At 43.6% G+C, this 245611-nt stretch overlaps 4 protein-coding genes and 1 long non-coding RNA gene across 18 annotated transcripts; 1 reads left to right on the top strand and 4 right to left on the bottom strand.

Moving 5' to 3' along the window:
• Positions 1-27921: 27921 nt before the first annotated feature.
• On the bottom strand, positions 27922-30228 carry LOC122460586. Its single transcript, XR_006281987.1, has 2 exons — positions 29236-30228; positions 27922-28309 (listed from the first exon to the last, which is right to left on the bottom strand). It is a non-coding gene; the product is annotated as an uncharacterized LOC122460586 (long non-coding RNA).
• Positions 30229-54298: 24070 nt separating this feature from the next.
• Positions 54299-71251, bottom strand: PSMA6 (proteasome 20S subunit alpha 6). Of its 4 annotated transcripts, none has more exons than XM_038405963.2 (7): positions 70776-71251; positions 66343-66437; positions 64652-64733; positions 64192-64347; positions 62195-62373; positions 58723-58817; positions 54299-54502 (listed from the first exon to the last, which is right to left on the bottom strand). In XM_038405963.2, exons 1-7 carry the CDS (start codon positions 71152-71154, stop codon positions 54445-54447), a joined length of 1044 nt encoding a protein of 347 aa, XP_038261891.2. In that variant the 5' UTR covers positions 71155-71251; the 3' UTR covers positions 54299-54444. The 4 variants fall into 4 exon arrangements, with proteins under 4 accessions (XP_038261891.2, XP_038261892.1, XP_043372298.1 ...); XM_038405964.2 differs by having other exon boundaries at positions 70780-71008; XM_043516363.1 differs by lacking the exon at positions 70776-71251 and adding an exon at positions 65357-65478 and having other exon boundaries at positions 66343-66432.
• A 9598-nt stretch (positions 71252-80849) lies between these two features.
• Positions 80850-169968, bottom strand: LOC119857647 (protein only RNase P catalytic subunit). 6 transcript variants are annotated; one of them, XM_043516596.1, is made up of 9 exons: positions 169810-169968; positions 168277-168406; positions 166990-168094; positions 164653-164700; positions 155399-155531; positions 144120-144227; positions 86883-87031; positions 84548-84743; positions 80850-81519 (listed from the first exon to the last, which is right to left on the bottom strand). In XM_043516596.1, exons 3-9 carry the CDS (start codon positions 167988-167990, stop codon positions 81391-81393), a joined length of 1764 nt encoding a protein of 587 aa, XP_043372531.1. In that variant the 5' UTR covers positions 167991-168094; positions 168277-168406; positions 169810-169968; the 3' UTR covers positions 80850-81390. The 6 variants fall into 6 exon arrangements, 5 of the variants coding, with proteins under 5 accessions (XP_043372531.1, XP_038262778.1, XP_043372530.1 ...); XM_038406850.2 differs by lacking the exon at positions 169810-169968 and adding exons at positions 168555-168661; positions 169396-169705 and having other exon boundaries at positions 166990-168406; XM_043516595.1 differs by lacking the exon at positions 169810-169968 and adding an exon at positions 168916-169680.
• On the top strand, positions 169753-193443 carry PPP2R3C (protein phosphatase 2 regulatory subunit B''gamma). 6 transcript variants are annotated; one of them, XM_043516601.1, is made up of 13 exons: positions 169753-169888; positions 172534-172661; positions 174511-174615; positions 175510-175622; positions 176905-177002; positions 179168-179238; positions 180258-180390; positions 181626-181681; positions 181759-181834; positions 182526-182662; positions 184069-184206; positions 191983-192042; positions 192826-193443. In XM_043516601.1, the coding sequence occupies exons 1-13, from the start codon at positions 169867-169869 to the stop codon at positions 193012-193014; spliced, it is 1326 nt and encodes a 441-aa protein (XP_043372536.1). In that variant the 5' UTR covers positions 169753-169866; the 3' UTR covers positions 193015-193443. The 6 variants fall into 6 exon arrangements, with proteins under 6 accessions (XP_043372536.1, XP_043372537.1, XP_043372535.1 ...); XM_043516602.1 differs by having other exon boundaries at positions 169803-169932; positions 172531-172661; XM_043516600.1 differs by lacking the exon at positions 169753-169888 and adding an exon at positions 170063-170191.
• An 859-nt stretch (positions 193444-194302) lies between these two features.
• Positions 194303-220807, bottom strand: FAM177A1 (family with sequence similarity 177 member A1). The gene is made up of 5 exons (XM_038406866.2): positions 220462-220807; positions 209669-209845; positions 199656-199722; positions 197516-197613; positions 194303-196457 (listed from the first exon to the last, which is right to left on the bottom strand). Exons 1-5 carry the CDS (start codon positions 220552-220554, stop codon positions 196245-196247), a joined length of 648 nt encoding a protein of 215 aa, XP_038262794.1. The 5' UTR covers positions 220555-220807; the 3' UTR covers positions 194303-196244.
• Between the last annotated feature and the right edge of the window lie 24804 nt (positions 220808-245611).

The raw sequence follows: 245611 nt of genomic DNA, 5'->3' as shown, positions 1-245611 counted from the left end.
TGTGGTCCAGATAACTGTTTACTATCTACAATAGACCCCATCTACAATAGACAACCTAGATAACAACAACTTTCAGTAACAGAAACATTTTGTCTGGAACCAATACTGTCAAACTTAGTGTAATATTAATTGCTCCAGATGAGAGCAACAGACATGCCACTATTTGTAGAAAGCCACAGCTGTGCCTGCAAACAGGTTTGTGGGGCTGCAGCCAGGAAAGGAAGTGCTGGGACGTGCCTTCCCTGGCTGTAGCCCCAAACTTGTCTGTTGCCAGTGCTCGGCACATCCCAGTGCCTCCTTTGTTGGCTGCAAGCCCCCTAAATCAACCTGCAGCTGGTGCTCCACAAACCACAGTGCTTCCTTCTGGGACTGCAGCCAAGGAAGGAAGCTGAGCTACATCCTGCCCTGCCACTGGGGGCTGAGGGCGCGGGGGAAGCAGTGCTGGGGCTCGACATATCAAAGTCCTTCTTCCCCCGGCTGCAGCCCTGTAAACGACCTCTGGCTGGGCTTTCCATGGCAGTGAGGGCACTGGGATGAGTTGAGTCCAGGCCCCTAGTTCCAGGGCAGGACACAGCCTGGAGCTTGCAGGGAAAAAGTACAGTGCAGTGCCACACAAGTAGTGTCTCTCCCTCCCATTGCTACCTGCCTGAAGTCTATCCTGGGGCCCCAGGATTGAAATGACCAGGCACTTCCATCCCTGGCTGCAGGCCCGCAAACCTGCTTTCCACTTATTGGCAACTTTTTGCTGTCCACCAAGTGGCTGCTAGAAAGCAGAATCTACTGTATACACAACATGCAATGACAGGTTTCAGAGTAGCAGCCGTGTTAGTCTGTATTCGCAAAAAGAAAAGGAGTACTTGTGGCACCTTAGAGACTAACAAATTTATTAGAGCATAAGCTTTCGTGAGCTACAGCTCACTTCATCGGATGCATTTGGTGGAAAAAACAGAGGAGAGATTTATATACACACACAAAGAACATTTTTCATGAAACATGTTCTTTGTGTGTGTGTATATAAATCTCTCCTCTGTTTTTTCCACCAAATGCATCCGATGAAGTGAGCTGTAGCTCACGAAAGCTTATGCTCTAATAAATTTGTTAGTCTCTAAGGTGCCACAAGTACTCCTTTTCTTTTTACAACATGCAATGCCTCTCGACATATGTACACTGCTGGTCTGCAGGGTTCTGGTGGCTTCTGGACGGGCAGGAGACAGAGAGGGCCCCCAGAGAGCTCACAGACTATTTAAAGGGTTGCCACCCACTTCCTGTACTTATATAAGTGAGATCAGCATTAGGGGCTAGCTGCCTCAAGGGAACCAGAAATGAATGGACAAGAAGTACACTGTGATTGTGGAGGCTGAGTGGTGACCAAATATTTTCTATGCTTTCTATTAATTAATAGTATTTTTATTACTTTGTATTGTGGAACAGTACTTCTGAAGACACTTCAATTGTGTATTAATTCACATTAAATGTTTGGCCCTTTCTGGTGTGAAAAACAGTGGGAAGGAGGTTTCAGAGTAGCAGCCGTGTTAGTCTGTATTCGCAAAAAAGAAAAGGAGTACTTGTGGCACCTTAGAGACTAACAAATTTATTAGAGCATAAGCTTTCGTGAGCTACAGCTTACTTCATCGGAATGCATCCGATGAAGTGAGCTGTAAATCACGAAAGCTTATGCTCAAATAAATTTGTTAGTCTCTAAAGTGCCACAAGTACTCCTTTTCTTTAGTGAGAAGGAGGGACACTGTTGTCGAGGGTCCCAATGTTGGGGAGAGAGCAGGAGGAGTATCCTCTCCCAGTGAAATCTGATCCAGGCAAGGCAAAAAACACTTTGCAAGTCTCTGTGTGAGCCCAGGCTAAAAATCAGCCCTGGCAGGGGTTGTGTAGGATGCAGGGAGAGAGAATGAGGCAGGAAAGCCCCCATCATCTCCTTCAGCTCAAAAGGCATTCAAGGTGTGAACTGATACCCTGTTGCCGGCTTAACCCAGATATTCAGGAAACAGTCCCCCGCTAATCTCTGTCACAGCACTAACGTGTGAATTCTCGCCTACTCCCCTCTCTACATTCACATCAGAGTTTAGATGGGCCCATTTAAATGCTGACACATTTATCAAGTAAGAGCAGTGTAAGAAACAAACCACCCACTCCGGGCTAAATGGAAAAGCCCCTGTTCTGGCTTTACCTTGGTTTGTCTCCCTTCCCCTGGCCCCACCACTCACATTTTCCCAGGACTGTTTCCTTCCCCACATTTTCCAAACAGGACTTTCCACTCAAGTTGTCTCTACAGGAAAGCGGTTGGGGTTTTCCCCACTCAGCCATGCTTGGGATTTTTCCATTTTATTTCCCAGTTTAGACAGCCCAGCAGCAATTGCAACATGGTCCATTCATTACATCTCTAGCTAATAGGCACATGACTTCTTTGTCTAGCTACTGTCATAAAATTCTGCATACAGTCTACACTGAACAGCAGATTTAATTGACATGTTGGTACAAAAGCCAGGAGCCACCAGAGCCTGGTGTAACCCAGGGCTCCCACCAATGCAGCTGAACCACTGATAGCAGTAGTGGGAATTTCCTGGTAAAATTCCTAGTGGGCGTGGTGAGCTGTTAAGAGATCAGCCCTGAAACTTTGACAAGAACCGTCCCATAGGCCTGAGGGGTGGAAGACAGAATCCAGATGGGGCTCCCATTTTGCTGACTACTCATTGCGTTACTGGCTGATTCTGCTAAATGTGGCACTAAGAATGGATCTGTAGAGCCAAAATGCTACATGAACATGCAGCCACCTTCACAGCACATCTGCAAAGGAGGTTTCAGAGTTATCCATTTTGTACAGCTTAGTGAGGCGAAACCAAAGGAAGAGAATTGGCTTGGGGTGGAAGCAACCACTGGAGCCCATAACATCTTGCCTTAGCTACCATGTTCTAGAGCGGGGGAGGCCAAACTAGGGCTCGCGAGCAGCAAGCGGCTCTTTTACAAAAAGAAAAGGAGTACTTGTGGCACCTTAGAGACTAACAAATTTATTTGAGCATAAGCTTTCGTGAGCTACAGCTCACTTCATCGGATGCATTTGGTGGTGCATCCGATGAAGTGAGCTGTAGCTCACGAAAGCTTATGCTCTAATAAATTTGTTAGTCTCTAAGGTGCCACAAGTACTCCTTTTCTTTTTGCGAATACAGACTAACACGGCTGCTACTCTGGAACCGGCTCTTTTACAGTTACAGTGCAGCTGACTGGGGGGCGGGAGCAGCTCAGGTTTTTTGCCCTGTGCGGGAGCTAGTGGCTTCTGCCAGAGATGATTGGTACCTGCTGAAAATGCGGGGGGGCACAATTTAAAGACCCCCCCAACAGCCTGAGTCACACATCCCCCAGGCATGCCCCCCCCTTTTACCCTCAACGGCCCCTCCCTGCAGCTCCCAGGTATTACTCAGCCTGCCGTGGCAAAGAGCTGGGACCTTCAGGGAGGGGCAAAAGCTTTAGCTCAGCAGAAAGCAGCAGCAGCTCTCCCTGCAGCTCCCAGCTGTTTGCCTCTTCCTCTCGCCATAGCTCCCAGCTTGCGGCTCCAGCAGTAGGGTTGCCAACTTTCTACTCTCTCAAAACTGAACACCCCTGCCCTGCCCCTCCTCTGAGCCCCTCCCCCCACTCACTTCACACACACACCCCCGCGCCCCCTGTTGCTCACTCTCTCCACCCTCACTCACTCACTCATTTTCACTGGGGGATTTGGGGGGGGTTGCAGGAGGGGGCTCCAGGCTGGGGGGGGTGGAGCCGAGGAAATCAGAGTATGGGAGGGGGCTCTGGGCTGAGGCAGGGGGTTGGGGTGTGGGAGGGAGTATGGGCTCTGGGCTGGGGGTGCAGGTTCTGGGGTGGGGCCTGAAATGAGTGGTTCAGGCTGCAGGAGGAGGATATGGGCTGGGGCAGGGGGTTAGGGTGCAGGGGGGTTCTGGCTGGGGGTGCAGGCTCTGGTGTGGGGCTGGGGAAGCGGGATTTGGGATGCAGGAGGGTTCTCCACACCGTGGCTGAGGGGTTCGGTGTGTGGGAGGAGGCTCTGGGTTTGGGAAGATTTAGGGCTGGGGCAGGGGGTTGGAGCTCAGGGTTGGGGCAGGGGGTTACCTCAGGAAGCTCTCAGCGGCATAGTGGGGAGCCTGTCATGGCACCCCGCTGTGCCCCAGAAGTGGCCAGCAGCGGGTCCGTCTCCTAGGCGGGGGGGCCAGGAGGCTCTGCACACTGCTCTCGCCCACAAGCACTGCTCGCCGCAGCTCCCACTGGCTGTGGTTCCTGGCCAATGGGAGTGCCGAGCCAGTGCTCAGGGCGAGGGCAATACACAGAGCCCCATGGTTCCCCTGCCTAGGAGCTAGACCTGCTGGCCACTTCCGGGGCACAGCGCGGTGCCAGGACAGGTAGGGACTAGCCTCCCTTAAACCCGCAGCACCGCCAACCAGACTTTTAACAGCCCAGTCGGTGGTGCTGACCAGAGCCACCAGGGTCCCTTTTTGACCTGGCGTTCTGGTCAAAAATTGAACACCTGGCAACCCTATCCAGCAGCTGCTGTGCAGGGAGAGGGCCTGGCGGCAGCATGTGACCAAGGACACTGGCAAACCCTGGCAAAAATCTGGGAGGACACATGACCCTCACACACATGCATCTCCTCTGGCTTCTGACCAGCGGGGGCGGTCATAGGGCTTCAGCTCCGCATGGCGCACCTGCCAGGGTTTGGGGCCTCAACAGAAGCAGGGCTGAAGCCCCAAGACTGGGCAGTCACCTCCCACAAGGCTGAAGCCCTGAGACCTCCCTCCCCACAGGGCAGAAGCCACATGCCCCAGTAGGCACTTCCTGTGGGGCTGAAGCCCCGAGATTCCCCTTGCCACAGGGCAGAAGCCTCTAGCCCCACCATCCCGCTGTGGGTCTGAAGCCTTCAGCCTGCTGGCAGTGGCAGATTAGCCACTGGGACAACGGGGCCCATGCCCAGGGACCCCAGTCAACTGGTGGGCCCTGGAAAAAGTCCACTGCCCAGCAGCAGAAGCCCAGAGCCCTGGCCACTGGGCAGGCGGGCGGGATAGGGAAAGCCCCACACTCCAACCCACTCCCCAGCAGCAGCGCCAAGCAGGCGGGGCAGGCGAAGCCCCCGTGCCCTGACCCCGCTCCCAAGCAGAAGCCATAGGGTGGCAAGGGAAGCTTCAGTGCCCCCCAACCCTGTCCCCAACAGAAGCTGTAGGGTGGCAAAGGAAGCCCCCAGCGTCCCCCAACCATGTCCCGGGCAGAAGCCACAGGGCAGCAGGGGAAGTCCCCAGCACCCTGACCCCATCCCTGGCAGAAGACTGTTGCTGACTGTGCAGTCATGCTTTATTATTATTACTTATTTGCTGCCAGGTGCTGCACCCAACATAAAGCGAGATACAGACCCTGCCTCAAAGAGCTGATGAGTTTTACTCAAGAAGCTGTGTTGTTCAGTTATACAGTATGTGAGGTACTGTACTGGAAAATGGCAATATTCCCTGCAGTTTTTCAGTGTCCCTGGTAAAGGGATCCTGAACCTTGCACTGCCAAGTCACAAGCTGAATATATCTCCGATTGGTAGGGACTGGAAGTCAGAATCGTCTGATGGCTGTTCAGAGATGTACAGTATGTGAAAGCAGTGGCTGGTTTCATTCCAATTCTTCCTGGCCAATGGGTGTCTATTCAAATATACATCAACGCTGATAGTCACATTTGGTTTTTGGATTTAGTCTACTATTCATATCTGACTAGTAATAGCATCTTCACTGAGACTTTGCCCAAACAAACTACATGAAGCCTAGATCTATTGGAGCTTTGCTGACTTCGGTCTGGGGAAAACCCTTCTACGGAGGGGGATTCACACCACCCACTTGCCCCCAACATTCAGATATATTAGAGTTCTGCCTCCTGTCTAGTGGCCTGTGGCATTTCCTGATGGCCTAGTACAACATCCCACAGCAGCTGTCTGGCTTAGAGGTGCACTTGCCCCACCTTTGTAATTTTGCCCTGCAGGGGAAAAAATGTGACACTGAGATGTTGCAATGTCGCATCATAAAGGGAAAAAAAGAGAGATATCTCCCTCCTGCGCCTGAAATACCCTTGCATATTTCATTCCTTGCAAATTATTTTAGCAGCTCAGGGGAAACTGAGACTTTTCTGTGGAAATCAGGGCACATGGCAACCCTGCAGGAAGGGCAGGCAACAAACCTTGCAGGCTTCGCCCTCAGTCAGCTTTGTTTAAATAGGCAATTAAACTGCAGGATGATGAGGGAAATTTCATAGCACACATAGGAAAATCATGGACATTTATACTGTTGTTTACACATGGGTGTACAAGTTCCATGTCACTGAGTAGGTACAGATTATACTGGCTAGTCCCTTTTCCATTTCAAATTTTATTTCATCTCTGCAGCATCATCAGCTCAGCACTTTATATATGCAAAGGGCTTAAACTTTACCCACTGCATCATCTCTCATGGTCATAATCAGCTTCTGCCCATACTTCAATAGGAAATTTATAATAACTATTACACATACGTATATTGTGCCTTCATCTCAGGATCTCAAAGTGCTTTGTCAGTTTCCTTTCTGCAACAAGCTCTTTGATGGGAGTTCAATGCCAAAGTGAGCTGACTAGGATCGAATAGCCCTCCTCAGCTCCCCTTTGCAAGTCAGTTCTATGGCTAAAGAGCTTTACAAAGACAGGAACTTCATTTTGTTTTGCTTCAAAGGCTTTACACAGTTGGAAAGGGAAACTGACTAAGTTACTTTGCAACCAACTCCCTTTGAAAAGCAAGTGGAGGGAAACATTGACAGACACTCCCCGTAGATGTGGTGATCTAGGAATCCTTTTTGCCTGTCCCTAAAAATAGCCTTGCGAGGGGCAGGAAAGCAAGAGAGTCAGTGAGACCCATGTATTATATAAAGTGAAAGAAAGGCCATTTTGACTTTGGGAACTATAATTCCACTTCATGGTCTTGAGAACTGGGCTTGTTCCTGTCTGAGGGATTATGGTGTCACCTCAGTGGAATGATATCCCCAGAATTCCCCTCTGTTTGTCACATATTTTGTATGTCATAGATGGTTAGCCTATTATGAAAATCCCTGGTTTTGTGAAGAGCCAAATTTTCAGCCAGCCTCAACATGGTCTTCAACTGTGGGTGACAGACTGCAACTCCTAATGAAAGGCATCCACCCACCTCACACACACAAACCCACATTTCCTGTTCACCTGACCTGCATATGGAAATACAGGGTTTGCACACACAAAACAAGTGCACACTACTAGTTGCATGCACAAAAGTGGTTGTACAAAATCAAAATCAAAATCCAGGTCTGAAAATCTGGCCCATGGTGACCAAGAATTTTAGCACTGGTCACCTCTTGTTCCAAGAAATGGATAAAGTGATTTCATGCAGAAAACCTGTCACACAGAGAAATGTTTGCGTGTCCTAGCTGTCATAAGTACCCTGCACACAAGAATAAAGACAGACCCAGTCAGCAGAAGGGGACCCTATTTTCAAAATCAAAACCTGGGTGGGTGAAATTTTTTTCTGGTTGCCAAACAGTCCTTCTAGATTTCAGAGTAGCAGCCGTGTTAGTCTGTATTCGCAAAAAGAAAAGGAGTACTTGTGGCACCTTAGAGACTAACAAATTTATTAGAGCATAAGCTTTCGTGAGCTACAGCTCACTTCATCATTTGCATCCGATGAAGTGAGCTGTAGCTCACGAAAGCTTATGCTCTAATAAATTTGTTAGTCTCTAAGGTGCCACAAGTACTCCAGTCCTTCTAGAGCCAACCTACATTTGTTCTTTTAAATGTGAACCTTTGTCAGTCCTTCCAGCTTGAGTCAAAAGTAGCATGTGCATATTTCTCAGAGTAGAAGATTTTCTCCATAATTTAGTGCACTGAGTGAGTTTTTCATGAAAAGTTGAACCAGTGGGTTCACATTCTCCTGAAGCAAAAAAGCAGCTCTGATATCTATACCCATTCACCTTTTCTCTTCACTCCAAACAACATTCATCAGCGTGAAGTCTCATTCCACTGAACTACTTGAACCTGGTAAAATAAATACTAGTCTGTGTAGCAGGATGTCTTAAACATACATTTTGTAGTTATAAAAAAAAAAAGATTGATGACACATAAAACTGGGGCATTTCAGGTGTCCTGAAAGAAGTTGCTAGGACTTTGTATGAAAAAAAACAGGACATATGGTCACTTTAGGTCAGCCAAATATTTTGCTCAATGTTATAAGAAGTATAATCTGTAGCCTGTAAAAGGTTGAGAACCCCCAAATCCTGTGTTTACTGAATGCTGAAAACAGAGAGGAAACGCTCTAAGAACAACCCTCCCTCCACAGCTTGCCTAGCAGTTGGAATAAATTTCACTGACAAATGAGGATCCAGGTTGAACCCTGACTCTGACATTCATGCTGTTGGTGAGCAGGAGCACTTCATTTCTCTTTCCACTGTTGGCCCTGACTAGAGCTGGGAAGCTGTGATTTGAAGAGAATTTGGTTCTGTCCGGAGCAGCAGATGCCAGCTGGCACAAGCCCAATAAAGGGAGGAACTAGAACGCGAGGAACAATGAGGCACTGCTGTGCTCCATCAGAAAAAATTCCCCTGGGGTCCCAACAGGCTGAGAAAATGCACCGTGCTATCATAATACATCTCTTCCCTGCACGTGGATCCTCCCAACAGGTTTATGATGTAGGGAAGTAATTGCTATTTGTGTTCACAGATTCCAAGCCCAGAAGGGACCATTGTGTCTGGTCTGACCTCCTGTAAAACACAGGCCATAGGTCTTTCCCCAAAATATCCCTAGAGCCGATCTTGTAGAAAAACATCCAATCCTGATTCTAAAATTTTCAGTGACGGAGAATCCACAACAACATTTGGTAAATTGTTCCAATGGTTTTACAAATGGGAAAACCGAGGAGGAGAGTTTAAGTGACTTGTCTCGGGTCAGACGGTGAGTCACTGTCAGAACTGGCATTAGAGCACAGGTGTTCCTGGCTTCCAGTGCTGTGCTCAGACCAGTAAGCCTCACAGCCACTAACATACTCCAAGATCAAAGCCTCTTTGTCCATCTATGGAGTCCCAGACCTTGTTAACTGGAAGGAGCCTGCTTTGGTGCACAACAGGAAGCTAAAGAGTAGATGTCTTCAGATCAGAGAATTGTCCTCTTTGTTAACACACTCAATCATGTAAACAGGATTTGTAAGTCTCATACTGAGCTGAGGACAAACACACAGTGATAATGATAATCAGGAGAAAGGAAAGCACAAAATGAGAGTAGTCATTGAAAACATCACTGTTAAAGGGTTTGATCCTAAGAGATGCTAAGTGCCTACAAATTCCACTGAAATCAGTGGGTGCTCAGCAGCTCTCAAGGCTTGTCGATTTGGAGACACACTCCCTACACACTCCCTACAGCGAAAAGAAAAGGAGTACTTGTGGCACCTTAGAGACTAACAAATTTATTTGAGCATAAGCTTTCATGAGCTACATCGGATGCATTCAGTGGAAAATACAGTAGGGGGATTTTATATACACAGAGAACATGAAACAATGGGTGTTACCATACACACTGTAATGAGAGTGATCAGGTAAGGTGACCTATTACCAGCGGGAAAGGGAAAAAAACCTTTTGTAGTGATAATCAAGGTGGGCCATTTCCAGCAGTTGACAAGAACGTTTGAGGAACATTAGGGGGCGGAAATAAACATGGGGAAATAGTTTTACTTTGTGTAATGACACATCCACTCCCAGTCTTTATTCAAGCCTAATTTAATGGTGTCCAGTTTGCAAATTAATTCTAATTCAGCAGTCTCTCGTTGGAGTCTGTTTTTGAAGTTTTTTTGTTGAAGAATTTTAGGTCTGTAATTGAGTGACCAGAGAGATTGAAGTATTCTCCGACTGGTTTTAGAATGTTATAATTCTTGATGTCTGATTTGTGTCCATTTATTCTTTTACATAGAGACTGTCCGATTTGGCCAATGTACATCGCAGAGGGCCATTGCTGGCACATGATGGCATATATCACATTGGTAGATGTACAAGTGAACGAGCCTCTGATAGTGTGGCTGATGTGATTAGGCCCTGTGATGGTGTCCCCTGAATAGATATGTGGGCACAGTTGGCAACGGGCTTTGTTGCAAAGATAGGTTCCTGGGTTAGTGTTTTTGTTGTGTGGTTGCTGGTAAGTATTTGCTTCAGGTTGGGGGTCTACAGAAGGGATTCTCCTGTCGGCATAAGTAATCCACCTCCCCAAGAGGTGGCAGCTAGAATTCTTCCCGCAACCTACCACTGTCTACATCAAAGATTAGATCATCTTAATAACATCACTCGGGACGTGGATTTTTCACACGCTGAGTGACGTAGACCTGGCCTTAGTTCCCAGCAAGCTGAGATGTAAATCTACGTCATTCTAGCCTGCTGTGCACTAAGTCACCATGTGGACCCTGCTACCACATACTAAAAGTTCTGGAGTGAGCAGTAGCTAGTAGGACTGTTTCAAACAGCAGAAGGGAACTTTTAGTGCATGGCAGCAGGTCCACATGGTGACTAGGGTATTCTACCTTAAAACACTACCGCCGCTGTGGTCTTCTCAGTGTAGACACTACCTACACCATATGTCGGGGGGGATCTCACATTGGTAATAGGTAATCACCCCATCCCCAAGAGACAGTAGCTAGGTCGATGGAAGAATTCTTCTGTCGCTATAGCACTATCTACACAGGGACTTAGTTCAGCTTAATAACCCCATTCATGGGTATAGTTTTTCACACCACTGACTATCAGTTAAACTGACTTAATTTTCTAGGTAACCACGCCTAGGTGTGCAGAAGGTTAGAATGCTGTAGATTTATACTCCCATCTTGCTAGGCACTAACGCTATAGACAAACCCTAGCTTTTAGGAGTTTGGCTTTGTTAGAATGCACAGCCAGGCTTCAAGTGACTGACCCACTTTGCCTGGATGGCAGATTCCTTTCTTTTACTAGATGGTAAGTCCAGGACAGGAAAGAAGGAAGTGGAGGAAAGCCAGAAGTGTGGTAATGCAAATATTTGAAGCACAGCAAAGGCCCAACATGTAAGGCATTTCTAGCATGTGCCACACTGCAGCATCTGAGTACATATACCATTTGATCATGACACTTCATTGACTGCATGGATCTAGTACTGAAAGCAATTTTTCTTGTCCAGAAGCTTGGTTCTACATGTCCCTTTAGTCCCATAAGGATCCTTTTTCTTGCAGTCAATCATGAGATGGGGAAGAACCTTGCAATGAAGATGCACACTGAAAAGTGAGAGCTGGATACACCCAGCTGCCTTAGACATAAGCAACAATGTAAAAAGAGGAAATTATTTTTGAGCCATGCGTATGCTGCCCAAGCTGCGTGAAACAACAGGCTAGCCCCTTCTCATAAGGCACTGTGTTGTAACCACCTGTCTTGCTTACAGATCTTCACTTCCCTTGGCTTTTGGCTGTACAGTTGTAACTTTGGAGTTAAGCGTGATCCTGTGTAAATCAAGAGGTGCTCAGGTGTAGTCAGTGGATATATAGTGGGTGAGAGGAGAATCAAGCCTTAAGTTTCTGTATAATATTTAAAGGTGTATGGGCTACCAAGAGTAGAGTTATGTGGCTCAGTTCTGAAGGGTGTTTGGTCCCCCCCCACCCTCCAAAGGTTACCTAAGTACCCATTGACTTTGATGAAAGCTGATGGTCAAACCCAACTAGAAGAAGAAGTGACAGAATTGAGCTCTTTGTTCAGTTTTATTAAAAGCATGAAAAAAATCTTTTACTGATAAATAGTAGGTAATTTTAGCTAGGACCTGTAGTAGTACTAGTTAGTATGTTCAGAGCACTGCATAAAATTCTCTGAGCACTCAAGGTACTATTATACTCTGCTGGGGGAAACTGATGCAGAAAGGTAAAGTGATTTGCCCAAGGCCACACAGCCAAGCCAGTGGCAGAGTTAGGATGAGACCAAAGAGAGCCCTGGCTTCCAGTCATGGGCTTGGTCCACTGAAGCAGGATGCCACTCTGCTGAAGATAAAGCACTCCCCTCTTTTTTAAACAATTTGAACCGAGCAGTTTGGAGAGTGTGGATTTAAATCACTATAAACACCAAATAGTCTAACTCCGTTTAATCTCACTAAAAGGCAGGTTTTCCCCATTCTTCCCATGTGCTCAGAGAGAACAAAGACTGGTGATCAGAGAGGAGTTCCGAGAAGCAGGGCACCATTTCTCAAGACAGTAGAGAGAGTCAAAATGTTTATTTAAAAAGGCAGCTCCCAACAGAGAAGTAGCAGCCTGGTCTACTGGACAGGGCACTGGCCTGCACTCAGGTAAGCCATGTTTCTGTTCCCAACTCTGCAACAAACCTGCTGTGTGACCTTGGCAGAGTCTCTTTCTCCTTTCCCATGCTTTGTCTATTTAAAGTGTAAGCTCATTGAGACAGGGATTGGTTGTAAATGTGTATTTCCACAGTACCTAGCACAATGGGCCTTAAAGTTAGGAGCTTTAGGCAGCAGTGCAATATCAATAAAGAATAATCATAATTGCTAGTTCTCCATCAATGATTTTTTAAACCTAGAATAATATAAAGGGGAAAAAGCCTTAGGATTCACATAAACCAAGTCATTCAGAATGCCCCAGTCATTTGGAAATTTGGCAGGATTTCTCATCAAACCGGGGCCTTGCACATCGATAGGTTTCAGCTTTGCTCAGCCCTGATCAGGAAAGCATTACATACAAATGTAAACCTTTAACTTTTAATACATGCAGCTTTCGAGAGGCTCACTCTCTTCGAAAATCAAAGGATTAGATTTTCCTTCAGCCCCTCAGGTCGCTTTATTAATCACCCGGGACCAGAGGCTCTTTTGAGGCTGAGAATTGCCCACTTAATCACCTCCTGCCTCACTCCCACCTATCACAGCATCAGAGGGAGAAAGAAATGATATAACTAGGGACCTACTCTAACAGTGGTTGGGGCTGAGCTGGGAAACATCACATGAATCATCCTTGCATTGGGTTTAAAAAGAGAAATGCAGAATTGTAATGTTAGCATGATGGTAAAATCCATAAAGCGCTGGTGAGGCTTCCTTCCCATTGGTTGGGCCTCCACTTCCTGCTCCTTCTTTGCTCTGTCAGCTGGACAAAGCCCAGTCTATTTAAAGCTATGCCTCAGTGAGCTGTTATCACATGACTGACTGCAGCACCATTAGTTGTTTTCCAGCATTAAAGAGTGGGTTAAAGTCAGTGACGTTGTCCAGACAAAAAACCCTTCTCTTCCTCATCTGAGTAGTCCATCAGGGTCAGTTGGGTTGGTCGTGTGAGTAAGGGAAGCAGGATGTGGCTTTAAGGGATAAATTTTCTCTCTAGTGCCCATCATGCTGGAGGCTGGGGAGCTCCATGGTGGAAAGGAGAGAAGAATCAGGTGATGGAGCTGAGAGGAGTTATTCTGTGAAAGCTACTGTGTCTGTTACCTCTATGGCCCCAGCACACACATACCCCTTCATGGAGAAGAGAAGATTTGGAGAGCTACATAGCAAAAGATCCTCCACTCCAGCCCCACCCCACTCCTGGCCCATCCTTATATCCCTGATGTCAGCCACACAGAGATCAGTTCTCAACAGAACTGGGATATGCATAACCTGGGGCCTGTGGAGCCTGCCCCTCTTATACAGTAGAAGGGCTTCCACATACAGAGGAGGGACAAGATTTGCAGTGCCCTCATATAGAGATGTGCTTTTTCCACCTCTTACTACAATATTAGGGTCCTTCTCTGTGGTGTATAGAAAACTGTGTTAAAACTATAAGCTATGGCTTTAAATGCTCAGGGAGGTTTCCTGGTCCTGCTTGCCCGCTAGGGAGCTCTGTAGGGAAGCGTGTAATCAGAGTGAGTTTGCACAGAGCCAGCATAGAGTAAGGAGGGGTGAGCTGAGCTGCTCTGTTTTAGGAAGTAGCCTGCTTTCTCTCTCTCTGTTTTGGGGTTCTTGTTTGTTATTGTTCTGAAGTCTAAAAAATAAAGTAGTGTTACACTGCAAACCTCCAGTAGAAGTATTTATGTTTTATCTAGCTTCTTTGTGTGTATGAATGTAACATTCTCTAATACTCATAATCAGAGGCCCTGTGTACCCAAGATAAAAAAGCATTGCAAAAAGAAAGCTTGGCTGGAATACATTAGCTCTGTCTATACTACTAGCACATTCATAACCACAATTCACTACTAGTGCAGCTCCATTAGTGAGCAGCAGAAGCTATAATGTAAAGAGGACTCTGGTATTTTTACCACCACAATGCCTACACCTGCTCTGAGCAGGGTTAGATGGTACTGTGGTAAAAACACTAGTGACTGGTCTACACCTATGCTCCCACCCACACCAGTGCTAATACAACCATGAGAAATTTCAAGAGAATTGCTAGTTTAGACCATTCTTTCTACTGCATAGATAGGACACTGTGGGTACTGCACCTGCCCCACTTTAGCTAGTTCTCACAAATCCAAGTCAACACAGTGCAGGGTTCCATATATGCAAGTCACCCAAAAGCCCCACCTCCCAGTCATAGTGCTGGGCACTCTGGCATGAGGGCTCCTCCATTGCAAGGAAAAGTAATGTGACAAACTATTTAATGCGATGAATGTCCATGCCACAGTTTCCTCCCAAAGGTGAAATCTCAGCACCCAGCCTAGGTCACTACAGCTCATGCTGTAGAGCAGGGGTGGGCAAACTACGGCCCGCGGGCTGGATCTGGCCCATCAGGGCTTTGGATCCGGCCCGCGGGATTGCCCCCGTGGTGCCACAGGCCCCATGCCACTCTCAGAAGCAGCTGGCACCACGTCCCTGCAACCCGGGGGGGGGGCCGCAGGGATGAGGACTCCGTTCATTGCCCTTGCCTCCAGGGACCACCCCAACAGCTCCCATTGGCCAAGAACGGGGAACCGCAGCCAATGGGAATTTCGGGGGAGGTACCTGGCAGGCTGGCAAGGGCAGCACGTGAAGCCCTGTGCCCTCCCCCCCCACAGGAGCCGTGCAGGGATTTGTTCTGGCTGCTTCCTGGAGCGGTGTGGTGTGGGGAGCCGGCCCTGGCCCCAGTACGCACTGCTGCCACCCCGAGCCGCTTTAGGTAAGCAGCGCCGGGCCGGAGCCCAAACCCCCTCCTGCACCCCTGTCCCCCAACTCCCTGCCCTAAGCCCCTGCCTGCACCTTGCACCCCTCCTGCACCCCAACCCTCTGCTCCTGAGCCCCCTGCCATACACCTGCACCCCTCCTGCACCCCTGCCCTCAGCCCCCGCGCACCCCCTTGCACCCCACTCCCTGCTCTGAAGCCCCCTGTTGCCACCCCGCATGCCTCCTGCACCCCAAGCCCCTGCCCTGAGTTCCCTCCCGCAGTCACACCCCTACTGCAGCCTGCCCTGTGCCCCTCCCACACCCCACACTCCCTCCCGCACCCCAACCCCCTACCCGGCCCTGCATACAATTCCCCACCCAGATATGTCCTCGGCCCAAAATTTTTGCCCACACCCTGCTGTGAGACTCATACACTAAGCTTCAGAGGTCCCCAGGTTCGATCCCACCCACCTATCAATACCAGGATCTATTGGTGTTACACCAGTATCAGCCAGTAAAAAAAAAGTTGAAAGCCATCTGATCTAATTATACTGCCTCTTTGCAGTTTCCTTCTACTCAGGGAGCAGCAGCCAGCTCTATGGAACAGCTTCCAGCTGTTGAGAATGTGAAATGCCTTGCCAAATGGAAGCTCGCATACTTAGCATGTTGGCTCCCACAAAGGAGTATTTACAAGCCTGTCTGCCCTTTTGTTTTGCATGATTAGATCTGGAATATTAGGAGATAACCAAACCAGTTTCTTACAACCTTTGTAGCAGGAACTGCCAACCCTTCATTTGGTCACTTGAGAGAACTCACAGACTTTAAGGTCAGAAGGGACCATCATGATCATCTAGTCTGACTTCCTGCACATTGCAGACTACAGACCCTCATCCACCCACTCCTCTAATAGAACCTGACCTCTGGCTGAGTTACTGAAGTCATAGATTCACAGACATTAAGGTCAGAAGGGACCATTATGATCATCTAGTCTGACCTCCTGCACAACGCAGGCCACAGAATCTCACCCACCCACTCCTGCGAAAAACCTCACCTATGTCTGAGCTACTGAAGTCCTCAAATTGTGGTTTAAAGACTTCAAGGAACAGAGAATCCTCCAGCAAGTGACCCGTGCCCCATGATACAGAGGAAGGTGAAAAATCTCCAGGGCCTCTTCCAATCTGCCCTGGAGGAAAATTCCTTCCCGACCCCAAATATGGCGATCAGCTAAACCCTGAGCATATGGGCAAGATTCACCAGCCAGATACCCAGGAAAGAATTCTTTGTAGTCCTCAAATCATGGTTTAAAGATGTCAAGTTTACAGAGGCATCCCCCCGTTTACACTAGTTTAAACTTGAAAGTGACCGGCCGTGCCCCATGCTGAAGAGAAATGCAAAAAAAATGAAAATAAAAATAAATACAGGGTCTCTGTCAATCTGACCCAGGGAAAATTCATTCTAGACCCCAAGTATGGTGATCAGTTAGACCCTGAGCATGTGGGCAAGACCCACCAGGCAGATACTTGGGAAAGAATTCTCTGTAGTAACTCAGAGCCCTCCTCATCTAGAGTCCCATCTCCAGCCATTGGAGATATATATGGATGTGGTGTCAATATTTATACATGCAGGGAACCTTATGTCACTACTATTTGCAACATCATCTCCAATAAAACAGCATTCTGACTACAGCTCCGCGGCCTCTCTTTCCATTCATCTTCAGTGGATCCTCGAGCAGTTCCACAGGAGCTCCTTTCATTAGTATGATCTTTTTGCAACATACGAACCAGCACTTTGCCTAGCACCTTCTGAGGTCAAAGTTGGCTGTTACTTGTATAGCAAACTAATGGCTTCGTTCACCTGTGTCCAACGGTTAGCAAACCTGGGGATACCCAATATTGTGAGCACTTTGAATCACAAAGTGCATCAGTCACATTGAACTGCTACTGAACTCTCTTTGCTAACACGATCCATTTCAAGCAGCTTCAGGGTGAATGGGTTGCATGAACAAATAGAACATTCTACAAAGGACTTGGATTTCAACACTTCATAGGGATTTTGGAATTGCCATAGCAATGGTCCATCTAAGCTGGTACCAGAGGCTGCTGGTACAATGTGTATATTGCGATGCTGACAGCCAAACTATAAACCCTGTATATGATGGACAACCACTTCAAGCCAGGGGGTGCAGCAGCACCCCTACACCCTTAGTTACAGCACCTATCCTGGCATCGTGACTCAAGTAGTGACTGATATTACAAGCTTCAGAGGAAGGCATAAAACTCCCAACTAATTGTACAGAACTAACAGGAAGGGATTTCTTCCTGAACCCAGCTAGTGTCTATCTTGTATCCTGCAGCAGAAGGATTATCAGCCTTTGTAATTTGATCCTCACTAGTGTAGCTACTGTAGGATAAATCTGCAATGCCACTGAAATGCCTCTGTCATTCTGTCTTTGCTCAAAAAAAAAAAAAAAAAAAAAAGACTGCATTTATTCATTAGTTACACAGGGTAAGTCAGCACTTAGATACCAGAGTGCTGGGCTCTATACAAAACCCTAAGATTAGATAGGCAGGTGGATTAAGTAGTGACACAAGGAAACTGGCAACCATGATGTCAAACAGTCTCTACCATTCAGAGCGTAAATTCCATAATGTATTCATAAGACATTAGTGAGAATTATTGTGGCTTATGTGATTCAGAGATTCCTCCTAGAAAGCCAGAGATTCATGCACATGAAGTACATGCACATGAAGCTGATACCTACCAGAGACTTCTGCGGCAGAGAGTGGACAGGGTGACTTCATCACAGGAACATACTGAACAGTATTTTCCTCTTTGGACTGCAAGGGCATCACTAAGTGTTTTCTAATGCTTTTCTGTTCCATTTTAATTCTTTATACTATTAGGCTTGTAGTCATGCCAAAATACATGGAAGTATCTAGCATTAAAGCATTTGGCCCAAGAAGGCAGAAACCCCCACAGAGATAAGTCTGTTTGATTAGTTTAGGAACTCTGCATAGTTTACTGCTATGGCCCTTATACCATTTGATTTAGGCCCCAGCTTCCCCAGAGCTCAGGTGTCTTTGGAGCCAGAGTTTTGTTGTAACTCATCTCTGCTGGCAGCTAATGCTAGATCGAACAAGCTGTCATTGTACCATGGTAGAAGCCAAGAAGAATGCTGGAGTAAGGATTCTGCAGGCCTATCTGGAAGACAGTTATGGGCACCTGGAGGAGAGCCAATAGGTCCGTCTGCACAACAGCTTGTGAAAACAGAGAAGAGGCTGAGAACCCTGAAGCTGAGTCTGTCAGAGCGGAAAAAGGGCTAGGGCTGAGAATGGTGCCGGGGGAACGTAGGCAGGCATGAGGAGCTGTCAGACCACAAAACTCAGACAAAGGGCTGAATCACATGACAGTGTGTTTGACTTGCTGTGCTGAACTGAGGAAAGGCCACTAACAATTACAACTGGAGAAGGGTCCATTGTCTTTTGGTGTCATCACAGCTGAGAGACACAGGGAGTGTGTTTTGAATTTAGTTATGCTTGACATAAGCCATTCTTATCCAATGTAAAGCTGTTCTGTCCCATATCATCGACTTCTATTTCCTGGTGTTTGGGCTGCCTTCAATTGTTAATTTATTATACTGTTGGGGCTTCCATGCACTCGGTTTGCTCAGGAAAGATGGCAAGCTGGTTTATCTCGAAAAGATCCCTGATATCAGATGAACCACTGAGCCTCAGCCTGCAGTGGTTTTTTAATCAGTCAGTCCATTAATCAAATAAAAGCAAGCTCTCCCTGAAGTTCTTACAAGTCCCTTCACAGAATGCTTTCCATCAGTCTGGAGAATGGGAGGGACAGAGACAAAATGGAAGCCAATTATCTCAGGGAGGAAACCATCTGATAGAGCCATTGCTGTCAACGCTGGGAATTCAAAGCCTCCTCCACAAGTTAATTGCTCCCCTCTGCAAATTTGTTTTGTAGGCATGCCTATATAAAAATAGTCCGTATGGTCAGAGCAAATGCTGGAGCCTCAGACAGAATTTCAACCTATAGAGAACTACTAAAGCAGCTTTTTAGAGGGTTATCTTGTTAGCCCTGTGCATGCACATCTTTTTACATTCCATGTGTGTGTTTAGGTGTTTTAGATGGCTTGCTGTAGCCACCCAATATTAAAAAGTGGGTTGTGATTTCCATATCAGTGGTCAAAAGGGTAGGTCATTTTGAGAAAATGAAAATGTGGTGTTCTCCCCTCCTAAGCTGAGGGGTTTAAGAAATGTAATGGAAAAACTGACTTACCCTGGAAAGTTTCAACAGAATATGGCTGCATCTGAACTGTTTGCAGCTGGCAGTAGTGTTTTATTATCCAATAGCACCAAGGGAAAAACCAGCCTATATTTGAAAGATATTGACAGAGATTTATCAAACTTTAATCTGCTGCTATGCTGCACCTTAACCAAATGGCTGGGGGACTAAGAGAAAGGGATGCAACACGGAGAGAAACTGACAAAAGTAGGTAGTTTTACTGTGAAACTGAATGTCTTTTTCTTGGCAACCTATCCAGGGCCATAACTAGGGTGGGGCGAGAGGTTCAGCTGCCCAAGGTGTCAAGCTGGTGGGGGCACAAAAATGGGGCAGCAGGATCGGGCCCAGCAGCATAAGCTCCTCCCCCCTTGCAGGATTGGGCCTAACAGCATCAGGTGGAGTCCATGGGTGTAATTTGGGGTGGTGGGGCACTGCCCCCCCCCAAACAGAGGCCTTGATGGGAAGTGAAGTATGGAGCTGCTTCTCCTGCCCACTGGTGCCTCTGCAGCTGGATGCTGCCTCCTGGCACTGGTGATTGTCCCCTTCCACATGTGCTGGGCTCCCTGTACAGCCAGCATCCTATTTTCTGCACAAGGGTGAGTGCCAGGAGGTGCAAGGGGAGACTATGGGGGGGAAGGGGGCTAAGGTGGGAGGAAGAGGCAGTGGGGAAGAAAGGGGCCTGAGATGGGGATGTGGAAAGTGGGGCAAGGGACAGTGGGGAAGAAGGATGGGATGGGAAAGAGAAGGGGATGGGGAATGGGGAGGGGAGCAGGGGCCCCCCGTGCAGCATCCCCTCAGCATCGGCAGTAGCAGCAGCTGGGGCTCTCCCATTAAGCCAGCCCATTCCCTCCCCAGCATCTCAGGCTCCATGGGCAGAGCCCGGCTCCAGGGGGTGTTGCTGGCCAGTGGCAAGAGCGTGTCAGGGTGCAGCTCAAAGCTGTTCTGCCTGCCCTGCCAGGGGAGTGCCCAGCTGTGCAGAGGCGGCTGGCTCGGGTAGCAGGGCAGGAAGGGCTGCCAGGCAGGCGCAGCCAACCAGCACCCTGGTTCCCACAGCATAGAGAACTAAGGGCCTGAGCAGGGCAGGCAGCTCCCACCAGCTTCCAATCTGTCTGCTCCTGGCAGGAGATGACGGTTTTCAAACTGTAGGGCACATCTTCCTAGGGTGGTGTGCCCCACAGTTTGAAAACCTTTATGCTAAATGGGAGGCAGATATATGGGGGGGGGGTACTTGACCCCGCCTCTCCTGCCCTCCCCACCCCACCCCACCCCACCACACCACATGCATCACCTCTAGGGGACTCAAATATGATTGCTCAGCCTGGGCGCTAAAATGCTTAGTTACGGTCCTGAACCCATCAGTGTGGTGTGTGTAGCTCTCTGCCTGTTTGTGATTTAGTTTTCTGTACATTGAGAGATGCAGAACACAGAAAGCAGGTCTCTGCTGGAGGCAGCTGTTATTTTGAGTTCCATTTGGCCAGGCTTTCACTCCTGCAACTGGCACTGCGGTTTGATTGAAACAGTACAGTGCCCCAAACTCCAGCAATTGCAATCCAAATGCACACAGTGCATTGTATCCTCCCAGCATGGGCACAGAGATTTTCTTTTCCCCGGGGGTGCTCCACCCCTGTTCTGTACTGAGCCCCTGGCCACACTCTGCCCCTTCCCCGAGGCCCCACCCCTACTCCGCCTCTTCCCACCCCGGCTCTGCACTCCTCCCCAAAGCCCCTGCCAGCTCACTGCTCTCTACCCTCCCGCAAGCTCCTCCCTAGCCACTGATCAGCTGTTTGGTGGTGCCTCCAATCAGTTCATTGGGGGCACTGCCAAACAGCTGACTAGAGGAGCTGCTAAACAGCTGTGGCTGCTGAGCACCCAGTATTTCCCCCCCCCCCCCCCCCCGTGATTGTTCCAGCCCTGGATCACCCATAGATTCAGCGCCTATGCCCCCAGCCCTCCCTGCAAGCAATGCAGGGTCTGTGACTTGTTGCCCCATCCTACAGGTCCAGGTACTGCCTCCTGCAGTAGGCACATGGGCTGGGATCTTCAAAATTGCTCAACATTTGTTGAACTCTGTACCCCTCTGGTCTCATTGAGTGCCCCCCACCTTCCCAATGTGTTAGGCTTCTTGCCTTCACCTGCCCTTGTGTGAACTCCTGTGACTCTCCCACTCACAGACCAGGTCCCCTGTGCACCAACTGTAATTACTCATTCGGTTCAGCTGGGTTCAATACCTGCCAGTCTTCCTTTAGGAAGCTCTGACCAGTGGTGGATGCACTGACCCAAACAGCTTTTTCTTAAAACAAAGTATTGTTTAATCTCAACAGTAGGAATAAAGCATAACCAGAGAAAAGGGGTTTAACACAATAAAAGGTTGACACACACATTGATCTTACCCATAGTCCTAGGTTGGCCTGTCATACCCCAGACACTGCAATCTTTGGAGCTTGAGTATACCTTGGCTCACTCACTCTGTCTCCCCCCTTCAGGGAGTGTGGCTATTTTTAAAACCAGCCAAAGGCCTGGGTTTTCTCTTGTCTTGCTTGAGCCTGGTTAAACCAGCTTGGGTGGCTCCCCAGGGACTCAGAGTTGTACTTCAAAGCATTCTCTGGTGTCTGTGGTGCAACTGTTATCAGGACACTGTACCCACTTCCTCCAAATGTGCAATCAGCCTGTGATGAATTAACCCCTTATAGACCTACAGTAAACAACACAATAACAATCAGATTAGCAGAACATATAATATTCATAAGCTATTACAGGCAGCTCCCATGTCCTTCCCAGGCATTTTACCATTGCCTGCACTGGGAGCACAGTTAGGCTAACTCTGAGCATTTTGAAAATCCCATGCATAATGTTCATGGTATATTTGCACCTATTCACATTTTGGGTTGTTTCTTCTTCCTTTCTTTGAATGGTCCTGTACTACACCAGGATCTGCTCCTGTGACAAGAGGGACACGTATGCTCTGGCAGAGGGTCAGCATTTCCCATGGCACCCACTGACAGACAGACAGATGACCACAGCATTTGACCATCATGGCAAACACTCTTACTGCTCAAGGAGGTCAGAAGCATCATGTTCTCTTCTTATTAGTCAGCAATTTGTGAAACTGAGCTGTTGTTTTTTCTCTTCTTTTTGGATACTTTATTTTGCAGCAGCACTATTGTTTCCCTCTCACTTGCATTTCCCTCTAGGAATCTGGGACAAACTCCCTCTTACCAGAATTTGGAGGTGGAGCATTTTTCCAGGCCCTTCAATGCAGTCCAGTGAGATTCCCCCACCTGACCCCATACTCAGTACCAGGCATGGGGTTGTGTCAAGGGAACAAGTAGTGCAGAGTACATGCTGGGGCTCCTGGGTGAGCAGGTGCTTTTGGGGTTTGGATGCGAGAGTGCATTAAGGCCTTGCTGTGCATCTGAACTAACAACCCTCTTCTGTTTTCTCTCTTACAGATCTCATAGGCATGGGAGATTGCCATGGCAACCCCTTCTAGCATGTACCTGGCTGGAGGTGCCACCTGAGTGTCTGCCAACTAGCCGTTGATTTTGTCCATTGTGTTTTTCAATCACCATGGGACAAAGCAAACAGAAAAGTGTACATCGGTTAAAGAATCTTATTAAACTGTTCTTCCCCCACCCCATCCCCCCAAGAGCATCCCTGGCACTTGGCTCTGCCTAGCTGCACCTACACACTGTTCAGTGCAGGCCGGAGAGCATCTGAGGCAACACTTGTCTGGTCTTGGCCCTGGCCCCTTCCATACAGCCTCCCTGTCAGCCCTGCTCTGATACTTTGTGATGGGGGCATCTGTGTGTGTGTGGGCAGGGGACGATGACAAGTGTTGCCTCAGATTCTCTCAGGCCTGCCCTGAACAGGGGGTAAGTGGGGCTAGGCAGAACTGAAAGTGCATGGGCTGGTTTTAGGGATACATGCAGCCAGTAGGGGTGTGGCAGAGCCAGAGCTCTGGGCTGTCAATGCTTTTAGTGAAGCGGGATAGGAGAATTGTGGGAGTGCAATAGCCACTTATTAAAAGTGGTGCTGCACTATTGCAGGAATACATGGAGGTGGGTGTAACCAGCCTTCCGCAGAGCTAAAATGCCCCATGCATTTATAGCTGGAAATAGCTACAGAAGCTGTGGGGTTTGACCTGAAATAACTCCCTCTACAAGGGCTGCAACCAGATCTCAGATAGGGTTCTGAAATACCATCAAAGCTTTCAACATATGAAGCTCTGGACAAATGCGAGTCACCAGACCCACTGGTTTGAAAATTAAGGCAGGAACCCCAAACACGTGACTGTGTTTTATTTTTAATAGGTTTCAGAGTACCAGCCGTGTTAGTCTCTATTCACAAAAAGAAAAAGGAGTACTTGTGGCACCTTAGAGACTAACAAATTTATTTGAGCATAAGCTTTCATGAGCTACAGCTCACTTCATCGGATGCATACAGTGGAAAATATAGTGGGGAGGTTTTATATACACAAAGAACATGAAACAATGAGTGTTACCATACAGACTTTAACAAGATGATCAGGAAAGGTGAGCTATTACCAGCAGGAGAACGAGGGAACCTTTTGTAGTGGTAATCATGGTGGGACATTTCCAGCAGTTTACAAGAACAGTAGGAGGGGAAATAAACAAGGGGAAATCGTTTTACTTTGTGTAATGACACACCCACTCCCAGTCTTTATTCAAACCTAAATTAATTGTATCCAGTTTGCAAATTAATTCCAAATCAGCAGTCTCTCGTTGGAATCTGTTTTTGAAGTTTTTTTTTGTTGAAGAATTGCCACTTTTAGGTCTGTAATCCAGTGACCAGAGAGATTGAAGTGTTCTCCGACTGGTTTTTGAATGTTATAATTCTTGACATCTGATTTGTGTCCATTTATTCTTTTACGTAGAGACTGTCTAGTTTGGCCAATGTACATGGTAGAGGGGCATTGCTGGCACATGATGGCATATATCACATTGGTAGATGTGCAGGTGAACAAGCCTCTGATAGTGTGGCTGATGTGATTAGGCCCTATGATGGTGTCCCCGAATAGATATGTGGACACAGTTGGCAACGAACTTTGTTGCAAGGATAGGTTTCTGGGTTAGTGGTTCTGTTGTGTGGTGTGTGGTTGCTGGTGAGTATTTGCTTCGGGTTGGGGGGCTGTCTGTAAGCAAGGACTGGCCTGTCTCCCAAGATCTGTGAGAGCGATGGGTCATCCTTCAGGATAGGTTGTAGATCCTTGATGATGAGTTGGAGAGGTTTTAGTTGGGGGCTGAAGGTGATGGCTTGTAGCATTCTGTTATTTTCTTTGTTGGGCCTGTCCTGTAGTAGGTAACTTCTGGGTGCTCTTCTGGCTCTGTCAACCTGTTTCTTCACTTCAGCAGGTGGGTATTGTAGTTGTAAGAATGCTTGAAAGAGATCTTGTAGGTGTTTGTCTCTGTCTGAGGGGTTGGAGCAAATGCGGTTGTATCGTAGAGCTTGGCTGTAGACAATGGATCATGTTGTGTGGCCTGGATGAAAGCTGGAGGCATGTAGGTAGGAATAGCAGTCAGTAGGTTTCCGGTATAGGGTGGTGTTTATGTGACTATCGCTTATTAGCACCGTAGTGTCCAGGAAGTGGATCTCTTGTGTGGACTGGTAAAGGCTGAGGTTGATGGTGGGATGGAAATTGTTGAAATCATGGTGGAATTCCTCAAAGGCTTCTTTTCCATGGGTCCATAGATACATAGATTCATAGATACTAAGGTCAGAAGGGACCATTCTGATCATCTAGTCCGACCTCCTGCACAGCGCTGGCCACAGAATCTCACCCACCCACTCCTATGAAAAAGGATCCAGATGATGAAGATGTCATCAATGTAGCACAAGTAGAGTAGGGGCAATAGGGGATGAGAGCTGAGGAAGCGTTGTTCTAAGTCAGCCATAAAAATGTTGGCATATTGTGGGGTCATGCAGGTAACCATAGTAGTACCGCTGATTTGAAGGTATACATTGTCCCCAAATGTGAAATAGTGATGGGTGAGGACAAAGTCACAAAGTTCAGCCACCAGGTTTGTCGTGACATTATCGGGGATACTGTTCCTGACGGCTTGTAGTCCATCTTTGTGTGGAACATGATACAGTTCTGTCGTGACCTAGAATCTAAATAGTAAAACTATTTCCCCTTGTTTATTTCCCCTCCTATTGTTCTTGTAAACTGCTGGAAATGGCCCACCTTGATTATCTACCTGAAAGGGGGTTTCAAAGAGGATGGCTCTAGACTGTTCTCAATGGTAGCAGATGACAGAACGAGGAGTAATGGTCTCAAGTTGCAATGGGGGAGGTTTAGATTGGATATTAGGAAAAACTTTTTCACTAAGAGGGTGGTGAAACACTGGAATGCGTTACCTAGGGAGGTGGTAGAATCTCCTTCCTTAGAGGTTTTTAAGGTCAGGCTTGACAAAGCCCTGGCTAGGATGATTTAACTGGGACTTGGTCCTGCTTTGAGCAGGGGGTTGGACTAGATGACCTTCTGGGGTCCCTTCCAACCCTGATATTCTATGATTCTATGATTCTATGATCTCTACAAAAGGTTCCCCCCCTTGCTGGTAATAGCTCACCTTAAGTGATCACTCTGGTTACAGTGTTTATGGTAACACCTGTTGTTTCATGTTCTCTATGTATATAAATCTACCCACTGTATTTTCCTCTGAATGCATCCGACGCAGTGAGCTGTAGCTCACGAAAGCTTATGCTCAAATAAATGTGTTAGTCTCTAAGGTGCCACAAGTACTCCTCTTCTTTTAGTTTTGATAGTTATTTAAAAAGACTATTTTACACATACCTTTTGCCAGTTCCTGTTTACAGTCCTTGTCACCATTTTTTTTTCCTAGTCTGCTGTTATGATTCCTTTCAAGAACAGAACAGTCTCTACCTGCTTTCTGCTAACTGCATGAGTTAGAGAGTCACACACATTTGCTAACATCTATAAAGAGGTTTTAATCGAGCATTCTGTGAGAATAAGCTATTTCCTGAGCAATTAAAAAGGAAAAACTGGTAAGTTCCAGCGAGAGCAGACAAACAGCAATAATACTGCCACTGCTGAGTGTGTTCAAAAAACATGAGTCAATCCCTCTCCCATCACAATCATAAGATTTTTAAAAATAACACTTTTAGGGTTCTTTTTATTTACCTTCTTATTTTTGAATCTTTAAGTTCACATTTCTTCATAACCATAAGGTCTAGCAAGCTTTTTTTTAAAAAAACAAAACAAAATCTGAGATCCTCATGTATTCCTGTGATTCAATGTAGGGCTTTAAGAAAACCACCAAATATTGTGGCAATTGGCAACACTGCAGCCAGCAGCTGCCAATTGCTTAACTGCCAATTTAAGGCAAAACTGTTTAGCTCTGCCCAATCTAAAGGGTGAGCTAATTCCTGACAGGCAAGTTGGGCAAAGTTCTGGTAAAAGGCCATGCTACAGAGGGGAGTTATGCCTTGTCTGGGTAGGAGATGTTACACTGGTCCCTTCCCTAGCTCAGTATTGATTGCAAAGTACCCACTTTGTCTCCACATACAAATCTGCTGCAGGTAATTTTGGGAGAAGCAGAAATTAGCATAACTTGTCCCAAAATTGCATTGGAGAAAGAATTAGGGTAGCCTGATTTGGTGTAAACTCAGCCAAGTGCATGACAGTGTGAATGATGCACAGGGATGCATTGGGAAATGAGAGCTGCCAGCTCCCTTAGCCAGCAGACCTTATTAGTTCAGCAGCTGTGCATCCTTAACACGCCACCCCCAATCATTGTGCCACTCAGACACCATCTGTGAAATCCCCCAGCACCTGCTCTCCCATGCTGTAACTGCTGATCCAGCTGTGGAGTGCTGGTTAAGATGACAATGTCTGTCCCCCTTCACCTCAGGTTCTGTTCCCTGCCATTCTTCCGCTCTGGTAACAGCAGGCCTCCTGATTCATTTTTGTGTTTCAATGAAGCTGCCATTGAATTTTCAGTCTGCTCCACTGCGGTGTTGTCACAGCCAGAGAGCCTGTGCGGTATTTAGGCCTGGCTTGCTGAGGAGCATGTAGACCCTTGTGTGCAAGTGCTAAGCCTTATTATTCCATTTATTAATTACTAAGCAATTAAGTTTTCCTTTACCACAAAGAAGCTAGAATGAGCGCCAGTATCTGGTCCCAAAATTCCAAATGTCATCTTGGATCTCCTACTTTCTTATCTGATTTAAACTGATGTGAAAATTATTAGGAATGGGGCATGGATTGTATTTTTGTTCTGTGTTTGTACAGCACCTAGCACAATGGGGTCCTGGGCCATGTATAAGGATCCCAGGTGCTATAATAACAAAATAATAGGCATGTTTGCAAATATGACCAAATTGGTGGGTCACTAGGTCTAAAATGTTTCAAGTAACTCTTATTTAAGGGCATCTCTGCAAAAGATGTTACATGCTTTAAAGTGTGTATTAAAAAGCTAACAATCTGCAGCTTGGTGGTGAAAATGTGAAAAGAATGAGCCAGATTTTTCTGCTGATTTGTTAAGTTTTCTTTATTTTTGTTTTTAACTATTGTAAATTCAGAATGTCAGCTCCACAATGTTTTACAAAATGGGGCATATTCCTCCCATGTTTTTAGTGGCCTAGCCCCACAGCTGAACTCAGCAAAAGAGGGTTATATTTTTCCCCTCCCTTTATTTTTTCACTTGGCTTTTTTTTTTGTTTGTTTGGGGGTTTTTTTGGCTTACTGTCCGCTGTGGCAGAGATGGGGCAGGAAAAGAGCAAGATGAGCTTTAACCTCAGTGCACATGGCTCTTTGCAGCTTACTCAGTTCCTGCTGCAGGGGGACTTTAAGAGGAAGATGATCAGCATTGTCTCAAAACCCAGCTTCCTTTATTGCAGTCAGTAACCATCCTCAGGCCTCTAGGAAAGAAATTAAATAAAATGGTGACACTGCTATGGAATGCTTGCTGGCCACTCCATCAGTACCCATTTTAATATCTAGCGTGAGAGGATCAAGCCTAGAGTTTGGTTTGTTTTTATTTTCTAATTTGCATATTTAGCTGGGCTTGAAAGCAGGACCAGTTTTGGGAATTTGAAGACCTCCAGAAAGATTCGTCTTTGCAGGCAACTTTCCCTTGCACCCTTCTTATTGGCCTAAACGTAGGTATAGCTAGTGAAGAGCCAGATAGTACACTCAGCCAACAGCGTCCCATAGGGCAATGGTTTTCAAACTTTTTTCCTTGTGACCCAATTGAAAATTGTTGATGCCCGTGATCCAACATATTTATATCTTTTGACTAGAGTTTTCATAAAATCATAATATTGCAATACATTCCAGCTTAACCCACTTTACATAACTAACACTAGACACTAGCCTTAGTAAGACTATGGTAAGGAGTGTGGGAGGTGGCCCAGGTAGGGCAGAGGGTGTGGTGTGGGGGTGAGGGCTCTAGGGTGGAGCTTGGGATGAGGGGTTCAGGGTGCAGGAGGGGGCTCAGGGCTGGGGCACAGGGTGGGGATGCGGGGGTAAGGGCTGTGGGGTGGGGCTGGGGATGAGGGTTTCAGGATACAGGAGGGGGCTCAGGGATGGGGCAGAGGGTAGGGATGCAAGGGTGTGAGGGCTCTCGCTGTGGTGCAGATTCTGGGGTGGGACCAGGGATGAGGCGTTTAGGGTGCAGGTAGACTGCCCCAGGGCTGGGGCCAGAGGACTCCCCGCCAGACCTCTCCCCACCGGCTGCAGCTAGCTCCAGGAGAAGGGTCCCTCTCTCCCCGCCTGCAGCAGCGAGCTCTGGGGCTGCGGGAGAGGCCCAACTTGCTCCCCTCCCCAGTTCCTGCCCACTCCCTACCTCTCTCCTCTCCGGGTCCCTGCTGCGTGGCCCTTTAGAGCTACTGTGAAGCAATGATGGTTATAATTTGGATCAGCAAGGCGACCCAGTGCCTGACATTCCACAGCCCAGTACTGGGTCACGACCCATACTCTGAAAAACACTCTTCTAGAGTGTACTTTTGCATAAAACCAGCCAGTACCAACAACAAAGCCCAAGGGCAAAATCTGATAATGATCTCTCATTTTTTGCTTACAGAACATTTTATTGTTCTTTATTGTCAAAGCCACTGCATTTCCTCAGGAGGCAGAGTTGAAATCAGGCAGGAAGCTGTGTAAAATTGGGATTTCCCAGACTCCAGAAGTGTCTCATAAAAGGGTGCTTCTGAATTAGCAGAAAGTTTGGAAATACGGAAACCAGAAGGGTTTCCCCCCGCTTTTTTTCCTCACATTGATGTCTACTATAGCTTGGATTCCAGTTCTGTGACACTTCTCCCACCTCAGACAGGAAGATGGGTTTGTGAGCCCTACTCTGAGCCCAGAGGGCTCACACAAAGCATTAAATGGGATGAAGATTGAAAGGTGACAAATGCGCACAAAGCGCCCTCCACAGGCAAATGAATTAATTTTAAATCCAGATGCTTCTACAGTAAAGAGTTTACTGGCAGGGGTAGGGTCAGACTACAGTTCCTTACTATGGATATAACATGATTTGGTTCTGCCCACATTGGTCCCGACTACTTACAAAATCAACGAAAATCAGGTTCCATCTCGCAATGTAGACCAGGACCTAGCCACATTTTAATTGTTGCCAAATCACACAATCACCTTGGACAAAATCTACAGTGTTTAAGCATGGTAGTAACCTAACTGTGGTCTAATGTAGTTTGATCTTAGTTGTGTTTCCATCTACACTGCACAATAAAAAAAAAAGGAGTACTTGTGGCACCTTAGAGACTAACAAATTTATTTCAGCATAAGCTTTCGTGAGCTACAGTTTACTTCATCAGATGCATGCAGTGGAAAATACAGTGGGGAGATTTTATATACACAGAGAACCTGAAACAAAGGATGTTACCATATACACTGTAACAAGAGTGATCAGGTAGGTGAGCTATTATCAGCAGGAGAGCAGGGAGGGGGGATGTGACCTTTTGTAGTGATAATCAAGGTGGGCCATTTCCAGCAGTTCACAAGATCATGTGAGGAGCAGTAGCGGTGGGAAATAAACATGGAAAATAGTTTTACTTTGTATAATGACACATCCACTCCCTGATCACTCTTGTTACAGTGTGTATGGTAACACCCATTGTTTCATGTTCTCTGTGTATATAAAATCTCCCCACTGTATTTTCCACTGCATGCATCCAATGAAATGAGTTGTAGCTCACGAAAGCTTATGCTCTAATAAATTTGTTAGTCTCTAAGGTGCCACAAGTACTCCTTTTCTTTTTGCGGATACAGACTAACACGGCTGCTACTCTGAAACCTAATGCTGATGTTGCTACTTGCTGATCAGCAGAATTCCCAGTAGGGTGTAGTCCTGCCTTTTCAAAGAGCGTGACACTGATAAGATTAAGCACAGTTCTTTTGGTGCTCCCTTTGGGGGGGCTGGAGGGTGGAGGAAGCCTGCTTTGAATCCTCCTTGTCATTAGTATTTTAAGCAGCAAAGAGTCCTGTGGCACCTTATAGACTAACAGATGTGTTGGAGCATAAGCTTTCATGGGTGAATATGCATCCAACAAAGAGGGTATTCACCCACGAAAGCTCATGCTCCAATACGTCTGTTAGTCTATAAGGTGCCACAGGACTCTTTGCCTCTTTTACGGATGCAGACTAACACAGCTACCCCACTGATAATTAGCATTTTAGTGGCTATTAGCTGTTAACTTTTAGGTATTTTGACTGATTCTATTATTTTGCTGGTCTGCTACTTTACCACTTTCTTGATGCCTTTAAAGACAACAGCTACAAAGTTTGTCTGGGCTCATCATAGTTTTCACATCAAGTGAAGGAATATTTTGTTGATCCCCTCTCATCCATATCAAAGAATCACATCTAGAACATGTGCATAATGAGTTTCAAACATGGTCACAATTGAAACTGGTTCATAACAGTTTATAAGCCTATGTGGACAGCAGCCAAACCATGTTAATAAAATATATTTGGCATTGCCAATGGTAGGTGTTTTGGGTAAATAGTTCCCACAATTTCTAACAGCGGGGCACAGTTTCTCCACTGGTTACAATAGTGGGCAACATAGCCAAAGGTCCTGCAGCAGCCAGTGAGCAGAGTGAGATGACAATATTAGGCCAGTGGGAGCCTTGCACACACTAGCGGTATCACCAGGGAAGCTACACCAGTGTTAATAATAGTGGGAAATGTTTGCCACCATAACCAAGCACAGAGACAAATGAAACAAGCTAAACAGGTTTTGCTGCAGCCATAGGGTTGCCAATTTTGGTTGGACGTATTCCTGGAGGTTTCGTCACCTAATCTTATGACCTAATCTTTCATTTTCTTTAATTCCTGGAGATTCCAGGACAGTCCTGGAGGGTTGGCAGCCCTAAACAACCATGTTTACTCACGGTTTCTAAACACTGTTCTACAGCCAATGAAAATGGGACCAGTGGGATCACTGATAGTGCTGTAGTGAGGCACAAATGCCGTTTCTAGGTGGGATGCTTGCTGACGGATGACTAGGGCAACAGCCTTGGACTGCTGCTAAACTAGGACGTGGTTATTTTTCTTTCCAAATTTACAAAAGTGAATGAACAAAAATGAATGCACAATTTTGCTCATAGACAGTTGTTGCAAATGCACAGTCATGGTAGTATTATACATAAACGGCCAGAGAGAGATTTGAACAAGATTAGATCTTGCCCTACAGGCCTCAACAAAGGAGACCATTGGCAGAAGAGGCTGAACGGAAAGAGGTGGGGAATGGGCAGAACCTTGACTCTGCCCCTCCTCCCAATGCAGCTGAGCTGACCAAGCAGCCAAGGTAAACTGCTATTGGTATAAACCAGTAGCGAATTCTTCCACCCAGAGTAAGGGGAACCTGGAAGTTGTCACAATTAATTCCCTGGTGTGTTCCTGGGGCAGCTCAGCTGTCCGCTGAGAATAAACTCGTAAATCTAGTCTTTAATGAGCCAATTTTACACACAAGTGACAAGTGTATGTGACTTTTTCCTCCATATGTGTTCCTGAACATTTGGGCCCAAGTCGCGGAACACTTACTCCAGTTGCAGTGATGAAATCTGATTTTACTTTTGTTGATGGGCAGTGCTATCACAGCGTAGTGTCAATATACTGGTGTGAGGCGGGAGAGAAAAGCGGGAAAGTGGTTATTTGTCCTAGGTGAAGCCTTCCATCTCAAGTTAGTTTTAAAAAAAATACCCTCAGACTTCAGCAATCTGCTGTGTGTGACCCCTTTTTGCATGTACAAGTTCAGGGTCATGTTTTTACATTTTGACAGGCCTCAACTGCTGAAAATCCAGCCTGCACTGAGCAAGCACTCTTCAGGCATGTCCTCTAGAAGCCTGAAATAGTGACGCTGACCCTGGAAGCTGAAACAATTAACCCATCCTCATGCTCCACTCCCATCAGGCTTTTTTTAGAGCATTTTCACACCGCCAGCACTGTTGCACGGGGTGGTACAGCACATCTGTACCACACCATGCAGCCATACATGCAAGTTCCTGCTTGCCACCGTGCATAAGTGCTCACACACCCTCCCCACTTTGTGATTGCATCTGCTTCTAAATGGGGGAAAGGTCACATACACAATAATAGTTAAAGCAACTCAAAGAAGCGTTCTTGCAGCAGTTGCCAGGTCATGCTGCAAAGGTTTTCTGTCCAGCCATGTGGAATCAGCACCAAAGCCTACATACAGTTAAACACTTTGGAGGGGATCCACGAAGGGACTCAGGCATTGCAGTAGTGAGTCTCACAGCACCTAACTTTCAGGCATTTAGACAATCACAGGAACAACACTTCAGCTCCACCAAGCCCAGTTAAGTGCTCCTTATATAATGAATGGGACCAGGCAGGCACCTTACACAAGCCCCACAGCCAGGACACTGAGGGGGGGAGCCACCTAAGCGAGTCAATGGGAGATGCCGATGAAAGAGGTTGTGTTAAGTCCCGCCCTTCTCCTGGACAGAGCCACCCAAGTCCAGGCTGCCGGGAGAGTAGGAAACACACCTATCTCTGCTTAGGTTTCAGAGTAGCAGCCGTGTTAGTCTGTATCCACAAAAAGAAAAGGAGTACTGGTGGCACCTTAGCCCTGGTCTACACTAGGCATTGAGGTCGAATTTAGCAGTGTTAAATCGATGTAATCCTGCACCCGTCCACATGACAAAGCCCTTTTTTTCGACTTAAAGGGCTCTTAAAATCAATTTCCTAACTCCACCCCCGACAAGGGGATTAGCGCTGAAATCGGTTTTGCAGGGTCGAATTTGGGGTACTGTGGATGCAATTAGATGGTATTGGCATCCAGGAGCTATCCCAGAGTGTTCCATTGTGACCGCTCTGGACAGCACTCTCAATTCAGATGCACTGACCAGGTAGACAGGAAAAGGCCCGCGAACTTTTGAATTTCAATTTCCTTTTTGGCCAGTGTGGCAAGCTGCAGGTGACCATGCAGAGCTCATCAGCAGAGGTGACCATGATGAAGTCCCAAAATCGCAAAAGAGCTCCAGCATGGACCGAACGGGAAGTACGGGATCTGATCGCTATACGGGGAGAGGAATCCGTGCTATCAGAACTACGTTCCAGTTTTCAAAATGCCAAAACATTTGTGAAAATCTCCCAGGGCATGAAGGACAGAGGCCATAACAGGGACCCAAAGCAGTGCCACGTGAAACTTAAGGAGGTGAGGCAAGCCTATCAGAAAACCAGAGAGTTAGAACCCCAAACATGCCGCTTCTATGATGAGCTGCATGCCATTTTAGGGGGTTCAGCCACAACTACCCCAGCCATGTTGTTTGACTCCTTCAATGGAGATGGAGGCAACACGGAAGCAGGTTTTGGGGACGAGGAAGACGATGAGGAGGAGGCTGTAGATAGCTCACAGGAAACAAGCAGAGAAACCAGTTTTCCCGACAGCCAGGAACAGTTTCTCACCCTGGACCTGGAGCCAGTACCCCCCGAACCCACCCAAGGCTGCTCCCGGACCCACGAGGCGGAGAAGAGACCTCTGGTGAGTGTACCTTTTAAAATACTATAAAAGGTTTAAAAGCCAGCATGTTTAATGATTCATTTGCCCTGGCATTCGTGGCTCTCCTGGATATACTCCCAAAGCCTTTGCAAAAGGTTTCTGGGGAGGGCAGCCTTATTCCATCCACCATGGTAGGACTCTTTACCACTCCAGGCCAGTAGCACGTACTCGGGAATCATTGTAGAACAAAGCAATGCAGTGTATGTTTGCTGGTGTTCAAACAACATCCGTTCTTTATCTCTCTGTGTTATCCTCAGGAGAGTGATATCATTCATGGTCACCTGGTTGAAATAGGGTGCTTTTCTTAAGGGGACATTCAGAGGTGCCTGTTCCTGCTGGGCTGTTTGCCTATGGCTGAACAGAAATGTTCCCCGCTGTTAGCCACGCGGTGGGGGGAGGCAAAATGCGACCTTGTAACGAAAGCACATGTGCTATGTATGTAATGTTAACAGCAAGGTTTACCGTGAAAGAGTGTACCCATTGTTCTATAAAATGTGTCTTTTCAAATACCACTGTCCCTTTTTTTTTCTCCACCAGCTGCATGTGTTTCAAGGATCACAGGATCTTCTCCTTCCCAGGGGCTAGCGAAGATTAGAAGGTGAAAAAAATGCACTCTCGATGAAATGTTCTCTGAGCTCATGCTGTCCTCCCACACTGACAGAGCACAGACGAATGCATGGAGGCAGACAATGTCAGAGTGCAGGAAAGCACAAAATGACCGGGAGGAGAGGTGGTGGGCTGAAGAGAGTAAGTGGCGGGCTGAAGAGAGGGCTGAAGCTGAAAGGTGGCAGCAGCGTGATGAGAGGAGACAGGATGCAATGCTGAGGCTGCTGGAGGATCAAACTAATATGCTCCAGCGTATGGTTGAGCTGCAGGAAAGGCAGCAGGAGCACAGACCGCCGCTACAGCCCCTGTGTAACCAACCGCCGTCCTCCCCATGTTCCATAGCCTCCTCACCCAGATGCCCAAGAACGCAGTGGGGGGGCCTCCGGCCACCCAGCCACTCCACCCCAGAGGATTGCTCAAGTAACAGAAGGCTGACATTCAATACATTTTAAACTTTTAAAGTGCTGTGTGGCCTTGTCCTTCCCTCCTCCACTACCCCTCCTGGGCTATATTGGTAATTATCCCCCTATTTGTGTGATGAATTAATAAAGAATGAATGAATGTGAAGCAACAATGACTTTATTGCCTTTGCAAGCGGTGATCGAAGAGAGGTGGGGAGGGATAGTTAGCTTACAGGGAAGTAGAGAGAACCAAGGGGCGGGGGATTTCATCAAGGAGAAACAAACAGAACTTTCACACCGTAGCCTGGACAGTCATGAAACTGGTTTTCAAAGCTTCTCTGATGCACACCGCGCCCTCCTGTGCTCTTCTAACCGCCCTGGTGTCTGGTTGTGCATAACCAGCAGCCAGACATTTGCCTCAACATCCCACCCCGCCATAAACGTCTCCCCCTTACTCTCATAGATATTGTGGAGCGCACAGCAAGCAGTAATAACAGTGGGAATATTGGTTTCGCTGCGGTCTAACCGAGTCAGTAAACTGCGCCAGCGCACATTTAAACATCCAAATGCACATTCTTCCACCATTCTGCACTTGCTCAGCCTGTAGTTGAACAGTTCCTGACTACTCTCCAGGCTGCCTATGTATGGCTTCATGAGCCATGGCATTAAGGGGTAGGCTGGGTCCCCAAGGATAACTATAGGCATTTCAACATCCCCAACAGTTATTTTCTGGTCTGGGAAGAAAGTCCCTTCCTGCAGATTTTGAAACAGACCAGAGTTCCTGAAGATGCGAGCATCATGTACCTTTCCCGGCCATCCCACGTTGATGTTGGTGAAATGTCCCTTGTGATCCACCAGTGCTTGCAGCACTATTGAAAAATACCCCTTGCGATTTATGTACTCACTGGCTTGGTGCTCCAGATAGGGATATGGGTTCCGTTTATGGCCCCACCACAGTTAGGGAATCCCATTGCAGCAAAGCCATCTACTATGACCTGCACATTTCCCAGGGTCACTACCCTTGATATCAGCAGATCGTTGAGTGTGTTGGCTACTTGCATCACAGCAGCCCCCACAGTAGATTTGCCCACTCCAAATTGATTCCCGACTGACCAGTAGCTGTCTGGTGTTGCAAGCGTCCACAGGGCTATTGCCACTCACTTCTCAACTGTGAGGGCTGCTCTCATCTTGATATTCTTGTGCCTCAGGGCAGGGGAAAGCAAGTCACAAAGTTCCATGAAAGTGCCCTTACTCATGAGAAAATTTCGCAGCCACTGGGAATCGTCCCAGACCTGCAACACTATGCGGTCCCACCAGTCTGTGCTTGTTTCCCGAGCCCAGAATCGGCGTTCCACCGCGTGAACCTGCCCTATTAGCACCATGATGCCCACATTGGCAGGTCCCGTGCTTTGAGAGAAGTCTGTGTCAATGTACTCATCACTCTCTTCACCGCGCTGATGTCGCCTACTCGCCCGGTTTCGCTTTGCCAGGTTCTGGTGCTGCATATACTGCTGGATAATGCATGTGGTGTTTAATGTGCTCCTAATTGCCAAAGTGATCTGAGTGGGCTCCATGCTTGCCGTGGTATGGCGTCTGCACAGAAAAAAGGCACGGAACGATTGTCTGCTGTTGCCCTGACGGAGGGAGGGGCGACTGACGGCATGGCTTACAGGGTTGGCTTACAGGGAATTAAAATCAACAAAGGGGGTGGCTTTGCAAGAAACTGAATGGCTGCCTCAAGGATAGAACTCAAAACCTCAAGGATAGAACTCAAAACTGGGTTTAGCAGGCCATCGATTTCACAGAGGGAGGGAGGAGAAAATGAATACAAAACAAATCTGGTCTATTTCTTGTTTTGAGCCACTTCATCTATCTTTATACATCATGCTGGCAGCAGACTGTGCAGTACAACCACTAGCCATCGTCACCTCCTGGGTGCTTGCCAGAAGACGGTGCAGTATGACTACTGGCCATTATCTTCTGCTGGCTGCAGATTAAAAGACAGTTCACTGCAGGTAGGACTCAATCGCCATGAAACGAAACAAGGGAAATGACCTGGCTGAGTCACTCCCATGCTTGCCCAGGCACCTGGTTAAAAGAGCACTCAGGACTACGTCGATGACAGCTAACAGTCATATTGCACTGTCTGCTGCCAAAAGGCAATAAACTGCTGCTGTGTAGCAATGCAGTACCATGTCCGCCAGTACCCAGGAGACATACGGTGACAGTTAGCTGAGCGGGCTCCATGCTTGCCGTGGTATGGCATCTGCACAGGTAACTCAAGAAAAAAGGTGCAAAACGATTGTCTGCCCTTGCTTTTAAGGAGGGAGGGAGGGAACGGGGGCCTGACGATATGTATCCAGAACCACCCGCAACAATGTTTTAGCCCCGTCAGGCACTGGGATTTCTACCCAGAATTCAAATGGACGGTGGAGACTGCAGGAACTGTGGGATAGCTACCCACAGTGCAAAGCTCCGGAAGTAGACTGTGGCCTCAGTACTGTGGACACAGTCCGCCAACTACATGCACTTAGAGCATTTGTGTGGGGGGCACACACTCGACTGTATAAAAATGCTTTCTACAAAACCGACTTCTATAAATTCGACCTAATTTCGTAGTGTAGACATACCTTTAGAGACTAACAAATTTATTTGAGCATAAGCTTTTGTGAGCTACAGCTCACTTAATCGGATGCATACAATGGAAAATATAGGGGGAGATTTTATATACACAGAGAACATGAAACAATGGGTGTTACCATACAGACTTTAACAAGAGTGATCAGGAAAGGTGAGCTATTACCAGCAGGAGAACGTGGGTGGAGAGGGGAACCTTTTGTAGTGATAATCAAGGTGAGCCATTTCCAGCAGTTGACAAGAACAGTAGGAGGGGAAATAAATAAGGGGAAATAATTTTACTTTGTGTAATGACACATCCACTCCCAGTCTTTATTCAAGCCTAAATTAATTGTATCCAGTTTGCAAATTAATTCTAATTCAGCAGTCTCTCGTTAAAGTCAGTTTTTGAAATTTTTTTGTTGAAGAATTGCCACTTTTAGGTCTGTAATCGAGTGACCAAAGCAATTGAAGTGTTCTCCAACTGGTTTTTGAATGTTATAATTCTTGACGTCTGATTTGTGTCCATTTATTCTTTTACGTAGAGACTGTCCAGTTTGACCAATGTACATGGCAGAGGGGCATTGCTGGCACATGATGGCGTATATCACATTGGTAGATGCGCATGTGAAGGAGCCTCTGATAGTGTGGCTGATGTGATTAGCCCCTATGATAGTGTCCCCTGAATAGATATGTGGACACAGTTGGCAACAGGCTTTGTTGCAAGGATAGGTTCCTGGGTTAGTGGTTCTGTTGTGTGGTGTGTGGTTGCTGGTGAGTATTTGCTTCAGGTTGGGGGCTGTCTGTAAGCAAGGACTGGCCTGTCTCCCAAGATCTGTGAGAGTGATCGGTCGTCCTAGGTTGTAGATCCTTGATGATGCATTGGAGAGGTTTTAGTTGAGGGCTGAAGGTGATGGCTAGTGGCGTTCTGTTATTTTCTTTGTTGGGCCTGTCCTGTAGTAGGTAACTTCCGGGTGCTCTTCTGGCTCTGTCAATCTGTTTCTTCACTTCAGCAGGTGGGTATTGTAGTTGTAAGAATGCTTGATAGAGATCTTGTAGGTGTTTGTCTCTGTCTGAGGGGTTGGAGCAAATGCGGTTGTATTGCAGAGCTTGGCTGTAGGCAATGGATCTTGTGGTGTGGTCTGGATGAAAGCTGGAGGCATGTAGGTAAGTATAGCAGTCAGTAGGTTTCCGGTATAGGGTGGTGTTTATGTGACCATCGCTTATTAGCACCGTAGTCTCCAGGAAGTGGATCTTTTGTGGACTGGTCCAGGCTGAGGTTGATGGTGGGATGGAAATTGTTGAAATCATTGTGGAATTCCTCAAGGGCTTCTTTTCCATGGATCCAGATGATGAAGATGTCATCAATGTAGTGCAAGTAGAGTAGGGGCATTAGGGGACGAGAGCTGAGGAAGCATTGTTCCAAGTCAGCCATAAAAATGTTGGCATACTGTAGGGCCATGCGGGAACCCATCCTAGTGCTGCTGATTTGAAGGTATACATTGTCCCCAAATGTGAAATAGTGATGCGTGAGGACAAAGTCACAAAGTTCAGCCACTAGGTTTGTCATGACATTATCGGGGATACTGTTCCTGACGGCTTGTAGTCCATCTTTGTGTGGAATGTTGGTGTAGAGGGCTTCTACATCCATAGTGGCCAGGATGGTGTTTTCAGGAAGATCACCGATGGATTGTAGTTTCCTCAGGAAGTCAGTGGCGTGTCGAAGATAGCTGGGAGTGCAGGTAGTGTAGGGCCTGAGGGGGGAGTCTACATAGCCAGACAATCCAGCTGTCAGGGTGCCAATGCCTGAAATGATGGGGCGTCCAGGATTTCCAGGTTTATGGATCTTGGGAAGCAGATAGAATACCCCTGGTCAGGGTTCTCTGCTTAGTGATCCATGAACAGGGAACCTGCCACTTGGAGTTAGGCAGCTTAGTCACCTAAGGGATTTCTTTCAGGAATGAGTTAGGTGCCCCAGCCACTGCTTGAACCAAAACTGATCAGAAGAAAGATTTACAAAAAGCAATGAAAAGGCAGTGGGAGACAAATCTAAACCCCCTGAGATAAGGGTGACAGGATTAAGGAAACTCCCCTAGCCTCATTTGCATCGAAGATGGGACAAGGAGGTATCTCCATTAGCATACAGAATGGAGAACAGAGATTCCAAGGTAAGAATCGTATGGAACTCTGGGACCAGAAAAGCAAGGAAGCATTGCATGCTGGGGGATCTCTGCTCCAGATATTAATGGACCCACACCTGCATACACCCAGCTCAGTAGTTATCAGACCAATTCTAGTAATAAATCCTTTATGGTATTTAAAATAGTGAAGCTGCCTAACTGCATTGTGAGCTCCCTCCAAGGAACACCGTCCATAGCCAGGAATGATCAGTTCCTATTGTCTAGCTTGAACAAAACAACTTTGGTAGACTCCCTTGAGACTTCTGTTTACACATAAACAAATCTAGTATTCTCCCTTGAACCATTGTTGTTTCTCTGCATCATTTCCATTGGGACTTCATCTTCTCCTGACTGATCGTGCTGGGGGCACTCCCTGTCTCCAGCCTGCCTGTCCCTCAGCTACTATCACCATCTGGGACCCCTGATAAATTCAAGCTTCACGGAGTAGTGAGAACCCAACTCTCTCTCTCTCTCTCTCTAGGTATAGCCTTCTGACCCTGACTTGTGTGATCAATTATAGTTTTCTAAACCTGACTTTTATAATCAAATTTAAGTTAGATTTAATATGATAACTTTTTGTTTGTTTGGCTCCCCTATAGTTATTACCTGGCAATAAATAACTTTCACGGTTAAGCTGGTTGCTTCTCTCTCTCTCCTCCTCATGGGTGTTTTTTGGTTTCCTCATTCACTCTGCAGCAACGCTCCTCATACCTAAGCTAAAAGATCCCTGCAGCACCCAAAAATCCTGTGGGCTTTGCTCATCAGGTGAGTTACTACCAGAACAATTTTAATGTGCAAGTGGGGATCGGGACATGCTGAACCTGGGACATATGAGGGTGGCAGCTTGGAAGTGCTGCTTGACCCAGCCTACTGAGTCCAGAGACATATAAGGGGTTAGCTTGGGAGTGCTGATTAACCTGGTCCTCTCAGATGTGCTCTGTTAAAGTGTGTGTGTCTGTTCGTCTGATTCTGGGTCTGGAAGAACCCAGCCCCGGGGGAACTTCGGTCCTGCAGGATAGCTCAATTTGGAGGGAACTTGCAGCAAGAAGAAGTAGAGCTCCATATGAGAACACAAGTGACACAAGCAGTACATTGGTAGAATTACAGATACATTCCCCCACCCCCGCTCCCAAAGAGTAACCCTAATAAATGACCATACCCCAAAGTAATAGGCAAATCTGGTAACAACGCTCAGAGGCTGCCTATTAGATCAGACCCCACAAATGACTTAGGTGGCTGAAAGTCTATCTTCACCAGTTCATGCATCACTCTGGAGCTTAGGTGGGAGATAGGCACTTGGGCACCTAAAGGGAGGCAGCAGTGTATATGCCCCAAAGTCTAAAAGTTGGGCACTCAGGAAACTTTTACAGCAGAAAGTTAGGTGCCAAGTGTAGGTACCTATAGGGTGAGGGTGCAGCCAGGCAGGAGTTTTGAAGATCGCAGTGGTACTGCGCATAGGGAGTTTAGGCATCTAACTTGCTTTGTGGGTCGTACCCTTCATTCCTTCTTCCATAAACACCGCCTTTTTTGCCCGTTGTGTCATCAGAAAGAATAAATAGGATGATCCGTTTTACCTTCTCTATCATTCTTTACACTGTTACTTCTCGTTCACCTCCTCTAAACAGTCAATCTTTTCCACTCTCTCCTCATACTGAAGACTGTCCATGCATCTGGTAATTTTAGTAACCTGTCTCTGGACCCTTGTTAGGTTCTTTTTGAGATTATCAGAACCTGGTATTCCAGGTGAGGGCATGCCATTGATTTATAAATATTCATTATTTTCATTTGCTAGTTTCTAGTAGATAGTCACTGTAAGTTGAGCAGCTGTGCTCATTCAGCTACCTATCGAGATGCTCAGATCTATTTTCTGAGTGGGAGCGAGGAAGTTGTAGGTGTTACTGAAAATAACTCAATGTAAAAAAATTGCCTTCAGTGAGCATTGTGGTCACCCGGAGGATGTGACTATTTTTAAATTTTGAAGGCTAATTTTACAACAGTTCTGTATCGTGTTTATTTGAAATGCTGCTCACTAAGCCTGCTAATGGACACTTCCATATGAGGTGAAGGGGACAGCAGTCATACAGTCTTAGAACAGGTATACCTTTAAACACTTAATGCATCTCACACACTACAGAGGTGCTGTTTTTCTGTATCTACAGAAATTTGAGAATTGGCACAAGAAATAGAGAAAAGCAGAGCAAAATGGAAATCAATTCTTTAGGTAAAAACTGAAGGACCAAAAAATTATTCAATCCTTTTCTTTCATAGACAAATCTAGCCCAGTGTATCTGGTTTCAAATTATGGTGTTTCTGTAGTTTTACTTTTGACATTTTATACATGTATGACCACAGTTCATATTCCTATGAGATTTTGAACAGGATGTTTTCCATTGTTTCCAGTGTTATTTATACTACTACAGCAAACACGCAGTACAAAACAAATCTGTACTTGCAGAATTAGCTGGAACAAACTATGACACTTTAATGACGTCCTGTCTGGAAAATGACTGAAATGAAAACTAACTCCTCTAAAAAACCATACATGATCAGGGTAATTATTCTACAAGAAAACATACATATTCACATATTCACACGATAAGCTTCACTGTTCCTGAGACTATTATATTTGTCAGGCAGTGACCTGTCATTTTGAGTTTTCAGAACAGTAACAGATTTTGTTTTATGTCCAGTAAGATAAAAATCCAATGCTAATCTTTTGCTTCCCACATGTTAGCAAGCTATATAAATTTAGTAGCTATGTCTAATAACTTGGTCTGCAAGATACATTCCCATTCTGAGAATAAGTCTTAGGTATTACACCACACAACAGAACCACTAACCCAGGAACCTATCCTTGCAACAAAGCCCGTTGCCAACTGTGTCCACATATCTATTCAGGGGACACTATCATAGGGCCTAATCACATCAGCCACACTATCAGAGGCTCCTTCACCTGCGCATCTACCAATGTGATATATGCCATCATGTGCCAGCAATGCCCCTCTGCCATGTACATTGGTCAAACTGGACAGTCTCTACGTAAAAGAATAAATGGACACAAATCAGACATCAAGAATTATAACATTCAAAAACCAGTCGGAGAATACTTCAATCTCTCCGGTCACTCGATTACAGACCTGAGAGTGGCTATCCTTCAACAAAAAAACTTCAAAAACAGACTGCAACGAGAGACTGCTGAATTGGAATTAATTTGCAAACTGGATACAATTAACTTAGGCTTGAATAGAGACTGGGAATGGATGAGTCATTACACAAAGTAAAACTATTTCCCCATGTTATTTCTCCCCCAACCCCACCCCCCACTGTTCCTCAGATGTTCTTGTTAACTGCTGGAAATGGCACACCTTGCTTGTCACCATGAAAGGTTTTTGTTCTTCCCCCCCTCCCCCCGCTGCTGGTGATGGCTCATCTTAAGTGATCACTCTCCTTACAGCGTATATGATAAAACCCATTGTTTCATGTTCTCTATGTGTGTATATAAATCTCCCCACTGTATTTTCCACCAAATGCATCCGATGAAGTGAGCTGTAGCTCACGAAAGCTTATGCTCAAATAAATTTGTTAGTCTCTAAGGTGCCACTAGTACTCCTTTTTTTTTTAAGAAAGGGTTGGTTTGCTTTTTTAAAGCAAATTTTTTTGTTTAAGTAATTCCTATTGTGTCTATTGCAGATGACAGATTTTCTCTCCCAACCAAAACTTTTTCATTGTAGGTACTTAGGTTATCAGATTAACAAGGCTTGCCACAAAATATTTGGGAGAGAGGTAAAGGGGAATGCAATATTAACATGCCATTAACATGTTGAGTGCATATCAGCATGGATCAATTTACTAACTCCCTGTACAAGGAAGTAAATGTCTTCACTGAAAGCTTTCCAATAAGACAGTGTGGTCTGGCTTTGTCTGCTACAAACTGGACAAAGATCTGTTCCATTAAATAGTGCCTGAAATCTTCAAAAGTCATACTATGATCATACTACCTGATCATACAAAAGATCATACATCTTTTGTTTCCAAGGTGAAGATAGAAAGAAATTGCCTTGACAGACTCAGGTTGGTGGGGCTCATGCTAGTGCTCTACAAAAGCTGTGTAGACAGCACTTGGAAGTTGCAGCTTGGGCTCTGAAGCCAACCCAAGTCTGTCAACTGGGCTGGGAGGCTCACAGCCACAGGCTGTGTAGACACAACCTAAAAAAACAACAACAGATTGAGAGGTGATGTGATTACAATGGATAAGTACATTAACGGGGAGAAAATATCAGCTACTAAATGGCTTTTTAAGCTAGTGGAAAAAGGTATAACAGGAACCAGTGGCTGGAAGCTGAATCCAGACAAATTCAGAATAGAAATAAGACAAATATTTAACAATGAAGGCATCCACTGGAACACATTACAAAGAGAAGCCAAGCATTCTCAAAACTATGATGCCCGCATGAGGAAATAAGAAAACAGATCAACAGAGCCAGACGTGTACCCAGAAACCTCCTGCTGTGAGACAAGCCCAAGAAAGGTTTCAGAGTAGCAGCCGTGTTAGTCTGTATTCGCAAAAAGAAAAGGAGTACTTGTGGCACTTTAGAGACTAACAAATTTATTAGAGCATAAGCTTTCGTGAGCTACAGCTCACTTCATCGGATGCATCCGATGAAGTGAGCTGTAGCTCACGAAAGCTTATGCTCTAATAAATTTGTTAGTCTCTAAGGTGCCACAAGCCCAAGAAAGAAACCAACAGAACTCCACTGGCCATCACATACAGTCCTCAACTAAAACCTCTCCAACACATCATCAGTGATCTACAACCCATCGTGGACAACGATCCCTCACTTTCACAAACCTTGGGAGGCAGGCCAGTCCTCGCTACAGACAACCCGCCAACCTGAAGCATATTCTCACCAGCAACAACACACTGCACCATAGTAACTCTAACTCAGGAACCAATCCATGCAACAAACCTCAATGCCAATTCTGCCCACATATCTACACTAGCGACACCATCACAGGACCTAACCAGATCAACCACACCATCACTGGTTCATTCACCTGCACGTCCACCAATGTAATATATGCCATCATGTGCCAGCAATGCCCCTCTGCTATGTATATCGGCCAGATTGGACCGACCCTACGTAAAAGGATAAATGGACACAAATCAGATATTAGGAATGGCAATATACAAAAACCTGTAGAAGAACACTTCAATCTCCCTGGACACCCAATAGCAGATTTAAAGGTAGCCATCCTGCAGCAAAAAAAACTTCAGGACCAGACTTCAAAAAGAAACTGCTGAGCTTCAGTTCATTTGCAAATTTGACACCATCAGCTCAGGATTAAACAAAGACTGTGAATGGCTAGCCAACTACAGAAGCAGTTTCTCCTCCCTTGGTATTCTCACCTCAACTGCTAGAAGAGGGCCTCATCCTCCCTCATTGAACTAACCTCATTATCCCTAGCCTGATTCTTGCTTGCATATTTATACCTGCCTCTGGAAATTTCCACTACATGCACCTGACGAAGTGGGTATTCACCCACGAAATCTTATGCTCCAATACGTTTGTTAGTCTATAAGGTGCCACAGGACTCTTTGCCGCTTTTACAGATCCAGACTAACATGGCTACCCCTCTGATACAAAGAGAAGGTAGACTATCTTTTGACATCTTCAAATCAAGACTAGATGCCTTTCTGGAAGATATGCTTTGGTCAAACAAGTTATTGGGCTCAATGCAAGGGTAACTGATTGAAATATAATGGCCTGTGATATCAGGTGATCAGATAGATGATCCCTTCAGGCCTTAAATTCTTTTAAAGATTGAAAATTCTGCAACAGTGTCAATGTTCTGTACCAGAGTACCACAGAATCCACTAGCTTTGTTGCAAGTTGTAGGTGAAGCTTATAGTGCAGTAGCTACCAACATTCATACTCTTGGGATATGTAAGGCCTAAATAAAGACCTGGGAAACCGCTGGTGTCCTGGCATGGTATTAGGGAGTAAAGGCACAGGCAAGCACTATTTCTCCGTTTGATAGATAAGTTGCCATCCTTTTCCCTTCCCTTCTACTTGTTAAGGATTGATAAGCATTCCAGCTGCATAAGGAATGTGGGGGTCTAAAGGATATTCTTTTGTAAAGCAATGTTATCTCCCCCCTCCCTTCCTTTCCCAGCTACATAAATGAGCTTGGGGTCATGGCCCCTTCCTCCCTCCCCTGTGAACTGCTGATTAAGGGAACTTGTGGCTATAATTACTGCAAAGAAATGTATCTTCAAGGTAAAAATGTCTGTATAATATGCATAATGCTGTAAACAGTAAACAGGGGTGGGGATAATTATATTCAGTATAGGAGCGTTCATATTGCTAAATAAGGGTTTTGGGGGTGTTGTAGTAAATGTAAGTATTTATATATTAACTTAGATAAAAGAGTGTGATGTGATTAACTCAGTGCATACTCAACAATTGGGTCGAGGGGAACAAGTACCGCAATAAAGAAGCCCATCTACTCAATCCACCTCTGGGTTCCCCCTGCTCTTCTTCTAACATCTGGCGTCATGAACAGGATCCCAGGGGAGAGTTGTGCTTGATCACCATGTCTCATCATGGATTCGATGAATAAGTTGAACAGGCCCTTTACTGCAACCCTGGTTAAGGAGTTTATTAATGAACTGGTGGGGAAATGGGGGGGGTCCTTATGTGCCCCTCCACCCCAGGGATCGTCAGGATTGGCCAGCCATCCAGGGGTGGGTGGAAGCTTCCCTGGTATCCAAGTGCTCCCAGGATAAGAAAAAGGCTGTTGTGTTGCAGGCTCTGTGTGAGGATCTGTCAGGTTTATGGGAGGAGGTTACCAGTCTTAAAAGCAAAGTGGAAACTCTGCAGCAAATTGCTGAGGAACAGCACACGGTAAATCATCACAGTGTGCTGGCAGTCAGAATGGCTGAAAAGTTATGGACGATTTTAATCGTCTTACGTCAAAGAACCTGACCCTGAAGGGTCAAGTAGACACCTTAAAGCAAAATTATTGTTCCCTGGCCCCATTTCTCTCCCCCTCTCACACTTTTGGTTTTCTGAAGTTTTAATGGACGGTACTTTGGATACTTAGTAAAAAGTTTGTTTGGACAAAGCAGGACAGAGTCTGCTGCATTCCATTGAAATTTTTTAGAGTAAAAAGTCCATCGATAACCATGGAAACAAATGTTTTACCGCCTTTTTAAATAATCCCAAGGTAAAGGAAGCACAGGGTGAGGCAGCTGTGTGTTGCAGAGTGGCTATGTCGTTACAGGCAAAATGTACCACCTTGAAGAATTGAATGCACAAGTGAATAATTTAAAGTGAGTGAAGAGTTACAAGTAGCTTTTGTAGAAATTAATACTAGAGAGTTTGGTGGGAGTTTGGAGGGAAGTAAACAGTTGAGAGTTGTGGAAATGTTAAAAGGTAACGGTTGTAAAAATGTTAAAGAGTAACAGTTGTAGTATTATAAAAGGGGAATTTGTGGTTTAAGAATAAAACCCAGTTATGCAAATGTAAATATATGTGCAACTCGGTACTGTCACATTGGGTGGAATCTTGGTTGTTAAACAAATTATACAAGGGGGGTCAGGTGGCTACTACCATCACTATATTTTTGTCCCCAGGTCTTCACAGCTATTCTGAAGGAAAATGGGCCCTTTTCCCACAGAAATGGTCTGTAAAGGACTGCTGCAGGCAGCAGGCAGCCAAATACTCTGATCTATATTATTTGACTATTAAACAAGTTAATCAAAATCACTAAAGAAATATAAGGGGTTTCCATTAAAACTTGACTGTCTCTGATTCTACAAGATGGGAATGTAATCTGGGTACAGTTGAATAAAAAAAAAATAATGAAAGCGGTACAAGGAGGGGCAAAGGAAAATTTTTGAGTGTAAATCTTTTTGTGTAATTATGTAAGGTTTTAAGGACCTAAACCAGTACTCATGGTTTGTAAAATCTGATTTGTAGGTTTAACATAAATTGGTTTTGTTTTGTTTTGTTTTTTAAATTAAAAAAAACAATGCCACTAAAACTCCATTTGAATCTCTCATTCAAAGTTGCAACACTGACAGACCCTTGTGCTAGACAGGGGCAGCTAGTATGATGTTGCTTTGGTATTTAGCATTTAACCCTTTGGGTACTTCCATGTTTTTATAAAGTATAATATCTTTTAAAATAAAAGTTACAGAATATGTTCCTGGCTGGGGCAGCCAGAACTAAAAGAATAAGGAGAGATTCTAGATCCCTTTTTTGGGGGGGCACGGTAATAAATAGCAGCTAAGAACTGCAGGAGGGGACAAAACAAGTTAAAAGAGAGTGCCCCTCTGGAGCAACAGCAGGGGTGAGATGCACAGCACTGAGCCTTAAGGTGGCTCTGAGTAATCTAACTGTCACAATGTTAAGCCCTGGGATAAATGCTAGTGAGTAATCCCGTAACAATGTACAATGTGTATGATTTTTTGGGGGAAAATTTTTAAGCATGTTAAAAATGGTAATTGAAAGCAAATTTCATGTCAAAAGTCTCATGGTAATATTGTCTTTCAGCTATTACCTGTGAATAAACTTAAAGCTTGGCACAGCAGAGAAACCATTACAAACCTGGTCTGTTGCACATCAGGGGAAACTGAGGTACACAACCTCATAAATTTCATAAATGAACAGTGGAATAATTCATCCTTTCCCTTTAAGGGTAAAAAACTAGTCTGCCTATACAACAAAACAAAAAAAGTATGAAGGCAATTCTTCTGTTTTTCCTGCAGTCAGCAAAAAGATTTGTAAAAGGAAGGGGTATTTTTAAGCAATAATCTCTCCCCACCAAGGGGCTGGGAAATGTTTATTTTATTTTTCAGACACTCTATGAGCAAGCTGGCACCAGTGGAAGAACAACCCAGAACACCATGGGTCTACTGTCACAACAAAAAATTGTGTTGTGTGTTTTGTGTTGTTTATCTCGTTATTACCGTTATTTTGGTGAATATTATACAAGGAGGATTACGCATATAGCAGCAAAGGTCAGTGCATGGTATAACCTGCCTGTGGAGCTCGATCTACCCATCGGGGGGGAATCAAATGACGTACCCCATTCCAGGAGAACACCATCCATTCCCAGTTCCTAAATGGAGGTTTCCTTACCTAGTCTTTGACCAGTTGAAGCCTAGCTTGCTGCTATTGGGAACGGAAAATGGAGGACAGAAATAGGTTTATTACATGCAAATAAAAAGGCACAGAATGGGGGTTAAAAATGGAGGTGAATAAATTCTGTTGCATGCATCTTACAGGTGGACCCACAAAGGAGCTGGAAATATTTCCATATGGTCGAACATGTGAGAGCCACTGTGGGAGCGGGGGCAACCAGAGCTCGTCAGTATGTTCTTTCAGTCCATTACATGGATGGGTCGTACAACCCAGAGAATGGTGGGTGGACTGGGTGCACCCCAACTGCAGGACATACATAGAAGGATTGAAGCAACAATTTAATTGGTGGTTAAGGGGATACACATGGAATTGTCACTACAGAAGGAATCTATGGGCAGTAGGAACCACAAGGTTGGGTGTATGGAATCTGGGGAACCATTGGGTAACTAAGTAATTAATAAGCCAGAATGTAAAACTTCAACAAATCAATAAACTACTGGCACAGCAACTATCTGCAATTGCAATGAATGGAAAAGGGCAGCAGAGGTGAACCTGCTTTAACTCAATGAACAGGGAACCTTGTGACATGGGTGGGGGATGGCTTCAAAAGGCTAACTTGCGGGTAGAAGGTATGTATGGGAATGCAAAATGCTCAACTAAGAGGCTAGCACCTGGGTAATAGTTGCAATGGTACCTGGGAATGAGATGGCAACTAAGGTGGTCCCCATGAGCCCTATAGGAGTAATAAGAAAGGAAGGAGCTCACTGGGAATCACTAGGAAATAAACAGAAAAAATGCAATGGTGTAAATTAAACAATAATTCAGTTAAATAATTGTTTGTCCAAAGAAAATATTTAAGTGTGCCCCTCCCTGATAGCCATAAAGGAGCAGATCCAATGGCATGTGCGAGGGGTGAACACTTGGGTGTAATGTATATGGGGTATGGAGTGTTCTGCTGGGAGCGTGCACAATTCTGTAATATAACACTCTGGAATAGAAGTGCCAGCATCTGGCACAATTACACAAATGTACATGCTGCCATCAGGACTTCGGTGCAAAAATGGATCTGTAGAATTCATTGCTGTGGACAATCAAACCAGCGCCTTACCCAATTCCATTCCAAGCAGTTGAGCTGGTTTGGACAATATCCTGTTTCTCTGTAAATATTCAAAGGACTCACGATATTGACATGAGCACATGAACACTGTAGAGGCAGCTTCAGGCCAAGCAACGCCGAACGCAGGTCTTGGAAGCCCAGGCCCTTTGAGGAATGAATGCCTTCCAACAAGCTACTAAACTGCCTGCTGATTGCACTTGGACTGATGTAGGCTGTGCCCTTCGGACAGGCTTAATGGACACTCATTCGCTTCTCAGTCGTATTAGCCATGTTGTAGGGATGTTATTCATACTAATTGTAGTATTAACTGTATTCGTGGGATGCTTAAGATTATGTGCTGCCCTTGCCTCTCTCCCCGAAAGTCATGCTTGTAAATTCAGTGGCTTACCCCTCTTATGACCCGCCTTCTCTCTCTCCCCATAGCATGACTGGTGGACCAAGGTATCGGGCTAACTGAAGCCAGGGCCTCCAGCCTGAGTGCCCTGCCATCCAGTGTGCGGGAAGGAGGGGTGTCTGGGCTCTTCTTTGAAGGGAGTAGGGGAGTGCTGGGATAAGTAAGGGTTAAGTAAAGACCTGGGAAACCACTGGTGTGCTGGCAGGGTATTAGGGAGTAAAGGCACAAGCAAGCACTATTTCTCCACTTGATAGATAAGTTGCCATCCTTTTCCCTTCCCTTCTACTTCTTAAGGATTGATAAGCGTTGCAGCTGCAGAAGGAATGTGGGCGTCTAAAGGATACTCTGTGTAAAACAGTTCTTCCCCACCCCTTCCTTTCCCAGCTACATAAATGAGCTCGGGATCATGGCCCCTTCCTCCCTCCCCTGTGAACTGCTGATTAAGGGAACGTGTGGCTACAATTACTGCAAAGAAATGTACCTTCAAGATAAAAGTGTCTGTATAATACGCATAATGCTGTAAACATGGGCAGGGATAATTATATTCAGTATATGGGCATTCACATTACTAAATAAGGGTCTTGGGGGTGTTGTAGTAAACATAGGTATTTACATATTAACTTAGATAAAAGAATGTGATGTGATTAACTCAGTGCTTACTCGACAGTTGGGTTGAGGGGAACAAGTACTGCAATAAAGAAGCCTGTCTACACAATCCACCTCTGCGTTCCCCCTGCTCTTCTTCTAACACATACCTTCTAAAAAAACCTAATCTGTAGCCAGAATGCTTACTGGAAAAGTAAAACCTTGTCATTTCATTTACCAGGTGGATGTGGTTAACCAATAGCAGGGTTGGTCTCAATGGCCTGACTTCCAACAAAGCACAGCAAGGCAGTTGCTCTGCTCAACAAAAAAACATGACCTAGAATCAGGTAGTCTACAGAGACAACACAGTGATACTACAATCATTTCATTTATAAGGCAAGTGTCTTTCCTTTTCATAGCTCACATGCAACACTGATCATATGACCTGTGGGGGAAGATGCAAATCTGTTGGTTCAAGGAGCAGAAGGTTGTACGTCTGAGCAGGGAAGTCGAGGATCCCAAATACTTATGTTATGGCAAAGTCACCCTTTACGTCCTCCAAGAGATTATGGAGAACTGGGAGGCAGGGAGATTCCTAAATCCCACAGATGCTTGTGGGGTGTTGAGAACCCAAGGGGGGGTGCCAGGCAGGGTCTAGGAGCAAAGTTAAATGAGATTGGGGTTCTTCCCTGCAGATTTTCTTTCTTCCAACTGACAGCAGGACTCTTGGTCCCATACTTCCTTCACCTCCCTGCCCCCCAGCCTTCCTGATCTCACCTCTGCTGCTCAGACTCAACTTCCACCACAGCCAGGAGGATTTTGTCCCCACCTTAAATCTTAAGATATTTCTGCCCCTCTCAACCTTCTCCTTAAGACAGTTTTGGAGGAGTGAGGCTGAATCTCTTTCCAAATGACAGGTTTCAGATTAGCAGCCGTGTTAGTCTGTATTCGCAAAAAGAAAAGGAGTACTTGTGGCACCTTAGAGACTAACAAATTTATTAGAGCATAAGCTTTCGTGAGCGACAGCTCACTTCATCAGATGCATTTGGTGGATCTGATGAAGTGAGCTGTAGCTCACGAAAGCTTATGCTCTAATAAATTTGTTAGTCTCTAAGGTGCCACAAGTACTCCTTTTCTTTTTTCTCTTTCCAAAGACAGTCTTGATCTCAGACTTTACCAGTCTCTAACTGATGCTCTGATGGTATCTACATTGCTATGACCAAGGACCTCTTGATACCAACTGGAAGAGGGGAGAGACATGGGTCCCCATGGTTCACCAAAAGAGGTCGTGTAAGGTTCTATTGAAAGCCTGTATCACACTAGTCATCATAATCAGCATGAGTTGTATGTGCAGATAATGCATAAGGAGAGCATATACTGAAAATTATGTTCTCAACGCCCTGTTAAAGGCAGGTCACTCTGTGGGTATTGAGACAAACTTCTGCAGACAGGAGGTGAGACACTTCTCTCACTGGTTAACCCTTGCGTATCTTACAATGGAATTCTATTTGCCGATTGAGTCAAATGCTAATGAATATACTAGAAGTGCTGCAAGAAAAAAACGAAACAGGGGTTATCCTGTTGACAAGTAAAGACAATATATTTTTTGTAAAGTATAACTGGAGGTACGGAGGTATTCCTGTTATCCTTCAAACTGGAAAGATAAGGGAAGGAAAATCTCAGCCATCCTGGTTGAACATGCTGAGAAAGACTTGGGGTATACAGGAGACAGGGGAATGTCTTGTGAGTTAAGTTTATGCTTTGGAAAGCACGTGATCATTTGTTTCCAATAAAACAGTTACACAATCTTACTTGCTATCATATGTATCTTTGTTAATAAACAGGTTCTTGTTTTCACTATGTTGAGTTCAGTGGTGTGCTGATCCTGAGTTGCAATTAGAAAGCTGGTGTGTATTATTCCTTTGGGAGCACAGAATCTGGACGTTCTGAGAGTGTTCAGTGGATCAGGGGCTGGGCGCTCCAGAGGGACACTTGGAGGACTTGGGTTTGTGTGTGTTGAGAGACACAGACAAAAAGCCTGTAGAGGTCTGGGAGGCAGTGCCTGTGCTGCCAGAGGCTGGTGGTGGTGCTGGAAAACTGACCCAAAACAGACACAGACAAGACTTCCTCATGCTAAGGGAAGGTTGTAGGGAGGTGCCTCACAACCCTGGATACCCCTGGGAAGCATCACAGTTGCCCAACACCTTAAATCAGGAAGTTTAAGGAGTTTGGCTTAAATCAGCCAAATTCAATCTAAAAATCTAATGATTTATATATTTCCCCCCAACAGAAAGTTCTAACTGTGGGGTTGCTAAACCTAACATTGTGGTGGAGAGTGCGGTCCTTTGTTATATTCAGCATCTATTCTGAAGAAAAAGTGTGATCTTGAAGACAGTGTGGTCTAATGGCTAAGGAATGGACTCAGCTTTGTTGCTGTATCACTGTATGAACTTGAGCAAGTTACTTTACCTTCTCTAGTTTTCGTATTTTCCATCTATAAAATAGCATATTATGTTACTGGGTTACAGAAGTGATGAAAGGTTTGTAGTGAATGGCACTACACAAATATTACAAGACAATCAGAACTAATGGCCCAAAATAAGCATTTTGCGTTAATAGTGACACAAAAAGTTAGTTGTGCCAAACCTAGGGAATCAATTCATTACCATATTTTCCTTCAAGAACCCATTAGGCAAGAGGCAAATTACTGCAAAAGTGTTCCAAGCTATCAAATATTTTGAATTATGTTTTCACAACACTGAAAAAGCAAGCTCTTGTTTTAACCAAAGTATGAAAATTAAAGCAAACACCAAACGTTTTCAAAAACCTCTGTTTTATTTGGACAGAGTAAAATACAACATATAGCATTCCATTTTCAAACCATAATCCAGAGCCATTAATAAGTGTTTTCTTTTTACCAAACATCCTGGTCAGAAGCAGTCAATGCGACTAGGAAAGCTAGTTAATCTCTCTCTGCTAGAGCTACGAGGTGCGTATCAATCTCCGCTTCTGTAAGGATCCTAAAGGGGGGGAAAAAAGCATTCCAGAAATGGTTGTTTATTCTTCCCCTTAACCCACCGTCTTTCATCTTTAATGCCCCCACAAACAAATGTAAGTAGTACAGCCTCATCTTTTGTCTGTTTAAAATAATAGCTACAGCAATGGATGAGTCATGGTGATTATTTTTGAAAAACCAGCAGGAGAGTCTAGGGTCCTGGAGAGCAATGGTGACAGTGGTGGGACAGAACAGGTCATTATATAGGTCATTAGTAATACCCTTGCAAAGCTGATGAGGTAGCTACCATGATGTACTGGGATAGGGAAAAAAATAAGAGTGGTCCAAAGCAATCCATAGGACCGTTACTCCAAAGGGGATTCAAATTCTGGCCCCCTTTTCTTGAAAGGATGGCTATGACCAGATATAGAAGTCCCTCCTCCCGCAGCATACACACCCACTGTCAGGGAATACAAGGGCAGAGCTTTAGCATGGGCCCTTGAATGACAGCAGCAAAAGGGGAGCATGGCAGTAGATGCCCTATTAGGAGGGAATCTTCTGTGCCATTTAACATTGAGCTAACTTGCATTTAATTTTCCTAAAATGTATTAAATGCAAAAAGCCAGCATTATTTCACCCTTAATATTGCATTAACAAGCACTCAAGTTAGGAAATCCCAAAAATTGATGTTATACCATGCTTGCACTGGTTAAATATTAAAGAACAAATACATTAAATTTAATTAAGTAAACATGAACAGAAGTTATAGGTACAACATGGCCAGGTTAGTGCTGTGAAAACAACTATCCCTTTTGGAATTTCCAGACCCTGTAGTTGATATTTCGCCTTAAGTTTGTAATAATGTCAATTTTAAAGGAAGAGAAAGAAAGAAATCCAGAGCTAATTGATCTAGGGATCTTATAAATTCCATTGGTTTCACAACTAGAGCCAATGTGTTCCTTGAACCTAGGTATATACTAAATCCCCCAGTGATTCTAAATGCAGCCTTTAACTCAGCCATTTTCAAATGACCTCATAAGAAACTTGATATGGAGCTATTTGGCCTGTAGCGTTTACAAGCTTGCTGGCTTTGTCAATGGAGTACAGTGTCCTTAATGGGGGTGTCTTTAAAGTGTGTTTGGAAAAAAGTTCCAACACACACAGGTAGAGCTATCCATATTTTTTTTAAATATGTATTTTCAGGTAGGGCGTGGCCAAGTTTACATAAAATTTATAAACCAAGTCCATTATTCCTGATTACTTCAGTCATGGATTCTGAAGCGACCAGTACTACCACTTAGCTTCCAGCCAAATAACAGAAAAAGCTTACATTCAAATTAAAAATATTTCCCCATTCTAAATACAGATTAGTATACAGCTATGACTAAAGATCTCTAATTTACATGACCAATTAAGACAGAAGCAAGGGGTGAGATGCAGTTTGATGCAAGAGTCTTCATTTGGGATTGTTATTCTGTTGCATAGTATGATTACAAAGCATTTATACAAGCAGTGCACGCAACCGGAAAGTGGATAATAGCCCTAGACAATCCCATTTACTGACTCTTAATGGACAATGCAGAAAACCAACTTTGTTGAAGTCTCGTCCAGATAACCCACCCAAAAGATGGCCAAGCCAGTTTGACTAGGCTCAAGGAGCAAAGATGACAAAGGACTTAGTAGGTAGACAACTGGGTAGACAGCCCCGCAGCCCAGGGGGGCAGAGTTTGGGGTAAGCTACATCCTACCTAAGTTTATTTAAGAAATATGCGTGTAGACCTTTTGTGTTAAAAATCCTGTTCTCTTACTATGCTTTCTTCCTACTATTGAGATTAAACAATATTTGTTTTGAAAGAGCTATCTGGATCCCATATTCACACATGGTCAGTGGTCACAGCTCCCGAAAGGAAGACTTGCTGGCACACAACCCAGTTGGGCCTGCTGAGTAATCATGGTTGGTGCAAAAGGTGCTGTAAAATCACAGTATTCCACCCCAGATTAGTGGAAAGCAAAAGATCCAACACCCCAACAGGTATAGGCAAGAGACTCAAAACCTCAAAGACCAAGAGGGGGGAAAAAGGTGGGTATACTCAAAGACCAAGAGGGGGAAAAAGGTGCAGCTAACACTGATTTAATCTATATTTTAAGTTGAATGCACTCATAAACCTAACTAGCTGGAGAAGTTATGAACCACCACTTTTCAAGAATGAGCAAGAGTTATCTCAATGATATTTACTCCAGAAGATTTACTCGAAGACGTTCTCTATATTAGGAAAAAGTGTTTTTAAAAAATGCATGTTAGTGAACACGTTGCAATTAATGTGTTCAATATTCAGTATTTTTATTAATTACTTGGATAACGGAGTGGAGAATGTGCATATAAAAATCTGCAGATGAAACCAGGCCGGGAGGGGGTTGCTAGCACTTTTGAGGGCAGGATTAGAATTCAAAGCAACCTCGACAAATTGGACGAGAATTGGTCTAAATCAACAAGATGAAATTAAACAAAGACAAGGGAAAAGTACTGCACTTAGGATGAAAAAAAAAAAATCAAATGCACATATACAAAATGGGGAATGACTGGCCAGGCAGTAGTACTGCACAAAAGGATCTGGGCATTATAGTGGATCACAAATTGAATACGAGCTGATAACATGAGGCACTTATGAAAAAAGCTAATATTCTGGGGTGTATCAACAGGAATGTCTTATATAAGACACGGGAGGTAAATGTACTGTTCAATTAGGCACTGGTGACACCTTAGCTGGAGTAGTGTGTCCAATTCTGGGCACCACACTAAGAAAGATGTGGATAAATTGGGACAGCCCAGAGTAGAGCAACAAACACGAAAACCTGAGCTCTGAGGAAACTTCAAAAGAACTGGGCATTTTTAGCCTTGAGAAAAGACGACTGAGGAGTTCTTGATAATCTTCAAATAGGTCAAATGTGGTGGGGTGGCTGCCCCACTCCTGAAGAACAGGGATTAAAACAGCCAAGCTAGGCTGATTGGAGTAGCAGCCACAGCTCAATTAGGGCCCAGCAGGCCCTGATAAGTGGGCCAGAACTGGAGCAGTGCTGGGGCATAGGGAAAGGGAGCTCCAGCCTGGTAAACCCCCAGGCTGCAGGCCTTGGTGAAGGCTTACACAGTTATTGGGGTTACAGAGGCAGCTGGTCCTACCCCTTGCTAATGATGAGTGGTCATTACAGACTGCAGTTTGTCCAGTGAGCAGGGGCTAGATGATGACTGGCAGTAGCCACTGAGGCAAGGTGGGTTTAGAGGGTTGGGAGTTCCCCTGGGAGGGGAGACCCAGAGTAAGGGGATTACTGCTGGGGGCAGAACCCTGAGGTAAAGGGCACTGGGGTTTGGGAGGGACACGGGGCCAGTGGCAAGCGAGACACTGGCCTGCAGAGGATGCTCTGTACACTGGAAAAGAGCTAATTCCCAGATGATCAGCAGGAGGTGCTGCGCCAGTAAGTCTCCTTTCACTACACTGTTATAAAGAGGAAGGTGATCAGCTGTTCTCCATGTCCACTGAAGGTAGGACAAAAAGTAATTGGCTTAATCTGCAGCAAGGGAGGTTTAGCTTACCTATTAGGAAAATCTTTCTAACTATAAGCAATAGGCCAGGCTTCCAAGGGAGGTTATAGAATCCCCATCATTGTCCAGCCTGTTCTTAAAAGCCTCCAAACACCTCTCAGGGATGGTGTCTAGGCATACTTGGTCCTGCCTCAGCATGGGGGGGGGGTGGGGGAATGGAAGGAGAAGGATGGACAAGATGATCTCTCAAGGTCCCGTCCAGCCATACATTTCTATGATGCTATGTTTTTAAACATCATTTAACACCTAGCATATACAAGGTTTAACACCTCTAAAACATGTTAGTTATTATGGTCAATGGCAAGGGAAGAGGATGGTAGACCATGTCTAGTCAGTACCAGCCTATACTAGATTCTAATGTTTTAATTAACTGCTGCTTAAAAACTTTTGTTTTTTTTGTTTTTAAAACGTCTTCCTGTCTAGTTAGAGCTTAAAGTAGGACCACAGTTCCCAACTGCAAAAAGTGATCTGAAAGGAAGTCAAACTCCCCACACCCCAAATTTTTAGGAAGTGGCAAGCCATTCCCCCCCCCCCCATGTCTTCATTTCCATCTGTATTTTAATCTACCTTTATGAAGGGAGGGAGTTAAAATTAGCCATTCATAACCCAAAAAGCATAACAAGTTCCATTACAGTCATTTAACTTACCTGAATTTAGGGTTTTCAACTGTAACTACTCCAACTTCTAGTTCCGAAGGTTTGAAATCAATGGACAGAACAGTAGACAGGCAAGTTATACCTGTCTAAAAGTAAAAGTTAGATAAAAGAAATACTGAAGAAAGAGCACTCAAAACATTGTCAAGAGCTACTACCTTTCAATTTCAAGTTAAATCACTCCATCTCTTCCCCACATACTCCCAAATTTTCAAACATAAATTGCTTCTGTTGCAAAATTCAGCTCTCTCTTCACCCCAGGCAAAACAATCTACAAGATAAGGACCCCCTTAATAATCAGTTTATCTTGGGATTTCCCGATAAGAAAATCCAACAAGTTGCTTACCATGCAAAGGTTAAAATCTTTTGATTTGAGCTGGAAATAGAACACATTTACCACCAACAAAAAAACCGAAAACAATCTGGACATCTTAATTACAAGCCAGTTTTACCTTGGTGGTTTATTGGTGGTTTGGTTTTGTTTGGTGTGGTGTGTTTTTTTTGTTGTTTTTTTTTTTTTTGGAGAACTTGGAGTCATCACCATGCTTTTCACAAACAAATACACAAGTCACTTGTGCAGTTACTATTTCATTATGATTTTTTTTTTTTTATAACATGCCCTCATATTGGGGAAGAAATACTGCACTTAACCATGATTATTACCTTTTCTGTTTTTACTAATTATCCAAGGTATGCGTTACAAGTTCTCTCTCAACCGCTTTCCATACTTAATCCTGCACTGAAGTCATAACTGTAATGTTGAGGCTATCTTCTCGTAACAATGAAGGGACAGAAAAGATCTTTTGTAAGTAGCTAGCTGGCTGGCTGAATTGATTTTAATGTTGCTAATATTTAATTGTATTGTTAATGGTGCATTAGGGTGACTAGAGCCTTAGATAGGCATCATCTTGGTTATTTAAACTGAAAAATAAATGGAAATGCGATAATTTCTGAAACACTAAACTGATGTGTTGTAGTAGAATTATGCCTTCAATACAAGGTCCAGTAGAAGCCAGATTATGAAAGAATCTTTTTAATCAAAACACACATCACTTAAAGCCTTTCACCAGGATCCTGGAAAAGCATGAAGATGCCATCAGGTTTCTTGGTTTTGCTCAGCAGAGTCACTTCTCATGGCTGACTCAAATTTTAAAAGGAACATTTAATAGGGTCAACATAGGCACAAAAATGTAGGTTTGTGAAGATTTTTACAAAACTTAAAAAAAAAAGGCTACCAATAGAAGTGTTTCTATGAATTGATTGGAACTGGAACTCATTTGCATTTAAACATTCCTTTCAAGCATTTGGTTCCAAAACATTGCAGTGCTGTGCATTAAAAACAGAATATGAAACTGACTAGGAATAGACTCAATCTACCTCAATTGCCCAATGTGAGTGATACACAAGAAGCCAGCAAACAATGGCAAAATAAATTTTATTTTGGATGGGATATTCAAGAGAGTCTGAGGGAGTTAGATATTCATCTTCCACTGAACTTCAATAAGATTTGAATGCCTAACACCCTTAACACTTTTGAAAACCCCAATTTTCAACTGTAATAATTTTAGGTGTTAAAATTATGACTGTTTAATTGTCTCTATAAGGCTGTAATTTGTAACTGAATATAAGCAAAGTGTGAACATGTTCTAATGCTAACAAAGCTTTTTAAAAGCTTAAACCGTAACAATTCAGCTAAACTTCTCAATTCCATTTCTAAACATGCATCTGGTATTTAAATAAGCCATCTCCTGTTGAATCCTGCAGTGGAAGATTTTATTTTAAGGTTATTATAGTTTGTGACTGCAGTGTTTGGTGTATCACAAGATCAGCATTATGACTTAAGAACAAGATCATACAGGAGAAATAGATGGGCCATGAAGAGGATTGTTTAAACTCAAATCTCTTACGTTTAGCTGAAACAGTAAGGAAAATTAACACAAGATAGTGTTAGCTTATTTTATAAGTAGTTTACATATTAAGGCTGTGTCTTGAATGATAATTTCCATAATAGCTAGCATTATACTTACTACATGTACACATATGCAATAATAGGAATACAATTGCTGAATGGAGTATCACAGGAGTCAGACAGTGCATTGCTATACCCAGCCACACTCTGCAGTGCTAGTGCTAGGATCATGGTGTTTTCCTGGCCCTTCATCTTTCCTTCAGTGGAAAAGCAGGATAAATAGTATCCATGTACAAGAAATCGAGTGCAGTGGGACTGATGCTCAGTGGGGACATACTAGTTTCCGTAACTTATTTTTAGGAGCTATTTGTTTTGTGGTCAGTTTCAGAGGAAAGAAAAATACAACTGGAACCCCCACATGCAAGCACACCCAAACCCCCAACTGACTTACAGACAGTAATTTTAAAATCTGCCCTAAAATGCGTAGTAAACTCACCACTTCCCTCACTGAAAAATAGCACTATAATCTCTGGCACAACTACACTTTTAGTACCTTGCCCCTCTAACAGGCCAAATTTGGAGGATCAGGAAGTCAGTATCTTCCTATCAAGGCTTCTACCAGTAGCCCTATGGATATACATCTCCATTAGAGATGCATCCTTGACCAAGATGATTCTAATGTTGCTGCTGCAAAAAGCATCTGCACCACTACAACACCAACTGTCAGCACTGGTGCTACATAACTACCTAGAATATAGTAACTTCCTATTTTAAAGTGCTTTCTAGCATGCAGGTTGGTTTAAAAACCTTCAAAACCATCTTCAGTGACTTGCTCCTCAGACAGCAAATCCAATATGACAACTACAAACTGATGTGACAGGATTTCCTGGCTTCCACAATGCAGGGTCCTGAGCAACCACCACACTTAAAATGGCAATGATGACTCTGCAGTAACAGGCCAGGAGCACTGAAAGCTGATAACAAGTAAATGACTTTAGTTCAGTTTGTGCTAATATAAGAATCCTATTTCTAAAAGGAAAAACAGACTGTCTATATTGAAAAGAACTTGAAGGGTGGAACAAAACTAGATTTCACTGCTTTTGTCAGTTTACAAGGAAGGAAAATATTACACATCCAGCAACTAAACAATGACAACATTAAGAAAAACCTTAAGGCAAAGCCCACTATATATAGATATTGGAGGGGAAATGGTGGCAAGCCAACTAATAGAACATTCTAATGTCAATGTGTATGACTTTTGTGTTTTACAAGGAATTTTCAATACGCTGGTGGGACATTTGGGTATATGAACAGCCTTATGAAACACTGATTAAAAAAATGCATAGCACAAGCACAGGCAAGAGTTTGGTTAGCTCTATTTAAGCACTTTCAAAATTAAGATTTCCTAGTGAAAACGGCTGCGTACTATGGCAGTGACATTGGGCACCATAACAAAAGGAGGAAACACAAATACTTCTTTGCATCATAACCCTTTACACAAGTACTACAGGTAGTGGAGCGCTTTTGGCTCAGTTTGATTTTCCCCTACTGGCTTACCTCTACTGTCTGTTCAAACGTCCAGTCATATTTCTTCTTTACTTTCTTTTCAAGAAAGCTGGTTGACTCTGTTTGTTTGACTCCTGCAGCTGTGGCCTTGAACCCACAATAGTAACCTGCAGGATCACACTTGTATACCTGAGGGCCATGTTCTTCATCAATACCAATCAGTATCATGCCTTTTAAAATAAATAAATAAATAAAATTACTTTACATTTTAATTTTTGATATAACCAAAGTGTCACGTGATTGGGGATTCTGAGTTTTAGAACATAGACTCTCCTTTAGTATGAACTGGGACAGTGCACAGTTACCTTTTTGGACCTAGCCCCGTTATTCTGAAGTTCATGTTTCCCCTTTACCACTAAGGTGACATACCGCTCAATTGTGCCTCATTTCTAAGAATGTACCTCATTTTAGACCAAACCGGGTTTTTATCTCACACAAAACAAACCATTCATTAAATGCAGAAAATGTAATGCAGTGTTGACTTTGCAAGAGAGCCACAAGGTCAGGTAATACAAAAGTTAAGGTGCCAGTAACAAGGTTAAAAAGTCAGCTGCAGCGCACATCCTATACTATATTTTTGTAGAATGTCATAAATTAAGCATACATTTAACCTGAAAAAAATAGGAAATCTTACAAATACGTTGCATAGTCAAGTTAATGAAAGCACTGGAACCTTAACCTGTATATTGTTGACTGACATTTTAACTTTACAATATTGCCTCACACTGCATTACATTGCATTTCTATTTAATTTCATAGATTTAAAAAAAGTGAAGGAAAAGAAAACTTCAAAAACAATTAAATGTATAGATCTTAGATGCTCATCTGATTTTACCAGTGCAGATTTAAGATCTTTTACACATGTGCTAAGTACAAGTAATAAACAGATGCGGAGTTGAGATTTACTATTGTATATACATTCAGTATGCAATTTTAAAACAGTAAATTAAAACCTCAGAACACTCTGAACAGCTTAAGCACCATAAATAGAGCTGGCTGAAACTTGTATTTTTGGTCTGCACTAATTTTCAGGTTTTTTTAAAATTGGGGTTATTTTGCATTGGAATGAAACCAAATTTGCCAAAATTTCTCAGCAAAACCAAGAAACTTCTTTCAGAAACACCAAAAGACTGTGTTTTTGAACAAAATTCGTGAAACTGACAAGAATGTAAATTTAATTGAGCTTCTGCTAGTGCTCCCAGTGTCTTCAGCAGTGCTCAGCCCACCTGTGGGCTCTCCCTGGCCGTAGGGAAATCTGCATGTTGGGGCTACCTTAGAGCTGCGGACCCTGTAAGCCAGTCCCAGGATTTCCACGTTCTGTGGAAGGGATCCTAGAACCCCCTTAGAGCCCCTGCTGGAGCTGAGATTCTCTAGGCTTCAGGGCTCCCCACTATGGAGTTGGAAGCCCAGGCCCAGATAGAGGTGAGGCTCCTAGGTCCAAGCAGGGAGACTGGAAGCCCTGGCCTGGGGGGGGCTACACTTACAGCAAGACTCTCAGGGCTTCCAGGCTCCATGCTCTGGTGCCCTTCCTGCTGCACAGCTGGGAGCCTAGAAGTCCCAGGGGCTGCTAGGCTCCCTGCTTCATGTGAGGGAGTCAGATACTTCAGGGTCCCTGAAGGAAGGGTTACTCTCTGGAGCTATGGACCCTGGAACCCAGACTGCAAGCAGCCCACTAGGAAATCAGGCAGGTTTCCCAAAACTTTTCTCCTCCTTGCAACAGCATTTTTTTACTAAATTAGGTTTCCTCAAAGGTAAATGGCTTGCTTGAGTTCATATGGTGAGTCAATTGAAGAAACAGCAACATAATCCCACAGTCCAGACTCCAACACCCGTTTTAACTATTAGTCACCACTACTCTTTACATTATGCTCATATCATTTTACATATCTAGAAAAGTTGGTTAGAATTTGTTCCCATACATTTAATTTAAAAAAAAAATTAAATCTGTATCTTAGATTTATCAATTTGGTACACTTTACTATACTTACAGCAACCAAGAGGCCTCATTTCAGCATTTTGTGTGTAGACCTGAGAAATATCTGCAATCCGTTTACACAGCATATCCACTGGGATCTCATAGCCGTACTTGTATTTCCAGTTAGCAGCCTCGTAGCGGGCTCTTTGAACCTGAGACCTGCTGTCAGCTAATATAAAAGACAAAATATTTACTTCCACTAAAAAAAATGTTTAGAGAAAGTTCTTGAAAACACACCACATTGCATTGCTGGATATGCTGTTGATAGCACTAATCTGATCTCCATCCTGGAAGATCCCACTGTGCTAAATTTATTTAAATAAATTGTCAGTTTGTAAATAGCAAATCTCTTAAACCTCATCTCCAGTTTTGGATTACAGGAGTTTGCAAACATCAACATAACATGAAATGAAGTAATAAAAGAAAAAAGTATTTAAAAATTTGGATATTTAAACAGAAGGTAAATTAATTACCTGTCATTCCTGTCATTACACATCCAATAGTTTCAGTAATTCTGAATAAATGAGTCACTGTGCTGGAATCCAATAACTTGTCCTAATAGACAAAAATACTGAAATAATTTAAAAGAAACAATAGTCCTTTACCCACATATTAATACCAGATCACTGAGGCCAGGTCTACACTACGGGGGAAAAACATCACACCTGAGCAATGCAGTTATACCAACCATAACCTCCCCATGCTAGCAGTGCTGTGTTGATGGGAAAGCTTCTCCCGTCAGTGTCTTCACTTCACTTGGTGCAGCTACATCAATGCAGCATTTTAAGTGTGGACCTGCCCTCAGGCCAACAAGAGGCAGAAATCAGAAAATTATGGTAGAAACTGTCTTCCAAGCACTCCACTATCAGCATGCAAAGAGGGGAAAGTTCCAAGATCACACTGCATTTGCAAAGAATTGCTGAACTTCCATTATAAGTTCCTAGTATCTTGTTCTGCAGAAACGTGGGAAGAATTTCTACTACTGTGTTCCAGTGATCAGTCATAAATAGGTAGCAAAGGAACAAGGGGACCCCATAAAAGATTAGTCACTGAGTGGCAATGGGGGAAGATGGAAACCTCTTCCCCAGGACAATTTTGAAGATCCCTAGACAAAGATTTAGGAATCCCTAGTATGTTCGCTGCTCTTCAAATTAGGAGTTAAATTTTTCCCATCTTGCCTGCTTCTCTTCCTCAGCATTGCTGTGTCACTCCATCCAATGTGCTGACAGACATTTACTGAAGTCTTCCTCTCTGTACCACTCATACAGTGCTTTACAGGTAAGGTTTCAGAACAGCAGAACTGGGAAAAATGCACAGGTAAACAGTCCCACACCTCAAAGACAGATGTATTCTCAGGTGGTCCAGGGCTTTGCAATAACGAATCTATATTGTGTGGCGTTGGGGTGCTGAGAAGACGCTTGAGCAGCAAAGGGAAGGCAAGTCAGGGCAGGCATAGTGGTAAAATGGTATGGTTTAATTCAGTAGTTTTCAAACTTTTTTTTCTGGCGACCTAGTTGAAGAAAACTGTTGATGCCTGTGACCCAACAGAGCTGAGGCAGGAGGTTGGAGTGCAGGAGGGGGTCAGGGCTCTGGGGAGGGGCCAGGAATGAGGGGCTCGTGGTGCAGGAGAGGGCTCCAGGTTGGGAGGGGGCACTCAGGACTGCGGGTTGGAGTGCGGGATTTGGGCGTGGGCTTACCTCGGGCTGCTCTAGGTCAGCAGCACAGCAGGGGTGCTAAGGCAAGCTTCCTGCCTGTCCTGGCACTGCGGACCGCACTGCGCCCTGGAAGTGGCCAGCAGCAGGTCCAGCTCCTAGGCATCACCCTCCCCAGGTCCCATTGGCCAGTTCCCGGTTAATGGGAGTACAGAGCCGGTGCTCAGGGCAGCACACGGAGCCCCGTGTCTCCCCCGCTTCCAGGGCACAGTGCAGTGTCAGAACAAGTAGGGACTAGCCTGCCTTAGCCGGGCAGCACTGCTGATGGGACTTTTAACGGCCTGGTCTGCAGTGTTGACCAGAGCCACTGTGACCCAGTACCGGGTTGCAACTTGCAGTTTGAAAACCACTGGTTTGATTCATAGACACATGGCTGATAATTTCACTAAATTTACTATTCGCATTCCAGAAATAGGGTTGTGTGTGTGTGTGTGTGTGTTTGTTCTACTTACAGGTACTTTCTTCTGTGTTACAATTACTGCACAATCTTTCCCACGAACAGCTACTGATGTAAGGCCACCCTGGTTAATAGCCTTAAAAGCATATTCTAGAAAGATGCATATGAATATAATCAGAAATACTTATACCATTGCCACTAATATCATATTTGGGGGCAGAGCCTGCAAGCCCACCACACATATATATCCCACTGGGGACTGAGCCCTCTGTTTGCAACAGCTTGTCCCCATGGACAAATATACCGAGTTTGACTCTCCTCTGTTCAATTAGAGTGCTGAACAGTATTAGACATTGTTGTTGCTCTCCCTTTTGAAATTTGAAACAAGAAATTCTGTGTCCCTGCCAGAGAGCAGGCAAGCAACATTAAGGTTTAATTTAAGAAAAAAAAAAAAATCAGGAAATATAGATTTCAGTTTGAAAGTTCAACCTTAACTTTACCACCTTCAAGATGTTATGTTAAATATAGCGTATAAAATTTCTTATAAACCTTATATAGTAAGCTACACTACAGTAACAAGTACTCATGCCTGGCTTGATTTTTAAGTCTCAACAAGATCTGCAAAACAAGCCAATTAAAGGAAAAGCAGTTCAGTGGTTGACTGAAATGGCCCAATGTTAAAACGTTAACTTTGAATCTATGAAAAAAACCCTTTCCACTTGAAGAAACTAAATGGTTATAATTTTAAAGCCACTGGATTAGATATAATTAAGACTTAAAATTAAATCAAAACTCAAGCCTGTACTATAATTTACTGTAAGAATGAATAAGCAATTCCTGTTTGTTATATTACATACATTACACCGCACTTAATCAACAAACAATTTGTGACAGAGAGACCATATAACAAAAAAATCACAAGGGGCCCAGAAATAAAGGTTGACCTTTCAGTAGTCCCTCAACATTTTCTGGATCTTAACACCGCATTAATGACTTTATTCCCCAAAAGAATATTATTTATTTTATTTATATAGAAGAAACCGACAACTGAAGTTATAAGTCCAATTATCTAGAATTATTTGGTTCCATCTCTTAAACCACACTGCTGTTGACTATGGCCTCCCAAGCACTTAACAAGTAAGTTCCCCATGATTTTTATTTGGTAACTTGTGTATTAAAAGATGAGAACTCATAAATTCATATTTACATAACACCTAATTATCAACCACTTAACTATTTGGCACTAGGTAAATTTATAACTAGTAAACAAAATTTATGCTAATAATGTTCTGATTAAGCATTCATTATAAATTGCTCTACCTCAGTTTCCAGGGAGACATCCGAAGAAAACCTTTGTTGCAATTTAACTTGTCCCAATTAAGTAATTTTATTGCAATAATACAGTACAGACCCGTTTACACACGGATGTCGGGAGACAAGCCATCATGACCGCGTGTTAACGGACAGCGGGTTAAGAGGGTCATGCTGAAAAAAGTGTCTATGATTTCCTTAGGAAAAAAAAAAAGCCGTTATTTTCTGCTCTTTTTGGCTCACATTTTTTTTTTTCTTATGAAGCTTGTCATTCACCGCAGATGAAATGCGTTCACGGCTGATTCATCGGCTTTCTCCAGAAATCGATACCTGCGCTATGCCATGACGCTTTTTAAAATGACTTATAAACCCCTTGCTGGCTTGGAAGGATTCATCCCCCGTTAAATTTCCAAATTTTGTTGCTTGGGGTTGAAGAATTGGCCCACTTAGCGGCATTCCTCTCAGCCTTTCCTGAGCAAACCATATGTGCATGGCTTTGTCTGTTGGGGGTCTTGCTGAATAGCGCACATTTTTTTGCTTAAGCCCCGCAGCAGAATAGTTATTTTGTACAAAGCCATTCAGTTTAGTTTTTAGTCATTCTCAGAGAGAAGGTTCGGCAATCCCAATATCTTTTGAAACTTTAACTTGGGTTTCTCCGCTATATATCTATTGCAGCTAGCTTTTCTTCTACAGTGTAGGAATGCTAATGCTTGCCCTGTGCCATTATATTAGGCCTACTGTTAAAATTTTCTAATGTACTGTGTATATATATTACTATGTAGCTACTATACAATATATATCTCTCTAGCATGACAATGACTAAGCGTGCATGATAAGTCTTTACCAATATCTGTAAAGATGTAAAATACGTTTTCGCTCCGCACTGCCTGTCGATTTCTACATCAGTGAATTAATGAGCAAATCTGTAGCGCTACATAGCAAGTTCCTGTACCGCATGTTAACGAGTCTCTCATGTTAAATGGGTAGCACTGGGAGGCATGGCGCTACAGCGCGTTAAGCGGATTCGCGTATAAATGGGTCTGTACTGTATTTGACATTTATACAGACTTTCATCCTTCAGCATTTCAGTGGTACTGTGCATATGTATTTAAACGGCAGCAGGCTCTGCACAGCATGCAGAACTTCGCAACAATGGGAAAAGGGGAAATTTTGAGACACACCTATGCAACAAATTCTACTTGAAAGAAACCTCCCCTTTCTAAAGCGGACACAGTAGAAGACGCAGGAATGCCAGTACTCCGAGGCAAGTTAAGAGCAACAAGGAGTGCTTCTGAAAAGAACTGTTGCCTTCTCCAAGCACCCATGCATCATTTCAGCAGCAAATTTCTCAGCTTTGGGAAGTAAAAGACAAAATTCTTCACATTCAATGTACCACCCAATTGTTTTCAACATTTAATTTAGCAAACTAAAGTATATTTTAAATAATTATATTAAGCAACTTGAATTTATAAGGGATTAAAGTGGGAGGGGAAAAAGTCATACTGTACTACACATACTGATTTGTTTGTCCCCATGTTAAATCTATATCCTAAATTTAAAACAGTTTTCTTATTTTCAGATTGTCGCAATTCAGTTATTATACGGCAACAATATTTTTTATTTATGCAGAACCACAGTTTTTTCTAACCCAACAGGATTCAGCATTTGACTAATTTGACCAAGTTTCTGGTCCCCCGGATGGCGGGAGGCTAGGAATATTCCAGAAGCATAAACACACACAAGCACCATGCTTCAAGCCCATGAAGGTGCTGTAACAATTAGATCCTAAGAATAGTGCTCCCATCTAATCCAGTTCTCTAACTGGAGAGATGGGGACTGCGGCAGGTTGAGAAAGTGTAATAACTGCAGGAAATAATTGTGTACGTGCTAAAGTAGAGGGAATCCTCTTGACTTGGCAATGAATTCCAGAGACTGCCCAATTCTCCCCAACACAAAAGAAGTTTGCTAGTAAGATAATGCACATCTGAGAACACTTTTAGAATGAAAAGCATCTGGACAGTCTAGCATTACACGAATCAGTGGTTTGTGTTTTTTCATTGGTATGGCAGCCAACAAAAGTGTTTGGAACTAACATACATTCATGGGCCATCCAAGAAAGCGAAGAGTCAACCTGAAAACTGATTAATTAATAATATTATTTCTGAGCAGCCAGTCACATTCCATTACTTCCCTTCCCCCATCTACTTCAGGTAATCATGTAGCAAACCTAGAATGCTAAATTCTCCTTTTATTTTTATTACTTTAAGGGAATTATAGACCAGTCAACCCAACTTCAATAGCTGGAAAGATACTGGAACAAATTATTAAACAATCAATTTATATGCATTTGGAGAATAGGGTTTAAAGTAATAATTAGCATGGATTTCTCAAGAACAAATCAGGCCAAACCAACCTAATTTCCTTCTTTGACAGGTTTACTGACCTAGTGGAGAAGCGATATATCCTAATTGTAGTAAGGTTCTTGACACAGTCCCACATGGCATTCTCATAAGCAAACTAGGGAAATTTGGTCCAGATTAAAATTACAACAATGTGGCCACACAACTGATTGAAAAACTATGCAAAGAATAAACAAGAAGTACTTGTTAGTACTTAGAGACTAACAAATTGGGCATAAGCTTTTATGGGCTAAAACCCACTTCATCAAATGCAACTATCAATGGTTTGCTGTCAAACTGGGGGAACGTTATCTAGTAGGGTCCCACAGTGGTCTGTCCTGTGTCCAGCACTATTCAATATTTTCGTCACTGGAGTAGAGAATATGCTTATAAAATTTAAAGATGACCCCAAGATGGGAGGCACTGCAAGCACTTTGTCTGGCTGGTTACGCTCCCCCGCGAGCTGCGCGTAGGGGTACCTCGTGGGGCGCGTTGCAGCCTCCCGCCCCCCAGGAGCGGTTGTGGGGGGAGGGCCATGCTGAGCTCCCGGCCCCCATGACGGTGCAGTCCGCGCTGGGACACCGCCCCTATTGCAACCCCCCTCGCCGCCCCCCGAGAAACGGCGGCAGCGTCGCCCCAATCTCGGCAGCGTCAGACCCGAGCGCCCCTGGAGCAACCAGCACAGGCGCCCCGGCAGCGGGGCGGGCCCAGGCCCGGGGCAAGGGCCCGGCCCGCACCATGACGGGGCAGTTCGGCGGCTGCCGTGCCGGACACTCACCTACTTGGTAGAGGCGGCCCTCGGGGGAGAAGATAGTGATGTGGCGGTCGAAGCCGGCGCTGGAGCCTCGGGACATGGCGGGGGGAAGGCGGCAGCGGCGCAGGAAACCGGCCGGTAACGCAGCGTGCCGGGCCCGTTCCCACCAGGCTGAGTCTGGGAGCCGCTGTGGGACAGGGAGTGCTTCCGGGACACGTGCTCCTCTGCGCAGGCGCAAATAACACACCATCGCTGAGCCAGGGCCGAGGAGCCGCGAGCTCGCGTTTTGTCGCGACACACTTCGACGGCACGCGTCCGCTCCTCTGCGCATGCGTTTAAACAACAGCCTCCCCTCCCCCCATGCAGCTACAAACCTCCGCCTACGGCGCCGGCGCAGGAGCATGAGGCTCCTTGATACTGAGCCTGCAAACGAAACGAGAGTTAGCGGCCCTTCACTGCGCAGGCGCTCTGCTGTCCTCTTTCCAAGGTGGTGAAGGTGCTGTCGTTTGCCTGTCCAGGCAGGGGTCGCTGTGACCTTTGCACATGCCCCAAGCGCACAGGGCAGGCCGGGGGGCTGCACCCTTTGGTGGTGGCCCTGTTAGGGCTGGGGGTGACCAGCATCATTCCCTCCTGCCAGTAGGGAGATGGGGCTGCCACCACAGTCTAATCTAGCCTGTCCTGGGTGTTGGAGCCTCGCCACCTGTTCACATCAGGCCACTGGCTTGGAAGTTGCAATATTAAAAAGTTTAATGATGTAATTCGCCAGTGAGGCGTGGGACACCAGTGTTCACCGGGGCAAGGCTGTCTCAGAAACTGAGGGCCAACAAATCCAGCTGTCCTCAGACTCAGGAGAAGATTGCACCATTGCAGTTATCGCTGCCACCCAGCCCCTGTTGCATATTGAAGATTCACAGAGTGGCCACGCAGATGTCCCCAGTGTGCAGTTCCTACATTGTAGGAGCACTGTGTGACAGATCAGGCCTGCAGCTCTCACATGTTGTTTCACCTACACCTTTCAAAAGAACTGGTGTGAAGCAGATGGATGGAACGTCAAACTAATGTACAACCAGTGCTATACAATTTGGAAAACCCTGAACTAGGCCACACTTCTTGCCCCCTGACAGACCCCCCACTCCTGGACTCCTGCCTCATCCAACCCCCATTGTTCCCTGACGGCCCCCCGGGACCCCTGCCCCATCCAACCACCTCTTCTCTCCGTCCCCTGACCGCCCCCGGAACTCCTGACCAAGACTGCACCCCTGCCACCCCATCCAACCCCCCTTCTGCCCCCTTGGGACTCCTGCCCCATCCAACCACCCCTTGTCCCTGTCACCTGACTGTCCCCCACCGCCCCATCCAACCCCCCCAATTCCTGACTGCCCCCTGATCCCTGCCCCCATTCAACCCCCCCTGTTCCCCACCTTCTGACCGCCCCCCAACCACTCCCCCGAACTGCCCTGCCCTCTATCCAACCCGCCCTGCTCCCTGCCCCCTTACCACGCAGCACAGAGCACCGGGTCAGGCTGGGCTCTGCAGCTGCGCTGCCCCAGGAGCTCGCAGCCACGCCGCGCTGCCCAGAGCATTGCGCCGGCAGTGCAGTGAGCTGAGGCTGTGGGGGAGGGGGAGAGGGAACAGTGGGGGAGGGGGCTGGAGGCGAGCCTCCCGGGCCAGAGGCTCAGGGGCCGGGCAGGAGGGTCCCGCGGGCCAGATGTGGCCCGCGGGCCATAGTTTGCCCACCTCTGACTTATTACCTTAAAAAATACACCTTTAAAAAAAAAAAAAAAGGATGCTTCTCCAAATACACCAAACACCTTTGACCTTGAAAGGGTTTTTTAGATGTACTTTTAACACATTCCCGGCCTCTGTCTCTGAAGCAGTATTATCTAGCCCAAGCAATCAAAAATCATTAGATAGGTTCCTAAAAAGCCAAGATTGGTTTAAAAAATCTTACATTTTAAAAATAATATATGGGTTCTTTTTATTTGCTTTCTGGTTTTTTTTGGTTTTTTTTTTTTTGGTTTTTTTGGTATGTTTGAGACTTTAGAGTTCACAATTTCAAGCTTTTATTCTATAATCATGAGGGCTAGAAACTTTTTCAAAATGAAAGTTGAGATTCTTATGTAAATCCCTGACTCCAAGATTCTGGCTTTAAGAAAAGCCAATATTGCAAAACTCATGACAAAAATCACAAGAGACAAAATCACACTGAATTATTTGAGCACCTGACAAGATTAAGCAAAAAGGCTACCGTAACTCCAGTGTTTCTGCACTGACAGTGCTCAGTCCAGCGCTCAGACCAGATGTGCATCAAACTACACCACCTACAGCCAACCTCCCCTAAAAGGCAGATGTACTTGTTTGAGAGAAAAAAGGGAGAGGGATAGGGAATCAATATCCAACCAGGAGGAGTAAAAGAACAACAAAATCCCTTGCGCCCACAGCAAAGGAAAACAAACAGAAAGGGTGTGAAGGGGGAGACAATATGGACAGAATATAAAGAGGATAGACAAGGGAAATATGCTCAGAGGGAATGTAGGATGCCAAGCATCCAATGCATTTTTGCATGCGGAAAGAAAATGTATTGCTCAAAGGCATGTAGAAGGCATTGCTTGAAGGCAATACATTTTGGATATTTTTTTTCACTTTAACAGGGAAAGGAAAGAGCAAGAAGTTTTAGAGATCACTGTAGTTTCTGCCGTCGGTTTAAAAACACACCACCATGGCTTGTCTTAGCTTAATTAAAACAGACCTTTAGACTTGCACAAATTGCAACAATGTTATTACCCTTTCCTGAGCCCAAACACATTTAGATAACAACAGGAAAATAGTCGCTTACCTGGACTACAGTTGAGCTTTTCTCAGTCAGAAATCATTATAGCTTTAAGTTGCTCTACCCTATGAACAAATTATTGCATTTTTAAAACTTAGCAAGTATGGCTGTAAATAAAACATGGTTTGATCTTGCTGTGAAGGTGAGAGTGAACTGTGTTCCAGTAGTATTGCCAAATTGTGACAAAGCTCTTAAGTTGTAAGATACACTCACAAACTAGCATCTCTGCAGTCTAATATTTTCTGAACACTGAAAAACTGGTGTGGTTCACATTTGACATGTTTAGAAATGATCCATCAAAAATATCAGGAAGTTGGAATATATATATGTATATATATATATTTGGTCTCAGAAAAAACTCTTTCATATAAAAACTACATCTCAGAATAATATTTCTAAAGAATTTATTTTTGTAATAAAATACATCCTTCAAGTTCTCTTTTAAGAGTCTAATTTAAGGTTAAAAGAAGGACATCTACTGACATCAGAATAGAAGTTTGGGCTTTTATTTCTGGACAATAATTTCCCACAGCTGCATCATCATATTGCAAGACATTTGAAAGACTGATTCTCTATATCAGTATCTAGTACAGAGGGAAATTCCCCACCATAAAGCCATTAACATAATCCTCTGTAGGCATTGGATTTCTCCTGCTGGGAATTATTATTGTATTTTGTAATTATGTCATTAAAAGAGCTGGGAAAGCTATGTTCTAATATCCATTGCCCTTTTAATATAATAGAACTAGGTGGAATATGTCTCTTTGGTGAAATGCTGGATGTTTGCATCTGCAGTTTGGATCATGTTGTATATTTCATGCATTTAAAAAATTACTTTCTTGAATTTATCACAGGAGAACAAAAAGTCTCTCAGTGTATTAAAATATACATTAATACAGCAGGGGTTCTCAAACTTCATTGCACCACAACCCCCTTCGGACAACAAAAATTACTACACGACCCCAGGAGGGGGTCCAAACCCTAAGCCTGCCCAACCCCCACCATCCTGAGTGCAGGGGGGCAAAGCCAAAGTCCCACCGCCCCAAGCCAGGGGGCCAACGCCGAAGTCCAAGGGCTTCAGCCCCAAGCAGGGGACCTGTAACCTTATCCTTGCCGCCCAGGGCTGAAACCCTTAGGCTTGGGCTTTGGCCCCGGTTCCCAGCAAGTCTAAGCCAGCCCTGGCAACCCCATTAAAACGGGTCATGACCCATTTTGGGGTCCCAACCCACAGTTTGAGAACTGCTGCCCTATAGTAAGAGTAACCCACTCCATAGGCACAGAGAGAAAAAAATATAAATACAGCTATGCAAAAATTGGAAATATATGGGGCTAAAGGAGATAGCTTCCAGAATCTTTTTGTTCCTTTTGGAAAAGCAGTTGGAAGGGAAAATGGAGAGAATTACTGAATATTCAGTCTGATTGCCAAGCAGTTGTGGCAGTAGGTTATATGATTCAAGTATCTTGGATCAAAGATTCACTATCTCATTCAGACCAAATATTCAATATCTCATTCAGATCCACGATGGACAGAAAAATAAAGAGCTACCCAATAAGAATGGGCATGAGAAGGTGGATGACATACCCCATTCAGAGCGCTTCTCCACCAGTTGCCTCAGCCCGTGCAGCATGTTAACCAACTTCACACCATGCTTTTATATCAAAATACCAACCAAGAAATAAAATGGATTTTTTTAGTCCAGTCCTCATCATCTCTCTCAAAATCTTATAACAATCACATGCTGTGCCACAGGAAATCAGAACTACACAGGAAGGCTTTGTCTGATTTTTTTAGTTAATATAGGGTACGTCTACACACACCTGGAGATGCAATTCCCATCTTGGGTACATGTGCATGCACTATCTCTGCTCAAGCTAGTCAATGCCCCAGTATCAGCCATCTCCATCCAAAGCACACACTTGAAAAATGTGGATCCATTCAAGTATCCGGGCAGTACCATCTCCCGTGGGGGTTCCCTTGACAAGGAAATTTCCTTCAGAATCAGTAAAGCCAGGCAGGCCCTTGGCTGACTTCAAACAAAAGTCCTCAACCAGCACAACATCCGTCTCTCTACCAAATTGAAGATCAGTAGTGCAGTAGTTTTGACATCTCTCCTGTATGTTTCTGAGCCATGAACTCTCTCTCTATAGACGGCATATCAAACAGCTTGAGCAATTTCACATGCACTTTTTCTGCTTAATAATGAGCATTCGCTAGCAGAACAAAGTAACCAACATTAAGGTCCTTGAGAGAGCAAACATAACCATCATCAAGGAAATGCTGCAGAGAGTACAACTTAGGTGGACCAAACATGTCATCAGAATGAAAGACCACCACCTTCCAAAACAGATTTTGTAGGGGGAGCTGAGGCAGGGTAAAATAAAGAGCGGTCGTCCACAGGGGTGGCAGGTTTGTATAATTTTTGGTGGTGACCAGAATGGGTCCAAGTGCCCCCCGCATATTGGTGCACATAAAATTAATGGGGTGGGGCCAAGGGGTTTGGAGTGTGGGAGGGGGCTCAGGACTGGGGCAGAGGCTTGAGGCACGGGGGGGGTGAGGGCTCTGGCTGGGGCTGAGGGGTTTGGGAGGGACTCAGCCCCCTCCCCGCTGGCAGCAGCGAGCTCCGGAATAGGGGCCCCCTTCACCACCACCACCCTGGCAGCACACTCACCTGGCACTATCACTGCATGTGCTCCTAGGGGCCGGGCCCCTCTTAGGTCCAGGAAACCCCCTCGCCTCCCCTGTGGTGGGTACTGGAGTGAGGGGGATGACTGCCATCACGTGTTCGCCTCCTCCCCTCCTCAGCCTGCCACTGGCACTGCTACCTTTTGTAGCCAGCAGTGGCTGGCGAGGGATCACAGCACGGAGTGGCAGGGCAGCTGCTCGCTGCCCAGGGCGCAGGCAGGGACGCTCCGGGGGAGGCACACAGGGGCAGCAGGTGGGGCCGAGGGACTCTCCGGGTGAGGCATGCGGGCGGCAGTTGGGGCTGGGGAAGACACCCAGCCCCAAACATTGGTGCAGCTGGGCCCCCGGGTCCTGAATTTGCTCGAGCACGGGCACCACATAACTTGCTGCCCCTGGTCGTCCACACAAGCACTTCAAAGACAGCCTGAAGAGCAGTCTGCAATGGGCTGGCATTAATCCCAAAGAACTTGAGCAAATGGTTCAGGACAAGACTCAGTGGTGGTCTCTGACAAGATCAGTATGCATCAGTTTCGAGCGGGATCAATGAAATTGTTTCCAGGCTGCTCATGAAAGGCGCCATAGAGCTGTATCTTCAAACATCATGATTACAGACTTCCTATGCTCACAGTGTACAGTGACTCTGTAAATCAGGGTTTGTACTTCAGTCATATGCGTAGCCACAGATGAGATTTGTGATAACACTGTCATCGCCAGCAATGAACTACCAATCTCAGCTCAAGTTAGCACCTAAGAATAGCAGTGTAGCCACAGTGGCAGAGGCAACAGATCAGGCTAACCACCTAAGTACAATGTCGCCTAACCCCCGTTAGTCAGGGGACTAGCCCAAGCAGTCATCTGTGTCCCTGCAGCCACACCACTACTTTTAGGTGCTAGCTCTAGAACAGAGCTAGCATGTGTCCGTCCACCCACTCTGGGAATTACACTTCCCAGCTGCCATGTAGGCAACCCACTACATGGGTTGTGGGACAGATAAATTGACATTCCTGGAGACTGAAAATCTATTTAAAGAACAGTAGAACCAGTTCAAGCTTCCTCATGGGGCTTGTGCTGACCTTCTAAACAATGGAGACTTTCATCCTTCCTACATATAAGAACTTCTTAACAATAACTTCATAAGAGTCCCACGGTGGGACAAGAAGGGGTGGGGCAAATGGGGGAAGGGGGTGGGGTGGGAGGAAGAAGCAGTAGGGAAGGAAGGGGAATGGGATAGGGCAGGGAGAGGGGATGTGGGAGTGAGTGGAGGGGGATAGGGCAGGGGAATGTGGGAGTGAGAGAAAGAGGATGGGGGAGGTGACAGTGGGGAGGGGAAGAAATAGTGGTGAAGGGGGATGGGATAGGGGAGAAAAGGGTATAGGGGAATGGGAGGGGAGCCTGGTATATGATTTCCCCTTGGCAGCAGCAGCAGCTGGGGCTCCTGTTAAGCAGGCCCATAGAACTCCCATCCCGATAAGCCTCACCTCCCCTGCACCTGGACCACCTCAACAAGCCCCTGCACCCAGACTCCCACCCAACTGAGCCACACCCAGCTGCACCCAGACCCCCCCACTAAGTCCCCCCCCAACCAGATGCCCCCACCAAGCCCCATCCCTCCACACCAACTCCCGCTGCTGAGCTCCAACCACCTTCACCTGGACCCTCTGCAGAGTCCCATTGTCCCTGCACCCAGAACCCCTCAATGAACCCCCATGCATCCAGATCCACCACTGAGCTACCCACATCCAGACTGCCCCACATAGAACCCTCTCACCCTCCACCTAGACCCCCCACACTAAGCCCCTTCACACTTGGATCCTGCTGGGCTGAACTTTCCTACCCACACCTAGTATGCCTGGCGCAGAGGGGCAGGGACCCAGGGTGCTTCTGGGGCAGGCCTGGCCTGGCCCTTGCACTGTGTCAGGGTCCAGTGCAGCCTCACTGCCAAGTCCCTGTCCCAGGGGAGGAGGGGCTGCAGGTGATCTCCTGTCTCCATGCAGTCAGTGGCCTGTGCTCCCCATTGCCATGCTGGAGCCTCCACATTTATTTATTGACACAATTTGCAGAATTTTAAAATATTGTGCACAGAATTTTTATTTTTTTGGCACAGAATTCCCTCAGAAGTATACTATGTGGTACAGCCCCAAAGCTTCCAGTACTCATTTTGTAAGAAAATTCTCTTTTGCTGGTAGATCATTTTATTTTGGTCCTCAGATTTAATTTCAGTTCAGTCCCTTTGATTTCCCTTTAATATTCAGTAACAAATGGTGACATCTCCTGGTATCTACAAATTTATTATGGTATCTCCAAATTTATTATTTTAACATTAGTTTTTTGGAATCCCACCCATTCCAACCTGCTGGAAGTAGTCAAAGCATGGAGTTGTATTTGTTTATATGAGCTGTCACCTCCGAAAGTCAGTGAAAAGTTAAGTCATTATCCAGTCCCAAATAGATCAAGGCTCCTGCAGCTGGTGCAATATCTCTATGGATAGATATCAAGTGAAGAGTTTGTAGTTTAGACACTGTGGCCGGGGTTCTAGTGGGGAGCCAGCTGTGGACACTCCATTAGGGTGAACTGCAAAGACTGGGGCAGGCAATCTCCATAAAGCTGGCACTAAATGGCTTAGTCCTTTGCAAATAAAATGCTGAAGTTAGCCTCCCCTTGGAACAACAAGGCTTGAGGAAAAATAAGGCCAAATGAATCTGTTGGTTGAGATTGAAATTTCTGACAAGTTGCCCATGCAGAGATATACTGTGTCTGTATAAAAAAATAAATATGGTGGGTCTGCCATATAGACCTGAATGTCACCAACTCTCCTTGCTCATGTGACTGCAATTAAAAATGCAGTTTTCAGAAAATGGGCTCAAATGGTGGGACCATTGGGGCAGATAAAACCAAGTTAAGGCCCCCACAAAAAGAGTGGTTCTTTAATTGGAGGAAAAACTCTGACAAGATCCCTCAGAAACTTGTTCACAGTTGGATGTGAAGTAATTGTATGCAGGTGATGTGCCAAAATAGCAGCTATGTAACTTCTGATCAGGCTAATAGAATCCCTTGTTCACACCCTACACACTGTTGTAATAATCTTTGTACAAAGTATGCCTTGTAAGGTATCATTTGAAAAATCATAATTTGCTGGTCAGTATCATGCTGATAAAACATGTAGTTTCCCACGTTCCAAATCCCACAGCCATGCTCAAACAGAAGTTAACAAATAGGTCTGTCCTAAACAAAGGAATAAGTGCTCTGCTTAATTTGCATTTAAGTAGTAAACAGAGTGATCAAGCAGGGAGCAAAGAAAGCTCAAAGAGGTGAGGAGAAAGCAGCAGGGAACATCCTTCCTCATAGACTTTTTGTCTCCTGGTGCCTAGCTGGAAATGGTGTTCAAGAGATGGACTGAAACTATAAAAAGGAGGTACGAACACCCCCTCTCCCCATCATATTCACTACACCTGAAGTGACAAAAGAACATTTGTTGGACTCTGTGGGAGAGTTTGGTCAGTAAGACTGCTGAAAGCATATGGTGAGAAACTTTGCTTGAATCTGCTATAGTTTATGAAGTTGGGTATTAGTAAACGTCTTATCTTTATTTTTTCTTGTAACTATTTCTGACCTTTATGCCTCATTATTTGTACTCACTTAAAATCTCTCTCTTTGTAGTTAATAAACTTGTTTTACTCTTTTATCTAATCCAGTGTATTTAAATTGAAGTGTTTGAATAACTATTTGAAATAATAAGTTGGCATATTATTCTGCTAAAGGAATAACAGACTTAATATAACTTGTAGTGTCCAGGAGAGGGCTGGGCAGTACAGGACAAACATTTCTGGTGGAAAATCTAAGACTGGGGAAGTGCAGTTAGACACCACCCTGCAGTATAACTAAGGCTGTTGAAAGCCAGCGTGTAAGCATCTATGGCAGGCTGCAGTTACACACAGATATTCAGGGTGTGACTTGCATGCTGGAAGGCTGTTTGTGAGTGGCCCAGGTGGGAGCTACTTCATTTGTTAAGAGGCCCATCACCTTTCTTATACCGCTGTAAGGGACTGCGGAAGACCTTGTTACGGCCTAGCTAGGGAATTTTTGCTTTCTCCAGCCGAGAGGTTACAGTAGGACATAGACAGTTACTGAAGGACACAGCTGCTTTGCATGGCTCTTTGCCAGGTAGCGGAAAGCCCCCCTTTGGGAAGCACCTAATTCTATATTCATGAGCTGTTTTTGTGTAGTGCTTATTAACGCTGACTGTCTGCCCCTCCGTTGGACTCCATCCCAGGCAGAGCTCCGGTGTGCTGGGTTCCCTGCCTTCATGGCTGCAATGCTTGGAGTCCCCGTGGTGGGTGGGTCACTAACCTTCAGTAAAGCCAATAACTCACAGCTGTGTATAAGCCTCGTTTTTCTCACAGTACTCCTGCCAGGCCTGTGGTGTTTTGAGCACCTTGGCCCAAAACAACCGCAAAACTTGAGAGTGAATTTTTCTTCAGATCCTTCCACAAAGATTAATATTGCATTTCCATCTGACTTTCTCGTATAAGGATGGTATATGGAAAAAACAGGATTCACAACTGTCATACAAATAGTTAATAAACAATAATAGTTTACAACACTTTTTCTGTAACTTATATCACTTTTACAGTCTTCTTATTAACTCAAGTTTCTATGAAAGAGGCTATACAAAATTCAACTGTGCCATATTATTGCCCTAATATGATCAATTTTTATTTAAAAAACAAACTATTATTTTAACTAACAAAGAAGTTCAAGATTTTACATCTTTGGAAATTTAGAAGCTAATATTTATTAGGAGGATCTATGGACCATACTAGTGCTTAACCCCTTCATCACCTTAATAAATGGTGCTATAACAAATCTCTTATTTACTACAGCGCAAAATGAACTCTGATCAGCAAAGATGCAAGTAATGGGTCAAATTCATCCCTGCTGTAACACCACTGACTTTGATGGAGTTACAGTAGGTATGAATTTGGTGAACTATGTTTACTGAACATTTAGTCAGCTGCAGGATTCATATTTGGTGTATTAATCCCATGACTGTGCATGATCACTGGATTCTGCCTGTTAGCGACAGTGGCAAACAATTGCAGTTTTAGTTTGTAAAACTGCATTCTTTATTATTTCCGTTGAAGGCAAAGCCATTTTGTTGGCACTTCATAGGAATATCTTTCCACCAGCTGTTCATCATAGGGAATATGCCAAGTGTCACCAGTAGTCTGTACCACTGTGTCATAAGTGAGAATAGGCTGTGGGTAAAGACAAGAAAAAAATGTTATATTGACTTTGCTCAATGGAAAAAAAATAAAAATGTTGTAATGACTAGCAGACATTTCCTGCCCTTTCTCAGGAGCATGGTTGGATGGTTTTGCAGAACAGCAAACACAAAAAGCAGAGCATGTTAAAGTAAATAGACAGGTAGTCTGACTGCAAGCAACACTGGATATTTCTGTTTGTAAACCTTGCACCCAACCCACCTAAGGCGTGTATAAATCCCAGTTAATATACATATACAAAATGTTAACAGAGTCCTAGTGTTCTTCTCCAACTACATTCTGTTGAACTCAGAAAGCACCACTACAGGAATCTCTTTGTTGACTTCAAGATTTCTACAGTTTACTTGATCTTTCTCATGAGACAATGACTCATCTTCTCAATATTTTTCTCTACACAGAATCTTTCTGGTTTGTGTACCTTTAAATATTTGATCGTGATATGAAGACATCAAGAGATAGAACAGGGATCAGCAAGCTTCGGCATGCAGTCCATCACGGTAATCCGCTGGCAGGCCGCGAGACATTTTGTTTAAGTTGACTGTCTGCAGGCACAGCCCCCTACAGCTTCCAGTGGCTGTGGTTCACTATTCTCGGCCAATGGGAGCTGCAGGAAGAGGCGAACCGCGGCCACTGGGAGCTGGGCGGGGGCTGTGCCTGCGGACGGTCAATATAAACAAAATGTCTCGCGGCCTGCCAGCGGATTACCGATAGGCCATGTGCTGAAGGTTGCCAACCCCTGAGATAGAGAATCCACCAATTTCCTTAGTAGTTTGTTCCAATGGTTAATCAACCCTAACTGTTTAAAAATGTGTGCCTTATTTCTAAGTTGAATTGTCTGGTTTTAACTTTAGTCCTTGGTTCTTATTATCCCTTTCTCTGTTAGATGAAAGAGCACTTTAGTAGTTGGTATTTTCTGCCTTGAAGCTACTTACATACTGTAATCAAATCACCTCTCAATCTTCTTTTGATAAACTAATCTTTTTAATTCTCTCAGTGAGAGGCATTTTCTCCAGGCCTTGAATTGGTTTTGTGGCTCTTTACTTCATTCTCAATTTTTCAACATTCTTTTTAAACTGTAGACACCACAACTGTATGCAGTATTCTATTATTGATCTCACCAAGGAAACAGCAAGTGACTTCCTCCAGCCAAAACTATGCATGCTATGCTCAGAAGGACGTCACTCATTTAGCTGTATACTGATTGCATACCTGACTAATATAACGTATCTCTTTACTGCACCAACACTTATCTGTGAACCTACCTGTTTAGAATATTGCTGCACTGAATACCTGTATTTGTCTGTGAACACGTCTTTAAAATGGAATTAAAAATGCATTCTATTTTAGGATTAAAAATATGCACTTTACAGAAGAATTGAAGAGGAGAATGATCTATTTTCATGCTTATAACAGATGCAAGAAAATGCAGAATTTGGAAGCAGGATATGAAGGGCTCTAAGGGTATGTCTACACTGCAATGTAAGCCCAGTCTTGAGCCCAGGCTCAAGCCTAATCCCCCTTGCATCTACACTGCAATCATAAGCGCCAACTTTTCCTGGCGCCGGTGGGTGCTCGACCCCAAACCCTGGCACCGACTCCACCCCTGCCCTGCCCCCATTCCAACCCCTTCCCCAAAGTCTCGGCCGCAACTCCGCCCCTTCCCCGCCCCTATTGGACTCCTTCCCCAAATCCCTGTCCCGGACCCCGCCACTTCCACGAGCACGCCACTTTCCCCCTCCTTCCCAGAGCTTGCTGCCACGAAACACCTGTTTTGTGGCGGGAAGAACTGGAAACTAGGGGGAGAAGTGGGGATGCGGCGCGCTCAGGGGAGGAGGTGGAGGTAAGCAGGGGTGGGGAAGGCGAGGAGGGGAGCTTGGCTACCAGTAGGTGCAGAGCACCCACCAATTTTTCTCAGTGGGTGCTCCAGCCCCAGAGCACCCATGGAGTCGGTGCCTATGACTGCAATTGCACTAACTGGGGCTCAGACCCAGGGTCCCAGGACCCTGCAGGTCTGGAGAGTCCAAGCTCGAGGTGAGCTGGGAACCAGGATCCAAACCCTATTGCTCTGCAGTGTAGACACCATTTGACTCAGATCCCGGGAGTCAGCTGGAAGTATCCCACAATTCCATAGGAAAACCTCTTTAGCCCTCTCTATCCCAAGAATCTTCAATCCACTCTATTGAAAATGTAACCCACCCCCTCCTTTGCAAATGGCAGCAGCTGAGATCACTATTAACCCATTCTCTTCTGATCCACTGGTCTACAAGCACGCTATCCGAGAGCCTCCTGGGTTTGCAATGGAGAGCGAACCAATCAAGACTTTTGCAAAACGAGCTGCTTCCTGGCAATGTGCAGGGCCGGCAGTAAAGTTTTCCCACAGTACACCATGGTCCTAGGCTTAGAGTGGCGACATTTCAGGGGTGGGAGGCACTAGGGATTCTGGGATACAATTTACTTTACTAGGGTTGACTCGGGTCTGCGCACTGCAGTGTGGACACCAGAGCCCTATGTTTGAGCACAAGTTAGAAAAGTCTTAACAAAGGGTTAAAATACAATGTAGACACTCAAGCCCATGAGTCCCTAACACGGGTCAGCTGACTCGAGTCCCACTAACGGTGCACTTACATTGCAGTGTAGACATACCCTCAGGGTAAAATTTTCAAGTATGTCCACCTATGATACATTTCACCCAAAAGGTCGGTAAAGGCAAACAAGTAACTGTGAAGGTAAACAGATGTTTATGCACTTGAAGCGTCACTTTCTTGTCTATTAATCAATCCTCTTGCCTACAATGGCAAATCACACATTTTGTGAGCAAAAGTGCTATTTGAGAATGAACCTGGAGTTTTGAGCACACTGCCTCTTATGTGCTCATCCATACACATTCTGCCCTTAGCGCTCAATAGGAATTTTTTCTACAGCTTTTTATTAGTCATGGCTCATATTTTATGCATTTAATGAGTATGTTCTGTATGTTTTCTGAAGAGAGCAGAGAACTTACCTGAAATTTTATTCTCTTTCCTGGCCAGTAGTCAGAAAGCACCATTTGGTGTCCACGCTGCCACTTAAAGAACAGATGTTGAGTAAGATTCTCGGGAAGACAAGCCTTGTGATCTCGCAGGAGGTCTCTAGTAAGAAACTTACAATGACTGCCTGAGTGAAGAGTGGCATATAATAGGAAGGGGTCATCTTCTGACCTAAATAAACCACAAAGAGTAAAGACGGACGTCACTCATGGGCACTAAAAGGATGCAGGAAATGAATCAAGCATTCAGCTGAATTTTATTCATCATCATTACTGCAAATTCCCATCAGCACTAAGCTCTCTATTAAAACAAGGTCCTTTTCCTGTTTACCACAAAGCATCCAAATGTTCGGAAGGGAATTAAAATTTAGCTGCCTAGTAGAAAGAACGTTTTCCCTTCTCACTACAACACCGCAAGTAACAAAATGGCAACTTGCCATGTGATTTAACAATACACTGCTACCGTGAACAGAAGCACTAACATTTAGATTGTGTCTTCAGGGGCCCCACACTCTTGCACAAAACTGAAATGCATCCATACAGATCAATAATTTCATGTGAGCACCTGATAAAGTGTCTCTAGTGTCATGCATAACACAGTGTAACTCTGTGATTCACAAACTTGTGGGTGGGTTCATTCCCAAGAAACGCTAAGATTTTTTCATAGAATATACTCGACTTTATCTTCATTGAAATAAGACAGATGTGGGTGGGGAGGGGAGATTAATTTTTTGTTAAACTTTATCCCTCCCTGAGAAAAGCCCCATTATATAACAACAGCTCTGCAATTCTACAGTACTTTCCATCCAAGGATCTAAAAATAGATATGTCAGAAGAAGTGCTCCACATTTATTATATGTGGAGCCAGTCTATAGTTAACACTTTGCATTACAAGATTCTGTTTTCAGTTGCTTACAATTTTGCCAAACTTTAACCATTCAGGCTGAAATTTTCCATGCTGGGTTTCTGCTCAGGCTAGATAGTGTATTTTTTTTTTAACATTTCAGAAAAATTGGTTTATCTGCTTCCGAGAAAATTAAGAAAAAATGCAGTTTTGCCCATGTTAAAAATTATTACAACCATTTTGCTGAGAAGCTCTCTAGCACCTCCAAGCTGGAGCAAGGACTTAAATTCAGCATGGTGGAGGGGAGAATCTTTGTGCCAGGGATGTGCCTTTTCCTGTTCCCATGAAAAACAACCCCATTTGGCCAAGTTATGAGCTTTTGAAAAATCTTAGTTCACACATGCTCAGTAGAGACTTGTTAGAGTTTGGCAGCTAAATTCTCTGTAGATTCCATCTACACTAGGCATGCTCAATCCCAGGGCTGCAGAAGCTAAGCATGACTTTCCATGAAATTGCTCCTTCTAGCTGCCAGGGGCTGCTGTGGTTTGGGTACAGGAACTAGGAGCAGAGATACTGTCTGTCCTATGCTCTCAGTGCTCCCTCTGCTGGCGCCCAGGCAGCATGCAAGAAGCAGCAGCCTGACTCAAATGCAGAGGAGATACGAGCCAGACCTGAAGAGGGAGTGAAGGAGATGGCAGAGGGAGTAGATGGAGACAAGGGGAAGACTGGGTCTGGCTGAGCAAGGAGACTGGGAGCAAGGGTTGGTGGTCCACAGACCACGTCTAATATTTCCAAAGGGGTTCGTACCTCCTTTTGAAATTTTGTAGGGATCCACAAATGAAAAAGGTTGAAACCACTGACATGTAGGATGACAATCTATACTATCAGTTAATCTGTTAGCTCAATTGGCAGAGGTCTACCTGTGGATCTAAAGGTTCCTACCCTGCTGATGATCCATACAGGTGTCAATATGTGTACATCTACATAGCACTCAAACACCCTTGGCTGGCCCAAGTTCGGACTGTGTGGCTGTAAAATTGCTGTGCAGACATTAAGGCTCAGGTTGGAGCCTAACTTTGGGACCCCATGAGGGTGAGGGTCCTGGAGCCTGGGCTCCAGCCTGAGCTGGAATATCTACACAGCAATTTTTTGCTCCAAAGCCCGAGTTGGCTGACCCGGGCCAGATGCGGGTCTTTTATTTCAGTATAGACATACCCAAAGACTGTACATTATGAGAGCTCTGTATTTTAGCAAAATTTTTAATCTGTTTTCTCTATCCATTTAGACAGTAAACTCCATGGAGCAAGGAATATGTTGTTCTCTTTTGCATGTTTAGGGCTGAGAACTGTGAGTGCTTAATAATAAATAGTACTGGAGTAAGTCACAAAATTAGCTGGTTTAAGTAATTAAAAATAAAAATGAATCTAGTTTTGCCCTCCAGTAAATTGAGTCATCTTCAATATTTACACATTTTCAGCAAAGAAGAAGTCTGCTTTTTTCTGCATAGCAGCCACAATGTGCCTTTTCCAGCTATGAGATCCAGTCAACATGTGTTTGCGGCCCAGCACAAGCAACCGCAGATTCTGCTGTGCCAGGTGGAAGACAACATCAAGGAGCTGCAGGAAACAAAGCAAGAGCACAGACTGTTTTAGCTGTAAAAACAAGAATGACAGGACATACATTTTCTTCTCTATGTCTTTAGTAAAGGGACTCCTATCATTTCCTGGAATCTTTCCTAGGATCAGCAGTAGGCAGGAAACTCTCATTTTTAAGTATAAAAAAATGAACTAACCTGTTAAAAAGTGTTAATTATCAATCACATACACAAAAAGAAAAATGTACTGTTATTAACTGCTTTAAACGTTCGCAACATTCTTGTAATACATACATGGGAATTGATGCAGAGCTCCCTGGACAGCTCAACAGGTAAGAGTCAAATGGAAGACTTGAATCACCTTGGGATTCTCACACTAGGAATGGTGCAGAGGTGAAGCCCTTGACCTTGGGGTCAAGGAAGTGAGGAAGGCTTGATTGTTTAGCCTGTGCTGCTCCAGTAGCACCACCTATTGTAGTGGTTGCAAAAGTATAACTGATAGTACTGCTCTATAAAGAGGAAGAGAGACTATAAAAGTATGAAGGGTTTGATGAAAGCATCATTAAGACCAGTATCAACCAATGCATGAATCAATATTCCAGGGTGGTAAAAGTCACCACTATGCCAGATTCTCCACTGAGGGACCGTACACCAAAGGTGTAAGTTAGAACTGCACCTGTGCCATTCTAACTTGTGCTGGGGCCAGGTCTCTGGGGATCAGGGAGCCATAATTGGCTCCCTGTACCTTCCCTCTCCATTGCACCCAGGCAGAGATCGGACAGGGTGGAGAACCTAATCCTCTAAGCACACTGAACACACATATGGATTGACAGCAAATTAATAGTATTACCATATTGCCCAAAAAAGGAGGAAAATTAGTTCCTGAGATTGTAGCACATTGCCTGCGGACTATACATACAAATGCTTTAGGAAAAAAAGCTCCCTAATTCTTTATTGCTATTGCCTCCATAGTCCGTCAGTATTTTTTCCTCTACCACTGCTGACTACCTAGCCCTCTCCCCTGCCCCTTCGCACCTCTTGTTTCTTCTCCCACCCTCTCCTCCTCTTTGGACTGTCTTCAGCGGGCTCCTTTGCCACAGGGAGAAGACAGGGTTCACTTAGTAGCCATGGAAGTGGGAAAGGGAGCCAAAAATGTTTTATGGTTTATTGTCTGCTGGCTCTACTAGCTGCTGCTGCTATAATACTGGAACGATGGGGGTGAAGGCTCTGTACACTGAGCCCTGGTCTAAACTACAAACTTATGTCAGTATAACTGTGTTGGTACCCACACTCTTGAGAGATGCAGTTATACCAACTTAACTCCTGGTGTAGACAGTGCTATGTCAATGAGAGGGCTTCTCCCATTGCCATAGCTACTGCATCTCGGGGAGGTGGACTACCTACACCATCGGATGAAGCTCTCCCATTGGCATAGATAGTATCTTCACTAAGCGCTACAGTAGCACAGCTGCACCAGTGCAGCGCTGTAAGTGTAGACAAGCCCAAGTTTAAAGATGGGCCTAGGGGGTTTCGGTGCTGGAGCGGAGCACTGGAGTTTAATAGTGACTGACAGAGTTGGCTGCCATTTGCAGGAGATCACGCTAGACATCCAACATTTCTTTACGTGCATGGGGTCTACTTTCCTCTGCTTGAAAGAAATGACTCATAATATGGCTAGACAATAACTAAACAACATGGTTTTAGCCTATTAAATGACCGATAAAGTAAGTTGTCTGATATGCTCTCTCTCCCACACACACAAAGTATAGAAACAAGTAAAAATGTTTACACTAAAGGGATATTGTCAGATTATATATATTTTTAAATACAAATTTCCTTATCTATGTTCCTATAACACATTAGAGTTGAAATAATTTTAAAGTTCAGTTATATTTTCTCACCATTATGTTGTTTTACTTTTTGCAAATCTCAACTGTACAGGGATAATTGTTTGGTCTGTTTCACTTTTTTATAGTCACTTTCACTCACAGGTTCTCCAGCACAAGCCAGGTGCTGCTATGTTTGGGATGCAAACACTGAAAGAGAATATGTCTGGTTTCTTAAAACTGTTTCCACAGAAATTAAATATCTTCATGGAAATATTTTGTTGGTTTTCTAAAAATTGATTGTTACAACATGTAGGGCCAGATCCTAAGCTGCTGTAAATCAATGCTACTCCAATGTACTGATTTATACTACTTGAGATTCTTAAATTTTAGGCCAAAAGTTTAAAGGAAGACAGAACTCTTCTTTTGCCATTTACATCATTTTCCACTCAAATGCCTATTTAACATATCTATAATATACATAATAACATAAGTTAAACGAACTAACCAGTTCACACAGCCTTTTAATTATGCACAAAACCCCTTTTTTTAAAATAATGATTCTTCAGGGCAAGGCTATATTGCTTTAATAAAACATTGGTTCAAAAGTAGTTTCCGTGTGGTGGAATTAACTACACGCAATGGCTTTCAGGAAATGAAGTCTGACTTAGGTGTAAAGCCTCCACACAGCAGCGTGGAGATGGGAAGAGAGATTTTCTGAGTAATCCTAGACAGCAAATTTTCCATTTTTGACAGAGCTACGGTAGCGACTCTATAGTTGATGAAACTAGCTTATTCTTAAAAGTGATCTGAAGAGAAAAAGGAAATGGACTTGTGCTTTCTTTTAGCTTTTTTCTTTTTTTAAATGTACAAGACGACTGAAAGGTTAGGGAGTGGAGTTGTTGGATTTTTTCCCCCCAGCCTGTTTTTTGCTTTAAGACTATCAAATCTTAAGGTTGGTCCACACACAAACTGCCACCTGAATAACTAAACTGGTTTTAATTAACATCTTCTAATATTTTGTTTCAAAAGTTTATGTATGGACATTCTTATTTTGAAATACAAGTTTCTTATTTTGATTTAGCATAAATCAATTCCTTACTCACTTAAACTTAGGCTTGCTCTACTGGTTTAAATAAAAGTTTAATTTTAAACTGATTGAGTTATATCAGACACACTTACAACAATTTAAACCTAAATTATGTTGGTTTAGCTTGCACCGTGTAATTTAGAGTATTTAAAAGTAAATTTACTTTACTCTGAAATCAGAGTGTCCACACACAGAACTTGCATCAAAATAACAAAAGGTGCAAATTATAACAAATTTAGTTATTTTGGTGTAAGTTTGTTTGTAGACCAGCCTCCTTGGTCAATGAGAACAGGTTCAACTAAACTCAGAAAGGCATTCAAATCAAATAAGTGTGTCTACACAGGAGTTTGCAGCACTTTAACTTGTGCAGACAACCCCTTACGCAGTCTGAATGAAAAAAGTCTCCTTGTACTTATCCAGGGTTCACCCTGCTTGGTGTCAAGGGGATGTCATAATCCTACTTTCTCTACTCATTTACACAGGCTTCCTGAAAAAACAAGACCAGACTTTTAATGAAAAAAAATCATTTTTTAACAATTTTCTCCTTCAAACCCTTTCATCATCCTCCTCCCACAAAATCCCCAAACCCAAACCCCAACTTTCGGTCTTCTTTATACATCATGAGGAGCAGAAGACCATTTTAAAATCCTTTGTAGGTCACATTTGCTTCTCCTGTTCTCTGGACTTTCCCCTGTTAATATGAAGCATCTTGACTGATTGATGGTCATCTTTGTTTCTGACCCCAAAATGAAACTACGAAGTGTTGGCATTTATCTGGTACAGGAGAGGGGTGGCTACAGTTTTTTGTCTCCCTGCTTAATAGTAAAATAATACTTGGCATATGTTTTATATCTCTTTGAAAAAAAAAACAATCCTGAGGTTTTTTCTCAGTTTACTCCACCTCATCTACCTCACACAAAGTCCTTACTCTGCTTCATTGAGAGTTATATGAGGAAAGACCAAGTTTTGATGCAGTGTTTTTGGAATTATGATAAACTAATTTGTTGGACTCTAGGGGTCTTGTGTTATTTGTAGATTTGAGGCTCACCACTGCAACATCTAGTCACGGAACAAAAATTAAAATTTTAAAATATAACACATATACAACCTTCAAAGAATGGAAAATCCCACCCTTTTGATGCTTATTGGATCTTCCTGGCTGAAGCATCAATAACTATTGAAAGCTAGACTAAAAAGGTACATGGCTTGTACTGTTCCCTTAAGCATGTAATTGGACTCTGATGGACTAGGAGGGGGTTGGCTGAAAAGAGGTGACCAGAATATTTCAGTCATAGACTCTCCACGGAGTACTTCCAGCCACCAGATCCCCCCCACCAAGTTCAAACTAAGGGTGTCTCAACTGATTTCAGTAGTCACAATGAGACACCAAAGAAGGGGCAGTGCTAAGACCAGTCTACATATGGCCTCAATGCAGAAATCGGGATAGCTACTCAGTGCTGCTTCTAAGGCCATGTCTACACTTATGGGGATAGACCAGGGGTGGACAAACTACGGACTGGGGGCCGCATCCGGTCCTCCAGACATTTTAATCTGGCCCTCGAACGCATGGCTCCTGGAAGCAGTTGCATGTTCCCCCTGTGGCTCTTACGCAAAGGGGCAGCCAAGGAGCTCAGCATGCTGCCCCTGCCCCAAGCACTGCCCCCAGAGCTCCCATTGCCTGGGAACTGCAGCCAATAGGAGCTACAGGGGTGGCACGCAGAGCTGCCTGACCGCGCCTCCGCGTAGGAGCCGGAGGAGGGACATGCCGCTGCTTCTGGGAGCTGCTTAAGGTAAGCGCTGCCCGGAGCCTGCACCCCTGACTCCCTCCTGCGCTCCAACGCTCCAACCTCCTGCCCCATCCCTGATCACCCTCCCATCTTCTGAACTCCTTGGTCTCAGCCCGGAGCACTGTCCTGTACCCCCAACACCACCCCAGAGCCGGCATTGCCAGCCGGAATCCTCACCCCCTTCCACACCCCAGCCCCCAATTTCGTGAGCATTCATAGCCCGCCATACAACTTCCATACCCGGTGTGGCCCTTGGGCCAAAACGTTTGCCCACCCCTGGGATAGACGCTGCTGCAATCGATGCAGCGGGGGTCAATGTAGTGGCTCCAGTGAAGACCCGCTAAATTGATCACAGAGCGGTCTCCGGTCAACTCCAGTACTCCACTGGAACGAGAGGAGAAAGATAAGTCGACAGGCATAGACACTGCAGTAAGTCAACCTACGCTACATCAACTACAGCTATGTTATTCAAGTAGCTGGAGTAGCGTAACTTAGGTCAACTTATCCTGGTAGTATAGACAAGGCCTTAGTGTGTCAGCATTTGCAATGATGGAACGTATTGGGGTTTGCTCCTGTTTGAAGTAGGAGTAAAACGTGATAAACTCAATCAGTGCAAACCCTTCCAAGTCCATGTTTACACTTAGGGGTCAGCAATGGCCACAAATTGTTGAATTGGGGCTACACCCGAATGTATACAAGGCTTAGGGAAGCTAGATCCCAGCCACTTAAGTCTTTAAAAATCCTAAAGAACGTGACTAGATTGTAAATGCTAGTCATTTGGACTTTTTGCTCCCACAGAACACAGCTCAAATCTTAGTGGCACCAGTGATTCTGTACTTTAAAGTGGAAGTTACTTCCACTGAATAAGGAAAACAAAGTTTAAGTGTTTGAGGAAACATTTTGGAGGCATGAGTATTAAATTGCTTCAGTTTTGCAATGGAAAAACTAACAGTTAACTACAATAAGAAGAAAATTAAGTGGAATTACCATAAGAAGAGTGACTAAAAATCCTTCATGCACAATAGCGCCCCCCCTCCACATACCGTTAAAATTAACCTTTATTCATACAAACTAAAATGATGCCTGAACCCTAGAATAATGCATTTTTGCTATTTAAAAAACCATGATTCCTCCTGAACACTCCTGTTCTTGGTACTACTTGACTAAAGGATACTTTGTGTCTAATTTTAGACTCGGACATTTATTTGTGGTGGTCTATACATAGTCACAACACTTGTGCTGGGGGATTTCCTAACTGAGTAAACTCCCACGCCTGACTGTTTCTCAAGAAAGGAAGACAGTGGACACATCATCAAACTACTTTTAGTCATAAAGAAAACAGATTATAGCACAAGTAACAAGGAAAGAGCAGCAGAAGTTCCTTGCTTAAAAAGGCATGAATAAACCCTTTCTTGATCAGTCAAATAATTCCAACAGTTATCTAAAAAATAGTAAAGTTACCTAATTACTCTTCCATGTAACTGCATAACGCAAATGTGCTTCTTGTAATAAGATTCCATGCAGCAGAATTTGTATAAGGGTTGTCACACCACTTAAGTGTGCAAATATCAGTTATGCAGCTGGATAATCTATTCAGCAGGAAGTCTTTGGAAGACAATTAAAAAAAATGGCACACATACACACATGCCACTTGAGAATTCTCATAATCAACTCCTCTCCATCTACAACATTTCATGTTAAATTGAGCCTGACAGCCTTACTAACCTCAGTGAGGACCAGTGACAGGGCCAGTGCAAGGATATTTTGCGCCTTAGGCAAAACTTCCACCTTGCGCGCCCCACCCCCGCCCCGGAGCATCGCTTATTATAAACTTTCCAACATCTTATACTGCATAATGTGGCATTGTTCATTAGAATTAATACACATTCGGCTTGAAAATTTATTAATTTCATTATTTAGTCTACATATTTAATGAAAATAAATGGCCTTGGTTCTCCTGCACATGGCTAGAGTTCCTCCTGCCCCCCCCACACCCTCATGCATCTGGAAAGGGCTGTTTTGGGGATCAGAACACAGAGCTGGGAGTCGGGATCTGGCTTCTATTCTCCACCCTGGCACCAACTCACTAGATGACTTCAGGCACGTTACTTCCCTGTTCTGGGCTTCAGCTCCCTCCAGCTGAAAGGTGTGAAATGGTTCCTTGCTCCTGGGCTGGAAAGTGCAATGCAGGCAGGAGGAGGCTTCTGAAGGCCTGTCTTCCCCACAGATGTGAGGCGAGGACAGAGTTCCAGCCTCCATCATGACCGTCCTGGTTGCTTTACTCTGCCCCATGCCAATCGCTGCTTAAGCCCCTTACTCAGAGAGCTCTGGCCCAGGGCAGAGGCATCAGTGTCATTCTGGGCCTGATTTTCAGAGATGCTGAGCACCTGCAGTTCCCCCGATGTCTGTGGGAACTCCAGGGTTCTCAGTACTTCTGAAACTCAGGGCAATTTATTTCAAGTGCTGGGCCAGGACTGAGCCTGCAAAGGCAGGTCCATATAAACTCCTCGATCCACAGCAGATCTCCCATCAATAACAATACAAGCAATCAGGAGAATGATGAGGGGCAGTTAGCCCAATGCTGCGAGTGGGGAGGATATGGCCCTAATGTGTACACTAAACTTCTACCTAGGAAAGTTACTGGTGCATCTGCTGTCATTCAGTGGGAGAACAAAAATCTCTTGGGTGCTGCAGCCTGCCCGGGGTTCAACTGCACTTAACCTGAGTTGCTTGCACACTTGCAGTGGTTGTGCACCATGCAACTGGTCACCCATGTTACATGAAAATCTGGCTCTGACGGTGTCGCAATTAGACTTAACAGTTACTGCCGCATTTCCTAGAGCTGTTGTCCCAGGCTGGCTGCATACTCAGGCAGACAGAACTGTGTCGGCTAGACACCCATCACCTTTGGAAGATTTTCCTTGTAGCCATAAGGGCTCAAGACAGCCGTGTTTCTTCACTGAAAACTTGCAGTGTGCTGCCCCAGAATCCCTGTGTTCAAAGCGGGACTCTGACAATGACTCCCCCAGTGACCTTAGGCAAGTCACGTCCCTGTTCTCTGCCTCAGTTTCCCCAAAATGGGTCTCTATTTACCTGCTCCACAAGGCTGCAGGGATGGATGGGGATGAAGGCTTGGAAGGTGACACATGCTGAGGACGGTTACACTTTTGCAGCTTTTTAACCCTGTATCCTCTGACAGGGCCATGATCCTCCCCCACAGGTGGACTGGTGGCCACGGTCTCCTCTTCCTTTCCCCCACCCCCGCTCCCCCTCCTGCCGCTGCATTGCTGTCAATAGTGCCAGCTGCAGGCAGGCTGATGTCACCCACTCCGATCTGCAGTCGGCAGCCCTTGGGCAGCAGCTGCTGCTGTGACAGGGGGTCCAGGACTGCCAGAGCCGGAGGGAGCAGGCTAGGGAGTGGTGCGGTAGCCCAGAGGCTTGGGGAGGAGGTGGCTCCGGGCTGGCTGTGTGGGTGCGGGTGGGCATTGATGTTGGGCATGGCGGAGGGAGGCAGTGGGCCCACAGTTGCAGAGGACGCCCACAGAGGTAGGTGCTGACGCGGCTAGGTGGGGCCCATCCCTCTGTTGGGAGCAATAGTGTAAAAAAAATTTTTGGACACTGCTTTTGGAGCCCCCAAATCTTGGCACCCTAGGTGGCCACCTAGTTTGCCAAGTGGTTACACCGGCCCTGACCAGTGGGAGCCTTTGACATGTTATTCAATCAAATCTAAAATTCCACCTCCAGCACTGGACAGAAACTGATGCTTCAGAGAAAGGTGACAGCACCCTGTAATTCAGAGAACTAATTGTACAATCCTGTGGAGAAAAAATACTTCCTAACATTTACAGGCAATTAATTTATTCCCTGAAAATTTAGGATTGCTTTCCCTACATCATCTTAGCTTGCATAATTACAAGTTTCCGATGAAGTGAGCTGTAGCTCATGAAAGCTTATGCTCTAATAAATTTGTTAGTCTCTAAGGTGCCACAAGTACTCCTGTTCTAATTACAACTGTAATCCAGTCTCAACCAATCCTACTAAATTATTTGTCTGAATGCATTTCTGTGTTACTCAAGCCCACATGAAGGACAAGCTGTATAAAGAGTTTCCTTATTTTTTAAAAATGTGCTGCCATCTAGTTTCATTGAGCGTCCTTTGTTCTCATATTGAGAACGCGGTGAGGAGGAGGAACCAATTAGTTCTCATTCTACCCTACATTATTTTGTAGGTTTCATTCTAGTACGTATTACTCTTCCCCTAGTTGAATGGAATCTCTTGTTGGTCTTCAGGTATACGACTTCTGATGGCACAAACTGTGATTGTTGTTAATCTGCACCATGCCTCTTAACTGGTTTGCTTGCCCTTTGCTGAACATCTGCAATCTCTGTTTCTTGAAGGGAGGTGATTAAAATAAATAAAACAATGATAGCTTACACAAATATGTCATCCCATTCATTTGAGGATCTCAGCACATATTACAAATTTTCATTAATAAAGTTACACAACATCCCTGAGAAATACATATTATAATCTCCATTTTGCAGATGATGAAAATGAGGCAAGAAAAGGTTAAAGAGACTTGCCCATGTTCACACAGCAAGTCACTGGTGGTGCAAAGAAGAACTCAAAAGAGTTCTGAATCACTGCTCCGTAACCACAGACATGCTCTGCCAGCACCTGAACCCAGCTCTTAAGGAACAGGCACACAGCTGTTTTATCAATGTCATAATTTAATTCATTCTTACTTTCTATTCCCTTTTACATATTTCAAAGCAACATTATTCCTTTCCAAGTGCTGCTATGCATTGGGCAGACATTTTCAATGAGCTATTTGTGAAGATTTCTGGATTTTTATCTCTGAGAGGATCCAGCTAGTTCAGAGTTTATCACATTAAAAGTTTCTTCCCTGTATATATTTGTTCTCATTTATGAAAATTACATTTAAATTTGCCACTGCCCAATCCCTTAGTTTAATTAGAGCCTTCTTGAATTTCTCCTTAACTTTAGCATTTTATAACAATTTAAACAATTTGGAGTTCAAAATATTTTGCTAATTTAGGCTTGGATAAGCTCTGTGCCTGCTTGGAGCCCCACTAAAATCACAGGAATCTGCCTGCACAGAGGTCATTGCAGGATCTGGGTCCAACTGTTCATTTAGTCTTCCAAATAGTCAATAAATATGTCAAGGCTGCTCCCAGTTCTGATCTCTGACCATTATTAAGTTCTTTCTCTAGGAGAAGCAGGTTTACACACATGCATTTATTCAATGTGCACTGCTCCAGATAACATATCAGGATACAGAGTTAGAGGATACAGAGAAAGTAAGCAGAAAACAGCATACGGGATTCTGGCTCAGTGTATGCAGTCATTGTTTCCCTCTAGTGGCTGACTCGCAGTGACAACAGCAGCCTATAATTTACCCACAAGTAAAAGAGCTCTCCTATGGTTCAAGTGGTAGAGGCCTCAATTTTTGGAGGAGAGGTCCTAGATTATGACATCTGCAGTATTTGTAGTGATGCAGCCAGGGTTCATTACATATGGCAGAAAAACAAAACAAAAAAGCCCAAATCCATGATTTATAAATCTTTATAAAACATTTTTTCTAAACCAGATTTGTCCAAACATATCAAAGGCACTTATCCTCTTTGAAGACATAGTCCAGGAGAAGTTGACAAATAAAAAGGGGGAGGCAGGGGACTGAATTTTCTGAGCATAAATAATACAGCTGAAAAAAGCTGAAATGGTAATTTAACCTTTAAAAATATTGCAGTAAGATTTTTATATTTTAAAGTCACTTTTCTGTTGAGAACAAGTATGAACAATTTCAGGGCAAAAGATAATAAGGGCTTAGAAGGGGAGTGTAGTCATAACCTTTAACGATGGATCAAATGTAACAGTGAAGTCAGTGGGAGCAGAGAGTGCTCAGCACATTTGAGAATGAGACCTTAATTCATTAAGCCTCACAACACCCCTGTGGAGGAAGTAAATAATAATCTCCGCATTTTACGGAGGTTTATAATGAGATAGAGAAGTTGGATGACTCATACCATGAGTTAGCAGAATAGGTGACAGAATCCTGAAATCCTGACTTTCAATCACCTGCTCTTATCACTACATCACACACTGTACAGTGTGTCATATTTTCAAAGATCAGGTTCTTTGTATAAAAACCTTCCTCCTCTGGACATTATTGGGAACACTTGTCAGGTGGGAATTCTCTACATACTTCTCCAGGAAAGCTGATGTGTAATGACTCAGCCAAACGTGGCTCACCTGTTTGATAGGTGTAGCTCAAAGAAATAATTCACCACAAAGGGAAGACAGCTATGCTGTAAATAATTCACGTCAGATGGCTTCTAAATGTTCTGGCAGGCCTTACTAACTCTGGCATATAAAGCAAAAAAAATCCCTTCAGGTATTCTGACCATGGCTAACAATCAATAACTTGTGTGTTGTCATAGGGCAGCGGTACAAGCCTTCCCAATGTTACTGTTGTGGAAATTGATAAAAAAGACTGCTGCAGTGATCCCAGTCATTGGTGGCATTACTGAGGCCTGACCTATGCTACTAAGTTAGGTCGACATAAGTCACCTTGCATTGATCTGTTTGTGTGTGTGTTTACACTTAAATTTGTCTCTGGCTGATGTAAATGCCTTGTTACAGTGACAGAGTAAAATCACTCCTCTAAATGGCATAGAGTCATGGTCGACCTACTTAGATCGATATAGTGTGAGTATAGACACTGCACTGTGTTGACCATAGCAGTCCTCCAGCAGCTCTCCCATAATGCCCCATTCCCTGAGACAGTGACCACTCTGGTCACAATTGTCTGGTCACTGCTCAGGGGTCACAGAGACCAGAGGCACACCACTCTTTAAAACCGTACATGTGTTTTTGAAATGCCTCTTCCCAATTGCCCAATTTGATGAGCATGCCTACCAGCTCACCCTTGTTATGTGCAACTGCCCAACTGACTATGTTGCCTCCATGCACACAGAGAAGTACTAGATGTGATCCTGCCTGGAGTAAACAGAAAGCGTTGGATCTCCTCGGCCTGTGGGGAGAAGAAGCTGTACAGATTTAGCACTTCTACAACAAGCTGCATGTCATACTTGGTGGAGACCCGACCAGCACCCGACAGGTCACTGTGGATACACTGGAGGAGCCCGAGACAGAGACCCTTGCTGTGAATTGTAAGGAGGAGGAGAAGGAAGATGCGGCAGAGGACTCCAGCCATGCCATGAGCTAAGACCTGTTTGAGACTCCTTCAGAGTCTAGTCAGTCCCATCAGGTGAGTGTGGTTGAGCCTGATGAAGAGGAAAGAATTTAAATAAATGTGGGCATACATTTTTCCTTATGTTTAAATTTAAAAATGGTACCTGATCCATTCCCAAGTTAACAAGACCAGGGTATCAACTTTTCATTGTTTTACTCATATGAGAAGTGGTAGTGGTATAAGAAACAGAGGCAGCGTTGGCATCTGCTTTTCATTTCCCCATTAGTGTTAGGCAGAGGGCCACAAGGAGCACTTTGTTTATGTGCATAGGGATGCCCCTTTTATCCTCCAGAGAGATCTCGACGCAACTTGCATGGAGATACTTTGCAATCTTCTCCCAAAAGTTTCTATTGATGGCTGCCTTATTTCTGCCTCCATGGTAGGACAGGTTTCAGAGTAGCAGCCGTGTTAGTCTGTATTCGCAAAAAGAAAAGGAGTACGTGTGGCACCTTAGAGACTAACAAATTTATTAGAGCATAAGCTTTCGTGAGCTACAGCTCACGACAGTTTCTCATGCCAATCTGTGATGTGTTTGACTGGCATTATTGTAGTAAAGAGGCTAGTGGCATATAGACCAGGGCAGCTTCTGGATGTTAGTAGCAGCTGTATTCTCTGTGCTTTTGTCACCCTCGGGAGTGAGATATCAGCTAAAATCACCACTGCCTGGTGAAAAGAGTGCTAACATTCAGTGTCATTCCCTTATATCCATAGCTATGGAACAGGGATCAAAATTTTATAGCTTCATACAACAAAAAATCCTTCCCCACCCCCTGGCCAGTCGTACTCCCCAGGGCTGGGACTGGAGAACAATACTGTGCAGAGGCACTCAAAAACTGAAGTGTCAATAAGCATTTCTTATTAAAAGTGTTTATGGGAATAAGGGAAGGGAGTTTTGAAACTTATCTTTCCCTTTCCGTTATGACTGTAAATCCAGTGGCACACCTGTCTGGTTGTAGCAGCTTCTGGCAGTCTGCCCGCAGGGATGCCCCTGCATGCTCAGAGAACACCTAACTGATGAAAATGAGAAAGAAGAGGACAAGGGAGGCCATATTCTGAGAGATCCTCCAAGCTATTGCTGCATCAGACTGAACAAAGGGCTTGGAGGGCCTCCCCAATAGGTACCAAAAGATGCAGAAGGAAAAAAGAGGGCAGAAGAAAGGCCCAGGAGTCCCAGCAGGACAAGAAGTGAGACATAATGGAGTCTTCTCAGGCAGCAAACCCAAACGGTGCAGACCCTTGTTGACCTACAGGTCCAAAAATTCCAGACTTTCCATCCTTTGCAATTCTTGAAGAACTCCACGGTCACTGCTTGTTATACATACCATGGGACACCACAGGCCATCCTTACACCTACTACTCCATGCAGGGGGACAGTGAGGAAAACTACAGTTGGTGTATGTGTAGCCACAACAGACTACATTTATTTACTCATGTGGTCAAATATTTACTTCCTTTTTAATTATAAAATTTTCACCTTTTTAACTTATGTTTAACATTTGTTTAACATTGCCTGTGTGGTTTTTTGCGTGTTGATCTTCCGCACTGTTTTCCCACATAATGAAGTTCTATTTTTGCAGAATCAAATTATCTTTATGAGTTCACAACAAATATTGTAGAATGAATAGCAGTGGTGAAAGCAAACAGTACTTTAAATGCACACCAAGCATCACAGAATACATAGCTTTAGGAAAACAATCAGTTCTGTTTATAAATGTACTGGAAGCACACACAGTTTTTAGTGTCACGCAAAGCGCCAAGCTCAGAGAACACTCCAGCCACTCTACTGCAACTGACAGTAAAGTGCTCTTTCAAAGCTTCCCTCAACTGCATAGCTCCATGTTGGGCTCTTGTAATGTCCCTTGTGTCTGGCTGGTCAAACTCAGCAGACAGCCACTCCACCTCCACCCTGGCATCAGCTTTTCCCTTTTTGCCTTACAGATATTATGCAGGACAGCTATTATTAGAGGCAGCTATAACCACTGGAATATTTTTCTCACTGAGACCCAATCTAGTGAGTAAACAATGACAGTGTCCCTTCAATCTACCAAAAGTACATTCAACTGTCATTCGGTACCCACTGAGCCAGCAGCTGAATTTTTCCTTGGTGCTGTCAAGGTGTATAGCTTCATGAGGCAGGGAGCAAGGAGTAGGCTGGGTCCCTCAGACTCTACTGACATTTCAGTATCACCAATGGTAGTTTGCTGGATGCAAAAGGAAGTCCCTGCTTGCAGCTTTCTGAACAGTCTGTGTTCTAAAAGATGCGAATGTGACGGGTTGTAATAACCCTGCACTGGGCCAATGGGGGGCAAAAATGTCCCAAAAGTCATTGTACCAAATGGTGGCATGTGGCAAACTGATATACCTACCCATGGTGCACCACATTTGACATGGATACAAACACTCCTGGTGAGTACATGCAGCACTGACACAAGCAGCCAAGTATGCACGTATTTGAATGATATACAAACTTTGGCGGCTGTGCAGCAACAAAACTTGTATCAACCAAAGTTTGTAGTGTAGACATGCCCAAGCACTACTGTGAGGCTGGGAGTGAAAACGCAGTATGTTGTGGATTTGATTCCCACAAGGGATATATTTACTTCACTTTTTAGTATTATTTGTTTTTAATTTACAATGAGTAGACGGTGTTCAATAAGACAGATTGTATACCTTATCTCCATGATCAAATATAGACATAACGGGCGGGGGGAGGAAGAGGGAGAAAGATAGGGTAGTGTTCCCCCCCACAATCAGTAAGGCGTTTGGGTGTTGCCCTTAAATTTAAACACATGAGAGGGTCTGATGGAGCTAGCTGACTCTACCACGGTAGTTCCATGACAGCAGGTTCTGTTTATTAAAACACTGTAGATCCCACCATGGTCAGCATGCTTGAATTTTGCAGCCCAGACTGCACTGCAACCGTGACAGAACCCTATTGAAGTCCAAGGCAATCATGTGATTCAGAAACACAATTAAAACATGACTTTGTTGCATCTACATTGCAAATCTGAACAATATATTAAGTGTGTTGGAGGACCATCTTGTGGCTTTTCCAAGTTGCAGCACAGATGGGACTGCAACCGTGATAGAACCCTATTAAAGGGAGTCATTATGAGTAAAGTATTTGCTTTAACTTTGAACTTTGTATCAGAATTTTAAGCATTATATAAAGGTGTTTAGTTTTCATTTCTTTCACCCACGGTTAAGGCTAGGCTCTGTTGTATTACCCACCCATTTTCCATCACCCTTTTTATTTTATTGATTTCATTAGGAATGCTTGTGCAAATAACAAACTTTACAGACCCTTGTGTGGCTGCCATAAATAGAAAATCGTAGGCAGCACTCAATCACAGATTGTGATTTTAGTATTGGAATGATTTCCAGACTTTTTGGCACAGGATAAAAATGATCAAGTCATCCCTGCCTTTTGGTGAATCTGTAATCTCAAGAATTTTGGGGAAATTTTCTTTTTTTTTTTTATGTTTATTAGGCCTGGTGTCATGCTGCTCTGACTTCCTTACACCAATTTGGATGGGGAAGAGGAGAAGGCCAGGGGATGGGCTTTGATTAATCTATTTTCAATAGAAGAATCAATCTTAATTCATATTTAAAAGGAGAACTGGAATGGATTCAAAAATTTTGTGTTAAACCTACATATCAGTGCTGAATTAACCCATTGTCTACGCTTAATTCAGGAATAGATTTTAACTTAGTTTGGGGGGGGAGGGGAAGTATTTTTCCCTGCATGAAAATACACTATGCTTCCAAGTTTGCTAAAAACACCCAGAGTGCATCGTTACAAAGATGGAAAATACTGTGCATAGATAACACAGTGATGGGAAAGAAATAAAATCAGTATTCGTATAGAACTTTCAGTATTAATGAGGTCACAGAAGAATGCATTCTGAGGCACCTTTTGACACTCTGGAAATGCAGCAGACTTTTGTGGTGAGGGGATTACGTTTTCAATGAAAGGTAAAACTGAACACTGATTTCCGTGCTAAATGCCTCTATCATGCTACAAACTGTGCAGTAGGGGCATTTATCACAGAAGTCTAAGATTAGCTCAAAATTCATCAAACCTCTGCAATTCACCTTTAAAGGCCTGATCCTGTTCTCACTGAATTTAATAAAAATTTTCCCATTGACTTCAATTGAAAGTGAATGCATGCACGAAACATGCTCACCATGTTCCTGAAATAGTGCTGGATACAGTTTGTCCTAGTCTATGCCTGCAGTTCAGCTATGTTCTGCAGAGGTCAGCTGCACCTGCTGCCAACACCTATTGACAACAGGTATATTATCCCAGCATAGACAAACCTAGAGAGCTACCTAACCCACCTTATTTTGTCAACTAACTCTGCACCTTCCTTATCTCTCATCAGAACCATCTATCTAGCTATCTTAGGTTTTAGAACCGCCCACATCACTGTAGCATCAGAGAGCCTTCCATGTAAAATCAACAGCAATAGCAAAGTCCCGTGTGATTTTATGGACTCTCTGGCACTGCTCCCTTTTTGGAATAAAACTGCTTAGGGTAGGCTTTTTTATTTTGATTTGTAAAAATTTTATTAATTTACTAATAATTGTATTATTAGCATAAAAAAATCACATCCAAAAGGAGCTTTAGGTTTGCAATTATTTTTGGTACAAGTGAAGACAATACAAGCTAAATTAGACACCAAACTCAAGTTTCTATCAAGCTGGCATGGTAGGCTTTGGTTACACAAAGCTTGAGCTCCTTTGGTTTGAAGGGTTCTACTGAATGCCCTTCCTTTGATCCTTCCTATTTAGGGTATTTAGTATATAATTCCAATGTGTACAGAGTTTTTGTAATTGGATTTTTTGGGAAATAGTAGCAATGTTAGAAAACAAGACATAGACCAATATACTTCTACCCTTCCACCTTCTCTATGAGTTGACTTAAGCTATGAGACACAAGAGTGAGTTTCCCATATGTGATATAACTCAGGAACTATCTAACCAAAAAAACAGAATTATCCTTCCCAAGAAAGAAATGTTCTTTAGAAAATTAGAGATTTTAAAAAAGCAAATATTTAATCTAAGCATTTGTTATATTATATTATTAATTATTATTATTTACAGTACCCAAAAGCATGCTAGGCTTTCACAATGTTATAACAGTTCAAGCAATATGTGACTAAAGAACATTCTTTAGTTACACAACACTTGTGATTAGTATTTCTGAAAGGTCAGCTGCAGTAAGTCAAACACATTCCTCAATCCACAAAAAAATGTGTTATATAAAAACAGTTTACAGTAACCTAGTGATAAACAGTTACATTTTTTAACTGTCTACAAAAATTGAGGTTACTGTAAATTCTTTGAGATGTGTGATCCCTATCTGTATTCCACAGGTGGGTACACATGCACACAATGCGCCCGAGTCTGGAAATTCGTTAAAGCAGTGTCCATTGGCCCGCACGCCGTCATAAACAACGAGGAGTCCAGTGGCACCTTAAAGACTAACACATTTATTTGGGCATAAGTTTTTTACCCACAAAAGCTTATGCCCAAATAAATGTCTTAGTCTTTAAGGTGTCACTGTACTCCTTGTTGTTTTTGTGGATACAGACTAACATGGCTACCCCTCTGATACTTGACAACACGCATCATAGATCCCCTTGAGCTCCTTACCGAGGATATAAGTCAGTGAGAGTCGATACCTCTCTAGTTCCTCCTCTTACTGCAATCTCACAGGATCCAAAGCAGAGGGGATAGAGGGTGTGTAGTAGAATACAGATACAGACCACACATCTCAAAGAACTTACAATTACAGTAAGTAACCTCCATTTCTTCTTTGAGTGATGGTCCCTATGTGTATTCCACATGTAGATGATTGGCAAGAATGCTCCGATTGGCAATAGGTGTGAGAAAGCTTGTAGCAAAGATGTCTGAAATGCTGCAGAACCTACCACTGCATCCGCAGCCGAGGCATGAACTAAAACATAGTGTGTCATGAAGGTATGGATAGAACTCCAGGTGTCATATAGGGATGCCGTGGAAGCCTTTGTTCATGTGTAGTGAGCTGTCACCTTCCCAGGAGAATGGATTTTTGCTACCTTGTAGCACTCAAGGATGCATCCTGAGACCCATTTAGAAATCCTCTGGGAGAATATGGCTTGACCGTGAGATCTCTTCATTCTATCAATCAAAAGTCTCAGTGATTTTCTAATGGGTTTGGTTCTCAGAAAGTAGAATGTGAAGGCACACTGGTCATTGAGGAAGTGAAGTCTCTTGTCTTCAGTGGAAGCGTGGGGTTCCAGGAAGAATACAGGTAAATGTATACTTTGATTGATGCGAAACTCAGAAACAATCCTGGGGAGAAACTTGGTGTGTAGTCAGAGAGAAACCTTTTCTTTGTGAAAAACAGTATAAGGTCTGCCATGATGGCTCCAAACTCGCTGACCCTCCTGGCTACAGTGATAGCCATTAAGAATGCCACTTTCATGAACAGGTGGTCATGGAACATGACACCATGGGTTCGAAAGGCTGACCTGCGAGTTTTGACATGAGATGATTAAGGTTCCATTGAGATGTGGGTTTGATCACTGGTGGGAAGGTCCTGATTAGGCCTTTCATAGACCGTACTGTAGCTGAATGATTAAAAATGAAACATTCTTCTACCAGAAGGAAGAAGGCACTAATCACCGCTAGGTGTATTTGCAACAACAGAAAGACCTGAGGTCTCCAGGGAAAGGAGATAGTTTAGGACAATTGCGATGCTTGTGGTGCCTGGAAAATGTTGTGGAGTTGTGTCCAGGTTGAAACGCATCTCCATTTGCCAGATAGCAAGTTCTAGTAGAATCTTTTTTACTTTGATTAAGGATAGCCTGAATGGGGACTGCTGAGCATGAGTGTTCTATTCTGACACCCATCCAAGCACCAGGATGTGAGGGTGGAGTGGAGCCCGGATTGGGGTGCTTGATTTTCCACCCTCTCCTGGGTTAAGAATTCTGGGAATGGGTGGATCCTGAGTGGGAGACTGGGCAGGCATTATTAGAAGTTCCATGAACCCAGAACTGCTTGGGTGCTAGGAGATGACCTTGACTCAGTCTCATCTTCCCTATGACTTGTGGAAGCATGGGAATGGGAGGAAAGGCATATCTGAGATTGTTCATCCAGGACAGCAGAAGAGCGTCACCCTGGGAGCCACAACCCTTGGGTCCCCTGGAGCAAAATAGGGAGAGCTTTCTGTTCATTTGGGACATAAAGAGGTACAGTGTGCATGGTGTAAAAAGGGATTCTGGTGCAGTGTGGAGGCATGCTACACCAGAGTCCTGACTGGCTTCATACAGAACAGCTCCAGAGCATCGACCTCTGTGACAACATCACACAGAATGGAACAAATCCTGCCCTCCTCTATCTGCCTTGTGTCACCCTACTGACTTTAATGGGGCTGTGTGGACCATAGATCAGGGCAGATACTGGGTGAGAAAGAAGTACTCACCCTCACCCCCAGATGGGATATGGAAAAGAAACAACACAAATTCCTTTTTTAGAAAAGAAGTAAAAATGGTTTTGAGTAAGATACTCATTGCTACAGTAGAACCCAGATTCCTAAACTCTCAGTACAGTATTTGGAAGTACAAGAAGAATTTAGGAACACCCACACAGTAAGGACCAAATCCTGTTGCCACTAAAGTAAGCCAGTGACAGAACTCTGAAGCAATATTTGTAGATAAGAAGTTCTCTAACAGAAGCAGAACACATTAATTATGTTCCTCAACCAAGTAATTACAAATAAATTAAAATATGCCTCACACACATTGGGTGCAGTAATTATTACCTGTCATTTCTGTAGTACATAATGCCAATTTAAAGGAGAGCTATATCTTGTAATTTCCCAGTACACTGTATATCTCAAAGATAATAGCTGGCACATATTTCAAAAACCTTTTATAAACAATCAATAAAATGACATAGAGAAGATTCACAGATCGCCTGGGGTTTAAGCTGATTTTTGGGCCTTTTTGAACTGAAAGACTTGTTTTAATTAACGAGGGTGAGGGACTCTGAACAGCTACCAATCTCCTCTGCTGAAGATGAAGCACAGACCAGACCAGTTTCTTGTGATGAAGTCCGGCAACATGTTGCCAACATTTGTATCTCTTTCCACCTACCAGAGGGAATTTCATGGTATTTTCCCTAATCAATATTAGCCAGCACTAGCCAGGATTGTCATCCAGTCCCTTTCCATCCTTTACACACAAAGGACATCAGTTAGGGAAATGCGATATAATAAAGGGGCATAAATAAATATAATTGACTAAGCTTAAAATTTTGTGTCTTTTCCTGTTCCCTCACTTCCTTTTTTTTTTTTTTTGCTTCTTCCTGCTCATATTCTCTCTGTTCATCTCCATATCAGTTTATTTTCTCATCTGTACACTGCTTTCTATTTTATTATACTGCCTCTTCTTTTTTTTCTTTGAAAAACTGCACCTTCTTTCTTCTCATTGTCTGGCTTTTATATTCACTCCCTTATACTCTATTGCTCATAGCTAGGGCCCTACCAAATTTATGGCTGTGAAAAACACACCCTGGACCATGAAATCTGGTCTCCCCTGTGAAATCTGGCTATTGTAGAGGAAACCAGATTTCACCGAGCTGGCAGCTGGAGAGCAGCAGCTACTGGCCAGGAGCCCAGCCCACCACCAGCTGCAGCGTAGAAGTGAGGGTGGCATGATATAAGGGGAGGTTATCACTTGGGTGGGGAGGGGAAGGGCCGGCCTTACAGATGGGCGAGTGGGCAACACCCAGGGCCCCATGGTCAGGGAAGTGCCTTGGTCACTCCCTCTCTCTCTCTCTCTCTCTCTCTCTCTCTCTCTCTCTCTCACACACACACACACACAAAACCCTTTAATTCCTGAGCACTGCGTCTGGAGCTAAGGTGGGGGAGGGCTGGGAGCACCCCAGCTGGGATCTCCTACTGTGTGCTGGGCTTGATCTGCTAATCCCAGATGGGCTGGGGAGGGATAGGACTTCCACTTCACCTGCACGGGCCACTCCCGGGGCCAGGTCAGACCCTACTCTGAGAACCTCCCCCGGCTACAGAAAGCTCTGTGGCTGCTGACTGGGAGCCCAGCTCTGAAGACAGCGCCGCTATCAGCAGCAATGCAGAAGTGAGGGTAGCATGGTATGGTATTGCCACCTTACTTCTGTGCTGCTGCTGGTGGCGGCACTGCCTTCAGAGCGGGGTGCCCAGGCAGCAGCGCAGAAGTAAGGGTGACCATACCGTGACCTCCTACAATAGCCTTGCAACCCCCTCCCCCATTACAACACTGTGAAATTTCAGATTTAAATATCTGAAAACCATGAAATTTACTATTTTAAAATCTTATTACCGTGAAATTTACCAAAATGGACCATGAATTTGGTAGGGCCCTACTATAGTATTTTGCTCTTTTCTGTGTACCATCAGCTCCTCCCATTGGGATCCCTGTTCCTGACTGTGAAACAGTTAACAACATTGACATTTGAGTCACCATCATTGGGATTCAGAGTTATCATCCAATTGATGATATTTACTCTTCTCATCCCTATTGCTTCTTCCCACTTGTTTTAATATTTAGTAAAACAACCCTTATCAAGTCAAATTTAGAAGGTTTTCTCTGCACTGTCATAATTGATAGAAACTTAATTTCAAGGAAAAACGTTTTGGTTCTGCAGATATTGATTGGGTTTGGTTCAATCCAATCCCTGAAATTAAAGTTGAAAAGCAGAGAAGAGATTAGGAAACAAATTACAAAAGGAGCTAATAGTCTGGAGAATTGTACACGTGCAGGAAAAGCAGACTTTCAGCAACAAGGTCTACCATGCAGCGCAGGGAGCAGATTTTTGCTCTAAGATTAGTGTTTGCCACTCTCTGAAATGAATGCTGTTTTTGACAGCAATGATCTAGGAAATAACTCAAACAAAAAGGAAAATTAGGTTACTGTCCTGACATACTCATTTGTTCCAAACTGGATCAATTTTAGACTGCCATTTTAAAATTCTGTGAAGATTATTTACTGTCTGTGACAGTTCCTTGGAAACAATGCTGAAAATCTGTGTCACTGCAGTCTCTTCAGGAACAAAAGCATAATTTTACTGAAATGCTGCCTTTTCTCAACATTGTAAGAGCAGACATTTAAGAGTTATTCTAGATATACTATATGTATGCCAGAGAGTGTCACTCTTTTAAAATATTCAACTAAATCTTCACTAACAAATGGAAGAAACAGAAAAGCCTGAACCTTTCCCTTCCTGAAAAACTAGCTTTTCCCTAAGAGTTCAATCTATAAGCCAATACCATAAATTAAACAAACAGGGTTCCCCCCCTAACATGCAGATAGAGAAGGGAAATTCAAATACTTAAGAAGTTACAAATCCTGAATCACCTTGTTCTTTTTACTAGGATTATAAAACCCAAAGGGCCCATTTACCCAAGAACAACTATGTCAGGGGCACAGCAGTCCCTCCAGAGTTAAGATATTGTTCTGTACTGCAGCACAGATAAACCCAACCATCTTTTCACCTACTCCTTGAGCTATCTTACAACCTCAGACACAGCTGGTCTGTATCTGTTATGGATCAGGATGTAGGTGGTTTGGCCTAGTAATCAGAGCAAGAGTCAGGTCTAGTAGGTGGAGCAGGCATTCAGGCTGGGGAACAAAGCCTACGGTCAGCACTAGCATCAACTGCCGATTATCAGAGCCAGGGGCCAAGACAGATTTACAGCGAGGAATCAAAGTTAGAGGACCAGAGCTGCGGTCAGATACCAAATGCCATAGCCAAGGTTCAAGGCAGAGTCAGAAACTGGAGTGAGAGCCAGGACTGGTAACTGATGGTTGGAAGCAAGGCGTAAGTTCAGGAACAGGAGGAAAGCATGAGCACGGTGGAAAAAAGAGTGAATGCAAGGGTCAGGTAAAAGCCAGGAATGGAGCAGGAACAGTTTTGGGTGCAGGAGGCAGGCACAAGTAGGTCCAATGCAGCCACAACAGGAAATGACCTAGTTGCTCAGACAACTTCCAGTGCTGCTTCTGGCTTAAATAACATAGTTGAAACAATTGGTGGGGCCAAGCAATCATCCAATCAGGGCTCCCAAGGCTGGTGCCTTGATTGAGGTTGTAGTCCTACTAGCTTCTTGGCCCACAAAGTTTCATCAGACATTGGGTGGATGCCAGGATGCAATGGCTGTCTGGGAACTCATGGGCCTGGGTTCAAGACTTGGCACATCACAGTAACATGAATTGCAGATCATTGAAACATTGTTAACTTTCATTTATACCACATAACGGAACATAAGGACTGCCATACTGGATCAGATCCAAGGTTCATCCAGTCCAGTATCCTGTCTTTGACATTGGCCAGTACAAGATGCTTCAGAGTAAGGTACAAGAACTCTGCAATAGGCAGATGTGGAATAACCTGCTCCCCCACATTAGGTCTCAGCCTGACCTCTAATAGTTAGACTGAAGCAAGAGGTTTAAAATCCCTGTCAAAAATGTTATAATCTATTAATTATAACTACTCCGAATATTCTTGTTATCCATATAAATGTCCTGTCCCTTTTTGAATCTTGCTAAATTCTTGGCTTCAGTACTTGCAGTATATCATTGACATGCACATTAGGGAACAGACAAAAGGAAATATGATCCCTTTTGCCTGGAGAGAGAAGTAAATGGATACAAGTTTTGGTGCAAAGGGCCCAAGAAGATCATATGAAATGGAAGAACAGCTAAGAGATTTCATAGGATATTACTGTGAAATCACAACCAGGTCTCTCTGCACCCCATGCATACCAAGCGCTAGTATGTGAAAAAGGGAGCTGGGGCTTTCACCAGGGAGGGTTGGGGCCACGATTAAGGTAATATCCACTATAAGTAATATATGATCCCTTCAAAACAGCATCAGATCTGACACAAATTCCATCACAAGTTAACGCTGACTGCATGTCAACATTATTTAGTATCGGACAGTGCATCTTAGAGCATTTCTCAAATGTGGCCACGTGCAGCCACCAGGAGCTTTGCTTGCAGTCACAGCCTCCTGGGCTGTGATGGGGGGGGAGGGCAAAGAAGAGACCCCTCCCATCCCTCTTGCTCCTGGATGCACTGCCCTGGTATTGGTTTCTGGGGCCAGCAGCAGAGGTTGGGCCCTGCCCCTCTCTGGAGTCACCTGGGGCACAACGCTGGAGGAGTATGCAGCCAATGAGTTACCCACCTTCCCAGAGGTGATGGGGCTCAGACTTTGGGCTTCAGCCCTGGAGTGGTGTGTGGGGCAGCAGGCTCTCGCTGCAGGGCTTCGGACTCCAGCCCTAGGCTCTGGCTGCACAGTGGCAGGCCCCAGGCCCTGGCCACATAGCTTAAGGCTCCGTCCCTGGATCCCATCCTCTGGCTGTGGGGCTTCGGGGTCTGGGCGTGGGGCTTAGGCTCTGGCCCTCCACTGGCTCCATCCAGGGCTTATTTGTCAGGCTTGCCAGGGCTGATTAAGTCTGCTGTGAAAAGTGATACTTGTATGTTTGTTAATATCACTTTTCACAACAGAGTTACTAGCTAGCAATAAATAAATTACAATAATTTGGATGTACATAAGTGCATATTTATTTGGTTTTCCTAAAGCTAATTAAGTATTTTAGGGAAAAGTGTGAGAGCAGCCACCAGCAAGAGTTGGTGTCCGCAATCTGAGGCCACCAAATTTTTTTTCCTGACAACTCCAATCCCATTCCTGTATTGTGCAATCCTACTGGTTCATACTACTGCACTACTAGTAACATCTGCAGCTATTGTCTATGCCTGGAGATCTGAGACAGCCAACGACCTGAAAGCCTGAGCACCACTGGCAGAGGAGCCCTCTGGTAGAGGAGTTTGTTGTTTCCCCATTCCATTTTCCATGGAAGCAAAATTTTCCATTTTCCCATAACAACATAGCTCAGAATACTGAAAGAGCAATACCCAAGTGAAAGACACCTAGAAGTATATACAGTTTGAGGAGTATTTTGCATTAGCCATTTACATCACATTAATGCTAATGCAGCAGCTCGTGAGTAGCATTCAATTTTAGAAAATATATTTACCTCATTACTGATCATTTTAGATGTGAGGAAAGGGAGCATGTGGAAATTGTGAGAAATGCAGCTAACTTACTGAAGTGAAAAGCTGCTGTGATGGAAAGCAGAAATCCCTCCCCTAAAGCAACTATGCTTCTAAAAAGCCCTTTGGGGATGCCCAACCAACAGAAAAGTCTTTTAGTCTATGATGTATGAAAATCTGAAGTTGAACTAAAAATATGTGTGTCAACCACAAACTAAATTGTCAAAAAAAACCCCAAAACCTCTTTAACACCTTCCTTTTAAAGCTACAGCTCCTAGACACTTAGTTCCCTCAACTACTGCTCCCTCAATGAGGCAAAAATCTCTTAGCTCAAGAAGGCTTTGAAACATGGAAAAGTTACCTATTTTGTAACTCTTGAATTCTGGTCTCCATTTGCTTCCCAGTGGACAGAGGTCAACATAACAAAAAAGTCACTTCCACAAGTGGCACCTTGAGGGCAATTTCAGCAAACTGCCTAAGGACTGCACAAAGCATAGAAATTGAGGTATTTCTGCAAACAAAAGCTATACTGCTTTAACTATACCAACAAAATTAAACCAATATAACCCATTCTAGCTTGGACATGGTTATATTGGTATAAGGTGTTTTATCCTGGTATAGCAATTCCCATAATGGAAGTAGAATAAGCTACTCCCATATGAGGAATTTTTATACCAGTTTAATGTATCCACATTAGGGGGTGGTACTGGCATAGCTATTTTGGTTAAAGAAATACATACGCTTAGCCAACATAATTATATCAGTACAAAAACTATGGATAGGCCAAGCCTAAGCTACTCATTCTATACTGCTTGTTCTATGGAGAAAAGACTGCAGTCTTCAGAACTGTCAATGTGGAATCTTTCAGGAATATGAGATTCCCATTTAAATTATTTTAAAATGCTGCTGTAAAGACAAGAACAATGGGTGAGCAGGTAAAAAAATAATCAGGATTATACAAGTATATAAATACCACTGAACTGTTTACCTTCTTCATAAAAATGTGTTGATAAGAGAATAATTCAGGCTGCTGTATCAAATATATATTATGATCTGGGAGTTTTTCTGAAAGGGCAGGAGGGAGGGCAAAATCTGTAAGAACTTTATGTCTTTTTGTTCTGTTTGTACAGTGCCTCGCACAAGGGGTCCTAATCCATGAGTAGAGTTCCTAGGCGCTTTGGTAATACAAATAATAATAGTCCATATTGTTCCTTTAATTGCAAGCAGAATGGACAAAAATCAGGTGGATCTGAAACAGGAAGGGGGCCACCTTCACAGAACTGTTCCTTTATTTCTCTTGCTCTAAAATCCCCTCTGCAGAGGATTGGGCTCTGAATATCTTGAGGAGATGGGAAACAGGAACAGATATCCTCTGTGGTCTTGTTCCCGCACCAAACCTGTAAGATTCTAGCAGGTAATACTGACTCTATTGGTGCTAACTTAGGAAGGATTTCAGGGATAGTGGAGGACACCCTAACAGCACAACTCCTGAAGAAGCTGTGCTGTCAAGTGGCAGGGAGGAGGAGGGAGCCAGAGCAAAGGCACAGGGAAGGTAGTGAAGGTAGCCTTGGCTGCTGTTAATCTCAGGATTCTCTGGTTTGGGGAGCAGAACCTCTGACCATTTCCATGGGGGAGGACATTGGGAAGGGTGGAGAGGAAACAGACAGACTTACTGGGCTAGCCATGCCCCAGCCCCTAACCCCACAAAAAAATGTGAAGGAAATTCAGTGAGTGGACGCTGACAGAGTTTCTTGTCCCCAATGCAGAAAGGGGAAGATACAGAACAAATGTGAATATCTTTCTGACCACAGTGAAGAAATTTCTGTACTGTGCCCTTGTCTGACTTTTGACTTCATGACTGAGAGGGTGGTGACGTTTTCTATGAACCCAGCATTTGTTTTAGACGTTGCAAGGCCACATTTGAGAACTTTTTTGTTACAGGACATTCCTATTTTTATAGAACCTACTTCCATCACATTCTAGAAACATGATCAGTTCATCATAAAATAATATGAGATAGTTCTTGAGTGGGAGGATGGAATCTGGACACAGGAAAAGGGGAGAAGGGTGTACAAGTACATGCTGTTTCCAACAGGAAGTGTGGGGGTACATGCCTGTCTGAGATAATGTCTCATGTCACCAGTAACAAACTTTTTTAGAGTTTCTAAAAATAATAGATGATAATTCCTTAACACAGAAAGTCCTGCACCTAACACTCAGTAACTCATTATTGGACATAATTTTGACTGAGAAAGAAAACTTAACCATTGACTTAAGAATTAGCAGTTGTCTAAGTACCAGTGATCATGATCTGGTTACATTTACTCTGTGCAAAAAGAAGATGGCACAACCAGTACTATGTATATTTGGAACTTCAAAGGGGCCAATTTTCCAAAGCTTAAAGCAATTGCCAGCATAATTAACTGGGAACATAAATTTAAATTTGGAAGTGTTAACTAAAATTGGGAATTGTTCACCCTACTGGAGACACAAAAAGCCACAATTCCACAGACATGAAAAAAGTTATGCTTGTCAAGAATAAATTCTAGTTAAAAGGATGTGGCAGTAAAATGTTTTAAAAAATCAATATATAAGGATAACAAAAGAGGAAGTAAATGAATATAAGTTACAACTTAAAAAATTTAGGTGACGGATGAAGGAAACTAAAGTATCATTGAAATATTAATGGCTAATATGGCAAAAGACAGTACAAAGGCATTTTTAATCACATTAAGAACAACAACAAATAACCCTAAGACAGATATAGGTCCATTGCTAGACGTAGACGGTAAAATCATAAACAGTGATATAGAAAAGGCAAAAACGTTCAACAGATATTTCTGTCATGTATTTGGAATGCAGCATGAGGATGTACCCGTCCCACATGATGATGTGGATGGAATAGAAAGTTTACCATCTGTAACAAAGGATGATGTGAGGCAGCATCTACTAAAATTAAACATTTTCAAATCAACAGACCTGGATAGCTTACATCCAACAGTCTGAAAGTATGTAACGAGCTCTCTGAACCACTAATGTTAATTTGTAACAAATCTTGGAAAACCAGGGAAATTTCAAAGAATTAGAGGACTGCGCATGTATTTCCAATATTTCAAAAGGATAAAAGAGATGACCCAGGGAGCTAGAGACAAGTTAGCCTAACATCAGGCCCAGGCAAAATAACAGAATGGTCAATGTAGGACATCAATAAAGAATTAGAAGCTAAAAAAAAAAAATTAATTCCAAACAGCATGGAACGTAGATCTTGTCAGAAACCTGTTGGCTTTTTTGGACAAGGTTACAGGGCTGGTTGATAAAGGCAACTGTGCTGATAGAGTATATTTGGATTTCTTAAAAGATATTTGACTTAGTACCACATGATATTTTGATTAAAATTGTATTATATGAAATTAACAGAGCACAAGTCAGATGGATTAAAAACTGGCTCAGACAGATCCCAAAGTGTAGTTGTTTTTGGGGAAATATCAATGGGTGGGGCTGTTTCTAGCAGGTCCTTGTTCAACACTATATTAGGTATTTTTATCAATTATCTAGACAGTGGTATAAAATATTTGCTGCTAAATTGGCAGATGACACAAAGATTGGTGGGGTAGTAAATAATAAGGACAGGTTACTGTTACAATTATCTGAATCACCTGATTAAATTGTCACAATCCAACAAAATGCATTTTAATACAGCCAAATGCTAGGTAATACACCTGAGAACCAAGAATATAAGTTATACCTAGCCTCTGTTTGTCAGAGGGTGGAGAAGGATGGCAGGAGAGAGATAACTTGATCATTACCTGCTAGGTTCACTCCCTCTGGGGCACCTGGCATTGGCCACTGTCAGTAGACAGGATACTGCGTTGGATGGACCTTTGGTCTGACCCAGTGTGGCCATTCTTATGTTCTTATATACCTACAGGATGGGAGATTCTTCTTGGAAAGTAGTGACTCACAGAAGGATTTAGGGTCATCATAGATAATCGCCTCAACATAAGCTATCAGTGCAATGCTGTGACAACAAGAGGTAATGTGACCCCAGCACGTATAAAAAGGGAAACATTGAGTAGAAGTAGGAAGTGATCTTGCCTCTGTGAACAGCATTAGTAAGACCAACACAAGAATACCGTGTCCAGTTCTTGTGTGAACACTTAAAGAAGGATGTGGGAATGATGGAGAGAGTTCAACAGAAGGCCAAAAAAATGATTTAGGGACTGGAAAACAAACCTTATGATGTGAGGCATCAGGAGATCAATTTACTCATCTTATCGAAGAGAAGCTTGAGAGGTGACTTGATCACAGTGTACAAGCACTTACTTACACATGGAAGAGAGATCTGATAACAGGTAGGTTTTCAACCTTGTAGACAAAGTCATAACAAGATCCAGTGGTTGGAAGTTCAAGTTAGAGAAATTCAACCTTGAAGTAATACGCAATTTCTTAGCAGTGAAGATAACTGAACATTGAAATGGCTTACCAGGGAGATGGTGGACTCAACCATGAATTGGAGTCTTTACAATGAGATTATATATCTTCTAAAAGTTATGCCTTCTGGGGAAAAAAAAAATCTACAGTCTGTGTGGGAGAAGTTGTGCTGGATGGTCACTGTGGTCTTTCTGGCCCTGGAGTCTGAGAGTACCTCTGATCATCCTGTCCTCAGTGTACCATGGGGAGAGGAGAACTGGTGGGATTGCGCTCAGTACGCTCAATACACTTGCAGCTCTGTATTAAGACAATTAATATATAGTCAAATCTCATACTTCAGGGTTTCAGCTGGTCACCGGCAGGGTTCAGGAAAATTTTTTTCTCTGATGCACAATTGGCCAAATGTACTCTGAGTGGTTGTTGTTGTGTGTTTTTTTGTTCTTGTTTTTTTGTCACCTTTCTCTGAAGCATCAGAGATTGGCCACATTGGAGATGGGACACCAGACAGGGTGGACTAATGCTCAGAGGTGGTACAGAGAACATTCTTTCTAGATGCCTGGCTGATGTATCTTACTCAGATATTCAGGGTCAAACTGATCACCAGTTTTGGGGCTAGGAAGGAATTCTCTCCCAGGTCACACTGGTAGGGACCTTGGGGAGTGGTCTGACTTCCTCAGTAGCATGGGGCGTCGATTACCTGCTAAGATCATCTGGGTATATTTCACCTACTCGATTCCCTGCCATTGCAGGGGCTTCAGGCATTGGTGGCACCTCCATTTCACCTGTTCTCTGCCTGTGGCACACAACAGCTTAGTTTCTTGAGGACTGAAATGTTTTAATCTAACTAACTTCACAGGGCTCAATATAGGGGTATCCAGGTGAAATTAATGGCCTGTGACATAGATGATGTCACACTACATGATCCAAGGGAAGATGTAGGCCTGGCTTGAAGTAAACCAAAATAGGTCTGGTTAGAATAATAGCACTAGGTACTATCTAACGAAGTAAGCACACTTCTGACCTGATAGGATGGTACAGGAACACACAGCTTTCTCAAGTAACTACATAAACAAATTCCTGACAGATGGTACAGGGACACACAGACCCTTCATAAGGTAAGGATGGAATGACAGAATAATGGACGAAGATGTTTTGTTCAAACTAACAGGTACAGGGAGGATAGTTATATGGAATGGAATATGCAAGTTGTTTGTATCAATGTATAAAAGGAGGATGGAAGGAGGGCTTCTATGTACCGGCCCAGGGGACAGCATTGTTAGAATACAGATATTCAGGCCTGCCTGTAAAGGCCTATTCTTTAAGAACTTAGGTGTATTTTTATCACTTAGCTAGTTATAGAGGTATAAAAACAAAGAATCAAAATCACTGTCTGCCTGTGTATGGGCCTTCTCAGGCCCTGTTTAGCTAAGCAGCAGGGACAGCCATAAGCTGGGAAGCATATGGTTATATCCTCACATTCCAAACCAGTCACATTGAAATAAGGTAGTATTGGGCTGTTAGGAAGACGATCCTGTCCTGATAGTGCCCATCACCACCAGATAAAGAAACAGATCTTAAGATGGTTAAAGAAAACTTAGTTTGATAGCATCCTTTCTGGCAAGAAATCACTTATCAATGGTTGTGGTTGTGAAACCCTCATTTCTGTATTATTTTATCTTTATGACACCACTTTTCTATTGTTAATCTGTCTGGTTCTCTAATTGTTAATCTGTCTGGTGTATAATTAATTTTGCTAGGTGTAAATTAATTAGGGTAGTGCGATATAATTGGTTAGAGAATTATGTCACAATATGTTAGGATTGGTTAGTTAAATTTCAGTAAAATGACTGGTTATGGTATAGTTGAGAATATTACTATACAAACTGGGGCCAAACAGGAAGGGGGGGAGAAGGGAAATTGGAATCATGTTTGCTAAGGGGGGGCAGAATGGGAACAGGGAACAGGGACATGGGGTAAACGATCTGCAGCGTCAGAGCTGGGAAGGGGGACACGGGGTAAACACTCTGCGGCATCAGAGCTGGGAACGGAACACTGGGGAACAGATTCTATCAGCATATAGAGATAAGCCTGACTGGTGAGAAGGGCTTCGGAATATGCTTGCTTGGAAATTAACACCAATAAATATTGCATTGTCTGCACTTCGGGCTTCTGCTTTCTGTGTATATGACAAGAACCAGAGGAGAGGGTGAAGGGAAAGCCCTCTAACAAGCATTATGTTATGTTATGATGGCTTGTAGTCAATCATTGTGTGGAATGCTGGTGTAGAGGGCTTCTACATCCATCCTAGCCACTATGAACTGCAGTTCCCACATCTGACCTTGCAGCATGACAATAGAGGGTAACAGGTTTCAGAGTAGCAGCCGTGTTAGTCTGTATTCGCAAAAAAGAAAAGGAGTACTTGTGGCACCTTAGAGACTAACAAATTTAAACTGTGGCTAAGGTGCCACAAGTACACCTTTTCTTTTTTGCGAATAGAGTGTAAGGCTCTTGCTTGACAACCCTGAGGGCCTAAGTTCAAGATCTGTAGTACCTGACACTTAGGGCTCTGAGGCACTACAGTGATACAAATAACAATTAATCTATTGTAGTTCATGCTTTACAGTGTGGCAAAATGCAAGACAAGGGTATAATATAATGGCTACAAAATAAAACAAAACTAGAAGTGAGGACATAAAAACGTAGTAATGCACTAAGATCATCCAAACAATACCATGTAGCAGTTTAAGAAGTAAATACGAATAGTACTGTGATGGGGTTTACAGATCCCACACTAAGGCTGAGGCAGGGGAAGGGCTGAATCAGGAAAGTTCTGGCCATCAGCACGGCCAAGCATACTCCTGGAGAAAGGATCAGTATAAAGAAGGTTCCAGAAGCCTGGGAAGAGAGAAACCATTTACTGGAGGAGTACTGCTAGGCAATGGAAAGAGAAGCAGCCCTCGCTGAGATCTGGCTGTGAGTCTTCTCCCCCACCTTTTTGATATTACCAGAGACGGGGAGAGAACCCTGCACAACAGCACCAGAGCGCTGCCCCCATTAACCTCTAGACTGCAGGGTCTGAAGCAAAGGACTTTAACTCAACATCAGTCACACCCCAAACAGAAGCATTGGTAGGAAGCAGTCCAGAGGAAGGTACACAGGAGGTGGACCAGCCTCTGGCCACCCCACACTGTTACACCTTCAGGGCCCTGGGCCAAGATCTGGTAAAACAGGAGGGCTTGGATTCCCCTACACACCCTAGATTCCCATACTCTGAGCCCCAAGGCAGGTTGTACAAAGGGTTACAGGCAAGGGATCCAGGACACAGTGGGCTGAGAGACTGGAGTCAAAGACCAAGGCCACTAGGCCTCCTGACTGAACAAACGATCCACTACAGGTACCAAGAAAACCTATCACAAAGACGTGGTAGAAATCATCTTGCTTTAAACCTGGTACTAGGCATGATGCCATACAAAGGTTTGTAGCCACACAGAAGTGGACACTCTAGAATATGAATACAATCCCCTGGATATGAGGGGAGCCAACAGAGGCAAGGCCCATCTGCAAGGTTGACCTGTACTTCCAGACTGCGCTCTCAGCTTCTCTACTTCTGTTTGAGCCATGTTGCTTAGGTCTTACCTGCTACATGCTACCCCAAGGAACGCCCCCCCCGGCCCCTTCTTCAGGAAGTTTGTTCCATATATATATTATAGAGGGGAAATCCATACAAGTTAATGTTTACTGAGACAGAATTAATTTGTGATGGATTTTCCTGCAAGTTTGAGGAGGCAAAACATTGACATAAATAGCTATAGCCTTTTTATTATGTTGCTTATATTGGTATTATTGCTTCAGCACTCCTGTTCCTTGCCTGATACCCAGCAACAAAACCATTTAAAAGTTCCTAGCACATATGGTAAGAATTTTATTATGATTTGTAACTATTAAATTTAGCAAAAAGAAATGGAGGACTTGTGGCACCTTAGAGACTAACAAATTTATTTGAGCATGAGCTTTTGTGAGCTACAATTTATGCTCAAATAAATTTGTTAGTCTCTAAGGTGCCACAAGTCCTCCTTTTCTTTTTGCAAATACAGGCTAACACAGCTGCTACTCTGAAACCTATTAAATTTAGGCTGATTGTAAATAAAGCTCAATCCTGTAATTCCTAATCACCCAATGATTCCACATTTTGTACCATTTCACACTATGTTTAAATTGGATTAAGAAAAAACAAAACCCACAGCTCCCTCTGGGTGAGAGATCTATTTCCGTTTTAACCTGACCGACTGCAAAGTCACAACACATCACCCTGTGAAGAAGGCTTTCATTTCTTTCTAAAGACACTGATACTGAATTACTATTGCAGCACATACAAGAACTTATACTACCCTCTTGTGGCCATACTGAGGTACTACTAATTCAATTTCAATGTCAATTAAAAACACACTACTGTAATTGCCTCCTTATACTTAACTAAAAGGGAAAAAGATTAACTACATTACAACTTTTATTCTGTACGAAACTAACTCAATTAAAATGAAAAATATGCAAAATTTGCCAGATGCTTATGCTAATTAGATTAGCCATGAGTAAGACAAAGATACTTAGAAAGCATTTCAGCATGGTTTTCAAGAGCCAGTTGCATGAGATAATGAGAAAAATAGGTTCCATTTCTATGTTGTCATTTTGGTTCCTCACTGAGAGAAAACTAGCAATGATTGACTTCGACCATTTAGGAGAACAAGTATCAGGTGCATAACACGAAAACCAATGTTAAAAAATAAGCTGTTTCTCTCAGCTCCTGCCCCATCTCTGAAATATTGAATCTACTACAAAAACTAAATCTCTGTGCCAGGTGTATACAGCAGTATAATCAATATCCCCTTCTCCCTTCCTCTCTTCACAACTTTGGATGTGCACAATTTTGATTTTGTTTTGTTTTTCAGATGAAAAAGCTCCCACAAACACATGGCTGTCCATTTTCTTCTTCACTGTGATGCCCCATTATTTGAATTACGGTACACCTGAAGTCCCCAAATGAGATCAGAGACATAATGTGGTAGGTGCTATATAAACACATAATAAAATATAGTCCCTACTGCAAAAAGCTGAGGCTCTAAATAAACAAGAGACACAATGGGAAGGAGGGTGAAGTGAGTTGCCCATGGTCAGACAGTAGTTTAGTGACTGAGACAGGAACAAAACCCAGATCTCCAGTGTTTCAGTCCAATGCCCTATCCAGTGGACCATACCTCCCCAATCATGAGGATTGTGCACCATACTGTGTCACAGCTATCCAAAGACCCAGCCAGGGGCAGGAACCAATTAAAGGAGGGGCACATGAGTAGGGGGGCTTTGTTTACACATATTGTGAAGTTTTGTACATTGTTGTTATTTTCGATCACAGAAGATAAGATATATAAATGTTAATATTACTGGAAATCTGTCACCATAGCAGCATATTGGAGACAACGACCCATATGCAGAGATGATGTGTAAATAAGATCAGCTCCCTTACTCTAGCACAGTGGTTCTCAACCAGGGGTACACATACCCCTAGAGGTATGCAGAGATCTTCCAGAGGGTACATCAACTCATAGATATTTGCCTAGTTTTACAACAGGCTACATAAAAAGCACTAGCAAAATCAGTACAAACTAAAATTTCATACAGACAATGACTTGTTCATACTGCTCTATATACTATACACTGAAACAAAAGTATAATATTTATATTCCAATTGATTTATTTTATAATTATATGGTAAAAATGAGAAAGCAAGCAATTTTTCATTAATAATGTGCAGTGACACTTTTGTATTTTTATGTCTGATTTTGTAAGCAAGTAGTTTTTAAGTGAGGTGAAACTTGGGGGGTGCACAAGACAAATCAGACTCCTGAAAGGGTACAGTAGTCTGGAAAGGTTGAGAGCCAGAGCTCTAGCACACTCTCTTAAACTTACTTGTACCCTTTCTAGCACTATGTAGTGGAACCTAAGCTGGTGTAATTTAGATACTAGTGGCAAGGAAGGAGGTATTCATTCAAGTAGACTCCATACTAATTTAAAATGCACAGTCTTTTGGCTCTTTGGTGTTTAAGTTACATCAACTTAGGCTCCTATATATGGTGGTAAAATGTATTTAAGTGGATTTAAGGGAATCTGTTAAAAGTACAGAAGTGGTCAGACTTACATCATCTTACATATCACCTATGAATCTGGTCCAAGTATATGAAACAGATGTTGGAAAGAATAATCATTTTTCATAATCAGCATACAGAGCAGGAACTCATTTGGAATGGTCTATTAATGGTGATTAATTGACTTTTACAATTTTCATTTTTCAGAATCCACATCTGAGATATGGGGGGTGGGTGGGTTGTGGTTTTATATTATCATTGCTTGGTCTCAGGCTAATACATTCTCAATAGGACCATATTCATGTCAAACAGATCTCAATTTGGTTGGGTTAGTGTTCTTCCTTCCAGATCCATATGGGAGCGAGGTAAATAATTTTCTCATTCCTGACATTATACTATATTTAGTTTCTGAACAGACTTGGATTTAGAGCAGTGGGGGGCTTCATTTGATTTTAACAGGAGTTTATTTAAAAGCTGTCTGCACATTAAATAACCCCAATTAAGACTGATTCCATCATCTGTGTATAAGAGTGCATTCTCCATGTTAACATCCCAAGCAGAGAACAGACTGGCATGAAAAAACAAATGTAGTCAAACTGGGGTTAATCACAACGATTAACCATGTCATTAGGCTGAGCCTTTTCTTAATTATCTCTTTGTTTAAAAATTCTTATTTCACAATTTGACTGACAAATCGCAATTTGGACTCTGAGTCCATGTCATCTTAAATTCTGCCCTACAGTTCCTTTTGTCTTGAAATGTTGCCAGAAAATAACTGGTTTTGCTTCCAGATCTTTTGTTTCTGTTTCCATTCCTACAACCAAACAACCAAAAAAACACAGACAAGTCACAGAAGTATGAAACAATATGTTGCCTGCTCTTCAGATAACTGACAAAATCTTGCCTCAGAAGAGCAAATGTATTAAGTGATTGTTCATAGGATTCTGTGTATTTTAGCTCCATGGTGGCTCCAAGGAAAGTATTCCCCATTTGATTCAAGTAAAATGTCTTACTAGACAGAATAATCTTGCACCCTGTGTGAAACAGGGATACTTCAGCTTCTTCATTCTGCAGACCATTTTGTAAAAGGGATATGCTCTTGTGGACTGCCTCCCAGAATTTTAATAATACCGCTCAATAGCAAGGGTTGCCACTTACAAACCACTTATGAAGGTGAAACACAGCTCACTAAAAACAAGGCTTCGTATCAGGAGGTCCAACACATCTGTTCTCAGGGTAGAAGTACTATGCCTCTACCTGCTTGAATTAATCTAGCTGCCCAAGGAAAGTTAAAAAAAAATTTCCTTCAGTTTCTAACTAATCAAAAGAGAACTAAAATAGCAAGAATGATGTTTATCCAGTTCAGCAGATCCTTTATTTGATATCTGATTTTACAGACCAGATTTGGAAGATCTCTTTGTCATATACTGCAAGTAACAATGAAGTGTTGCTATAGGAACAGAGATTATTCAGCAGTGATTCATCAAGGCAACTCCACTCTGCTTTACTCAACTCCAAACTGACGTACAAAAGATAATATAACTTCTGCCCTGAAGGGGCTGCCTGGGAATTCCTGTTCTGATCTTACAGTTTGATATCTTGCTGCTGTCATACACAAAGGCTAAGGTCAATGAACGGCAGAAAGATTAATAAATACATCAGCAACTTAATCACGGTTGGTTTTAGGCAGAAATATAGGCTGACTGTAGGGCTGCTGGACACAGGCTATTTCTACACTACATGTTCATTGGTAAAACTTTTGTCGGTCAGGGGTGTGAAAAAACACGCCCCGGACCGACAAAAATTTTACCGACAAAAAGCGCCGGTGTGGACAGCGCGTTGTCAGCAGGAGACGATCTCCCACTGACAAAGCTACCACCCCTCAATGGGGGTGGTTTATTTTGTTGGTGGGAGAGCTCTCTCCTGCTGACAAAGAGTGGCTACGCTACATACCTCACAGCGATCCAGCAGTAGTGACAGTAGTGCCACTGTGAGGTGCACAGTGTAGACATAACCTGAGCCGTAGATGTGTACACTGAGTTTGCAAATCCACAGCAGTGAGTCTCAGTACATGGGTCTACAGACTTGGGCTCCCACTGAGGCACTAAAACCAGCTGTGTAGATGTTTGGGATCGGGCTGGAGCTTGGGTTCTAAAGCCCAGGGATGGGGGTGGGTTTCAGAGCTTGAGCTGCAAGATCTACACTGCTGTTTTTATCATGGTAGCACGAACCCTGTGAGCCAGAGTCTCTAGACCCAGACGCTGAAACTTGCTGCCGTTGATTTCAAATGCAGTAGTGAAGACGTAGTCTAAGGTGTGTCTACGCTGCATTCTAAGCCTGGGCTCTAACTCAGGTTTGAACCCAAGCCTTCCTTCTGCCACAACAGATCAGCCTGACAGGTCAGCAAGCACTAAGGGTCCTAGGACACTGCTATAGAGATGGGTTAGAGCCCAAGTCCTACTGTGAGTTGGATCCAAGCCCTGTCATTTTGCAGTGTGGCTACAGCTCAAGCCACAGGCCTGAGTCAGAAAGTCTGTGTAATGGAGTATGGACACATTAGCATGGCCACAAGACCTGGGTCCAGCAATTGTAAACCCAAGTTTACAATGAAGTGTGGATACTGAAGCCCAGGCTTGGAAACACCAAGTCCACAAGCCCAGATCCAACAGACCCAGGCTTATTGTGTAGTGCAGACGTACCCTAAGAGGGTGGAGGCCACATGTGAAGTGCCCCAACTGGGTTTTCTGATTTTAGAGAAGAGATTTACAGAGTGGCCATGTCAAATTGCCTGACATTGCCTCTGAATGTCAGGAATCTCAATCAGAGAATGGACTTCCCAACCGTATGTGGTGGGGTGGGGAAAATGGGAAGTTCTCTTCTTGAATTTCTCCAATAACAGAGACAACTCTGACCTTTTTTCCTTTTTTTTAAAAATAAATATACTGTTTCCATATTGGTACACAATACTTTTCAGCTTTACCTGGCACCTGAAATGAGATGAAGTAATAGGAATGCATGTTTACATATACCCTTGGGTCTGGTAGTTTTCTTAGGGTTTATCTACGTGAAGACTTAGTTTGCAGCAAGCTAAGGTATAGATCTACCCCCACACTAGCCTGCTATGCACTAAATGTTCATGTGCACCCTGCTGCCACACGTAAAAGTGCCCTAGTGCCCTTTGATCTTCTCCTGTTTCAAAGTGGGATAGATTATAGTGCAGTAGTAGAAAACTGTAATGGATGGCAGGAGGGTCCACACAGATACTTAATGCACAGCAGGGCAAGCATGGGCTAGATTTGCACCACAGCTTGCTACAAACTAAGTGTTAGTCTAGACAAATCCTCAGTAATTTTACCTAGCTTCATTCCCAAAGCCAGGGACTATCTGAAAGGGGTAACTCTGCCTGCCTCCTACTGTGTAGGCTTCAGAAAAATATTTATTTTTTTCCTCTTTCCATAGCCCTTCAAGGGCATGATCCTGTGAGGTGCTAAGTGCCCTCAGCTTCTCTCAACTTAAACAGGAGTTGAGGGTGATCAGTATCTCACAAAAACAACGAGTCCTTGTGGCACCTTAGACACTAACAAATTTATTTGGGCATAAGCTTTGTGGGATAAAAGCCACTTCATTAGATGCCTGGAGTGAAAAATACAGTAAGCAGTATATATGTGAAAAGATGGGAGTTGCCGTACCAAGTTGGGGGTCAGTGCCAACGAGGCCAGTTCAAGTAAGGTGGAAGTGGCCTATTCTCAACAGTTGATTACTTTTTTAGTGCTAACAAGGCCAATGCAATCAAGGTGGACGTTGCTCATTTTCAACAGTTGACAAGAAGGTGCGAGGGAAAATTACAGCAGAGGGAAAATTACTTTTTGTAGTGACCCATCCACTCCCAGTCTTTATTCAGGCCTAATTTCATGGTGTCCAGTTTGCAAATTAATTCCAGTTCTGCTGTTTCTCATTGTAGTCTGTTTTTGAAGTTTTTTTGTTGAAGAATTGCCACTTTGAAGTCTGTTATTGAGCATCCAGGGAGACTGAAGTGCTCTCCTACTTGTTTTTTAATGTTATAATTCTTGATGTTTGATTTGTGTCTATTTATTCTTTTGAACAGAGACTGTCTGGTTTGGCCAATGTACGTGGCAGAGGGGCATTGCTGATACATGTTGAAATATATCACATTGGTAGATGTGCAGGTGAACGAGCCCCTGATGGTATGGCTGATGTGATTAGGTCCTATGATGGTGTCCCTTGAATAGATATGCGGATAGAGTTGGCAAGGGGTTTGTTGCAGGGATTGGTTTCTGGGTTACTGTTTTTGTTGTTTCAGAGTAGCAGCCGTGTTAGTCTGTATTCGCAAAAGAAAAGGAGTACTTGTGGCACCTTAGAGACTAACAAATTTATTAGAGCATAAGCTTTCGTGAGCTACAGCTCACTTCATCGGATGCATTTGGTGGAAAAAACAGAGGAGAGATTTATATACACACACACACAGAGAACATGAAACAATGGGTTTATCATACACACTGTAAGGAGAGTGATCACTTAAGATAAGCCATCACCAGCAGCAGGGGGGGGGAAGGAGGAAAACCTTTCATGGTGACAAGCAAGGTAGGCTAATTCCAGCAGTTAACAAGAATATCAGAGGAACAGTGGGGGGTGGGGTGGGAGGGAGAAATACCATGGGGAAATAGTTTTACTTTGTGTAATGACTCATCCATTCCCAGTCTCTATTCAAGCCTAAGTTAATTGTATCCAGTTTGCAAATTAATTCCAAGAGACTGCTGAATTGGAATTAATTTGCAAACTGGATACAATTGGGGAAATAGTTTTACTTTGTGTAATGACTCATCCATTCCCAGTCTCTATTCAAGCCTAAGTTAATTACAGGTTTCAGAGTAGCAGCCGTGTTAGTCTGTATTCGCAAAAAGAAAAGGAGTACTTGTGGCACCTTAGAGACTAACAAATTTATAATAAATAATATATAATATATATAATATATATAAATAATAAATAATTAATAAATTTGTTAGTCTCTAAGGTGCCACAAGTACTCCTTTTCTTTTTCCTAAGTTAATTGTATCCAGTTTGCAAATTAATTCCAATTCAGCAGTCTCTCGTTGGAGTCTGTTTTTGAAGCTTTTTTGTTGAAGGATAGTCACTCTTAGGTCTGTGATCGAGTGACCAGAGAGATTGAAGTGTTCTCCAACTGGTTTTTGAATGTTATAATTCTTGACGTCTGATTTGTGTCCATTCATTCTTTTACGTAGAGACTGTCCAGTTTGGCCAATGTACATGGCAGAGGGGCATTGCTGGCACATGATGGCATATATCACATTGGTAGATGCGCAGGTGAACGAGCCTCTGATAGTGTGGCTGATGTGATTAGGCCCTATGATGGTATCCCCTGAAGAGATATGTGGACAGAGTTGGCAACGGGCTTTGTTGCAAGGCTAGGTTCCTGGGTTAGTGGTTCTGTTGTGTGGTGTGTGGTTGCTGGTGAGTATTTGCTTCAGATTGGGGGGCTGTCTGTAAGCAAGGACTGGTCTGTCTCCCAAGATCTGTGAGAGTGATGGCTCGTCCTTCAGGATAGGTTGTAGATCCTTGATGATGCGTTGGAGAGGTTTTAGTTGGGGGCTGAAGGTGATGGCTAGTGGCGTTCTGTTGTTTTCTTTGTTGGGCCTGTCCTGTAGTAGGTGACTTCTGGGTACTCTTCTGGCTCTGTCAATCTGTTTCTTCACTTCAGCAGGTGGGTATTGTAGTTGTAGGAATGCATGATAGAGATCTTGTAGGTGTTTGTCTCTGTCTGAGGGGTTGGAGCAAATGCGGTTATATCGTAGCGCTTGGCTGTAGACAATAGATCGAGTGGTATGATCTGGATGAAAGCTAGAGGCATGTGGGTAGGAATAGCGGTCAGTAGGTTTCCGATACAGGGTGGTGTTTATGTGACCATCACTTATTAGCACCATAGTGTCCAGGAAGTGGATCTCTTGTGTGGACTGGTCCAGGCTGAGGTTGATGGTGGGATGGAAATTGTTGAAATCATGGTGGAATTCCTCAAGAGCTTCTTTTCCATGGGTCCAGATGATGAAGATGTCATCAATGTAGCGCAAGTAGAGTAGGGGCATTAGGGGACGAGAGCTGAGGAAGCGTTGTTCTAAGTCAGCCATAAAAATGTTGGCATACTGTGGGGCCATGCGGGTACCCATCGCAGTGCCGCTGATTTGAAGGTATACATTGTCCCCAAATGTGAAATAGTTATGGGTGAGGACAAAGTCACAAAGTTCAGCCACCAGGTTAGCCGTGACAGTATCGGGGATACTGTTCCTGACGGCTTGTAGTCCATCTTTGTGTGGAATGTTGGTGTAGAGGGCTTCTACATCCATAGTGGCTAGGATGGTGTTTTTAGGAAGATCACCAATGGACTGTAGTTTCCTCCTTTTCCCCCCCCTGCTGCTGGTGATGGCTTATCTTAAGTGATCACTCTCCTTACAGTGTGTATGATAAACCCATTGTTTCATGTTCTCTATGTGTGTGTATATAAATCTCTCCTCTGTTTTTTCCACCAAATGCATCCGATGAAGTGAGCTGTAGCTCACGAAAGCTTATGCTCTAATAAATTTGTTAGTCTCTAAGGTGCCACAAGTACTCCTTTTCTCTATGCTAATGCTATGCACTTTCTTATGTAAGTGTTCCTTGCAGGGGGGAGGCCAGCTGGAAGTTTCACTGCAGTATTGTGAGTTTACCCTGATGTGTGTCACTTGGCACTGGTCCTTAGAATTAGAGGAAATAGTGTTTAAAAAATTAGGAATAAATACCGTGAGATACTGGTTTCAGAGTGGTAGCCGTGTTAGTCTGTATCAGCAAAAACAACGAGGAGTCCTTGTGGCACCTTAGACACTAACAAATTTATTTGGGCATAAGCTTTCGTGAGCTAAAACCCAACAGTAAACAGTGTGTGTGTGTGTGTGTGTGTGTGTGTATATACACACACAATGACAAGATGGGAGTTGCCTTACCAAGTGGGGGGTCAGTGATAAGGAAGCCAATTCAATTAAGGTGGAAGTGGCCTATTCTCAACAATTGATTACTTTTGTAGTGCTAATGAGGCCAATGCAATCAAGGTGGACGTTGCCCATTTCTAACGGTTGAAAATAAGGTGTGAGTATCAGCAGAGGGAAAATTACTTTTTATAGTGATCCATCCACTCCCAGTCTTTATTCAGGCTTAATTTGATGGGGTTCAGTTTGCAAATTAATTTGAGAGGTTTTAGTTGGGGGCTGTAGGTGACGGCTAGTGGCATTCTGTTACTTTCTTCGTTGGGCCTCTCCTGTAAACTAAAACCTCTCCAGCGCATCATCAAGGATCTACAACCTATCCTGAAGGATGATCCCTCACTCTCACAGACTGTGGGAGACAGCGTAGTCCTCACTTACAAACAGCCCCCAACCTGAAGCAAATAATTAATTCCAATTCAGCAGTCTCTTGGAATTAATTTGCAAACTGGATACAATTAACTTAGGCTTGAATAGAGACTGGGAATGGATGAGTCATTACACAAAGTAAAACTATTTCCCCATGGTATTTCTCCCTCCCACCCCACCCCCCACTGTTCCTCTGATATTCTTGTTAACTGCTGGAATTAGCCTACCTTGCTTGTCATCATGAAAGGTTTTCCTCCTTCCCCCCCCCGCTGCTGGTGATGGCTTATCTTAAGTGATCACTCTCCTTACAGTGTGTATGATAAACCCATTGTTTCATGTTCTCTGTGTGTGTGTGTATATAAATCTCTCCTCTGTTTTTTCCACCAAATGCATCCGATGAAATGAGCTGTATCTCACGAAAGCTTATGCTCTAATAAATTTGTTAGTCTCTAAGGTGCCACAAGTACTCCTTTTCTTTTTGCGAATACAGACTAACACGGCTGCTACTCTGAAACCTGTGATTAGCATACAGGAACACATTTCTAAAATGTATGCAACTAGTTTCTGTTCTGCTAATCAACGCAAACTACTAGTCTCTCTTGACCCTTAATCTTTACTAGGTGAAAGGTAGAGGCACTGTTAGGAGGTACCACAGTGTCACTTGCAAGTGCCAAAATTCTATTGTGCTCTCTAAGGATTTACGTTATTAGGCAGGTCTGGAGACAAGGATTATTGAAATAAAGCCGTGACGCAGCATGAATCATCTCTTCGCAGGGTTCTCCTAATCAAATTGGGAAGATATCCATGTTTGTATTAGTACAAGAAACAATCAAGAGTTGCCCTAACAGCAGCTTATAAACACTGAGACATCAAGGCGAGTCTGCTTTATGCAAAGCATTAAATTGAAGTGGTTGGCAATGCATACAAAATTGCAAAAGATATAGCACACTCTTTTTAAAAAAAAAAAAAAAAAAAAAGAGTGACCAGAGGGTTTGTTTTTAATTTGAGACCAGAAATTAGCCAAGTCATATAATCCAAAAGCCAGAAGCATTCTCTGATGTCCTTCTATAACAGGGGCGAGCAAACTTTTTGGCCTGAGGGCCACATCAGGTTTTGGAAATTGTATGGAGGCCAGTTAGGGGAGGCTGTGCTTACCCAAACAGCCAGGCATGGCGTGGCGTGGCCTGGCCCCCGCTCCCTATCGCCTGCTTCTCACCCCGAGACTCCTGCCCCATCCAACCCCCCCCGTTCCCTGATGGCCCCCCGGGACCCCTGCCCCATCCAAACCCCTCCGTTCCCTGTCCCCTGACTGCCCCCTGCCGCCTCATCCAACCCCTCCCTTCATTCCTGTCCCCACAGGACCCCTGCCCCATCCAACCACCCCTTCTCCCTGTCCCCTGACTGCCCCCAGACCCCCCACCCCTGACTGCCCGCTGCTGTCCCATCCAACCCCTCCTCTCATTCCTGCCTACCCTCCCGGGACCCCTGCCCCATCCAACCACCCCTTCTACATGCCCCAACTGCCCCCATTCAACCCCCCTGTTCCCATCCTCTGACCGCCCAACCCCATCCACACCCCCGCCCCCTGACCACCACCCTGAACTCCCCTGTTCTCTATTCAACACCCCCTGCTCCCTGCCCCCTTACCACGCTGCCTGGAACATTGGTGGCACGGCTGCACCAGAACAGGCATCTGGGCCGCCCAGCTGGAGCCAGCCATGCACCGCGTAGCACACAGCACCCGGTCAAGCATGGCCCTGCAGCTGCGCTGCCCCAGGAGCTTGCGGCCCTGCCGCCCAGAGCATTGTGCCGGCAGTGAGCTGAGGCTGCGGGGTGGGGGAACAGCAGGGGAGGGGCCGGGGACCGGCCTCCCCGGTCAAGAGCTCAGGGTCTGGGCAGGAGAGTCCCGCGGGGCCAGATGTGGCCCGCGGGCCGTAGTTCGCCCACCTCTGTTCTATAGGGAAATGATTCGAACATCTGTAAGTGTAGCATTTTACGTCAAACAATGAGAGTCAGGGAATGTTCTATTTCTAGTCAAATAAAGCTTTTTATATAAAGAGATTATTCCATTGTTTACACAAAGAACAGCAATTTTTCATAAGGGTTATTTATTTATTTAGTGTGTGCATAGTCATTTAGCCAAGCTATGGCATCTTCAGTGGCGTGATACAGTTCTTCTAGGCCACTGCTGAACCTAGTCATCAGGCATTTATCGACAATGTGTGTCATCGTCTGTGTTGCGCCACAGCTGCACAAAGGGCTGTCACGAAGGCCCCAGCGATACTGGTTAGCTGCACAGAGATCTTGCCCTGGTCCGGAACCTGCTCAACAGGGACCATTGGCGACAGGGCAGATCAAAACGAGGCGGGCAAATTGTGGAGTCAGCAATGAGGGACTGGTTGGGGATTATAACAGATATCCATTCCTCTCACCAGAGTGTTTCCGCCCTAACATCCTGGTGTGGCGGATGAGACCGTAGTGGGCGACGTGACGGCAAACGTGTAGCTGATGGTTTAAAAAGGGTTATTGACTTTGTTCATTTAGAGAAAGATTTTAACAGTGATCAAGTCATGTTGTTAAGGAGGTAGAGCCACTTGTAATACGGAGGCCTGGATTTTTGCATTTTGTGCCTTATGTGTACATGTTCACTTTATCCATAGCAGCATGAATGCTGGTTTCATGGTATTGTGCCAAAGAACTTTCCAAAACACGAGTATACAATTAAATCCTGTTCCTGGAATTTTCTTTGCAATAGCCACAATACACATTTGTTGAAGAAAAACTGGTGAAAAGAGAACACTGCGCTAGTGCCTAATACATCGGAGAAACTGCTCCAAAATATTCCTATACAGCTGCCAATTCCACTGACCTGCTGACCAAATGAAGGTAGACGCTGTCTGGGGGCTACTTAAAGTTATTCATGTAAATTTCCTAAATGTCAAAATATGTTAGGAATAACAATGCAATTAATTAGTCATTTCCTCAACTTTTGCTGTTTTATCCATCCCGTTCTAGAGAGAAATTCCCCTTCATCCACACATTGCACTCATTTCCCAAGACATCTACCAAATGCTAGAAGGGAATTACAGACATTAGGTAATCAAAAAAAGGGAGCAACCTTGTATCACTGCTTTGGGGTTTAATCACATGAATACTTAAGGGTAAACTGCGGTCTTCTTTGGCAATAGTACAATATCCAGTAGTAAAATATTTAGTCACTAAATATAAATATAAAGTCTTACAAAAATCTCAGACAGGAAAAACACATTCTATTAACATTTAAATAACGACTGAGGATGCAATAAGGTGATCATTTATAGTAACTTGAATCCTATTCTTTTTCTTGCATACAGCAATGTCTCACACTATTATTTAAAGAGCACCTAAAGTGTGCCAGGTGCTTTACAGACAAAATAAAAAACCTGGTCTGAAGAGCTGAAAATCTAAATACAGTAATATCAGACAGATTGGGGAGGGGAGGGTTATAAATTATTCCAGAAAGAATTCTATGCCAAAAAATTAAAAATTCTGTGAAGAAAAAAAAAATGCTGAGCACAATATTTTAAAATTCGGCAAAATTCTGTATATTTTATTTGTCAATAAATAAACGTGGAGGCTTCAGCATGGCAGTGGGGAGCATGGGCCACAGGCTACACAAAGATGGGAGATCACCCTGCAGTGCTCCGCCAGGGACATAGACTCCGAGGTGAGGCTGCACCTGACCCTGACACAGCACAAGGGTTGGGCCTGCCCCAGAAATATCCTGGGGCCCTGGGGAAATGTATCCAAAAATGACATTTTATGTTTAGTGAATAGAAAAGAAATGGAAAGACAGAGAAGTCAATTGGGTGTATTATGATGCATGTTGTGGTTTCTAGACTTCTCATTAAAAGAAAAGGAGTACTTGTGGCACCTTAGAGACTAACAAATTTATTAGAGCATAAGCTTTCGTGAGCTACAGCTCACTTCATCGGATGCATTTGGTGGAAAAAACAGAGGAGAGATTTATATACACACACACAGAGAACATGAAACAATGGGTTTATCATACACACTGTAAGGAGAGTGATCACTTAAGATAAGCCATCACCAGCAGCAGGGGGGGGAAAGGAGGAAAACCTTTCATGGTGACAAGCAAGGTAGGCTAATTCCAGCAATTAACAAGAATATCAGAGGAACAGTGGGGGGTGGGGTGGGGGGGAGAAATACCATGGGGAAAGAGTTTTACTTTGTGTAATGACTCATCAATTCCCAGTCTCTATTCAAGCCTAAGTTAATTGTATCCAGTTTGCAAATTAATTCCAATTCAGCAGTCTCTCATTGGAGTCTGTTTTTGAAGCTTTTTTGTTGAAGTATAGCCACCCTTAGGTCTGTAATCGAGTGACCAGAGAGATTGAAGTGTTCTCCAACTGGTTTTTGAATGTTATAATTCTTGACGTCTGATTTGTGTCCATTCATTCTTTTACGTAGAGACTGTCCAGTTTGGCCAATGTACATGGCAGAGGGGCATTGCTGGCACACGATGGCATATATCACATTGGTAGATGCGCAGGTGAACGAGCCTCTGATAGTGTGGCTGATGTGATTAGGCCCTATGATGGTATCCCCTGAATAGATATGTGGACAGAGTTGGCAACGGGCTTTGTTGCAAGGATAGGTTCCTGGGTTAGTGGTTCTGTTGTGTGGTGTGTGGTTGCTGGTGAGTATTTGCTTCAGATTGGGGGGCTGTCTGTAAGCAAGGACTGGCCTGTCTCCCAAGATCTGTGAGAGTGACGGGTCGTCCTTCAGGATAGGTTGTAGATCCTTGATGATGCGTTGGAGAGGTTTTAGTTGGGGGCTGAAGGTGATGGCTAGTGGCGTTCTGTTGTTTTCTTTGTTGGGCCTGTCCTGTAGTAGGTGACTTCTGGGTACTCTTCTGGCTCTGTCAATCTGTTTCTTCACTTGAGCAGGTGGGAAATAGTTTTACTTTGTGTAATGACTCATCCATTCCCAGCGCTTTCTACAACACCACTTTCTACAAGCCATTACCCTCTGATCCCACTGAGAGTTACCAAAAGAAACTACAGCATTTGTTCAAGAAACTCCCTGAAAAAGCACAAGAACAAATCCGCACAGACACACCCCTAGAACCTCGACCTGGGGTATTCTATCTGCTACCCAAGATCCATAAACCTGGAAATCCTGGACGCCCCATCATCTCAGGCATTGGCACCCTGACAGCAGGATTGTCTGGCTATCTAGACTCCCTCCTCAGGCCCTTCGTTACCAGCACTCCCAGCTATCTTCGAGACACCACTGACTTCCTGAGGAAACTACAGTCCATTGGTGATCTTCCTAAAAACACCATCCTAGCCACTATGGATGTAGAAGCCCTCTACACCAACATTCCACACAAAGATGGACTACAAGCCGTCAGAAACAGAATCCCCGATACTGTCACGGCTAACCTGGTGGCTGAACTTTGTGACTTTGTCCTCACCCATAACTATTTCACATTTGGGGACAATGTATACCTTCAAATCAGCGGCACTGCGATGGGTACCCGCATGGCCCCACAGTATGCCAACATTTTTATGGCTGACTTAGAACAACGCTTCCTCAGCTCTCGTCCCCTAATGCCCCTACTCTACTTGCGCTACATTGATGACATCTTCATCATCTGGACCCACGAAAAGAAGCTCTTGAGGAATTCCACCATGATTTCAACAATTTCCATCCCACCATCAACCTCAGCCTGGACCAGTCCACACAAGAGATCCACTTCCTGGACACTACGGTGCTAATAAGCGATGGTCACATAAACACCACCCTATATCGGAAACCTACTGACCGCTATTCCTACCTACATGCCTCTAGCTTTCATCCAGATCATACCACTCGATCCATTGTCTACACTCAAGCTCTACGATATAACCGCATTTGCTCCAACCCTCAGATACAGACAAACACCTACAAGATCTCTATCATGCATTCCTACAACTACAATACCCACCTGCTGAAGTGAAGAAACAGATTGACAGAGCCAGAAGAGTACCCAGAAGTCACCTACTACAGGACAGGCCCAACAAAGAAAATAACAGAACGCCACTAGCCATCACCTTCAGCCCCCCAACTAAAACCTCTCCAACACATCATCAAGGATCTACAACCTATCCTGAAGGACTAGCCATCACTCTCACAGATCTTGGGAGACAGACCAGTCCTTGCTTACAGACAGCCCCCCAATCTGAAGCAAATACTCACCAGCAACCACACACCACACAACAGAACCACTAACCCAGGAACCTAGCCTTGCAACAAAGCCCGTTGCCAACTCTGTCCACGTATCTATTCAGGGGATACAATTATAGGGCCTAATCACATCAGCCACACTATCAGAGGCTCGTTCACCTGCGCATCTACCAATGTGATATATGCCATCATGTGCCAGCAATGCCCCTCTGCTATGTACATTGGCCAAACTGGACAGTCTCTACGTAAAAGAATGAATGGACACAAATCAGACGTCAAGAATTATAACATTCAAAAACCAGTTGGAGAACACTTCAATCTCTCTGGTCACTCGATTACAGACCTAAGAGTGACTATCCTTCAACAAAAAAGCTTCAAAAACAGACTCCAACGAGAGACTGCTGAATTGGAATTAATTTGCAAACTGGATACAATTAACTTAGGCTTGAATAGAGACTGGGAATGGATGAGTCATTACACAAAGTAAAACTATTTCCCCATGGTATTTCTCCCCCCCATCCCACCCCCCACTGTTCCTCTGATATTCTTGTTAACTGCTGGAATTAGCCTACCTTGCTTGTCACCATGAAAGGTTTTCCTCCTTTCCCCCCCTGCTGCTGGTGATGGCTTATCTTAAGTGATCACTAAAATTTGTTAGTCTCTAAGGTGCCACAAGTACTCCTTTTCTTTTTGCGAATACAGACTAACACGGCTGCTACTCTGAAACCTCTCCTTACAGTGTGTATGATAAACCCATTGTTTCATGTTCTCTGTGTGTGTGTATATAAATCTCTCCTCTGTTTTTTCCACCAAATGCATCCAATGAAGTGAGCTGTAGCTCACGAAAGCTTATGCGCTAATAAATTTGTTAGTCTCTAAGGTGCCACAAGTACTCCTTTTCTTTTTGCGAATACAGACTAACACGGCTGCTACTCTGAAAACTCTCATTAAAATGTCTTGCTGCTAAATGCCATTTGCTTTTGACTTCAGAACTTTGTGCATTAATAATGAATTACTGACCTTGGAAGTTATTTGCATAAAATACTGTTCTCATGCCACTGCCACAGACAGCAAGCAAGATCAGAGATAGAGAAAAGCACCTTGTGATTTAATTCATAGAGCAGACCACTTAAATGCACAGTTAAGAACCATGGGATATCTGACCAGAAATCCTTCTCAGAACATGAGCTAGTACAATTCCATTGTGGATGCAATTATTTGGGTCCACCTGAGATAGGTTAGCCCAGACTAACTCTATAATAAAGACACACCCCTAGCTTTTCCTGTTCTATATAGTGGACTCTGCTCCTGACTTTGCCATCAGGTATAAAAGTAAGAACAAAACCAGAAATCAGGAAGAATATTTTTAAAGCTTCCTAAAAAGTTAGAGGCTTAGAATAGGAAAAAAACTAAAAGAGGAATATTTATTTTCCATTTTGCGGGGCTTTTCTTCTTTTTTTTTTTTTGTATGTGCGCGCGCATGCTCAGAAAATTAGCTTCGACTTCTCCTGTCTGGTAGGGTGCTATGCTGCTAGTAGGCTACTGAAGCCATGAAAGCATCCCCTAATGCACTGCAAGAGTAATTAACTCAATATTTTACCTAGCAAACTTACTGACTCAAATTCTTTTGAAAGCAGAAATTCTTGGTAGGTCTACGCTTACAGCGCTGCAGCTGCACCACTGTAGAGCTTCTATAAAGACACTACCACTGGCCATCACATACAGTCCTCAGCTAAAACCTCTACAACATATCATCAGTGATCTACAACCCATCGTGGATAACGATCCCTCACTTTCACAAACCTTGGAGGCAGGCCAGTCCTCGCCACAGACAACCCGCCAACCTGAAGCATATTCTCACCAGCAACAACACACCGCACCATAGTAACTCTAGCTCAGGAACCAATCCATGCAACAAACCTCAATGCCAACTCTGCCCACATATCTACACCAGTGACACCATCACAGGACCTAACCAAATCAGCCACACCATCACCGGTTCATTCACCTGCATGTTCACCAATGTAATATACACCATCATGTGCCAGCAATGCCCCTCTGCTATGTATATCGGCCAGATTGGACCGACCCTACGTAAAAGGATAAATGGACACAAATCAGATAGTAGGAATGGCAATATACAAAAGCCTGTAGAAGAACACTTCAATCTCCCTGGATACCCAATAGCAGATTTAAAGGTAGCCATCCTGCAGCAAAAAAAACTTCAGGACCAGACTTCAAAAAGAAACTGCTGAGCTTCAGTTCATTTGCAAATTTGACACCATCAGCTCAGGATTAAACAAAGACTGTGAATGGCTAGCCAACTACAGAAGCAGTTTCTCCTCCCTTGGTGTTCTCACCTCAACTGCTAGAAGAGGGCCTCATCCTCCCTCATTGAACTAACCTCGGTATCCCTAGCCCGATTTTTGCTTGCAGACTTATACATGCATCTGGAAATTTCCACTACATGCTCCTGACGAGGTGGGTATTCACTCACGAAGTATTCTCTATGAATACTCCAATACGTCTGTTTGTCTATAAGGTGCCACAGGACTCTTTGCCGCTTTTACAGATCCAGACTAACATGGCTACCCCTCTGATACTTAACAACGGGAAGGCTTCTCCCGTTGGCATAGGTACTCCACCTCCCAGGGAGGCAGTAGCTACGTCAACAGGAGAAGCCTCCTGTAAATATAGCGTTGTCTACACTGGGAGTTAGATCAGTATAACTGCATTGCTCAGGGATGTGGATTTTCAACACCCCAGAGTGATGGAGTTATACTGGCTTCAGTTGCTAATGTAGACCAAGCATGAGTAACAGCGGCAGCCTATGATTAACTACAGTGGTTCAGATGATTAACCTAGTACTCTGGCTAAATGATCCCTTCCCTCAACAAGACTGGGATGAATCCAAGCAACTGTCCCCTTGAGTAGAAGGAAGTAACCGTCACATTCTCCCAACATATGGATACTTGGGATCTACTGTCCATCCAAAAAGTGTCATTCAATTACATTATGTAATGGGAGACAGCTAAAAAGTGACAAGTTTTTAAAGTGCTTATATACCAATGCTAGAAGTATAAATAATAAGATGGGCGAACTAGAGTGCCTCGTATTAAATGAGGATATTGATATAATAGGCATCACAGAATGGTGATGGAATGGATGAGGATTGGTGGAATGAGGATAATTAATGGGACACAGTAATACCAGGATACAAAATACTTCAGAAGGACAGAACAGGTCGTGCTGGTGGGGGAGTGGCACTATATGTGAAAGAAAGCATAGAATCAAATGAGGTAAAAATCTTAAATGAATCAAACTGTACCATAGAATCTCTATGAATAATAATTCCATTGTTGAATAATAATATAGCAGTAGGAATATATTACTGACCACCTGACCAGGATGGTGATAGTGATTGTAAAATGCTCAGGAAGATTAGACAGGCTATTAAAATAAAAAAAACTCAATAATAATGGGGGATTTCAACTATCCCCATATTGACTGGGTACGTATCACCTCAGGAAGGGATGCAGAGATAAAGTTTCTTGACACCTTAAATGACTGCTTCTTGGAGCAGCTAGTCCTGGAACCCACCAGAGGAGAGGCAATTCTTCATGTAATCCTAAGTGGAGCACAGGATCAGGTCCAAGAGGTGAATATAGTTGGACCTTTGGTAATAGTGACTATAATATAATTAAATTTAACATCCCTGCGGTGGGGAAAACATCACAGAGGCCCAACACTGTAGTATTTAATTTTAGAAAGGGGAACTACACAAAAATGAGGAGGTTAGTTAAACAGAAATTAAAACGTACAGCACCAAAAGTAAAATCCCTGCAAGCTGCGTGGAAACTTTTTAAAGACACCAAAACAGAGGCTCAACTTAAATATATACCCCAAATTAAAAAACAGTCAGAGAACCAAGAAAGAGCCACCATGGGTAAAAAACAAAGTAAAAGAAGCAGTGAGAGGCAAAAAGGCATCCTTTCAAAAGTGGAAGTTAAATCCTAGCGAGGAAAATAGAAAGGTGTATAAACTCTGGCAAATGAAGTGTAAAAATATAATTAGGAAGGCCAAAAAAGAATTTGAAGAACAGCTAGCCAAAGACTCAAAAAGTAATAGCAAAAAAACTTTTAAGTACATCAGAAGCAGGAAGCCTGCTAAACAACCAGTAGGGCCACTGGACGATCAAGATATTAAAGGAGCACTCAAGGACGATAAGGCCATTGCAGAGAAATTAAATGAATTCTTTGCATCGGTCTTCATGGTTGAGGATGTGAGGGAGATTCCCAAACCTGAGCCATTCTTTTTAGGTAACAAATCTGAGGAACTGTCCCAGATTGAGGTGTCATTAGAGGTTTTGGAACAAACTGATAAACTAAACTGTAATAAGTCACCAGGACCAGATGGTATTCACCCAAGAGTTCTGAAGGAACTCAAATGTGAAATTGCAGGACTACTAAATGTCATCTGTAACCTATCATTTAAATCAGCATCTGTACCAAAAGACATAGTGAATATAGTGTATTTAGATTTTCAGAAAGCCTTTGACAAGGTCCCTCACCAAAGGCTATTAAGCAAAGTAAGCAGTCATGGGATAATAGGGAAGGTTATCTCATGGATTGGTAACTGGTTAAAAGATAGGAAACAAAGGGTTGGAATAAATAGTCAGTTTTCAGAATAGAGAGAGGTAAATAGTGCTGCCTCCAGGGGTCTGTACTGGGTCCAGTCCTATTCAACATATTCATAAATGATCTGGAAAAAGGGGTAAACAGTCAGGTGGCAAAATTTGCAGATGATACAAAACTACTCAAGATAGTTAAGTCCCAGGCAGACTGCGAAGAGCTACAAAAGGATCTCTCAAAACTGGGTGACGGGGCAACAAAACTACAGATGAAATTCAATGTTGATAAATGCAAAGTAATGCACATTGGAAAACATAATCCCATCTATACATACGAAATGATAGGGTCTAAAGAAAGAGATCTTAGAGTCATTGTGGATAGTTCGCTGAAAACATCCACTCAGTGTGCAGCAGCAGTCAAAAAAGCAAACAGAATGTTGGGAATCATCAAGAAAGGGATAGATAATAAGACAGAAAATATCATATTGCCTCTATATAAATCCATGATATGCCCACGTCTTGAATACTACGTGCAGATGTGGTTGCCCCATCTCAAAAAAGATAGATTAGAATTGGAAAAGGTTCAGAAAAGGGCAACAAAAATGATTAAGGATATAGAACGGCTTCCGTATGAAGAGAGATGAATAAAACTGGGACTTTTCAGCCTGGAAAAAAAGATGACTAAGGGGGTATATGATAGACTGAGGTCTATAAAATCAAGACTGTTGTGGAGAAAGTAAATAAGAAAAAGTGTTATTTATTCCTTCTCATAACATAAGAACTAGGGGTCACCAAATGAAATTTAATAGGCAGTAGGTTTAAAATAAACAAAAGGAAGTATTTTTCCATACAACGCACAGTCAACCTGTGGAACTCCTTGCCAGAGGATGTTGTGAAGGCCAAGACTACAACAGGGTTCAAAAAAGAACTAGTTACATTAATGGAGGATAGGTCCATCAATGGCTATTAGCCAGGATGGGCAGGTATGGTGTCCCTAGCCTCTGTTTGCCAGAAGACGGGAATCGGCGACAGGGGATGGATCACTTGATGAATACCTATTCTGTTCATTCCCTCTGGGGCTCCTGGCATTGACCACTGTCGGAACTCAGGATACTGGGCTAGTTGGACCTTCGGTCTGACCCAGTATGACTGTTCTTATTGGAAAGGGAAGCCCTAGATCCACAGACAGGGAAGCATTCAAGTGGAAAGCTGGCCCCTCCACATTGCCTTGCTGGACCTCCCTGGCATCCTGACCCCTGAAGTCCCCCTCTGGCTACGCAGCAGCTGCAGAGGGAACCAAGAGGGAGTCAATGCTGCTTAAAGTATTATTAACTCCCAATCAAATTTCTGAGTCAAAGCTAGTGGGCTCAGCAGTAATGATATTGTAGAATGACCAGTCTCCCTAATCCACTTCTTCCAGCTCCTAGAAAGCATTTAGAGCCCTAACTATCTGAAGTTCCACCAGAGGACCTTCACTGGAGTTCAGGAAGAATGCTAATCAACCAACACTGTCCCCTCTCTTCCCTCCCCATCCTTCCAATACCCAATATAGGTCCACTGGAACTGGATCCCTATGCTTGAGGAAGTGGAAGATACAGTCCTGAACTCTGTATTTAAAATAAAAAAAACAAAACAAAAACATGCAGCACTGGTGCAAGGGACTTTTCCAGGATAATCAACACTTCCTTCACTGCGTGTTCCCAAGTAAACAACTTGTAAACTTCCTGTTTTACTTTCTTAACTGGGAAAGTACCCCCATTCATGGGCTAGTAACTTCACCAACATCCTCATTGTCTTAAGCAGTCTTACAAAACCTCCCTGCCTCAACAGCTTTTATCTCCAAATATGAAATTAATAGTACTTATCTACAGCACTCGCAAAGATATTTGAAAAGCACTTCACAAAAATTATGTTTATTATAAATAGCATGCACCTTACTTCCTTCAATATCTAGCTCATTTTATAACTCAGCTTTACTTTCAAAACCTTGAGAGCTTAAAATGTAACTTTAGAAGTAGTACCAGTAGCTGAACTTTTTTCCAAAATTTTAAACAAATATTTGCCTGACAAAGAACCTAAACAGCTAAGAGCTCTCTATAATAGATATCACTGAAGCAAGATTACAATCACACTGAAGAGAAAGAATGATCTGAGCTCTCACTGTAATACCAGAGCTCAAAAGCTGGTACAGCACTCGTAGTGTGAATTTGACAGAAGCGTTTGTCAGTGTAGGAACACCTCCATTAGCATGGGAGGTGCATAATGGAGGCTGGGGGAGGCTATACTGCCAGGTGGGAAAGGGAAAACAGGGGCGGAATTGGGGCCCCCAGAAAAATCTCCCTCCACCACGGCACAGAGCTTTTCTGGTCTCGGGGCCACAGCGGGATGGGGTGGGGGATGGCAGAGGGGGAAGAGGAGCGAGCGGTGGGTGGAGCAGGACCTCAAGGCGGGAGAGAGAGGTGGAGTGGAGGTGGAATGGGGATGGGGGCTGCGGTGGAAGGGATGAAATGAAAGAGGGGCACTGGGCTAAGAGCTTTAGCCAGGGTCATGAGCTCCACTGTGGCCCCGACCGAGCCCTCAGCTCCTTCTCTCCCCATTGGGATGGGGCTGAGAGCAGTGGGAGGCACCACTAGAGGAGGCAGGGCTGTGGGAAGCTTCACCAGCCACTCATGTCCATTAGCTATGATGACAGAATTTGTTAGTCTCTAAGGTGCCACAAGGACTCTCATTGGTTTTGCTGATACAGACTATCAGGGCTACCACTCTGAAACTAGACATTTTGTCAGCATAGCTATGTTGGTCAGGGGTGCGTTTTTTCACGCCCATGAGTGACATAACTACACCAAAGTGTAGATCAAGCCTCAGACTGTGAGAATCTTCAGCAAGTGAAAGAAAGTTCTTGTACAGGATATAGATTTAAACTGCAACCAAGTTCCTGTCTACACAGGAAAACTGACCAGCAGGGGTTCTCTTCTCTAGTTACAATAAAATTACAATAATTATCTTCTCCTGTCTGATTTGCATTAAAATATTCAGTATTCAAACTCAAAATAATTCTCTAACATGTGCTACAAAAATGTTGCCGATCACTTGCAAGAAAGGATAAGTAATAAAACAAGGCATTGATTGCTTTATGCTCATCTTAAGTGTACTGAAAAGTGAAACTCCTTATGAATAATTAACCCGCACTTACAGTTTGAGACTGGTTCCTTTTGTTAGAAACATTGGCAACATTGAGTCCATCTATCACAATATCATACGGAGGATGATTTTCTACAAAGTTTTGAAATTCTTCAAGTTCCTAGAAAGAGGAGAAAAGAAAAAAAAATTAAATTAACAGGATTTTTTTTAAGCTTTTTTTAAAAAAAAAGAAGAAGACCAAAAAACCCTAAACCTCTCACTTCACTATCGTCTGCTGCCTTTGATATCTTTAATAAAATATTTACTGCAACACCTTCAAGGGATGATAACATTGCACTAGATGCTTTCAGTTACATTTTTCTTTGCTTACAATTGAACAAACTCCACAGCTTCTACCCCTCTTAAACTCACAGTATAAACTGAACATTTTTGACAAAAATAGGTAGGTCAGTCAAAATCTGACAGAAGCTTCAAAACTAGGTACAGCTTTTTTATTTCATTTAAAAAGAAAATAGGAGACTTGCGTTCCATTCCCAGCTATGCCATTGACTAGCTGTGTAACCATGAGCAAGATACGTTGCGTCTCTGCGCTTCGGTTTCCCCATCAGCAAAATGGGAATAATGCTATTTAGCTTCTTTAGTAAACAGCTTTGAGATCTCTGAATGTAAAGCATTAAATAAGAGATTCTTGTTGATATATTTGCTTACTACTCTGGTTGTAAGGCATACACAAAAGCCTTTAAAGCAGATAAAAATAGAGAACCTTGCTATATCAGAAATGTTATCCAATGGCTGATCAAAGAGCATCTCTCCAACTCTCCTAGCCAAAGTTGCATAGCTTTGTTGCATCAGACATGTCTAGAAGAGCTCTGTGTAAGCTCAGAAGGTTTTCTCTCACCAACAGAAGATTGTCCAATAAAAGATATTACCTCATCCACCTTGTCTCTCACTAGTATCCTGTGGGACCAACATGGCTACAACAACATTGCACACAGGGATTGGTAGCATTTAACAGAGGAGGAATTCTGTCGTGAATAACATAGATAACTAAAGCCTTCACACACCTCTCCCCTCACAAGTCCTAGAATTTGCATTCCTGAACAGGTTAGCAAGCCATAGGACATGGCAGTTACATAGATTAGGGGAGGCTTTGTACTAAATAGGGCTTTTTGAAACTATGGGAATGGCACAGCATTGTCTTTGTGCAGGGGTTCTCAAACCGGGGGTCGGGACTCCTCAGGGGGTTGCGAGGTTATTACATGGGGGGTCGCGAGCTGTCAGCCTCCACTCCAAACCCTGCTTTGCCTCCAGCATTTATAATGATGTTAAATATATAAAAAAGTGTTTTTAATGTATGGGGGGGGGTTGCCCTCAGAGGCTTGCTGTGTGAAAGGGGTCACCAGTGCAAAAGTCTGAGAACCCCTGTCTTTGTGGAAAACTTTGTAGTTTTATCAGATTCATGCACTACCTCTGAGGGCAACCCCCCTTATAAATTAAAAAACACATTTTTATATATTTAACACCATTATAAATGCAGGAGGCAAAGTGGGGTTTGGGGTGGAGGCTGATAGCTCGCGACCCCCCATGTAATAACCTTGCAACCCCCTGAGTTGTCCCAATCCCCAATTTGAGAACCCCTGCACTAGATCATGCAGCATCTGCAAGTAACACTGTCTACCACCCTAGGTTGGATAAGTTGCTGTCAGTGTGAAATCTAATCAGTTTTTTAAAAGTAGCTTCAGACTACATGTGACCTGGAGTCCCCAGTGACGTTATTTGGTGTTTTACAATCATTCATTTTGGGTTTTGTGGGGTGGTTTTAAGTTTTTCTCTCTCCTGTTGTGCTTTGTGAAAAATCCACACAAATAACTGAGGAAACTGACTGATTAGACAGGAAAACAGACACAGAAATGGCTACACTCAAAAAGGTGTCAAATATAGAAAGAAAACTACAAAAATAAAGAAAAAATATTTTTCCTCTCATTGCTTTCAGTTACAAAAATCTCAGCTGTAACCTGTAACAATAGCAAGTAAAACAATTGCAGACAAAAATGTGGCTTGGAAGTTGACAATGTCCCTTTTACCAACAAATGCAGTGTGCTAGATTCAGCTTTCTTTTCTGCTGATGTGGAAAAAGAGAAACTCAGTTGAAGTCAGTGGACTTGCACATATTTTAGCAGAGTTTTTGAATTAGTGTTTAATGGCAAGCTTTTAGTAGTGTAATCACTAGAAAACCTTCAGCAGATAGAGGCTTCTACGTGTATTCAGTTCCTGGTATGTCATGCACTATTCTGAAATATATTTCAAGTTAGTCACTGATAAACCTGAGCAATATATTGAAAACATCATCATCATCAGAGTACATTTTAAACCTTCGGAAGAGTAATTACCTGACAACAAACATGCAGGGAAATCCCTCAGATTATGGAACATGAAAATATGTACTGCAGGTTACTATAGTTTAAGGTGTGTCTCCGAGATGAACCCAATCAACTCGCGTGTCATCAATCTCCTCTAATTACCTCCTGCATATCTCCAACACAAAAGGAAAGTAGAACTAGCCACTCAAGTATAATTTGGTTCTTAGGGCTTGGCTACACTTACATTTTATAGCGCTCTAATTTGCTGGCTCAGGTGTGTGAAAAATCACCCCCCCCCGCCCTTCTCAAATTGTCCTTGAGACAGTAATGGGTCTGCTGTCTGGACAATACATTTGAGTTGAAGGATTCATCATCCTTACACCATGATCACTTATTAAATTATTCGGTTTCTGAGGTGGTGAAGGTCAATGAAAAGGTATTGGGTGCCATGTCAATAGAGATTAACAGGGTTTCCCTGTGGGGAGAGGAGTTGTTAGTTTTCTTGACAATGCTGCAAGACACTGCTCAAGAAACTAACTCCTGACATTAACAATCTTAACAACTGACCACTTTCCAATCTCCCTTTTTTGGGAAAGGTAATGGAGCAGGTTGCAGCCAGAAAACTATGAGATTCCTCAAATTTGCATGAGCTCTATCAGATACAGGCTTCGGCATGAGACAAAAATTATACTGGTGGCACTAGTTGATTATTTCCTCCTAGAAACTGAAAATGAAGAAGTGTTCAGGTTGATTATTTTACATCTATTAGCAGCCTTTTACACTATGGACCAGAAGTTGATGTGTATGGAAAAAGCTTCTTCCCAAGAGGTGTCACTGGAGGACTGGTTATTAGGGAGACATGGACTGCAATGGGCTCCATATGCTGATGAAACCCAGCTCTTTGTTTCTATCAAGACTGATCTAGATGGTGCAGTGGAACAAATTACCTAGTGCCTACACAAACTTGGTTAGTTCTCATTTTGAATAAGACTGATATGATGTTGGTGGGTTGGGGGAAGCAGCCAGAAGAGCTATTGAAGTGCCACTGTCAGAGGTAGTATGACCACCATTTGTAACACTGGTGTATATTCTAAGTATTTTATTACAACCTGGGCTGCTCATGGATGCCAAAGCACTTTTTTCCATCTGTACCTAGTTAGAGAAGTGAAACATTTACACTCCAATCTAGACTTTGCCATAATGAATCTCATCTCTGACCTTGACAAAAGATATAATGTTCTCTACACAGTGCTGCCCTTTAAAATAACCAAATCACAGAAATGTAGAAATGGAAGGGACCTTGAGAGGTTATCAAGTCCAGCTTCCTGCACTGAGGCAAGACCAAGTAAACCTAGACCATCCCTCACAGATGTTTGTCCAACCTGTTCTTAAAAACCTCCAGGAACAGGGATTCCAAATCCCCTTGGAAGCCTATTCTAGAGTTTATCTAGCCTCATAGTTAGAAAACTTTTCCTAATATCTAACCTAAGTCTCTCTCTTGCTGCAGATTAAGCCCCATAACTTCTTGTCCTAACATCAGTAGACATGGAAAATAATTGATCACCATCCTCTACGTAACAGCACTTAGCATACTTGAGGACTTATCAGGCCCCTCCTCAATCTTTTTTCTTCAAGACTAAATATACCCAGTACTTTTTTAGCCTTTCCTTATAGGTCAGCTTTTCTAAACCTTTTATCATTTTTGTTGTTCTCCTCTGGACTCTCTTGAATTTATCCACATCTTTCCTAAAGTATGGGCGCAGAACTGGACACAGTAGGCTGAGGCTTCACCAGTGCTGAGTAGAACAGGACAATTACCTCCCATATGTTACAGACACTCAAGTTAATACACTCCAGAATGATAGTAGCCTTTGTTATAACAGCATCACATAGTTGGCTCATTTCAATTTATGATCCACCACAACCCCAAGGTCCTTTTCAGCAGTACAACCACTCTGCCAGTTATTCCCCATTTCGTAGTTGTATATTTGATTTTTCCTTCCTAAGTGAAGTACTTTGCACTTATCTTTACTGAATTTCATCTTGGTGAATTCAGACCAATTCTCCAATTTGTCAAGGTCCTTAATCCTGCTCTCCAAAGGGCTTACAACCCCTTTCAACTTGGTATCATCTGCAAATTTTAAAGCATACTCTCCACTCCAATATCCAAATCATTAACAAAAATATTGAATAGAACTGGATCCAGGAATGACCATGTGAGATACCACTGGATATGCCCTCACAGTTTGACAGTGAACCACTGATAACTGCTCTTTGAGTATAATCTTTCAACCATTTGCGTACCCATGCCATAGAAAATACATCAAGACCACATTTCCATAGCTTGCTTATGAGAATCTTGTCTGAAACTGTATCAAAAACCTTACTAAAAATCAAGATATATCATGTCTTCTGCTTCCTCCTATTCACTAGGCCAGTAACTCTGTCAAAGAAGGAAATTAGGTTAGTTTGGCAAGATTTTTTCTTGACAAATCAACACTGGCTATTTCTTATAATTGTATTATCCTCTAGGTGCTTATAAATTGATTGTTTAAGTTTGATTGGTCCATTATCTTTCCATCATGTGAAAACTAAAGTTACTATGCAATATGCAGGCCAGCTTCTTAAGTTGGAAGCACATTACACAAAAGGTTCAGGATCTGAACTAGGTTCCAATAGGTTTAAGGATGGAATTAAGAAAGTATCAGCATTAACCTATAAGGTTCTACATTGTTTCGTAACTGGATGATAATCAGGAGGATGTGATTTTTAAGGGTCCAACCTCTCACAACCTGCTAGAGCTGGAAGTGCTTTGTTAGATGTGACAGGGTCAGGCCAGATGACGACAGGAGAGTGATTTTTTTTTCTCCCCCCTCTAAGAGTAGTATGTTTTTTATTACATCACGTTCATACTGAAAAGATTAAGTTGTAAGATTGGGAGTGGTCATTGTGTTCAGATAAAAAGGCTTATTTACAAAGATGTTTACTTTACAATTTTACATAAGACATGATTCTTCAGAACATACAAAGTATCAAATCACAGACCTGGTCTAGAAGGCAGATATATTAGCCCCAGGTTAAGTAGGTCCCTTTTCCCTGGGTAAGGTAAAAGGGAAGGTTCCAGAACAATCAGGAACTTTCTGGAAACAATTAAGGCAGACAGGCTGATTAGAACACCTGCAGCCAATCAAGAAGCTACCAGAATCAATTAAGACAGGCAGGCTAATCAGGGCACCTGGGTTTAAAAAGGATCTCACTTCAGTTTGTGGCCTGCATGCAAGGAACTGGGAGCAAGAGGCGCAAGAAGCTGAGAGTGAGAAGACGTACTACTAGAATATTGAGAAGTACAAGCATTATCAGACACCAGGAGGAAGGCCTTGTGGTGAGAATAAAGAAGGTGTTGGGAGGAGGCCATGGGGAAGTAGCCCGGGGAGTTGTAGCTGTCGCACAGCTGTTCCAGGAACCACTGTAGACAGCTGCAATCCACAGGGCCCTGGGCTGGAACCCGGAGTAGAGGGCAGGCCTGGGTTCCCTTCATTCCCCTAACTCCCTACTTGATACCAGAGGAGTTGAATTGGACTGTGGGTTTCACCAGAGGGGAAGGTCTCTGGCTGTTTCCCGATTCACTAGGTGGATCAGCAGAGACTGTGGGGATTGTTTTTCTTCCTTTCCCCATGCTGGCCAGTGATGAGGCTAACTGAGTGAACGGCAGATCTGAGCCATGAAAGTGGCCAAACTGAGGGCTGCCATGAACCTCTGAGGCAAGCAAATCCCCCAATAAGCGCAGGACCCACCAAGGCAGAGGAGGAACTTTGTGACACAGAGCTTTCACAAACAAGCTTCCTGAAAAGTTTTTCAAGCTCTGGTTATTGATCAATAATTGGAAAGAAGATAGTATGAATCCCAATTTTGATCATAAAAAGAAAGAGAAAAAAGAACACACTAAGCCACTACAGAGCACATTACACTCATTTGGCTAAAAAAACCCTGCAGGGCCATACAGAGCAATCACTATAGCTTCAAATTCAGTCAATAATTTCCTACTTATGACAACTACTACTAATAATAGTGTTTCAAGTGTTAATTGTATAACAACTCAAATGATAGATAAGCATGACCGCTTACTCAAGAGTGTTAACATTTCTTATATGAACTACAAGGTGAACTGAACTGTATAGCACACATGCCAGCACCAGTGAAGTCAATCATCTTTCATATAAACTTTATTCCAGTATGTTTCATAGCTTAAATAAATAAGATTACAGACAAATAATAAAAAAGGAATATATCAAAAGATATAGATAAGACAAAAAACAGCAGTAACAATACTTGGCCCTGATATAACTCTTTTCCACCATAGATCTCGGAGTATTTAATAAAGATGAGTAGGTGTCATTACGCCCATCAGGCAGGTGGGAAAAACTGAGGCACAGAAAGATAAGTGGACTTCTCCGAGATCACAAAAAGTTAACAGCAGAATCAGAAACAAAACCAAGTTTTCCTGCCTTCCAGGCGTGTGTCTATTCTCTGAACTTGTCTGAGATTCATAATAAGACAGTAAATCACTGAGGTAGTGTGATACAGCATGGCAGTTCAATATGTCTTGACAATTAAAAAGGAAGGAGTATTTGCACCAGTAATACCAAGATTGGGAGAAGAGCAGTAATGGATGAGCAAAAGGTACAAACAGCAAAGGGGAATAAAGAAAGAGAGAAAAGGTGAATAAAGCAGATTTGAGTTACTCCAGAGTGTATTTTACAACCAAGGGCTATTTTCACTATATCAACACTTGTACTCAATATTTAAAGCCAAGTAGACTATTTTTTAAACTGAGAATATAGTCTCTAATTCTTTCTCCACAGTGATGTATGCACTGTCCCTAAAGACTCAGTTCAATATGGTATAGATGCTTTGTAAGTAGTCCTAAAGTGGCATGTTACTTTGGGGTTGGGGGAAGCTATAGAAGATCATTATAAATGCAGGGAAGATGACAAATGCTTTCACAGTGAACTCTAGACTGAAGTCAGTACCAAGTAAGAAGTGCCCCACTTTAAGCAGGGATAAGTCATGTCAACAACTGCAGAGCACTCTAGTGCAAAACAAATACACTAAAAATAAACCCAACAATCTTTCCATTTCCTCCCTTGCCTATCAATCCTCTCACCCATCGCTAGCAACTAGGGACACAAAGATCCTCTGGTTCCTTAGGGGGTGACAGTTTTAGGGAGAACCAGGCAAAGAACCACATACAGGGACCAGGTGGCCCAAACCTCCCCCAAAAAGAGGAAAATTCTGGAAATTCAGCGTGGCCTGATTTCCTCCCCTCTCCACAAAGGAGGAAGCAGATGGGACAGCTATGCAGCCTAAACTTCCAAATGAGAAATAGTAGTGGACCAACCCACCCAAGAATGGCCACAAAAAGTTGTACAAGTGCACACACAGATGTGTATGACATGAATGTTGTGTTCGAGGGATATTGAGATTTTAAGTGTCAGGATATGTCTGGATTTTGACCAGGGCCTACTCAGCCTACAGTAATGAAAAGATGATCAACCTGCAATTCTCTGTGGTATTCCCTCTATTAGCCAATTGTAAGAACAACTGGCAGGCCTTCACCACTATAGAAAATTCAATGGAACAGATTTTCAACTAGCAGTCAACAGATGAAGATAATACAGAAACAACAATGGTTCCCAATGCAGATTATAGTACTGGTATCAGGGCTAGTTCAAGCAAATCTGGGGCCTAGCACACTATTTAATTAGGTCCCCCACTGCCAGGGGGTAGTTCAATGTGTGACCTGCTCTCCCTCTCCTACATACTCCAAATGGTTCTGCCAGCCAGCTGGGTGGGTAATGGAAATAGGGAATATGGCCCTAACTGCTGTGCATTCATGGAGAATAAGTGGAAGAAGGTTACTAACTAAACCAAACTCAAAGCAGAAACGTGATAATAGAATCATAGGGTTAGAAAGGGTCACAAGGGTCATCTAGTCTAACCCCCAACAATTTTTTATTCCCCATTTCCCAAGCCTGCACAGGGATACCCTTCTTCCCAAGGAATAGCACCGGGCCCCATCAGTAGTTCCACTGACTCCAGAGGGAACACTCATGGTGTAAGGTACTATTGATGTAACCTGGTTAATGGGACAAAGAGAGACCCTGATTCCCCACAGGCCTCAAACTGGGACTCAAAGAGTATGCGCTGTACACCAGAGCTGCAAGGTATAATTTCCTGCTCCAACAGACATACCTGTGCTAGTTCTGATTGGGCCATGGTGCTAAAAATACAAGCGTAGCCACTGCAGCATGCATGGAGGGATGGGCTAGCTCCATGATCTCAGATGGGATCATACTCAGGACAGCCAGCCCATTACTCTGCTGCAGCTATACTTCTGGTTTTATCATGCTAGCTGGATCAGGGCTAGCTGGGTACATCTACTCAAGCTGAAAATTGCATCTCCCAGCTCTAACATAAACATACCCAAACAAACTTCATAAATTAGCTTAACTAGTTAAGGAATTAGAGAAATATAAACCCGTTACTTTACCAGGATTTCTCTGAGGAATTCTAAAAAAATAGGTGGTATTACTCATGTTACCATACAACAATTCTTCCCAATTCTTGTTTAAGTTTTAATACTATGGAGCAGCAGTAGCCATTTGACAATATTACGGTTGCTGCTACATTTTTTTAAAGCTGATTCTGTAGCCCCTGTAAAATTCACAAAAGAAGTCAGATCAGCTTGAAAGTTGGGAGGATAAATCTGGAACCAAGATAAACTTTGTGGGAAAAATATGAAGATACTTGAACAATGGGGTTCAGAGACAACGGGTACCGTAGAATTAGGTGTTTTAAAAGTTGCAAACATCTAATGCTTTTTCTGAACACAGCTAGGGAAGAAACAGTAGGTAAGGTAATCATGAAACTTGTATGGCTAGACTCTTCTTGTTGACATCTAGTACATGGTATCATCAGAGGTCTAAAATCTGAAATATGAAAAGTTATCAGACCTTCTTTTTAGCACTATGGAATGGAATGATAGAAAGTTGGCAATCTATACACTGCTGGCAGAGAGCACAAGCTTCCTAGCTGAGCTGTTAACTGTACTTCCAGCTTCACCCTAACTCCTTCAACAAGAGGCTTGGCAAGGACAGGAAGAAGAGAAGGAGAGAACTGAGAGCTGAAGCTGTGACAGGTGTGTAGATAACAGCTCAGCTCCTTTTCCAGCAGCTCTTGCCAACATACTGGGTTTAAGGACAAGTTCTATTCCCTCCATCCTCTTGGGGGCAGGATGACAGGGGTGGGGAACTCGTCCCTGAGACCAATACAGGAGATGAAGAATCAGCCCAGCTCTTTATATGGCTTCTCTATCCAATAAACTCTCTGTTGAACACCAGCAGGGGAAGTGCCAATCTGACAAGTGTATTGCGAGGAATCAGGATGCCGCCCCTGACCTTTCTGATGATGTACATGTACAGTGGGGAGGCAAAGTTTTAGGTGGTGCCAGGAAAGACAGCAGGAATGAAGTAAAAAGAAAAGGAGTACTTGTGGCACCTTAGAGACTAACAAATTTATTAGAGCATAAGCTTTCGTGAGCTACAGCTCATTTCATTGGATGCATTTGATCAAATGCATCCGATGAAGTGAGCTGTAGCTCACGAAAGCTTATGCTCTAATAAATTTGTTAGTCTCTAAGGTGCCACAAGTACTCCTTTTCTTTTTGCGAATACAGACTAACACGGCTGCTACTCTGAAACCTGTCAGGAATGAAGTAGTAAGTGGAGACATGGATAGCCTTCCTGTGATAGGCCCATAATGCCCCACTCTCCTGGGTTTGGTAGGGCTTCTTCACCTGCAAGAGCGCTAGAGAGCTGGAGCTGCTGTACTCCCTAAAGATCACCAGAGCTATCTGCTACAGAGGTTGGAGCTGAACTCTGGCACTACCAGCAGCAAAGCCCAGCATTCTCATAATGGTTTGATCTTGTTACTATTAAATGTCAGAAACAAAATTTCTCAGATGTGGCACTGGCTCCATGTAGTGGTCTTTTATCTTTCAACCCCATTAAGTATCCAGGCTGCTCATTTGCTAAAGTCAACACATAAGGATGAGTAAGGACTTGCAAAGCAAAGCAAAAAAAGAAAATGTAAGAAGAGCATTTGACCATGATTTTGTACGTATCGTACCATTTCTAACTCATGTTTATGCAGTGATCCCTGTTCAAAGTAAGATGTTCCCACTGCAGATGATATATTACCATAGCCCATGTACTTTTAGGACTGCGAGGTTAGTGATAATTTTTTGTGAATTTTGACAGGTAATATTGATGTTTATTTTCAAATATTTTTCCTAGTTTTGACTTAAACTATTGCACTATTGAAAAATCCAGCATTCAAGATTTAATAAATATAAGCTTCAGAAATAAACAATATTTAATGAGACGGCAGAGACTTCCCTTTTTTGCTAGGGCAACCTAGGTATTTTTTAACTTTTCTCCTGTGAAAATTTCAGTTAAAATGTAATCCTTCTAGTCCACGTATCCTCTCCTCAAATGACCAATTAGAAAGATGTGAAAAATTATGAGGGTGAAGGAAGAAATAGAGAGTTCAGCACTTGGATTCATTTTATTAAATTGTGGAGAAAATGTAGGCAGATTATTAAAATATTTGTGAGTTTCTTACTGATTAAGACAAAAATTAAAGATATATACTGAAGGAACTGAAGGACCAAAATCATGATAAATGAGATTAAGAATAAATATATATGATTATAAGCAGAATGTCGAAATGAATTCTCAGATACATTTTACTATAAATCAGTGAAAATGTATAGTATTAGCATGACACAACTTTTTAAAAAATCCTTAATATAAAATTAAGTGTTGAAAAAATTATGGTGGCTCTTAGACCTATTAAACATTAGTCACTTATGACTCTCCAGTCAATAAACCTGAAGGCCCTTGAGACCTACCTGAGGAGATGTCTTCCTGAATGTATCAGTTCCCTGGATCACATCTTTTATTATTTTTTCCTTGAGTGCATTGTACTCTTCTTGGCTCAGATTAATAGATTCCAGGTTTTGGTTACAAACTGGACATTTTCCACTGTAACGGTAATAAAACCACAAACAAAGTATGCATGTGTGTGAATAAGAACTGTAAAAGATCCATATGTTAAAATTCACTTCCATTTATTAAATGACTATGCATGCCTCTTTCTGTGCAAACAAAAAATAAATAAGTAATCAGAAAATGACTTGTGCCCAGTTTGGGCCAGATCCAAAACCTATGGAAATCAATGGAAATGCTCCAACTGACTTCAATGGGTTCTGGATCAGATCCTTGGGGACATTTAGGGGTCAGCTTCTGTGTCAGAGGTCCTAGTAGTGAAGGGAGAGGAAAGATGGTCCAGTGATTACAGCCCTACGCTGTGGCTTGGGAGAACAGCGTTCAATTACAAGCATTACCACCAACTTCCTGGGTGACCTTGGAAAATACATTTAATCTTTCTCTATTTCAGTTATCTCCATCTGTAAAATAGTACTTTGCAACACACTTATGAGGCAGAAAAGACAAAATACATTAAAAACTCAAATGATCAGATACTACAGAGGGGATCACAGAAATAGCCTAAAATTGACTAAAGCATTGACTGAGCTATCAGACCCTTTCCATGCTGACTCCCTCTCCGACATAGTCTTTCCCCACTGCTGGAACTTTTAACTGTGCACAGGGGCAGTGAGTTATATGGGCTCCAGCAAATTCAGGGCCCGGCTCCATCAATGTTTGGAGTCGGGTCTCTCCCCTGACCCTGCCTGCCAGCCCACGCACCTCCCTGGGAGCGTTCCCATGCCCCACCCACCTCCCCCGGAGGGTGCCTGCCTGCGCCCTGGGCAGTGGGCAGCTGACCCCTGCAGCTCCGCGCTGCACTCCCTTGCCAGCTGCTGCCAGCTACAAAAGGGAGCGGCATTGGTAGCAGGCTGAGGTGCAGCCGCTGCCTGCAGAGGGAGGAGGAGCACACGTGATGCCAGCCCTCCCTCTCCCCCACGTCTGGCACCCACCACAGAGGAGGTGAGGGGGCTTCCTGGACCTGAGAGGGGCCCAGCCCCTAGAAGCATGTGCAATGACAGCGCCGGGTGAGTGTGCTGCAGCTGGGGGTGGGGGAAGGGAAGAGGAAGGAGCGAGCTCTCTGCTGCCAGTGGGGAGAGGGCTGTGGGGACCGTGGAGTCCTCCTCTCTGGCCCTGGCCCCAGGGTAGCTCGCCTGCATCCTGCAGTCCTCATCCCCAGCCCCAGCCCAGAGCCCGCACCACCAGCCAGAGCCCTTACCCCTCCGCACCCCAACCCTCTGCCCTAGCCTGAGCCCCCCCGCACCCCTCATCCCCAGCCCCACCCCAGAGCCTGCACCCTCAGCCAGAACCACAGCCCCCCACATTGTGCAATATAGGGCAACTATTAAACGGTTATTGTTTCTATGCCATTTTTACATTATTTTAAAAAATATATATCGGCTTACAAGGCAGGTGTGGGGGCGGGACTTGGACCCGTTCTGGGCACCACCAAAAATTATACAAACCTGCTGCCCTGGACTGTGCAGGGGTGAGGCTCTGGCAGGGCGGGAAGCATCAGGAAAAGATTCTGGCAACTCCCCACAGCAGGAGCCTTTCACTAAGGAAAGGCTCTGGCAGGAGGGAGGCAGCAGAGAGGAGGCAGTGAGACACTGCACTGCTCAATGTAGCAGTGTAGATGTGGAAGGCACTGCAAAGATCCCATTTTGCCAGCTACCCCCTATTAAACTAAACCGATATATTCAGACAGTAAACATCCCAATAACCAGGTCAACATACACTATTCATAAATTAATACTGAGCAGCTCCAAATCCATTAGAGGTGTATCATTTAAAGCATGTTCCAGGCAAAGAATCATAGGGTTAGAAGGGATCACAAGGGTCATTACCTCTGCCAAGATGCAAGATTTGTTGGCTCTAAATCATCCAAGACAGATGACTATCCAGCCTCCTTTTGAAAACCTCCAGTGAAGGAGCTTTCACAAATCTCCTTACACAGTCTGTTCCATTGTCCTACTGTTTTTACAGTGATGAAGTTTTTTCAAGACATTTAAGCTAAATCTGCTATGCTGTCATTTGAACCCATTGCCTCTTGTCCTGCCCTCAATGGCAAGAGAACAACTTTTTTCCATCTTTTTTTATGGTAGCCTTTCAAATATTTGAAGACTGCCCCAATATCCTCTTTTTCAAACTAAACATACCTAGTTCCTTCAGCCTTTGTTCATATGGCTTGCATTCCATCCCTTTAATCATCTTCGTTGTTCATCTCTGTACCCTTTCCAGTTTCTCCACATTCTTTCTATACATACCATACTTGGGAACAACTATTTTAAAATCTCCCAAGTCCCTGGGCTTGGGTACACTTGTAAGTTAGAACACATTAAAGGAGCCCCGGGCACACTAGCTCTCTACCCGTCCACACTGGCAAGGCACGTAGAGCGCTCTGACTCCACAGCTAGAGCGCTCCTGGTACTCCACCTCGGCGAGTGGAATAATGTTTTGTGCGCCCCCGCTGGAGAGTCGCAGCGCCAGTGTGGATGCCCTGGTCTATTAGTGAGTTCAGATCGGCCTCCAGAAGTGTCCCACAATGCCTGTTCTAGCCACTCTGGTCATCACTTTGAACTCTACTGCCCTGCCCTCAGGTGACCAACTGTCAGACCCGCCCTTTAAATTCTCTGGGAATTTTGAAAATCCCCTTCCTGTTCGCTCAGCCAGGCACAGAGTGCTCTCAGCGAATCTTTCCAGGTGACCATGACTCCACGTGCCAGGCGATCCCCAGTATGGAGCAATGGTGAGATGCTGGACCTCATCTGTGTTTGGGGGGAGTAAGCTGTCCAGTCCGAGCTGCGCTCCAGCCGTAGGAATTACGATACCTTCAGGACGATATCAAGGGACATGATGAAAAGGGGCTATGACAGGGAAGCACTGCAGTGCAGGGTTAAAGTGAAGGAGCTGCGGAACGCCCACCGCAAAGCCCGCGAGGCAAACAGCCGCTCCGGTGCTGCTCCTGTGACCTGCCATTTCTACAAAGAGCCGGACACAATACTTGGGGGCGACTCCACTCCGTGGACCACCATGGACACTTCAGAGCCCAGTTCAACAAGGCAGGAGGAGGAGGAGCAAAGCGGGAGCGAGGGTGCTGAGGCGGAGGAAGACACCCCGGAATCCCTAGATGCGGGCAGCCAGGAGCTGTTCTCAAGCCAGGAGGAAGGTAGCCAGTCGCGGCAGCCGGTGCTTGGTGAAGGACAAACACCAGAGGTGGTGCCCAGTAAGCGGCTTTTATTTTGGGAAGGAAGTTATTCGGTGCGGGCTCTTGGAGTGAGGAGGGTTAGGGCCGTATGCATGCCTAGATCCGGAACAGGGCGTTGATGTGCTCTCTCACATCTTGGTAATCGGCCTCAGTGATCTCTTCAATGGTCTCATCCAGAACTTGGGCAATGCGCTTGCGCAGGTTTCTCAGGAGAGCCACTGTGGTCCTTGTCCCAGTAAGGCTAAGTTGTCCGCGACACTGTGCCGTGAGGGGCAAGGGGACCATTGCTGCACACAGGCAAGCTGCATATGGGCCAGGGTGGAAGCCGCATTGCAGTAGAAGACCCTCCCTTGCTTCCCAAGTCACCCTCAGCAGCGAGATATCTTCCAGGATGAACTCCTGTGGAAAATATGGGGATGGTGTTCAGTATAGGGGCCGCCTGCCACTGTTGGCTCTCCCCAAGGCACAGAAACCCAGAGGACAGTACAGCCATGAAACAATCAGTCACACTTGATCCTGTGCTTACTCACTATTTTGTGGCTCCCATGGGTTATGGGCGCTCGCTTTGGGATGGGCAAATTATGCTATTGTGTAGACTGTGCTTGCCCTTAAGTATGAGGGAATCATTGCTCTGTCTGGTGTAAAAAATGCTGCCTCTGTTAAGTGTTGCATTTTGCCTTTACAGATGCAACCTTGAGATCTCAGCTGTCTGTGTTAACATCGGACAAAAGATTCCAAAGAATGAGAGAGGCCACGTAGAAGCAAGGAAGACATGTTGCATGAAGTAATGCAGCATTCAATAACGAAAATCAAAAAGTGCAGGAGTGGCGGGACAGTAAAAGGAGAATCTGCCAACAGAATGAGCAGCACTGGCACAAAACCACGGTGCTCTGGCAGTAAAGCATGGATCGGCTGATAATGGCGCGCCAAGCTGACTCTATCCAGGAGCTCGTAGCCATGCAAGCGGAGTACTACCACGCCCCCTGCAGCCCTTGTCCCAAAACTTTTTCCCTTGTGCCCTCATGTCACCTCCAACCCACTTTCCCCAACATCCAGGTTCTTACCGCCACCAGCTGCCTCCATCACCTGTAGCTTCACCACCCAGCACTGAAAACTATGATCCTTACCCACTGCACTCAACCCCCATCAACATGCCATACAGCCATCCTGAAGTGCAGCACTCATTGTACAGCACTCCAGACATGAAGGCTTACTATAATAAAAGGACATATGCAAATCTGTGATTGTACTGTTCCCCACCCCACCCCCTTGCCCTTTGTGTTTCCCAAGCAGTTGTGTTTCTTTTCAATAAATGGATTTTTTGGCTTTGAAAACATTCTTTATTATTGCATAAAGTAAAAGATACCTTAGCCTAGGAAAGAAACAGGCACTGTAAGTCAAGGTAGCAAACACAGATTCCTACTAACATTGGAACCACTGCACTTCACACTCCCGTGCAGGGCACCAGACATTGTGGCTTTCTGCCTCAAATTGCTCCCTCAAGGAATCCCTAATCCTTGCAGCCCCATGCTGGCCCCTCTAATAGCCCTGCTCTCTGGCTGTTCAAATTCAGCCTCCAAGTGTTGAACCTCCGAGTTCCATGTCTGAGTGAATCGTTCACCCTTCCCTTCACAAATGTTATGGAGGGTACAGCACGCGGATATAACCCCGGGGATGCTGTCATCGGCCAAGTCCAGCTTCCCATACAGACAGCACCAGCAGCCCTTTAAACGGCCAAAAGCACACTCCACAGTCATTCTGCACTGGCGCAGCCTGTTGCTGAACCGCTCCTTGCTGCTCTCAAGGCTCCCTGTGTAGCGTTTCATGAGCCACGGCATTAAAGGGTAAGCAGGGTCTCCAAGGATCACAGTGGGCATTTTGACTTCCCCTACGGTGATCTTCTGGTCTGGGAAAAAAAGTCCCAGCTTACAGCTTCCTGAACAGGGCAGTGTTCTGAAAGATGCATGCGTCATGCACCTTTCCGGACCAGCCTGCATTAATGTCAGTGAAACACCCACGGTGATCCACAAGCGCTTGGAGAACCATAGAGAAATACCCCTTCTGATTAACGTATTCGGAGGCTAGGTGGGCTGGTGCCAGATTTGGAATGTGTGTGCCATCTATCGCCCCTCCGCAGTTAGGGAAACCCATTTGTGCAAAGCCATCCACAACGTCATGCATGATACCCATAGTCACGATTCTTCTGAGCAGGATGCGGTTAATGGCCCTGCAAACTTACATCAACACAATTCCAACAGTCGACTTTCCCACTCCAAACTGGTAAGCAACCGATCGGTAGCTGTCTGGAGTTGCCAGCTTCCAGATTGCAATAGCCAGCCGCTTCTCCACCATCAGAGCAGCTCTCAATCTCGTGTCCTTGCGCCGCAGGGTGGGGGCAAGCTCCTCACACAGTCCCATGAAAGTGGCTTTTCTCATCCAGAAGTTCTGCAGCCACTGCTCGTCGTCCCAGACTTGCATGACAATGTGATCCTACCACTCCGTGCTTGTTTCCCAAGCCCAAAAGTGGCATTCCACGGTGGTGAGCATGTCCGTGAATGCCACAAACAAACTTGTGTCATATGCGTTACTCGAGTCGATATAATCGTCAGAGCACTCACTGTCACTTTGGATCATAAGGAATAACTCGACTGCCAAACAGGACATGTTGCGAGATTCATCCACATACTCCTCAGCAGTTCAGGTTCCATTCCCGCAGACCAAAAGGGAAGACAGAGCACGCAGTACAAAAAAAATGTTGAAAGATGGCACCAAATGTGGACAGAAGCACAGGGATTGCTGGGATGTGAACCGATGCATCACGGGGCGTTGGGACAGGACCCAGAATGCCCCCCCAACCCCTTCCCACAAGCCACAGCGCCAGAATGGGAAGAGGTGCTCTGTGGAATAGCTGCCCATAATGCACCGCTCCCAATGCCGCTACAAGTGCCGCAAATGTGGACAGACTGCAGCGCTTTCCCTACTGCGCTCTTCGAAGGCGGGTTTAACTCAAAGCGCTCTACATCTGCAAGTGTAGCCATGCCCCATGTACAAGAACACCCCGGATCTCAAGTTAAATTTGCCCAACTAAAATGTGATTGCCCCAAATTCTTTGAGATCAGAATGAGGTTTTTGTTGATGCTGTTTTTTAATTAAGTTGTGCATATCCCTGCCTCAAAGACAAGCTAATGATCTAACGCTCTTAAAAATCCTTGGTGAACCACCTAATTTATATGTCTGATTGTGGATGAAAATTACAACCAATTCCAACCTTAGCTTTTTTTGTAAAAAGTGGCAGTGGATAAAGAAACAAAGGATCAGCTATTTTGCTTAAATTTCCCCTGTAGTGTTGCTTGGCCAGGTAGATACAGGGGGAAATAAGCTAATCGTGTCTGAGCTCTCCCTGAAAACTTTGAGGGCTTTTACAAAAAATATGAGGTAGAAGACCTGTTTTCATCCTCATCCTCAGATTGCACATGCCAACCACTGTCTCCAAGATTTTTAAGTACAAGTCAGCAGGTTGTCCAATAGGCAGTACATAAAATGTCATTTATACTGAACAGTTCTTTGGTTGTTCCAGGCTGCCAGACAAAAGGATTTTTCCTTGCATCCTCCCACTTAGGTCTTTTCATAGATGTAAAGTAGAATGTTGATGTTTCACATTTTCCCCTCTACGATGCTCTGTTCAGAGGCTTACATTCATCCAGCTGTGTATGCTTTAAACTGAAGGAGGGATCATTCTTTTTTACATCAATCAATTTGTGAAGTTCTGATCTGCATAATCCTAGAACACTGCCATTGATTTTGAGCTTTAAATGTTAAGAAACAGCAAGTCATTCTCCCCGGATTTTTGCACAGAGAAAAGCAAAGAGTGAGCTGACGTATATTTCTTACCCAACACAACCACAAATACCTAATTGGTACAACAACCAGACTTCTGGTCTATATCAAAACACAGACCATAAGCAAAAAATATTCCAAGATTGCATAAATTACTGTGCGGACAGTGTATTTGCTGACTTAACACACTAACAATGAGCAACTTTTAGTACATTCCACATGCTCAACCCACTGGTTGCCATCACAGGCCTAAGCCACACATTTGTATTAATCAGAAGTCTGGCTATTTAAATAATCTAAACTCCTGATAAATAATTCTAAATACAACAGGCAAAAATTAGAACCACATTGTTAAAACTCCACAATTTAAGAGCCCACAAGAAAGACCCCAAAAATTATTGAGACTCCACCAAAATTATTAAGCTTAACATTTACAGACTTTGTTACAGCTGGCATATTTAAACCTTGAATCTTTTTCCAGTATCGCTTTATATTAGTTAGAAAGATCTAATCGTAGAATAAAGTAAAGTCACGTTATGCTTTGTTTAACAAATTCATAACATTGTTTCCCATGAGCCAAAGCCTGCTGAGCGGGCATTCTAAGAGCAGCATAACCAACCAAACAACCTCTTATGAGGTAAATTTCAGTGACTATTCACGGTAACATTGTTTTTAGCACATAGTTGGATGCAGGTTCCTGAAGAATAAAAATAGCATACATTCCCCTCAGGAATGAAAGCTGATTACACCTCTGCATGGTTTAGGAAAGAACATTTTTTCTCTCCCACACACACTGTTCCCTGACAGTTAGGTGCACTGTTCAATTATTTTTTGGAGTGGTGGGGATAACGTCAGACTTAACAAGCTGATGTTTGGATCCAGCATGCCAACTGCCATGTGGAATCCCTAAGTGGAAGAGAATTAGAGCTTTCCATAACTGACCTTGGGAAGTCAAACAGCCTTTCTAACTCTCAAAGAAAAATTAATAGTCAGAAGAGTCTAAGTCTGAAGCTCCTGATTATCAGGACTAAAAGAAGCTACAAGCTCCAGGAAGCTGGAGGAGGGAAGAAAACAAGCAGCCTGTATGCTGCAAATCAGATTTTACAGCAGCCCACTTTTGCTCCCACAGCAGTCATTGTTTCCTCCCCTCCCCCCTACCCCGACTTCAATAGCAGCAGATGCAACACATACTCACATTTAATAAAAGCAAAGAGAAATGTTAAAGAGTCAGCACCTGTACACTCTATTTTTATTACAAACCCTAAGCAACATATAACTCAAAGATGTTCTTATCTTTGACACAATTTCAATACACATGAAAGACAAATCTGGCTTTCAAATTAGACTGTCAATACGCAAGACACATTCACAAAGTTACAAATATTTGTATATTATATTTTGAAGAAATATGTATCTAAATTGTCTATGAAGGAAAATACTTTGCAATTCCTTGATTTTGTCCATACTGCAAATTAACATTTTTTTTGTGCAAATCTCTGTGGTAGGGCCAGGTTCTGAGCAATTACATAGGGACAGTTTACTTTAACCAAAATAATAATCTCTGCAAGGGTCTCTGGCTCCTAACCACCTCCCATACAGTAAATAAACAAACAGCCCTACAAACAGAGCAGCTCATTTCCTTCCCACTATGGTCAACAAAATTGCTTTCTCCTCCTGCTACAGGTGTATCCCAGACCCTCTTTAAGAAGCAGGCTCTAATTAGCTCCCAGCTAAGAGCAACCCCTAGACTTGTCTTTGAACCCTGCCTGAAAGTTAACTCGAAATAAATAAACCCATCACCAGACACATACACTGTCAGGCTCAGAGTCTTCCTAAGGGCTCTGTCGGGGTGGGATTGCAGATCCATGGCATCACCTCAAGGGTTTGAGAAGTCCTGTACACCCACCAAAAAGTGTGTGTTAGAAATTATGATCAAAGAATTTATTTCAATAAGAAATTTGAAATGACAGAACAGAAATAGTCCTTTTACTTTGTTTTATCACAGTAAAGTTCATGGCAAAAAAAAAAATCAAACATTATTTATCAAGTTTTTACATAAAATATTGTATTTACCTATTTTTAATGGTAGTTAAGCGTCCTTCCCATTTCTCTCCTGGAATACTAAAAACAAAAATATATATAATATAAATGATGTTAGACTTCTGTGTCATCTTTTTTTTTTAACTACAGTACAGCCAAAAGATTCTTTTCTGGTCTGCATCTAGAAATAAAAATAACAATTGTTTACATATAAGGAGAAATTATATGAAGGCTCATCTGTTATACCTGCTTATGTGCAACACCCCACATATGTCTACTTATGCATTTATCTGCGGTGGAACAGGCCTTGGGCCAGACAGAGACAGAGAGAGAGAACAACAACTCTGCAGTCCAATGGTTAAGGCACACACTCCCAGGAGGTGGAATACTTTGGTCCAGTCCCTCTGCTCCAATCACTCTTTCATGATTTATCTGCAGCGGAACAGCTTCAACAGGAGAGTTTGACAGGTTTCAGAGTAGCAGTCATGTTAGTCTGTATTCGCAAAAAGAAAAGGAGTACTTGTGGTACCTTAGAGACCAACAAATTTATTTGAGCATAAGCTTTCGTGAGCAGCTGTAGCTCACGAAAGCTTATGCTCAAATAAATTTGTTAGTCTCTAAGGTGCCACAAGTACTCCTTTTCTTTTAGGAGAGTTTGAGTTAGCCCCACATCAGAATTCCCAATAGCTCACGGGTTACCGCACTCTCCTGAAAAGCAGATCTGTTGTTCAAATTCTTTCTTCCCCTTTGGCAGAGAGTGGGGAATTGAACCTTGGTCTTCCATATCCCAGGCAAGTATGCTAACCACTGGACTAAAAGTGATAAAGTGGGCATGGGAACCAGTACCACTTCCTCTGGCCAGTTTGCATGTAGTGAGGCAGGTCCCTAATTAATTTAAAAAAAAAAAAAAGGCTTAGGCACCTAAACCCACTAACTCCAGGTAGTTGTTTCCCATCCATGCATCACTAAGCAGATATAGGCACCTCCCTACAGCCCAGATTTAAGAACCTCTCTCTGAGAGAGGAGTGGGGCTTAGCACACACCCCATCATTAGCATCTCTAATTGGCTAACCAAGGGCTGGTCTACAGTGACACTTTACAGAACTGCAACATTCTTGCTCAGGGGTGTGAAAAAAACACCCCCGAGTGTAGCAAGTTTCAGCGATGTAAAGTGCCATTGTAGACAGTGCCCCAGTGCTGGGAGCTACGCCCCTCATGGAAGTGGTTTTTTTAGAGCACTGGGAGAGCTGTCTTCCAGCACTCTGCCGCGACCATACAAGCCACATTAAAGTGCTGCCGCGGCAGTGCTTTAACATTGCCATTGTAGACTAGCCCTCCATCCAGTACTGGCTTTTATGGATTGCACTTCTTAGGTGACCATCTCTCTCCATTCACGGAATAGGGAGCCTAGGCAAATAACTCGGTTTTGTGGATCACCATGTTGTTCCTGTGCCTAGACATTAGGCACTGTGACACTAAGCATTACAAGGCCTAAGTCTCTTTATGGATCCCACACAAAGTCACTGCAATTTGACTCTGCAATGTTTGCATTGGGACCTTTTGACACTGCATCATCACAGTGCCAACACACATCACTACACTGCATTGGCCACAATGATATATGAGGTTCTTTAGCTGTCTTGAAAGATAAGAGAAAGTGGTAAACCCTATTACCCTTCCTCCCACCCACTCAACTCTGTACATGAGCCGGCTTTCCCCCTGACCAAAATATGATGACACTATCCTCTTTTATTCCCACTAATATGATTTTTTTAAAAAATTACAGTTCTGCTCTGAGAAGCAATTATGCAAAAACAGCACTTTCTTATTCAACAGATCTCATTCTTGTGTGTACTGTAATATCTGCTGACTTCAGGGGCTTCTACTGAAATTACTCTGGTTACCCTCCAAGCCAACACATATTAGAAGGAACGAGCCAGAATTTGTTTTCTCATGGCATTTGCTATTTTCTTGTACCACAGAGGAAAACTGTCTCAATTTTGTACAATTTACCATTTCTCTCCCCTAGTACATTAGAGGCAATTCTGACACTCATCATCAAACATAACAAACCAAGGATGAGAACTGGTGAAGACAAAAATGTGGGACTCATCAGAATATGCTACACCTATACCCTATACGAAAAATGCAAAATGAAAAGGTAAAAATTGTGACAGGAAATTCAGATCTGGCAAAATTTTCTACTTATAGTAGAAATAAAGAGATTATGACAGTGCTTTTTAAAAAAAAGGAAAAAAACATAAAATGATAAAAGGTTTCAGGGATTTACACTGGCTTTTGGACTATGGTCTTAATGGATCACAGAGTCAATTCCCATTAATCAGTAACAGCTTTTGAAATAATATTTACCTTTCAAACCATAGCTTTATGCTTTGCATAAGAGCTTCTCCAGGATATAGCTGATTTTCTCTCAGATACAAGAGAATTCCTAAGAGTTCACTTTTTAACTGATCATCCTTCACACGTTTGCCAGTATCAAAAAAGACTTGAAGCGTATCCAAGTTTGGTATCAAATCCTTAGCCAGCATTTCATGATACAGTTCACATGCCAGGTTTATTTCTTGGTTATTGAGGGCTCCTTTGATACAATCTCCATAGTTCCCTTTTGATGGGGTCATGACTTTTTTTATCTCTTCCAGTAGCGACAAGGCCTCTCTCCACCGATCGGAACCATTCAGCCCCTTGATCAGAAGGCTGTAAGCCCCAGTTTCTAAAGTCTTAAATCTGACTTTCATTATATCATAGACATCATAAACTTCTGCCATCTGTTCCTGCCGGACGCACAGAGCCAGGTACTTGACCAATAAATTATAACTGATGTCACCTTTTCTCATTGCCACCACAGACAGTAAGGACTTGGCCACATCTATGGAGCTGTTGCATTTGATCATTTGCTCTAGCATTACATCTTCAAACTTGCTAATTCCCTTAAATTCTCCCCTCAGCTCTTCCCATTCCGCCACACTCAAAGGTTTTTCTGGTGGCCGGATACCATTCTTTTTAGATATCATGAGCAGTTCCTCTTGGTTCTTTGATCTCCTCTTGGCAGCTCCAGCAGAGAACAGGGAAAAAGGATGAGGAGAAGAGGTGTCTGTTCTGTCTCTGCCCTCCCTTTCCTCTCCATTTCTACCTTCAGATCTGGTCTTAGTAGACAGCATATGAGTTGCTTTGGGATCCATTGGTATTGCAGATAGAGAAGTGGTAGTAAAAGGGAAACATTTAACATGTTCCCTGTTCGGAAGATGGAAGATGACAGCAAACAGCTGTTGGCGCCTTGGAATAGGCCAAAACATGTGGTATTTCCCCAAAGTCTGCAAACCCAAGAAACTAGTGGGACGGAAGAAAGCCATGATGAGGAGAATGCATATACTGGGAACACTCCTCAGGAGAGATCTAGTGGGAAGTGAAGTTTGTGTGACAAAGTTTATAGTAAAAGTCTTAAGAGGTGTCAAGCTGTGAAAGTTTTTGAATAAAGGTCACAAGGGAGCTTTTAAGGCTTTCATTAAAACAAAAATAGCAAAATCCTTCAATCACCAAAGGAAGAAATATTTGAAACTACCAAACTATTAATACAAAGGGTGAAAGAGCATCTCTCTTCCCAGGAAAGAGACTTGGCGGTTCTGTACTTTATTGTGCCTGCCCAATGGCTGAGGCTGTTTAAGGTTTATCATAAATATATGCTATAAAAATGGGGAGCAGCGATGTGAACTTCCTATGAACTAAGAGCTGTTCTGCCACTTTCATCCAAATCAGATCAGGAAATTACCTACAGAAAACAGACCACAAACAATACACAATTAGTACTTACATCTCCAGAGTAGTAACTTCAACATTACAATTTAGTTTACATTTTTACAACCAAAAAAGTGACTTATCTAACCTATCTTATGGTCTGGCACCCAAAATTTCCTCACCTAAAAGCCAATGATAAACTGCCAGTATTTTAACATGGGACTTCTACCAAAGCTCCCTCATGACTTATAGTTTGTGATAAACATCCAGGAAGGCAGGCATTCACGTGCTGCAAACATAAAAGGACAATTAATTTTTTTCACCATTTAAACAAAACCTGCTTTCCCAGTGATAACGATACCTCAGGAGGGAGACAACACCATTCTGCAAGCAAGCTTTTTAATATGGACACCTCCCAGTAAGCTATTATTTCCTAAAAAGTACACAAAGGATAGTGATAGCTGGTATCCAGCCAGTGTAACCATAAGAGAAGGGGTGTGTTTGCCAGAATGGGCAACAGGGGATGGATCACTTGATGATTACCTGTTCTGTTCATTCCCTCCAAAGCACCTGGCATTGGCCACTGTCAAGACAGTGTACTGGCGCTAGACGGACCAGTGGTTTGACCCATTATGACTGTTCTTATGCGTTTGGAGGAGGCAGAAAGGATCCTTGTGAGAGACCTTTGTTGCCAACTCTTGTGATTTTTATCACAAGTTTCACACTCTTTGGTGTATTTCTTAAAGCCCCCACTGCTGAAGGGGTGTAATTAGGCAAGGGATTCAGCTTTCACTTTTAAAAAAAGCTTCTAGCCAGCACGATTATAGAGACTAGCTGGAAAATGTGAAGCCTGGACACCAAAAGGCAAAACCATCACAGCTGTAACTTCCTAACTCCAGCAGCTCTGCACGTTTCCGACCTCACGCTGCCAAGCCAGTCTCACAGTATCTGGACCTGACTAGTGAGGGCTGAGTGCTTGGGCCCATGGCAATAGCACAACGTGCACATCCTCTCTCCGCAGACCTGGGAGACAATCGCTGCCCGCCGGGACGTGCACCCAGGGCCGCTCAGAGACGCTGCGATGAGCCGCGGGGCGAATACCCCCCAGCACAAGCTGGGCCCGCTCAGCCGCGGCCAGAGCCAGAGCGCAGGCAGGGGCCTCCGTTGGACTCAGCGGTATCCCGGGGAGCCCGTTGGAGCCACCAACCCCTGGCAGCGGGGCGAGGGTTCGCTGCAGCTCACGGAAGCACAGCGCACGCCTCCTGTGCCCCAGCCCCGGTGACTACAGCTGCCCGCACGCTGAAAACTACAGCTCCCATCATGCAATGCAACCCGGCTGCCTATACAGGGCGCGCAGCACGTACGGGGGGGGGGCGGGGGATGTAGTCTCTGTGGTCCACTTGCGGGCCATGCCTTTGCTGCCTTCCCCATGCGGACCTGTGTCAGGCGCGGCGCCGTTGGTGTCAGTATCGCAGCGCGGAGCGGCTCTGGAGGATGCCACTCATAGCCGAAGGGGGCGGGTCACGTAATGGCGGAGCCGCGCCGGCCCGTCGCTCTACAGGGGAAGAACTTTTCCTCGGAACTTGCTCTCTGTCCACGGTGCCTCCGCCAATCAGGGTTCTGTATGAGGCTCAGCTCGGTCCAGACTGCCGGCTCGTGTGACGCATGTGATCACAGGGATCCAATGAGAGCAGAGCACAGTAAAGCGGCCTTAGTTGGCCGTAGGCCGCCATATTGGTTACGGGCAGGGTGTCACCGCCAGTCGCTTTAGTCGGCCGGGGACTTACGACGTGTATGGGAGAGGTCGCAGGCGTCGGAAGTAATTGCCAGGGCCCTTAGCAGCTTCTTACCCGCACCTAGCATGGTGGTTACATGATGGAGGAACAGTAACCCGGCTGTGTGGCCGTTGGGGCGGGGCGTTGTGGGGCATGGAGTGGAAGCAGGCGTTGCGGGGCCGGCTGGCCGCCTACACCGGCCGTGAGTGCGCGGGAAACATAGAGCGAGCGGGAAGGGGGGGTGCAGAGGCTGCGGGGTCCCACAGAGAGAGGGCGGCAGCGTCTCTGGCTCTGACTTAGGCTCGATCCTGCGCGGAGCTCAGGGGCTGTGCTGAGAGCCCGACCCTGCCCTGCCCTGGAACCAGCCGCTCCCAAGCTGTCTCTGTTCGGGCCCTCAGTGCCGCGAGCCCAGCGCCCTGTGCAGACGGGCGTCCTTGTGACAAACCACCGTGACTGTAGTCGGTGCCAGTCCCGCCCCGGTAGGCTGCCTCAATGGGGGGTAGGGGTAAAGCCTGAACAGGCCCTGGAGCCCGATCCCTGCAAATCGGGGGGAGGTCACACAGGCCTCGTCTAGGGTGTGGTATTAGCTAACACTTGCTACCTACCACATCTGAAGGTCTAGTGTAGCCCCACTGGAGCTCTCTGTGCCCATGAGGCCCCTCAGATGCCTCCAGGACTGCCAGACCCACACCTGGAGCTAGAGCTAAGGTCTCACACATACCGCATTTCACCTCTTGCGTTTAAAAAAGCCCTCTCGTCTTTGATGCATAAAACATTCCTGCTGAAAATGATGCAATCCATAGGATGTTTTACGTTGCATGTCAGTGACAGAGCGTGCCAGGGTGATGGGAAGGCAAATTCCAAGTCCAAGTGCTTTTGGGTCTGCACTGTATGCTTGTAATATTTTCTTTCCCTCCCCACCACAATATATTGTTAAAGTGTGTACAGTGAAATCGATACCATATCATTGAATGATGCAAGCTAAAGAAATGACTTTCAAAAAACACTTGGCCCCAAGTAGAAAGTAGCTTCAACTATTGCATGAATCCTAGGAACAACTTGCAGGCTTTTTACGGCCACAGAATCGGTTTTAGAACAATAGTGACAAACCTTTGTTTATATCAAGGACCTCAGCTTGGTTGGTATGTTTGATAGACAAGGAGATATGCCTATCTAATGTATTCAGGCACATATACTCAGCCCCTTGCTGTGGTATCTTAGTGCCTAATTTGTATATTTGCATACCTTTTGTATTAAGAATAAATTCAAATAAATGTGTAGTAATTTGTACTTTTATTTAGTTGTAACTGAATAAAATGTAGTGCTTTTTATTTCCAATTCACATGAGTGAGGACGTTGGTATTCTTACAGTTTTCTTCAAAGATCAGATTTTACCACTTTATTAGCAATTACTTGGACATATCCAGAGATAGTTTCTGACACTTTGAACTTTGCTTAAATACTACATGGGAATGGAGTGGAGCCCCCTTAGTTCTACACAAACTTTAATTAAAAAGAAATACATGTGTAATATACAGCAGTAATTTCTCTTCAATTAATGATATGAAGAGAAAGGGAGAAATAGTCCTAGCCCAAAAGACAAGTGGGGGTTGAAGCCAAGTTTTTCATGATAGTTAATCTATAATTTCTACAGATAGTAAATGCAAAAATTATAGATTAAATTAATATAAATATGGTTTAGCAACTGCTAAGCTTTCATTAGTCTTTAGTTAGATATGTGCAGAAAGTTATGCTAAATGCAAATGTTGAACATGCACTGTTCCTGTGAGGGGAAAAAACCACAAGAACCTTGACTTTCACATTATGATGAAACAAACAGGATCCTGAAACCCTAAGGAACTTGTGCATCTGCAGGGAAATTGGGCTCCAAGCCAGCCACACAGATTCTGGGTCATCTATAGTAGGAGCCTGCACCTACTTTGCCTCATCCAAAAGTAATGCTACTCTTGAGGAAGTCATGTTGCCACAGAGGCCTCCCTTGTGAATGCATGTTAAGATTCAGAGGTGACTTTGTGCTGTAGCAGAATTACATTTAAACAATTAGCACCAGAGAATTTGCTGCTCCCTGCCTTTGCCAGCCACAGCCCTGCCCTCCTCCACTCAAAGCTTTCTGACCACATGGTGTTAGCGGAGAGGGTCTTCTGCAAGCCTTTAGGGAGCAGACAAACATGATCTATGCCTGCTGTTTTCCAGGCATTTATACTTTTTACTTGATGCCCTCTGCGTATTATACAGATTATAGTGACACTGGTGGTTAAAAAATGCAATTATATAAAAGCAAAATGGATTTCCTTTAACTGAACACTTTGTTAAAATCAGTCTACCTGGGAGTAAAATGTAAGATATTCTGTTCTGTGTTAAGCAGCTAAAAAAAGTGAACAAGAGCTAAAGGATGAAGAAATGGAGTTGTTTACAAAATACTACATGGAATGGAAAGGAGGAAGAAAAAGCGTTAATACATCCTACATGAATATACCACGGTTTTATTACAGGGTAAGTGGTATATCGAGAGCTACTTAAACCTAAGAATATACCACTCAAAGCAGAAAATCTTTACCTATTTAATACTGGCATTTTAGTAGCAAAAGCTACCTTGGGTCAGAATTTGAGAGAGCTGTGTTGTGAGTGTTTTTCACTTCTAGTTGTGGATCTTATGAATCTTATACAGCTGCTGAGGAGGATCTTATTAACCCATGAAATAGTTTACTAATGCTGTAGCCAATTGGTTAATTGGGTTAGCCATTGAGCAACATAAAATATATATTTTCTCTCTTTTCAAAACTTGAAAGCCTACTTCCCATCTTTTCCAACCTTTACATGCAATTCATGACACTGGAATGCCAGTATCATGAAGTCCCTGCTTAGTTTCCTGAGCATTTGCAGAAGGCGTCGCACAATTAGTTTGACAATAGTTATACATTTGTCACAACAGTCTATTATGTGATTTTTTTTCCTCTAGACTTCCCAACCTTTCTTAGATGAATGATTGAGTGCTCCCTCCCTATGACAATATCATATCAAGCCCTATGATCTGGAAACCACCGTTGCTATTTTATTTTCTGCATTCCTGTCTCATTAGCCATAAATAAGATACTCATTTTGCCAAAAGGATGGGTCACTGATCTTGTAGACTAAGGGTAGAGTTGTTGCTTATATTATCCAAGAGAAGGAGTTGGTCAAGCACTTCACCTCTGTAAGAAAGAAACCAGTGGTCAGCCCAGAGCCATGTTTTTTTGACAGTAGCCCTTCGTATTATAGCATAGAATGCTCATTTCAGCCTTGCATTTGTGTTAGTTTTCTTAAAGCCCTTCATTATTTGAAAAAAAAAAAATCAGTCTCTTCAGTACAAAGTAGTAATTAATACTTTTTTTCCTACCGAAGGTAATAAACTTGAAAGCAGGGGGGGAAAAGTTACCAGAAAATGAAATAAGAATTATTAACCTTACAATAAAAATAGAATTCTCTGTCCTAGACCTTTAAGTAATCAGTAAAAACTATTTTGGTCTACTTTTTCACATATGACAGGTTTCAAAGTAGCCGCCTTGTTAGTCTGTATTCGCAAAAAGAAAAGGAGGACTTGTGGCCCCTTAGAGAGTAACAAATTTATTTGAGCATAAGCTTTCGTGAGCTATAGCTCACTTCATAGTATCTTCCTAATTATAGTATTGCTGGGGATTGAAGATGCTCTTACTGAAATATAGATTGCACTGACATCCCATACATCCTCAGGTCCTAGTAACATCCATGGCACACATCTGAGGCTACTGTTTGCAAAAGTACTTAATGAAGCAGCAATATGAAATTTACACATTGAAAATGCTTGTAAATTCACAGGAACTATGTTAAGGATTTTAGGTTATATTGTCCAGGATATTGTTCAGTGTCAGATGATTGGCAATAGTTGTACCATGCAAAAGATATGAAAAGGTATTTTTATGCATCAATCAAAGTTGGGCTATAAACCAAGAAGTAATAGGAGACAGTGACTTGAGACATTTTGCAGTTGTTTGTCTTTCATGAGATCAGAAACTAAGTGGTTTTGGCTAACTTGCAGTGGTTTTGGCTCCATAGCAAACATAATTCCAGTTCATATTACAAAGTTTATAATATCACTATGGAAATATTTAGGATGTATATAATACATATACAATAAAAACATACTCCTTTCTTCTGTCCTGTTTTTTTGGTAGATTGCATATTGTTACAGATTATACTGTAAACTCTTTGTAAGACAGAGACTTGTATACTGATGTGCTTGTAGAGCACCTAGCAAAACAGGATCCTGATTGGGGCTTAAGGAATGCAATACATTCAATAATTGTAATAATTGTAATATTTTTAGCTACCAGCTGAGGATGAAGTCTTACTGCAGAAATTAAGAGAAGAATCTAGAGCAGTCTTTCTACAGAGAAAAAGTAGAGAGCTGTTAGATAATGAAGAGCTTCAGGTAAGAAGGCACTAAGAATGTATCATTTCTTAATCTAACCATCAGAGTTAAGTTGGAGTGAAGTTCTGGAACAGCTTTCCAAGGGGAGCAGTGGGGGCAAGAAAACTAACTGGCTTCAAGACTGAGCTTGACAAATTTATGGAGGGGATGGTCTGATGAGACTGCCTACAATTGCATGTAGCTGGTCTGCGACTGCGAGCAGCAAATATCTCCAATGGCTGGTGATGGGACAGAAGATGGGGAGGGATCTGAGTTACTATAGAGAATTCTTTCCCAGTTGTCTGACTGCTGGGTCTTGCTCATGTGCTCAGGGTCTAACTGATCACTATATTTGGGGTCGGGAAAGAATTTTTCCCTGAGTCAAATTGGCAGAGACCCTAGGGGTTTTTTACCTTCCTCTGTAGCATGGGGCACAGGTCACTTGCAGGTTTAAACTAGTGTAAATGATGGATTCTCTGTAACTTTAAGTCTTTAAACCATGATTTGAGGATTTCAGTAACTCAGCCAGAGGTTATGGGTCTATTATAGGAGTGGGTGGGTAAGGTTCCAGTGGCACCAGCTGCTGGGGGGGCTGCAGATCACAGCTGCTCCGTCCGCCCCAGGACCACTGCCGGGGTCCACCAGAGCAGTGGCTGTCCCCGGGGCCTCTCCAGCAGCAGCTGGTGTGGCTGTCCCAAGGGCCACCTGAGCAGCTGGCCCTGGAGCTAGCTGCTTTGGCGGCCTTGGGGTCAACCACACTGGCCCCTGCAGAAGTCATGTAGGTCGTGGAAAGTCATGAAATCCGTGACTTCCGCGATCTTGACAGACAAAGAGCCCTAGATATGAGTAACCTGTCTGAGCATGTTAACATTTGTTATGTGATATTTCCCTAACCAAATCTAAATCTCCTTTAAGAATTTGTGGTTTCTGCTGGACAAACATCAGACACCACCTATGGTTGGGGAGGAAGCAATGATCAATTATGAGAGCTTCTTGAAAGTTGGTGAGAAAGCTGGACCCAAGTGCAAGTAAGGCTTCTTCATCTAGTGCGTGCTTATTAAAGTTAAACAGCTATTTAAGATCATAATACTATATGCTATGTAACTGTTTAAAGTTATTATAGGAAGTTTAATTAAGGGTGAGCAAATGGTATTATATAAGAAAATTGTCACTGGACTCTTCAATTTGCACCCCTCCAAAAAAGTTAATGTCAGATATGGTAGGATCCTTTTGATTGAGATGCCCCCGTTAGATCCTGTTTCATTTTAATTAAGGGAAGTTCTTCTAAACAGAAATGCCATTCTAATAGTAATACTACTGTCCAGGAAACTGCAGAGCTCACATGGTGCCTCTCCAGTGTCAGAGGCCTCTCTTATACACCCAGCATAGCAGCCCAGTTAGTTTGCTAGGTTTGGCAGGAGCAAACAAATAGGAACAGGTAGTAGTCAGGCAGTTCATACAGTTTCTTCATACATCATTCTAGTTAAAGGGACTTGGAAGCTGCTAAAAGGGTAAATAGATTTAACTAGAATTGAAGTACACAAAAGACCATTAAATCATCAGAAGGCATCTCCACTAAGCAGCAGTTAATGCTGTTCATTATTGAACTTAAATCTGAGCTGACCTAGTTCAGTGGTGCATAGTTTACTTTCTGTAAATAGAAAGAAGGGGTTTGATATTATAATGTGGGAAACTACTCTTTAAACCAATGAGGAAAATTGGACAGGGAGCAGTATCAGGACATTACATTTTATATTTTGTTTTTGTTGTAGAAAACCAGGCAGCTCTGAAAATTGTGGTTCATTTTCTGATCTCTTATATCCATTGTATGGCACTGTGCCTCTCTCTTAAAATCTCTTACTTTGCTTGTGCAATTCATTCATGTTACAGATTTTCTGAGGCACCTGGATAGCATGAGTGAGATTAAGATCTGGCCCAGTGTCTTCTATTATTTTTATCCACTTCCAGAAAAATAACATATCCTATCCTGTCATGAAATAATATTCAGAAGAATATTAGTTGTTTTATATACTGTAGCTGGATCAACCAGTCAACTGATATCATTATATTAGGTTTGAACAGTCTGAGGCATGGTCTACAGTAAAAACTTAGATCAACCTAGCTACGTCACTCAGGGATGTGCAAAATCCACACCCCTGAGTGACCTAGTTAAACTGACCTAACCCCTGGTGTAGACGGCACTAGGTTAATGGAAGAACTCATTCCATAGGTAGTGTCTAGATTGAAACTGTTGCATTTCAAGCTTTTAGTGTAGACAAGGATTAGTGTTGTCGTTCTTGTGTTTCATAGGCAGTTCTTTACAGCGAAAGTCTTTGCTAAATTACTCCACAATGATCCCTATGGAAGGATATCTATCATGCAGTTCTTCAATTATGTGATGAGAAAAGGTGAGTTGATATTTCTTCTGTGATATTAAATATTATTTTATTTTCAGGAGTATATAAGTTGTATTATATTCCTAGTGTATGGCCCTGTACCTGTTGAAGTCTAACAGGACATTTGCAGTTCTCTTCAACAGGAGCAATATCTGGCCCTTAGATTACAAATCCTGTTTTCCTGTTTCACCTTTTTTTCCTGAGTATTGTTTTATAGGAAAAAAGATTCAAACTCCTGAAATATCAATAGCAGGAAATATCAATAGCAGGTTCCTTATGGCTTTGAAATAAAGCTTTTGAAAGTCATTTGCCTTCCTGCTTACACACACCTTGCCTTCCTGCTAAGACTGTTCCAAGTTACTGTTGCAGATTTGACACCACACAAGGAAAAGTAGTGAATGCGTAACTATTTAAGATGCCTTATGCTTTTCTTTAAGCAACCAAGGGCTTGTACACATTACCACGTATGTCAGTATAACTTATGTCGCTCTGGGGTATGAATAAGCCACTGACCTAAGCACCAGCGTGGACAGAGATGTGTCAGCTTCTCTCGCCAATATAGCTACCACCTCTTGTGGAGGTGGTTTTGTGATGAGAGGTCTCTTGTTGGCATAGAGCGTCTTCACCATATGCGCTACAGTGGCACAGTTGCATCAGTGCAGCTGTGTTGCTGTAGCACTTCTAGTGTAGACCAGCCCTGAGTTCCACAACAAGCTTTTTTTTGTTAGTTTGGGATTTCTTCCATTACCCACTTCGGTGTAAGCAGGTTGTCTGTGTGGCACCCTCTTGTGAATAGATCAGTTCACACCTCTCGAAGCTATTGTGTCAAGCTATATTCTTCTCCAGGGAATGTTCTGATTAATCTGAAAACGTCTTATTAAGAAGAATGAACCCTTCACACCTCTGCACTCCTATGTTGCAGAAGATTGTGCAGAGCACCTTCCCCTTACATTAGCCCCCAGAGTGGAATCTGGAACTCCCCTCCACTCTGCCTTACTGCTTCCAGCTGGTAGATGTGCTCCTCACAGCCCATCGGGTACAACTTTCCTTTCTCCCCATACCTTCCCAGCCCTACTGAGAGCATGGAGGAGCCAGGAGGAGGGCAGAAGTGGTATTTGAATAGTAGTGAGGTGTTCCCAGAAAGCCTCCTCGTGCCCCTGAATCATACCTTCTTTACTAACACCACTTTCTCAAAAACCAGGAGAAATTCACTGCCCAAAAACTTCATTTACACAGAGTTAAGGATGACCTGCAGAAGCTTTTATCCTTTCAGAACATCAAATGCACATATACTTAAACCTCTGCAAACCAGGAAACACAGAGTTCAGGCACACACCATTCAGGCACACTGCAGTTGTAACTCTGCCCACTTTGAGCCATATCCCTATGACATGTCCCCTCCAGGGTGCTACCTGGAAGTGGGGTACAGCTGAGCCCTCTGTTCTACCAATCTGGGTTCCCTCTCACACTGTGATGTTGTGACAAGCTGCAAAGCCCTCCAAGCTTGCGCTCACACCAACATCCACTGACAGAGTCACACCCAGCTGCGTTCATGGATGCGCTGCCAGTCACTGCATGAACCAACAATAGATAGGCTCCAGCCAAAATACCCTCAGCTTCCCAGCCTAGGACCTGTATCTGTACCATCCTCCCCTGGTCAAAACTTGACCAGTATGAATTTATTACCCACTCCGTCCCTCCCTCAATGTGAAGAGGACGATGCACACGCCCTTGTTAACTGAGCTGAGATTTTTCACCAAACCCTTCACTCAAAAACACATTTTTAATTTTTTGGCACAGAATTCCCTCAGGAGTAATAAGTACATGCCGATAAATTAGAGAATACAATTCCATGGGACACAACACACCACATAAAATGGCACATTTACTTATTCATTCCTCATAGTTGTATGTGGGGCAACCTTGGCTGAAACATACTTACAGTATATCTCCAGTGACTCTTGTTAACTCTGGGTGGTAGGGTAAAGGTTGTGGGGGAGAGTTGGTGTATATCTTACAGTTGTAATTCCTAGTTTTCAGAGGATTAAGTATAGATGCATTTGACATTCTGAAAGGGTACAAGGCACTCTCAGTCAACTTTAACTCTGTGTTAACTAAGTATTTATTCTTTGCCCAAAAAAGGATCCTATATCATGATTCTAAATCCTTTTTTACAGTATGGCTTCACCAGACAAGAATAGGCCTCAGTTTATATGATGTGGCAGGACAGGGTTACCTCAGAGAATCGGTAAGTACTGCCCACTTGGTAAATTTAATGTACTTTACCTGGGGTAACTTAAATCAACAGAGAGGATAAAGGTGACTTGTACTTTAATGTTTCTCCATTAGAGTAAGATCCCAATAGTCCAGACATCTTGGGTGACACCAAAATAGTTTGGATAAAGAGGAGCTTATACAGAGTAATAGAGATTTAATGGCAAGAGAATTGCTAGTTTGGGAGACATACTGGTAGTTCCTTAGGGAGGTTTGAATACTAAGATTTCAGATAATTGATATTCTATTATATTTATTGATAAAGAGATGATGTAAAAGCTAAAGATGCTCTTCAGATTATTTTATCTTTACACATGTAGCAGTCTTAAAAAATCAAATCAAATCTGTGATCAAATATTAAGCAAAAAGAATATCCAGACCCCATAATTACCGGCATTCGGTAAAGATTTGGTTTACCACATATTCACATGTATTTCTCCCTACCCCCCATTTTACTAATGGACCAGTGCTAGTCATAATGCCAGGTGTGCATTTTACATGGTGCTCATCTTGAAGAAACAACCTCAAGTGTGCAGAAATGTGTGTTTCGTCATATGAGGGAGCAGTGTCTCAGCACCCTCTATTCTTCCTGTTGCTCCTGGTGTCTTTTAATTTTGACACCAAAAAAACTGCTCCTGTACTGTCACATGCTCTTCTCCTTTCACTTTTACTGGCAATGGTATAAGCCATCTGAATAGAGGTTTTAATTAGTCTCTAATTATTGAAAATACCATCTAATTTACCAGGTGCAGTAAATTTCTGAAATTTGTAGAGGAAGATATCATCATTGATCAAACTCAGGTTTAAAAATGGGAAGAAAGGGAGAGGTTTTAGGTAATTAAATAACTCAAGCAGTACAGTGATATTGCTGCAGGATATTTTCAACAAATAAAACTTGTAAATCAAAAGAATAATTTAAACATTTAATTTAAATTGAACAATGGCAATGTTTATAATCTCAGAGCATATTTTCTTTCCTTTTTAATTTTGCAGGATTTAGAAAATTATATTTTGGAACTTATCCCTACTTTGCCACAGTTGGATGGTTTAGAAAAATCATTTTACTCATTCTATGTCTGCACTGCGGTTAGAAAGTTCTTCTTCTTTTTAGACCCTCTCAGAACAGGTAAACTCATGTTTTCAAACTCTCAAACATATTTGGAAATGTTTTTACTTTTAAAATATTAATACTGAAATTGTTTCTATCTTCATAACATTGTACAAATATTTTCATAGGCTCCAATCCTGCAATCTGATCTGTGCGGACTGAACTCCACTGAAGACTACGGGGTTCTGCATGGGTTTAATGGTGTGTCTGCACAGATCAGATTGCAGGATCAGAGTCAGAACCGGTCCTAATGAAATACGACCTCAGTGTTGTACTCCAGACTACTTGCTTAGAAATTAAAAATAATATGTTGGGCCATATTGCTGCAAAGGTAAATGAACTAGGATTAGCTTTATATTAATCACTACTACAGTTAAGTGCAGCACAACAAATACCTCAGCTCTGATGGTATTCTGTCAAGTAATTCTTCTCATAAAACACAAGCCAGAGATCTTACTGTCAGCCTGATATACCTCTCCTTGGTTGGATTTTTGAGTATCTCTGGCCTAGTCTACACTAGAAAAGGTTTGTGGTATAGCTATACCAGCAAACCCTCCTAGTGTAGACAGAGTTTACACGATCAAAAGAGTGCTTTTGCTGGTATAAGCTTATACTAGTTCACTGAATAAAATAAGCTGTTTTGGCAAAACCACTCTTTTGCCACTATAACTACGCCTACATTAGGCCTTTTGCCAGTATAAAAAATGTTGTATTCAAGAAAAAAATCACACCCAACCAATGTTACTATCCTGTTAAAAGTTTTCAGTATAGACCTGGCATATAACTTTCACAAATGGACGAACACTAGTTGTTTATATTTCACTTATGACTCTGTAATAAACACTCATAATTTTGATCCTAATTTCCTGTCTTTAAAATTGTGTAATTCCATAATGATTTCTTTTTGAACTGAGACACAGTTTACAAATGTCAGGCTTTGTTTTATGCTGTCACTGTAACAGCTAATTTGTATTTTTTTTAAAAATGACTTGTGTTTGGTCCTTAAATTTAACGTTTTAACTTGTGTCTGTGTGATAAGCTTTTTTATTGATTCTCTTTTTGAGGGGTTAGGAAGCATAATTAATAAAACGTTTGCATTGTTTTTCTTGTTAATCTTTAGGACCCAATCCTGGTAACCTTATTCACTCAGTACCCACTAAAGTTAATGGAACCTCTCAAGTGAGTAAGGCCAGGTTGATGATGTGTAACTAGGTGATCGTGTTACAGATTTTTTTTTTTTTCTTTTCCTGCAGGCAAGATAAAGATACAAGATATTTTAGCTTGCAGCTTTCTGGATGACTTATTGGAGGTAAAAATCTCTTGACATGTTTTGTTATTTCACTTTGCACTTCCTGAATTCTAACTGTACGCTTCCTTTTCATTTAGTTAAGGGATGAAGAACTTTCTAAAGAAAGTCAAGAAACAAATTGGTTTTCTGCTCCATCTGCATTGAGGGTTTATGGTAAGTTCCTACATGCACAGTCATTTGTATTCACTGTCTTGCATAATTTAGTCAGAGACTCAGTATTACCTTTCCTCTGTGTCCCCATATCTGTGTAAAACCCTTAATAATAATAATCTTCCTCTCCTGCTTCCTCCACTCTTCACTACATCCCTTCACCTTCTGCATCATGTTCATGCTTTTGGTCCTCAAATTCACTATCCCTTACATCTCTCTTCATGCTCCTTAGACTCTTCCCTACCTTCTGTCCTAACTGCTGCCTGTGTCTCTTCCCATTCTTATCTGTGCATCTCTTCTTTACCCCAGAAACAACCTCCTCCTTGTGTGCCAATCACCTATCATTCCTTCTTTAAAACCACTTTTGCCACTAAACTTTCTTACATTGTTACTCTTCATTTCTGTACTGAGGCTTGTTCTATTCCATGTACCATCTTCATCTGACTTATGCTGTTAGTGTCTTGGGGCCAGGACCTTCTCTTTCTACATTCTTTATATGCTTAGGGTGCACTATAAATAGTCTTACAGAGTTAGAACATTGTAATTTAATAACTTTACTTATACATTTAATCCAAAAAAATGTGAAATATATTAAATGAACTTGACACTCCTGTGTGTTGTCACATTAAAATTTAGCTCTTCTGTGATGTAGGGAGATTTTATTGTATTTTCAGTCTATTTTTTTTCTTCCTAGGCCAGTATTTAAATCTTGACAAAGATCACAATGGTATGCTCAGCAAAGAGGAACTATCCCGCTATGGAACAGGGACTCTTACCAATGTATTTTTAGATCGTGTCTTCCAAGAATGTCTGACTTATGATGGAGAAATGGTAATCATGTCTCTCTAGCTTGCACTCTGATGTACACGTTCTGTTCTAAAACTATGATAGATATATTAGCATAAGCATTATCTTTAAAACAAAGAACAGATTAAAGTAATATTACTATTTTATTTAGTACCTGCTTCTGCAAATAGAACAGAGCAGAAGCTTAGAAAATATAATTATCTGATTATTACCAAAAAGCATAATGTGTTAATTCCAGTATATTTTGGTTAAAGGAGATGAGGTACCATTGTAACAAACCAAGATAATCCAGTATAAATTTTCCTCTCCAATAACTGAAGGAAGTAATGCTAACTAAATGTGGAGAAGCAGGAATGTTTCTGGAATGATTTTGGCTCTTTCTCTTTAAACAAAGAAGGAAATCCAAATGGCAAGTAACTGAACAATGTTCATTAGAGAGCTGACCCAGCAGCTAGTTAAATAATAAACCTCATTGTGAAGTTAATGTGAGACCGAAGACTGTGGTGGTTTTGCTGTGTGCCTCCTACAGCTATGAGAGTGAATAGTGAGGAACCTATAAACTAAAGACTTAGGATGGACAAAGACAATCAGTGAAAACGTATGTGTATATTGTTTATCGTGAAACACTTCATTTATAGTGTATCACGGTTCATTGTGTTTATGTTGAGATGGTTTATAAAATGCAAATTTAGTTAATTGTGAATTCACCCTAGCAGTCTGTGTTCTGGGGCTCCAATTTTAAGCTAATGTGGATAGAGTTGTGATGAATGCATAGAAATACAGTGTATATGTAACATATGTAGGTAGCTATAATTAATTGTTGCATTGTGATCAAGAAACCAAAGCAGTGGCACTAACAGAAAAAAGAGAAAGTATGATCCAAATTTTACTATATTTAATGTCTCAATCTAAGGTATGTTTGGTCCTATAAGTCCTGCAGCATTAGTTACCCTGTTCTGGGAGTCCTGTGTTTTAAGTCCATTGGTCATGTGGCCCACTCTCAGCCAATGGCAAGCCTATCAATATTTTAGTACTATAAACTATTAACTAGAAGTGGAGGAAATTTTTGGAAACTATCTTGTCATATCGTTCCCATCTCAGCCAACTGGACTATGCTTGGCAATCTAAGGATGTAATAAACAATTATTGTTTAAAAGTAGATAGCCTGTTTCATTTGGATTTCTGGACAGATTCCTTAGTTTACAAATAAAATGTCAGTGAAAAAGTATGGGTATGCTGCCTCAGTAAATCATAGAAACAAACTCCTCCATTCACTTCAGTGGCAGCAACCATTTTCCATTTCATGTTGTCGTCTTCCAAAAAAACCTAACTCCAACCCTGCAGTGAAATAGCCACCAATTACAATGTTCCTGCTTGCAAAATCAATTTAAAAAGATGACTGTAATAATCATGATTATATTTGCTTTTAGGACTATAAGACCTACCTGGACTTTGTGCTTGCATTAGAAAACAGAAAGGAACCTGCAGCTCTACAATATATTTTCAAACTGCTTGATATAGAGAACAAAGGATACCTGAATGTTTTTTCCCTGAATTATTTCTTTAGGGTAAGTCTCTGTATGTGTGTTGTTATAGTCTCTGTGCTTCTACTTCCAGATCTGCAGGGGATCACTTTAAATTACCTATGCCCACTATGAGGTTTTTGTCAACTTGAAAAAAGATTTAAAATGTTAAAACCCCACATTCTAAAACTTGGAAAGAATTGAAAAGGCATTTTCAACATCTTTCCTTCATTAGAAACTAAACTGCTTTGATTTAATATAAATCAATAGAAAATAATTTTGGTCTTCCAATAGTTGAAATTGCCGTATAATGAAGACATACTTACAAAGTAAAAAAATAAAGACAACTGTATGGGATGGTCTTAATTTCTTAATACACAGAGTTTCAGTGCCTCAGAGGATTCAAAATTCATTATAAGTAATAGAAAATGCAAAGGTGATTCTGTGCAGTCACTTAAGGGATTTTATATTTAATGTGCAGATCACAGAATCATAGGACTGGAAAGGACCTCGAGAGGTCATCTAGTCCAGTCCCCTGCACTCATGGCAGGACTAAGTATTATCTAGACCATCCCTGACAGGTGTTTGTCTAACTTGATTTTAAAAATCTCCAGTGATGGAGATTCCACAACCTCTCTAGGCAATTTATTCCAGTGCTTAACCGCCCTGACAATTAGGAAGTTTTTCCTAATATCCAACCTAAACTTCCCTTTCTGCAATTTAAGCCCATTTCTTCTTATCCTATCCTCAGAGGTTAAGGAGAATAATTTTTCTCCCTCCTCCTTGTAACAACCTTTTATGTACTTGAAAACTGTTATCATGTCCCCCCTCAGTCTTCTCTTCTCCAGACTAAACAAACCCAATTTTTTCAATCTTCCCTCCCTGATCATGTTTTCTAGACCTTTAATCATTTTTGGCACCTTAGAGACTTAACAAATTTATTAGAGCATAAGCTTTCGTGACTACAGCTCACTTCATCGGATGCATTCGATGAAGTGAGCTGTAGCTCACGAAAGCTTATGCTCTAATAAATTTGTTAGTCTCTAAGGTGCCACAAGTACTCCTTTTCTTTTTGCGAATACAGACTAACACGGCTGCTACTCTGAAATTAATCATTTTTGTTACTCTTACCTGGATTTGCTCCAATTTGTCCACATCTTTCCTGAAATGTGGCGCCCAGAACTGGACACAATACTCCAGTTGAGGCCTAATCAGCGCGGAGTAGAGCAGAAGAATTACTTCTCATGTCTTGCTTACAATACTCCTGCTAATACATCCCAGGACAATGTTTGCTTTTTTTGCAACAGCGTTACGCTGTTGACTCATATTTAGCTATGACCCCCACATCCCTTTCTGTAGTACTCCTTCCTAGGCAGTCATTTCCCATTTTGTATGTGTGCAACTGATTGTTCCTTCCTAAGTGGAGTACTCTGCATTTGTTCTTATTGAATTTCATCCTGTTTACTTTGGACCATTTCTCCAGTTTGTCCAGATCATTTGGAATTTTAATTCTATCCTCCAAAGCACTTGCAACCCCTCCCAGCTTGGTATCATCCTCAAACTTTATAAGTGTACTCTCTATGCCATTATCAAAATCATTGAAGATATTGAACAGAACTGGAGCCAGAACCAATCCCTGTGGGACCCCACTCATTATGCCTTTGCAGTGAACCACTGATCAATACTCTCTGGGAACAATTTTCCAACCAGTTATGCACCCACCTTATAGTAGCTCCATCTAGGTTGTATTTTCCTAGTTTGTTTATGAGAAGGTCATGCGAGACAGTAGCAAAAGCCTTACAAAGTCAAGATATACCACATCTACTGCTTCCTCCCTGTCCACAAGGCTTGTTACCTGTCAAAGAAAGCTATTAGGAGGGCACAAAAATGATTAGGAGGCTGGGGCACATGACTTACGAGGAGAGGCTGAGGGAACTGGGCTTGTGTAGTCTGCAGAAGAGAAGAGTGAGGGGGGATTTGATAGCAGCCTTCAACTACCTGAAGTAGGGTTCCAAAGAGGATGGAGCTCAGCTGTTCTCAGTGGTGGCAGATGACAGAACAAGGAGCAGTGGTCTCCAGTTGCAGCGTGGGAGGTCTAGGTTGGATATTAGGAAAAACTTTTTCACTAGAAGGGTGGTTAAGCACTGGAATGGGTTACCTAGGGAGGTGGTGGAATCTCCATTCTTAGAGGTTTTTAAGGCTTGGTTTGACAAAGCCCTGGCTGGGATGATTTAGTTGGTATTGGTCCTGCTTTGAGCAGGGGGTTGGACTAGATGACCTTCTGAGGTCTCTTCCAACCCTAATATTCTATGATTCTATGATTAGGTTGGCTTGACACAATTTGTTCTTGACAAATCCATGCTGACTCTTACTTAACACTTTATTATCTTCTGGGTATTTGCAAATTGATTGATTGCTTAACAATTTGCTCCATTATCTTTCAGGGTACTGAAGTTAAGATGACTGGTCTGTAATTCCCCAGGTTGTCCTTATTTTCCTTTTTATAGATTGGCAATATATTTGCCCTTCTAAAGTCCTCTGGAATCCCTCCAGTCTTCCATGACTTTTCAAAGATAATTGCTAATGGCTCAGGTATCTCCTCAGTCAGTTGCGTGAGTATTCTAGGATGTATTTCATCAGGCCCTGGTGACTTGAAGACATCTAACTTGTCTAAGTAATTTTTAACTTGTTCTTTCCCTATATTAGCCTCTGATCCTACCTCATTTTCACTGTCATTAACTATGTTAGTCATCCAATCGCTGCTAACCTTTGTGATGAAAACTAAAACAAAAAAGTCATTTAGCACTTCTGCCTTTTCCACATTTTCTGTTACTGTTTTTCCCCCTCATTGAGTAATGGGACTACCTTGTCCTTGGTCTTCTCTTGCTTCTAATGTATTTGAAGAATGTTTTCTTGTTACCCTTTATGTCTCTAGCTAGTTTAATTTCATTTTGTGCCTTGGTCTTTCTAATTTTGTCCCTACATACCTGTATTATTTGTTTATATTCATCCTTTGTAATTTGACCTCGTTTCCACTTTATATAGGACTCTTCTTTGAGTTAGATCCTTGAATATGGCTTAGTTAAGCCATCGTGGTCTCTTGCCATACTTCCTATCTTTCCTACGCAGTGGGATAGTTTGCTCTTGTGCCCTTAATAATGTGGCTTTGAAAAACTGCCAACTCTCTTGAACTGTTTTTCCCCTTAAACTTGCTTCCCAGGGGAACTTACCTATAAAGTCGCTGTTTTCCCTCCTACCATTCCTTAGAATCATGAACTCTAGCATTTTATGATCACTTTCACTTAGGCTGCCTTTCACTTCCAAATTCTCTACCAGTTCTTCCCTATTTGTCAAAATCAAATCTAGAACAGCCTCTCCCTTAGTAGCTTTCTCCACCTTTTGAAATAAAAAATTGTCTCCAATATATTCCAAGAACTTGTTGGATAGTCTTTGCCCTGCTGTATTATTTTCCCAATAGATGCCTGGGTAGTTGAAGTCCCCCATCACTAAGGATATGTTTTAGTCACAGGTATTTTTGGTAAAAATTATGGACAGGTCACGGGCAGTAAACAAAAATTCACGGCCCATGACCTGTCCATGACTTTTACTAAAAATACCCCTAACTAAAACTGAGGGGGAGGAGTCGGGGGGTGCCACAGGTGCTGGGAAAGGGGGCGCAGCCTGGGGAAGCACTGCGGGGGTGGTGCCTAGCTGTCAGCAGAGGCAGCATATGGAGCAAGGAAGGAACCCCTGCCCCAAATTCCTGCTACTGGGAGGCAGGGGGCCCCAAGACTTCCCCAGCAGCAGCCAGTGTGACTGACCTGGGGGTGCCTGAGCTGCTCAGGTGGCTCCTGGGCCAGCTGTACAGGGCTGCTGCAGAAATCACAGAATCCATGATTTCCGTGACCTCCATGACAAAATGGAGCCTTACCCTTCACCACCAAGTCATGTGCTTTGGATGATTTTGTTAGTTGTTTTAAAAAACGCTCCTCCACTTCTTCTTCTTAGTTAGGTGGTCTGTAGTAGACCCCTACCATGACATCACCCTTGTTTTTTACCCCCTTTTATCCTTATCCGGAGACTTTCAACAAGTCTCAGAGTAGCAGCCATGTTAGTCTGTATTCGCAAAAAGAAAAGGAGTACTTGTGGCACCTTAGAGACTGACAAATTTATTTGAGCATAAGCTTTCGTGAGCTACAGCTCACTCAACAAGCCTGTCTCCTATTTCCATCTCAACCTCAGTCCAAGCATATACATTTTTAATATATAAGGCAACACCTCCTCCCTTTATTCCCCTGCCTGTCCTTCCTGAGCAAGCTGTACTCTTCTATACCAATATTCCAGTGATGTTTATTATCCCACAAAGTCTCTGTGATGCCAACTGACAGACCTGTGTTTATTAACTTGCATTTTCAAGCATTTCATTTATTAACTAGCATTTCAAGATTGCATACTAATAACTCATTGCACTTGCTTAGGCTCTGTGAATCATAAATATTTTTCTCAATATTTAGCTGTGAGGAAGGTTCCCATAGTTAAGCTTCCATTAAAAAAAAAGTCATTAAAATTACTCTAATTCCAAATTTACTTTTCTGTAACTTTATCTCCCTTTGGCTTGCAATTCTCCCTTCAATCTTTCCACATGGTTGAATCTCCTTGAAAATTTATGCAGTGCCTATATTTGCAGAAAATAGACTGTAAGTAAGAAAAGTTATCCATTATTTTTGGTGTTGATAGCTTGGGGCTCAATCGTGGCTTTGATTGATGTTAAAGGGAATTATTTGCCTGATCCTGTTCTCAGGCATAAGATCCTTCTTCAGCAACAATTGTGTCAGATAACAAAAAATATTTGTGATTCTAACTTTATCTGCACATGGTATTTTGTACCAAGATTCTAAAATCAACTGCATTTCATTGTACTCAAGCCTACACTAACCAAATCAAGAACAAGTACATATTCATTCAGTTCATTAAGCATTCAGATATAGCTCATAAAGTCTTATTTATAGTCTTATGCCCTTTGCTGTTGTTCAATAATAAATCTTCTGTCTATTAAACAAAAACCCTTTACTGATAGTGACTTCAGTTATATCATTCTGGAAAAGCATGATCTTTCAACAGAAGTCTTCCAAATAAACACTGGAACAGTTTCAAAGCTTTTTCAGTAAGTGCGGTGCGGGTACAGAATCCAGCCTGAGCTGTATTCTGTACAGAGCGTGAAACAGGTTTGCTTCAGTATTGGCTTGTTGCTGGTGGTTCAGATGGTGCCATAGAATTGTAATAAAAGAATTTGGTGACAGTTTTGACAGAAAACTACTTGTAGTAGTTCTTAAATTACATAAAGCATGATTGTCAATTTCAGAAGGTAAATCTGCATGAATTGGCATTCTTTGCTAGTCCGTGCATCATCTTCTCTGTCCTCACTGTCTGATCCAATGCTTATTGAAATCAGTGGAAAGACTCTCCTTGACTTCAGGGGACATTTGATGAGGCCCTTAAGTTGGACTCCCTCAACCTATTGGTGCCATGTGTTTTGTGTTGCTAACTGTTGGGTAGGTAATCACCATGTTGTATGGCTTCATTTAGTTAACTTACTAAATTTGTTAGTGCGTTGTACAAAGATTCTGACTTTCCCTTCCCGTCTTGTGGTTTAGTTTAGCTACTGCTGTGCATTATTTTAATCAATCAGAATCCAGGTTCCATCTTTCAAAGTAGCTTGCTATAGAAAATAGGTACAGAACTCTGTCACAGACATTGATCGGTCCTTCATCTTCTGATTAGTTTTTTCCCCTCTACTGTACAATTTACATAGATCCACTCCAATGTTTGGACAAAATTATGTAGTGAATGAAACATGTTCTGTGCCTCAGTTCAGATCTCCCCTATGGCAAGGAATCACTGTCTTTATTCACTGAGTTTCTAAATTTAATAGGTATAGTGCTATCTCAAATTTTGTCTAATAAAAAATCTAGAGAATAAAAACCTGTGTTTTGCTTCAAATTGGCTGTGCTAGGGTGTAGTTCCATGTGATGTTAGGTTCAAATACATTTTACACTGCAAAATTGCTTTTTGTTCAGATTATTCATTTCTTTAATCTGCAAGGTTTCATTCAGTTAATACAGAACCGGTTATAGTTTTTGATGTGGAAGCTAACATGTAAATCAGCATAATAGTTTATGTAACACCCTTTGTTCCAAAACACTTTACAAACTATATAATCTTTGTACAGTACCACTATAATGCAGTCACCTCTGTAATGAAGGGTGGCAGGCAATTGGGGTACATCTAGTATTCAGAAATTCTACATAAATACAACACATTTTTATTAGGTTGTGTGGTCATCTGCACTCTTTCTCCATACAGGTCACTCCCTGCTTTTGCAATAATGTCAATAATGCCCTTCAGTTGTCGGTATCAGACTTTGAATTGGTCTTTCTTATCCACAGCAGTAAATCTATTGTCTTACGTTTATCAAAGTGGGCTACAGAGAAAAATATTAAGGCCTGTTCTACACTAAGAGTTAAGTCAGCGTGACTATGTTTTTCAGGAAAAATCCACACCCCTGAGTGGCATAGTTAAGCAAAACTGAGCCCCAATGTAGACAATGCTAAGTCAATGGAAGAATTCTTCTGTTGACTTAGCTACTTCCTCTTGGGAAGATGGTTCATCTATGCCAAAGGGAGAACTCTTGCTGTCAGCATAGATAGTGTCCATACTGAAGCACTACAGCAGCCCAGCTGCAGGGGTGCAGCTCTAGCATTTCAAATGTGGACATGTCCTAAGTGTGCTCTTACCAGGTCACTAGCAGTGTGGCCTTTGTGCAGGACCAAATTAAGGCAATCTGGGGCTGTCAGGATTGGGGCCCCTGTGATCCTGTCTCAGCCATGTCCCTCATTTACGTGGTAGGTGCTTTCATAGCTAAGCTGAATGGGGCACTTCACACTTTTAGGCTAACTGCAGACTAGCCGGGCCTCAGTTACACTTGGGTCACATTTTCAAGGTTTTTATTGCATCTGTGAGGGTTAGAAACTTTTTTTTTAATGAAAGATAAGATTGAGCTCATCATGTCACTCCAGACGCTGAGGGCCCAGGCGTATAGTGTATGTTTACACTGGATCAGGGAGCATTGTCTTGGTGAACAAACTTGCACTAGCATGCTAAAAATAGCAGTGTGGCTGTTGCGGCACAGGCTACCAACCCAGGGTTGGGTGGGCTGCTACTTGTTGAATGGCTAGCCTATGCTGCCACCTGTGCTGCAATGGCCACAATACTATTTGTACCACACTAGCTCAGACAGAGCTAGCATATGTCTATTTATCCAGTTGCATTTCTTCTGCTGTGCACGCTTCCAGTCGCAGTGTAGACATACCCATAATGATTGACCTTCATCTAATCCTGCCTTTGTGGATGATTGAATTCCAGTTGCTTTCATCATTTGGATTGCTCACTCTAGTCATGGAAGGAAGGATGGATTGCAGCCACTCCGGTTCACATCTCTTTCTTTAAATATGTCGTGTAGCTGTAGCTGTGTCGGTCCCCGGATATTAGAGAGTAAAGGTGGGTGAAGTAATATCTTTTATCGGACCAACTTCTGTTGGAGAGACAGACAAGCTTTTGACCTGAAGAAGAGCGCTGTGTGGTTTGAAAGCTTGTCTCTCACCAATAGAAGTTGGTCCAATAAAAGATCTCACCCACCTGGTCTCTTTTAGACAATTAAATATATTTTTTAAATCTAGTACTGAGCAGCTGTAGAACACTAAATTATCAGTTTTGTTTCTTAGGTTTCTACTGCTCTGAAACTGAGCTTTTCTTTTCCTATAGGCTATTCAGGAACAAATGAAAATCCATGGACAAGAACCAGTTTCTTTTCAAGATGTAAAGGTTAGCTTTCTCTAAATTTAGAGAGTAAAGCATGTGCATAACTGGAATTTTTGAATTAAACTGATTTGAAATTTTACTTGCACAGTATTGTATCCACTGGGTATTTGTGGGGTGTTAAATCATTTTTTTACAGCATGGCAAAGTTAACTCATTAGTAATGTTACTTTGGAAATTCCCCTTCATTCTGGATTGTAATTATGCTGAAAGCAAAGTTTTTAGTACTCAACTTCTCTTAGATTTTTCTGATGCAAGTACCTAAAATAAGCACAAATGGAGCCTCGCCTTTGGTTTTAGATGCTTGACAATAATTGGAAGTTTATCTTGCTCATAAAGAAATCAAATAGCTCTACCTTGAGAACTGTCAGTAACTAAAAGCATACTTCATCTTATTGATACCATTCTAACATATTAGGTAGCAGTTCCTATTTAGTTTCAGAAGTCTTGATATACTGCAAGTGACTCATGTTTAATGAAGAGAAAATTCCATAACATTAGGTAGGGATTTACCTGATTTCTTTGCGTTGTGTTGTTTTTTAAAGAGGCAGGGCTTCATGCTACCTTTCTGAGCCCACCATACTTCCTCTCTGGCTGAATAAGACCTCTACTAGAGGGGCAGCGTACTCAGCTACCAGCTCTGTACTTAAGATGCAATCTTATTTTAGATCAAAGCTTCATGAGTAGGGGGCATAGACTGCCCAAATGATCATTCTGTACAAGCTGTGGATAAAGTAATCACTATTGTTTTTAAATGTGCCTTTTAATTCTATGGTTTTCCTTTCTTAGGATGAAATCTTTGATATGGTGAAGCCTAAAGATCCGTACAAGATCTCCCTTCAAGACTTAATCAACAGTAGCCAAGGAGACACTGTTACTAGCATTCTAATTGATCTGAATGGCTTCTGGACCTATGAGAACAGAGAGGTTCTTGTAGCAAGTGATAATGACAATACAACAGATATTGATGATACATAACAGGAATACACTATTTATGGAGATGTGCCTAAATGTGCACAAACTCTGAAGCTGCAGGCCTATTCATTATCCAGATCAGACATTTCCATCTTCCCCCAGATGGGTGGTATTAAAACTTTGTATAGAGATTGACAAATGGTGAAGCCAAAATAGCTACAGTGCTATTTAAGAGGCAGTGGTTTGATCTTAGTAAGATGGAGAGATTGTTTTGGAATCTTTCTTCAAACTACAGTAGCAAGTAACAGTTCTCTCAACATTTTGTTTCATTAAACCTGTAGAATATTAAGGATGGGATTTCCAAAAATGCTCAATGTTAGTCTGTCTCTGCTACTGCTGAAGCCAGTAGGAATCTTGGGATTGGTCTAACTCTGCTGTCACAGTTTTTAAACCTGTCACATGTAGTGTTCACTAGCAACTAAGTGTTAAGAAGAAAAAAAAAAATCTTATGTTATGTATGCAATATGGAGTTTCCTCCCCCGTGCCCCATATTATTCAACTATAGATGAAGGTTTTGTATAAATAAAAATTTAAATTTTTATTTTAGTAGGAGGGAGAATAAGCAATTAAACACACACTAGTATCTGTGGTAGACATACACAGCACTGAATGGCATAAGTGAACGGTGTCTTGTCAATATGAGAAAGTTGCACTAGTTTAACTTGAATGTTTCAAAACAATATTAGTGTACCTACAGAGGGGTTTACAGCAATTTAAAGAGTGGTCTATTGTTGCTTAGCTTAACTTAAATAAATTCTGAATAGAATTAAGTGCAAGTATTTACAGCAGGGTTTTCCCTGGTTTAATTAAATCATAGCACTAGTCAAACTAGAACAGTTTTTATAAAACACAAGGCTTTACTTTCATTCCTATATATTACCTCAGAAGGCCGAGCTGAGTACAGAGATGCTTTCACCATCATTGCCCTATCGCTATAGACATAACTCCTTCCAAAATGTGGTGATTTAAGCTAAAATGACTTAATGCTGCCCTTGGATTGATACATATTTATCTCTAAGTAGTACTAAGCCTCCCAAGTCAGATGATGAAATGTATAACATCCCAATTACACATGGGTGCAGAGTTCGGCTCAAGGTGCACTTTGTGGTTTGAGGGAAGTGAGACACCCTTGGAGTTTGTGTCTAAACAGATGCCCTTAAGAGGACATGGACTTAGTGGGCATGCATCTTATTGTTCTCTCTTGAAAGCAGAGCAACTTAACCACCCCGGATCCATGCACACAACTACAAAGGGGCTCGGTCTACAATATCAAAGAAAAACAGAGCCAAGGTAAAGTTCAAAATTATATTAAATATAAAATAACCAGTAACAATATGCATTTACAGCAAATGTTAGAGTAACCACTTTCATACATTGTGCATAAACTGAAGAAAGGATTAAGGCACAGTGAGTAATACATTTTATACAAAGAACTTTAACACGAGGACAGTAAGCATTCCTTGCTCACGGCAACAGAAAATACAAGAAAAACAATAGTGCAGTCAGTTGATAAATTTCTGGCAGAAAAAGCTAAACATCCTTCTTTCCATTAAAAGATTTCATAAGTTACAATAGGCTTTTGCCCTGAACAAATACCAATTTTAAACAATGTAGGCTCTAAGTAGTTCATCTATTACCAATGTGCTCTTTGTTTCGCTCACAATTGACTCAAGCTACCTCTTGCAGATGTTCAACGCTAAGTATGTTGCTGATTTATGTTCATCAGAAAGAGGTAAAGGACAGAGCATCAAAGCAAAAAAGGATAGTTGATTAAGACAGCTGCTGAAGCACTATGAAGAGACCAGAAAAGACCCAGACATGGCAGAGCAAGAATTCCCTCAGCACAAGCATAGTACAAAGCTACCCTACGTAGTTCTGCAATGGATTCGAAACAAGTCCCAGTGTAGGGGGCACAGAAGGCAAGCTTAGAGTGCTATAGGTATTCTTGGTAGTGCCACAGCCCAAGAAGGTTGTCATAGGTCAGGCAGTCCCCTAAAAGTATCCAGAATCAGGAAGCCCTTAAGGTGGTAATTTTTCCCCTTGTGGGCTGCAGAGCACAAGAATCTCTCAGGATTTCTAATGTTTTTTTAAATTTTAGAAATTCCACCTAAAGATAGTAAGGTTTTCGTTTGAAATTACTCCTCACATGATGTATGCTGGTGGAGAAGAAACTATATACTATTGTATTTACCTACCAACATTCTGCAGTGCAAGAGCTTGGGGAATACAACAGTTCCTTCCTTCCCTACCTAGAGAGCTCAGGTATGAGTGTTGTGAAATAAACTATTCCTCTTTTGCAAGTTATTTTTGCATGATATTCACAAATATTCCATTCAGGTAACAATATGGAGACTCTACAGCATCATAAAGTGTTCTAGAGCAGACCAAACAGTCAAATAGTACACTTTTAGCTACAGATGGGTACCCTATGTCTTTAAAATGTTGACAATTGGAGTTTTTAATTCAAGCCCAGGAATCAGATTTCAATTTACTTCCTAGGACCTTATTAGAACCTACTGAAACTATATAACTGGCTAGGAGAAGTGTCTCTCATAAATGGAATGAGAATGTGCTTCACACAGCTGCTGCTCATACTGTTCTTTGCTAGACAACAGAATTCGTAGTCTGAGCACTGCTAACCTCCATAATTGATGTAACTTTAGCTGAGCAAGTTCTAATAGAGCTTACAACCTCCTTTTAAAAAGAGGAAATTATTTCAACAGGCACTCAGACACCTTTAGATTAAAGCTAGTGTCTAAAAAATAAATACATAAAATGGTGACAATAAATAAGATTATTGTGAACTAAGATGTCTTGTGAAGCCAGTAATTAGTCAGACAATCTATTCAGAGAGCTAATTCTCAATAAGGATTTTATATATTTTATTTTATAAATACAAAAAGTATAAAACAGCACTATCTTCAATCCATAAGTGTCAGACGGGCACCAGATGTTCAGGGAAAAGATTAGAGACATTTTTACCTACACTGTGCAGAAAAAGATGAGAGGTCTAGCATATTTAATTTATACTCAACTGATCTTTTTTTGTTGTCCAAAATTTTTATTTTAACAGTAACGTCAGTTGGCAGGATAGCTGTGGACTGAACAGACATTTAGCTCTCTCCTGGCCAGAGTTTTAATTGAGTTACATTCCACTGAAAAAGTATAGCAAGATTTTTCCCACACTTTTGCTGCCAATTTAAAAATTTTGGCTTTATACAGAACCTTATATTTTAAGTAGGGACAGTAGTTAAGTCTTGTTTACTTTCTGCAACAGATTGGCAGTCTCCCTCCGTTTCAAAATTGAGATTCACAAATGCATTACATGCTGTTGCCTCAGGTTGGTCTGTCTGGACAGTAGTCTCATCTTGTGGCTTGCTCTGCTGCTCTTGATATCGTCTCTCTGCCTCTTCTGACATTTTGTTTTCTTCCTCCTCCTCTTCCTCCTAAGAAAAAATGTCAACAAAATACAATACTTTCTGCAACCTGTATTCCTCACAACTACTTCTGCAAGAACACATCAATTTCAATTACAAGCATCCAAGCACATCTTTGCACTCACAAAAAAGTTTGCTTTCATTGATAGTTCAGTCATAATAATCAAAGCAAACATCAGTTACAAATCACTGGTCCATTCCAGTAAACTTTGACTTAATAAGCCAATTACTTGTCAACAGCAATAATGTGTAATATTTCTGGCTATTACCTTTCAAAGAAGTTTGCATTTTCCCCATTTTACAAAGATGTTCAAACTGGAGTCATTACTTGGTTATAAAATACCTTCCCGCAGCATGTGCTTTTGAATCTCAACCCTCAATTTCAGGAATTTGTCATTTTGAATGAAAGGTTTTACCATTTTAAAATACTAGAAATATTCTAGGTAAGAGAAGCCAATGCAAAGACACAGGACATTTGTGCAAGCCATTAATTTTGTGACACATCATGGGAAAGAGGGAACAAAGGGGACACAAGCAGGGAAGTTGGGACAAGTTAAATAGCTTGATAAAAACAAATGAAAAACACTTAAGGATCATTAAAAGACAAGTTACTTAATATTTCTGTAATTGTGAGTGAAAGATTTCAGTATAAAGTGTTTCACTGTTAGCCTGTTCTTTCAGGAGTAACAATAACTGTACGAAATAGGACAATTTAAAAAGGCACATTAAAAACTGAGCCTCCACCATTTCTTTAAAGAATACAGTCAGTGTCCAATAACTGCTACATGCATCTCTCACACAATCTGCAAATTGTTCTTAAAGTGCACTGTGCAGGAGACTGGAATACAGCAGTGATCAGGACTCACTAAGAGGTCTGGAAATTGCTAATCCAGTGGTAAGAGTCTAAAGGTGAGGAAGCATATGGGAAGAGAACTGCTTTAAAAAAGAAAGAAGGATTCAAAGAAAAGGCTGAGGTTTAGGCCAAATACATTGAGCTATCTTTAGTAAATACTACAGATAATGCCATTTTTACTTTGTCAAACTCAATAGTAAAGAAAAAGACACACCTCCTTCTTCATCCTGTAATACTCATCAATGGCATACTGGTATTTTGGTGTACTTATGCCCAAAACGGATGCAATCTTTTCCCCAAGGAAGTCACACACTAAAAATAAAACAGAGAGGCCTTTACCTGAATTCATTAGATTTCGTTTTAAGAGCGGTTCTACTTCAAAAAGATAGCAGCTGCTTACTCAAAAAGATCATGTGTAGTCAGTCATAACTGGTCAATTTAGTGACATATTTACTGTTTACTGCTGTTCACAGGAGGGCCAACCTAGCTAGGTAAAGAGATGGATTCTGTGACTTGTGCATATTATTTAGTAAGTTCAAGTCAGTTCCACTTTCGTGTTGTTTTCAGTGGGATTGCACACGATTGCATAAATGGTCACAGAGGGCAGAGTTTGGTCAGCAGAATGTTTATAACCTGCAACAACGTGTGAGAAGGAAAGAATCCAGCTCAACTTCCAGGGCCCACGGTAAAAGTATATTATCTTCAAATGAGCACATACAATACGGAAAATAGAAACAGAACCCCATAATGTCCATTTTTACATTCATTTTCAAAGTAGAACTGCACTTTAATGAACAAGTTGATAATTCAGTGTGTTTAAAATATAGTACCTTTATATATTTTAATTCATTAACACACTTAATGTTACCAGTAACTGTAGGTAACTAGTCAAAAATGCAGGAATGAATGACAAAACTGGAGGCTACACAGAAAATTAATAAAAGGAACCAAATAGTGTGAAAATTTGACTGCAAAGGAAGTACTTTTAATTTTGTAATTCAATACTTTTGCTTTAACAGATTCCAAAGCAGAACAAAATAAGCCTAAGTAAAATAATGGTTAGATTACAAGTATTTGTAGTGAATGATGTTTGCAGCCAGCAAATAGAACATAATTATATGTATTTGTATATATACACTACATATACATACAAGTACATATATGTATGTATGTAGAATGTGCTATAGAATGTATGTATGACATACGTAGATTCTGGGCTAGCAGTGTTTTAACTACACTGTACTATACACTGCTGCATAGATCAAAAGGATTTGATTTCAGTTCTCTCAGTATAAGTCACCAGGGGCTAAGTGTGCATCGCTTTACTCAAGAGCATCCCTTCTAACAAAGGAGTGGAATAGATAGGCTCATGGCAATTCCTTGGCCAAAATGATTGCTGCAGTATAGGGCCTTGAGGGCAAGGAGGATGAAAAACCAAGGAGAATGTACGTCAAATCTGCAGGACTCCTCAGGAAAATAAGCTTACTGGATTATATAAACTTGTTAGCTCTGTTGCTAAACGCTCTCCGGGAAGAGCAAATGAGAAGCTAGCTATTAGATAATCCAACAAACATCTCAAAAATACTGTGAATACAGATATTTAACACAATATTCAGAATCTCAAGATGACAAGAACTAAAAGCTTATGCATACTGACTCTCTCAACAAAGTTCTTTTCAGGCCAAATCACACAAGTGATTTATAGACATCACTGCTGTAGATTGTAAGTTCTATAGAAAACAGACTTACTTGCTTACAGATCTAATGGCCTTTGATTGGAAAACACTTTATTTTACACATATCCTTCTACTGAAGTTCTTGTGTCTGGTGGCACACCAAAATATTTCCCTATTAAACCAAATCAGGACATATGTCACATCAATTAAATGCTCATGAACTGCAAGTGTCTAAAGCAGCTTTGATTCTAGCTTGGTTGTGTAAGTCAACCAATTGGTGAGTAAGTTCTACACACAACTGACAGATCATGCACATTTCTTCCCAGGAAGATAGGTTCATTACGTCTCACAACTCACCTGAACAAATGTTTCCTTAGCAAGCCATAGATGAGGAAATTAGTATTTAGCGAGAGGGAGATTTTGGTTTATTCTTTCATTACATCTTTCTGTCAACAGAAAGATGGAATTTGATTTTCTCACAGTTGTAAAATGAATAAATTGGCACTGAAGAGATGGAAAGTTACACAACCAAAATACAGATGCATGGCAGACTTTGGAATGTTCCAAATGGCCTATAAGTCACTTAGCAGTTGTGACACTTCATCATATAACAAGTTTTCAAAAAGCTAGTTAATATTCTTTGGAGTAGTTTACCTTAAAAAGTAAGTGAACCAATACCTGATAAGGTTGACGTGGCAACTCTTAGCATATGAAACCACAAGTAGGGTCCCCAGGTAAGCGCAGTCTGTAATGATAACAAAATTAATAAGAGTAGCATTGTGACCATAAAATTGTGGCAAATGCATGAAGTGTAATAACCTACAAAGGGCACAGATCCAGAAGAGAAAGCTGCCACTTGTCTATTTTTGTCAATGCTAAGCTCAGTGCTTTGGTTTTAAGAAAGTTATACTAATTCTGGTTTTAGATCTTTAAAGCATGATGTCACTGCACAGGCTATAAAATCTAGCCATTTCTAGATGTCTTATTGCTTATACTTACTTCCCCCTCAAAAGAAATTCAACCCTCCACTCCATCAGAGAAAATGAATTGATGGGCTTTATACACTATGCTGAAGGTCTTGAGTTCTGACCAGCCACGAAACAGAATTCCAGTAGAATTCTCTCCATCAGTATTCCCTGCTTCTATTTCCATTTTATTCATACACAAGGACCATGAGAAGATCAGTTGTCAAGATAGTCCCTGGGAAAGAGGCAGTCTAAGTCAGGCAGGATTCAAATCTTAGAGGGCTTTATAGATCCAAGTCAGCACCTTGAATTGCACTGAGAAGTATATAATCTAATGCAGTCAAAAAATTCTTCAAGTGGCTTGTATTGCAAAGTCAGTTAACTACTGGCTTCAGTTAGTACAAGATCCAGCAAGTGGTCTTCAATAGCACAGAACAGCGTTAGCAGCAGTCTACTCTGGAAGTAACAGAAATGTGAATGATTATGGAGAGATGCACATCAATGGAAATATTGCAACCTCAGGACAAATGGATACAGAACACATTGATGATGTCACTATCTAGAACTTCAGGAGCATTTGGGGATCCCATGGCATTTTGTCTAGGTTTCTAACCTGCTGAGAAAGGTTGAGCATCCCTCTAGGTCATACAATTTGTTGGGGAGAGGGAATGGGGGAGAAAAATCAAAAATTTTCCAACCAGTTCTAATGACAATGCTAGAGACTTTGACTGTTGCCGTTGTGAAAAGGCAAAACTAACTAAAAAACAGATAGAAAACAGTTTCTCGTAAATAATAGAGCTTGCCTGAATAAAACTTTGAAAATCTCTAGCTCCTGAATTCAAATAAGGTTTGTGTTTTAATAAGAAACTGTCAGAAGAGTCTTTCTGCTGGATAGTACCAGTAAAATGGTAGTTCTTACTGAGACACACCTGAACCATTATCTATAAAATAAGATTCTAGAATGGTCACCCTAAAGCTTAGAATGTCTGCTGAGTCAGCGTGAAACGATGGAAACAGCCACAAGAATGGTTGAGAGCTCTTTGTTCACAACACTAGATTCAATCACCACTGGGGTTTGCAGTCTGTATCATCCAGTTTACGTTCTCGGCCATTTTGACATTATGAATTACACCTGTGCAATAGCACAGGTTTTCAACTACAGTAAGGCATTTCTCTCTTCCATGCCAAGAGTCTTTGACCATTGTGACAAAGATAACTCAACCAATCACCACCCTTACTCCAACGCTAGTTTGCATGCAACAATTTCACTGGTCACACGAAAGAGATAACGTAGATGATGGATTACTTAGCCCAACTGCCACACCGGTGTGATAGCAAGGGTTTTCAGATGCTATTTTACGATGAAAACCACAAAATCAATAAAATTGGATTTTTTTGATAAAATGTTTTGAGGGAAAAAAAAACTATCTAAAAATAATTAAAACTAAGATATCTTTGAGCTATAATGTATCTCATCATGGAATAGCGATTATACATTCTAATTATATAGTATGAGACAATATATTCATGTAATGTTTAAGAAAAGTTTTGTAAATGAGTTCCAATAGTTCATGGATTAGGGACTAAATCTTATGGTGTTCAAGGGGCTTATGTATAGATGTTGGTTAATCTTTCCATCTCCAAATGGGACGCAGTGCTCAGTCTAGAAGATACCATCAGAGATGCTTAGTTTTGCAGTTCTGAAACTATGGATTTGTTCTCCAGAGATAATATGCTTAACAGCAAAAATGTTTTAAAATAAATAATAGAGAGAGAGAGAGGGGCGAGAAACAGACCTCAACCCTATTGTCCCTCTGCAAATTTGTGTACACAGAGTCAATCCGTTACCTCTCTCTAAAAGTGCAAAGTTTCAAAAAGTTCAATGAATAAAAGATTGTTGGGGGCGGAATAGACCTAGACAAGGAGAAGATGTCTGGAGATAAACATGAGATGGGAGGGACAGGCAGTAGAAACAAAAGCGAAACTGTTTGAGCAGCGTATTCCAGAAGTCTTAAGGTCTTTCTGAGCATAGCCTTCATTAATTTGAGATCTACCATACCATTCTCTCACTAGACAGGAAAACCTATAATGGCAGCAGGCCATAAGAGACACCCAGTTTGGGAATATTTTAATGAAGTTCCTCTACCTGTGGGTAAGACAGGCATACATGCAAAATGCAAACAGTGCAACAAAGAAATGCAAGGCTTGGTTGCCTGAATGAAACAACATCATGAAAAGTGTTCCTTCTCAGGAGGAAGCAGCGTTGAAGAGGATGAAAGGAACACGTCTGAACATGCAGGATCTTCAGGTTGGTAAACTTTTTTATTTCATATTTCTTTCTTAAGGACTGCTTGTCTTCCTTCTGGACTATTCTTGAATTCTCATGTTTGAACAAAAAATATAGTTAGTACCATAAAGTAACATCATTTTTGATGCGGTTGTGATAAAAAATAAATAGTTGAAACAGGCAGATATTCCTTTTACAATTTCATCTTTAAAGTAGTACTGAGTGTCAATGAATAATAAATGAGCAATATGGTAATAATAATTAAATAACTGCATTGACTTATTTTGTTTAGGAGACTCCATCCTCAACATACAGGATTCTGAAGACTATCCACCTTCAAGATCACACGAAAGCTTATGCTCAAATAAATTTGTTAGTCTCTAAGGTGCCACAAGTACTCCTTTTCTTTTTGCGAATACAGACTAACATGGCTGCTACTTTGAAACCTATTATTTTCTATAGTTTCAGAGTTATCTGCCAATGATAGTGTTTCAGTCACATCATGTGTGTCACATAGCCATAGTATATCACCTGTAGCAAAAAATCTCCATCATCCAGAAACAACCATAGATAAGTTTGTGATAAGAACAAGCAGATTACAAAAAGAGGTAATTGACGAAAAAAATTGCCCAGTTTGTTTATGCAACGAACTCTCCTTTCCGTATGATTGAGAACCCACACTTAACTATTAACATGGTTCAGTCATTAAGACCAGGATACAGTCCACCCAACAAAGCAGATGTCACAGGCAAATTGCTGGATAAAGTGTGTGAAAGAGAGCAAACAGTGTGCAAAAGTTCTAGAGGGTGAAATTGTTAACTTGAGTCTTGATGGATTGAGCAATGTCTACAATGTCTCACAAGCAAATGGATCAACAGAAGAAGGGAATGTCTTCCTTAAAGAAACAACTGATGCATCAGGAAATGCACACACAGCAGAATACTTACAAGGAGCAGCAGCAAAAGCTATAAAACTGAAAAAACCTCAAATGTCTTAGTATGCAGCTTGGTCACAGACAATGCTGCAAATGTATCCACAATGAGAAGAAATTTAGAAGAGAGTCCCAAGCTAATAATACACGGTTGCAGTGTTCATTTGATGCACCTGCTAGACAAAGACTTCAGTGTTCCAGAAATAAAGGCTAATGTTGTTGAAATTGCAAGATACTTGTAACAACCACTTTGCAACAGCTGCTCTGAAAAAAGTGGGAAGAACCAAGCTAACTCTCCCACACAACGTGCGATGGAACTCAGTAGTGGACTGTTTTGGGCACTATATCAAGAACTGGCCTAATCTGATGACAGTTTGTGAACAAAATTGTGAAAAAATAGATGGTACTGTCACAGCCAAAGTTCTCAACATTGGGCTTAAGAGAAATGTTGAACACATGCTGAAGCCTATTTCTGTAGCCTTGAATAAAATGCAGGGCAAGAGCTGTTTTATTGCTGACACTGTTGAAATTGGGAAGGAACTGAGTGAGATCTTAAAGAGAAGTATACAACGACAGAGTTAAATTTCAAGCATGAAAAAAACGAATGGGACAAGCACTATCTTCAGCTCATTTTCTTACAAATATTCTCAATACTCGGTACCAGGGTCAAACTTTAACTGCTGAAGAAGAGGAGTTGGCTATGACATGGATATCCAGCAATTATCCCTCCAACTATAGCAAACTTTAGAGCCAAGGGTGAACTATTCAAGAAATATATGTTTGCTGATGACATTTTAAAGAAAGTCACACGAGTGAACAAGAAAATCCTCCAAATATTAATGATTAACCTGTTGAATTGGAGATATTTATGAAGTCATTGGGAGGTGAACTATCTGCTTCAATTACCTTTGGTAAATGAAATAACCAATCATTCATTTTCTGATATAGCTGTAAAACTAATCTGAAAAGTTTTCAAAATAAATCACTTTAAAAATGTATATAGTGTGTACCTTCTAAAAATGAAACCTACACCTATCTGAGTTTTGAAGAATATGTATTAAAGTTATAAGAACCAGCAAGAATGCACTTTTATGTAGAAATCCATGATTAAATCGAGTCTTCCTGACAAGTATTGTTTAAAACAAGTGTGAAAATTCTTGCTTTATATGTTATTTAATATGTATATAGCTATCAAAGGTTTTAGAACTAATCTCTATGGTTTAAAGACAAAGCATCACAATGACATTTTGTGTTTGTATGCAGATTACCAGATTTCAGTGCTTATCTGATAGAACGTTCCTCTGGCTTACGCAAAGACCATCTTTCACACTACCTGCATCATTCTGTTAACTGCCAACTGAGAATCCAGACACTATGTATTTTTAGCAGGGGCTATAGGAAGTATCCTGCTATGGTGACAAGCATAAGGGAAAAGGCTGCTGTCCTAGCTACACAAAAGCACCCTATGCTTGTTAATTAAGTACTCAGTTGGCAGTCCTCCTAATGGCGGTCAGTCACATTTGTGCTTGTTTAGTCAGAGACGTCAGGAAAAGTGCTGGAAAGGATGTTGCTATAAATGGGAGTAATGGTTGGCATCATACAGATAAACAATGTGATAAGTGAAAAAGGCATTCACACAATGCACAGGATAAACCATTTTAGAGTGCTGCTGGTTAGCAGCGAGCAAGCAGCTAGAAGCATTACTTTAACATTTAAAAATACCAAAAGGAACTGAACTTCTCAAAGTAACAGGAATGTAATAAACCAAATGCAGAATTATTTTAACGTACTATTGAAGTAATGCAAATTCAGATACAATTTAATAGTACTTTTAATTCAATGATATGCACATAATGTTCTAGTTTCCACCATCTTGCCCCAATGCAAAATTAAACAAATTTAGTAAGTCAGGACCATCTCTATGAAAAGGGTTAATAAGATTCTAGGAAAAAACAGAGTTATTTATCAGAGCCCCTGCTTCAATTACAAACTGTGCCCTCAATACAACCAGCATAACTAGTCAATATGAAACATTGTATCCCATAATCCAAAAGGTAAAGTGTTCCTTCAACTGTCTCAAAAGAGGGAGAAAGACAAAAGAGAAGCTATTCTGTGCTAATTCAACAGGATAAGAGAAAGATGCGTTTCACAGTGAAACACTGGGAACAAGGAAACTCACACACAGGGAGTAATCCTGCTTTCCCTTTCTTTTTACTTGCTCCCTTAGTTTACATGGATAGGATTTTCCAAAGTTGCCAAAAGTTCCCAAAAGCAATACAAACTAGGATGTAGAGAACAGCTAGTTTGCAAGTGGCTAAGAGAGACCTTTCAGAGTCAGATGAACAGAATTACCACAGAATAGCTCAATATATATATAAAAGTCTTACTCTAACTGAAGTAGCTTTAAATGTATTGAGTAATACTAGAAAAAATACTAGAAAAAATGGCACTTTAAGACTCATTAACAAGCATCCAGACAGTGCATTCCAATCCCCTATGCTCAAAGAAATCTCAATGCTTTGATTGGGAAAATGGGGGTGGAAAAGTACTTTGTTCTTCTAATGGAATTTATCAGATTTGCATTAGAAGATGCAATTGGTGTTTAATGTTGCAAATCTTGTTTCATTTCTGTCTATTAAATACATACACATACCCTCTCTATCTAAATTCACACAGAGAAGGAAGGTGCAACTAAAATTAAAATTTACAAACATCTCAAGGAAGATTCAGCTGTAGTAGTATACAGTTCTATTCCTAAGGAAGTTGAATTGTAGTAAGGAAGCTCACTCACTTGAAGAAATATTAGCCCCAGTATCTAAAAGACTCAAAAGGACATTTAATAAGAGCTCTACACATTGTGGACCCACCTATTTTTTTTTTAAAAAAAAGAAACCCCACACATTTGGAGAGAACATGGCAGCAAACTACCTGTCATGACAATAAGACCAACAAATCTAGTGTAACTACAGACTGTAATGGACTAACAACTTTAACACTGAACAATCAAAAAGAAGCCTAACATGCTTTGCTTTGGCTAAATGAACAACATGTGTTGAGTCTAAGGATGGGGAGTGAATTGTATTTTTGTTGATACATTTCAAGAGAATTTCAGTGTTACTTGGCTTAGAACATAAAATGTTTTAGTTAAACAAACTCCTTGAAGATTATGGTAAAAGACTTAGTATACGTTCCCCACCCCACTCCCTCCTTCCATGAACTGAAAAATCTTTAAGACCAATAATTATTTTGGGGTAGTTCATTTTTGACTTCCTCGTGCACTCAGTGCATGGCCTTGGCTTTGCTTTTACTTTATTGTCTGACCAACTCACAGGTTTATTTATTTACTTACTATTTGTATTGCAGTAGCACCTGGGAACCCTAATGATGGACTAGGACCCCACTCTGCTAGGTGCTGTACAAACACAGAACAAAAAGAATGTCCCTGCTCTAAGCAATTTGTAATCATGATACAAACAAGAGACAGGCAAACAGATGAGGAAGTACAAGGAAACAATATTGGTCAGTATGACAGACAGTGGCCTGAGTACATCAGCAGCCTAACCACTTAAGTCTTTTGTATGAAACAAAAAAAATTAATGAGGTAGTTTTGAAGATTCTATGGGGAGCTCCTTCCAAGCATAAGCAGCAGCATGAGAGAATGAACAAAGGTGCTTGTTTGAAAATTTAACAAATGGGTGATGGAGGCTAGCATCATGAGCCAATTGGAGACTAGAGCTGACATTTTGATCGTGAATGAGAGTTAACAAGTAGGATGGGAAATGTCACAAAGGGCCCTGAAAATAAAAACAAGCCAGCTTATGTCTGATGCATAGAGAAGGGAAAGCCAGTGGAGGGATACAAAACAGAGGCATCATGGTCAAAGCAATGGGTTAGGAAAATGATCTTTGCAGAAGCATTCAGAATGGGTAGAGAGAGACTGCATTTGTCAAGTCCAGAGAAAAGGACAATGTAGTAAAACAAGATGTGAGATGATGAGAGCCTGGATAAGAGTTTTTGCTGTGTAGATGGATAGAAAATGCAATGCATCTTAGAGATGTTACCCAGAAAAAAAAACAGCAAGATTTAGACACTCTGGATACGAGGACCTAGAGAGGTGCAAGTCCACAGTGATCAAGAAAGAAAGTAGCAGGGAGGGCTTGAGGGAAGACTCAGAGCTCTGGTTTAGCCATGTTAAGCATGACCTTATAATTAGACATCATCGAAGAGAAGCCAGAGACAGGCAGAGATTTTAGTTTGGACAGAAGGCGGCAGGCCTGGAAATCATCAGCAGAGGTGGCAGTTGAATTTACTCATGAAATTACCTAGAGATAAGGTGTAGAGAGAGTAGAAAAGGGAACCAAGGAGAGAGCCCTCTGGAACCCACACAAAGTTGGAGGGGGGAAAGGAAGAGGATCCTTTGGAAACAACAAGCTGAAGGAGCAATTAAAGAGGTAGAAGAACGTGGAGAAAACAGAGTCAGAGAAGCCAAGGGAAGACAATATTTCAAGTAAAAGAGGATGGTAGATGGTGTCAAAGGTGGCTGATAAGTCAAGGAGGATGAGAGTGGAGAGTGGAGTGGTTCTGGGTTTTGAGTAGGAAGGGGTAATTAGAGAGACTGGGTTGATACAGTTTCTTTTCCTCAGACTTGGCTATTTCTTCAGATAATCTTTGAAAATCTAAGCTTAAAGCTTGTCAGCTAAGGGAAAGTGGCCATTTTCAGTTTAGTTCTAAAACATTCAGTAAGTGTTTTGGCTTAATTATACTTTCTCTGGAATATAAAAAAAAAGTGTTTCCCTCAACTCAATCGAGGAGCTGTAAAGATGCCAACACCAGCTGGGCTCCAAAATTTTATGATGTAAATTTTCCAAAGTACTAAACGTACTATAAGGTAAATTGGACCAGAAGCTGCTATTATTTGCAACATAGTTTTTTGTATCCCAACAGGGATAATGAATTGTAGACATGCTGGTCCCAGCAAACTGACTATTAATTTGTGTGTATAGAAATCCTATACAAATACAAAACATTTTTAAAGCAGCTGTTTGCAAAAAAAATCACAGCTCAGCTTGGGCTAGTGTGTCCTCAACTCATTTGGGATACAGAAAACATACCTCAAATAATAGCAACCCTTCATCTAGTTTATCTTAATTGAAGTTGTTAAAATGAAGCTTCTTCCATAAAAGAAAAAAAGGAGTGAAAACAACAAACATAGTGCTCCACAAGACACACAATTCTTTTAATTCAAAGAATTAATAAAAAATAAGGATTACATAGTAATTTGGGGGGTGGGGGAAAAGGGAACCAATCTCAACTTTGGCACACTTCCTGGTTACAGATTTGTGTACACTAAGGAACATGAAGCAAGAAGAGGAACAACTCACACTATTTCCATCTACCACGCATCTTTGAACATACTTTGAAAATGTGTCAGTTTGTAGAGTGGTGTGTCTATGGGCTTGTCTACACTTACATTTTATAGTGCTCTAACTTGCTGGCTCAAGGGTGTGAAAAATCACTCCCGAGCACAGCAAGTTTGAGTGCTTTAAAGCGCTAGTGTGGACAGGCTCCGAGTGCTAGGAACGGCATTCCCAGCACTCGGAGCTATTCCCCTCATGGAGGTGGATTACTAGAGCTCTCTCCTAGTGCTCACGCGTGACCACACACTCACTTCAAAGCGTTGCCATGGGAGAGCTACCGCAACAGCGCTTTGAAGTTTCTAGTGTAGACGTAGCCTCTACCCTCACTACAGCTGATCTCCAGTGCCTTCCTTCAACACAGCACAGATGGGAGAGTGCTATTCAAAAGGAATACAAGTACAGCCACTGCACTTTTCTTAAAGGCCTTATCCAAAGCCCATTAAATTCAATGGGACTCTCTTCACTGACTTCAATGGGCTTTGGATCATGCGCTAAGTGGCGGCTTTCTGGAGTGGACTGAAAAGGAAACAATCTTTTTGTAGGTTTCAGAGTAGCAGCCGTGTTAGTCTGTATTCGCAAAAAGAAAAGGAGTACCCGTGGCATCTTAGAGACTAACAAATTTATTAGAGCATAAGCTTGTACTTTATGTAGGAGAAGGCAGTTCACCTGTACTCCTAGCCTTGCATACAATGTCCCATCACTCATCCTGGCCTGGCCTCCTGCTGACTGCAGATAGTTGGGAACATTTAAATGGGAGATTTGCATTGTGGAAGACCTGGATAGATTCTGAGTGGTTGGGGATAACTTTGACTCAGAATAATACTTGAATACAGGCTACAGCACCCCCACATCCCTAGTTCCCTGCCTATGTGAACTCCTTAACGGTTAACCATTTAACCGATAGAATTTTAATAGGTTACACGGTTACTGTTTTTAAACCCTATTTACATCCCTAACTGTAATTGGCTAAAATAAAATAGAAGTCAAATTTGAATTCAATAATTATTTTTGTTTCTTCCAAGTGCAAAAAGTGGTTGTCACTTTTCCAGTAAATGGCAAATGAAATAAAGAATTATCTGTAACAAACCTACAGGATCAATAGAAGGCAAGAGGTCTTTTTTTTCTTGCACCAGATCTTCTTCATCTGTGCTATATTCTTCCATGGTTTCTCCACTGGCAAAGTGAATGACCCTTCTTGGAATTTTCTTGTTTTTTCCTATGATCCCCAGTTCCACATTCTCAAAGCCTCTATCGCCATTTGAGTGCAGCTGTAAACAAAGAAAATAATGGTTTCAAAAACACAAGCTTCTTTCTGCAGGACAAGCAGTGAAACTGGAGGCTTGGTTCTCCCAAATATCTGTCAGCCCATCTAAAGTAGCAGACATCACTGAGAGCTTTTCTGAAAATTGAGATGGAGTTTGTTTTTCAAGTGACGCAGCTGTAAGGTAGCATTTCTCAAACTTATTAAAGCTGAGCTCCCCATTTCAAGAAAACTAAATTAATCACATTCACTTCAACCCTGCCATCACTACAAGTTATATTGTGCAGATCTTCACTACATGGCACATCCTCTCTTTTCTCTACATGCTTTGGTGAACAATGAAATATTTAATTTTGACATTTAAAATACACTCATTGAAATGAATCGAGGTCAGATTTCTTAACTGTTTCAGGCTCTCTGCAAATTCAGGCAGACAACTCTTTCTCTTTCATAACACTCAATTCATGTTTTCAAGGTATCCTTCAAAACCATGAGAGTTAAGGTTGACACTGAAAAACAATGGAAAGGCCTGTCCATGGTCTCCCCCTTCCCCACACACACACACAGTTTAGTCCTTCAGGCCTACCCCGAGGAGAGATCACAACCCATGCGTTGAAAAATGCTGTTGTAAGGGATGAAATAAGGATAGAGTGATTTAAATCAAAACCATTTAAATAACTGATTGTCATCATCACCTAAATCAGCAACCATACAACCTTGATTTTAATCACATTTTGTATTTGTACTTGTTAGTTCTTTTCCTAAAGAAAAATAGTTGATTCTCATTGGTTGGTAACTATAAAAACATGTTGATTTGCAAATAGGCTTTACACTAAATCTGAGGCTTTTTTCCCCCCCCTCTAACCAGGAGGATACATTATGCCTATACAAATTTATTTAATTATACAGCTCAATTTCAATTAATTTTCAATTCTTATTTTTTACATTTTTATTATGTTAGAAACTAGCAAATTATACACTTAATTACTAGACTATTTTTACTTGCAATATGTGCAATTAAAAGAGCTCAAAACAGCATTTTAATTTTTATTATTATTAAATAAAACTACCTAAAATGTGCCGCACACTAGAAAAAAAGGTTATCAAAACATGTTTTGCATTTAAGAATCAACTGATTTATTAAACTAGGAATTATTATCTGCAGTTAGTGAATTGAACTGATTGTTTCTGGTCTTACCATGTCCTTCCAAATTATAGAAACAGTATATCTCATCCTCTCATACTTAGTTTTCATTCATATATTGGAAGAGGAAAATGAGCTTTTCAGCTTTTTCAAACTCCCAATTGGTATCTTAGGGCTCATCTACACTTGAAATGCTGCTGCAGCAGTGCTGCTGTAGCGCTTCACTGTAGACACTACCTATGCAGATGGGAGGGGTTCTCCCATCAGCATAGGCATTCCACCTCCCCAAGAGGCAGTACCTAGGCCAACTGAAGAATTCTTCTATCAATCTAACACAGTCTACACTGGGCATTCGATCAGCTTAACTACACTGGTCAGGGGTGTAGATTTTTCACTCTGAGCAACGTAGTTAAGCCAACTTCATTTTCTCAGTATAGACCAGGCTTTAAGTATGAATGAGCTAGTCACAGAATTGAACTAGTTGAATAAGCTGAAATGAAGAGAATATTCTCTCTGCTGCTACAGAAAAAGGCTGTACCAGGTGCTTATCCAGTGACTTCAACAAGTTCAGTGGTTTGATTCTCTTTAAAACTTGGCAGCAAACATTACTGCTTAATATTTTTTGTATTTAATTTAAATGATTTCAATCAATAAGTTTAGGCCTTAACGTAAATGTCAATTTCAAATTTGAAAATAGGCTTATTAAAAAAACAAACCTATATTTAATTTTAAAATTTAAAAGTCCAATTTACATAAAAAATGTTTTAATCTATTTTTATCCACTCTGGATTAAACTAATTCCCTTTTATACAGATATCAAAAATATTAAAACAAATCCAGATAGTTAGTGTCTGATCTATATTATTATTCTTACTTCCCCCCCCAAATAGATGTTAAAAACTTACCTGTTCTACTTAGTAAACATTTTTTACATCTCAAATGTTGCCCCCTTGCTTCTCCCACAAGACCACAGCTAAAGATAGCAGAACTAATCTACTAACATCACCTTTTTTAAAATTATGTTTCCAAGTCATTCAAACGCACCCAATAATATGGTCTTCAAAGTTCAGATTTTTACAACTATCCCCAATGATAACATTACTTCCATTCCAGAACAGATATCAGTTTGAAAATGAACTCCAAAGATTTGGAAAAGCAGGCAAGTCTAAAGATCAAACTGACACACAATGTGGCACCTTAGAGACTAACAAATTTATTTGAGCATAAGCTTTCGTGAGCTATAGCTCACTTTATTGGATGCATTCCAATTCTGAAATAAGTAAATCACAGCACATAAAAGAAAGAAAGCTGAACTTTAGGGTACCATCAGAATTAATTGTTAGCAGATATCTTCCAACCCACATGCCACCAAACAGTGGAAAGGAATTTCATGCTGCTTTTATTTCTCAACAACCTGAATTCAACACCTCAATCCCAACACTTATAGAGAACATGCCAGCAAGAAGGTGAGTTTCCATACACTTAATGGGACTGCATAGATCTTTCTGATGTGAAAATGTGTCTAAAACTTACAGAACATATTAGGCCCTTTAGAGACAAGAAGACAAGGTCTCTGACATGAAGAGCTAACAATCTATATGGGCAACATACAAGAATGGTATGCAACAAAAAGCAATATGATTGAGCAGTTGCATGCAGTGTTGGTCCCAGGATATTAGTGAGACAAGGTGGGTAAAGAGTTGGTCCACCTTTATCTCTATGATTGAGCAGTGACATTTAGAACGCTATTCGTTAGTTACACGAATGGAACACAAAAAAGTCAAACATAAAGGCTTACAGAAAACGTAACATTCTGTACAGTGAAAAAAATCCAGCCTATTATTTTGTGAGAGAGTCCCTCTACTCTACAAAAAAGTAGTTATTTAAAATATTAACCAAAGCTAGCAACAGAAAAATTCACCACCATACTAATGCTCAAAAAACAAAAAATCCTTACAGTCACAATGCAGCTGAACAAAAGACGAGTTTCTATCAGGTGGTTTGGAGGATTCTTTCCATCATCAAAATGAAATCAGATACAAACAAGATTCATATCTTTAACATGAACAGGTAAAATCTCTTCTGCCTTGAGAGTATAAAGCTTATTAGTGCTAATGCAGCATAATTTTAGCTGTGTCGGTTCTAGGATATGAGACACACAAGATGGGTGAGGTAATATCTTTTATTGGACCAATTTCTGTTGATGAGAGAGACAAACTTTCGAGCCACACTGATCTCTTCTTCCAGTCTGGGAAAGGTACTCCAAGTGTCACAGCTAAATGACCGGTGGAACAAATTGTTTAGCATAAGTAGACAGACACTGGATTTAGAGTTTATTATTACAATCTGTAACCCACTAATCCTCCCTCTTTTCTTCCCATGACTGCATGTGTGTTAAGGGGCCACTCTGCCTTGAATGTTCACTTAGCACATATTCTAACTACTTATGTTAAACAAGTACTTATGCATTTGGTTTGTAACAGTTGTCAATTTTCCTTTGCATGTTTTTGGCATAGTTTACACCAATTACATTAAAACGGCAAAAAGAAAAGTACTTGTGGCACCTTAGAGACTAAAATTTATTTGAGCATAAGCTTTCGTGAGCTTTTCGTGATGCATCCAATGAAGTGAGCTGTAGCTCACGAAAGCTTATGCTCAAATAAATTTGTTTCTCTCTAAGGTGCCACAAGTACTCCTTTTCTTTTTGCGAATACAGACTAACATGGCTGCTACTCTGAAACCTGTCATTAAAACGGCAGTAGTCTAATGGGTTGTTTGGGGGGTTTTTTTATATTCAGTGAAAATGTTGGAATCCTGCATCCCAATGCCCAGAGCCACTCCCCAAAATTCCAGGATCTGGAAGTTAAATTTGTGGATAAACAAGTTTGTCCTATCTCTGTAAAGGCACAATAAGAAATCCCTGTCCTTCTACCATCACTTCCTGTTAGTTTGTGTAGTTTGGGTTATCCTTAAACTAGCCCCTCACAATTAACCAGTAACATTCTGTTGAATAAAAAGACTGTGCCCTATGTTTTGGGATTTTAAGCACCGATCAGTATTTATGTAATTAAGTAACACCCACATATATGTAAGACACAGGAGGTAACTCTCCTGCACTATTTGGCATAGGTGAGGCCTCAGGCTGAGTACTGCGCCAGTTCTGGGTGCCACACTTTACGGAAGATGTGGACAAATTCAAGAGAGGGTCCAGGGGACAGCAATACATATGATAAAAAGTTTAGAAAATCTGACCTGTGACGAAAGGTTACAAAAATTGAGCATGTTTAGTCCTGAGAAAAGAAGACTATAGGGGGACCTGATAATGTTCAAATATACTCAGGACTATTATAAAGAAGACAACAATTAGTCTCCATATCCACTGAAGGTAGGCCAAGAAGTAATCAGCTTAATCTGCAGCAAGGGAGACACGTTAGATTTTAGGAAAAACTTAACTATAAGGATAATAAAGCACTGGGATAGGCTTCAAGGGATGTTTTGGAATCCCCGTCATTAGAGGTTTTTAAGAATAGGTTAGACAATACTTGTCAGGAATGGTCCAGGAAAGCATACCTGGTCCTGTCTAAACACAAAGGGCTAGACTAGATGACCTCTTGAGGTCCCTTACAAGCCCTGCATTTCTATGAGTATATAAATTTTAACAACATTTAGACTGAAATTCTGTTCTAAATCACAGTATGTACTAAATGCTTCACAGACATGCAAGATAAGTCCCTATCCCACAGATTTTACAGTCTAAACAGACAAAGGAAAAAAGTGGGGGAGAAGAAAAGACAAACCAATTTATTTTTTTACTATTACATTCAGGTTGTATGATTTCAGCTTAACTTTGCTAAGTCAAAACCTATGAAAATGCTGTCTCTAATGTCAAAATATTGACTGTAAAAGTACTTAGTTTGTATAACTTCACTGACTTGTGCTACTTCAAGACGAGCTTCAGTTCTTTCATAATTGTATGGATTTGAAGTCAGGGATGAAATCACTTCAATCTACCAAGAATATATTCCCTCCACTACTTTAAACAAGAGATCTAGTAAATACTGCATCTGTAAAGCCACATGAATGTCATTTGAAACGACACTGCAGCACCAGGAAGTAAATCAAATTTTTTTCAACAGTTTTGCTGCACATTAACTAGTAGAATTTACAGTGTAAATCCCTGTAAGTCTAAAGTCTGCATACACAGATGCTCTTCCACTGTTGTTGTTCTCCTTTCCCCATTTCTGTGCTTACAAATGGTACAAACACTTAGAACAAAAATGGCTAGCTGGCAACTCATGAATGAGGTCTCCTACTAATTCTCAACCCATAGGTAATCTATTTTGAATAATGAAGAAAACCTGTTCAGTTGTTTGAGAATCAGACATTAAACTAAACAGGTGCATTTGAAAAAGTATTTATTGAAACAGCTTTTCTATTTTGGCTTCTTTTAATTCAAGTTAAAAGATTACCTTAACATCTAAAGCAGAGGTGGGCAAACTTTCTGGCCCAAGGGCCACATCTGGGTATGGAAATTGTACGGCAGACCATGAATGCTCACAAAACTGGGGGTTAGAGTGCAGGCTCTGGCTGGGGGTGCAGGCTCTGGGGTGGGACCAGAAATGAGGAGTTCAGGGTGCAGGAGGGGGCTCTGGGCTGGGGCAGGAGGGTGCTCCAGGTTGGGACTGAGGGGTTTGATGGGTGGGAGGGGGATTGGGGCAGGGGGTCGGGGTGCAGCGCTTTCCTCAAGCAGCTCCTAAAAGCAGCAGCATGTCCCCCCTCCAGCTCCTACCTGGAGGCTCAGCCAGGCGACTCTGCATGCTGCCCTGTCTGCAGGCACTTGGGGCAAGGGCAGCATACGAAGCCCCCTGGCTGCCCCTACACTGTTGTAGAAGCAGCAGTGATCTGTATGCTATGTATAACCCGTATGTTCAAAAGGTCTGTTACATCTCCCCACCCCCCCCACTCCCATCTCCTCTCCCTCTTTGAATACCTGTGAAGTGGCTTTCCCCCTCCCTCCTGGAATGCTTGTGGGATGAATGGGCTGCTTGAACAGCTGGAAGATCAGAACAGCTCCCAGTAGACAAGGTGTCTGGGACTCTAATTAGGCAGCACTCACATACCCAATGCATGGACACTGTCCGAAGTGGAGTGTGACCAACCAGACACGGCCAAGTCATCTCTAGTGGCAGGCCATGAGGAGCAGGTCCTTAAAAGGGGAAGAGGCCATAGTGCTCAGAAGTGCACTCACAAGCTTGTACCTCCCGTGAAGGCCCTTCATCCAGACCGCCTGGCCAGTGGTTCACCATTGTGCCTCAGGAAGACTTATTTTCATCGCACCATCCATCGCTGTGCTGTGGGACACTTATCTTAAAGGATCCTGACATCTCCAGTGCCGTGCCTGTCCCGGGAGCGCGAGTATGCGAGTGTGAATGTGAGACCCTCCCCCACCTCTTCTTTTGAGCTTAGCTATCAGTATAATAAACGTGCTGCTTTCTGCCAAACTCTGGTGGGTCATTAGTCCTCCCTAAGCTTACTAGCTGACCCAACTTCGGGTAATATACACATAGGAGCTGGAGGGGGGACATGCCGCTGCTTCCAGGAGCCACACAGAGTGGGGCCAGTCCCCGACCCCACCCCCCAGCAGGAGCTCAAGGACCAGATTAAAACATCTGGAGGGCCGGATGCTGCCCCCGGGCATTAGTTTTCCCACCCCTGATCTAAACCTTAACATTGCATTAATTACAGAAGTCAGTAAATTCTAAAAAAGTTTCCACAGTAGCCTTTACTGTAACTCGTGTGTATATGTATTACAATAGAGCTCTTTGTTATATATCCACACAATGACAATGCAATACACCATAGAAATTATAATAATGGAACTGCACTTGTCTGTGCTACTCCTACAATAAAACTGTAATGATTTGATATTATGTTTAAATTCCACTTTTCCACTACCCTTAAATGTATGTATGTAGCATTGTGCACTGCTACATCTATAAAGTAAAAATCCTACAATCTTAACATTTAATTAACACTGTAGTTTGCTTTTAGTGTTATTCAAATTCCATTCTTAAGAGGTTCATAGCTCAAAGAGATCAGTATCTAAACAATTTAAGAACATGTGAAGTGTGACTCAGACTAAATTAGTACACCTTGAAGGGGCTAAATATACCAGTGGATTATTACACTAGCTTTTCCATTTGCATACCTGAGCTCAAATCTTAGGTTGGATCACAAGCAAAAATTAATTTAGTAGTCTCATCTCATTCTCATTTGTGCACATCATTAAAGCATCACACAACCAGCAGTTTGCTAAGAACAGTAGCCCAAGAACAGAATAGCAGAAGCGATAAAGACTTGGCAATTCTTTGTGTTTGAGATCTTCAACATATACCCCTTCCTATGCATCCACATAGCTAAAACTCTCACTCAAGCTCACATCATCTTGTGTCTGGATCACTACAATGACCTCTGCTCCAGCCTTGACAAATGCAATCCTCCCCCGCTCACATCCATTCAGAATGCTAAAGCAAAGATCATTCTCCCAGCTCATCACTTTGACCATATCACCTCACTCTCTGCATCCAACCACTGGCTCCCTCTTCTCCACCAAATCACAATATTTGTCTTCAGCTTCAAGGCCCTTCTCAACCTATCCCCATCCCCATCATCTATCATATGCTTTATTAAGCTGTCAGCTACTGCTCTGTCAGCCTTCTCTACCTTACTTCTTGAGAACAAGCATCTTTCTGCTCTCCCATGCTATCCCACAAAATTGGGAGCAGCTTCTTGTAAACATCTATGAAGCTACTTCATTGTGCTCTTTCAAATCCCTCCTTTAATATGACAACTGCACAAATCTTGACAATGGTTAGGCTCCTGACACTGAAAGTGCTGCCTATTATGCTTACCAATACAATCTCATTGTTTCCTTGTGCTCCTGTCTGTATCCATCCGTCTCCTGTCTTATACTAGATTGTAAGCTATTTGCGGCAGGGATAGGGTGACCAGACAGCAAGTGTGACAAATCGGGACATGGGGTGGCAGGTAGTAGGAGCCTATATAAGAAAAAGACCCCAAAATCAGGACTGTCCCTATAAAATCAGGACATCTGGGCACCCTAGGCAAGGCTTTTTGTTCTGGGTTTGTACAGTGCCTAGCACAATAGGGTCAGGATCTGTGACTGGCTCTTAGGTGTTACTGGAACACATATATAATAATAGAGGACTTGGGTGCTCTAGCAGAGCTGCAAGTAAGCTACCATGGCACTTGCTATAGTAAGACTGACCTAAGACAGTGCTACAAGGCCTCCTCAGTTTCACATGTACTTAATTCACACATTTAAAGAAAAATGCCAACAGAAAAAAGTAATATGGAAACCAGGGCTGTGCATCAAATCTTTTCAATCCATCAGCCTCATCACTTGTTCAGATCAGAAGTCCTCAAAAATTCTGTACCAAAGGATGTCCTTACTTTGTTTCAGGTAAAACTTGTCAACCTACACAAGCCTCAGTATAGGACAAAAGACCTAAAATGAGAGTGAAACAAAGATCAGGAAGCTTAAAGAAACACTGAAAAAGTTGGCAGACTTTAGTGAGAAATATTTCCATACACACTACCTCCTAATGCCTTTATTGATCCTATTTTCTTTTGTTGTTGGGTTTTTGCGAGGAGGTTTGCACCTTTTTTAACACTTCAACAATTTAATAAGTCTTCTACTGAGGGCAGCAACCATCAAAACACAAGAAGTGAAAACAGCTAGAGGCTGGCTATAAAAGTGAAACTCTGTGAAATGCAAAAAGTAAATAAAGCATGGAGTAGAGAAAGAGCATATTAGGGTTTTTTTTTTTTTGGGGGGGGGGGGGTTAAATGTTCACTTTTGGTCATCTCAGATGTCACTAGTAGCAGAGGTAAGACTATTTTTAAGAAGTAATGTCCTTTATATGCAAGATGGCTAAATCTCAATACACTTGCCAAGTTAGCACCACAACTTGCTGAAAGCTGAAACCTGTCTTAATTTAAAATTTATCAAACTCATTTGTAACAGACATTATTTACTACGTGAAACACAAGAAATCTGGGCCAGTGCAGATGTGTGAAGTGTTTAAAAAAAAAAAAAAGGAGCACTCTCCCCTCTGAACAAAATGAAGCAATTAATATTCTAGTATAAAACCTGAGACAGATGAAGGCCTAGTAAGCTTCCAATTTCCCCAATGCTACTCATGAGCCTGGATTCTGCAAAATCTTCCATGTGCAGAACTCTTAATGAATTCACTGGGAATTCTATGTTGGAGGGCTTGCAAGATAAGGCCTGTGAATCAGGTATCACTTGGGGCCACCACCTTCACAATGCTGCTGCCCCTATTGTAAGAGATGAAAAAAAAATCTACAAGATACACTATCCCACCAGCCAATCATTATTATACCAAAGCCAAAAAACTACATTGACTTCACTTGCACACCCCCACCGAACTACACTGTTTAGCTAGTTATGCCAGAAAAAAGTCTTTGTTCACAACCTAAATGGAGTGAAAACAAATTAAAGCTCTATTTTTTTTTTTGGGGGGGGGGGGAAGCAAAAGCATGACAGACATTGTAGTAAATGGTTGCGCTGCTTTGGCAAGCAAGAAAACAAAACGTAAGCTAGGAGAAATACTGAGCTTCTCACACTTAAATCAAAAGCCAAGAGATAACTTTTGCCCACAATCCAACCCTACCAACCGCTTGCGAGGAACCACTTGCCATCACCTATTAAACTCTACAGAGCCATCACGTGTAGGGTTACAAATAAGCCTTGACAAAAGTGGGCAGCCATATTTCAAATCAATCATGAAGTTATTGAAGCAATCATTTGTGGAAGAGGTCCAATTTTCTAAAGGTGGGAGGAGAAGCCATAGGAAAGGATCTTCAAGCTATACATTACAAGGAAAAACAATGTTGTGTCGATATATGTTTGACAACTGTGTTAAGCCACAGGAAGAGGCAAGTAAAGTCTAGAGCTTGGGAGGCTATTATTTTATTACCATCAAAATAAACAAAAAATGTGCAGTTATGTAGCATCTTCTATCCAAGACTCTCCAAGCACTTTACAAACACTGATGACCTCCGCTCCCACGCCAGCCCTGTGGGGCAGGGAGTCACTGCGTTGGGGTGGCACAGGCGGGGCATGGAGCCGCGGAAAGGTGATTTGCTGACGACCACACACAGGAAGCGCTGGAAAAAGAACCCAGGAGTCCTGACTCCCAGGCCCCTTGCTGCGGCTACGGACCCACGCCACCACCCTTTGCTCCCCTAGGGGCCAGGCAGCCTCTGCGGTGGGCAGCAGCTGCCTCACTGGCCCTCGGGAGAACAGAGAATAGGCTCCGGCCAGTCCCCCCAGGGGTGGTGTGAGGTGGCCGGGGCCGGCCAGCCCCTCCCTTGTGCGGGGCGGGGAATGAGGGCTCAGCCGGTGCCTAAGCTCCTGGGGAAGCCGGTCTCACCTGCTCCTGCTCCATGGCGCCGGGGGCAAAGGCGGATGCGGTCCCGGCTGGGGAGGTGCAGTAGAGGCTGATAGCGGAGAGCCCCGGCTCCATGCCCCCGCCAGCGCGCAGAGTCCGCTGGGCCCTGGGAACTGACGTCACGAGCGGCCCCGCCCGCCGCACGCACCCCCGGAGCGCAAGGGCGGGGAGAGAGGCCGTTGCCAAGCAACCGGCTGGGCCTGTCACCTCCTGCGGCGGGGAGCGGAACTGCGTCAGTCCCTGCAACCCCCGATGTGGCCCGGCTGCACAGCCTGGGCGCCGCCATAGCCGGGCCTCCCCGCGCGCCAGGGATCCCCGAACGCAGGACCCCCGCCTCCGCCAGAGACCCCCCCCCATAGCCGGGCCTCCCCCGCGCGCCAGAGATCCCCGAACGCAGGACCCCCGCCTCCGCCAGAGACCCCCCCCCCATAGCCGGGCCTCCCCGCGCGCCAGGGATCCCCGAACGCAGGACCCCCGCCTCCGCCAGAGACCCCCCCCCATAGCCGGGCCTCCCCGCGCGCCAGAGATCCCCCGAACGCAGGACCCCCGCCCCTCCGCCAGAGACCCCCCCCCCATAGCCGGGCCTCCCCGCGCGCCAGAGATCCCCGAACGCAGGACCCCCGCCCCTCCGCCAGAGACCCCCCCATAGCCGGGCCTCCCCGCGCGCCAGAGATCCCCCGAACGCAGGACCCCCGCCTCCGCCAGAGACCCCCCCCATAGCCGGGCCTCCCCGCGCGCCAGAGATCCCCCGAACGCAGGACCCCCGCCCCTCCGCCAGAGACCCCCCCATAGCCGGGCCTCCCCGCGCGCCAGAGATCCCCGAACGCAGGACCCCCGCCTCCGCCAGAGACCCCCCCATAGCGGGGCCTCCCCGCGCGCCAGAGATCCCCGAACGCAGGACCCCCGCCTCCGCCAGAGACCCCCCCATAGCCGGGCCTCCCCGCGCGCCAGAGATCCCCGAACGCAGGACCCCCGCCCCTCCGCCAGAGACCCCCCATAGCCGGGCCTCCCCGCGCGCCAGAGATCCCCGAACGCAGGACCCCGCCCCTCCGCCAGAGACCCCCCCATAGCCGGGCCTCCCCGCGCGCCAGGGATCCCCGAACGCAGGACCCCGCCCCTCCGCCAGAGACCCCCCCCATAGCCGGGCCTCCCGCGCGCCAGAGATCCCCGAACGCAGGACCCCGCCCCCCGCCAGAGACCCCCCCATAGCCGGGCCTCCCCGCGCGCACCAGAGATCCCCCGAACGCAGGACCCCCCCCCCTCCGCCAGAGACCCCCCCCATAGCCGGGCCTCCCCGCGCGCACCAGAGATCCCCCGAACGCAGGCCCCCCGCCTCCGCCAGAGACCCCCCCCCATAGCCGGGCCTCCCCGCGCGCACCAGAGATCACCCGAACGCAGGACCCCGCCCCTCCGCCAGAGACCCCCCCCATAGCCGGGCCTCCCCGCGCGCCAGAGATCCCCGACCGCAGGACCCCCGCCCCTCCGCCAGAGACCCCCCCATAGCCGGGCCTCCCCGCGCGCCAGAGATCCCCCGAACGCAGGACCCCCGCCCCTCCGCCAGAGACCCCCCCATAGCCGGGCCTCCCCGCGCGCCAGAGATCCCCGACCGCAGGACCCCCGCCCCTCCGCCAGAGACCCCCCCATAGCCGGGCCTCCCCGCGCGCCAGAGATCCCCGAACGCAGGACCCCCCGCCCCGCCGCCAGAGACCCCCCCCCCATAGCCGGGCCTCCCCGCGCGCCAGAGATCCCCGAACGCAGGACCCCCGCCCCTCCGCCAGAGACCCCCCCATAGCCGGGCCTCCCCGCGCGCCAGAGATCCCCCGAACGCAGGACCCCCGCCCCTCCGCCAGAGACCCCCCCCCATAGCCGGGCCTCCCCGCGCGCACCAGAGATCCCCCGAACGCAGGACCCCCGCCCCTCCGCCAGAGACCCCCCCATAGCCGGGCCTCCCCGCGCGCCAGAGATCACCCGAACGCAGGACCCCCGCCCCTCCGCCAGAGACCCCCCCCATAGCCGGGCCTCCCCGCGCGCACCAGAGATCCCCCGAACGCAGGACCCCCGCCTCCGCCAGAGACCCCCCCCCATAGCCGGGCCTCCCCGCGCGCACCAGAGATCACCCGAACGCAGGACCCCCGCCCCTCCGCCAGAGACCCCCCCCATAGCCGGGCCTCCCCGCGCGCCAGAGATCCCCGACCGCAGGACCCCCGCCCCTCCGCCAGAGACCCCCCCATAGCCGGGCCTCCCGCGCGCCAGAGATCCCCCGAACGCAGGACCCCCGCCCCTCCGCCAGAGACCCCCCCATAGCCGGGCCTCCCCGCGCGCCAGAGATCCCCGACCGCAGGACCCCCCCCCCTCCGCCAGAGACCCCCCCATAGCCGGGCCTCCCCGCGCGCCAGAGATCCCCCGAACGCAGGACCCCCCGCCCCTCCGCCAGAGACCCCCCCCCATAGCCGGGCCTCCCCGCGCGCCAGAGATCCCCGAACGCAGGACCCCCGCCCCTCCGCCAGAGACCCCCCCCATAGCCGGGCCTCCCCGCGCGCCAGAGATCCCCCGAACGCAGGACCCCCGCCCCTCCGCCAGAGACCCCCCCCATAGCCGGGCCTCCCCGCGCGCACCAGAGATCCCCCGAACGCAGGACCCCCGCCCCTCCGCCAGAGACCCCCCCCTAGCCGGGCCTCCCCGCGCGCCAGAGATCCCCCCGACCGCAGGACCCCCCGCCCCTCCGCCAGAGACCCCCCCATAGCCGGGCCTCCCCGCGCGCCAGAGATCCCCGAACGCAGGACCCCCGCCCCTCCGCCAGAGACCCCCCCAGAGCCGGACCTCCCCGCGCGCCAGAGATCCCCCGAACGCAGGACCCCCGCCCCTCCGCCAGAGACCCCTCCTCAACCAGCGACCCGTACCCGGGACCCCTGCTGCCAAACAGAGACCCACCCTTAGAGACTAACAAATTTATTAGAGCATAAGCTTTCGTGAGCTACAGCTCACTTCATCGGATGCATTCAGTGGAAAATACAGTGGGGAGATTATTTATATACACAGAGAACATGAAGCAATGGGTGTTATCATACACACTGTAAGGAGAGTGATCACTTAAGATGAGCTATTACCAGCAGAAGGGGAGTGGGGGGTAGGAAGAAAATCTTTTGTAGTGATAATCAAGGTGGGCCATTTCCAGCAGTTGACAAGAACGTCTGAGGAACCGTGGGTGGTGGTGGTGGGGGAATAACAAGGGAAAATAGTTTTACTTTGTGTAATGACCCATCCATTTCCAGTCTCTCTTCAAGCCTAAGTTAATTGTATCCTGTTTGCAAATTAATTCCAATTCAGCAGTCTCTCATTGGAGTCTGTTTCTGAAGTTTTTTTTGTTGAAGAATAACCTCTCCAACACATCATCAAGGATCTACAACCTATCCTGAAGGACGACCCATCACTCTCACAGATCTTGGGAGACAGGCCAGTCCTTGCTTACAGACAGCCCCGCAACCTGAAGCAAATACTCACCAGCAACCACACACCACACAACAGAACCACTAACCCAGGAACCAATCCTTGCAACAAAGCCCGTTGCCAACTCTGTCCACATATCTATTCAGGAGACACCATTATCGGGCCTAATCACATCAGCCACACTATCAGAGGCTCGTTCACCTGCGCATCTACCAATGTGATATATGCCATCATGTGCCAGCAATGCCATGTACATTGGTCAAATTGGACAGTCTCTATGTAAAAGAATAAATGGACACAAATCAGACGTCAAGAATTATAACATTCAAAAACCAGTTGGAGAACACTTCAATCTCTCTGGTCACTCGATTACACACCTAAGAGTGGCTATTCTTCAACAAAAAAACTTCAAAAACAGACTCCAATGAGAGACTGCTGAATTGGAATTAATTTGCAAACTGGATACAATTAACTTAGGCTTGAATAGAGACTGGGAGTGGATGGGTCATTACACAAAGTAAAACTATTTCCCCATATTATTCCCCGCTCCCCACCTCCCACTGTTCCTCAGACATTCTTGTCAACTGCTGGAAATGGCTCACCTTGATTATCACTACAAAAGGTTCCCCCCACCCAACCTGCTCTCCTGCTGGTAATAGCTCACCTTACCTGATCACTATTGTTACAGTGTGTATGGTAACACCATTGTTTCATGTTCTCTATGTATATAAATCTCCCCACTGTATTTTCCACTGCATGCATCCGATGAAGTGAGTTGTAGCTCACGAAAGCTTATGCTGAAATAAATTTGTTAGTCTCTAAGGTGCCACAAGTACTCCTTTTATTTTGATTACTACATCTCTGTCATTTTTCGAAACTATAGATGGTATAGGTGGAGTGGCTGTCCTCTGAGATTGAGCAGCCAGGCAGAAGAGCTCAGCACAGAGTGGTATGGCTGAGGGAGGCCTTAAAACAGGAGCAGTGAGTCACAGTAATCAATTGTAATGGACTGTGCTCTACCTAGGCCTGCAATTCTGGGTTTTTTTAGAATCTGTGTGGTGCTTGGTGTACATCTATGAATATAATACAGTCAATGCATCTATTAATTTTGTAGTTCTTTCTGTACCTGTCAAGGTACCACCAACAGGATCTGTACTGCCCACCAAGTTCAGGAAAAGTGCTGTGAGCAACATTGACCTCTGTACATGGCCTTCGTTGGCTTCACAAAAACATTTGACTCCACCAGTCATGAGGCTCTGTGGAGAATTCTCCTTAAATTTGGATTCCCACTAAAATTTGTTGCTGTCCTCTGACTCCTCCACGACAATATGTCTGTGATAGTCATCAGCAATGGATCCAAAATGGACCCCTTCCTAGTCAAGACAGGAGTTAAGCAAGGCTGTGTCATTGCTCCAACCCTTTTCTCCATCTTCCTTGCTGTAATCATCCTTCTCATTGCTGACAAGCTCCCCTCCAGAATTGACATCCAATAAAGAATTCATGGCAAGCTCTTCAACCTCAATCGCCTCTGATCCAAGACAAAGACTATCAGTCATTAAACTCCAATATGCAGACAACTGTGCCCTGTGCACCCACTCAGAGGAAGATCTTCAAAAAAATAGTCAACACTTTCTCTGAGGCCTACAACCAACTTGGCCTCACATTCAACACCAAGAAAACTAAAGTACTCCACCAAAAGGCTCTAAATCACCAGGATCCTGCTCCCATAATTCAGATCAATAAAGACACCCTGGAGAACTTTGAACACTTCCTTTATCTCAACAGCTATCTATCGCAGAAAGCTGATATTGACAAGGAAATTCATCCGTGCAGCTTTCGGATGCTTGAGAAAATGTGTCTTTGACATCAAGAATCAAACCAAGATTCTTGTGTACCAGGCTGTTGTTATCCCTGCTCTCTTGTATGGTGCCAAAACCTGGATCACGTACAGATGACACCATCAATGGTGCCTCTGCAAGATCTTCCTAATCAAGATGGATGACCAACACACCAACATCTGTGTTCTGTCCCAAGCCAAAACCTCCAGCATTGCATCTTTGATCATCCACCACCAAATCTGTTGGGCTGGTCATGTTCTTTGAATGCCAGAATACTGAGTCCCAAAGCAGGTAATGTTCTCACAATTGAACCATGGCCAGCAGACGAGAGGTGGGCAAAAAAAAAAAAAAAAACACTTAAAAACCCCCTCAAAGCCAACATGAAGTGCAATATTGACATAAACTCATGGGAAACCCAAACCCTCAACCGACCAAGATGGGAAAGGACCTTGTGGCAAGGATCCCAGTATTTCAAGATCCAACAGAGACAACGGGAAATAGAGAAACGGGAAAGGAGGAAAGAATGTGCCGCAGCCTGACTCAGCAATCCAGATCTTCCCTTTCACTGGCAAGTCTGCCCCAATTGTGACAAGATCTCTGGATCCCAGATTGGTCTCAGTAGCTACCTGTGGACCCATCAGTGATATATGACTATTATTTTATGGAAGACAATCATCCTTGAACTCCGAGGGATCACCAATGATTGCTGCACATTTATTAATATTACACTGTATTTATCACTGATCCTATGAGTTCTGTCACACTATACAATAACAAGTAAGTGGGTGCTGCACCATATGTTTTGAACTAATGAAGATAAATTATTTTCCAAATAATCAAATGTTATTTAGTGCAAAACCAGGGCAAAGAAAAATCTGTGTAATTTAAAAGTAAATACATTCAAAACTTAATAAATTAATGGTACAGAACTTAACAAGGGGAAAGAACATTCCTGTCCATTTTGGCTACGCATACAACAACCATGGCTCTTACAGATCAGTGTATGTGAAACTGTGGTTGTCATTACTGCCCCCCTACCCCACCCCAGTGAGGAGTGGCAAGGGTACAGCCCTTGATGCCAAGTGAAATGTTGCTGTTGGGGAGAGAAGTTAGAGAGATGCTAAAATGAAGTTCTCCATGGACTACTAAGGGAGGCGATCCCATGATTGTTGAACCTGTAGGTCCACAAGAGTCTGCACAGCATCTGTGTTCACTGCTGGAGAAGCCCCCTTCTGTCCCAGTGCATCTCCTTTTCCTTTTCCTGCTGGGACTCTCTCCCAGTCTGCTCTTTCCTTCTCCATACGTTGTGAAATATTCACCCTCCAGCCCTTTGCTCACGATCTGATGCAGTACTGGCTTGCAGAATCTCACTGGACACATCATACCAAGTCCTCTTCTTTCTCTGGTTGTGAGAAATTCCAAAGGTGTGAAAGGGGAACCCCTCACGGCCGCAATGGCAGCAGCTACAGCTAAAACATAGAATCATGGAATATTAGGATTGGAAGAGACCTCAGGAGATCATCTAGTCCGGGGTGGACAAACTTTTTGGCCTGAGAGCCACATCGGGTTTCCAAAATTATATGGAGGGCCTGTTAGGGGAGGCTGTGCCTCCCCCAAACAGTCAGGCGTGGCCCAGCCCTCGACCCCTATCTGACCTACCCTGCTTCTTGCCCCCTGACAGCCCGCCCAGGACTCCTACCCCACCCAACCCCCCCGTTCCCTGTCCCCTGATGGCCCCCTGGGACTCCTGCCCCATCCACCACCCCCTGCTCCCTGTCCCGTCTGCCCCACACCGTCCCATCGAACCCCTCCTCTCATTCCTGACTGCCCCCCTGGGACCCCTGCCCCATCCAACCACCCCTTCTCTCTGTCCCCTGACCGCCCCCAGAACCCCTGCCCCTGACTGTCCCCCACCACCCCATCCAACCCCTCCTCTCCTTCCTGACTGCCCTCTTGGGACCCCTCCCCCCATTCAACCCCCGTTTCCCACCCTCTGACCGCCCCAACCCCATCCACACCCCCTGAACACCCCCTCGACCTCCCCATCCCTCTATCCAACCCACCCTGCTCCCTGTCCCCTTACCGTGCTGCCTGGAGCACCAGTGGCTGGCGACGCTACAGCCGTGCTGTGCCGTGCTGAGCACCGGGTGAGATCAGGGCTCTGCAGCTGTGCTGCCCCAGGAGCTTGCAGCCCTGCCACCCAGAGCATTGCGCCCGCGGTGCAGTGAGCTGAGGCTGCGCGGGAGGAAGAACAGTTGGGTAGAAGCCGGGGGCTAGCCTCCAGGGCCAGGAGCTCAGGGGCCAGGCCAGAGGGTCCCATGGGCCGTAGTTTGCCCACCTCTGATCTAGTCCAATCCCCTGCTCAAAGCAGGACCAACACCAACTAAATCATCTCAGCCAAGGCTTTGTCAAGCCGGGCCTTAAAAACCTCTAAGGATGGAGATTCTACCACCTCCCTAGGTAACCCATTCCAGTGCTTAACCACCCTGCTAGTGAAATAGTGTTTCCTAATATCCAACCTAGACCTCCCCCATTGCAACTTGTGATCTTGTTCTGTCATCTGCCACCACTGAGAATAACCTAGCTTTATCCTCTTTGGAACCCCCCTTCAGGTAATTGAAGGCTGCTATCAAATCCCCCCTCACTCTTGTCTTCCGCAGACTAAATAATCCCAGTTCCCTCAGCCTCTCCTCGTAAGTCATGTGCTCCAGCCCCCTAATCATTTTCGTTGCCCTCCGCTGGACTCTCTCCAATTTGTCCACATCCCTTCTGTAGTGGGGGGACCAAAACTGGATGCAATATTCCAGGTGTGGCCTCACCAGTGCCAAATAGAGGGGAATAATCACTTCCCTCAATCTGCTGGCAATGCTCCTACTAATACAGCCCAATATTGCATTGGCCTTCTTGGCAACAAGGGCACACTGCTGACTCATATCCATCTTCTCGCACACTGTAATCCCCAGGTCCTTTTCTGCAGAACTGCTGCTTAGCCCGTCGGTCCCCAGCATGTAGTGGTGCATGGGATCTTCCTTCCTAAATGCAGGAACTTGTACTTGTTGAACTTCATCAGATTTCTTTTAGCCCAATCCTCCAATTTGTCTAGGTCACTCTGGACTTTATCCCTACCCTCCAGCGTATCTACCTCTCCTCCCCCCCCCCCATTTAGTGTTATCTGCAAACTTGCTGAGGGTGCAATTAATCCTATAATCCAGATAATTAATAAAGATGTTGAACAAATCCAGCCCCAGGACCAACCCCTGGGGCACTCCGCTTAATACTGGCTGCCAACTAGACATCAAGCCATTGATCACTATCCATTGAGCCCAACAATATAGCCAGCTTTCTATCCACCTTATTCATCCAATCCATACTTCTTTAACTTGCTGGCAAGAATACTGTGGGAGACCGTATCAAAAGCTTTGCTAAAGTCAAGATATATCACATCCACCGCTTTCCCCAGATCCACAGAGCCAGTTATCTCATCATAGAAGGCAATCAGATTGGTCAGGCATGACTTTCCCTTGGTGAATCCATGTTGACTGTGTGATCACATTTCTCTCCTCCAAGTGCTTCAAAATGGATTCCTTGAGCACCTGCTCCATGATTTTGCCGGGGACTGAAGTGAGGCTGACTGGACTATAGTTCCCTGGGTTCTCTTTTTTCCCTTTTTAAAAAAAAATATGGACACTATATTTGCCTTTTTCCAATCGTATGGGACCTCCCCCTATCGCCACGAATTTTCAAAGATAATGGCCAATGGCTCTGCAATCACATCAGCCAACTCCCTCAGCACCCTTGAATGCATTAGATCTGGACCCATGGACTTGTACATGTCCAGCTTTTCTAAGTAGACCTTAACCTGTTCTTTCACCACTGAGGGCTGCTCACCTGTATTGCCCAGTGCAGCAGTCTGGGAGCTGCCCTTGTCTGTGAAGACTGAGGCAAAAAAAAGCATTGAGTACTTCAGCTTTCTCCACATCATCTGTCACTTTGTTGCCTCCCCCATTCTGTAAGGGTTCCACACTTTCCCTGACCTTCTTATTGCTAACATACCTGTTGAAAGCCTTCTTGTTACCCTTCACATCCCTTGGTAGCTGCAGCTCCAATTGTGCCTTGGCTTTCCAGATTACACCCTTGCATGCTGTAGCAATATTTTTATACTCCTCCATAGTCATCTGTCCAAGTTTCCACTTCTTGTAAGCTTCTTTTTTGAGTTTAAGCTCACCAAAGATTTCATTGTTTATAGATTCATAGATACTAAGGTCAGAAGGGACCACTCTGATCATCTAGTCCGACCTCCTGCACAGCGCAGGCCACAGAATGTCACCCACCACTCCTATGAAAAACCTCACCCATGTCTGAGCTATTGAAGTCCTCAAATCATGGTTCAAAACTTCAAGGAGCAGAGAAGCCTCCCTCCAGTCAACCATGCCCCATGCTACAGAGGAAGGCGAAAAACCTCCAGGGCCTCTCCAATCTGCCCTGGAGGAAAATTCCTTCCCGACCCCAAATATGGCAATCAGCTAAACCCTGAGCATATGGGCAAGATTCACCAGCCAGATACCCAGGAAAGAATTTTCTATAGTAACTCAGATCCCATCCATCTAATATCCCATCTCAGGGGATTTGGCCTATTTACCCATAATATTTAAAGATCAATTACTTACCAAAATCCCATTATCCCATCATACCATCTCCTCCATAAACTTATCGAGTAGAATCTTAAAACCAGATAGATCTTTTGCCCCCACTGCTTCCCTTGGAAGGTTATTCCAAAACTTCACTCCTCTGATGGTTAAAAACCTTCGTCTGATTTCAAGTCTAAACTTCCTGGTGGCCAGTTTATACCCATTTGTTCTTGTGTCCACATTGGTGCTGAGCTTAAATAATTCCTCTCCCTCTCCTATATTTATCCCTCTGATATATTATAGAGAGCAATCATATCTCCCCTCAACCTTCTTTTAGTTAGGCTAAACAAGCCAAGCTCCTTAAGTCTCCTTTCATAAGACAAGTTTTCCATTCCTCGGATCATCCTAGTAGCCCTTCTCTGTACCTGCTCCAGTTTGAATTCATCCTTTTTAAACATGGGAGACCAGAACTGCACACAGTATTCTAGGTGAGGTCTCACCAGTGCCTTGTATAACGGTACTAAAACCTCCTTATCCCTACTGGAAATGCCTCTCCTGATGCATCCCAAAACTGCATTAGCTTTTTTCACAGCCATATCACATTGGCAGCTCATAGTCACCTATGATCAACCAATACTCCAGGTCCTTCTCCTCTTCCGTTACTTCTAATTGATGCGTCCCCAGCTTATAACTAAAATTCTTGTTATTAATCCCTAAATGCATAACCTTACACTTCTCACTATTAAATTTCATCCTATTACTATTACTCCAGTTTACAAGGTCATCCAGATCCTCCTGTATAATATCCCGATCCTTCTCCGAATTGGCAATACCTCCCAGCTTTGTATCATCTGCAACTTTATTAGCACACTCCCACTTTTTGTGCCAAGGTCAGTAACAAAAGATTAAATAAGATTGGTCCCAAAACCGATCCCTGAGGAACTCCACTGGTAACCTCCCTCCAACCTGACAGTTCGCCTTTCAGTAGGACCCGTTGCAGTCTCCCCTTTAACCAATTCCTTATCCACCTTCTGATGTTCATATTGATCCCCATCTTCTCCAATTTAACTAATAATTCCCCATGTGGCACGGTATCAAATGCCTTACTGAATCTAGGTAAATTAGATCCACTGCATTTCCTTTAAAAAAATCTGTTACTTTTTCAAAAAAGGAGATTAGGTTGGTTTGGCACGATCTACCTTTTGTAAAACCATGTTGTATTTTGTCCCATTTACCATTGACTTCAATGTCCTTAACTAATTTCTCCTTCAAAATTTTTTCCAGGACCTTGCATACTACAGATGTCAAACTAACTGGCCGTAGTTACCTGGATCACTTCTTTTCCTTTCTTAAAAATAGGAACTATATAGCAATTCTCCAATCATTCGGTACTATTCCTGAGTTTACAGATTCATTAAAAATTCTTGCTAATGGGCTTGCAATTTCAGGTGCCAATTCCTTAATATTCTTGGATGAAGATTATCTGGGCCCCCCGATTTAGTCCCATTAAGCTGTTTCAGTTTCGCTTCTACCTCTGATATGGTAATATCTACCTCTATATCCTCCTTCCCATTTGTCATGCTACCATTATCCCCAAGATCCTCTTAGCCTTATTAAAGACTGAGGCAAAGTATTTGTTTAGATATTGGGCCATGCCAAGATTATCTTTAACCTCCGCTCCATCCTCAGTGTTAAGCGGCCCCACTTCTTCCTTCTTAGTTTTCTTCTTATTTATATGGCTATAGAACCTTTTACTATTGGTTTAATTCCCTTTGCAAGGTCCAACTCTACTCGACTTTTAGCCTCTCTGACTTTATCCCTACATCTTCTGACCTCAATTAGGTAGGTTTCCTTGCTGATCCCTCCCATCTTCCACTCCCTGTATGCTTTCTGCTTCTTCATAATCACCTCTCTAAGATGCTTGCTCATCCAGCTTGGTCTACAACTCCTTCCTATGAATTTTTTCCCCTTTCTTGGGATACAGGCTTCCGATAGCTTCTGCAGTTTTGATTTAAAGTAATCCCAGGCCTCAACTGCCTTTAGATCCATAAGTTCTTCAGTCCAATCCACTTCCCTAACTAATTGCCTTAATTTTTGAAAGTCAGCCCTTTTGAAATCAAAAACCCTAGTTGCAGATTTATTTTTGTTAATCCTTCCATTTAGTTTGAACTGAATTAGCTCATGATCACTTGAGCCAAGATTGTCCCCTACAACCATTTCTTCTATGAGGTCCTCGCTACTCACCAAAATTAAATCTAAAATGGCATCCCCTCTAGTCGGTTCAGCAACTACTTGTTGAAGGAATCCATCAGCTATCGCATCTAGGAAAATCTGAGCCCTATTATTATTACTAGCACTGGTCCTCCAGTCTATATCTGGGAAGTTAAAGTCTCCCATGATCACGCAGTTTCCATTAGTATTTACTTTATTAAAGACATCAAAAGGGCTCTATCCATAACCAAATTAGATCCCGGAGGTCTATAGCACACCCCAAGCACTATCATAGGAGAGGCTTTACTAGTTTCTTCCCCAATGTAATTTTTGCCCAGACAGACTCTGTCTTATCCATTGCATCGCTTCTTATTCTTTACATTCTAACTCATCGTTGATATACAATGCTACTCCACCCCTTACCTTTGTTTCTGTCTTTCCTAAACAGCACATACCCTTCAATACCTGTAGTCCAGTCATGACTACTATTCCACCATGTTTCTGTTATCCCTATAATATCTGGTTTCACTTCCTGCACCAGTAGCTCTAGTTCCTCCATTTTGTTACCTAGACTCCTCGCATTGGTGTATAAACATCTTAATTTTTGCTGTTTGGCCTCGCTCACATTTTGTACCCTATTAGGCACAGTCATTCTACAGCCATTATAACCTATTAGACTAGTATCCACACCGCCCTCGCTCCTTATATACATTCTCCTACCCATGGCTGTATCCTTTCTTACTTCATCTTCTTCCCTCTCAATGCTAAATCTGGCGTGGAGATTTCCGGACATCTCCCATCCATCTCCCCCAATTCCTAGTTTAAAGCTCTCTTATCAGTTGTGCCAGCCTCGATCCTAGAAGTCTATTTCCTTCCCTACTCAGATGAAGTCCATCCCGAGAGAACTGACCTCTGTCCGTGAATGCCTCCCAGTGGCCATACATCCCAAAGCCCTCCTTATAGCACCACTGCCTAAGCCATCTGTTGACAGTCATAATCTTGTCACACCTTTGTTGCCCTTCTCTAGGAACAGGAAGGATCCCGCTAAAGATCACCTGAGCCTCAATTTCCTTAAGCGTCTTCCCCAGCCTAGCATAGTCTCCCTTGATACTTTCCAGCGAGAATCTGGCTGTATCATTTGTTCCCACATGAAGGATAATTAGGGGATTCTTTCCCGCTCCCTTGAGGATCCTTTTCAACCTCAGGTCTACATCTCTTATCTTAGCACCCGGAAGACAGCACACCCTTCTATTCTCAGGATCAGCTCTAGTTACAGGCCTGTCTATTCTTCTCAATAAAGAGTCCCCGATCACATAGACCTGCCTTTTCCTGGTGACAGTGCTATTCTCCAGTCTCTCCCCTGTTCCCTCTGGCTGCAAGTTCTTTCCATTCCTATTTTCCCTTACAATTCTCTTCAACCCATCCTGTATCCTCCTGGGGCTCATATTTGGTGTAGTCTCCCTTGACTCTTCCCCTTTTTCTATAGGGCTAGCCTCTCTTCTCTTCTTCCTTACCCTTCCACCTTCAGCGACTACCTGCTGAGCCCCTTCTTCATTTTCCAACTCTGCAAACCTGTTCCTAAGCTCTATTTCTCCTTCACTAGCCCGTCTTTTTCTCTGCCTGGTTCTTTGAGTCACATGTTTCCACTGACCACTTTCCTCATCCAGTCTCTCCTCAAAATTCCCCAGCCCTGCTTCCATCCGAGAGTCTGAGCTTTTCCCTTCAGATACCTCATATCTTTGCTCCATCATCTGCTCAAACCCCTTCCTAAACTCAACGAGACTTTCCACCTGCATCTCCAAACCTCGGATCTTTCCTCCATCAGCTCTATCAGACGGCATTTCATGCAGACAAAACTCTTACCGGTTCCCCCCTCCAGGATCATGTACATACCACAGCTTCCACATCCAGTCATCCTCAATGTGTCTTTCACTGCAGGAGTCACTCCCACAGCTTCCTCTGTATCTGTCATCTCCTTCCCACCTAAATCCTGTTAATCTGGGAAACACAAGCCACACCAAAAAGACCACCCCCCCAGCAAAAGCAAACCCCAAACAAGCACCACAATACAAACTCCCCTTGCAAACTCCTACTCAAACTCCCCTGTTTAGAGCTCTGTTTGCTAGCTCCTGTGCCGCTGCCTGACTGGCTGGCTACCTGTATAGGACCTCTAGTCAGAAGCCCCACCCCCTAGGCAGGGCTCAGCTGCTCTCTCAGCACAAAGCCCCACCCCCTAATCAAGCTCAGCTGCTCTCCCAGCACAAAACCCCTACACACACACAAATACAAATACTAAAAATACAAAACCAAGTACAACTACCTTCTCCTCCAACAGAACTCCCACTCAAACTCCCCTGTTTAGAGCTCTGTTTGCTAGCTCCTGTGCCGCTGCAGCTGTCTGTGTTAAGCCAAGCTAGTCACCTGCCGTATTTGCTATTCTTTCTACACTTTGGGATGGTTGTTCCTGCGCCCTCAATAAGGCTTCTTTAAAATACAGCCAGCTCTCCTGGACTCCTTGCCCCCTCATATTAGCCTCCCAGGGGATCCTGCCCATCAGTTCCCTAAGAGAGTCTAAGTCTGCCTTTCTGAAGTCCAGGGTCCATATTTTGCTACTCTCCTTTCTTCCTTTTTTCAGGATCCTGAACTCAACCATCTCATGGTCACTGCTGCCTAGGTTGCTACTTCTACTTCCCCTACCAATTCTTCCCTGTTTGTAAGCAGCAAGTCAGGAGGAGCATGGTACCTAGTCAGTTCCTCCAGCACTTGTACCAGGAAGTTGTCCCCTACACTCCAAAAACTTCCTGGATTGTCTGTTCGGAGGTACCATTGTCAGTGAAGCCACAATGGAAAGTTAAGGTTCAGATCTCCTTTTCCTTGTTTTAAACAAAGACATACTTATTGATACTTCTGCTTTGGAGTGCTGCTGGCAGGCATCACTCACAGCACCAGCCATAGTGAGTACAGCCTGCCAGGGACAAAGGAAACAAGGAGGGAATTGATCAGTTGAATGAAACTATGAGTACAGGGCAATGACACTGAATACTGGTATCATTTTCTACAGGCAGTGGTTATTTTAGCTGATATCTCACTCCTGAGGGTAACAAAGGCACAGAGAGCACAGTTGCTGCTGGTGTCCTGAAGCATCCCAAGCCCATATGCCACTAATCTGTGTACTGCAATGGTGACTTCAGAAGTTATTGCAGACTGGCATGGGAAAGTGTCCTGCCACAGAGGAGGAAATAAGGCTGCCATCCCTAGAAACCTTCAGAAGAGGATTGCAGAGTACCTCCTTGAAAGTTTCATTGAGCTCTCTCAGGAGGATTCAAGGGACATCCCCATGTACATAAACAAACTGCTCCTCATTCCCCCCCCGCCCAACTCTAGAGGAGAATGAAAAGCAGATAACTCTACCTCTCTTTGTTGTACCACTACTCTTCTAATGCAAGTAAACTAATTAAAAATCAGTAGCTGTGTGCTTCATTATAATGGGAAACATATTTACACACTTACCTCAGGTTCCTTTCCCTGCATTGGGCTCAGCCTTGCTCAACTGTTTGGACTGACGGGATGGAGGTAGAATCTCAAACATGTCCTGGCTCGTGGCATAGCTGGACTGCCCAGTACACATCTTCCTCCTCTTCCTCATCCTCCTCACTGTTCATGGCAAGGGTCCATGTCTCGGTCTCCTCGGAGATAACCATGCTGATCTGTGGGATGGTGTTGGTTTCTCCACTAAGTATAGCATGCAGCTCCTTGTAAAAGTGGCAGGTCTTCAGCTCAGCACAGACTGGCTGTTGGGCTCCCTGGCATGCCTGTCACAGTTCCTTCACTTTCACATGGCACTGCTGCTGATCCCTGTCACACTCCTAACCAACATACCAATGCCAGCAAAACCTTTATATATAGATCAGGCCATACCCAGACCCTTCCTCCCTCCCACCCACCGCCCACTGCTCTGCTGCCACCATCCACATATAAACACATACACAATCCAGGGGCAGATGCATGATGCATTTGGAACAACTCTGTAATCATTTATATTGTATGTTGGCCTAATTATTGAAGTCTTTTCTGTATGACTATATTGGTTTAACTCAACATGATTCTGTCTGGAAAAACAGGCAGGAAGGAAAAGAATGGCTCAAAATAAGCCACTTCTCAGCAAACATTTAATGCATAAGGCAAAATGACAGAACTATGAGCTTTGCCTCCTCTCCAACCAGCCTACAACATTGGTATGGACCAGGACAGAAAAGCCGGTGAATAAAGAAGAACAAAAGAGTTTTGGGAAGATTAAAAGAGTCCTTTCAAAAGAGAAAAGCTGGTGTTATTGAGGGGAACCAAACACACAGGAATACCACTGGCAGTATCTGAAGAAGTTCAGCCTACCTAGCGAACAAGCAGGAAATAGTAAGAATTTAGGTAAGACAGACATGGGTGTTTAGACCATTTGTTGTTTTAAAATCCTGTTTTCTTTAAAGGCTTTATTCCCACTGCTAAAATAAATACTGTGGTTTTCAGAAGGCTGCATGGTCCTATATACCACTGGTAAGAGACTCCCACAGGGAAGAATTGCAGGTGCCAAACTCAGGGTGTCTACACTATGAAATTAGGTCGATTTTACAGGAATCTATTTTTAGAAATCAATTTTATACAGTTGATTGTGTATGTTTCCACTAAGTGCATTAAATCGGCAGAGTGCGTCCTCAATACCGTGGCTAGCATCGACTTACAGAGCAGTGCACTATGGGTAGTTATCCCACAATTCCCGCAGTCTCTGCTGCCCATTGGAATTCTGGGTTAAGGTCCCAATGCCTGATGGGGCAAAACATTGTCGCACGTGGTTTTGTGTACATGTCATCAGTCTCCCCTCTCTCCCTCCCTCTGTGAAAGCAATGGCAGACAATCATTTCACACTTTTTTTCCTGGGTTACTCATGCAAATGTCATAGCACGGCATGCATGGAACCCGCTCAGCTCACTGCTGCTGTTGTGAACATTGTAAACACCTTGCGCATTATCCTGGAGCATGTGCAGAACCAGGCTAAGAGACACCAGAATGAGGACGATTGTGATGAGGACATGGACACAGACATTCCTGAAAGCACGAGCTGTGGCAGTAGGGACATCATGGTGGCAGTGGGGCTGGTTGATACAGTGGAACGCCGATTCTGGGCCCAGCAAACAAGCACAGACTGGTGGGACCGCATAGTGTTGCAGGTATGGGATGATTCACAGTGGCTGCAAAACTTTTGCATGCGTAAGGCCACTTTCCTTGAACTTTGTGAGTTGCTTTCCCCTGCCCTGAAGTGCAGGAATACCAAGATGAGAGATGCCCTGACAGTTGAGAAGTGAGTGGCAATAGCACTGTGGAAGCTTGCAACGCCTGGCTGTGACCGGTCAGTCAGGAATCAATTTGGAGTGGGCAAGTCTACTGTGGGGACTGCTGTGATCCAAGTAGCCACTGCAATCACTGACGTTCTGCTATCAAGGGTAGTGACTCTGGGAAATGTGCAGATCATACTGGATGGCTTTGCTGCAATGGGGTTCCCTAACTTTGGTGGGGCGATAGATAGAACACATATCCCTATCTTGGCACCAGACCACCTTGCCAACCAGTACATAAACCACAAGAGGTACTTCTCAATGGTGCTGTAAACACTGGTGGATCAAAAGGAACATTTCATTGACATCAACGTGGGATGGCTGGGAAAGGTGCATGATGTACGCATCTTTAGGAACTCAGGGATGTTCGAGCAGTTGCAAGAAGGGACTTACTTCCTACACCAGAAAATTACCATAGGGGATGTTGAAATGCCAATAGTTATCCTTGGGGACTCAGCCTACCCCTTGCTCCCATGGCTCATGAAGCTGTACACAGGCAGCCTGGACAGTAGTAAGGAGCAGTTCAACTATAGACTGAGCAAGTGCAGAATGGTGATAAAATCTGCCTTCGGACGTTTAAAAGCTCACTGGCGCTGTTTTCTGACTAGGTTAGACCTCAGCGCAACCAACATTCCCATTGTTATTGCTGCTTGCTGTGTGCTCCATAATATCTGTGAGAGTAAGGGGGAGACATTTATGGCAGGGTGGGAGGTTAAGGCAAATCGCCTGGCGGCCAATTTTGAGCAGCCAGACACCAGGGCAATTAGAAGAGCACAGCTAGGCGCACTGTGCATCAGAGGCTTTGAAAACCAGTTTCACGACTGGCCAGGCTACAGTGTGACAGCTGTGTGTGTTTCTCCTTGCTGCAAACCGGCCCTCTTTGTTGATTTTAATTCCCTGTAAGCCAACGACCCTCCTCCCTTCGATCACAGCTAGCAAAGGAAATGAAGTAACTATTGTTTTGAAACCATGCATTCTTTCTTTATTCATTAAAAAAAAAGTGAGATAACCGAGAAGGTAGCCTGTATGGGTTGGGTTGTGGAAGGAGGGAAGGACAAGGCCACATTGCTTATTGTAGCCACACTACAGATTAAAACTGTTTGAATGACCAAAAGAAACTATACCATCTGCTCAAGAAACTCCCTGAAAAAAACACAGGAACAGATCTGTGCAGACACATGCCTAGAACCCCGACCAGGGGTATTCTATCTGCTTCCCAAGATCCATAAACCTGGGAATCCTGGGCACCCCATCATCTCCGGCATTGGCACCCTGACAGCAGGATTGTCTGACTATGTAGACTCCCTCCTCAGGCCCTACGCTACCAGCACTCCCAGCTATCTTCAAGATACCCTGACTTCCTGACCCTGAGGAAACTACAATCCTTTGGTGATATTCCTGAAAACACATCCTAGCCACTATGGATGTAGAAGCTCTCTACACCAACATTCCACACAAAGATGGACTGCAAGCTGTCAGGAACAGTATCCCCGATAATATCATGGCAAACTTGGTGACTGAACTATGTGACTTTGTCCTCACCCATAACTATTTCACATTTGGGGATGATGTATACCTTCAAATCAGCGGCACTGCTATGGGTACCCGCATGGCTCCACAATATGCCAACATTTTTATGGCTGACTTAGAACAACACTTCCTCAGCTCTCGTCCCTTAATGCCCCTACTCTACATGTGCTACATTGATGACATCTTCATCATCTGGAAAAGAAGCCCTTGAGGAATTCCACCATGATTTCAACAATTTCCATCCCACCATCAACCTCAGCCTGGACCAGTCCACACACGAGATCCACTTCCTGGACACTACAGTGCTAATAAGCCATGGTCACATAAACACCACCCTATACCGGAAACCTACTGACCGCTATACTTCCCTACATGCCTCCAGCTTCCATCCAGGACACACTACACGATCCATTGTCTACAGCCAAGCTCTAAGATACAATTGCATTTGCTCCAATCCTTCAGACAGAGACAAACACCTATAAGATCTCTATCTAGCACTCTTAAAACTACAATACCCACCTGCTGAAGTGAAAAAACAGATTGACAGAGCCAGAAGAGTACCCAAAAACAGGGGTGAAAGTTAGAGGACTTACCGGTACGCCGAGTCCTGAGCAGGGGGCATGGCCTCAACTGGAAGAGGCATGGCCTTAAATCCCCGAGCGCTTTAAAACTTGATTTAAAGAGCCAGGGCTCCAGCTGTCGTAGTAGCGGCTGGGAGCCTGGGGCCCTTTTGATTACCCTTGAGCTACCAGTTGCAGAGGCAGTTGGGAGTCCAGGGGCTCAGTGGTGATTTAAAGGGCCCAGGGCTCCAGCTGCTGCTACTGCAGCAGAGCCCCGGCCCCTTTAAATCACTGAGGAGCCCTTGGGGCTCCTGGCTGCCACCGCTACCCCGGGGCTCTGGGTTTTGGCAGAGCTTTAAAGGGCCTGGGGCTCTGCTGTGGTAGCAGCTACCAGAGCCCCGAGCCGTTTAAATCCCTGCCTGAGCCCTGCTGCCCAAGCTCCATCGGGGATTTAAAGGGCCCTGGGGCTCCAGCCGCCGCTACCCCAGGGCTTTGGCAGCAGGGCTCTGGTGGGGATTTAAAGGGCCGGGGCAGTAGCGGTGGCTGGAGCTCCAGGGCTCTTTAAATCCCCACCAGAGCCCCCCCACACATACCCCAGGGCACAGGCAGCAGGGCTCAGGCGGGGATTTAAAGGGCTTGGGGCTCCAGCTGCCGCTACCGACGCAGCCCTTTAAATCCACTCTGGACCCCCGCCGCTGCTACCCCAGGGCTTCGGCAGCAGGGCTCTGGCGGGGATTTAAAGGGCCCTGGGAGGATAGTGGGGGCTGGAGCTCTGGGGCTCTTTAAATCCCCGCCAGAGCCCTGCTGCCCGAACCCTGGGGTAGCGGCAGCAGGGCTCTGGTGGGGATTTAAAGGGCCCTGGACCTCCAGCCCCTGCTACTGCCCTGGGGTCCTTTAAATCCTGGCCTGAGCCCTGCTATCCAAGCCCTGGGGTAGCAGCAGTGGCAGGGCTCTGGCAGGGATTTAAAGGGCCAGGGCAGTAGTGGTGGCTGGAGCCCCAAGCCCTTTAAATCCCGGCCTGAGCCCTGCTGCCCGAGCCCTGGGGTAGGGGTGGGGGGGCTCTGGCGGGGATTTAAAGAGCCCCGGAGTTTCAGCCACCACTACTGCCCTGGCCCTTTAAATCCCCGCCAGAGCCCCACCGTCGCTACCCCGGGGCTCAGGCCGGGATTTAAAGGGCCCCAGGACAGTAGCAGCGGCTGGAGCCCTGGGGCCCTTTAAATCCCCACCGCAGCCCCGCCGCCACTACCCCAGGGATTTAAATTGCCCTCTCGGAAAGCCGGTCCTGGTATGGCGCACCGGCTCTTACCGGTACGCCGTACAGGGGCATACCGGCTTACTTTCACCTCTGCCCAGAAGTCACCTACAGGACAGGCCCAACAAAGAAAATAACAAAATGCCACTAGCTGTCACCTTAAGCCCCCAACTAAAACCTCTCCAGCGCATCATCATAGATTTACAACCTATCCTGAAAAATGATCCCTCACTCTCACAGATCTTGGGAGACAGACCAGTCCTTGTTTACAGACAGCCCCCCAACCTGAAGCAAATACTCTCCAGCAACCACACACCACACAACAAAAACACTAACCCAGGAACCTATACTTGCAACAAAGCCCAATGCCAACTCTGTCCACATATTTCTTCAAGTGACACCATCATAGGACCTAATCACATTAGCCACGCCATCAGGGGCTCATTCACCTACACATCTACCAATGTGATATATGCCATCATGTGCCAGCAATGCCCCTCTGCCACGTACATTGGCCAAACCAGACAGTCTCTATGCAAAAGAATAAATGGACACAAATCTGACATCAGGAATCATAACATTCAAAAACGGGTAGGAGAACACTTCAACCCCTCTGGCCGCTCAGTAAAAGATTTAAAGGTGGCAATTTTACAACAGAAAAGCTTCACAAACAGACTCCAGTGAGAAACTGCTGAGCTTGAATTAATTTGCCAACTAGATACTATAACTTGGGTTTGAATAGAGACTGGGAGTGGCTGGGTCATTACACATATTGAATCTATTTCCCCATGTTAAGTATCCTCACACCTTCTTGTCTACTGTCTAAATAGGCCATCTTGATTATCACTACAAAAGGTTTTTTCTCCTGCTCCTAATAGCTCATTTTAACTAATTAGCTTCTCACAGTTTGTATGGCAACTTCAATCTTCTCTGTATGTATATATTATATGTTCCATTCTATGCAGCTGATGAAGTGGGCTGTAGCCTATGAAAGTTTATGCTCTAATAAATTTGTTAGTCTCTAAGGTGCCACAAGTACTCCTGTTTTTTTGTGGATACAGACTCACAAGGCTGCTATTCTGAATTCTGTTGCTGGGCCATCCTCTGGAGTGGAGTGGCTGGAGCCACCCCCCCACCCCACATTCTTGAGTGTCTGGGTGAGGAGGATATGGAACTTGGGGAGGCAGGCAGGCGGTTATACAATGGATGCAGCGGGGGCTGTGTTCTTGTTGGCTTTCCTGCAGCTCCAACAGACGCCTCATCATGTCCGTTTGCTCCCCCATTAGCCTCAGCATCACCTTCTGCCTCTGCTCTTCATGCTCACTTAATGCTTTCCTGGCCTCTGCCACTGAATACCTCCATGCATTAAGCTGTGCCCTATCATTGCGAGAGGACTACATGAGCTCAGAAAACATGTCATCACGAGTGCGGTTTTTTCGCCTTCTAATCTGCGATAACTTCAGGGACAGAGATGATAGGGGGAGCATAGAAACATTTGCACCTGTGGGGAGATGAAAAAGGAGAGTAAAATTTAAGACGATACATTTCTGAGAACAAAAGGGAGACTCTTTCACAGTGAATCAAGCAATTCACAGCAGACACCACATGTGCATTAGGTACAAGTTCACATTTTGCCTTTTATATTGAGCGCCTGCCAGTATGGTGACATCACACACGGCTGGGCAACAGAATTCGGTTTCCAGGCAGCCACAGTAAGCCTTTTGGTATGCGGGTTTGGCTTCTTCTGCCTTCATACCATGTGGGAATGGTTTCAAACTGCAGCACCATCCTTTCCCATAGCAAGCAATGCCGGTTGGTTTCACATTTAAAAGGAGGGGCTGCGATTTTCAGGTGGATGTGCAGCACAAACCTGCCTGCACCCCATTGCGTGGCTATTCTCTAGGATGATCCCTTCACCCCTCCCCGTGCCGCATTGCTATTCTCCAGAATGATCCCTTTTAGCCAAGCACAAACAACCCAGCATGAATGGGGTCTTTTTACTGTTTCCTTACAAAAATTCCCCTATTTCAACCAGGTGACATGAATGATATCACTCTCCTGAGGCTAACACAGAAAGATAAAGACCGAATGTTGCTTGAATGCAACCAAAACCCATGACCATTCGCTGCCATGCTTTGTGCTGGAATGATTCCAGACTACTCGCTACTGGCTTGGTGCGGTAAAGTGTCCTACTGTTCTCATTTCTGAGAACAAAAGGGAGACTCTTTCACAGTGAATCAAGCAATTCACAGCACACAGCACATGTGCTTTAGGTACAAGGTTGCATTTTGCCTTGTATATTGAGCACCTGCTGGTATGATGACACGTCACAAACAGTGGGCAACAGAATTCGGTTTCCAGTCAGCCATGGTAAGCCTTTTGGTACACAGGGTTGGCTTTTTATGCCTTCATAATGTGGGAATGGTTTCAAACTGCAGTGCCATCCTTTCCCATAGCAAGCAATGCCGTTGGGTTTCACATTTAAAAGGAGGGGTTGTGGTTTTGGGTGGATGTGTAGCACATACCTCCCTCCACCCCACACGTGGCTATTCTCTGGGATGATCCTTCACCCTCCCCCCGCCCATGGCTATTCTCCAGGATGATCCCTTTAGCCAAGCACAAACAACCCAGCATGAACGGGGTCCTTTTACTGTTCCCTTTCAAAAATTCCCCTTTCAAACTAGGTGACCATGAAAGATATCACTCTCCTGAGGCTAACACAGAAAGATAAGACGAATGTTGCTCGAATGTGACCAAAAATCCAGGACCATTCGCTGCCATGCTTTGTGTTGAATGATTCCAGACTATGCTACTGGCTTGGCGCGGTAAAGGTCCTACCGTGGAGGATTAAAATAAGGCATCCCTCCCCAGAAACCTTCTGCAAAGGCTTCAGAGTATATCCAGGAGAGCTTCATGGAGATGTCCTGGAGGTTCCTGCTCCATCCCCAGGCACGTAACAGACTTTTCCAGTAGCTGTTCTGGCTGTGGATTGCACCCAATTCTTCAGGGCAAATCAAACATAAACACTATTGCTTTTAAACCCTGTACTGTAGTTACAAATGTGCACACACCAGAGCTGCCTTCTGCGGCTTCAGGGGCAGGGATCCCACCTTGGGAGGGTATTGGCTCCAGGGTGATGAAAAGGTTGGCTGCTGGGGAGAATGGGTTCACCACTTGCCTGCTGTGCATTCTTCCTCCTCTTCCTCATCCACAAAATCCTCCTCCCTGGTGGATGAGCTCCAGCTTGCAGGTGTCCATGGACAGAGGGTGGGGTAGTGGTAGGGTACCTCCTAGAATGCCTGCAGTGATAGAAGCGGCATGTATAGGGTTGAACTGGAGGGTAAGTCATCCGTTTGCCTCCTTGCCTTTTGGTAGGCTGATATGTAGTCCAACTTTACACGGCACTGCTGTGTGTCCCTGTTGTAGCTCTCTCCTCATGCCCTGTGTGATTTTGGCATATGTATTAGCATTCTGCTTTTGATCGGAGTTTGGCCTGCACAGATGCTTCTCCCATACAGCAATCAGCTCCAGTATCTCCCTTTCGAACCATGCTGGAGCTCGTTTGCGAGCTGGGGGGACTGCATGGTCATTGTGCTGCTGAGCTCGCCATGCTGACTAAACAGGAAATGAAATTCAAAATTTCCTGGGGCTTTTCCTGTGTACCTGGCTAGTGCATTGGAGTTCAAAGTGCTGTCCAGAGCGGTCACATTGGAGAACTCTGGCATAGCTCCTGGAGGCCAATACTCTCGAATTGCGTCTGCACTACCTCAAATTCGACTCAGCAAGGTCAATTTTAGCGCTACTCCCCTCACCGGGGAGGAGTACAGAAGTTAATTTTAAGAGCCCTTTAGTTGGTTGTGTAGACGCTTTCATTTTAAAATTGACCTAACGCGGCTAAATTCGACCTAACCCCATAGTGTAGACCAGGGCTCAGATGGAGATACTGGGTAAGCACTGTTGATACACAGAATACTGTAGCCCACTGCCCCGTCTAGGAGAGGGAGAATTATGGAATTCTACCCCTGGACTGGTAAAGGCACAAAGCCTGACACTTGAGGGGGAGCAGGTAAAGAGACCAGGAAAGCAACTGAGATGCAGCTAGCCCTGTAACTCAGACAGGATGGTTTAAGGAGGAGCACAGCTGCTGCAACCACCACTACTACAAAGGCAAGGGAGGCTGGAGGAGAACTTTGACTCCCTACACACACACACACACACAGAGTACAGAATTCATGTGTGGGCATGGGAGAAGAATACAAGGGCTGTGTTGTCTATATTTAGA

The sequence above is a fragment of the Dermochelys coriacea genome, chromosome 6 (assembly GCF_009764565.3).
Source record: "Dermochelys coriacea isolate rDerCor1 chromosome 6, rDerCor1.pri.v4, whole genome shotgun sequence".
NCBI lineage: Eukaryota > Metazoa > Chordata > Testudines > Dermochelyidae > Dermochelys > Dermochelys coriacea.
The sequence above is the reverse complement of the archived record's forward strand: the minus strand, read 5'-3'. Positions and strand labels throughout refer to the sequence as shown.

Excerpts from the sequence above, each read along its gene's own strand:
- PSMA6 (XM_038405963.2), bottom strand. The coding sequence starts at position 71,154 with ATGCTCCTGCGCCGGCGCCGTAGGCGGAGGTTTGTAGCTGCATGGGGG. Across the intron at positions 64,348-64,651 it reads TGTAATGACAGGAATGACAG|CTGACAGCAGGTCTCAGGTT; the intron begins GTAATTAATTTA and ends CTTTTATATTAG. Across the intron at positions 58,818-62,194 it reads CGTTTGAACAGACAGTAGAG|ACAGGTATAACTTGCCTGTC; the intron begins GTAAGCCAGTAG and ends TTTTACTTTTAG.
- LOC119857647 (XM_043516596.1), bottom strand. The coding sequence starts at position 167,990 with ATGGCTTTCTTCCGTCCCACTAGTTTCTTGGGTTTGCAGACTTTGGGG. Across the intron at positions 164,701-166,989 it reads ATAAAGCTATGGTTTGAAAG|TATTCCAGGAGAGAAATGGG; the intron begins GTAAATATTATT and ends TTTTGTTTTTAG. Across the intron at positions 84,744-86,882 it reads TTCTTCTTTGCTGAAAATGT|GTCAGAAGATGACCCCTTCC; the intron begins GTAAATATTGAA and ends TGGTTTATTTAG.
- PPP2R3C (XM_038406864.2), top strand. The coding sequence starts at position 170,301 with ATGGAGTGGAAGCAGGCGTTGCGGGGCCGGCTGGCCGCCTACACCGGC. Across the intron at positions 177,003-179,167 it reads CAATTATGTGATGAGAAAAG|TATGGCTTCACCAGACAAGA; the intron begins GTGAGTTGATAT and ends CCTTTTTTACAG. Across the intron at positions 184,207-191,982 it reads CCCTGAATTATTTCTTTAGG|GCTATTCAGGAACAAATGAA; the intron begins GTAAGTCTCTGT and ends CTTTTCCTATAG.
- FAM177A1 (XM_038406866.2), bottom strand. The coding sequence starts at position 220,554 with ATGGAGCCGGGGCTCTCCGCTATCAGCCTCTACTGCACCTCCCCAGCC. Across the intron at positions 199,723-209,668 it reads TCTTGCCTTCTATTGATCCT|ACTGCGCTTACCTGGGGACC; the intron begins GTAGGTTTGTTA and ends TTATCATTACAG. Across the intron at positions 196,458-197,515 it reads ATTACAGGATGAAGAAGGAG|GAGGAAGAGGAGGAGGAAGA; the intron begins GTGTGTCTTTTT and ends ATTTTTTCTTAG.